Source organism: Perognathus longimembris, chromosome 20 (genome assembly GCF_023159225.1).
Source record: "Perognathus longimembris pacificus isolate PPM17 chromosome 20, ASM2315922v1, whole genome shotgun sequence".
Classification (NCBI taxonomy): Eukaryota; Metazoa; Chordata; class Mammalia; order Rodentia; family Heteromyidae; genus Perognathus; species Perognathus longimembris.
The window spans coordinates 21285621-21540415 of NC_063180.1; the positions used below are offsets into that span (position 1 = coordinate 21285621).

General features: G+C 52.3%; 12 protein-coding genes across 37 annotated transcripts; 8 read left to right on the plus strand and 4 right to left on the minus strand.

Moving 5' to 3' along the window:
• The first annotated feature begins 10098 nt into the window (after positions 1-10098).
• Arhgap35 (Rho GTPase activating protein 35) lies at positions 10099-91703 on the plus strand. Its single transcript, XM_048329750.1, has 7 exons — positions 10099-10287; positions 58309-62178; positions 67510-67654; positions 86205-86282; positions 87243-87374; positions 90459-90564; positions 91208-91703. The coding sequence occupies exons 2-7, from the start codon at positions 58495-58497 to the stop codon at positions 91563-91565; spliced, it is 4503 nt and encodes a 1500-aa protein (XP_048185707.1). The 5' UTR covers positions 10099-10287; positions 58309-58494; the 3' UTR covers positions 91566-91703.
• An 8343-nt stretch (positions 91704-100046) lies between these two features.
• Npas1 (neuronal PAS domain protein 1) lies at positions 100047-109242 on the plus strand. Its single transcript, XM_048368874.1, has 11 exons — positions 100047-100168; positions 100541-100776; positions 103439-103512; positions 104003-104092; positions 104890-105061; positions 106023-106138; positions 106605-106762; positions 107333-107439; positions 107836-107983; positions 108533-108618; positions 108726-109242. Exons 1-11 carry the CDS (start codon positions 100047-100049, stop codon positions 109163-109165), a joined length of 1749 nt encoding a protein of 582 aa, XP_048224831.1. The 3' UTR covers positions 109166-109242.
• Positions 109243-109337: 95 nt separating this feature from the next.
• On the minus strand, positions 109338-111551 carry Tmem160 (transmembrane protein 160). The gene is made up of 3 exons (XM_048368875.1): positions 111310-111551; positions 110060-110152; positions 109338-109677 (listed from the first exon to the last, which is right to left on the minus strand). Exons 1-3 carry the CDS (start codon positions 111515-111517, stop codon positions 109412-109414), a joined length of 567 nt encoding a protein of 188 aa, XP_048224832.1. The 5' UTR covers positions 111518-111551; the 3' UTR covers positions 109338-109411.
• A 2117-nt stretch (positions 111552-113668) lies between these two features.
• Zc3h4 (zinc finger CCCH-type containing 4) lies at positions 113669-146674 on the minus strand. Of its 8 annotated transcripts, none has more exons than XM_048368865.1 (15): positions 146627-146674; positions 145216-145384; positions 128752-128971; positions 128385-128495; positions 126783-127002; positions 125573-125748; positions 124891-124987; positions 124667-124806; positions 124139-124246; positions 122710-122821; positions 122224-122333; positions 119790-120154; positions 119306-119649; positions 117623-117874; positions 113669-116794 (listed from the first exon to the last, which is right to left on the minus strand). In XM_048368865.1, the coding sequence occupies exons 2-15, from the start codon at positions 145377-145379 to the stop codon at positions 115293-115295; spliced, it is 3921 nt and encodes a 1306-aa protein (XP_048224822.1). In that variant the 5' UTR covers positions 145380-145384; positions 146627-146674; the 3' UTR covers positions 113669-115292. The 8 variants fall into 8 exon arrangements, with proteins under 8 accessions (XP_048224822.1, XP_048224821.1, XP_048224824.1 ...); XM_048368864.1 differs by lacking the exon at positions 146627-146674 and adding an exon at positions 145531-146076; XM_048368867.1 differs by lacking the exon at positions 146627-146674 and adding an exon at positions 143679-143740 and having other exon boundaries at positions 145216-145283.
• A 5827-nt stretch (positions 146675-152501) lies between these two features.
• On the plus strand, positions 152502-172213 carry Sae1 (SUMO1 activating enzyme subunit 1). Of its 2 annotated transcripts, XM_048329438.1 has the most exons (9): positions 152502-152658; positions 153208-153319; positions 155173-155346; positions 157339-157481; positions 158385-158484; positions 161432-161537; positions 167946-168090; positions 170817-170886; positions 171733-172213. In XM_048329438.1, exons 1-9 carry the CDS (start codon positions 152561-152563, stop codon positions 171823-171825), a joined length of 1041 nt encoding a protein of 346 aa, XP_048185395.1. In that variant the 5' UTR covers positions 152502-152560; the 3' UTR covers positions 171826-172213. The 2 variants fall into 2 exon arrangements, with proteins under 2 accessions (XP_048185395.1, XP_048185396.1); XM_048329439.1 differs by lacking the exons at positions 167946-168090; positions 171733-172213 and having other exon boundaries at positions 170817-170884.
• Positions 172214-176935: 4722 nt separating this feature from the next.
• Positions 176936-185206, minus strand: Bbc3 (BCL2 binding component 3). 4 transcript variants are annotated; one of them, XM_048369210.1, is made up of 4 exons: positions 185106-185206; positions 181396-181684; positions 179988-180178; positions 176936-178009 (listed from the first exon to the last, which is right to left on the minus strand). In XM_048369210.1, exons 2-4 carry the CDS (start codon positions 181667-181669, stop codon positions 177893-177895), a joined length of 582 nt encoding a protein of 193 aa, XP_048225167.1. In that variant the 5' UTR covers positions 181670-181684; positions 185106-185206; the 3' UTR covers positions 176936-177892. The 4 variants fall into 4 exon arrangements, with proteins under 4 accessions (XP_048225167.1, XP_048225166.1, XP_048225165.1 ...); XM_048369209.1 differs by lacking the exon at positions 185106-185206 and adding an exon at positions 183817-184106; XM_048369208.1 differs by lacking the exon at positions 185106-185206 and adding an exon at positions 183079-183242.
• A 10936-nt stretch (positions 185207-196142) lies between these two features.
• Positions 196143-207182, plus strand: Ccdc9 (coiled-coil domain containing 9). Of its 11 annotated transcripts, none has more exons than XM_048369198.1 (16): positions 196159-196222; positions 197976-198020; positions 198366-198432; positions 198559-198663; positions 199874-199975; positions 200113-200358; positions 201127-201210; positions 201297-201470; positions 202048-202229; positions 204192-204244; positions 204360-204492; positions 204740-204833; positions 204907-205312; positions 205711-205803; positions 206407-206456; positions 206877-207181. In XM_048369198.1, the coding sequence occupies exons 3-16, from the start codon at positions 198430-198432 to the stop codon at positions 206892-206894; spliced, it is 1743 nt and encodes a 580-aa protein (XP_048225155.1). In that variant the 5' UTR covers positions 196159-196222; positions 197976-198020; positions 198366-198429; the 3' UTR covers positions 206895-207181. The 11 variants fall into 11 exon arrangements, with proteins under 11 accessions (XP_048225157.1, XP_048225158.1, XP_048225155.1 ...); XM_048369197.1 differs by having other exon boundaries at positions 196160-196235; XM_048369199.1 differs by lacking the exon at positions 196159-196222 and adding an exon at positions 196968-197180.
• A 278-nt stretch (positions 207183-207460) lies between these two features.
• On the plus strand, positions 207461-208282 carry Inafm1 (InaF motif containing 1). Its single transcript, XM_048369213.1, has one exon. It carries the CDS (start codon positions 207587-207589, stop codon positions 208001-208003), a length of 417 nt encoding a protein of 138 aa, XP_048225170.1. The 5' UTR covers positions 207461-207586; the 3' UTR covers positions 208004-208282.
• A 9432-nt stretch (positions 208283-217714) lies between these two features.
• On the plus strand, positions 217715-219076 carry C5ar1 (complement C5a receptor 1). The gene has a single exon (XM_048329992.1). It carries the CDS (start codon positions 217715-217717, stop codon positions 218783-218785), a length of 1071 nt encoding a protein of 356 aa, XP_048185949.1. The 3' UTR covers positions 218786-219076.
• Positions 219077-223514: 4438 nt separating this feature from the next.
• C5ar2 (complement C5a receptor 2) lies at positions 223515-227040 on the plus strand. 2 transcript variants are annotated; one of them, XM_048329755.1, is made up of 3 exons: positions 223515-223645; positions 224379-224517; positions 225470-227040. In XM_048329755.1, the coding sequence occupies exon 3, from the start codon at positions 225484-225486 to the stop codon at positions 226498-226500; it is 1017 nt and encodes a 338-aa protein (XP_048185712.1). In that variant the 5' UTR covers positions 223515-223645; positions 224379-224517; positions 225470-225483; the 3' UTR covers positions 226501-227040. The 2 variants fall into 2 exon arrangements, with proteins under 2 accessions (XP_048185712.1, XP_048185711.1); XM_048329754.1 differs by lacking the exon at positions 223515-223645 and having other exon boundaries at positions 223953-224517.
• Positions 227041-228258: 1218 nt separating this feature from the next.
• On the plus strand, positions 228259-240756 carry Dhx34 (DExH-box helicase 34). Of its 2 annotated transcripts, none has more exons than XM_048369521.1 (17): positions 228259-228498; positions 230244-231183; positions 231413-231724; positions 232609-232863; positions 233476-233578; positions 233878-234095; positions 234367-234541; positions 235687-235880; positions 236334-236435; positions 236593-236826; positions 236915-237088; positions 237253-237367; positions 237849-237955; positions 238641-238943; positions 239461-239637; positions 239811-239946; positions 240233-240756. In XM_048369521.1, the coding sequence occupies exons 2-17, from the start codon at positions 230479-230481 to the stop codon at positions 240373-240375; spliced, it is 3453 nt and encodes a 1150-aa protein (XP_048225478.1). In that variant the 5' UTR covers positions 228259-228498; positions 230244-230478; the 3' UTR covers positions 240376-240756. The 2 variants fall into 2 exon arrangements, with proteins under 2 accessions (XP_048225478.1, XP_048225477.1); XM_048369520.1 differs by having other exon boundaries at positions 230251-231183.
• Positions 240757-241047: 291 nt separating this feature from the next.
• On the minus strand, positions 241048-249402 carry Meis3 (Meis homeobox 3). 3 transcript variants are annotated; one of them, XM_048369524.1, is made up of 13 exons: positions 249147-249402; positions 247911-248092; positions 247497-247656; positions 247357-247407; positions 246396-246446; positions 246147-246239; positions 244407-244518; positions 244086-244234; positions 243321-243397; positions 242971-243029; positions 242799-242885; positions 242445-242517; positions 241048-241431 (listed from the first exon to the last, which is right to left on the minus strand). In XM_048369524.1, the coding sequence occupies exons 1-12, from the start codon at positions 249156-249158 to the stop codon at positions 242468-242470; spliced, it is 1083 nt and encodes a 360-aa protein (XP_048225481.1). In that variant the 5' UTR covers positions 249159-249402; the 3' UTR covers positions 241048-241431; positions 242445-242467. The 3 variants fall into 3 exon arrangements, with proteins under 3 accessions (XP_048225481.1, XP_048225480.1, XP_048225479.1); XM_048369523.1 differs by having other exon boundaries at positions 246147-246290; XM_048369522.1 differs by having other exon boundaries at positions 246147-246446.
• Between the last annotated feature and the right edge of the window lie 5393 nt (positions 249403-254795).

Here is a 254795-nt window from a genome sequence, read left to right on the forward strand (position 1 = left end):
ACCACAATCCTCAGATCCAGCCTCCTGAGTAGCTGGGATTACAGGTGTGAGCCACCAGTGCCCAGCTTGAACCATAGTTTTTCTACCTATGTTTTTCCAGTACCTGATATCACAGGGACATACCACCATACCTGGTATTTATGTTGAGATAGAGTCTCTCTAACATTTGCCTGGACTGCCCTTGCTCATCATTCCTAGTGTCCCCATCTTGAGTTAGCTGGGGATATAGGCATGATCCACACTGCCTGTTCTCTGTGACTTTTGGGTTCTACAATTGGGGGCTGAGGATAAGGATCACTGATAGAGCATTTGTCTAGCCTATGAAAGACCCTGAATTCAATTCCCAGTACTACAGAAAACAAAAAAAAACTTCTCAAAATTAAAAATACATATATGTGTATGTATATTCACAGTCCAGACCAGTCTCTAAATTGTGATCCTCCTGTCACTGAAGATTAGGGCAAAGCTCCTTACTTGGAGAGTCTCAACAAGCTGGGCTCAGCCCTCTGGGCAACAAATGCCAACTGAAAAGAAAAGCAGTGGGAAGGACTGAGAAAGATCTATTTAAAGCAGCTAATATGGAGACAAAGGGGTTCAGTGAACCCCTCAAGACTGTCTTTGGGGTACTGACATGACCTTCCAGATTATATAAAAAAACAAGCAAGAAGCATTAGTTAATGAGTCTTGGTCCAGGTATGGCCTAGTTGATCTTTATCACTGCCCAGTTCTTGTCATGGTAAGAAAAGCATTGCTACCATGGAGTTAATGCATATCAATTAGGCTTGCTTTCCCCAAAAGGCTACTGGGGAAAGAAAGAGAGCCATGAGAAAAAGGCTAAAGGAGCAAAAATAGAGCCAGAGGGGACAAAATTTAGTTTATGAGTTAGTAGTCCAGGCTTTCTTCATATTCATATCCCTACTACAGAAGATTAAAGGATTAAGTGTAGATCAGTAACTATTTCCTGCTGGTAGGGGGCGCTGCAGGACTCTTGGCATAGAGAACCACTGGGGCAGAAAATTGTTTCCTGTGGTTTTTGGAGGGGATGATTAAGATCTTAGACAGTCCTTTGGTGATGAACATGCAGTTAAGCAGAAGTTTGGTCCACAGATTTCAGACAAAAGAGACACATGATTCAAAAGGAGATTGGGGGGAGGGGGCTGGGAATATGGCCTAGTGGCAAGAGTGCTTGCCTCGTATACATGAAGCCCTGGGTTCAATTCCCCAGCACCACATATATAGAAAACAGCCAGAAGTGTCATTGTGGCTCAAGTGGTAGAGTGCTAGCCTTGAGCAAAAAGAAGCCAGGGACAGTGGTCAGGCCCTGAGTCCAAGGCCCAGGACTGGCAAAAAGAAAAGAACAGAAAAAAAATGAGATGGGGGGGGGGGGTGCCAGGTTCTTCCCTTGCTTTGGGGTAACTTGTGGGCCAAAGTGTGATTTAGCAAAAGCAGTTTCTACATACCCATCGTACTCCCTTCCTAGCCTCCAGAGAACTAGAATCACAGGCATGAACTACTATACTCACCTATGCTAAGTACTAAGTACTAAGCCTCAAATTATTGGCCCTTCTGCCTCAGCTGCCCCAGTAGCAGAGAGTCTCATAAGAGATTCATATCCAGAATACAGAAAACTCCTATAGCTCAGCAGCAGCAACAACAACAAAATCCCCACAGAGCTCAACCTCAACATAGACAAAGAACTTGAATAGTTCCCTAAAAATGATATCCAAATGACCAGTGTATCACATAAAAAGATATTTAAGGGTCTGGGAATGTGGCTCAGTGGTAGAATGCTTGACTAGCATACCTGAAGGCTTGGGTTTGATTCCCTAACACCACATATACAGAAAAAGCTAGAAGTGGGCTGGGGATATGGCCTAGTGGCAAGAGAGCTTGCCTCGTATACATGAGGCCCTGGGTTCAATTCCCCAGCACCACATATACAGAAAATGGCCAGAAGTGGCACTGTGGTTCAAGTGGCAGAGTGCTAGCCTTGAGCAAAAGGAAGCCAGGGACAGTGCTCAGGCCATGAGTCCAAGGTCCAGGACTGGCCAAAAAAAAAAAAGAAAAAGCTAGAAGTGGCACTGTGGGTCAAGTGGAAGAGTGCTAACCTTGAGCAAAAAGAAGTTCAGGGACAGTGCCCAGGCCCTGAGTTCAAGCCCAGGACTGGCAAAAAAAAAAAAAGATATTTAACATCACTAGTGTTAGGGAAAGTGCAAAGTAAAAGCTTAATTACTTTCCATCCATCAACAGGATGTATGCTATAAAAAAACAAAACAAAACAAAATCTGGAACCAAGCCAAGTTCTCGTGACTCAAACCAGTTGTCCTATGTACTTAGGAGGATGGGAATCCAAAGGATGGAGGTGTGAATCAGCCAGGACATAAAAGCCTAATAGACTCCACTTCCATTAACCAGCAAAATGCAGGGCTGGAGGTATGGCTCAAACTGTAGTGCACCAGCTATACAAGCTTGCTGAGAAAGTGCAAGATCCTGAGTTCAACCTTCAGTACCTCTACAAAAGAAAGAAAGAAAGAGAGAGAGAGAGAGAAAGGAAGGAAGGAAGAAGGAAAGACAGGTTTGGCCTTTAGTGGCTCACACCTGTAACCCTAGCTGCTTGGATATTGAGAGAGGATCTTGGTTCAAGGTCTGACTAAGTAGAAAAAGTTGTCAAGGTCTTTCTTGAACAGTAGGTGGCTGTGGTGGTACATGTCTGTCATTCTAGTGTTGTGGGAAAGGTAAACAGGTGGATCAAAGTCCAGACAGGCACCCTGGCCAGAATTGAGACCCTTTGTCAAGAATACCCATTGCTGCTGGGTGCATGGCTCCTCACCAGCTAGCTACTGAATCCCAGCTACTCAAGAGCTTGAGAGGATTGAGGTTCAAAGCCCAGCCCAGGCAGACAAATCTGAGAGACTCTTCTTTCCAATTAACTAGCAAAATTCAGTAAATGGAAGTGTGGGTCAAGTGGTAGAAATCCAGCCTTGAGTGAAAAAGGTAAGTAAGAGCATGAGGCTCTGAGTTCAAGTTCCAGTACCGGCACAAAAGAAAAAGAATAGTGCAAAAAGAGCTGGAGTTGTGACTTAGTGGCATGGAACCCTTCTAGCAATATCCCTAGTCCAAAAATAAAATAAAGTAAATATAAAAATAGAGGTTGGAGGTAAAGGTCTTGCCTATGATCGCTAGCACTGTAATATATATATGGCTGTGAATGTGGCTTAGTGGTATTCGCCTAGCATGCATGAAGCCCTGGGTTCAATTCCTCAGTGCCACATAAACAGAAAAAGGCAGAAGTGGAACTGTGGCTCAAGTGGTAGTGTGCTAGCCTTGAGCACAGAGAGGCTTGGGAACAGTGCCCAGGCCCTGAGTTCATGTCCCAGAACTGACAAAAATAAAAATAAATATGTAAGTAAATAGACAGATAGATAGATAAGCCAGCCAGCCAGGTGCTGGTGGCTCACACCTGTAACCATAGCTACTAAGGACGCTGAGATCTGAGGATTGCGCTTCAAAGCCAGGCTAGGCAGGAAAGTCTGAGAGACTCTTACTTCCACTTAACCATAACCACCAGAAAACCGGAAGTGGTGCTGTGGCTCAAAGTGGTAGAGTACTAGACTTGAGTGAAAATAGCTCAAGGACAGTGCCCAGGCCATGAGTTCAAGCCTCACAACCAACAATACATACATACATAAACAAATAAATAAATACATAAATGCTCCATAGCACAATAGGAAATAAGGCACAAGGATCTGCAAATTCTATTTCCTAAAGAAGCTCTTCATGGGGGAGGGGGAAGAGGGGAATGAGGGAGGAGATAACAAACAGTACAAGAAATGTATCCGATGCCACATGTATGAAACTGTAACCTCTGTACATCAGTTTGACAATGAAAATAAAAAATAAAAAACGAAGCTCTTCATGGGCTGGGAATGTGGCTTAGTGGTAGAGTGTATGCCTTAGCATGTATGTAAGTCCTGGGTTTGATTCTTCAGTACCACATAAACAGAAAAGGCCAGAAGTGGTGCTGTGGCTCAAGTTGTAGAATACTAGTCTTGAGCACAGAGAGGCTCAGGGACAGTACTCTGGCCTTGAATTCAAGCCTCAGGACTGGAAAAAAGAAAAGAAAAAAAGAAGCTTGGGGCTGGGGATATGGCCTAGTGGCAAGAGTGCTTGCCTCGTATACAATGAGGCCCTGGGTTCAATTCCCCAGCACCACATATACCGAAAACGGCCAGAAGTGGCGCTGTGGCTCAAGTGGCAGAGTGCTAGCCTTGAGCAAAAAGAAGCCAGGGACAGTGCTCAGGCCCTGAGTTCAAGGCCCAGGACTGGCAAAAAAAAAAAAAAAAAAAAAAGAAGAAGAAAAGAAAAAAAGAAGCTCTTTGTGTAGAAATACATCAAGGATGTTGGTATGGCTCAAGCTGCTCATGCAGCACTCAGAAGTCTGAGACAGGAGGAATGCCAGCCTAGGCAAGTTATCAAGACTGTCTAGAGAAGAAAATACAACCAAATCCATGGTAATAGAAGTCTGGAGAAAAGTTCCCTTTGTCAGGGTAGAAGAGAGCCTGGAAGGATGGATGCACCAGGGGGCTTCTGAGAGCTAGGTCTCCTTTGGGCGGTGGGTGGGTAACAAAGTGTGTTCTCTTGGTGAATATTCACTAAGATGCACCCTTAACATTTGTGTGCACTTCACTGTATATCCTCCATACTTGAATTTGTGAAGTTTGCAAAAGTAGGCGGTTCAAGCCTCCCCTCCAGCAAGTATTTAGCATCTGCTAAGCTACGGGTCAAGGCTGGGCCAGGTGCGGAGGGATTCAGCAGGCAAGTCCCAGCATTCCTGACTCTCATTCCTGCCTCCTGATTGGCTGCCCATTCTGGCCAATGACAGACGAACTGATTAGTCAACATCCCTGAACATCTCAAGCAGCTTTTCCAACGGGTTCCCATCCTGCCTCTGATTCCTGATTCCGATTCCTGAGAATGGAAACAGAACATTTCTCAGCACTCCCCCCACCACAAACACCTCCATAAAATTCTTTGTTTATTTGTTTGGTTTTTTTTTTTTTTGGCCAGTCCTGGGGGTTGGGCTCTGGGCCTGAGCACTGTCCCTGGCTTCTTTTTGCTCAAGGCCAGCACTCTGCTACTTGAGCCACAGTGCCACTTCTGGCCGTTTTCTGTATATGTGGTGCTGGGGAATCGAACCCAGGGCCTCATGTATATAAGGCAGGCACTCTTGCCACTAGGCCATATCCCCAGCCCCTATTTATTTGTTTGTTTTTTTTAGTTTCTGTCTATGCATCTCTCTAATGGGGGTCTAGACCCTCACCCCTGCCTAGTACCTATTCTGGCTTGTTTTTGGTGGCTGTGGCCTCAGGCCATTGCAGCCTCTAGGGAAATGCTTGGGAAATCTTGATAACTGCCTGAGCCAGCAGCCAGGACTTTTCTCTGAGGGCTAATTGTTTATTAGCTTGTTTATTTATGCTGGGATGGGAGGGTAGCTGGACGAGGGGGAGGGGCTGCCCCCAGGGAAGCCTGCTTCCGGTAGTTCAGGCTTGCTCAGCTGCAAGAATTGCTGAGCTAGAAAGGCCCTCTTTCCGGAGCCCCAGCTCCCTGTCTGGCCCCTGCCTGTGCCAGGATCTCAGGATGCCCAAGAGTGAGAGAGCTCCAGCCCTTCCTTTCCACCTTGAGATACAAAGACCTACTACCGCACAGCAGTGACTGGGGGAGGGCAAGGGCTGGGCTGGGGACTGGGCTGGGACTGTAGGAGCCTGATGGACCACCTAACCCACGCAGGACATATGAATTAGTACTGAAATAAGGGTAGGATGTAGTAGACAAGGACCTTGTCTTTTTTACTATGTTTCCAGGGTCGTCTACCCCTTTTGTTTATCATTGAATTGATTATTTGCTAATAAGTTTTTACTTTTGTGTGTGTGTGCCAGACTGAGGCTTTAACTCAGAGCCTTGGATGCTGTTCCTTAGCTTTTTCACCCAAGGCTGGCACTCTACAACTAGAACTACAGCTCTACTTCTGGCTTTTTAGAGATTAATTGGAGATAAGAATCTCAAGGACTCTCCTATTCAGGCTGGCTTTGAACTGTTATCTTCAGACCTCAGCCTCCTCTGTAGTTAAGATTGCAGACATGAAACTTACTTTTTTTTTTTTTTCTTGGCCAGTCCTGGGCCTTGAACTCAGGGCCTGAGCACTCTCCCTGGCTTCCTTTTGCTCAAGGCTAGCACTCTGCCACTTGAGCCACAGCGCCACTTCTGGCCATTTTCTGTATATGTGGTGCTGGGGAATTGAACCCAGGGCCTCATGTATACGAGGCAAGCTCTCTTGCCACTAGGCCATATCCCCAGCCCATGAAACTTACTTTTAAGACATCTCTGTATGTAATGAGACTGGAGTCAGACTTGGGAGCCTGTTGCGGCAGCCTTCTGAGTGCCAAGATGATAAGCATGCACCTCTAAACTTCCCCATAAGTAATGTGCACTGTTTGCTAGGCTTTGGAAATAAGCACTATGGGCCTTCAAAGAGCACCTCACCACAGACCATCAAATCCTGCTGGAAGGCTGGGAATATGGCCTAGTGGCAATAGTGCTTGCCTCAAATACATGAAGCCCTGGGTTCGATTCCTCAGCACCACATATATAGAAAACGGCCAGAAGTGGTGCTGTGGCTCAAGCGGTAGAGTGCTAGCCTTGAGCAAAAAGAAGCCAGGGACAGTGCTCAGACCCTGAGTCCAAGGCCCAAGACTGGCCAGAAAAAAAAAAATCCTGGTGGAGTACAATGAAGAAGTTACAGGTATGGAGTCACTTGATCCTTAGCTTGAGTATTCAATATGCCACAATCTGTGCTACTTCAGTGCATTGTAACTTTCCCATACAGTCATTGTGTGAATTGACATACTGTGTCTAAAGTGTTTTAAGATGTTGCTTATCACAGAACATTCCTTTTAATTAAAGGTGCAGAAGTCAGTCAGTCAGGCCACATCTGTGAGTCCACCCTGAGGGAGTGATTTCCACTTGAAATAATGGATCAGATGAAGCTGACAGGATCCAAAAGGGGAAGGGAAGAACCTGGGCAGAGCTAGGCACTGCCAGCTGGCCAGTTTCCCAAGACTGGAAGGGCCTAGAACATTGTATAGGTGTTTTAAGATACTAATTTGAGATAAGGGTATCACTCCCTACCCTCAGCTTTCCAGTACTACCTCCAAAAGCTAAAATAACCTATAAAGGAGCAGACAGTCTACAAATCTGACTTGGCAGCCCATGTGCTAAAAAAAAGTTTTAAAAGTTGCCACTGGGGCTCGGGATATGGCCTAGTGGCAAGAGAGCTTGCCTTGTCTACATGAAGCCCTGGGTTCGATTCTCCAGCACCACATATATAGAAAATGGCCAGAAGTGGCGCTGTGGCCTAAGTGGCAGAGTGCTAGCCTTGAGCAAAAAGGAAGCCAGGGACAGTGCTCAGGCCCTGAGTTCAAGGCCCAGGACTGGCAAAAAAAAAAGTTGCCCCTGACTTCTAAACATTAGACCTTTTCTTAAAAATTTTAAATTATTTTTTAAATTTGTTTTGTTTTTGTTGCCAGTCCTGGGGCATGGACTCAGGGCCTGAGCACTGTTCCTGGCTTCTTTTTGCTCAAGGCTAGCACTCTAGGACTATGAGCCACAGCACCACTTCTGGCCATTTTCTATATATGTGGTGCTGGGGAATCGAACCCAGGGATTCATGTATTCGAGACAAGCACTCTTGCCACTAGGCCATATTCCCAGCCCCTAAACATTAGATCTTATGCATTCAAAAGCACTAAATTAGCTGGGCACAGTTGTGCATTCCTTTAATTCCAGCTCTCAGAAAGCTGAGGCAGGAGGATTGAAACTTCCAGGCCCTATCTCAAATAAAACAGAACAAAAACAAAATGGTCATTAATCACAAATGCTTTACTAAATGGGATATGGTTTACAACTTAAGTCATGTCTTTTTATTTACCAATGCTTGTGAAAGCTCTTACTATGTGAAAACCATATTTTTTTTAGCACTTTACAGATTGTCTTAGCTCTCTCTTAAGGCTATTTTTTTTTTTTTTTTTTTGCCAGTCCGGGGCCTTGGACTCAGGGCCTGAGCACTGTCCCTGGCTTCTTTTTGCTCAAGGCTAGCACTCTGCCTCTTGAGCCACAGCGCCACTTCTGGCCGTTTTCTGTATATGTGGTGCTGGGGAATCGAACCCAGGGCCTCATATATACGAGGCAATCACTCTTGCCACTAGGCCATATCCCCAGCTGCTAAGGCTACTTTTGTCTTCCCAAGTTTTAGTTACTTGTGGTCTACTATATTAAGAGGGAACTATTAACATTTGTCTTATCTTTTTCAAGCGAGACACCACGTTCACATTATTCTCAGCAGAGTATTGTGTTGTAATTGTTCTTTATTTCTGTTGTTAATCCCTTTATCTGCTGAACTAGTAAATTAAACTTTATTATAGGTACATAAGGAGATGAGAAAAATCAAATATACAGGTTTCAGGTGGTTTGGAGTATACAGTTGGGGACTACTTGAACTTTTTTTTTTTTTTTTGTCTGTTGTAGGCCTCTGCACTGTCCCTGAGCTTCTTTGTGCTGAAGACTAGCACTCTACCACTTGAGCCACGGGGCCATTTCTGTTTTTTGAGTGGTTAACTGGAGATAAAAATCTCACAGGGAGTTTTCGGCTGGAGCTAGTTTCGAACCGTGATCCTCAGATCTGAGCCTCTAAAGTAGCTAGGATTACAGGCCCAGGGCCCGGCTTATTTGAACTTTTAATTCTCCAAGCAACGTTTTGAGAAAGGGACAATCATCACCCCATTTTATAGAGGTAAATACCGAGGAGGAAAGAAATGCAGAAGGGGAATAGGAAGCAGGCTTTCGTCACGCATTCCACAGATTTCAGTCTGAGCGCCTGGAAAGCTCATCTTCCATAATCCATACTTCCGCGGCAGTCCCAGGGGTGTCGAGGGTTACCCTCCCGTTCCCTCAAATGACAACCGACTTGCATTACTTCGCGCAAGGCTGATGTGGTGGTCAGGGCTGCGCGCAGAACTAGGCGAGTCTTTCTTCTGCCTAGGATCCAACGATCATGGACCCAGGAGCTCTTTGGAACCAACGCGCATAGCCTACAGATTTTCTTCGCTGCCCAGAGAAAGAGCACGCGCTCCCTAGCCACGCCCCCTCTTCCGGGACCATAGATGGCACGTCTTGGATTGGTCTAAAGCGGACCATGCCCCCTCTCTCTGACCAATCAACGCCTTCGCTGGGTGCGCTCCCTCCTTCCCAGCCCCACCTCAGTGCCCCACACTACGTCGCCCCTTCTGGGTCCGACTCCGTTATCCCGGGGGCTGAGGCTGAGGCTGAGGCTGCAAGCCCACCCCCCTCTTGCCTCTCATTGGCTGGTTAGGTCCCGCGCGAGCGGGATCGCGCCCTTCGCTCCCCCCTCGAGAGCCGGGCCAAGCCCCCCGTTCTGGCTTTCTCTGGGAGGCAGCTCGAGGCCGGGGCTCGGTGGCTCCGGGCGCGCTCCCGCGGGCCACTCCCTCCGCTTTGCGCCAGCCTGCCGCGGCGGCTGGCATTCTCTACGGCGCATGCGCACGTGCACACCCCGCTCCCGGGGCTTATTCGCGAGTGTCTCCTTGCGCTGTCTCGCGCGCCGCGACCGCCGCAGTAGCGGCATTTTCTTGGCGGGGGGGGGGGGGGGAGGGAGACGCGCACGCGCACTTCACCCTCCGCGCCCGGTCTTGCAGCGTGCACTCCCCTGCACACTTTTTCTCACGCGTTGGGTCATCCTTACTGCGGCGCGCCCGGGGGGGCCCCGTTATCCTTCACACACAGACCCCCCCTACCGTGAGCTCCCCCAGCAACGGTTCTCGCGCCGCGCACGCGCAGTGGCGAGAAGGTCGCGCGCGCGGGAGCGGCGGCCGCAGGAAGGAGGTGCCCGTCGCCATTGCGCGGGAGGGAGTGAGGGAGGGAGGGAGCGAGCGAGCGAGCTGGTCCGCCCTCCCCCTGGTTCCCGCCCCTCCCCCCTTCCCCTCCCCGCCCCCCGCCCCGAGGGAGAGCCGCGGCGCGGCGGGAGGAGGAGGTGGAGGAGGCGGAGGAGGAGGGAGCCCGCGAGGGAGGGTCCGCCCGGCCCCCCGCCGCCTCTGCCGCCGCCGCCGCCGCCGCCGCTGCCGCCGCCGCTGGACGAGGAGCAGGGGAACATGGCGCCGGGGCCGCCGTCGCCGAGGCCGGGATCCTGGAGGCCGGGGCCACGCTGAGGGCGCGCGGCTGGTGAGTGCGCGAGCTCGCCGGACCCAGGCGGCAAGGCCGGGCGCCGCCCCAATGCGGGGTCCAAGGGGGGAGGCGAGGACGACGGGGCCCCGAGCCCGCGAACAATGGAGGAACCGGAGGGGGAGGGGAGGGAGCGCCCCCCCCTTCCCAGCGCCCCGGGCCCGGCCGTCCCCGCCGATCGGCGCCGGGGTCCCCGGCCTGCGTGGCCCGTCTGCCCCGCGGACTTGCCCCTGTCCACCGCAGCCCGGCCGTCTCCACGCCTGTCTCCAATCCCGACGCCTTTGGATGTCGGTGTCCGTCTCAGGCCCTCCCCGATTTCAGCCACCCCAATTCCAATTCTACTCCCCGCCTTCCTTCTTCTCCTGGTAATAAGCTTCGCCCCTCCTGGGCTCCGCAGTGCTCCTCGGACCCACCTCCTCCCCTTTCTCCTCCTCCTGCTCCACGGTGGTCACCCGGCTGCACCTCCTTCATTCTGGCGCCCACTCTGGAGATGACCCTGCTCCCTCTCTCTTGAGGCTCGGTCGCAGCTCCCTTCTTTGACCTGTCTGCTATTATTTCCGTCCCGGAGCCTGTTGCACCCCCAGGAGCTGTCCCTTTTAGGACCTGCGTTCAACCTCCTTGGAGATCCATTCAGACCTCAGTTGAGTGCCAGTCTCTTGTTCCTGGGAATTTCCCTTGGACTTAATTCCGACTCTATTTGGGCCCAACTGCCCTGTGTGTTTCTGGCCCCGGCTTTGTGGCAAAACCTGCTGCACCCTGGGGGTGCTCCCTAGTTGGACTGGGATGCGTCGTGGTCGCCTTCTTCCCTTCTCAGCTCTGGCTCCCGTTTTGCCATTCGGGCCCATTCCTCGATTCCAGACCTTTCTGCCTTTCAGTTCTGCTATGTTTTCCTTGCTGGATCTTAGATCTACTGTTCGATGCCTCCGGGGCCTGCTGGCTTTCAGCCTCTGCCTACCGGGGTAGCATTCCCTCCCCCTGCTTGGACCCTGTAGCGCTGTCCTTTCTGCCATCGCTTACCTGACCTCTCTCCCCACCCAGTCTTCCTCAGTCTAGCTCTGCCCAGTGTCCTCTGAGCTGTCCTCTCCTCTGCATCTTCATTTTGGCCTTCCTCTGGGAGGCCCCATTCATTTGCCTCCTGTCCTTTCTGTCTAGAACCTGTCGCTGCCCCCTCTTTACTCCCAGCCTCTCCCCTTCAGGGTAGCTCTTCTCAAACTTGCCCCAAACTCACACTGTACCCCTTGTAACTGTACCTTAGCTCACCCCTTTCTCATTCTGCATTCGGTAGGCCTGCTCCGGGATAGTGCTAAAACTTGCCCTTCTCCTGGTTAGTTCTGCTCAGCCCCCTCCTGTGTGTTTAGTGTTCCCTCACTACCTCCTCCCCCAGCTGTCCAGTTGCCTACCTATGTTTTGACCCATTTTTAACTTTCCTATTGCTGCACCTCTTGAAGCGATCCTCTGTAGCACTAGTCATAGAACTGTGTTCCACCTCTGCCCCTCTCAGTTCTAAGTTCTCCATCTGACTTTGTTGCTCTGGTTTCCATTCAGTTTTGCCCTCCACTCTTTTGTGTGTATTTGTGCTCCTCCACTGCTGTCTCTTGCCCTTTTTTTTGAGTCCTCTTCCCCATAGTTCTGACATAAAGGTGTCTTTTTAATTCTTTCCTCCTCATTATCCCTCCCCTTCTTGGCACTACCTCAGTTCTCTGATGGATGCCCACTGCTTCCATTCCTCACCAGCATGTTTCCTTCCTCACCTTGTTTTCCTTCCCCCTCCATGTCCTGTCAGGTTCCTCTCCCATCAGACTTGCCTCTCCCAGCTCCCCTCTGGTGTCCCGCCCATTCCCATTGAGGGCTTCCCGGGTTCAGGCATGTCTGTGTCGGCTCCTGCTTCCCAGCCCACAGCCCCAGCTCTGGAAGAAAGGGGCTAGTCTGGGCCCTGGGTTCTCTAGGCGCCAATCCAGGCTGCAGATTCTCTCTGGATTTTGTCCCCAGGGGATCCAAGAGATCTGGTAAATAGATGGGGATTGGTTACTGCTCTCACTTGTACCAAGGTTGGTGGAGGGTGGAGGGTTGAGCTGGTTCAGGTATCCCTTTTTCCCTGTGCTGTATTTGCTCCCCCTTCAGGTCTCTGGGCCTTGCAGCTTTGTGTCCTTTGGAAAGGGGGCTGCAGCTGCCCACAGCTCTTTATCCTCATTCTCACCTCCCTCCCTTCTCAGTATTGCAGAGAGACTGTTGTATCCTCTCCCCTCTTCCTCCTTCAGCCCACCCCCTCTCTTGGGAGGACTTAGGAGTGGGCTTTTTGTTTTTTCTCCAGCTGACAAGTCATGTTCTTGTTTTACCTCTGGCTAGGGAAATGCCAGTTCTCAAGTTCTCCTGATCCCACGGGGTTATGGCCACGCTTGCTGTTTACTGCTTTGGGCCTACACCAGCAGTAGTCTTGCCTCCCCTAATGGCCTTTGGTTTGCACTGTGACCTTGGGGGAGGGGCTGGACAGGATGGGTTTATTTCTTTTTCACCTCTGCCCTCATGGCTCCAGCTTCCCTGTCTTTCAAATGGCCAGGGCTTGGGTTTAGAAAGCAATTTTAAGTTGTTTGTGGAGAGAGAGAGTGCCAAGTGTCAGCTGGATTTCTGCCCTCTGGTATTGCAGGCACTTGTAGTCACCAGAGCCCAGTGCCTGTGGGCAGACTCACTCTGGGTTCTTCTGCTTATTGATGTCCAAAGTGGGTGTGGGTGGGCCCTGACATTCCCCAGACATTTTGAAGCACAAGTTGTGGAGTTCTGGGGTGCCAGGAACCAAGTGATGTAGTGAGTTTGGTCTTGGTTGTGCACTGTCCCTTCACCACCTTTCCTGGGCTGTTTTCATCAATGGTCTTTGGATGGGGTGGGGTTTAGAGGTCAGAGGTAGAGATGATTTGTGCAGAAAAGCTATCCAACCAGCTTCCTTCTTTCACTTGTGAGAGGACCTTTAGCATGTTCTAGACTTATTTTATTTTTATTTCTTAAGTAAATCAAGAGCCTGATTTTCTTCCCCCTGTGGCCTAGGGCAGTTGCATATTAAGGCAGCTATCTAGCTATGAAGGAACATTTACTGTAAAGACTTTCTTAACAGAGCAATGATCAAATTGTTTATTTCAGCACTTATTTAGAAATAATTCTGTGTGAATACATTTGGAGTAAAAACATGGACTGTTGTCTACAGAATTGGGCCATTGACTCATTAGATGTTAGGGCATTTGTGTATGAGACAGTGAAGGCGACTGGGTAGAAGATCTGTGTGACTCTTCTTACTCTCCCCTCCCCCCTTTTTGTGTTGGCATTGGGGCTTGAACTCCACTGAGGTTCTAGATGCCACCTATGAGCCTTTATGCTCAAGGCTAGCATACTACCACTTGAGCCTCAACTCCACCTCTGGCTTTTTTTTTTTTTTTTGTAGTTAATTAAAGATCAGAGTCTCAAAAGACTTTCTTGCTGATGGAGGCTTGGAACCTCGATCTTTAGATCTCACTCAGCCTCCTGAGTAGCTAGGATTTCAGAGGTAACCTACTGGCATCTCAGGTACAAGTTTTCTTTTCTTTTTCTCTTTGTCTTTGGATCAAATCCAGAACCTTTTACAATGTAACCAAATGCTCTACCTTTGAGCCACTTCCCTAATCCTAGAATTTAAAAAAATTTCTGACAAGTAGAGTCTTATGATTTTTATGATCTATAGATGGCATGTGTTTTCATTGTCACAGACTTAAATACTTTTGTTTTTTTTTTACTGTGGTGAATCTTTGGCTTCATGTGAATTTATTTTAGAGTTTGTACTCCCTTTGTTGGTATAATTGTTTTTATTCTTAATGTGGAGGTAGCAACTAATTAAGAATAGAAACAACAGTGGATGTAGTGTTGCTTAAATTTGTGTTCCTCAGTTTTAATATCACTGACAGCATTAAAAGTTTCTGCATGCCTAAAGCCTAAGTTTACATAATTGGAAGAGGAGACAACAAGAACAAAGAGCTAGTTTTTCTTCCTAAGCTGGTAGCTGATGTTCCAAAGACAGAGACAGGCAGATTCTCTGATGGCAGTGAAGTTCCCATCCCAGCCCTGTGATGGAACTTAGTGCTACAGAAATGTAAGGTGGTAGCCTTGGCCTTCTGGAGCAGTTTGAGTGCCAGTTGGGGTGGGGTGTGGAGCAGGAGATGGTAGTATATGACACTTTTCAACTTACTAACATGTTTTCAAGGGCTAGACTTACAAACTGGCCTAATCAAAGCTTCTTTGCCTTTGCCCTTGCCTTCCTTCCTCTCTCCTTTCCTCTTCCCCTCCCCCTTTTCCTTCTCTACCTTCTCCTTCTCCTCCCCCCTTTCTTTTGCTCCCCCTACCCCTTACCTGAGCCAGCTGCTTGACATGGTAAAGTCAAACATCTAACAATAACAAATCTGAAGATGGGCCTTCCTCTTCATACCAGACAAATGGAAGAAGTTGGAAATGGTTGGATGCAGATCCCTGAGCCTGATGGTAACTTTTGGGGAGGGACAGTGTGGGAGGTGAGGCTTGCACACATGATTGAGCTACAGCCTCATGAGTGTGGTGGGTTAGTGTGTTTGATGAGGAAGCACTGGGGGTCCACACAGATGGAGGTGCAGAAGGTGGGAGGGGCTCTCTGCCTCTATCTAGTCTGCTCTGCTTTCTGCCTTTGGTTGGCTGTGTTCTCCTGAGATGTTTAGGCCTCTTACTGGCCTGCCTGTGATGTGTCATGACTATTGTCATTAGTTGCCTGATGATGTAAGCAGTGTGAATTGATATAGCCCTTGTGACTTTTGGCTGATCATCTAGTCCAGTTGTTTAATTTTTTTTCTGTATTTTGTATGTATAATAAGTGGAAAAAAAGAGATTATTTGCTTGGAAGAGGGAAGGTAACTAGTAGAAATGCCTCTTTTGGCTCCTTGGTTTCCCTGGAGTTTAGTTTGAAAATCATTGCCAATTCTGGACTCCTCATTAGCAAGCCAGGAAGTACAAGGCTTGCCTGGAGCTCTGTGGCAGGCTCCTGTGGAATGGAAGAGCACTGGGCATGGGGCAGGGGCCTGCCTTCTGTCTAGCCCTTGTCCTAATTAGTTAGGACAAATTACTTCTTCTCTCTGGGTTTCATGTTGCTAGCCTGCAGTCTAGTGTGCTGTCCAGCCCTGATGGCAGGTTCTTTTTGTCCTAGGTCACACGCCATGTCCTTGTCAAGTCTTGTCAAACAGAATTTTGATAGGGCTCTTTCTAGGGGGTAGGGGGGACACAGGAAAGTAAATCAGATTACCTTTGAGATATGTGTGTGTGTGTGTGTGTATGTGTGTGTGTGTGTATTTGTCTCTTATTTTGGTACTGGGGCTCGAACCCAGGACGTTGCACTTGCGAGCGCTTTGCCACTGAGCTACATCCCAGCCCTATATTTTTAATATAAAATAAACATTGTCTCTTAGCCATTCACATGGAAATTGGCTTACAATTTGGTGGGATGGGCTTTCCCAGTTGTGTTAGCTACATAACTAAAATTACACACCTTAAAAACTATATGGAAATTTTTCAAGCTGAGTCATTGTTGACCAAGGCTCTCAAATTGCAATAGTCTGAATGGTACTTGAGTTGGTGGTATTAAGAAATGTAAACAAATCATTGGTGTTCATCTTCCCGTAAGTTTATTTCTGTTTAACTTTTGATATAACATTTTTGGAGGCTAACTTGGCATCTGTCAATTATATTTTTCTTTATTTGCTTCTCTGATATTGAGAAAGCTATTCAGTTGCTATAGTAGCAGAAAATCAGTTACTTTGAGCCATGAAGCATCATCACATAAAGTAATGATTATTTGTGCTGAAAATAGCCAGACGTCGTGTGTGCTTTGTCTTCCCTGTGGGAAGGTGCATGGCATGTTGTGGAGTGTGCAGCAGCTGCCCTGCACTGACCTGCAGGATTCTTCCATAGGCCTTCATACTTCCTTTCTCCTTGGGGCTCTGCTGTCCTACTTGAGCGATATCTTTCTCTGGTCACTGTAAGTTGGTCATTGGATTTGAGCACTTGAGAGGCAGCTTCTCACAGTATAAAAAAATGGAGAAGCTCCCGTCCCAGTTGACTCCTACTCTGCTTTCTTTTATAGCTAGCAGCCCTTGATTATCTTGTCTCTGGATCAGAGACTCCTGAGGATGAGGATCCTGATGGGGAATGACTTGATAGCATGTATGTTGGCCCTACTGCACAACTAGCAACTCTGATGGCCATTCTCAGGTTCTAGATGTTTGGAGGGCAGCTCTCCTGACTGGCATGGAGTTCCATTCCTTCTGCATCGCTAGCGTCTTGGCTAGTCTGAGAAGCTTAATGAGTGGTAGGATAGTGTTAGGAACCTATGTGTGTCTATGGTATCCAGTAAGTTATGGTTCATCCTTTTAAGGAATTTGTGGTTAGTTGTGGACAGTTATGTATTAGAGTGTGAAGGAATGAAGTGTGGGGTAGACTATTCTGATTGATGGCTGGACCCTTAAGAGGCAGTTCCATATTAACAGTCTTAATGATGTCATCTTTAGGCTCTACCTTGTAGGCTCTACAACATGGTATTTTGAAAAAACCTACAGTCATGCTGTGCATCAGAGGCTCATATCTGTAATCTTAGCTACCCAGGTGGTTGAGATGTGAGGACGTTTGTTTCAAAGTCAGCCTGGGCAGGAAAGTCCATGAGACTCCTTTCTCCAATAAACTACCAAAAAAAAAAAAAAAAAAAAGCTGAAAGTGGAGCTGTGGCTCAAATGGTAGAGCTCTAGCTTTGAGCAGAACGAGGCTCAGGGATAGTGCCATAGTTCAAGCTCTGGGACTGGCACCCCCCCAAAAACAACAACAACAACAACAACAAACTATGGTCATAAGTTTTGGCTTATCTTTCTAGCCAGCATGTTAGAAAAGTTGGACATTTTTTTCCCGCTGTTGGTTCAAATCTAGATGTAACAAGACTGTGTAAACGTAAAGTAGAGCCAGGTACCAGTGGCTCATGCCTGTAATCCTAGCTATTCAGGAGGCTCAGAATTGAGGATCATGGTTCAAAGCCAGCCCAGTAGGAAAGTCTATGAGACTTTTTTTTTTTTTGTCGGTTGTGGGGTTTGAACTCTGGGCCTGGGCATTGTCCCTGAGCTCTTCAGCTCAAGGCTAGTGCTCTCCCACTTGAGCCACAGTGTCACTTCCAGTTTTCTGGTGGTTAGTTGGAGATACAATATGTCTTATGGACTTTCCTGCCAAGTTTGGCTTTGAACCACAATCCTCAGATCTCAGCCTCCTGAGTAGCTAGGATTACAGGCATGAGCCACAGACCTACCCCCCCCCCCCCAAAAAAAGTAGACTTAACTGAATTAGAATGTTTGGTTATGTAATGACTCCTTACACCTGTATTTTCTTTGGCAAGTAGAAAAGTATTTGGTTAGCTCCTAATTGAGAATGCTTTTGGTGCTGCAGATGGAACTTGGGGTTGAACCCAGGACCTCACACATGCTAAGTAATATCACTACTAGAAGTAAATAAAAATTAAAACAAAATCATTAAAATTAAAAATTACATAGAACACTTAGCTTCTTAAATTATTTGTGTGGTACTCAGTATAATTAGTAGCTTTTTAAGTTGCAGTGTAAATGTTGGGGTGAAAAATCTGTTGACCAGCTACAATTAATAGTGTCCTGAAGGTTAAAAAAATTTTAAAGTTGCATGTACAGTTGTGTCAGTTCTTTTTCCCATCTCTGTTTAAAAGAAAGGTCAAGATTATGGCTTCTCTTGCAGCCTGTGCTACTTAAGAATGAGACAAAGGGAAGCTGGGAATGTGGCTTAGCGGTAGAGTGCTTGTCTAGCATGCATGAAGTCCTAGGTTTAATTCCTCAGCACCACATAAACAGAAAAAGCCAGAAGTGGTGCTGTGGCTCAGAGGTAGAAGGTTAGCCTTGAGCAAAAAGAAGCCAGGGACAGTGCTCAAGTCCTGAGTCCAAGCCCCAGGACTGGAAAGAAAAAAAGAATACAAAAGAATGAGACAAAGGAGAATTACCTTTAATTGCCACCGGTAATTAAAAAGAGTTCTTTGTTCAGTAACAAATTGATTGTGTACAAATGAAAGTCAGTACTGCATTAATTCAAGATTATTAGATTCTTGAAATCTGCATCTTCAGCTAGAATCGCTTTCATCTCACTGGGAATAGTGTGCCAAAATGCCTGGTGATATAAAGTACCTCTAGATCTTAATTTATCAAAAGTGCCTACAAAGTTTGTGAGGAAATTGGTGAGTACTGGCCTTTGTGATCATTTTTCTTTTTTTCTTTCTTTTTTTGTTGTTGGTTATGGTGCTTGAACTCAGGGCCTAGGCGATGTCCTTGAGCTTCTACACTCAAAGCTAGTACTACCACTTTGAATTACTGTGCCACTTGTGGTTTTCTGGTAATTAATTGGAGATAAAAGTCTCATGGACTTTCCTGCCTGGGCTGGCTTTGAACCATGATCCTCAGATCTCAGCCTCCTGAGTAGCTAGGATTACAGGTGTGAGCTACTAGCATCCAGTGTTGTGGTTCTTTTTGTTTTGTTTTTTTGACAGGGTCACACAACGTAAACTGCAATTCTAGATCATCCTGCCTCAGCCTTTTGCGGGTTGGGATTACAGGTGTTCTCTACCACTTCTGACGCTCTGTTTAAAGTAATCTGCATGAATCAAGAAGTAGAAATGTAAACGAAGTTTGTATCTAAAAATGTTAACTATGGGGATGTTTATACATTTAAGAAAGGAAAAAAATAAAGAAACCATCTGAACATTTTAACCTTAGGGGAATAGCTTTTATGGAAAAGCATGGAATCATTAAAAAAGTATGTTTTTGGAAAGTTCTTGACATGGGAAAGTACACACAAAATAAAGTTAAATATGTGAAAAAGAAATATAGAACTGTAAACAGCATGTTTGAGTTATTTTATATATATATGGAAAGTCATATATGTAGAAAAAAGTAGAACTGCTGGGTGCTGGTGGCTCACACCTGTAATCCTAACTACTTGGGAGGCTGAGATCTGAGGATGGCAGTTCGAAGCCAGCTGGGACAGGGAAGTCTATGAGACTTTTATTTCCAATTACCCAGCAGAAAACTGGAATAGCACTGTGGCTCAAAGTGGTAGGGCAAAAAAGCTCAGGAAGAGTGCCTAGGCCCTGAGTCCAAGCCTCACAGCTGACAAAAAAAAAAAGTTGAAGAACCATGGTGGAGTGCTTATAGTAGTCATCTCTGATGGAGGGTTTGGGATGAACTACTATATATATTTTTTTTCTGAGTTTCTACAATTTTTATTTTTTGTTTTGCTTGTGTTGTTTTTTGCCAGTCCTGGGGTTTGAACTCAGGGCCTGGGCACGTCCCTGGGCTTCTTTTGCGCAAGGCTAGCCCTCTACCACTTGAACTACACTGCCACTTCCTGCTTTTTCTGTTTTTGTGGTGCTGAGGAATTGGGTTTAGGTCTTCATGCATGCTAGGCAAGCACTCTACCACTAACCTACATTCCCAGCTCTGAGTTTCTACTATTATTTTTTTTTAATTTAGCATATATTAGTTGTTACAAATAACCACTCTCACAAATGCATACAATGTATCCTGATCTGCCTCACCCCCTCTTAGCACTCTTACCCTACTTCACTGCCTTTTATTTTTATTTTATTTATTTATTTTTTTGGCCAGTCCTGGGGCTTGGACTCAGGGCCTGAGCACTGTCCCTGGCTTCTTTTTGCTCAAGGCTAGCACTCTGCCACTTGAGCCACAGCGCCACTTTGGGCCGTTTTCTGTGTATGTGGTGCTGGGGAATCGAACCCAGGGCCTCATGTATACCAGGCAAGCTCTCTTGCCACTAGGCCATATCCCCAGCCCCTTCACTGTCTTTTAAAACAAGAGTAGGTGGACCATGCTTGTAATCTTAGCTACTAAGGTGGTTGAGACATGGGAATTGAGGCTTGACATCAGCCTGGCAAAAAAGTCTATGAGACTCCCAATTAGCCAGCTAAATACTGGTCTTGAGATGTGGTTCAAGTGGTAAAACACCAGAAGGGAAAAAGTCTAGCAAGAGCATGCATGAGGTCCTGAGTTCAAGCCCTAGTACCAGCACAAAACAAAACCAACCAATTTCAACAGGTTTTCTTTTTTTTTTTTTTGGCCAGTCCTGGGCCTTGGACTCAGGGCCTGAGCACTGTCCCTGGCTTCTTTTTTGCTCAAGGCTAGCACTCTACCACTTGAGCCACAGTGCCACTTCTGGCCATTTTCTCACTGTCCCTGGCTTTTTTGCTCAAGGCTAGCACTCTACCACTTGAGCCACAGCGCCACTTCTGGCCATTTTCTGTATATGTGGTGCTGGGGAATCGAACCCAGGGCCTCATGTATATGAGGCAGGCACTCTTGCCACTAGGCCATATCCCCAGCCCCTTCAACAGGTTTTCTTGTGCTATTTTCTTTTTTAAATTTTTTTTAACAAAATCCTTTAATTTTATTTATTTATTTATTTATCTATCTATCTATCTATTTATTTATTTTGCCAGTTCTGGGGCTTGGACTCAGGGCCTGAGCACTGTCCCTGGCTTCTTTTTGCTCAAGGCTAGCACTCTACCACTTGAGCCACAATGACACTTCTGGCTGTTTTCTATATCTGTGGTGCTGGGGAATTGAACCCAGGGCTTCATGTATATGAGGCAAGCACTCTTGCCATTAGGCCATATCCCCAGCCCTCTTGTGCTATTTTCATACCTGCTAACAAACTACTTCAAATCTAGTTTTCCTCATTCACCCTTTTTGGTAGCCCTCATCCTCCTGCTAATACTGCTCTCTAAAAAGGGGGATTGGGGGCTGGGAATGTGGCCTAGTGGTAGAGTGCTTGCCTAGCATACCTGAAGCCCTGGGTTTGATTCCCCAGCATCACATATACAGAAAAAGCCGAAGTGGCACTGTGGCTCAAGTGGTAGAGTGCTAGCCTTGGCAAAAGAAGCCAGGGACAGTGCTCAGGCCCTGAGTCCAAGCCCCAGCACTGGCAAAAAAAGGGGGGAGGGGATTGGTAGAGTAGCTGAATTGACAGAGTCTCTACTTACCTATGAGGCACAGAGATTATCCCCAATACCCGCAGAAGATAAAATAAGTTCATTGTTTTCAGTTTGGCTATTTTATGTTTGTTAATTGAGATGAGAAGTGAGAAAGTAGAAATGGTGAGATTTATCAGACTCTAGTCCCTTTAGGGCAGTCATTCTTAGAGAATAATCCAATTAAGTATTAACACTATTAACAATAATAATCACTTGCTGCTTTTTCACCAGAAGATTACAGAGTACTATCTTCTTTCTTGGAATATAACCCTCTGAGGTGGGTGATGTTTTCAGTTTCTGGATGGAAACTTGAGGCACTGGATGGGGACTGCCTAAGGTCACATGGCAAACAGGTACCTGAGGTAGACTGGCCCAATCTCTCTGTTTTTGAGCCCCATGGAGATGCTGAGTAGTAGTAGTCTTGCATGGATGGCAGTCAGAGCCCAGCTCTGCTCAGCCAGGCCCCAAGACTCCATGTGTGCTTGTCTAAGGGGCAGAGCCATCGGTTAAAGTCAAGAGCACCCCAATTTGTTAGGTCTTCTTTTTTATGGGCCATAATCTAGGTAAGATTTAAGTGATTTACTTAATGCCTGTTTAATTAGTTTTTCTCCAATAATTTAAATAGCCTAAGAGCTACTAAGAGAAGCAGTAATAAATTAGCTCCATATAGCTTCAGAGAACGGAGGGACACATTATTTTTTTTTCCTACCATCCAACTACTATTGGTTGTCTGAGCATGGCTTACCTCTCTTAACATGATTTGTTCTAGTTCCATCCATTTCCCAGCAAATTACATTATTTTATTATTTCTAATAGCTGGGTAAAATTCCATTGTGTATAGGTACTACATGTTTTGGATCCACTCATCCACTCATCCATTTGGGGGCATCTGTGTTGTTTCCATTTCTTGGCTATTGTGAGTAATGCGACAGTGAACATGGATGTACAGGTGTCCTTACATCCTGGCTCACGATGTTCAGGATAGATGTCCAGGAGTGGTGTGGCTGGGTTGTAGGGAAGGTCTATGTTCAGGTTTTTTGGGTTTTTTTTTTTTTAGCTGTCCTGGGCCTTGGACTCAGGGTCTGAGCACTGTCCCTGGCTTCTTTTTGCTCAAGGCTAGCACTCTGCCACTCGAGCCACAGTGCCACTTCTGGCCTTTTCCTGTATATGTGGTGCTGGGGAATCAAACCCTGGGCTTCAGGTATGCTAGGCAAGCACTCTACCACTAGGCCACATTCCCAGTCCTTAGCTTTGCAGAAATTTTTATTTTGATGATTGCTTCTTTTTTCTCAGCTTTTTTCTTTTCTTCTCCTGGAAAATAGATCAGAAAGTAAGTTGCATAGTGAATGGGTTTACATTTAGGCATCAGATGAAGTTACAAAGTATTCTGGTTGGCCTAATTGGGTATGCACTAAGTAAATATATCTCAGTACTTGGAAGGCTGAGGACTGGGCTTCTAGGCCTGCCTGGGCTATATACCATGAAACCCTGTTTTACTATATCACCAAGCCAACCACCAGCCAACTACAACAACAAGCTCTGTTGTCCTGTTACCACCCCCACCCCCCAGGGTTCTGAGCAAGAAACCTGGAGATGGTGAGGTTATTTTGATCCCTAGGTTCTGGGTGATGAACCTAGGTTCTAGGTTCTTTCAGGTAATGTGGAAGCTGCTGTCATTTTGCTACTTAGAACTTCCTGAACTCAGACAAGTTATTATTTATTTATTTATCTATTTATTTTTACTATATCAGCCAGCTATGAATTTCACTAAACACTGCATCCCCTAGGTTTTGGTAAGTTTGGTTTTCAATTTCATTCATCTCCAAGTATGTTCTAATTAGACAAGTTATTTTTATTGTTGTTGTTTTTTTTTTTTTTTTTTTTTTTTTTGGCCAGTCTTGGGGCTTGGACTCAGGGCCTGAGCACTGTCCCTGGCTTCTTTTTGCTCAAGGCTAGCACTCTGCCACTTGAGCCACAGCACCACTTCTGGCCATTTTCTGTATATGTGGTGCTGGGGAATTGAACCCAGGGCCTCATGTATACGAAGCAAGCACTCTTGCCACTAGGCCATATCCCCAGCCCGACAAGTTATTTTTAGACTGAGCTCTTGTCCCTAAAATGGCTAAGACCTATTCTGACTGCCCAAAGTCATTTATATTTTGAAAACTAAATGCCAAGAATGCACATGAAAACTCTGCAAAAGATGGAAAAGCCTTAGGTTAGTTGGGAGAATGAAAGAAATACTTGGTTGGCCATGTTGGGGTTGGAGTTAGCAATAAGTTAGATTGGACACTGACAGCATGGTAAAATTTTGGACAGCTATTGGCTTCTTATCTCTTCCTCTTTGCACTGCTTGTAACCTGCCCCCAGGCAGCTACTAGCACACATGTTTGGGGTCTTATCAGTGAGCTGATCACACTTGTAGATATTAACTCAAAGTCTTTAGTCCCAGAGCTGTTGTTGAGGTTTGTTTGGCATTTTGGCCTCAGGATAGGCCTGTAGCCCTTGTCAGCTAGACACTGCCTGAGTCCCAGCCCCTCCCCCTCCCAGCTCCCAGCTTGGCACCTTCAGGCAAGGCCTCAGGCGCCTTTTCCACCGTTTCCTTGGGGCCACTGTGCAAGTGAAACTTGAAAGGGATTGAAGGAAGCTTAAAATAATGCACAGGGGCTGGTCAGGGCTCCTTGTCACTGTTGTGGATCTGTGGGCTCCCTATTCCACCTGTACACCTCTGAGACCTTGTTACCCTGGTTTCCTCACCTTGTCCCACTACCACTTTGCTTGTGCCCTGGTATAATTGCTTGTTTTGTGTAGTGATCTGTTGGTATGGTTGTTTTTTTTTTTTTTTTGCCAGGCCTGGGCTTGGACTCAAGGCCTGAGCACTGTCCCTGGCTTCTTTTTGCTCAAGGCTAGTACTCTGCCACTTGAGCCACAGCGCCACTTCTGGCCATTTTCTATATATGTGGTGCTGGGGAATTGAACCCAGGGCTTCATGTATAGGAGGGAAGCACTCTTGCCACTAGGCCATATTCCCAGCCCTGTTGGTATGGTTTGGTAACAGTGGTTATGATCCCTCCCCCAGGACTGTTCCCTCATCCCTGATCACTGACACCCTGTCCTCTTCTGAGAGACATCAGTATTTTCTCAGACATGTTTAGTGTCCACACAAACAATACACAAGAGTGTGTTTGGTGTCCCCTCTTTTTTTTTTTAGCCAGTCATGGGGCTTGGACTCAGGGCCTGACCACTGTCCCTGGCTTCTCTTTGTTCAAGGCTAGCACTCTACCACTTGAGCCACAGTGCCACTTTTTCTGTTTATGTGGTGCTGAGGAATTGAACCCAGGGCTTCATGCATGCAAGGCAAGCACTCTACCACCAAGCCATATTCCCGGTCGCTCCTCTCATTTACTGTCATTGCAGGCTGCATCTTTTTGTTTACTATTTTGGGAGGTTGTTCTATTCCATGTTACACAGAGGGAACATCCTCATTATTTTTTATAGCTCTTGCCATCCCATCAGATGGATGTGTGGGCCTTGATTCAGCCAGTCTCTGTCATAGGTGTGCATCTGAGCTGTTCCACTTAGCACTGTGGGAAGGTCTGAGTATAGCATTTTGCATTTGGACAACTGCTCTCTCAGGAAAACTCCCAGGAGTGGAGTCCTTGGCTGTTTCTTGAGCTACAGATTGGTTCTGTTCTTTTCCTTTTCTTTCTTTTGTTGGTTGTGGGGCTTGAATTCAGGGCCTTTGTGCTGTCCCTGAGCTTTTCTGCTCAAGGCTATCACCCTACCACATTGAGCCACAGCTCCACTTTCAGTTTTCTGGTGGTTAATTAGAGATAATAATCTCATAGACTTTCTTGCCTGGGCTGACTTCAAACCATGATCCTCAGATCTAAGCCTCCTGAGTATCTAGGATTATAGGCATGAGCTACTAGCACCAGGCAAGATTCTTTTTGCTTTTCATGATGCCCAGTAGAGTGCCTGGTTTGTCATGGGCACCTGACAAAGGTCTGAATGAAGGACAGCAGTTTAGCTGCAGGGATAGTTTAAAAATGGAGCCTGGGGTTTCTTTGGGTGTGCAGTTAAATCCTACTTCCTGCTGCCCCTTGGGGCTATAGGCATACTGAGCCCAGAGGACATGATTGGCACATGTCTGCTTGGGATGGATTCCTGTTCAGAACCCACTCCTGATATGGCAGCACATTATTCTTCTGCCCTGTGAGCTAGCAAAGTCCTTTACCTTCCAGGTGTTTACTTGTTTTGTTAGTATGGGGTTAGTGGTCCATGATTTCCATACTGACTTTGATTATTGGGAAATGTTCCTCCTAGTAAAAGGCATTTATTTGGACACCAGGCAATCTTTGCTTTGTTGTTTTGATCCCAAGTTTAGTTTACCTGCTAAAGATTTCCAGAACCTGACCGTTAATTCCAGATCCATTTTCCCCTTCTCTTGTTTTGTGAGGTCCTCTTTTGGTTTATAGTGCAATCGTTTCCATTTCAGATCATTTTCATCTCAGCTTATATTAGCAAAGTACAATCTTACTTGTTTTTTTCTTTTGTAATACTGGCCTTGTGCTTGCTTGGTTTCTTTGGTTTGCCTGATTGGCTGGCACTCTTCCACTTGAGCCACACTCCAGCCCTACCTATTCATTTTTCTCCTTGAAGTATTCATTGCCTCCTTGAAGTGTTCTGCCTTTGGGGTTTGGGGAAGAGCCCTGGAAATTGTGAGACCACTGTGTGTTGTCAGTTAGCCTGGAATGTACACTCTAATGTCACCCAGGCTTTGTTGACACCAGCCCTGCCTGGTAGAATTTTGTTCACTAGCCACATGGCATACTAGAAATGTAGTTAGTAAGATGGAGAAACTAAACTTTTGATTTAATAAAATGGTCCAAGTATTAGAGAGTGTAGTGTAAGTTTACAAAAGAGAGACCCTTCCACTTTAACTTTCTCTTTCTTCTCTTCCCATCCTCCCTTTCTCCCCCTCTCTCCCACCCTGTGGATAGAATGTTTGACAAATAGCTTCTTCTTCTTCTTTTTTTTTTTTTTATTTTTTGTTTTTGTTGCCAGTCCTGGGATGTGGACTCAGGGCCTGAGTACTGTCCCTAGCTTCTTTTTGCTCAAGGCTAGCACTCTACCTCTTGAGCCACAGTGCCACTTCCTGCTTTTTCTATATATGTGGTGCTGAGGAATCAAACCCAGGGCTTCATGTATATGAGGCGGGAACTTTACCACTAAGCCATATTCCCAGCCCCCGGCAAATAGCTTCTAATATAGAAAAAGTTTAAATATTCCTTAAGTGGGCTGGGAATGTGGCTTAGTGGCAGAATGCTTGCGTAGCATACACGAAGCCATGGGTTCGATTCCTCAATACCACATAAATAGAAAAAGCCGGAAGTGGTGCTATGGCTCAAGTGGCAGAGTGCTAGCCTTGAGCAAAAAAGAAGCCAGGGACAGTGCTCAGGCCCTGAGTCCAAGCCCCAGGCCAATAAACAAACAAACAAACATTCCTTAAGTAATGCCTCCCAGTGATAGCTATTGTTAACTGGTAAGGTTTTTTGTTTTTTTGTTTTTTTTTTTTTTGCCAGTCCTGGGCCTTAGACTCCAGGCCTGAGCACTATCCCTGGCCTCTTTTTGCTCAAGGCTAGCACTCTACCACTTGAGCCACAGCGCCACTTCTGGCCATTTTCTATATATGTGGTGCTAGGGAATCGAACCCAGGGCTTTATGTATACAAGGCAAGCACTCTTGCCACTAGGCCACATTCCCAGCCCAACTGATGTGGTTTAACGGTTGTGTATATGTGTGTGGCTTTTTTGTCTTTGTTTTAAGACAGGGTGTCTATGTAGCCTGGACTGGCAGTAAATTCTCCATTATCCCTGCTTACTAGGATTAATATAGTATGCTATCATGTCTAGCAGTTATGTTTAAAAATTTGTAGAAAAAAATTACCATTTGGCCAAGTGCCAATGGCTCACACCTGTAATCCTAGCTACTCAGGAAGCTGAGATCTGTGGATCGCAGTTCCAAGCCAGCGCAGGTAGGAAAGTCTCCAGAAAATGGGAAGTAGAGCTGTAACTCAGAGTGGTAAAGCACTAGCCTTGAGCGGAAAAAGCTCAAGGACAGTGCCCCTGCCAAAGTACTAGCCTGGAGTGGAAAAAGCTCAGGGACAGTGCCCAGGCCCTGAGTTCAGTCCCACAACTGACGAAAAACAACAAAGAAAAAAATTATAATTTGTATCAGCAATGTAGTAATATATGCATAGGATTAATTCCTTCTCATTTTTTCCTTTCCATGTAGTGCTGGGGATTGAACCAAGGGGGCTCACATAGCAAGTTTACTGCTGTGCTGTACTCTCAACCCCAGGATTCATCCTTGATTCTAGGAAATGACTATTATTCAAGGTTGCATAGGTGTGGGAGTTTTGGAGGTGGAGGCTTAGTCTGCAGGTCATGTATATAAAGCCCATGTGTGACTAATGCTGGAAAAGTCCCTATATAAAGATTATTGTGATGTGATAGAATTCTGTCCTAATAGTAAGAGACTTTCATGAAGATCTAGGGGAAAGATGAGTCACCCTTCTCACTCCTGAAGCCCAGGTGGCTTATACCATTCTGTTTTGAGGATTGGTTGAGGGGGTCTTCACTCTTCCAGGTGACTAGTGTGGAGATTGAACAGGATTTTGCTCCTAGCAGAACCGAAGAAACAGAAATAGGTCTGCTTGTATTTCTTTCTCCTTCCATAGTGGAAGCAGCATGCTAGGCCAAGTTTGCTTTGTGTTGTTATGTGATATGTTTCTGCTACACTCCCTGGAGTCCCTCCTAGTTTTCTTCACAATATTGTGCACTGGAAGGATGCATCCATCTTCCGAGGGAATGGGGAAGTTGGGGAGGACTTATGACCAAATGATAACATTGGTGTTCAGGAGGTAAGAGGGAATTTCAGAAACTCTCTGATTTAAGTGGAATGGGATGTAGGATCTTGTTGGATACCTGAATACCAAACAGAATTCATGGAAAAATCTGATCAGATCTAAAATATCTAGTTTAGGGGGCTGGGGATATGGCCTAGCGGCAAGAGAGCTTGTCTCTTATACATGAGGCCCTGGGTTCGATTCCCCAGTACCACATATACAGAAAACGGCCAGAAGTGGCGCTGTGGCTCAAGTGGCAGAGTGCTAGCCTTGAGCAAAAAGAAGCCAGGGACAGTGCTCAGGCCCTGAGTCCAAGGCCCAGGACTGGCCAAAAAATAAAAAAAATCTAGTTTAACTTTTCCTTTAGTGCTGGGGATGGAATACAGCTAGACAAGTGCTCTACCATTGAGCTACATCTCTAGCCTTTCTAGTAGTTTGGTTTTTGGTGTTTTTGTTTTTTTTTTTGTCCTGAAGTTCTAGTTTTTTTGTTTTTTTTGTTTTGCCTGTGCTGGGGCTTGAACTCAGGGCCTAGACTCTGTCCCTGAGCCTGTCTGCACTCAAGGCTAGCACTCTACCACTTGAGCCACAGCGCCACTTCTGGCTTTTTCTGTTCATGTGATACTGAGGAATCGAACCAGGGGCTTCATGCAGGCTAGGCAAGCACTCTACCACTAGGCCACATTCCCAACTCAGCTTCCCTGACCTAACAGACATGACTGAAACCCAGAAACATGGGAGGACTAAGTCCTTTACTTCTTGAGATCTGACATGGAGATTATCTTTTTTTCAGGAATCCTTCCTTAACCCACAGTAGTGAGCCCTGTGTCTGAGCTTATCCAAGTTTACCCTGTGGGTCCTACTGTCCTGACTTCTTCCTTCATTTGCTTCTTGGACAGGGTCTTAATCATTGTAGGTCTGAGAACTTGAGCCAGGAATGTAGGAAGTGATGGCCATGTAAAGCTTGGGGAGGGGAGGTACCTTCCGTAGCCAGGAGCAGGACTTGGTCCCACCCTCTCTGGCCCAGTGGCCCTTGTGCTCAGGTAGTAGTAGCTGTGGTTTGCTGTGTACTAGTATACAAGCCATAGGGGGCCTGTAGAAAGCACGTTTTGTGCAGGCTTCTTCTTGTATTTCAAGCTGCCAGGGGTCTAATTTAGGAAAACATTTTGATTTTAAAAACCTGTTTGCATTATATAGCATTATCTTTTTTGTACTACTTGAATTCACGGCTCTCATTTTACTATAAAAGATAATATGTAGGTTCTTTTAAACATGTTATTTAGAAAACCAGTCAGTAATTACTAATTATCTAAAATATGTACATCCCTATGTGGAGCACTGTCAGATGAAGCTCCTGCTTTTCAGTTTCTTAGGTTTAGTTAGAGAAGAATGTGTGTCTTCACCCCGCAGTGTTACTGTCACTTGACAGGGATCAGGTAGCAAGAGGAGGGGCTGTTGCAGCGAGTGATGGGTGCCTCATTGTGAATACTGTTTCTGTCTTTAAGTTCCGAACCTTAACATTGATGTGGCCTCTAAAATAATGAAATGGCTGGCAAGTTAGGATTACCTCTAGTCAGACATGATTAAAAATGCAGATACTAGAGCTGAGGCCTGGCTCATTCCCTAGTACCACAAAAAAAAGGAAAAAAACACTTTTAAACAAAGGTTATAAGGTCTGTTGGTGTAAAGGGTGTCTCTGATGCTCTCCAATTGTGTAAAATTTTGGTTCTGTTTATTTTCTGCGGGGAGAGGAGCTGTAGCTTTCATCAAATTCTCAAAGGAATCCATGACCCAAAAAGCTTAGAACCACTGGTTTAGAGTAACACTGAACGCCCTGGTCTCATTTTCTCTCCCTTTTACTGTACTGATTTAGGCTGGACCCTTTTTGTTTTTCCTGAGTCTTATTTGGAGGTGCTTAAAGCAGAGAGCTCTGCCCTTGAGCATCCGAGGGAATGAGTGTAAGTCATTCTTTTTGGCAGCTTGCTCTTCTGTTCTAAATCTTTGTCCCCTCTCATTGTTTATTAAACATTTCTTTGTATTTGCAATAGTTATTACTGCTCTTGGAGCTCCAAGTAGTCAGTCTCTGGTCCTGTGTTTCTGTGCCGGGGACTATGCTGGGAGTGTCCTGCTGAGCTGGGTGCAGGCTGTCCAGGCTGTCACTAATGCTCAGTATTAGAACGGTAGCTGCTTGTCTCGTTGTACATCTGTCTTGCAGCATCATGCCTACAGTCATGGGGGTGGACAGAGTAGACAGGCACCCAGTGGAGGGTTCTGTGTTTTATTGGAACTTCACTGTTGACTTACCCTGTCATCTCATGAATGTGTTGCAAAGCTTTGCACACAAAGGTAGAACCGATTAGGTGCTTAGGGGCCCTGCTAAACTGCAGAGGCCTACTTGGAAATAGCACAGTGATTTCTGTCCCAGTGTGACACGTATTCATGCGAACTCCATTTTCCTGCTTTTCTGTAGACCAAAGTCTTAAGATTTGCTTTGTCCTTAGTCACTGGGCAGGTTTTTATTGGGCACCCGGAGAGTGTGACAGTGGGATGGACCCTTGGACTGGACTGTTTACATGTTGGAAGAGCAGGGGAAGATGATTGGGTTGTGGTGCTTTGGTAATATCTTGTCTGTGTTCCAGTTTTAGAGCTTGAACCCTGGGTCTCATGTTCTTGCTCAGCTCTCTTGCTCACAGCTAGTGCTCTACCACTTGAGCCACACCTCCAGTCCAGTATTTTCTGGTTAATTGGAAATGGAATCTCCCCAGAATGGTAATATCTTTTGATCTCTCCCAGGAATCATGGTGATAGGTTGTGCCTGGTGGGCCATAACTGGCTTGAAAGTCCAAATACCAGAGTTAGTAACCTCACTCTGCTACTTTGTAGCTATTTAGTCTTGGCCAGGCCTCATTTTTTTTTTAAATGCTTGAAATGAGAATCCCTCTTACCTATCTATTTTACAGGATTTTGGTATGATATGAGCTACCGAGTGTAAACTGCTTTGCTGAGGCTGACCATGTATGTAGGGCCTGGTAAATGGAATTTACAGTGTTACTGGCTGTTGAAGATGATAGATTTTGGAGGATTATCCTCATTCTCTACATTCATTAAAAATAATTATTAGGAGGCTGAGAATATGGCTTTGTGGCAGAGTGCTTGCCTAGCATGCATGAAGCCCCAGGTTTGATTACTCAGCACTAAACAGAAAAAACCAGAAGTGGCGCTGTGGCTCAAGTGTCAGAGTACTAGCCTTGAGCAAAAAGAAGCCAGGGACATTGCTCAGGCCTTGAGTTTAAGCCCCAGGACTGGCACACACACAAAAAAATTATTGTAGCCAGGTACTGGTGGCTCACACCTATAAGTCTAGCTACACAGGAGGCTGAAATCTGAGGATCAGGGTTCAAAGCCAGTTTGGGAAAGAAAGCTCTGTGAGACTTTTTTTTTTTTTTGCCAGTTCTGGGGCTTGAACTCAGGGCCTGAGCACTGTCCCTGGCTTCCTTTTGCTCAAGGCTAGCCCTCTACCACTTGAGTCACCAAGCCACTTCTGGCTTTTTCTGTGTATGTGGTACTGAGAAATTGAACCCAGGGCTTTATGCATGCTAGGCAAACACTCTACCACTAAGCCACACTCCTAGCCTCCATGAGACTCTTACCACCAATGAAAACAAAAAGCCAGAAGTGGAACTGTGGCTTAAGTCGTAGAGCACTAAACTTGAGCAGAAATGCTGGGGGACAGCACCCAGTCCCAGAGTCCAGGCCCCAGGACTGGCACAAAAAAAGATAAAGAAAATAGAATTGGATACTAAATCAGTTAGTAGAGTGCTTGCCAAACAAATGCAGGGTCCTGAGTGAAACCCCAATGCTGCCAAAACCCAAACAAGATTGACTGATTGATTGATTTTTGTTGGTGTTGGTGATGGAACCATGAGCCTCATGCAACCTACCATTAGGCTGCAACTCCAGACAGGAATGAGTACTTGTAAGCACAGTTCTCCTGCTGTACAAATCCCTCATTTCTCAAAACAATGAGCAAGTAAGTGATGCAATCAAGAAGCAATCATTGCCTATGGATTTCAAGGAAAATTATTTGCCATGCATTTGAAAGCTCACGGATGGAAGTTTTCTTTAGTTCTAGTGAATATATTGAAAATGACTTACTCAGGGGCTGGTGGAGTGGTTCATGTGGTAGAACACCTGTGTAGCAAGTGAGAGGCCCTGAGATCAAACCCCAGTTTTACCAAAATGACTTTTTCTTTCTTTTTTTTTTTGCCAGTCCTGGGGCTTGGACTCAGGGAATGAGCACTGTCACTGGCTTCTTTTTGCTCAAGGCTAGCATTCTACCTCGAGCCACAGTGCCACTTATGGCCTTTTTTGTTGTTGTTTATGTGGTGCTTAGGAATCGAACACAGGGCTTCATGCATGCTAGGCAAGCACTCTACCACTAAACCAAACCACATTCTCAGCCCCCAAAATGACTTTTTCTTTTTTCTTTTTTTTTTTCCAGTCTTGCGGCTTGAACTCAGGGCCTGGGTGCTATCCCCGAGCTTCTTTTGCTCAAGGAGCACTCTACCTCTTGAGCGACACCACCACTTTCAGCCTTTTCTGTTTATGTGGTACTGAGGAATTGAACCCAGGGCTTCATGCATGGTAGGCAAACACTCTAACCACTAAGCCACATTCCCAGCCCCCAAAATGACTTTTTCATAAGGTGAGGTTCTTACCTTGTAAAGATTAGTGTGTGGAACAAGGATGTAAATTTCTAAGATGGCCCTGATTTATGAGAAATGTGCTGCTTTTGGTTGGTCCGCTGGGAAATTTGTATTTTTTTTCCTTTGAGATTTTAAATGGATTTGATTTTGTTTATACTTGGTTGTGTGTATTTGTTTTTGTAGTGCTGGGGCTGAACCCAAGGCCTGGCTCACATTCCACCATCTCTGCCCTGAGCCCTATCCCCACCTGTACATAAAACTTTTTTTGAGAGTAGGAGTGGGGCCAGGGTTTTTGTGACCCCCCTCCCCCTTGTAGGTCTTGAACTTGGCCTGGGCGCTGTCTCTGAGCTCTTTTTGCACTAGACTAGCACTCTACCACTTTGAGCCACAGCTCCACTTCCCATTTTCTGGTGGTTAATTAGACATAAGAGTCTCCCAGACTTTCCTGCTGGGCTGGTTTTGAACCTCCATCTTCAGATCTCAACCTCCTTAGTAGCTAGGATTACTGGCATGAGCCACCAGTGTCTCACAGGGCCAGGGTTTTACTGTGTCATGTCTAATTCTGTTTTCTGAGTAACTGTTGTTGAGATGGTGATGATGGAGATAGATTTTCACCTCCCCACTGATCTTTACCAAAGATAGTTTTGTTCCTTTAAATTTGAGACTAGTTTTCTTCTCTTTGTAGTTAATTTTGTCCTTGTCCTCACTGGGGACAAACTCCTTGGGGTTCATATGAGCACTGGTGTCGAAAGAAAGGTACTAGAAAGAATGAGGTGCTTTTCCTGGTGTTTTGCAAATAATTTTCAAAGTAGTGATGCTACACAATTGTCTTTTATAAAAAGTTATATTATGAGCTGGGAATGTGGCCTAGTGGTAGAATGCTTGCCTAGTATGCTTGAAGCCCTGGGTTCAGTTCTTCAGTACCATATATACAGAAAAAGCTGAAAGTGTTGCTGTGGCTCAAGTGGTAGCATGCTGGCCTCGAGCAAAAGAAGTTCAAGGGTAGTGCCCAGTCTCTGAGTTCAAGCCACAGGACTGGCAAAAAAAAAAAGTTATTTCAGGCTGGGTACCAGTGGCTTATGCCTGCAATACTTGTTTATCAGGAGGATGAAATCTGGAGGATCACAATTTGAAGCTAGCCCCAGCAGGAAAGTTCTTGAAAGTCTATTTATTTATTTATTTATTTATTTATTTTTGGCCAGTCCTGGGGCTTGGTCAGGGCCTGAGCACTATCCCTGGCTTCTTTTTTTGCTCAAGGCTAGCACTCTGCCACTTGAGCCACAGTGCCACTTCTGGCCATTTTCTGTATATGTGGTGCTGGGGAATCGAACCCAGGGCTTCATGTATACGAAGCAAGCATTCTTGCCACTAGGCCATATCCCCAGCCCTTGAACCACTGGTTTCTTTTTCTTTTTTCTTTTTGGCCAATCCTGAGCCTTGGACCTCAGGGCCTGAGCACTGTCCCTGGCTTCTTTTTGCTCAAGGCTAGCACTTTGCCACTTGAGCCACAGTGCCACTTCTGGCCTTTTCTATATATGTGGTGCTGGGGAATCGAACCCCGGGCTTCATGTATATGAGGCGAGCACTCTTGCCACTAGGCCATAGCCCAGCCCTTCTTGAGAGTCTTATCTCCAATGAATTGCCCAAAAGCAGGAAGTAGAGGTGGTATAGCTTAAGTAGTACAGTGCCATCCTTGATGGGAAAAGCTAAGGGAGAGTGCCTAACCCTGAGTTCAAGCCAAGTATCAGCACAAAAGAAAAATTAACTAAATAATTAACTATTTTGGTGATACTGGTGTTTGAACTTAGGGCTTTACACTTGCTAGGTAGGTTTTCTACTTAAGCCATTTCCCCAGAACCTTAATTGCCTTTTGGCAATGTAAGTTTCTCTTTTTCTCCTTTTTTTCTCTTTTCTTTTTCCTCCTTCTTCCCCTCCCTCTCACCCGGTCTCTCACTATCTAGCCCAGGCTGTCCTCCAACCAATGGTTCTCCTGCCTTACTCACTCAAGTGCTAGGATTACAGGCAAGTGCTACCATGTGCACCCTTACATAATTACTTTTTTAAAAGTACACCTTTTGTGGGTAGAAATGAATTTTTGCAGTGATATCGGATAAAAATTAGGTTAAAATTTGGGTAAAAACTTCAAAGGATCTTGCCTTTTCCATGGTTTGGGGAGTAAAGAAGTTGCAAGTTAGGGCTTTTTCACAATTTAGCATTCAGGCCACTGAAATGATAGCAATTCTCCTTGCTGATGTTTAGAGACAAGCCTTCTCCAGCAGTTCTCACTTTGGGCATGGTCTTTGTTGTTACTAGGAAAAGACTGTCCTGTCTCCCATAAGGCTTCGGTGCTCTCCGTGTTCCCACAGAGGAGAAACAGGAGACTCCTGGCCTTGGGCAAAGGTTTATCTCCAGAACCCAATGTTTTTACCTGTGCAGTGGACAGTTACTTTTCCTAGAAGAAGTAAGGCACAGAACATACTAGTACCAGGAGCAGTGTAAAGTACCAAACAAAATACGTGGGCAACCTGTTGTTCAGGTTGTGCACACAGGTCTCTGAGCCTGTTGCCTTTCAATGGGCCTTTCATGCCCCCAACAGGCTGAGCTGCATGCCTTTCTTGTCCAGGCTGCATCATGTGGAGTAACATGGAGTCACACCACATAGACTGGCTTATGCAGGAATATTCGCCATCACTTATTTGTGTACAAGAGAGAAAACAACAGAGAGAGAGAGAGAGAGAGAGAGAGAGAGAGAGAGAGAGAGAGAGAGAAGAGTGTGTGCGTGAGAGCGCGCGCGCAAGAGAAACTGAGGTGGAGAAATTGGTTTAAAGCCAGCAAGAGTGTGACCTATGTTCCTTTACTTTGTCCATTTTGTTGTGCAGCGAGACCTCATACCGGCCTGCTGGCCTGCTCTATTTATCCTTTTCTCACCTGGCCCAGCCCCCTCAGGAAATGCTAAACAGAGAGTGAAGCTGAAGCCCTATATTATGAAGTGCTGTTTCATTATGGGCAGTTTATTTGTTGAAAGGTGATTATTAAAAAATAAAGAAGACAAAGGGAAAAAAGAAGCAGTGATTACCTGTGAAACATTATTATTATCATGTGTTATCAGTGAGGCACCTACACCTAGTAAGTCCCTTCTCACTGCAACATAACATCTCTGAAAAGAATTGGTTGCACCCAAGGATATGAAGCTGTTCCTACTGGGCTATGGGCAGAGCTTCCAGAGGAAGGTTGTGTGAACAGGACTGGACCAGCTGGCAGTGTGGTTGACGGAGGCATGAACACAACAGGGGCTGATGGCCACCTTCTTTACTCAGCTTGGAAGTCAGCCCTCTGTTAGGCTGGGCTGTGTGATCAGCTTTGCTCCTGCATGATTCCTCACTGCCACAGCCACTGCTGCTACCACAGTCACTGCTGCCTCCGCCAGAGACAAAGCAACGAAGGAAAATGTGGTGGATCCTTTTCCTGCCATGCAGTCTCCAGCCATTGGCACAATCTCTCTAGAGGCCAGTTGCTAGAGGAACCTGGGAAATGTGGGTTGTAGTTTCAGTTCTGCTGATCAGAGAAGGACAAGTGTGGCCAAGTGAATGTCATAGGTACTTGTCATTGTTCCTGTGTGCTGAGGATATGCAGGTGGTGGGCCGAGGTTCTGGGCCTTCCAGATAAGGTATGGAGGTGTGAAAGCAGGAAGGCACCAGGCAAGCAGGAGCGGCATGGAGTTTTTCATTGAAGGAGAGTCGGAATTAAGATTAGAAAGGAAAATTGGGTCCAGTTGGGGTGGGAGTGTTGTAATAAACATACATCCCTCTCCCTCAGATTTTCAAAATTAGCCCAGAGAACTGTACACAGTGGTTTGACCTGGACATTCCACGGAGGATACTTGTGGTAGCCCAAGGTTTGAAATGGGCAGGCAGAACTAGTAGAGTTGGAGAGAACTGTCTTTCTAACACAGGCTTTTAAATGAGGTACCCTTCATTGAATTGGAGCAAGTAACTGGAATAAATAATGAATTCTGACTTTTGTTTCTTCTGTAGTATTTGAATTTGCTGATAATAATATTTTATTCTCTTAGGCCTTTATTCTTGCTTACTTTCTTTTCTTTCTTTTTTTGTCAGTCATGGGGCTAGAACCCTGGGCCTGGGCTTTGTTCCTGAGCTCTTCAGCTTAAGGCTCGTGCTCTACCACTTGAACCACAGCTTCACTTCAGTTTTCTGGTGGCTAATTGGAGATAAGAGTCTCATGGACTTTCCTGCCTGGGTTGGCTTTGAACCACGATCCTCAGATCTCAGCCTTCTGAGTAGCTAGGATTACAGGCATGAGCCATCAGCTCCCAGCTCTCTTGCTTTCTTATGCATAGGATTCATCCTGATATGTTAGGATCTCTCTTGAAGTAACATTAAATTCACTTTGATCAAAGCTTTATTAGTACCTGGGAGTATATCTCAGAAGTGGAGTGCTTGGTTGCATCCCCAGTTCAGACCAAAAAAAAGTAATTTTGTGAAATGTCAACTTCTGTAGGTAGGGGCCTTGATACTTGAGATAATACTTATATTACTTGGGCTGGGGATATGGCCTAGTGGCGAGAGAGCTTGACTCGTATACCTGAGGCCCTGGGTTCGATTCCCCAGCACCACATATACAGAAAACAGCCAGAAGTGAAACGGCCAGAAGTGGCGCTGTGGCTCAGGTGGCAGAGTGCTAGCCTTGAGCAAAAAGAAAGCCAGGGACAGTGCTCAGGCCCTGAGTCCAAGGCCCAGGACTGGCCAAAAAAACAAACAAACTTATATTACTTATATTCATTTATTGCAGTTAGCTTTTTTTTTTTTTCTGTTTGGTAATGGGGCTTGAATTAAGGGCCTGATCACTGACCCTGGCCTTTCACGCTCAAGGCTAGCACTGTACCACTTTGAATCATAGCTCCATTCTATTTTTTTTGGTGGTTGAAGAGTCTCATGGACTTTCTAACCCAGACTGGCCTTTTTTTTTCTTTTTTTTTTCCCCAGTCCTGGGGATTGAACTCAGGGCCTGAGAGCATTGTTCCTGGCTTCCTTTTGCTAAAGGCTAACACTCTACCACTTGAGCCACAGTGCCATTTCTGGCTTTTTCTTTTTATGTGGTACTGAGGAATTGAACCTAGGGCTTCATGCATGCTAGGCAAGCACTCTACCACTAAGCCACATTCTCCCCCCAGACTGGCTTTGAACTGCAATCCTCAGATCTCATCCTCCTGAGTTAACTAAGATTATAGTGACTGAACCACCTTTGTCCAGCTAGCAAGTATTTATTGATCCAGGTACTCTATGATGTTGAAGTTAGATGAGGAGCAGAATAGAATATAAGAATTGAAGAAGAAACAGACATTAAAGAAAAATACAGTTCTTTCTTGGTAGCAGGGGCCTTTGCAGCTTCTGTTCACAGAGCTCCTTACCAGTCCTCCTATTTTAGTTTCCTTTCTTCTTAGCCTCTTTCCCAGCAGGACCTGAGGTGACCATCCTTTCCACATTGCACTACCCCTCCCACAGGCTGAAGTACTTACCTTCCTTTTCCTTTTCCTCATTCTGTTTCTCTCTAAAATGGAATTCCCTCTACCAGAGACTGACCTCCCTGAGGGCAGACATCTTACCCTTCTGCTCATTGCTGGTACACATACTAGGGCCTAAAACAGTGCCCTCTACACCCTAGGGGTACTTGCTGAGAACTTCTTCATTGGGTGGTTAGACGAAAGAGAATAAACAAGTAAGGGCAACTAGTAGTGAATGGAAGGCCACAGTGGCTAGGTTCTAGTGAGAAGAAGGTAGAATGATGGGAATGAGGCCACACAGGGGCTTAACGGTCATGTCAGGAGTTTGGGGGTAGTCGGGTGTAGGTGGCTCAGGCCTGTAATCCTAGCTACTCAGGAAGCTGAGATCTGAGGATTAGGATTTAAAACTAGCCGGGGCAGGACTAGCACACGGACTCTTGCTTTCTCTCTCTCTCTCTCTTCTTTTTTTTTTTTTTTGGTCGGTCATGGGGCTTGGACTCAGGGCCTGAGCACGGTCCCTGGCTTCTTTTTGCTTAAGGGTAGCATTGTAGCTCTTGAGCCACAGTACCCACTTCTGGTTTTTTCTGTGTATGTGGTGCTGTGGAATCGAACCCAGGGCCTCATGCATGGTAGTTGACCACTCAACCACTAAGCCACATTCCTAGGCATTCAGGTGGGACTCTTATCTCCAATTAACCCCTCAAAAAGCAGAAGTATATCTGAGACTCAAAGTGATAGAGCATTAGCTTTGAGCAAAAGAGCTTGAGGACAGTGCCCAGGCCCCGAATTTTAGCCCTATGATTAACAACAACAACAAAACCCAGTGGTGTTTGATTTGTAGACCGCAAGAGTGGACAGGCAGAGTGGCATGGGAAGGATCACATGAGGCTGCAGGATCCAGACCTAGGAGCTTCTCTAGCAGCAGACATGTTGACTGTCTCAGCTGTTGAATTTGAGTGTCTATTCAAAGGCAGGAGCTGATTGCTATCGTCCTGATAATAATTGTATGCACTTAGGCCATCATTAGTCCCAAGAGCCCCACCTTTCTTCTTGAAGAACATCACTGTAGAGCTTGGCTGTCCAAGTTTCTGAGTAGCTCCCCACAGAACCCCTCCTGCAAGATTAAATGACCTAGCCAGAAAGAGAGTCCACATATTTTGGTTCTTCTTCAAATGTTCTACTACAAAGATGTTAATATTACCTTTCTCAAGGTTCTTCTGAATTGTTTAACACTGTGACTTTTTTTTTTGGGGGGGGGGCCGATTGTGGGCCCTGAACTCAGGGCCTGGGTGCTGCTGTCCCTAAGTCTCTGTGCTCAAGGCTAGCATTCTACCTCAAGAGCAACAGCACCACTTCCAGTTTTTGAGTGGTTAATTGGAGATAAGAGTCTCATGGGGACTTTTCTGCCTGGGCTGGCTTCGAACTGTGATCTTCAGATCTCAGCCTCTTGAGTAGTTAGTGTAGGGTTCGTAGGAAAGGAAACCCGCCACATGGTCCAGGCAGAAAGGAGTTTATTGGGAAAGCAAACTGCCAGCCCACACAAGATGGAGATGTGGAAAGACAGAGGAAGGAAGAAGGGAAAAAGAGAGAAAAAAGCAAGAGAGAGTAAGGGAGAAAAGAGCAGAGATTTGTGTTGAGCTGGGTTATATAGGAAAAGGTGGGAGATATGGCCAGGTGGATTGGATGTGACCTCAGAGAAGGGAGAGGTAACTGCCTCCAGGTGTGCCAGTTACCTAACAGGTACTGGGCACAGACTTAAACAGGTGAGGGGTACCTGCATGGAGCCCTCCCAGAAATGGGCCTTATATTCCAGCCTTTTAATAATTATGAAAAAGGGCGCCAAGTCTCCCTGGTTACTTCCTGCTGGCAAGGGGCGTCGGCATTAGGGGTAAAAGGTGGATGTGGCCCCTCTGGGAGGAGGCAAGCACCAGCTGTTCCTTGGTGGTCCTTGAATGAATCCTGGGATAAGTATCATGAGGCAGGGGCTATAACTTATTAGGAGTTGACCACAAATATTTGTCAGAGTTATATCTCTAAAACTGCCTGCTTTTTCCTTTGGCTTGTGAAGTAGATCAAACCTAGAATGGCTAGCCTTTGAGAGAGAACCTAGAGGGGGGTCCCTGGAACCCAGCCCACGTCACACTCTTGAGGGCACAAGCCAAAAGATTGGGCCATTGAGACTGATTTGGTAACCTATGAGGCGTTTTGACTTTATGGAGTAGTCTGGTGAGGACATAGGAGTCCAATAAGGCTGTAGACAGGGGTCCACAAGGACATAGACAGGCAATCCGCAAGGATATAGATGGGGGTCCACAAGATGTAGAGTCAAAGTTTCAATTCAGGCATCCCTGAAATGAGAACAGACTGGCCCAAAAGGCATTTGGGGTCCCTCTGGCGTGGTCACACAGAGGACGTGTAGATGGGAGTCACTCACCAGATGTAGAGAGGAGATGGTGTGGTGGATGCGTAACCAGCAATGGTAAAGGCTTTTGGCAGCCTGGTCAGAGGAGGGGCAGTCAAGGAGGCAGATTAACCCTCAGAAGAGAAGGAGGAAAGGATCCAGTGACTCCTGACTCTGTCCCCTCTCTAGTCATGGAACCAGATGCAAGGCTCACGGAAAGGAAACCCAACACATGGTTCAGGAGTTTATTGGGGGAAAGCAAACTGCCAGCCTACACAAGATGGAGGCATGGGGAGACAAAGGGGAAGGAAGAAGGGGGAAAAGAGAGAAAAGGAAAGAGAGCAGAGACTCGTGTTGAGCCGGGTTATATAGGAAAAGGTGGGAGGCATGGCCAGGTGACTTTAGAGCCGGAGCAGGTAACTGCCTCCAGGTACGTAGGTAACACTCAGGTACTGGGCGCATACCTTACTGGGGACATCTGCATAGAACCCTCCCAGGAGTGGACCTTAGGAATACAGGTGTGAGCCACAGGTGCCTGGCATTGTAAGTGACTTTCTAAAGTTTGAGTTTTCTATTTGTGATTGTCCTAGTGCTTTTTTGCTGGAGAAATTTGAAGGCCTGCTTGTCCGAAGTCCTTTCTGCCTTTACTTTTCAAAGCTAAGTAGCCTGTGGTAGACATGTGCCTCCTCACGGTTAGTTGGCAAGCAGGAGAGGCAGCCCTTACTAAAGGTCACTTTGGAAGAATATTAGATGGGCACTTAGCATTCTTGGCATTCATATGGAATGATACAGGTTTATGGCCTTTTTATTGAGTTCTTAAAATCAAATGGTCTTTAATTAGAAGCAAGCACATAGAACATTTTGTGATCCAGACAACACTGACTCACTGTATTGTATACCTGTAGGACTGTAAGGGTTGGCGGCCATGGAGAAGGGTTGTACGCACACTATCCTGGTCCAGGCCATCTGTGCACTGCAGCTTTACTGGTGTGGAATGTGGGCTTACAGCTTTCAAGCTCAGTTGACTTGGCTTTCTTTGACTCTCATGATTCAAGTGTTGAGCTGAGTTTTCTGAGCTTTCTCTTAGTGAATAAGGAAAATTGATTGGAGCCCCTCATATTTTTTTTTGGCCAGTCCTGGGCCTTGGACTCAGGGCCTGAGCACTGTCCCTGGCTTCTTTTTGCTCAAGGCTAGCACTCTGCCACTTGAGTCACAGCGCCACTTCTGGCCATTTTCTGTATATGTCGTGCTGGGGAATCGAACCCAGGGCTTCAAGTATACAAGGCAAGCACTCTTGCCACTAGGCCATATCCCCAGCCCCCCCTCAGATTTTTTTGACCTTACAATGAGACCTGACAGTCTCCCATATATACATAATACATATGTACATACACCTTTGTTATTAGCATATATTAATTACATAGGGATTTCATTGTAAAATTTCCACATGTATACAATACATCCTGCTCAAATTCATTCCCTCTATTACTCTCCCCTACCCCATTCCTCCTTTAAACAACTTTAGCCAGGAAACAGTGTCTCACAGTTATAATTCTAGCCACTTACCAGGCTGAGATCTGAGGATCATAGTTTGGAGCCAGCCTGGGTGGACAGAACCGCAAAACTCTCATTTCCAAATAATTAGAAAAAAGCCAGTAGAGGTGTGGCTTCAGTGTTAGAAGCCAGCTGTGAGCACAGAGTTCAAATCCCTGTAACCTCCCCCAACCAAATCAACAGCTTTCATTGTTTTCTTTTCCTCCTCCTCTTCCTCCTCTTCTTTTCCTTCTCCTTCTCTTCCTTTTTGGTGTAAACAAGTTATATAAGTTTACATGTCTACACCTGTGCTCGTGAGAGTCAATAGCAGGAAGGGATTGCCTAGTTATAGTAGACAGCAAAATTAAGCCCCTGACAGGCTCTCACAAAGTGGATTTTCTGAGCAGAAAGCAGACATCAGGTAGGTAGGGCAGTGGCTAGAGGAGCTGGGTTGAGACACCTGCCTGTTTTCAAATCCTACCTCATTCTGCATACAGTAGAAGTCACATTAGCCACACTGCATGTTTTCATTTCAGAGTTTAAGATCTGAGACAACCTGTCTGTTGGTAAGGGTTTTGTGATGGTGATAACTTTTCTATCCATTCTTTCTGGTGTAGGTTAGAGACCATCAGTTGCCCTTCGTTTTTGTGTTCTTTCTAAGACAGTTCAAAAGAAAGCAGGTGCTCTGAGTGCCTCCCAGGCTGGTATGTGAGGAGGGAGTGGGAGGTGAGGTCAGAGGAAGCATGCTGTGGGCTTATGCTGGAGAAGGCAGTGCAGGTACTCTGTGTGCCTGTCACTCGGCACAGTATGTGTATGTTCTGAATGGCAGCCAGGTATCTGAGGTCAAGGTGATTTCCGCTAGCAGGTTGGACTGCTGTGGTGGAAGAGTAGGCGGGGCCAGTTTCCTTAAGTATGAAGGCTGCAGCACTGATAAGATGTGACTCATGGATTGCCCAGAATTTACTGGCTGGACACTTTCTAAGGAATGGTGACTGATAAGGAGGAACTAGTTACTATTCTGGTCTATAATCTAAAGGGAAATTATGGAGCTAGCATTTGATAGAAGAAACTGTTTATTAAGCTCTTTATTATAAAAACTGTTTTCTTAGTTACTTTGGGCTTCCAGCAGGGCATGTTTTACAGTTTGGAAGTGTGGAGGGGTGGAGAGGTAAGCAGAACATCACAAATACACTTAGGGTAGAGGAGGAGGTTTTTATAGTAACCAGTAGTTCAGTGTAATGTTACTCTGTTTTGAAACATTGTCAGCCTAGGTTGGCCTGGAACTCAGGACCCTCCTTCCTCTCCCTTCCAAGTGCTGGCATTATAGGTGTACTCTTTCCTAGTCATCTTGACTCTTGGATCTTAGTTAGGCCTCCCCACACTTGCTGGGCATCAGATGGTGTAAGGGTGACTGCCTTCTCTCTGTTGTTGAGGGGAGTAGAGCTGACTCCATCTTGATTAGGGAAACATGGTAGCAAATGTTGGGGGGAGTAGAGCTGATTCTGATTGTCTTGATTAGGGAAACATGGTAGCAATTGCTAAAATGAAGTTAAATATTAGGTCAACCTGACACAAAATTCTGCTTTTATAAATGGCTTAACTTGTTTGTTGTTTGCTCTACCCGCACCCACCCCCTATATCTGTGCTATGCTTTTACCTTTATAAACCCCAGCTCGAGGACTGTTATGGGTTGAAGTTTCAGCGAGTGCTGCATCCCTGGCCGGTCAGTTTGCTTTTGGCTTCCCCAATAAGTCCATCTTTTTGCTTGAGACTGTCTCTGTGTGTTGGACTCTTGGAGGGACATGGAATCTCCTCCCTCGAACCCGGTAACATATGTCAGCTTCCATGTCTTGCTGAGGGCGCCAGCTAGCTTTGCCTGCTTTGTTATGGGCTTCCTCCCTTTACAGGGACAGTGAGCCATGTTCATCCCAAAGCCTTTTTCAATAGGTCTCAACAAGAATTTTAGGAATTTTCTTCAAATCAGCCAATTTTCTTCAGATTTTGCTTATTTATCTGCCCTTTCCCCTGGCCCACTCCCTTGACAAGGTCATCGGTTTAAGTATGGGAAGGAAATTGCGGCCTTGAGTACAGTCAGAAAGAATCTGGCTCCCGGCGTTTCCTGTGAGCCACCACTAAATTATACAGACTAGGCCTGACAAGGCTTTCAAAGGAGTGCTCACACCACCTCCGTGTCAGCGTTTCCATCGCAGGCAGTTGTTTGTGCAGTTCTTACTTACAACCAGGTTGGATTTGGGTTTTGTATGCCTGGGAAATGCTTTCTTTCCCATGAGGGACCTTCTTTACCTTACACCTGACCCTACTGTGTTTCCTCTTAAGTGTGCCCTGCCCTTCACAGCCCTGCTTTGGCTCTCTTTCCCCAGGTGGTAGAGTGACACCTGGGTTGGGGCTAGGTAGACCTATCAGCTACTTCCTTTCTGTCTCATTGTCACTTCTCCGGAAAGACTTCTCCAGTGAGAAGAGAAAGGGTTTGTGGATGCATGATGTCTCTTTCTGACAATGTTTTGCCAAAAATTTAGGAATTAGAGCACTAAATGAGCATTAACTGTTTGAAAAATCTATAGAATTGAATGTTATTCATCTCTCTTATGACACACTTTTACTTCATTTGAAACAACGCAAGCATGTAAGTAAATGTGGAGACCAGACAATGGGAAAGGTGAATGTGATTGCTGATTTTGCTAGCATTCTTTAACCTGGATGTCTGTATGCTTGCTGGACTGGTTGGTTTCTTTGTTGTACTTGTATGTGACATAAGCCTCACCTTCAGTTCAGACATATCAGATAAATAGAAGCTAACCACTCTTTTTTGAAAGGTTGTACATGTGGTATAACTTTTATTATTTGTAACAGCCTGCTTTAGGACTGGAACTTGTCAAATGTTGTAAATGTAGTGGGAACTAATTGAAAGGAATTAATGCTGTCAGGGGAATAGTAAGGCTTACTTACACTGTTTGAGTTGGAACTGGGCTGATCTCTTCTTTGACAAGAATGCCTGTGTCTTACATCCTGTCAGGAGTGGTGGTCCTCCCATTCTTCCCATGTATTCAAAGACCACGTATTCAGCTTTATGTAGACAGTTCTTCCAGAAAGAACCTTTCTCCTATTAAGAAGTGAGTAAAACAAACCCTGACTATATCCCCATGCTTAAAGGCAAATAAAAAGTTGTATAGGGGCTGGGAATATGGCCTAGTGGTAAGAGTGCTTGCCTCGTATACATGAAGCTCTGGGTTTGATTCCCCAGCACCTCATATATAGAAAACGGCCAGAACTGGTGCTATGGCTCAAATGGCAGAGTGCTAGCTTGAGCAAAAAGAAGCCAGGGACAGTGCTCGGACCCTGAGTCCAAGCTCCAAGACTGCCCCCCATCCCCCCAAAAAAAAGTTGTGTAGATTGTTTTCTGCCCCAGACATTTTCAGGTAAGGCCCAGCAGTGTTTAAGGGCATTACTTTGCTAGGAGGAGCTAGATGGTCATACTTCAGCTTTTTGGAGTACATCAAAGTTTGAATTTACCTTCTTGGTTTTGCATTGCCTTTGGTGTGGAAAACTTCTAGAGCTTATCATAAGTCCTGTGTTGTTGGTTTTTGTTGTTGTTGTTATTTTCCTTAACACAGCTCTTAGAATATAGGCATAAACTCAGGTGGCAAAGTGTTCCTTCTAAGTAGGGTACTTACTATCTCTTCACTCTGGAGTTTCTGCCCACCAAGTAGTCTTGTTCAAGCCCAGCAGCTCCTCTTGTCAGCCCAACGAGCAGTGTGGCCCTCGTGGACGGTCCACCGCCATTCACAGGAGTTTTACCCAAGGCACCATGGCTCCCTGCAGTAGGGACCAGTGTCAGCTAGGGTCCATGGCAAGGGGTAGAAGTCCTGGAAATCTCTAGTCTACAGACTTTTGCTATGAGCCCCAGTGCGCTCTAACCCTGCCCTGCAGCTATAGTCCTGGTGCTGGCTTGGTTCCTAGGTAGCATGGGAGGATGTTGGAAGGGTGGGCATCGTGCCCCTGTGTGTGTGTGTGTGTGTGTGTGTGTGTGTGTGTGTGTGTGTGTGTGTGTGTGTGTGTGTGTGTGTGTGTGTGTGTGTGTGTGTGTACTGGGGCTTGAACTCATAGTCTAGGTACTATCCCTTAGCTTTTTCCAAGGCTGTAGTGCTCTACCATTTGTGCCATAGCTCCATTTCCAACCTTTTGGAGGTTAATAGGAGATAAGAGTCTGATGGACTTTCCTGCCTAGACTGACTTCAGACTACAATCCTTAGATCTCAGCCTCCTGAGTTGCTAGGATTATAGGTGTAAACCACCAGCTCCCCTGTACTTTGAGTCTGGTCCTCTGTAGGGGAGACATTTCCCAGTGACAGACATACTATGTCCATCTCATTATATAACTCCTCCATTGGAAGTGTTTTCAGATACACCAGCTCACCTATAAACTGTAGTCTCCAGTAGACCCTGGACAGAGGAGGGGTATGGCCTTACCTAGCATGCCACCAGGTCTTACAGACACTGAGGTCCAGAATCATTTAAACAGAGGTAGAGGTTGTCTGCCTTACATTTCATGTTCTGTTACTGTCTTGGTAGCCGCATAACTTGGGTGTCCCCCATGGATCTGAGCGCCACAGTGCATAGGGTCCCAGCTCTTACCTTATCTACTATGCACCTAAGGTCCTGAGTCTCACAGGCGGGATTGGGTTTCAAGCCAAGATACCTAATCTTTACCTCAGTTCTTTTTCTTGGTTCTGGTTTACCTTTATCTTCTTTGATCTTTCTGTTGCTCCAGGCAGCTTCAGACTAGATTTTTCATAATTCCCCCTCTCCTGCATCCATTTTAGCGAGTACAGGCAGCAAGAGCAAGAGATTGACTCATGGTTTTTTGTTTTGTTTTGTTTTGTTTTTTACTGTGTTCCGTTCTTGGATCTAATTCTACATAGCATTGGTAAATTTCACCTTTAGTGAAAATCGTGGCTCTGTCCCATGGGTGACCACCCTTTACCCCTTTATCTCCCTCATAAATCACGTGTCTGTGGGCCCTCAGTGCTGAAGCCAGGGCTGTCTTAGAAAATCTTGATTCTGAGAATATTGGAAAAAACTTTGGTTTTCCCACTATATTCTCACACTGATTCTGTTTTTGTTTTTTTTGTTTTTTTGGCCAGTCCTGGGCCTTGGACTCAGGGCCTGAGCACTGTCCCTGGCTTCTTCCCGCTCAAGGCTAGCACTCTGCCACTGGAGCCACAGCGCTGCTTCTGGCCGTTTTCTGTATATGTGGTGCTGGGGAATCGAACCTAGGGCCTCGTGTATCCGAGGCAGGCACTCTTGCCACTAGGCTATATCCCCAGCCCCTCTCACACTGATTCTGAGAACAAGGGTGTAGTTGTTAGTCCCACAGTCATTTCTATGGGGGTATATCACCAAGCACCCTCAGCTTCAGCTCAGTTCAGAAAGCAGTGTTCCCACAGCTCTTCCTTCAGTCTGATCATGTTGCTGGAGTGGTTCACAGAAAGAACTCAGGAAGGCTCTGATGTTTCCAGTTTGTGGTGAAGAATGCAGATGGAGAGTTGCCTCTGGCAAGGTGTGGGATGTCGTGCAGGGAGGGTATCGTGCTCATCATCTTCAGGAACCTCACTCTGCCTTATCTAGAAGCTCAGGGAACTGTCCCACTTTGGTTAACTCCTTGGGCCATTGATGTTCAATGTAACTTTCAGCCCCTCTCTTTCCCAGGGATTGAGAGCTGAAAGTTCCAACTCTAGTCCTGTCATTCTAAAGCTATGTAGGGTTTTTTGACCCTCATTCAACTCATTGCCTACAAAAGGACATTGGCTGCTGATTTCAGGGATGTGGGAAGCTCTGCCCGCAGCTGGTGCAGAAGCCAGATAGGTGCTTCACAGCATCATAGGTTGGTGCACCAGCAAGATCAGCTGTCTTTGTATTCCTTGTTCAGATAGCTTGGCTAGAAACTGTACAGCTACCTGGTAGAAGCTGCTGAGGATAAGGTTTAAGCAAGTGCTTTTGCTAAAAGCCGTCTCCTTCATTCATTGTGGGAATCAGCTTCCATCCTGTGAATTACTTGGCTTTGGAAATTTTCTTCTTTCAGGACCAATTTGTAGTTTTGTGGACTTTAAAACATGAGCATGGTGTCAGAATGGAAAATGGGATCTTTGTGTGGGCTGGTGAGGGTGGTTGGGCAGCATAGTTCTCTTCTCCCTGGCATACAGAGGTACTTTTACCAAGGCTATGGGTAAAACAAATCAAGAGGGGTAGGAGGGAGCTGGGTGTGATGTCTCACTCCTGTAATCCTAGCTACCCCTGAGGCCAAGACTAGGGAGAACAAAGTTTTAGGTTAGCCTGGGAAGAAAAGTTGACTGGGTATAATGGCACAGGCCTGTCATCGCAGCCATGGTAGGACGCATACAATAGGAAGATCATTGTTCAGGAGTGGGCCTGGACAAAAACCTTGACCCTATCTCATAATAACAATACAAAAAAGGGCTGCGGGCATGGCTTAGCAGTAGAGCATCCATGCAACAAGCTTGAGGCCTTGATTTCAAATTCTACAACTGGAGAAAGAGAGAGAGAGAGAGAGAGAGAGAGAGAGAACAGGAAGGACATTTGCAAAAATTGTAAGTGGAATATCAGAACCTTTCATAGTTGTTCTTTTAAAAATTAACTTGTTGGGCTGGGGATACGGCCTAGTGGCAAGAGTGCTTGCCTCGTATACATGAAGCCCTGGGTTCGATTCCTCAGCACCACATATATAGAAAATGGCCAGAAGTGGTGCTGTGGCTCAATTGGCAGAGTGCTAGCCTTGAGCAAAAAGAGGCCAGGGACAGTGTTCAGGCCCTGAGTCCAAGGCCCAGGACTGGCAAAAAAAAAAAAAAAAAAAAAAAAAAAAAAATTGTCAGGTTCTCTCCTTGGAAAGCTTTTAATCCTTGTCCTTTTCTGGCTTGGCTTTGTAGAGGGCACTGTCATGGGTCTGCAGAAAGTGTGGGATGCAAGCTGAGTGTTATCACTAGTTTCTGAGGAGATCCCATCTGTCAGGTGATTTGACCTCACCCTGAAATGTGAAATCAGGTAGGCACACATGGAACCAGCCTTTCTAGAGATCCAGATGATCCATTTCAGAGATTTCCTGTACCCAGAACCCAAAGGATGCAGATGGGTTAATTATGTAGCTATGGGTAGGAAAGAGGTGTCGGTTGTAGCCCACACCTGTGAGGGTTCCTCCCCCTCCTGCCCCCCTAGCTCTTCTGAGGTGTCACTTTCTCTGTTCCTCCTTTGTAAATTACAGTTCTCCACAGCTGGCACCCTCAGTGTTGTTAATTTAATTTGCATTGAATGGAAAGGTGGTTGTGTACTTGCCCCACCACTGTAGCAGTTTCTTTCTTTTTTTTTTTTTTTTTTTTTTTTGCCAGTCCTGGGGCTTGAACTCAGGGCCTGAGCACCGTCCCTGGCTAATTCCCGCTCAAGGCTAGCACTCTGCCACCTGAGCCACAGCGCCCCTTCTGGCCGTTTTCCATATATGTGGTGCTGGGGAATCGAACCGAGAGCTTCATGTGTAGGAGGCACTCTTGCCACTAGGCCATATTCCCAGCCCCTGTAGCAGTTTCTTTATTTGATAGACAATTAAATCCTTAGACTATCAGTTTATTGGGTGAGGAGTTGAGGTGCAGTGTGACCAACAGTAAGTAACAGAAAGGATTCTCCAAGGTATGACTCATCCTTCCACAGCATCCCCAAAACAAGTCTAGAATTGTCCCATATTAGCCCCCATTCCCATACCTCGTCATGCCTTTACAGTCCCTAGGCCACCTCTCCAAGCCCAGCCAATCTTTAGGGTACCTGTTCAAACTTCTATTCTCCCATCCTCTCCATCTACTAGTTCTACAGAGTAAGAGTAATAGATAACAATTGGCCTTGGGTGCTGGTGGCTCACACCTGTAATCCTACCTACTTGGGAGGCTGAGTTCTGAGAACCAGTGTTCAAAGCCAGCCCAGACAGGAAAATCTATGAAACATCTCTAATTAACCAGAAGAAAATCAGAAATGAAGTTCAAAGTGGTAGAGCACTATCTTTGAACAAAGAGCTCAAGGACAGCACCCAGGCCCTATTAAGCCCCATGACTGACAGGCAAAAAGGAGAAACTAGTTGTCCTTCTGAGTTAGGAAGGAAGGGTGGGAGATAGTGTGAGCCTTGGAGGCAGTATTGCACTTGTGTCATTTCTCAAGATACTGCTTCAGATTCCCACAGGTTTTTCCTTTTTTGGGGGGCTGGGGGTATGATACACTGAGACTTGAACTCAGCATTGCTCTTGCTAGACAAGTGCTCTACCCCTTGGACTACTTCTCTAGCTCTGTTTAGCTGTTTTGCAAATAGGTCCTTTCACTTTTTGCACAGACTGGCCTCAGACTGCCATCTTTGAAGCCTTCTGTGTTACTGGGATTACAGGCTTGATCTGCCATTCTCAGTTTATTTGTAGAGATGGAATCTTGCTAACATCTTGCACAGGCTGGATACATTCTGTTTCTCCTGCTCTCCTGAGTACTCCCACAGAAATCTGATTCACAGAAAATGAAGGCACCCACTATTTCTCAGGTTCAAAGAAAGTAGTTCTAGTTTACAGCTAAATTCCTTGTTGCCCTTAATTCTCATAAATTTTTAAGGTTCTGTACATTTATCTAGGTTTCAAAGCCAAATAAATAGGATGAATAAGAACCTTAGACTCGGGCTGGGGATACAGCCTAGTGGCAAGAGTGCCTGCCTCAGATACACGAGGCCCTAGGTTCAATTCCCCAGCACCACATATACAGAAAACGGCCAGAAGCTGTGCTGTGGCTCAAGTGGCGGAGTGCTAGCCTTGAGCAGGAAGAAGCCAGGGACAGTGCTCAGGCCCGGAGTCCAAGGCCCAGGACTGGCAAAAAAAAAAAAAAAAAAAGAACCTTAGACTCAACTTTGAGGGAAAACAAAGGCTGTATACAAAATAAAAGTTGGAAGTTCAGTAGACCAGAGACCAGGGTTCTCTGTCATTTGTTGTTGTTTTTTTTTTTTTTTTGGCCAGTCCTGGGCCTTGGACTCAGGGCCTGAGCACTGTCCCTGGCTTCTTCCCGCTCAAGGCTAGCACTCTGCCACTTGAGCCACAGCGCCGCTTCTGGCCGTTTTCTGTATATGTGGTGCTGGGGAATCGAACCTAGGGCCTCGTGTATCCGAGGCAGGCACTCTTGCCACTAGGCTATATCCCCAGCCCTCATTTGTTGTTGTTTTTACACAGTACTGTGGATTGAACCCAGAGCCTCTCACATACTAGATAAGCCCTGTGCCCTGACATCAAACTACCTCCCCATCCCCTTAATCCCCTCCCTTTAAAAATGAAAATGAGACAATGTCTCATTAATTTACCCATTCTGGCCTTGAACTTAGGATCCTACTGCTGCAGCTTCTTGAGTAACAGGGATTATTGGCTAGTGTTTTCTTCTTGGAGCTTTTATATCCCATGCTTCTTGGTGTATTTGGAAAGCAGAGCCCCCTGGACGGCTCACTGTGAGGAGCTTGTCTGGAAGGAACATGATTCTGTTTTGTCCTTGCTCAGTCCTGCCATGTGTCTACTTAATGTGGACAGTTTACCAGCTCTAAGTGTTGAGTGCCCTCATATCTGGGGACGGCAGTTGTGCTGCGGTAATGGTGGGAATTCTCTATCTTATGCATGGGTCACTCAGATCAGGGCCTGGGCACATTCCTGCTGGGGGAGGCCGAGGAGCCTGCTGCCCTGGCTGTCTAGCCTGTGACAGTGTGACTGTAGCAGTCAGTAATCCTGGATCTCAGTGGCTTTTCTGGGTCCCAGGAATGTGTGCTCTCTCGGGAATGTGCCATTTCTTCCTCTGCCAGAAGAGAAACACTAGAAGAACAACTACCTGCTTCCTATTCTAGCACAGGCACTGTGTTTAGGAGCCAGTGTCCTGGTTAAACAAGTCACAGATGTTTGCATTGCTTTATTACAATGCATATTTGTGACAAAGAGTTGAAAATACTCCTGAAGCATTTTCATCTGTGACTCATGACATCAGATACAAAATTGTTAAGAGTTTGCGTTATCTTTTTAATTTAAGTAGTTATATAGAATTCAACTATATAAGATGTTACTTCTTCAGGCTTCCCACTTGCTAGACAGGCATTCTATGTGAGCTTCTACTCCATCCAGCCCAGGGAGTATTTTCAAGGGTCTTTCCCCTACTCTCCGTTATTAAGTCCTTGGCTTTAGGATTGATACTGGAAGTTATTTACTGGCACATTCTACTTTTGCTGTGGAGTGTGTTACCCCTGTGCTGAAAACCTCAGTCCCCAGAGTTAAACCCAGAAGATGTTTCCACATCCCTGAGTTTACTTTCTTGTGGCCTTAGGGTCATTCACAGTGACTGACTCTGCTAATTTTATTAACCCACGTCTTAGAAAAGTTGAACACGTATGTGACCAGACACTTAAAGTTATTTCCTTTACACCAAGTGTTTGAGGCGTTTTTAGATTTATAACAGCTTTTGTTTACCATGTAATTCAGTCCTATTGAGGAACTAGTAAAACTGCATTGTCTGGACATCAAAGCTAAGAAGAGTGTACTTATACCAAGGAAACCTATTGGGTTTCTAACAAGTGGAAAGTTACCACATTCAAAAATTAACCACATCCATGCCAGTTAAGTCTTAGCTTTAGTGTTTGTTAACTTTTTCTCCTCTGCCCTGGTACAGGGGTTTGAATCCTGGTGTCCTGCTAGGCAGGTGCTCTAATTATGAGCCACACCCCAGTTAGATGACTGCCACTTTTTTTTTTTTTTTTTTTTTGCCAGTCTTGGGGCTTAAACTCCACTGTCCCTGGCTTCTTTTCGCTCAAGGCTAGCACTCTACCACTTGGGCCACAGCGCCACTCCTGGCTTTTTCTACATATGGGGTGCTGAGGAATCAAACCCAGGGCTTCATGTATACAAGGCAAGCATTCTGCCACTAGGCCATATTACCAGTCCCACTATCACACTTAAGTTGTCAACATAATTCTTTTTGTTTTGTTTTGCCAGTCCTGAGGCTTGGGACTCAGGACTTGAGCACTGTCCCTGGCTTCTTTTTGCTCAAGGCTAGCAGCCTTGAGCCACAGCACCACTTCTGGCATTTTCTGTTTATGTGGTACTGAGGAATCGAACCCAGGGCTTCATGCATGCTAGGCAAGCACTCAACTACTAAGCCACATTCCCAGCAACCCCGCTCCCTTTTTTTAATTTTTTTTTTTTTATTTTGCCAGATTTTGGGTTTGAACTCAGGGCCTTGGCACTGTCCCTGAGCTTCTTTTGCTCAAGGCTAGCATTCTACCACTTGAGCCTCAGCGTCACTTCTGGCCTTTTCTGTTTATATAGTACTGAGGAATTAAATTCAGGGCTTCATGCTAGGCAGTCACTTTTCCACTAAGCCACATTCCCAGCCCATAATTCCGGTTTTAAAATGCAGCTAGTTATGGTGGAAGTGGAGATCTCCATTTGGGGGTCAGCCTGGTCTACGTGGTAAGATCAGTACAATATGGAGTTACCCTGGTCCTTCACTCTGGCTCTTCACTGTCTCAGAATACCATCCTTCCCCCAAAATCCTGTTGGTGCTGTCTGCATTCTTCAGAGGTGGCTGTGCTCTTTCTGGCCTTCCTCGATAACTGGTCATGACTGAACAAGGAGTTGATGGACTGGGCATTGTAGTTTGTTTCAGTAATGTTTAGTTGGTTGCAGTAATTTTCATTTTCTTTTTTCTGAGCTTTTGAGGCAGGGTGGATTGTTAGAGAAGAATTGAGTCACAGACATGAATGATGACTTGCTGAGGCCCACAGTGTTCACTTTAGGCATAATGGGACTGGCATTGCCACGTTGAGTTTCAAGACTGGTCAAGTGAGAGACCTGGAGACTGACCACCCTGGGCTGGGGAGTGCATAGAGAAGGGAAGGGCTCTGTTAGGTAGTGCAAGAGGCTCTGTCAAAGTTGTGTCCTCATGGGCAAAGCACAATTGTCTGTACTACTGAGTCACACACAGTGGGATGCTGACTTGTACAGATCTTCCTGATCAGGATTTCAAGGATGGATGAGAATGGGCTTTGGGAGTCACAAGCCCCTCAAACTTGTGTTTCCATGAGCAGTCCCAGAGGAGGAAGGGTGCTTTCTTCTAGATGCTTTGCTTCTTCCTTCTGATGCCTGGAGCTTGGCTTAGTCTTGGGGCGCATGGCATTGTCTGGAGGCCATTGCCCACAGCCATCAAGACATCTCCTTAAAATCTAATCACATTTTGTCTTGGAACGTCTGGCCCAGTCCGCATTAGAGGTGAGAGGATGCCTGGGACCTCTGGAGTTAGGTCACTTGGGATACCTGTGCTTTCCCACTTCTTGCCCCTGGTGCCAGCAGGATTGTGTGATGATTGGACACATGGAAACAGGAAGCTGATGGGAATGTCAGGTCTTACCTACCAGCTACTGAGGTTCAAAAGTCTGTTGCCTGCACCTGTTTCAGTTCTCCTCTTCTCCTCTCTGGGTCTCCGGAGACTGTGGTCCATGCGGGCTCAGCAGTCCCAAGGTTACACTTGAGTGGGTGAGGGAGTGGCTGTTCTTGGACCTGGAGGATCAGGCAGCCTTATGTCAAGTAGTCAGGATCTTTTTTCTGGAAAGTGCTAAGGTGCTACTTTCCAGCCACACCTTGGAGTTCCCAGAGCCCTGAGGGAAAATCCATATTGTAAAGTGGTTTACTTCTGTCCCTGCTTATCTGCACATACACCTAACCCACAGCTTTACTCCAGGTCTTCCCCTAACTGGCCTGGCCTGTTTTCTGGGGTGGGAGCGGTCTTTGTATATTTCATTCCTTTGTCTAAAATACCCTGCATTCTTGGAGGAGCACCTGAGAAGGAACTTCCTCTAGAAAACAAACCCACTCACGTAAGGGTGAAAGGCTGGCTTTGGGGACCCTCCATGAGTACTTAGACTTGCCTGTCATTCCTTTTGTACACATGCTTCTTCTGGACTTTGTGCTGCACTTGACGGTATGCCTTACCCTCCCAGGCTCACCAATGAATTTTCTCACCCTTGAGAATTTTTTTTTTTTAAATTTGAAAGCATGACAAAGTCACAACAGGGAAAGTAAAAAGAAGAGCTGGATGCAGGTGGCTCATGCCTGTGGTCTTACTAGCTACTTAGCAGGTTGAGACCTAGATCAAAATTCAAAGCCAGCCACGTAGAAAAGTATGTGAGATTCTATCTCCAGAATACCCAGCAAAGTGTTAGACTGGAGACTTGGCTCAAGTGGTAGAGCATTATTCCTGAGCTAAGAAAGCGGAATGAGAGCTCAAGGCCATGAGTTCAAGGCTTAGTCTACACAGGGAAAAAAAAGAATGGAAACAGTAGAAGGAATGTCCAGTATACTCTAACTAGGTTGTGCATATACTTTAAAAAAAAAATCTTACTGCTGTTTGTACAATGACCATCTGCATTCATTTTCAAAATGCTTAATGAGAATTTCCCTTTTAAAGTGGGAATATTCCCTCAAATGACAATTATCAGTTTCACAATTTTACATCAGTGCTTCATTTTTTTTGGAGGGGGCAGCAGTCATGGGGCTTGACTCTGGGCCTGGGCTCTGTTCCTAAGCTCTTAGCTCAAGCTCGCATGCTCTACCACTTGGGCCACAGCACCACTTTTGGTTTTCTGGTGGTTAATTGGAGATAATAGTCTTATGGACTTTTCTGCCTGGGCTGGCTTTGAACTATGATCCTCAGATCTCAGCCTCCTGAGTAGCTAGGATTACAGGCGTGAGCCACTGGCGCCAGCTTCTCCACTTCTTTTTCAACACTTGCTATTTTCTGATTTTATTTAGTTTAGTTTTTAATTTTTATGGTACTCATCTTTGTATGAGGTGCTATTTAATTAAGAGCTTAATTTGTTTCTTTTCCTACTATCTTTATGTGCTTTATGATCATTTGTGTATCTTCTGTATAGAGATGTCTATTCGAATCTTTTGCCCATTTTTGAGTTGGGTTGTCTGATTTTTGCTGTTGAGTTTCAGGAGTCCTATTTTATTTGGTTCTTAATCCCTTATGAGAAATAGGATTTGTACATATTTTCTCTATTGTGTGCTTTGCTCTTTTACTCTATTAATATAGTGTCTTGTGCAATTAAAAAAAAATTCACGGGCTAGGAATGTAGTGTAGTGCTAGAGTGTTTGCCAAGCATTCATGAAGCCCTGAGTTTGATTCCTCTTCACTACATAAACAGAAAACTCGGGGAGTGGTGTTGTGGCTCAAGAGATAGAGTGCTGTGCTAACCTTGAGCAAAAAGAAGGCAGGGTCAGTGCTCAGGCCTTGAGTCCCAAGTCTCAGGACTTGGGGAAAAATCATGAAGTCCATCTTGTTTTTTCTTTTCTTGCCTTATGCCTTTGGTGTCATATCCAATTAATAATTGTAAAGTTCCCTGTCTTGAGTCTTTTGCTTTAAGTTTCTTCTTGAGATTTTTATAGCTTGAGGTCTATTTCCATTTAGAGGTGGTTTTTGTAAGGTAAGGGTCCTCCTTTATTCTTTTGTATCTGGATGTCTAGTTTTCCAGTACCATTTGTTGAGAGCAAGTCCTTCCCTCATGGAAATCAGTTAACATATGTGTAAGGTTGTACTTTCTAGTGCTATTCTGTTGCTCTGTCTTTATGCCAATACCACATTGTTTTGCTTCATAGTAAGTTTTTGAAATCAGGAAATGTAAGTCTTCTAGCTTTGTTCTTTTTCAAGGTTGCTTTTGCTGTGCAGGAGTCTCTTGAGATTGCACAGGAATTTTATGATGGGGTTTGCTTCTTGTGCAAAAATCATCTTTGGAATTTTGATGGTGATTGCATTGAATTTGCTGATTGCATTGGGCAGTACTGAAATCTTAACATTACTAAGTTTTCCAGTCCTTGAACATGAGATATATTGTTGTTTAGCAATTTGTTTTACCAATATTATGTAGTTTTCATTGTACATTTTAAACTCTTTGTTAATCCTTAAAGGTTATTATGTGTATATTTATTTAAATAGTTATTATAAAGGTAATATACAGTGGAGTTACCATTTTATAAGTCAAGTTATAAGTCAAGTAAAGTATAGGTTTCTGTTTTTTTCTGGTCGGTTGTGGGGCTTGAACTCTGGGCCTGGGGGCTGTCCCTGAGCTCTTCAGCTCAAGGCTAGCGCTCTAGCCTCAAGTGACTCTTGTGTCACAGTGCCTCTTCTGATTTTCTGGTGGTTAATTGGAGATAAGAATCTCATGAACTTTTCTTCCCATGCTGCTTTGAACCGCAATCCTCAGATCTTAAGCCTCCTGAGTAGCTAGGATGGCAGGTGCCCCACTAGGAGTAGGTTTCTTTTTAGACAGTGTCACCTGTTCATTTGCTTTCTCCCAGTTTTTCCCTTCCACAAGTTTTGTTCACCCTTTGACCCTCCATTTCTGTGACTAGTCCTTATGCCTGTTTTCTACAGTGGGTAGTAGCTCTTCACTGTACTCAGTTTGGTACCCAATTTTCCTTAGACTTGGCTAGTAGGAGCTCTTTCAAGATGATACCTGTGTCCCTTGCTTAAGATACACCCTGTCCTGTTTGTACATTGAGCCATTTTTCCAAGGTACACTCACACCTTGCTTTAGCATTTAGCAAGCTTCATATTTATATTTTTTGGCTTCAGTATCAACTCTGCTTCTTTGAGTCTTAGTCATGCGTATCTTCACCTAGCATAAGGCCTGGCATGTTAAGTATTTAAGAATTTGGTGAGTCAAAGAGTTGATGTGCTGATTCTTAAAATTGGTTTCTAACACTATGGTGCTCATAGGTTTGTTTTGTTTTCCTTCCCTTCATCTAGGAGGAAATGTTGGCTCCTGGGCAATGAGAAGCAGTGGTTGCTGGTGTGCTGCAGTGTGAGGCATCATGGGCTCCGACTCTTCCACCGCGTGGGCAGCTAGCCTCTACTGCCGCTATTGAGAGCCTTCCTCCACAGGAACACTAACCTGATCTTGGACGTGGTTGATTGTGGCAGGATGTGTCAACGATGATGATGGCAAGGAAGCAAGATGTCCGCATTCCCACCTACAACATCAGCGTGGTGGGATTGTCCGGGACTGAGAAGGAGAAAGGCCAGTGCGGCATTGGGAAGTCATGTCTGTGCAACCGCTTCGTGCGCCCAAGTGCTGATGAGTTCCACTTGGACCATACCTCCGTCCTCAGCACCAGTGACTTTGGTGGGCGAGTGGTCAATAATGATCACTTTCTCTACTGGGGAGAAGTTAGCCGCTCCCTGGAGGACTGCGTGGAGTGTAAGATGCACATTGTGGAGCAGACTGAATTTATTGATGACCAGACTTTTCAGCCTCATCGGAGCACAGCACTGCAGCCCTACATCAAGAGAGCCGCTGCAACCAAGCTTGCATCGGCTGAAAAACTCATGTACTTTTGCACTGACCAGCTGGGGCTGGAGCAGGACTTTGAGCAGAAACAAATGCCCGATGGAAAGCTGCTGGTCGATGGTTTCCTTCTTGGGATTGATGTCAGCAGGGGCATGAATAGGAACTTTGATGACCAGCTCAAGTTTGTCTCGAATCTCTACAACCAGCTCGCAAAAACAAAAAAGCCCATCGTGGTGGTCCTGACTAAGTGCGATGAGGGTGTTGAACGGTACATTAGAGATGCACATACTTTTGCCTTAAGCAAAAAGAACCTCCAGGTTGTGGAGACCTCGGCAAGATCCAACGTCAATGTGGACTTGGCTTTTAGTACCTTAGTGCAACTCATTGATAAGAGTCGTGGAAAGACAAAAATTATTCCTTATTTTGAAGCTCTCAAGCAGCAGAGCCAGCAGATCGCCACAGCGAAAGACAAGTATGAGTGGCTTGTGAGTCGCATTGTGAAAAACCACAACGAGAACTGGCTGAGTGTCAGCCGAAAGATGCAGGCCTCCCCTGAGTACCAGGACTATGTCTACCTTGAAGGGACACAGAAAGCCAAGAAGCTGTTTCTCCAGCACATCCACCGCCTCAAGCATGAGCACATTGAGCGCAGGAGAAAGCTGTACTTGGCAGCTCTGCCCTTAGCTTTCGAAGCTCTCATACCGAACCTAGATGAGATTGACCACCTCAGTTGCATAAAAGCCAAAAAGCTCTTAGAGACCAAGCCAGAGTTCCTGAAGTGGTTCGTTGTGCTTGAAGAGACTCCATGGGATGCCACCAGCCACATCGACAACATGGAGAATGAGCGGGTTCCCTTTGACTTGATGGACACAGTTCCTGCCGAGCAGCTATACGAAGCCCACTTAGAGAGGCTGCGGAATGAGAGGAAGAGAGCTGAGATGCGGAGGGCATTCAAAGAAAACCTGGAGACCTCGCCTTTCATAACTCCCGGGAAGCCTTGGGAAGAGGCCCGGAGCTTTATTATGAATGAAGATTTCTACCAGTGGCTGGAAGAGTCAGTGTACATGGATATTTATGGGAAGCACCAAAAGCAGATTATTGACAAAGCAAAGGAAGAGTTTCAGGAGTTGCTTTTGGAATATTCAGAATTGTTTTATGAACTGGAGCTGGATGCTAAGCCCAGCAAGGAAAAGATGGGTGTCATTCAGGATGTCCTGGGGGAGGAGCAGCGGTTTAAGGCATTGCAGAAATTGCAGGCGGAGCGTGATGCCCTCATCTTGAAGCACATCCATTTTGTGTACCACCCGACGAAGGAGACGTGCCCCAGCTGCCCAACTTGTGTGGATGCCAAGATTGAGCACTTGATCAGTTCTCGGTTCATCCGCCCATCTGACCGCAATCAGAAGAATTCACTCTCTGACCCCAATATTGATAGGATCAACTTGGTCATCTTGGGCAAAGATGGTCTTGCCCGAGAGTTGGCCAATGAAATTCGAGCTCTTTGTACAAATGATGACAAATATGTGATAGATGGCAAAATGTATGAGCTTTCCCTAAGGCCAATAGAAGGGAATGTCAGGCTTCCAGTGAACTCATTTCAGACACCAACTTTTCAGCCCCATGGCTGCCTCTGCCTTTACAATTCAAAGGAATCACTGTCCTATGTTGTTGAGAGCATAGAGAAGAGCAGAGAGTCCACACTGGGTAGGCGGGACAATCATTTAGTCCACCTCCCCCTGACATTAATTCTGGTCAACAAGAGAGGAGACACCAGTGGGGAGACCCTGCACAGCCTAATACAGCAAGGCCAGCAAATTGCTAGCAAGCTTCAATGTGTCTTTCTTGATCCCGCTTCTGCTGGCATTGGTTATGGACGGAATATTAATGAGAAGCAAATCAGTCAGGTTTTAAAGGGACTCCTGGATTCTAAGCGTAACTTAAACCTGGTCAGTTCTACTGCTAGCATAAAAGATTTGGCTGATGTGGATCTGCGGATTGTTATGTGTCTCATGTGTGGAGATCCCTTTAGTGCAGATGACATCCTCTTTCCTGTCCTTCAGTCCCAAACCTGTAAGTCTTCCCATTGTGGAAGCAACAACTCTGTGTTACTTGAACTTCCAATTGGGCTACATAAGAAGCGCATTGAGCTGTCTGTCCTTTCTTACCATTCCTCGTTTAGCATCCGGAAGAGCCGGTTGGTTCATGGGTACATAGTTTTTTATTCAGCCAAACGCAAGGCCTCCTTGGCTATGTTACGTGCCTTTCTTTGTGAAGTGCAGGATATTATCCCCATACAGCTTGTAGCACTCACTGATGGCGCTGTAGATGTCCTGGACAATGACTTAAGTCGGGAACAACTGACAGAGGGGGAGGAGATCGCGCAGGAAATTGATGGGAGATTCACTAGCCTCCCTTGTAGCCAACCTCAGCATAAACTTGACATCTTCCACCCATTTTTTAAAGATGTGGTGGAGAAAAAGAACATCATCGAGGCCACACACATGTATGATAACGTTGCCGAGGCCTGTAGCACCACTGAGGAGGTATTCAACTCCCCCCGGGCTGGCTCACCACTCTGCAACTCAAACCTGCAGGATTCCGAAGAGGACATGGAGCCACCATCGTATAGCCTGTTTCGGGAAGACACGACACTGCCCTCCCTGTCCAAAGACCATTCCAAACTCTCTATGGAACTGGAGGGAAATGATGGGCTCTCGTTCATCATGAGCAATTTTGAGAGTAAACTAAACAACAAAGTACCTCCACCAGTCAAACCAAAGCCTCCTGTCCATTTTGAAATTACAAAGGGAGATCTGTCTTATTTGGACCAAGGCCATCGGGACGGACAGAGGAAGTCTATGTCCTCTAGCCCCTGGCTGCCACAGGATGGGTTTGATCCTTCTGACTATGCAGAACCTATGGATGCTGTGGTCAAGCCAAGGAATGAAGAGGAAAACATATACTCAGTGCCCCACGACAGCACTCAAGGCAAGATCATCACCATCCGGAATATCAACAAAGCCCAGTCCAACGGCAGTGGCAATGGTTCTGACAGTGAGATGGACACAAGTTCTCTGGAACGTGGCCGTAAGGTATCCATCGTGAGCAAGCCTGTGCTGTACCGGACTAGGTGCACTCGGCTTGGGCGGTTCGCAAGTTACCGAACCAGCTTCAGCGTGGGGAGTGACGATGAGCTGGGGCCCATCCGGAAGAAAGAGGAGGACCAGGCCTCCCAGGGATACAAGGGAGACAACACTGTCATTCCCTATGAAACAGACGAAGACCCCAGGAGGAGGAATATTCTTCGCAGCCTAAGGAGGAACACCAAGGTAAGACTGGGCTGAGACAGAGCAGTGGTTGCTCAGTTTAGTAACTTGGAGAGAGCTGATTAGTGAGACTTTGCAATGACAACTTATTCTACCAAAGGACTACTTTGTGAGCTGGGCACCTGTGGCTCAGGCCTGTAATCCTAGCTACTCAGGAGGCTGAGAACTGAGGATCAAGGTTCGAAGTCAGTCCAGGGACGAAAGTCTATAAGACTCCTTTTCTTTCTTTTTTCTTTTCTTTTCTTTCTTTCTTTCTTTGTGTTTTTATTTTTATTTTTTATTTTTGCCAGTCCTGGGGCTTGGACTCAGGGCCTGAGCACTGTCCCTGTCTTCTTTTAGCTCAAGGCTAGTCTACCACTTGAGCCACAGTGCCACTTCTGGCCGTTCTATGTATATGTGGTGCTGAGGAATCGAGTCCAGGGCTTCAGGTATATGAGGCAAGCACTCTTGCCACTAGGCCATATTTCCAGCCTGAAAGTCTGTAAGACTCTTACCTCCAATTAACCACCCCCACCCCCCCAAAAAAAAAAAAAGATTGGAAGAGCAACTGTGGCTTAAGTAGTAGACCACTGGTCTTGAGCAAAAAAGCTAAGAAATAGCACTTTGGCCCTGAACTCAAGTCCCTGTACTGGCATACAAAAAATTTATGATTAGTCTTACAGACTTTTTTTTCTTTTCTTTTTTTTTTTTTTTTGTCAGTCCTGGGGCTTGAACTCAAAGCCTGAGCACTGTCCTTGGCTTTTTTTTGCTCAAGGCTAGCACTCTGCCACTTGAGACACAGCAGCGCTTCTGGCTGTTTTCTACATATGTGGTGCTGGGGAATCGAACCCAGGGCTTCATGTGTACAAGGCGGGCATTCTTGCCACTAGACCATATTCCCAGCCTCTCCTGCCAGGAGCTTCTAAGGTTTTCTTGCCATATAATGTCAGAAAGGGCAGGACAGTACCATGTGGTTCTACCCTCAAAGCCTGCTGATGACCTTGATTCCCCCACGGCCTGTTTTCCCTTTGAAAGTCCTTGGTCATTGTGAGGCAGGCCAGTGAAAGCACTCCTAGTGAGGAAGCCAGACAACAGCTCCCCCAACTTCCTTAAGCTCCTGTTTCATGGAATCTAAACATTTCGAACATTTTTGGATTATTTCTTCTTTTCCTCCTCCATTCCCAGTAAAGACTATTGCTGGAACAGTGTATCTGAACAATGACATTTAATTTGTGGGAGTGTTGGAACACCTGGGAATTAGGAAGGTGGCATAATAACACACTGAATTATAACTCTTTTCTGATTTCTGGTGACATCTTTAAATACTTACTGCAAGTGATGCTTTTAAACACATTCCCAAACAAGCCCTACTTTGTACAGATTGCACTTTGGTGCAGGCACAGCTGGAGCCTCTGGACTCTGAGCCTTGGCTAGCTGTGTTCCTGTCCTACTGGTGGTCACGCTTCCTCACCCAGGACCACGTCCTGGCCTGCTGGGTCAGATGGCTAGAAGCTGCCACTTCCTTTCTGGCTTTAGTTCTATGGCCCACACCTCTTCAAGTCAAATAGAAATGATTCCTCTGATAACTCTGGCCCCAGGGTAATCGCGTGCCAGCAGTTGGCTTGGAGTGTCCTTTGGAAAGAGTGAGTAGAAGGTGAAATTGTCACTTCCTGTCTTAGAGAATGGTGCTTTGAAATGAGTGTAACTGCTTTGTCATCCCCGTGCAGGGAGCAAATGGCCGTTATGAGCTAAGAATGCTGACTGACACTTGTTTTACTGGAAAAGCAAAATACCATTAGGACAGAGAGTGCCAAACCAGCCCCTTCGTGAGGGATTTGGCCTTTGAGCCTTATTGGCATGCCAGAGAGAAAGGATACAAGCACTCTGGTTTCAGCTGATCATAGAGAACATTGGTCCCTCCTGATGCCAGACACTGCTGAGGAAATAGCCACTGAGAACGCCATCTTCTGCCCAGGGAAAGCTGTGCAGAGAGCCATGTCGGGCTGGCTCAGAGACTAAGGGTACTGACTAGCAGCTAGATTCTGTGGTCACATCCAACTCCCTACTTCATCCATCCCTTGGCCATGGTGCACCTGGATCAAAGAGGGAGACCTTCATTGCAGGGTTGTAAGGAATGAAGCCCAGTGTGGCAAGGCTCCCACAGCTGAACCTAAAAGAGGGAGGAGGCTGAATCCAGGCCCTGGGGGAAGGTCCAACTCACCATGGCCACCTCTCCTTCTGAATATAATTTGGCTCTCATCTTCTTCAGTGCTCCTTAGTGGCTTTCTCTGCGCTTACCCTGACAGTTGCCCAGGGGCCCTGGCTGATTTGCTAGATGAGTGCTTTACTGTACAGCTGGAGGCAGTGAGGAGAGGGCGAGCTTTTATCTCCGGTGGAAGTGCAGCCTCTGAAGCTCCCTCTGCTCTGGGTGTCTTTCCCAGAGGAACCATTCAGCAGCCGTCCTCAGTGGGAGCCTTCCGCACTCAGCTGAATGAAAGTGAAGCTGCATTGCACTGGGCTGTGAATGGAGCTTTGTCTGCAGCACTGGTGTGCGCACATGGGCTCTGTCTCCTGCGCCCAGCCCAGCCCGAGCTGCCTGGTTCTACAATTGTGTCTTTGGGGCTTACTCCAATTACTGGACTTGGTGTGTTTGCCCATGATTTAAAAAGCTGTTATTGGCTATTTGTCCTTCGATCAGATGTGTTCTTATTTTTGTGTTAAAAATACAACAAAACAAGACAAACAGGGTGATAAAGAAAATCTTTCACCCACTGAAGCTACCACATGACAAGACAATCTATTGAAAAGCTACCAGTTCAATCACGCATTGTTTAGGGTATAAGGCGCCAAGTAACCAGTTTGACAGTTTGTGCCCCCCCCCCCCAACACTGAATTGGCTTATTTCATTGCATTCAGTGAATTGGCTGGTTGTTGTGGCTTTGTGTGGACACAGCTCTCATTTTGTGAGGCCCAGAACGGAGTTGAAGTTTCTAGTGTGAATAAAAACCAGCTGGGGAGTAAGACTGCTCATCCCAGGAGGGATGTGGGTTTTGACAGGCAAGCTGAATGCTAGAGACCTCAGCTGTGTGTGACTTGTGGGCTTTAGGAAAGGTTAGTCCTAGCCTCCCTGGGCTGGATAGACTAGTTCTTCATCCCTGAGCCTTAAGACTATGCTCACCCGACCTTGGGTTCTGATTCCTGAAAGCATTTTGTCTTCTAAAAGAAGTACTTTGCAACCTGTTGAGATCAATGCATGGGCTTCAGTGGCCTGCAGCCCCCACATGTGCTGCCCTTCAGGGAAGGGACTGGACTTACCCACTCCTCACCCCAGGTTGCAGGAGGGGCCTGTGCTTACGCTCAGTGCCATAGTGCCCAGCACTTACCTTGTTGGCACCTAGGAGAGATGGTTTTTGTTGTTGAACCAGGAGGTTCTGATAGGGTACTGACAGCATTGTTGACCAAGGTTTACCCTGAGCTGGGACAGCTAGGAGAAAATGGGAGAAGGAGATGACTTGGAAAGAGTCAGGCAGGCAAGGCCCATGGACAGAGGCTTGTGGGGAGACAGTGTCCCACTCAGAGCAAGAGCATAGACCCTGTTCAAATGCTTGCCGGAAGCTAGGGAGCACCCATCATGTGCCCCTGTCCCCTGGCCCAGGTGCTCCTTTTTTTTTTTTTTTTTTTTTTTGCCATGCTGAGGATTGAACCTAGGGCCTCACACATAGCAGGCAAGTGCTGTACCAATTGAGCCATGCCCATAGCACCACAGGGTACTGCTACCATCCTGCCTGGGCTGACCTTGAAGTTGCATTCCTCCTGCCTTCACCTTGAGAGAAGCTGGCATCACAGGCAGGCACTACTATGCCTGACTCTTTTGTCTATTTTAAGGAGGTGATTTCTCTTTATTAGAGATGAGATGACTTTAAGAGGCTAAACACGTGTCCAAGCTAACACTGCTGCAAAGTAAAGGGGCTAAACATTTGAATCCAGTCTAATGACTGCCACCCTAGTGCGTCTCTAGAGGTCAGTCTGCAACAAACCTGCTTTATGTTCCTGATCAGGAGCATGTACTTAAACGTTCAGTTCGCCTGTTTAGCTTCCAAATCAAGAGCCTTTGTCCTTTAAGAAAAGTCCCATTCCATACCCTGTGTCCCCAATGAGTAGTGTATGCTGTTTGGCCTTCAAAGCTGAGGTGAGTAGGGGAAAAATAGCAAGGAGATGGTTTAGTGTGTGTGTCAATTCTGGGCTTGGCTTGCACTCTAGCCCTAACATCTGGTACTTTGACATGAATAAAAACATTTATGGGGACCAGAAGAAAGCTAAAAGTTGGCTCCCTAAACACGCTACGTAGCTGCTTTTCCCCAGAAGCTAGAATGAAGAATCCAGCCAGAGAGTGTGTAGCCCTGCAAGACACTACTGAGAGCTTACAGCACGTAGGTCCTTTTTTCTTCTCCTAGGGTGACTTCTAGTGCACTATTGGCTGTAACTGTGTCCTCCTTCACCTGTTAGAGTAAAAAGTTCATTGAGAGTGGGAGATCATTTTGGTCCTGGTATAAGCTCTACTGCCAGTATGCTGTGTGATCCTGGATAATTCATTTAAGGAGAAAACTGTCAAGCCAGATACGATGGCACATGCTTATAAACTCAATTCCTTGAGACAAGGTAGAAATTGCAAGGATCTAGATTCAAGGCTAGCCCACTTAGAAGGTAAGCAAGACGTCACCCCGCCTCACCCCCATCTCAACCAACAAACCAGAAAAGGTGGTGCATATTTTTAGTCTGGTTATGAGCAAGTCATACATAGAAAGATAGGATCTCAGTCTGAGGCCAGCCCGTCAAAAAAGATGATCATGGACTTTCCTACCCAGGCTGGCTTCAAACTGCCATCCTGAGTAGCTACAATTACAAGTGTGAGCCACTGGCATCCAGCATAACCTTCTTCTTTTTAGTAGATATTTTAACAATAGTCCCACTACTGGCAAAAAACAAGTAATAAAATACATGGGTTGAATGATTTGGAGCAGATCATCTCAGTATTAATAGTGCTAAGAGCACAAGGGGGATTGTTTCTTGGGACTGCCAGTTGTAACACAGTGCATGCCGGATGTCTTCTAGAGGAAGAGGACTAATTGTTTTCCAATCCATTGTTTTTTAAGATTGTTTTATAACAGTGGCACCTCAGGGTGTGACTGTGCCACTTCCCACTGTCTTGTGTGGTATTTGGAGGCTGTAACATGTAAAACTAGCCAGATGAGCTTTCCAGAAGTCTCTGTACCACTATGCACTCCTGTCTAGCAGTCTTCGGGTATGTGCTGATGTTTACTTTGTGTTTGTTTCCTTTTCTTTTTTTGTGGACAGAAACCAAAGCCCAAACCTCGACCATCCATCACGAAGGCAACCTGGGAGAGTACTTATTTTGGGGTACCCTTAACAACTGTTGTGACTCCAGAGAAGCCAATCCCTATTTTCATTGAAAGGTGCATTGAGTACATCGAAGCCACAGGTAAGAGGATGGCTGGGTCACAGCCATCAGACTGCTTGCTGTGTTCAGGAAGCTGTTGGGAGGCTGCACTCTCTGGAGTTTCTGGAAGCTGTGGTTTAGTGTAGGATATTCTAGGTGGAGAAGGGCGAAGTGTTAGACTTGTGGGGCCTCCATGCTTGTGGTGCAAAGAAGTCTGTCCTTAGGACCACAGGTGTAGCAGGGCGCTGTCCACCTCTCTGTGCCAGCTCCACAGCAGCCCCTTGAGGGCAGGACAGGGGTTGTGACACGTTTCATGAAATGACTTGGGACACTTACGTGTTGGTAGGACTGAGGTGTAAAAATAAGTAGGTGCTGAACAACTGCCTGGGATAATAACAGTTTGGCATAATCATAAAGGGAAGCTGTCTTAAAAATTTCTGCAATGATCTGTTCTTTTTTTCCTTTTTCCCTGGTGCTGGGGACCAGACCAGACCAGGGCTTTGTACATACAAAGCAACCTAATACTGCATTCTTAAAACAACAAAGTTTTACTTACGTTAGATCTTCTGTTCATGTTGGACACTGGTAGTGGGTACCTGTAATCCTAGCTACTCAGGAGGCTGAGACCTGGAGGATTGAAGTTTGAAGCCAGACTGGGCAGAAAATCTGCAAGTTTCAATCTTTAATTAATAAACAAAATTCCAGAACAGAAGGGTAGCTCAAGTGGTAGAGCACGAGCCATGAGCAAGCACACAAAAATTGTTTATGTTCGATTAGAGTTCCTAATGTCTCTGTGGCCTTCCAGTTCTTCCCCATTTCCTTTTGTTCTTCCTCTCCACTTGTCCTGGTAGAGGGGTATGATTTCCCATCCCTGACTCCCAAATAGCCAAGATGATGAACTTGAGCCATCACTCTGGCTTAAGTAAAATTGTTCATCTTAAAGTATCGTTGGGTCCATATTCCTGTTTGTTTAGTTGGCTTGAAAGTGTCATGGCTGAGTTTACACCAGGATGTAATCAGTATGCTCACTGCATTTAGTCCCTTTCCATCCAGAACCGTCCTCTCTGCTCTGTTTTAGTGGTGACCTCTCAAGAGTCTAGACTGCTGTCTTGTCGAATGGTCTTTTGTGTTGTGTACTGTCTAGACCTTTCCATCATTCTCAGTCCTTTTCCAGCACCTCCTGTGACGGCTTCTGAAAGGGACTGGGCTAAGCTCCCAGGAGGCGGCGGGTGCAGGCCTGCTGTCTCCCTCTCTGGCCAGGGTGTATCTATGAATTGGGCACAGGGAAAGTGGGTGCTGCCACCTGGCCTCCTATCCCCTCTCACTCTCATCTGTGCATGCAGGAATCACCGTAGACTGCAGTGTTACACCGGAGTACTGGCAAGTGCTCCTGGCCAAAGGGACTTTGCCAGTGAACCTGTTTGCCAGGCCTGGCCAGACAGTGCAGAGTGAGAAATCATCATGTCCCTGGTGTTGTGAGCCCTCTACCTTGGCTCTCTGACACTTGTCCTGCCAGATAAAACATTGCCTCATCCTAAGGCAGAGCATGGTAGCTCACCTGCAGGAGGCAGTGTAAAGGACACTTGGGAACTCCAGTTCTGGTGACACTGCCAACAGGGGCAGGCCCCAGAGAGACCCAAACCTTCCTTTGAAGGAAGGTAGCCAAGTGATCACAGATGGGACACTTTGAACCCTTAGAGATGTTTTCCTCTGAGCAACCTCACTGTAAAGCCAGTGACTCACTGTAGGTGTACAACAGGAAGTGAGTGGCTCAGAACCCAGTGTCCAGGTTTGTGTCTCCACACCTGGTGCATAGTTTGTGGAACTGAGTCCAGGGCCTACGCTCTGCCTGCAGTGCTGCACTATAGTTTTGGTAGGAGAAGCAATGGCAAGGGTTGGTTTCTGAAGCAGGTCCTGGGGAGTATGTGGAGAAAAATCTGTAACCAGGTTCCTGGGAATGCTGTGTCCCCTCTCTGTCATTTGTGAATAAATTGTCAGCTCCTTCTAAATAAACACAGATCACACACAAAAAGGACCATGGTCCGGGTATGGTGTTCACCTGCAGTCTTGTTTTGTTTTTTGTTTTTGCCAGTCCTGGGGCTTGGACTCAGGGCCTGAGCACTGTCCCTGGCTTCTTTTTGCTCAAGGCTAGCACTCTGCCACTTGAGCCACAGCGCCACTTCTGGCCATTTTCTGTATATGTGGTGCTGGGGAATTGAACCCAGGGCCTCATGTATACGAGGCAAGCACTCTTGCCACTAGGCCATATCCCCAGCCCTCACCTGCAGTCTTAACTCAGGTGAAGTCAGGAAGGCCTCAAGTTCAACTGCAGCCCGGGCTTCATAGTTAGACCTTTTCTCAAAAAGCAAAGAAGGAAGGATCATGCTTTCTCGTCTCAAAATCTGCTATTCCTGGGTTTGTAACCTGACTGTGGTTGAGGTGTCTCCTGCAGTTTGTGAATCTGACCCGCTCGTTTGCCCTGTCTCTATTCCTTGAGTTCAGTCTGTGTTGGCATGAGGGTCAGTGGGTAGAAAGCTTTTACATGGATGTGGAGATGCTTCTGGGCCGTGGACAGCCTGTGCTTGCTGTGCTAATTGGGTGCTAGCTTTTCACTCAGCTCTGGTTACACAGAGGAGGGCATGCCGCCACCACAGCTGCTCTAGGACCTCCCTGGGTAGGCTGCAGAGAAACCTGAGAGTCAGGGGACTTCACACTTCTGGCTCCAGTGCCTTTTTTCCCCTTCCCTGTTCTCATCTACGTGAAAACTGTAGCAGCATGGAGAGTGCTGAGCTTCTCTAAGAGATAGATAGGGATGCCAGTCAAGCTAACCTGATTCACAGAAGTAGGAATATTCCATTCTGTGTGGCTTCTCGTGTGTGTGTGTGTGTGTGTGTGTGTAGGTGTACAAGCGTGCACGCACACATATGTGCACCAGTACTGGGACTTGAACTCAGGGCCTCATGATCTTGTTTAGCTTATTTCACTCAAGGCTGGTCCTCTAAGACTTCAGCCACACCTCTACATCTGGCCTTAGTACATCTACATCTGGTCTCTTAGACTTTCCTACCCTAGCTGGCTTCAGACCTCAGTCTTCAGGTCTCAGCCTTCTGCATATCTACGGTTATAGAGGTAAGCCAGCAGTTTTGGTTTTAGTGTGTGATTTTTTTGTGTATGTGCTGTGCTGAGACTCAGAATTTTATGTTCTTAATTGGTTTCTTTGCTCATAGTTGGTGCTCTACCATTTAAGCCAGGCCTCCAGTTTCTCAGCCAGTGTTTATTGAATATTTGTATTAAGTAGGCCTATTACTAAGTCCGGTTATTGTGCTAGACTCATTGTGTTGCTCTCAAGTCCAGGGGTAGATGAGGTAGGCATAATCACATTAATGTATAATTAAACAGGCAAAGAGCATTACTGTTCACTTCAGCTTGCAGCCCTTCAGGGACTGATATGTGCCTCAAGACACTTCCTCCATCATGGTGTTCAACATGCTAAGATAAACTGGTCACTTCTGTGTTACCGCAGTAATCTGCACTGTGTCTCTGGGCTCCCAGCTCTGGCTTTGTGGTTGGGTACTATTTAGGACTGTGGATGAGGATGAGAACACTAGGGCAGCCCATGCCCCTGGTGCAGCAGCCAGGAGGGCACCTGGCTGGATCCTCCGTGTAGTCCTCTCTGTGGGTTCCAGTGGGCTAGCCCCAAGGTGTCAGCTGCTGCACAGATGTTCTACATAGAGCATCGCAGATGAACTTTGGCCCATGGTGATCTGGGTCATAGGTGCTCCTCATGATGGCTCTCAGCCACACTCCTTGATAAGACCCTGGGCCCTGCTGGCAGGCTGAGTCGGGTGGTGAGCTCTTCCCTCCTTCAGAGCACTCTCAGTGAATGGGCCTGTGACTGAACTTCCAGCGCTGTGGCCTTCCTCCTGATGTGGCTCATTTGTTCACTAAGTGTATAGAATGCCTGCTCAGGCCAGGTTTAAATTTCACCTCTAATTGATGAAGCCTCTTTAGGGAATGTGCTCACCATTAGGCCCAAGGCCTTTGGGAAATGGATAGCCTCACCAGACACCAGGGCAAAATGTAACTCCTTCACAGCTTGATGCTGTGGAGAGCCAGGCGGCCTCTTGCATCTGTCCACGTTTGGGGGCCTTTGGATTCTTTGCTAGCAGACACTGTACGGGACGAGCCTCGGGTCCAGCTGTGGCCCTGCTGTGATGAGTGACTGTTTAGCCTTGCCATAACATGGGGCTCATGATGGGACCTGGAGTTGCTGAGATGAGTTGGTGTGTCACAGACCCTGTAATGGTGGCCGGGCTGTGGTGACACCAGCCTGGATGCCTCTCTGGGTCCTCATGTGTCCCCAGCATAGTGGCCTTCAGCCTTCCCCAGGGAGACTGCTGCAGGACCTGCCATCACGTTGCTGGGCTGGAGTCACACAGGGAGAATGTAGAGTAGTAGGCAGGAGGCCTCTCCTCTCCCATCCTGGCTTGCCTGGTCAAGCTGATGGTTTTTCAGCCCCCCTTGTGCCCCCTCCCTCTTACCACCCCGACTTGGTACATTTCCCTTCCTGGCAGGGCAAAGGAACATGAGAGAGCTCACCCATTCCTGCCTTCTGCCCTGACCATTGTGGAAGGAGGGTGGCCGGGAGGAGGGCGCCACTGAAAGCCAAGATGTCTGGCATCTTGATCTTTGGACTTCCCCTCCCCCAGAAATGGGAGCGGTTAAGGTGTGCTGTTGGAGCCCCTCAGTCAGGAAGCAGCCAGGACTGCTGCCAGGTGCATGCTTCAGGCGTTGGCGCACAGTAGTGCTGCCTAGCACGGCTCCCTAGAGCCCTGATCTTGGGTCCACACAGGCAGAGCAGAAGTGGGGCAGGCCGAGTGGGAATTGAGGCAGAGCGCGTCAGAGGACTGCACGGGACAGAGCAGAGCGGCCAGGGTGGGGAAGATCAGCTCGCACCTTTATGTCCTGCCTGGCTCTTCTGGCCTTGCTGCTTTGAAATGTGAGATGATTGCATATCAGATAGTTGAATCCCATTTTTCAAACAGAGATGCTCAAAGACTTTGTGATTTCACCCCAGTTTAGGTTCGTTCACTCTTGGCTGAAATCCCTGGCTGTTTAAATTCGGTGGCCTCTCAACAGTTTAAAACAAAAGAACTCACAATTTATCTTTTCACGTCATTGCAGTTTGGTTGAAATGAGACCTTTCTACTATGTAGTCCAAACGCCTGATAAGGAACTACTGTTGGTGTTTGTGTTTTGTATGCTTTAAAAGCCACAACAGAGAGCTCTTTCTTCTGTTGTGGCAGACAGCAAGAGAGGGCTTCTGTAGGGACACAGCCTCAGGAGTGCTCTGCCTCCTGGTGGACCCCATTGCAACACATGCTTCTGTGAGGGACCCCGAGTCCACAGTGGGAACCTCCTCAGGCTGCAGCAGCGCAGCGAGTATGAAGTTGTTGCATCACAGATACCACAAGGGATGTGTGATGGAAGAAGCTGGGGAGTCTGAGCTACCTGTCCACTGCTACTGTGGGACCACTGAAAGGGCAGTGGTGGAAGCAATAAGCTAGCCCATGGTTAGACCAGGGAGAGGCAGCAGCTGTCAGGGTTTCGAGGGCAGAAGCCTGTACTCTCTACGAGCAGTGTGCCATTGGGCCTTCCCCGAGGGAGCCCACACTTAAAACCTCAGAGCCGGTGAACAGTGCTAGTTCCCACTTCCTGTGTTTGGGGCAGGGACACCACAGGTGGCACCCAGAGCCTCTGGGAGAAACCAGCTGCAGGCATTGGGGATCAGACTCTTTGCCCCAGACTCCCTGTGATCTGGGGCAGATGCCTAACCCTGTTCAAGCCCCATTCTTCTTCTCTACTGAAAGAGGAGGACAAAAGAGCATAATATTGTCATATATGCTTTTTTTTGCTTCCAGTACTGGGGTTTGAATTTGGAGTCTGTGTTTCTCAAATGCTTACAAACATAAGATGACAAGTATGGTGGGACACACCTGTAATCCCAGCTACTCAGGAGGCAAAGGCAGGAGGATCCTTGAGCCTATGCATTTGAGCCTCAAAAGTCAAAATGAACGAGCGAGCCTGGTGGTATATACCTGTAATCTCAGAACTCAAGAGGGGGAGGCAGGAGGACCTTGAGAGCTCCAGGTCAGCCTAGGCAGTATAGCAAGAGACACACTCTCTCTCCCCTCCCATCCCACAAAAGTAGATATGCTGGAGCTGGAGGCATAGCTCATGTGATAAGAGAAGCAGCTATGGTTGGAAAAGGCTAAGTGGGAGGCCCTGAGCTGAAAGTAGGTCCCTTCACACTGGATAGGGCCTTGTTATTGCCTGGTATCTAATCACCTTTGCAATAGCATGAGGCACTCTAATAATGCTATAAAAGATGGCTCAGGGGCTGGGAATATGGCCTAGTAATAGAGTGCTTGCCTCATATACATGAAGCTCTGGGTTCGATTCCTCAGCACCACATATATAGAAAAAGCCAGAAGGGGCGCTGTGGCTCAAGTGATAGAGTGCGCCAGGACTGTCGGGAAAAAAAAAAAAAAAAAAAGATGGGCTGGGGATATGGCCTAGTGGCATGAGTGCCTGCCTCATATACATGAGGCCCCAGGTTCGATTCCCCAGCACCACATATACAGAAAACGGCCAGAAGGGGCGCTGTGGCTCAAGTGGCAGAGTGCTAGCCTTGAGCAAAAAGAAGCCAGGGACAGTGCTCAGGCCCTGAGTCCAAGGCCCAGGACTGGCAAAAAGAAAAAAGATGGCTCAGCTCAGCCTTGGGGGCAGCAGAGCTGGCTCAGCAGAGTACCTGCTTCACTTGTGTGATGCCCTGGATTCCTTCCCCAGCACCAAAACCCTACCAGACAAACCAAAGACATAAAAGTGATTGGCAGCTTTGCTGTCCAGCTAGGAGGTAGATTTCCATTTTGTCAGGTTAGGGTGTCAATTGAACGGGCCCCTGCACAGTTGCTCCCCAGCTTTTTTTTTTAACCATTCCTGGGCCTTGGACTCAGGATCTGAGCAGTGTCCCTGGCTTCCTTTTGCTCAAGGCTAGTAATCTGCCACTTGAGCCACAGTGCCACTTCTGGCTGTTTTCTGTATATGCCGTGCTGGGGAATTGAACCCAGGGCTTCATGTATACTTGGCAAGCACTCTTGCCACTAAGCCATATCCCCAGCCCTCCCCAGCTTTTTTGAGTCAGTGGAAAGGCCAATGGTCTTTAGCATTTAAGGATGACAGGGCTGTTACCAGGAGAAAGAGCTCTCTGTTGTGGCTTTTAAATCACAAAAACACACAAAACAGGAGGCCTGGTGTTTTTTGGTTTTTGTCTTTTAAATAAAACTATCAGCCGGTTGCTGGTGGCTCATGCCTATAATCCTAACTATTCAGGAGGCTGAGATCTGAGGAACTCAGTAAAAAGCCAGCCAGTGCAGGAAAGTCCGTGAGACTCTTATCTCCAATTAACCACCAGAAAACTGGAAGTGGGTCAAGTGATAGAGCGCTAGGCTTGAGCTGAAGAACTCAGGGACAGCACGAAGGCCCAGAGTTCAAGTCCCATGGCTGACAAAGAAAACAATATTTTATCAACCCAGTAGTGGGAGAGGTAACTTCAGAATACAACCAGCCTGTGTTAATATTTAAGTCAGTATTTGGTACGAAACACAAAAGATAAGAGTTTGTTTTCTATGCCAGCCTCCTTAAGCTAGCAACCTCTCATTCTGCTATTTCTCATGTATGAGTCTAGAGAAGGTCTTTTACTCTTCTATTTTAAAACTAGGCACAGTCCTTTAACATAAGTAAAGTTAGCAATCTGAGAATGTCTCTTCACTCTGTTCTGCCTACTGAGGAGAGCTGATGACCACACTGACTGGACAGCCACAGATTTGGGTCACTTGGAGGTAACCTGATCTGTGGTGTGGCTGCCGGGTGCAGCCTTGGCTCTTTCTGCCTTCCTGTGATTTTGTTAGTGCTCACTCAGGTCTCTGTCCCTGCCTGCCATCCTGTGCATGTAGATTACTGCTGGGAAACTTGATGGTGCACACTCGATGGCCTGCACAAAGGAGAAGGGGCCTGCAGCGAGGAGACCCTTGACACATGTCCCCTGGCTTCTTTAGGTCACACGGAATTTCACAGCTTCTGTTCTTTTTCTAAAATTTTAATTTTATTGTCAAGGTGATGTACAGAGGGGTTGCAGTTACGTAAGGTAGTGAGTACGTTTCTTGCCATAGTTGTATCCCTCCCTCCCACAGCTTTTACTCTATACTCTGTAAAGATTAGAGTTCTTTTTGTTTGTTAATTTATTTGTTGGCAGTGCTAGAATTTGAACTCAGCCACAGCCTCCAGCCCTTTTTTGCTTTAGTTGTTTTTTTAGGTGTGGTTTCACGTTTTTTTGCTGAGGGCCAACCTCAGACCAAGATCCTCCTACCTATGCCTGTTATGTGGCTGGGGCTACAGGTGATTGCTGCCATGCCTGGCTTACTGATTATGGTGGAAGTCTTGCTAATTTTTGCCTAGTCTGGCTTTCAACTTTGATCTTCCTAACTCTGCATTCCCATTACTAGAATTACAGGCATGAACTACAGGCTACAATTACAACCATATCTGGCCTTCAAAGTTGTTTTTTAAGACAACTCCTGATCCTTTTGCCTCGGCCTCTCCAGTGCTAGGACTATAGGTATGCACCACCATGCCTAAACCCTGTTCAGAATTCTTCAGTGGCTCTCCATCACTCCAGGACAAGGCTGAATGCAGTTGCCCACAGGATTTGTCCTTGCTTATTAGCCTCACCTAACTTTCAGGTTATAGAACTCAACTTCCAACAGTTCCTTCCACTCCATTGATTGTTCACTGGCTGAGTCTTTCCTCTTGGTTCCATTCCAGAAGTCCCTCCCAGATCCCTCTCTGAGCTCCTGTCTGAGTCAGAACCCTCACCCCATGGTCTATGGTGCCCTGTGCCTTCATTTGTGAGCACTTACTTAGCTCCTGGGACTCCAGCTTGTCTGCCTCCTCAGTATACCTAAGTTCCCCGAGAGAGGGTCGTCACCATTGTCTCTACTAGGGTTCCAGTGAGTGTTCATGAATGATGCCAGAGGACGCGCAGTGGGAACATGCAATTGTGTGCACAGAGGAGAGGGAGGACAACGGTCTCTCTGTTTGGAGCGTGGTTGGAAATACCATGTGGTAGGTACAGGGTGGGTTGTCCACACAGGGCAGTGTGTGAGGCTTCTGCATTGGGGAGGGTTGAGGGAAACTTAATGTCCCCTATAGGAGCTGTCAATAAAGTGTCTTCCCCCACGAGGGAAGATCTGAAAAGATAGGTGCCTGGTGCTAGACAGTAATAGATGATGCACAGTTTTTCCTGCAACGAGCCTACCAAAAATGCCACCTAAGTATTAAATGGAACTGTTCACCAAGTGCTTGGAAAAAGTAATATGCAAATATTTTCGGCTTTGTCACTGTGCTGCCTGAGTGCCCTCCCGACTGTTGATGAGCTCTGGTTTGCCTCGTCCAATTGGGCAAGGCTCCTGATTCCCCTGGCATGTCACACATGGGCGGCGCCCTTGGGTCTCTCCTCCAGGTCTCCTAGACGGAAGTCGCTTCCTTGTAGGACAGTGTGCTGGTTAAGGGATTGTGTATACAAACACTAGTGCAAGGCTCACCTGCTGGGTCTGAGTTCAGTGGTCCCTCAGTCAGCTACCCCTCAAGGAAAACGAGTGCAAAAGAGAAAACAGGGCCTGGAATACCAACCCAAATCCTTTGCCCTCCTGGCCTCTGGTCACTGGGGCATGTCAGGTAAGACCCTGGCGTGTCAGGGAAAAGTGGGATCAGGCCAGAGAATCCTGGACCCTGCTGCTCAGAGCCACCCCCAGCCCCTGACAGCCTTATGACCAAAGAACTCAGGAAGGCACTTCACTTTACTTCTAGTGACCAGTTGACCGTCAAGGATCCAGTTCAGAATAGCCCTGTGAGATGGGGTGGGGGTGGGGCTATGTGGAGCTTCTATACCCCCAGAACATGCCACTCTTCCAGCACTATAAGTTCTGCAAGCACTGTGGTGTGTGTGGGGTGTGGGGGGGGAGGTGTCTGTTATGTGGGCATGATGGTTAGCTCACTGCATGAGTACCCAAAGATGCTATAGAGTCTAGGAGAAGTACAGATGTGAAGTTCCTGCTGTGCCCATCTGCCTCCTCCCCACAAAGCTCCTAAATTTAAGACCTTACAAGTAGGTCAAACCTAAAGCTTGGAGATGCATCCCTGCCCAGGATGGGGGCCGGGAGGGCTCCTCAGCTTAATGAGAAGCTGGTGTTTATTTACTTGGGGGGGGGCTTTGTCTTCACTGAGCACCTTCACAGTTTATTAGCTGAAGTCCCATGTCTGGAAGACATTATGAATCTCAAAAACAGTGCTTATTTTTTTTTTTTTTTTACAAGAGGAAGGAGATCTCCAGGAGACCTTTGGGCAGGGAAGCTCACAGTGCTTGGGGTGAAAATGGCCCTCTCCAGCCACCCTGTGTGCATCACACTGATGGGCTGTGAGCATTACACCTCACCCACGTTACTCATGGCCACCGGGCAGAATGCGGGTGGAGAGGGCAGGCCAGACTGGCTGTGTACTTGGGTTGGTCATTCTGCAACCAGAAGGCCTGGCTCTGGAGTGTCCTGGAAAGGGCAGCTCCATGCAATGTACATCCGGCGGTCACTTCAGTAAGGGGCAGCCTGGACACGCTGCAGTGATTGCATCATTTATGTTCCTTTGAATAGTGGTGGTGTGAGCTTTATCAAGAACACAGTATGGTATGGTTTTTATTTAAAGGGTGAATCTGGGTTGGGGATGTGGCTTAGTGGTAGAGTACTTGTCTATCATGCATCAAGCCCTGGGTTTGATTGCTCATACCGCATAAACAGAAAAGGCTGGAAGTGGTGCTGTGGCTCAAGTGGTAGAGTGCTAACCTTGAGCAAAAGAAGCTCAGGGACAGTGCTCAGGGCTGAGTTCAAGCACAGAGACTGGGGAGGAGGGGGAAAGTGAGTCTGAAAGCAGTTGCAGTGGCTCACACATATAATCCTAGCTACTCAGGAGGCTGAGATCTGAAGACTGGTTCAAAGCCAACCCATGCAAAAAGTCCCTGTGAGACTCAGAGTCTCCAATTAACCACTCAAAAACTTGGAAGTGGGTCTCGGAATGTGGCTTAGCGGTAGAGTGCTTGCCTAGCATGCATGAAGCCCTGGGTTCGATTCCTCAGCACCATATAAACAGAAAAAGCCAGAAATGGCACTGTGGCTCAAGAGGTAGAGTGCTAGCCTTGAGCAAAAAGCAGCCAGGGACAGCACTCAGGCCCTGAGTCCCAAGCCCCCAGGACTAGCCAAAAAACAAAAACTAGAAGTAGAGCTGTGGCTCAAAGTGGTAGAGAGCTAGCTTTCAGGAAAAGAGGTCAGGGACAGTGCCCAGGCCTTGAGTTCAACAAGCCTCAGGACTGACCAAAAAAGCAAAACAAACAATGAATATGTGCAGTTTAATCTTCTCCTTTTATTGACAAGTTCCTTTCCTGTAATCATGATAGCTTTAAAGCAAAGGTTCCCCCCTCCTTTTTTTTTCTACCTCCCAGACCCCCATTCTTCACCCTCCTGTTTTTCTGTTGCTCATAAGTGAAGCATAAGTCTTTTGTATTCCACAAATTCCTCACTGCCATATAGGCCAGCAGCCAGCTCGCCAGCTCTTGCCTGTTCCAGATAAGCAGTTCATTTAGCTGTGGCTCAGCCTTGCTCATGGATTTCCTCAGGACCCAGCGCCCTGCCTGGTCAGAACAGCGGGCCCTGGCACACTGCCTGGAGAGCCCGGCAGCCAGAGAGAAGTCAAGCGTGGCTCACGGAGTCATTCTGCCCCCATCCAAGACAGAAATAGTCTGGGTGACAGCCCAAGTCCCTGGCAGCTTCGACAGGCTGCCCCCCCCATCCCTGAGCACTGCCCCCTCTGTGGTGGGAGGAAGCAAAATGTCACCAATCACAGCCCATCTCCCCAAAGAAGGAGCACTTTTCATAGTCAGAAGCTCAGAAGTTGAAAAGCTGGCAGGAAAACTGGTCTCTTTCCCTGCACTCTAGGAAAAAAATAAACATCACCATGTGGCCTAGGAGCTCCTGTCACCAGGCTCAAGCCTGCCACCATCCCCGCCCAGCCTCACCTCAGGGCACTGTCCACATCCCGCCCTGAGCAAGCCGCAGTGACAGGCCGCAGCCTGTCCTGTGACAGTGGCCCCAAGGAGCAGCACCTGCTCTCAGCACAGACCCTCTTCTAGGCCCTTGGGAGCTCCTGTGTGGCCCCTGCCCTGTGTGTCCACCTATCTATCTCCCCTCCCACTCCACCCCATATTACTTACCTGGAACAGGACGTACAGAATGAGACGGAAGTAGTGAGAACTGATGACAGTAGGAAGAGTGGATTGGACTATTCACACTGCAGTACCAGCCTGCGAAGTTGGCTGCTGCACATGTGGAGGGTGTGTGCCAGACCTGAGCCAGAGGATCAGCCGCGCATGAGTGTGGGCAGGGGAGGCAGTGCTGTGTAGCCAGAAGCTTCATTTACAGGAGGGAGCCTTATTCCTCTGTAAAGCCTGGAGGTAAACATGAGGAACAGCCTTCAGGAGGCCAGGGGCCGGGGGTGGACAGTAAAGAGGAGAGGTGGCGGGGGGGCATGTGGCTGGCTTGAGCCTGCTGACAGGAGCTCCTGAGGCCACATGTTGACATGATTGCACTTTTCCTAGAGTGCAGGGAAGTGGGAGTGGCAGCTTTTCAACTTCTGAGCTTCTGACTATGAAAAGTGCTCCTGTGACTGGTGATATTTTGCTTTCTGTCATGGGCCCTGAGAACCTTCTGCTATTGTTGAAGTACGAAGGCATCTCCATGCACCCTTGAGGGGCTTTTCCACCTGTGTGAGGATGGCGGTGGAGGTGGGCATGCACTGGCCCAGGGGCTGACTTGGTGCGAGGTTTTCTCTACTTCCCTCCAGAGGCCCCATCCTTGTTCTGAAGCTGAAGTTTAAGCCACGGCCCTAGAAACTTATACTAACACCTAGTCAGAGTGTTAGTGGTGTTCCTGGTTGAGTAGCAAGGAAGACAGCTGACAGGGACAGGAGTAGCCCAGCCATCCTAGCTTTCTGGGGAAATGAGAACCAGAAAGCCCTTCTAGACACAGTCCTGTGGGGGAGGGAAGACAGAGTCCCCCCCCCCCCCACATGTCCACAGCAAGCCTGCTTGCTTTCTGAGGTATTAAAGGTGAAGGAAATAGAGAGCTGCTGTTGGCAAACATGCATGACACCCCAGCACTCCAACTCCTAGCAAGCTCGTATCCATGGACTAAGAATGCCATTTACCTGATGAATCTACTGGGCAGTCCTCAGTCAAGTCAGTGTTACCAAGTCAGTGTGCCTTCTGCCTCTGGTGCCATGCATTTGCTGTCCCAGTCACTTCCCAGCATCTAGATACAAGTGATCGCGATCACAATCACGCCATCCCACACTTTCCAGAGGTACGGCAGGGTCCCTAGAAACCAGAGCCCACATCTGAACTGAGGGACTCTCCAGCCAAAGCTGTCTGCTGACAAGCTTGTTGGGGCTGAGCTTTTAGAACCTCTCCATGCCTACAGGCAGGCAGCACTCACGGCCATTTTCCCTCCATCACCAGTTGCTTCCCTCACATGGTCTGTGGTAGCAACGAGGCTTAGGATTCAAACCCATGTCTCCTGGCAGCACATGGCAGCACTGTGCCCTGTGTGCCTGCTGTCACTAGATGACCAAGCCAATGGCCACTGCGCACAGTGCCGAGATCTCACCAGATATACACTGCCGCACTGGGGAGCCTGCTGCAGCTGTGCCCCGAGAAGGGAAATGAATGCAGGGCTCCAAATGCTAAGTTGAGGGTAACCCTCCTTCCCTCACACCCTCCTTCTTCATTGAGGACAGGGCTGGTGCTACAGCAAGTCCTCTAAGGAGGTGGCCCAAAGCGAGGGCTGGTGGCGCTCCCTGGGAGTCCATCTCCTCTCCCTGGCCATGAGGCACAGGGAGAGCAGCTTATTCCATGGCCTCCCTTCACAAGAGGCCACAACCGGGTGTGCAGTTATGTTAACCCCATCTAGGCTGGGCCAGGGCAATGGCATTGCCAGTTACTTTTCTTTTTTAAACCAAAGTGCTGAGTTTTTCTGTCTAAATATAGGAAGTTAGAAATAAGCAAGTCCAAGTTTGTCTTGGAGGAAGAAGCAGTTCATTGCTCAAAAGGACCTCAGACTGGAGTGAATGGCAGCAAGGCTGCCACGGAAGAAAGGACCAGGAGTAGTCCAGAGGATCAGGAGGCTCTTGTCCCCCCTTGGTTGCCATGCACCTGTGGGCACCCACCTTGCCACTGGCAACTTGGGGTAGAAATCGGCCAGCCTGCTGGGCTCAGTGGGTGCTCAAGGAGCCCCGCCTGCTGATGTAGCCAGAGTTGTTTTGAGGGATATCAAGCCTGAAAGCTCTGTGAAGAGTGTCATGCCAGGCAGATGCTCGGGAAGTGGCACTGAAAGAGGCATGGCCCCTTTGCTTTGGTCTGCCCACAGAACTTGAGCTCTTTTACCACAGTCACACATGGCCTTGGTTAGAAGAGTAAAATAGCTGCGTGTTGGTGGCTCATGACTATTCCTCACTATTCAGGAGGCTGAGATTTGAGGATCATGGTTCCAAGCCAACCTGGGTGGGAAAGTCCAGGAGACTCTCACCTCCAATTAGCCATCTGAAAACCAGAAGTGGTGCTGTGGCTTAAAATGGTAGAGCCTTTGCCTTGAGCACAAAAGCTTTGGTACAGTGCCCAGGCCCTGTAAAGTACTCTTTTGTTTCTCTGTGTGTGCATATGTGCGCTTGAATTTGGGGCTTTGCATTTTCACTCACAGCTAGTGCTCTGCCATTTGAGCTACGCATTCGGTACCTACTCTGCCTAATGTATTACCCATGGTTTTATTGTCTTGTGGAATTTGGGAGCCTTAGAGGTCCCACAGTAGTTCCCCAAAAATGTGTTAGAAAATGTAGCTGTTTGGGCTCCACTAGCATCCAGGACCCCAGGGCTTCCACTTGACTGATGGAGACCTGGTAATGCAATTCTCTTCCCTGGTGAGAGAAGAAAGAACATGGATTGTAGAGTCAGGTTCAATCACTTTTGTATCACTTGCTCCCCCTCTGGCCCCGTGCTCACTGCTTTCCCTGTTGACCTCTGTGTTCCCATCTGTTGTGCATGCATGCTCTCAAGGATCTATTGGGAGAAATGGTGTGGAAGTGTGTGCAAAGCACATGTCACCCACACAGGTTTGTCGGCATGTCTCTTGTTTCCTCTCAGACCGGGTACAGTATCCTTGTCACTGTTTGTGCAGTGCCTGACAGCTGTGGCTAATTGTTATTTTACAAATTGACAGCAAGCATATTTGCCGATCTTAGAGCTCTGTTCCCTACAGCTGCTGACTGAGACTGTCCCGTATAACGCTGGTTCACATACTTGAAAACGCTGACCTTGGCCACTCTGGGCCATTTTCTTGTTCTGTTCCCAAGGATTAAGTTCAAATAGAAGAGGTTTGAAACCGTTGAAGTGTTTAAAAGAAAGCAGGCTGTCCTGGTTCAATGGTGGGCCTTAGTGGAGCCTTTGGGCACTTGTGGGCAGGGCTCCTGCCTGGGACAGCTCGTAGGGGAACCTGCTTTGTAAGGGCCTTGCTTTCTGCTGGTGGGGGGTTTCTCTAGTGTGTGGGTACCTGAGTTCTGTTCCTGGCTCCTGTCTTCTTTCCCTGCTTGGCTGTGGCCCTGGCCAGCTGCCTTGCTCTGTCCAGTGTCTGGGTTCTCACCAGAACCAAGCGCGCAAAGCCTCCATGATATGTAGTCTGCTCTCAGTGTTTGTTTGTTTTTCATTGATGTCTAAGTGGTAGTTGTGATCAATTGTACCAGCCAAGCTAATGATACCTTTCCTAAATGATGCCATAGTGTTGGGTACAACAGTGGCAGGATTGCTATTTTAAAATGAGATTTTGTAAAATAAACACCCCCGGCTTACAGGAAATGCTAAGGTGATGATTAATGGTGCTCTCGAGCTGCCCTGGTGCTTTCCCAGGCTTCCATTTTTGTGGTGAGCCCTGTGGTGCAGTCCCTCCTGCCCACATCTGACCACCCCATGTAGCAGGCAGAGGTCTGCACCAGGGGCAAGGAGCTCAGCAGCCTCACAAGATTGTACTTGCTCTCGCAAAGGGTCAGGCTTACCCAATGATGATGGAGGCTCGGCCTGGCGAGCCTGGGGAGGGCAGAGAGCCTGGGAATGGTGACTTAGTCCGGCCCTTTGTGCTGTCATCTTTCCTTAGGGAGGCTCATATTGACAGAAGGGACCAGAACTTAGAACAGAGTTGTTGTTTCAGACTAGGAAGTGAAAACCTTAAAGCTGCTGACATGCCTAGGGCTTGTCAAGACACAGCCAGCCCATGCGTCCGCCCTGGTGCGGCACCTGAACTGTGAGATCGAAAGTTGGAACGTGTCTCTGGGGAAACAGGCCGTGGTAAATACTGGTGCAGGGGATGCAAGCAGGCATTGCATGCAAGTCCTTGGCTGGGGGGGCAAGGACACCCCATGGCTTCTGCTGTGACGTTCTAGATGTACATCTCATCAGTCTGGGCCCTGGAAGGGTGTAGGCTTTGATCTGAGCTGGTGGCAGCCTCTCCCAGAGGTGGCTTCCATGAGCCTGACGTGTGGTAGGGCCTGAGCCTCCCTGTGCAGCCCCCACTGTGGGCTTCAGAAGGCGCTCATCAGCTTCACCTTGGAGCCACTGTCTTGGTGGCCACACTAGACTTTCCTTCCTAAGCCATGTAGTGCACCCTCTGTGGCGTAGGGTCAGTCCTTCCTCTGACACTTCAGATTCTGTCATTTAATTCATTGATTTTGCTATTGGACTTCTTGGGTCTAAGGAGCCAGCCTGAGCAACACAGCTACATGCTCTCTTAAAAAGGGCTGGAGACGTGGCTCAGTTAGTAAAGCACTAGCCAGTGAGTAAAAGCATCAGGTATGGAGTTCAAGTTATCTCAGACCTAAAAAAGAAAGTAACAAGTATTTGCTACCCTTTCAAGCACAGAGTGAGAAAAGCACCTGTGGGAAAAAGGAATAAAGTGTATGAACAGTAAGATACAGGTATTTCCAAGAATCCATGGCTGAAGGAGTAGTTGCTGCCCAGGCCCAGAGTTCAAACCCTAGCACTGACAAAAACTTAAGTGAAATCAAGGTGAAACTTGCTCATCAAGCAGAACTGAGAGCTGGCAGAGCATTTGCCTGAGAGAATGTGGGTTCTATCGCCAGCACTGCAAAAAAAAAATAATGAAACAAAATAAGAAACATAATTGAAGGACATTTCTAACAATGAAAACTTAAGACAACCTAAAGGAGGATAATGTTGTTTATAGAGTTATTGTATTTGTTGGTGTCTTAAAATCATGATGTGTATAATACTCATTTGGTTTTGGTTTTGATTCGCTGTGGATGGAAGACCAGGTCTCACATGCAGTAGGCATGTGCTCCCCCACGGAGCCCCAGCCCAGCCCCAGAGCCATTACAAGGTGTGAGGGTACAGTGACAAGAACAAGTTCACAGTGGCTTTGTAATGAAAATAGAGGGTTCACATACAGTAAAGAAAAATTCAAGAGAACACCAAAATGTGGCTAGAAGTTGCTGTGCATCTTTTTTTTTTGGCCAGTCCTGGGCCTTGGACTCAGGGCCTGAGCACTGTCCCTGGCTTCTTCCCGCTCAAGGCTAGCACTCTGCCACTTGAGCCACAGCGCCGCTTCTGGCCGTTTTCTGTATATGTGGTGCTGGGGAATCGAACCTAGGGCCTCGTGTATCCGAGGCAGGCACTCTTGCCACTAGGCTATATCCCCAGCCCTTTTTAAATTATTTTTAAGTGCATCAGGGGGCTTGAACTCAGGCCTGGGTACTGTCCTTGGGCTCTTTTGGTCAGGACTAGCACTCTACCACTTTGAACCACAGCTCCACTTCCAGTTTTCTGGTGGTTAATTGGAAATAAGTCTCACAGACTTTCCTGCCCGGGCTGGCTTCAAACCATCATCTTCAGATCTCAACCTCCTAGGTAGTCAGGATTACAGGAGTGAGCAACTGGCGCCAGTCTTGTGTATCTTTATGTGTGTGTACTGGTACTGGGCTTTTGATCTGGCTTGACTTTTTGGCTCAAGGCTAGCACTCTACCACTTGAACCACAGCTCCATTTCTGGCCTTTTATGGTTAATTGGAAATGAGCCTCACAGACATTGCTGCCCAGGCTAGCCTTGAACCATGATTCTTGAATCTCAGCCTCCTGATTTGCTAGAATTACAGGTGTAGCAACCACACCAGCCTTGTATTATTTTAATTTTTATGAAAGAGCCAAGTAATAGATAAAGCACATGGAAGAGGACTACAGGTGGTGAAAACTCCAGGAGCATGCTAGCCTTCCACTGCTCCTGTCCCCCGGTGGGCACCTTCAGCTTCCAGTGCCCCCCATCCTGGTGTCCAGGCCTCATCATCTCCAGTTCACGGGGCCTGCTCTGTTCTTCCTCTTCAGGGCTGAGCACAGAAGGCATCTACCGGGTCAGCGGGAACAAGTCAGAGATGGAGAGTCTGCAGAGACAGTTTGATCAAGGTAAGGCCAGAGCCAGTCGGGGTGATGCCACAGCTAGACTGCCTACAGATCTAGAACCAAAGCAGAGAGGTGCTGGCTCCATGGCTAAGAGACCTGTGGGACCCCAGGTGACTGTGCCTCTGTGGTCACACTGCCAAGGAGGGGATGGACCAGGCCTTGTCAGCCCACTTTCCCTGCCAATGCGGTTAGCACAAGCAACCTTGGCACTGCCTCGCTTCCCTCCAGCAAGGCTGGAGCCTACTTTGGGGGTGCGCTGCACAAGCATGCATTGCCTCGCTGACAGTTGGGGTGCATGAGAGAATGCCTCCCTAGGTGACTTGGTGACAGTGCACAGCACGAGGGGCTTTCTACACCGAGACAGCCTGCTCAAGTTGTCATCTGTGAGATCTCCTTTCCCATGCGGTCCACCGTTGACCTAAACTGCATATGGGGCACTTGCTCACGCACGCAAGCATCCCAACAGCTGATAACCCTGAAGTGAACCCTGGTCACGGCCATTGGTGGTCAGTTTCTGCAGAATCAGAAATGCAGCAAGGCCGAGAGAGAAGTGAGAGGAAAGGGGGCCAGTGCCCTAGCCAGGGGGCCAGAGGGAAGAATATGAATGGATTGCTCCCACTGACAGGACAGGGGCAGGGATGGAGCAGCATGAGATGGCCCCGCTCATTTCTAGTGAGCCTGTGGGAAGCAAGCCAGCCCTTCAGGAAAGCTTCCTTGCTGGCTGGCAGGAAAGGAAGCTAGGAAAAGGCTGCCACACATCAGAGCCACAAGGAATGCGGGTACTGCCAGTGAACCTTGGAACTCTAGCAGCAGCATCAAGGATGCCACCTCCTGTCACACATGCCCATCCTGAGGCTAGCCCCAGGCAGTACCCAGTCCTCACACTTGGTCTGGCTTCTCCAAGCCCTCTGGGTGCCTGTGGCTTCTGCTGGTTCCCATTGGTGTGGCCTCGCTTCATTTCAGACCACAACCTGGACTTGGCAGAGAAAGACTTCACTGTGAACACTGTGGCTGGGGCCATGAAGAGCTTCTTCTCAGAGCTGCCGGACCCGCTGGTGCCATACAGTATGCAGATTGACCTGGTGGAGGCGCACAGTGAGTACTGCCACCAGGGACTAGGCGCGTCACTCCTACGGCTCCAGTCAGGAGCTGAGCATGTTCTACTTCTGGGACTCTCATAAGCGGGCCCCAAACTTGCGAGGCTGGCACAGTCGTTTGAGACCTGCCTCAAGCCCTGATTTTTGCTGGTTATTGTGGGTCTCACAAACTTTTCAGGCTGGCCTTGAGCCACAGTCCTTCTGTTCTCAGTCTCCAGAGTCAGTCTGATTGATTATAGGTGTGAGCCACAAGTGTGATTACTGGTGTTTAGCTTGCCAGGCTCTTTTGCACTTTTTGAAGCCAAGAGGTAAGGTTTGTCAGGGGCTGCTACAGTCATGGCTTCTCTGAGCCCGCCATCCACAGATGGATGCTGCCCACACCACTTGAAGGAAAGCGCTCTGTAGCCCAACTCTCAGCCCAAGCTTGCTATCCAGTACCAGTGAGAGAGTTAGAGGAGGGAAAGTGTGTGGTTCCGCACAGAACACACAGGCGCAACTGTGTGAGACTCCATTCCTCTAGACCTGGCGCCATCTAGAGGCTGGTGCAAGCCCGGCACCCAGCGGCATGCCATTGTTTCTGCAGGACCAGCTGACGCAGCACCTTTTTGTTTGGAGAAGGGCAGGAGAGGGGTGCAGTGATAGGGGACCCGCTGCCCTTCCTACAGCGCTTCCTACAGCGCTTTCTCAGGAGGTGGCTGCATGGTGCCACTACAGCAGCCTGGGAAGGGTGGAGGCCGGTGGCTTCCTCTCCCATTGTGTGCTCGCGTGCTGAGGCTCTGCGAGCTCTGCCTGGCAGAAGGTGTGGGAGGAGAGGCACTCCCCACTGGGCACCGCACAGTGAGGACAATCAGCCCAGTCAGACACAGCCACGAACAAGTTGCTGTCGGGATGCCTTGCCCCATGGTAGCAAGTGCCAGGCTGCCTGGGTTTCCATGGCAACGTCAACTAGACAGGCTCTCAGTACCTGAGAGTAGCGGTGCCCGCGTGTTATAGCTTGGACCTGCTTTGAAATGCCATCACAACAATAGTCCAGGTCACTGTCTTACTGTTCTGTTAGTGCTAGAAGTTCACAATATTGAGCATGGTTCAAAATGTGGCACGTTGGCTGGGAATATGGCCTAGTGGTAGAGTGCTTGCCTCACATACATGAAGCCCTGAGTTCGATTCTTCAGTACCACATATATAGAAAAGGCCAGAAGTGGCGCTGTGGCTCAAGTCGTAGAGTGCTAGCCTTGAGCAAAAAGAAGCCAAGGACATTGCTCAGACCCTGAGTTCAAGCTCCAGGATTGGCCAAAAAAAAACACACACACACAAAAGGGCTGGGAATATGGCCTAGTGGCAAGAGTGCTTGCCTCCTACACATGAAGCTCTCGGTTCGATTCCCCAGCACCACATATATGGAAAACGGCCAGAAGGGGTGCTGTGGCTCAGGTGGCAGAGTGCTAGCCTTGAGTGGGAAGAAGCCAGGGATGGTGCTCAGGCCCTGAGTCCAAAGCCCAGGACTGGAAAAAAAAAAAAAAGAAAAGAAAAAAAAAACCCACAAAAAACAAAAAATGTGGCACGAAGCAGAGCTCCAGAAATGAATGGCAGTGGTGATGGTCTGAGCACAATTGTGCAGCGTGCCCAAGGCCTCACAGGCTCCGTGCCTCCTTCCACTGGAGATTGCTGCCATGACCCATGGCTAGAGCAGCCACCGCACGTCCCACCCCACCTGCCCATCACCAGCCTGACGGCCAGTGTCTCAGCCAGGACCCTTGCACTGAGGCTTAGGGTGGTGCGTTGTGGTGGTGGCCCCGCCCATGCATGTGTGAGAGCCCCTGCCTTATGTGCAGCCCCAGGACAGGCAGGTGGGAGTGGGGTGGCCCAGGGTTAGGGTTATCGTTGGGACAGCCATGCCACTGCCCTCCTCACACCTTGCATGCTGCAGAACAGGGTGGCCAGGCCCCAGACGGCTTCCTGCTCATGGGTGAGTGGTGGTCAGAGTAAGTTCAGCAAGGGACTGCCGCAAGGAAGAAAGCCAGGAAACGCCCATCCTTGCTGTTTGTCTAAGCGGAAGGGGAGAGGGCGCCTACAGACACCGGCCCGGCCACCCCGTTTCCTGCCTCCGGGAGGAGGCCAAGCCCCAGCTCTTCTGTGAAGGTGCCGCCCCCACTAGTGCCTGGTGAATGCAGAGCGTGGTGCCTGCTGGCATCGGGAAGGGCACATGTGCTGGGGGAGTTCTGAGGCCTTACTGGAGCATGTCAGAAGGGCTGTGGAGAAGGTGAACCCTCCAAGCAAGCCCTTGGCTCAGAACTGAGGCCGCCACAGCTCGCCTCTGCTCCCATGCCTGTCCCTACCTACCTGACAAGGACACCAACCAGGGTGCTGGGTCCATGTGGCCTCCCTTCCTGCTGTACTTGCTCTAGCCTTCCAGGCCCCACACTCCCCATGACCCCGCATGCGCACCACCTGCTGCAGGGCTGGTGACCAGGAGACCGTGGCTGCCTTCCCTGCACATGGTGGTGGCAGGATGAGCTCCAAGGAGGCCGAGGCAGCTACATGCCTGTGTCCCTGGGCAGGACCGCACCAGCGGCTCACCTGTATCTCTTGGGAAGGACAGAGTCCTGCTCTGGTGGCGGGCTCCCTCCCAGAGGTCTATGGCGTGGGTGGACAGCAGCACTCACCATCTGGTTAGGAAGCTATCTCCACACGGATGCTCGTCTCCAGGGGCAACCAGAGGACGGAAAATGGTCGTCTTCATGGTAGAGTCCTGGGCCGTGAGGTGCCAGGAAGCCCTGGCACAGCCTTGCCCTTCAGCGTGGGCCTGGCCACCAGGCCTGCATTAGGTTGGGCGTGCAGGCCACTTGAGCTCAAGGGCTGCCAGCCCAACAAAGGCTTGTGTCTGCCCCCAGCCTCTGCCACAGGCCTCTTTTATTTTTTTCTTTCTTTTTTTTTTTTTTTTTTTTTTTGGTCTAAGGATATAGTTTTGATAGCCATTTATCTTCAGCAGTACTGAGGTTTGAACTTGGTCTCCCACTTGATAGGCAAGTGACCTACCACTTGAGACATGCCTCCAGCCCAGTCTTTGCTTTTCTCTCTTCAGAAATCAATGACCGGGAACAGAAGTTACATGCCCTCAAGGAGGTATTGAAGAAATTCCCAAAGGAAAACCATGAAGTCTTCAAATACGTCATCTCACACCTGAACAAGTAGGTTCCAGTCATCAGCAGCAGAGTGAGGCCCCTGGGCCTCCGTCCTCAGCTCCAGTGGGGCGCCTGTGTGGTGCCCATCCTGAGCCACCGCGTGCCAGGGCAGCCAACACATCCCTGCAGGAAAACCAGTGGCTCAGGCCTGTGATCTGAGCTACTGTACAGCAGGCCGAGAGCTGGAGGATCAAGGTCAAAGCCAGCCCAGGCACAAGTCTATGAGGCTCTTAACTCCAATTAACTAGCCTGAGTTCAAGTCCTGGCGCATGTACACATGTGCACACACACGCATGCATGCACACGTGCGCACTATCCAGAAATCTGCCTGGAGGCAGAAGTCCTTAGTGCTTCCCTGAGACCCTGCCTCTCCTGCACCCCATCTCCCCAGAGGGGGAGCAGGAGAAAGGAAAGCTGCAGCACTGGTACCAGTAAGATGAGTCACCAGCTCCACACATGGTCACCTGTAGTTGTCTTGGTGGCACACTAGCTGGTCTAGTGAGTCCCTGACATGGTCCGTCACCCCTAGAGTTTGTAGGGTCCTGTGGACCAACCTCCCAGTTCCCCCTTGAGCCTAGCCACAGAGAGTGAGGGTGGGTAGCAGGAGTCCTGGGGGCGGGGCTCTGACATGCCATGCTGTCATCCACAGGGTCAGCCACAACAACAAGGTGAACCTCATGACCAGTGAGAACCTGTCCATCTGCTTCTGGCCCACCCTGATGAGGCCTGACTTCAGCACCATGGACGCACTCACGGCCACGCGCACCTACCAGACAATCATCGAACTCTTCATCCAGCAGTGCCCCTTCTTCTTCTACAATCGTCCCATCAGCGAGCCCCCAGGCGCCGTGCCCAGCTCCCCCTCCGCCATGGCTGCCACGGTTCCCTTCCTCACCTCCACACCCGTCCCCGGTCAGCCGTCCCCCCCCCAGTCACCTCCGCCCACCCCCCAGTCCCCTCTGCAGCCGCTGCTCCCCTCCCAGCTTCAGGCTGAGCACACGCTGTGAGCCGCCTGGCCCAGTTGCAGGAGAGCCCGACTCAGTGTTGGCATTTGCCTTGAGCAAAAGCAGGTCCTCTGGGGCAGGCACAGCTGAGGGTCCCACTCCCCCACACCTTTGCCATGGCCTCTGCAGGGGCCCCCCGCCCCTGGCCTGGGACCACTGGAGGACTGGACTGGTCAGGCAGCAGCCCCATGCTGCGGGCCCGCTGTGGGCGCACGTGGCCTTGGCCCCCTGCATGTACAGAGCCCACCATTGGAACAGCACGCCTGCACCCAGAGCCCCAAGGGTCACGTCCTGTCCCCCCCCCCCGCCGCCCCATCTGACATGCACTGCGGTGGGGCCACCTAAGGTACAGGCTGGGGCAGATGGGACGCTGTGCCCCGCTGTGCCCCTCCAGGAACACTGAAGAACGGCGGGACACCCTCCTGGAAGTAGGAAGAAAACGACAGACCTCAAGATTCCACTCCCGCCTTTGCTGTGCAGGAGGCCCACGGCCTCACAACACGGAGGGCACTGCACCTGCGCCCAGGTTGGGGCGTGGGCAGCAGGGCAGGGCCTGTCTGCAGGGTCCCCTGGGTCACTCGTGCCTGTCACTGCTGCCCTGCCCTGTTCTGCCTCCCCGGCCCCCAGCCGCTCATACCCCACTCCCCACCTATCCTCGTGGCTGGGCCACGGCCTCCACAGCCACGGAGCCCAACACTAAGGTACCCTGGCGTCCAGGTCTTGACGTTGCACTTTAGAAGCAGCACGCGTGTCCCGGGCGGAGGAGGCCCCGGGCCGCGGGTCCTTCCCCTGCGCAAGCTGGCGTCGCCATCGTCCTGACAAGACAAGGTGCTTGAAACACTAAGTCACCCCTGCAAGTCTGTCCCCCCAACCCAGAACCCAACCCAAGGTACAATGTGTTCATGTGCGTGTTTCCCTCGCGGGCCTGCGTGGTGTGGGCCGGGCCAGCAGGGAGGCGATGCGCCACCCTTCCCCACGGGTGCAGAGTGGCCCTGGGTGTCCCGGGAGCACAGTGGGGCCCCTCCTCCCTCTGCTGTCTCCCCCATCCCGCCTCTCCACGCTTCCAGGTCAGGCCTGAGCCCCGGCAGCACTGGGGCCCACGAGGGGCTCTGCATGCCACCCGGCTCCTGCTTCATGCTCTGGGGTGGGCCTTCTACACGGCCTTCAGGTGGACCCTGTGTCCCCCCAGAACGCTGGTGGCGGCCCCACCGCTTGCCATGGTGAGCATTTCCTGGGCAGGCTGTATGGCCGGTTGGGTGTGGGCTCCTTCACACCCTCCCCATGTGCGCCTCACCCCGTCCCCATGTGGGAGGGGCCAGGCTCCACTCTGGCCTGGCAGAGCCTGCGCGGTGGCCCCGGGCAGCTGTGGGCCCCGCCGTGGGCAGGGAAGGACTGCCCGGCCAGAGCAGGCCCAAACCCGTGGCTGCCCACATGGCCCAGCAGGCCTAAGTTATTGTTTGCATTGCGAGTCATGTCCCCTGTGTACATCGAAAGAAAATGTCGGGATTTATGGGAATAAAAGTCGTTTGAAGATCTGGAACCGCGCTGCTGCCAGCTTATTTTTCTGGTACTTGTGTTTTTCATGTTATGTTGAACTAACAGATATTTTGAGTTTCCTGATAAAAACAACACATTAATGGTATTGAAACGTGTTAGTAGTCTGGCCATGTGCCCAAAACTTTGTTTCACAGCAAAAGTGGAGAACTGTATGTAAAGTATAACGATGATTTCTTGTATCCTAGGGGCTCTCACCAGGAGCTCTTCTAGTTGGTGTTAGGAATGTTGGCTTCGTTTCCAGGCTTCTCTTTATTTTCACACGCCGGGGGTTGTGGGTTTCGAGGCTCCTGCCTGGTTAGTGCATGGTCAGCCCTCAAGGCTGAGGCATCTCTCACTGAGGTGTTTTTGTTTGGTTTTGTTTTTTAAAATCATGTATTTGCTACAAAGTATTGTACTTGTGTCAATGGGAATGGTGTAAAAAAAACAGAAAAGGCCTTATGTGACATGTATTATAGTTAATAAATCAATCTTGTTTAAAAAAAAAAAAAAAAGCAACCAGGCCTGAGAGAGATGAAGAAACTGTCCCCTGGTCACAGGCCCCAGGGAGTGGGGCTGCCCCTCCTGCTAGCCCCGTGCCGTATCCCAGTGGCTCCCCATACCCCGCCGGCCAGGTCCCTGGACTCCAGGTGACAGGGCCATCTTGGCCAGCCTCCAGACCAGGAGCCACCATCTTGGACAGCCCTCCTTCCCAAGCAATGTCTCCACCACTAAAGATGCCTTGTTACCTCCCTCTGCTCATGATCCAGGCCCAGGTCTGTGCTACCGTGTGTCCCCATTACCCCACATGGCCTGTCTGCACCTCCAAAGTCATTAACAAACATAACCTGTGTTCTCTGCCCCCTTCCTAGCTCAGGCCCTTATTCAAGTTCACCGCACACCAGCCATCCCCCCACCCTGCCCTTCCTCTTGATTTTGCCTACCTACAGCATGAGCAGGAGCTTCAGATAGGATGCCTCTTCCCTGATGGTGCCCCCAGCAGACATGGCTAGCGGATCACAGCACCACAAGATGACTTCCAAATACCTCCAGGCAGCCGTTACCAATTGATAGCAGATGGATAGGCATTAGTTTGCTTTGTGCTTTTCACCTGGAACAGGTGTCTACTTGTCAGGCACTTAACACCTTGGCCCCACCTCTGCACCAACCTGCTTTTCTCTCATCCAACTCCCCAACATCAACAAAATCACTCTGAGGGTATTTGGTTACCCTACCCTCGTCCGCATCCTGTCCAGGTCTCTTCATATTTCCATCTGCCAAAAAGTTCTCCTACCCAGGCCTCAGCTCAGCCCAGCAGACCCTAGCTGCTACAAAGCTTGGGACTCCACTTCTCCTTTTCTGTCAGGGGCTCAGCCCCACAAATGCTTGTCTACATCCTACCAAAGGGTGCGCAGGGTGTGCTGACAAGCTTTTCTTTAGCTCTTGATGTGTCTCAGCTGCCATGACCCCACCTCAGCAGCTTGTGGGGGGCAGATCTATGGCTCCCCAATAGCAAAGAGCCCAATCCTCCTCGGGCTATTGGCCACATGTAGAGTGTTCCAGGTACTATTTTGGCTTTGCCTGGCAGCTCCATCTGTAAGCAGGCCTATACCCCGAGGACCGCACATGTCCCCTACTGCCTGTGACTCACCATTCGGTGACACCACAGCCAAACTCCTGGCTCACCAACCAGAGGCAGACCCATGGGGTGTACATCCAGTTTCACTCACCTCTTCATATTCTCTGTGGCCATCTTGGGCTAATCTCACCTGGACATGCACCCAGCAGCCTCAGCCTGCCTCCTCTCCTACCCGTAAGGGAGTTTTGGAACTGAGTCAGCCTAGGCAGAGGCAACCAGGGCCCCTGCCAACCTTTCAGGAAACCTTGGCTGTCCCCCTTGCTCCAAGCCACCTCCGGCTGTTTGCCCATACAGTTCCCTGTGCTGCTCCCTCCTCTGCCCCTCCTCCAGGTGTTCACATTTACTGGGAAAGCAACATGCCCCACTCCCCACATCCACATCAGATGGATTTCTTCACTTTCCCAAGGGCTAGGGATGTTGCTTCCTGGTAGAGCACTCGCCAGGCAGATGCAGGGAGGCCGAGTCTCCAGCAAAAAGAAGAGATTGTCAAAGTTCGGTCAGATCATTCTGTGGTGTGTTACTCATTCGGGCTGTGAATACCCGTTGAGCACAGGTTTCATAAGCATTTCTCCGCACCAGACATGACACCACAGAGATGGACACCTCAAACCCACGTAGGGCTGACATCCTATGTGCTCTGTGAGAGCAGCAAGCAAGCAAACGTGCTGCCATGCCAGGTGGGGCGGGCGGAGATGGGAGCAGCAGGGAGCGGGGTTCTGTATCTGGTCATACAAGGACCTCATTGTGGGGGCTGGGGATATGGCCTAGTGGCAAGAGCGCTTGCTTCGTATACTTGAAGCCCTGGGTTCGATTCCCCAGCACCACATATACAGAAAATGGCCAGAAGTGGTGCTGTGACTCAAGTGGCAGAGTGCTAGCCTTGAGCAAAAAGAAGCCAGGGACAGTGCTCAGGCCCTGAGTCCAAGGCCCAGGACTGGCAAAAAAAAAAAAGAAAGAAAAGAAAAAGGACCTCATTGCAGGGACCAGGGAGATACCAAACTTAAAGAGCCTAAACACACACACACACACACACACACACACACACACACACACACACACAGCTGGATATGCAGTGTGTGCCTGTTGTCCCAGCTAACAGATAGATGTGGAGCTAAAAGGATTGTGTCTCAAGATTAGCTCAAACCCCTATATGAAGGCAGGCACTGGTGGCTCATGCCTGTAATCCGAGTGACTCAGGAGGCTGAGGATCTGAGGATCATGGTTCAAAGCCAGTCTAGGAAGGAAAATCAAAGTCATCTTCAATTAACCACCAGAAACAAAACAGAAGTGGAACTGTAGCTAGCTCAAAGTGGTAGAGACTTTACTCCTGAGTGAAAAAGCTCAGGGACTGCTCCCAAGCCCTGAGTTCAAACCCCACAACTGACAAGCAAAAAAGCCCTAGCTGAAAAACAAACTAAACAAAGTATTGGCCTAAGTGTGGCATCTGCCTCGCCTGCCTAAACATCCCTGGGCTCAATCCCCAGGGCCCTAATACTATCAGTAAAATTGCAAAAGCCGCACATAGCATGTTGAATAAGGATGAGCCAGTAGCTGTGTATGGGGAGGGAGGGAGGAGAGGAGAAATGAATGATTCTGAGCCCGCCCTGGACCCCACTCCCAGGTGCGGTGCTGGGGGAGGAGCAGGACAGTGGGAATGGAGATGACTGGTGGCTTCTGGAAACCTTGGGGGCCAAGAGGACAGAATTTGCTGAAGGTCATGTAAGGCTGCCAGACCTTGGGGTTGACATGACATCAGCACCCCTGCCCCAGCCCGGAGTGAATAATGCACTGTGTTTCTCTAGATGGCCACCAGGGGTCAGCAGAGCCTCACCCCAGGGGTGGGGGTGGGGGGAGTGGCAGTGACCTAGACTGGGTGGGTTGTTTGTGAAGACTGGGAATGGGGCAGCATGGACTTTCAGTGTCCCTGGGGCGGACTGGCAGAATATTTCCATTCATTTGTCCATTTGTTCATTCATACACTTATTTTATTCCACAGTCAACAGGGGCCAGGTCACATCAGCTTCCGTAGGATAGGAGAATTAATTTAAGCTGGTCATGGTGGTGAATGCACTTGAGAGGCTGAGGCAGGAGGATCACCAGTTCCAGGCCAGCTTGGGTGATTTCCTGGGAACAGTCTCAAACTAAAAGAAAAAGGAGGGCTGGGGTGGTCGCCTTGCATACAGGAAGCCCTGGGTTAGATTCCTCAGCACCACATATATAGAATAAGCCAGAAGTGGCACTGTGGCTCAAGTGGCAGAGTGCTAGCCTTGAGCAAAAAGAAGACAGGGACAGTGCTCAGGCCCTGAGTTCAAGCCCCAGGACTGGCAAAAAAAAAAAAACTGCCTAAAAGAAAAAGGATTGGGAGTGTGGCTCTGAATAATAGCTGGGTGCTGGTACTTAGCGCCTGTAATCCTAGCTACTCAGGAAGCTGAAATCTGAGAATCAGTTTGTTTTGTTGGTGTTTTGCCAGTTCTGGGGCTTGAATTCTCTGGGCTTCTTTTTGCTCAAGGCTAGGACTCTTATCACATGAGCCACAGCACCACTTCGGTTTTTTCTGTTTATGTGGTACTGAGGAATCAAATGCTAGCTAGGCAAGCACTCTACCACTAAGCCACATTCCCAGCCCTGAGGATCACAGCCAAGTGTGTGTGTGTGGGGGGGGGGGGTCTGTGACACTCTTTTCTCCAATGATCAAATATCCAATTATTTCCTTGAGTGAAAAAGCTAAGGGACAGTACCCAGGCCCCGAGTTCAGGCCCCATTACTGGTGGGTGTGACACATACACATAGACAAGATTCAGCCTCCATAGGCCAGGGACAAGATGGTCATCAGGGCAGAGGTAGGCATCAAAATCCCTCCACTAACATCCAAGTCTCTGGGGATGAGCAGGGTAATACTGGCCAAGACACCATCACCACCAGACTCTGTAGCCTCTCTGTATTGTTTCCTGACTGAAAAATGGATCCAAAGTAGAGTCCCATTCAAGCTGAATGTGGTGGTCCGCACCTGTAATCCAGCTATTTAGGAGGCATAGGTAACAGGATTGTGGTTCAAGACCAGCTTTGGGGGTGGGGGGTGGGAAGGAATGGGAATGTGGCTTGGTGGTAGAGTGCTTGCCTACCATTCATGGGTTCAATTCCTCAGTACCACATAAACAGAAAAATCCAGAGGTAGAGTGCTAGCCTTGAGCAAAAGAAGTTCAGGGACAGTGCTCAGGCCCTGACTTCCAGCCCCAGGACTGGCAAAAAAAGAAAAATTAAAAAAAAAAAGAAACTAATGTGAAAGGGCTGGGTAATGTGGCTCAAGTAGTAAAACACCTAAGTAGCAAGACCCTAAGTTCAAATCCCAGTACAGCCAAGACAGAGAGACAGAGAGGAGAGCCCACACGTAGCTATGGAAAATAAACACTTCCTGTTACAGCTGCTATGCTCCTGAGCCAGCAAAACTGTGTGACTCAGTTTCTCTACCTCTCTCGAGATGGTGCCCTTGCTCTCTGGGAATCCTGCCTCCTCCTCCAGACCTCCATCCTATTTTTGTTCCCCCATTTGGAGTCTCCTAGGGGCGCACATCTGCAGGCCAGGCAGCCACAGAACATGTCGGGGCGGGGGTTGAGGGGGGCGGGAGTGCAGGTGGGGCTGCGGGGAGATGGAGGACCCGGAGTCCAAGGAGGAAGGCCCAGCTGTGCACATGTATGATATGTGAAGCCTCTGGAAGTTGGGGTCCCAGTCCCTGAAACAGATCCTAGGGTCAGGACCCCAGGGCGCTGGTCTCTGCAGGCTCCCCGAGACCTGGGGAAAAAAGACGCCACGTCCTGGCCTGGAGGCAAGGGTAAAGCCTGGGGTGCCACCCCAGCTGCCCCAGCTTTGCGGGAGGTGCTCTGACACCCCCAAAATTCTCCCCTGGAATAGAAGGCAGGGACATCTGAGTGCTCTCCCTTTGGAAGGGGGTAACTGGGGTGCTGAGTGTGCAGTGGGTGCCAGGACTCTGAGCTGCTGGCTCTGTCCTCTAATGTTGAGGGGGCTCAGACAGCCCACACCACGTGGGCCTCCCCACGCCGCGCAGCTGGGCGAGGCTGGCGAGCGCGGGGGGCGGGGCGGGGGCGGGGCTCCTGCAGGCCCCGCCCCGCCGCTGGCGCTGTCCGAGGTCTCCAAGTCCGGAGGCCGCCGAGGGCGCCCAGAGCCGGGCGCTCCAGCCGCGCGCCCCGCTCGCCCCAGGGTCTATGGAGCGGCCCCTCGGCGCCTCCTGGCCGGCCCCACGCCGCGCCCCGAGCCCGCGCCGCCGCCAGGTAACCAGGTTGGAGGGTCTGCGGGAAGGGGACGCGAGGATGTTTGGCAAGAAGGGAAGGCGGGGACTCCTGGGTCCCCCCGGGATAGACGGTTGGTGCCCTGATGTTCCCGGGTCAGGGTTTCCGGGCGCCGGCAGCCAGGGCCGGGAAAGGGGTACGTAACCGTTTGGGTCCTGGGGAGACTGAGGGCCGGGGAACATACACGTCGGAGTCTGGACACTTGGACACCTGGCCGGGGACGCTTGGGGACAGCCTGGGTCCTGGGGCAGGGGCGCCCCGGACGCCTAGTCCTGGGAGAGAGGAGATTCAGGCGAGCGCGCCTCTGGGCCCAGGGGACCAGGAAACGCGGACACCTGGGCCCCAAGTGTCAGGGCCACCCTGGGTACCCTCCGGCTGCAGCGGGGGCCCACGCTGAGGGCTTCACGGAGGAAGTTTCCATGGCAGAGATTTGGCACCACCCCGAGAGCCTGGGGTGCTCTCTGGGTGGGACCTGGGGGATCCCCGTCCTGTTCCCCCTTCCCACCTCCCGACCCCAGCTTGGGAAGTAGGGGCACCAGCGATTCGGGGCATGGGACGCTGGGGGTCGGACTCCCGGGGCCGAGGGCTGGGCGCGCCCGGGCCCGGTGCATCGCGCGCCCCAGCCGGGCTTGGGCATGCTCGGCACGCAGCGCGGGCCGGTCCGATCCGTATGCGCGCCGCGTGCGCCCATTGGTATGCGGGAGCCGGCCCGGCGCGGGGGAGGCGGGCGCGCTGGCGGGCGGCGCGGGGGAGGCGACGGCGGGGCACGTCCTCACCCTCACCCGGAGCGCCAGCCCCGGGGCCCAACGCCTGCTTCCGCACCCGAGCCTCGAGGAGAGGGAAACTGAGGCACCCACCAACCCAGCCCCGCGCCCGGACCTCAGTTTCCCTGGAAGGTTCTCTCCCCACCTCGCCCCTCTAGAACCCTGACAGCCGCCTCGGACTCTCACGGCAGGAGACGCAAGTCTCCGAACCCGCCTGAACCCCAACGCCCCCAGCCCCGCGGACATGGCGACCCCCTTCCCTGGGAGCGGCGGCGGCGGCGAGGTCAAGTGCGGGGGAGGCGGCGGCGCCGGCGTCCCCTGGGACTTTCTGCCCGGGCTGATGGTCAAGGCCCCGCCCGGACCCTGGTGAGCCCGGCCCCGCTCCCGCTCAGGCCCCGCCCCGCCCGCCTTGCGAGACACGCCCTCCACCTGTGGTCCCGCCCCTCCACCTGTGGCCACGCCTCTCCACCTGTGGCCACGCCTCCCCACCTGTGACCCCGCCCCTCACCTGTGGCCCCGCCCCGGGTAATTGGTCCGGCGCTCGGCGTCACCCCTTTCCCCCACCCTCCACACCCAGTGTCTGGTGTTCCCAGACCCGGGACGAGGAGTTACCCCTGCCCCAGCCCCCCCCCCCGCTCCAGCCCCTGCACCCCTTCCTCGCGGCGCCCCGGCCCTCGGAGGCCGGCCTGGATTCCCGCGCGCCCCGCCGGTGACGCCTCCTCCGCGCCGCCCGCCCAGCCTGCAGGCGCAGCGCAAGGAGAAGTCCCGCAACGCGGCGCGCTCCCGGCGCGGGAAGGAGAACCTGGAGTTCTTCGAGCTGGCCCGGCTGCTGCCGCTGCCCGGCGCCATCTCCGGCCAGCTGGACAAGGCGTCGGTCGTGCGCCTCAGCGTCAGCTTCCTTCGCCTGCGCCGCTTCGCCGCCCTCGGGGCGCCGCCCTGGGGGCTGCGGGCCGTGGGGCCGCCCGCCGGCCTCGGTGAGTGCGCGCCGGGGGGGGGTCCCGTCCGTGCGGGGCGCCGGAGAAGTCGGGGTGACTTCACCAGAAGTTGGCGACGCCGGGGCGTCGGGCCGGGCGGGTGCGGGCCGCCGTCCCTCTCCGTCCTCCCTCCCCGGCCCCCGCGGTCGTCCGCCGCCCCGCGCGCTGGGCCCGGCCGGGAACCAACTCACGCCCCCGCCCTGGAGAGGCCGCGGGGCCACGGGCGAGACGCAGCCGCGGGCGGCGCGCACGGCCCTAACCCCAGCTCCTCGGGGGCCGAGAGCTGAGATCGAAGCCGGCCTGGGCAGCAAAGTCTGCGAGACTCTTCCTCTCCTCCCATTAACCTCCAACCCCAAAAGGAAGCGGCGCTGTGGCGCGAGGTGGAACGCCAGCCTCCGACCCGGGGCTGGCGCGGGAAGGAGGGAAGGAAGGAAGGAAGGAAGGAAGGGAGGGAGGGAGGGAGGGAGGGAGGGAGGGAATGTGATCTCCGCCATGTGACCGTGCGCACCGGCTGTGTAGGAAGCGGGGTGCCCCCCCTCTCCCCCTCCCTCTCCCCCCACCCCCCCACCCCCGTCTTCATTGCCCACTGTGCTGAAGGCAGTTTCTGGTTCACGCCAGGCCTGGTGTTGGGGTGACCCCAGGCCGCAGCCACCGGGGGGGGGGGAATGGGGTGTCCTCAGGGGGCTGGAGGGGCCCCAGCTCCCCCCTGCCCCGTCCAGGAGGCGGGGGGGGGGGGATAGCATTGATTAGGCGGCAATAAATCACCATTTAAATTTAAATCCAGCGATGGTGGTAATTAGGGGATTGACTGGCGGCTGCGCTGATTACTGTCATTACTGCAACAACACGTGTGCGTGTGTGCGGGGAGCTCCATTGTCCCGCGCCACGGGGCGGGGGACCCCAGTACCTGGAGGGTGGCGGGGCTTCCAGGCGAGGCCCAGCCCAGTGCCCGTGCCCGGCGACCCCAGGGTGGCACAGGGGTCGGGAGGGGAGGGCGCGGTGTGGGCTCCCACGTGGAGAGGGGCCCCCCCACAAGAGCAGGCTGGGCCCCCCACCAGAGAGCGCGGTCTGGGGCCTCCACTCGCCCTGCGTGGTTCCCCACCCTAAAACCGACCAAGTTCACCACACTGACGCAGCAGGCCCACTCCAGGCCCTGCAGCCTGGGGCGGGAGTTCCCGCTGCACAGCCGGGAAAGGCCCTGGTCCTCAAGACCCCAGGGCCTGTCTTCGCACCCTCCTCCCCTGACTCCCAGTTCCCCTCCCACCTCCTCCCTGCGCCTCCAGCAGCGCTTCCTCGGGTCTCCTCATGTGCATGTCCAGGCTCAAATGCGAAGGCCCTGGGGCAGCCTGGAGACCTGGCCGGGTCCCAAGCTGGGGTGGACCCGGAGGGAGTGGCCGACGCCCGTCGTGGGGGGCTCTGGGGTGCCATGGGGACTGCCCTTGCCCACTGAGAAGGGATCTGTGAGGTCCAGTGGGAGGCTGAGGCCGGGGGTCCCTACCCCGCCGCACCCCATTCCCATGTGCACCCCATTCATGCTGTTAATTGCAGCCGATTGGTCTGACCCAGGCTGCTCCCGTGAGAGGGAAAATGAAGGAATTAGCAGAAATGACAGGCAAAATTGCCACAATTAGCGGGCCGCATTGTTCCAGTCTGTCACGGCTGCGTGAGTGCGTCTGGGGGGGAGGGAGCCGCCTGCCCCCCCCCCACAGTTATTGTTCCAGGATCCGCCAGTGGGAGGCGGGGTCCCAGGTTTGAGGCTGGGAGGACCTGGGGCATTGGAACATGGTTGGGGCTGTTAGCCACAGTCCTAGCTCAGCGTCCTGAGGGACGCCTCCAAGTGCAGAAAGAGAAACTGAGGCTCAGGGAGGAGAAGGTCCCTCCTGATCTCTGAGCTCAGGCACCCCACACCTGCCGCTCCAGGGCTTCTGGGTTTCACCTAGGGGTCAGGGGGCACCAAGACCCCGAGTTCTCTGCTGACCCCCAGCACAAGGTCTAGAACCCCAAGTCCTGACTAAAGGGGGGGCACTGTGTCTGTCATTGGTCCCCTGTGCTTTTTGTTGCTTTGTCTTTCCTGGCACTGAGGCTTAAACTGAACTTACGTGCTTAGCTGGCATTCCACTGTGTGAATCAGGCCTCCAGGACAGCTTTTCCCTTGCTCGTGGGCAACGGAGTCCTGTGGGCGTCCCTGCCTGGTTGGCTTTGTGCTGCCGTCCTCCAGATCCCCACCCTGGCTGTCGGTGGGAGCCGTTCTGGGGCTGCGTGTCGTTTGTCCTCGCCCGGAGAGGACCCACAAGGGCAGGCCGGCCGTGGGGGTCACCCACACAGGACCTGGGAACCAGAGGTGTCCAGGTGGCTTCTGTGTGGCCAATCAGTGCAGGGACGCAGGATCCTGCCCGTCGCTGGGTCTCAGCCCTTCAGTCCTCCCGGCCTCACCCCTGCTCCACACAGCCCCAGAGTTTCTGGTGACCACAATGGCTGAAGGCCAGGGGCAGGGAAGGAAGATTGATCCAAGTGCCAGAGCCGTCAGCAAGCAGGAGGCCATGAGTTTGAATCCCAGTAGCACTAAAAACACAAAGCTCTTTATAGACTATGCCTGGGAGGGCGGGAAGGGTCTGTGCGGGCTAGAAGCAGGCCATGGCCCCATCCTTCCCTCTGTCCCCAGCCCCAGGCCGGCGGAGCGCCAGGGCGCTTGTATCCGAGGTCTTTGAACAGCATCTGGGGGCGCACATCCTGCAGGTGAGGCTCTGCCCCGACACTGCTCCTTGCTGACCCCTAATGGCTGCTTCCGAGAACGCCAGCCTGCTGCTCTTAGCTGCCATCTGGTGGTCATGCTGGGGAACAGCTGACTCCTTGTGGACACAAGGGAGAACCACCCTTTCCTTGCTCTTTGTTGCCACCTCGTGGCTGTGCCCAAGAAAAGCTTGAGCCATCATTCCTTGCTGGCTCCTGGTGGCCAGAAGCGGGAACAGCCCTGCCTATTGCTTCTTGCTGCTCCTTGTGGCCACAAGTCCAGGAACAGCTTGGTCCGTGGCTCCTTGCTGCCCCCTGCTGGCCACCGGGAACAGCCTGGCCCTGCACCGCATGCTTGTCCTGCCTCTTCTGCCCTGGCGCTTGCCCTTTTCCATGAGCCACCGAAGCCTAGCAGCCCCAGATCAGCCTGCTGCAGGCAGAGCCCCAATTTCAGAGCCCGTTTTCCCACTGGTTGGCTGCTTTCTCACGACTCCAGTCCTTGGATGGCTTCGTGTTTGCCTTGAACCAGGATGGAAAATTCCTCTACATCTCAGAAACAGTCTCCATATACCTGGGACTCTCACAGGTAAGGATCCCCGACCCCGAGCCGGCCACCACCCTCACTGATTCCTGTTGACTTCACCATTCTAGCATGGGGGAGAACAAAGACAGGGCCAGTGGGTTCCCAAAGTGTGTAAAAGGTCCATTTGAGCAGAGCAAATGAAAATCACTTTATCATTTCCACATTTTGACAATTGGGAAATTCAGTATTTGTGAGCAGCTCTGAGAACATTTGAGCTGAAAGAAGGGTAGAGGCAAGGAAAGCATGGTGGGGGAGCTTGAGTGAAGGGGATATGCGAGGGCAGGGTGGGCGTGCAGAGGCAGGGGAGCCAGGGAGTGTCTCTGAGCAGAGCAGGGACGATATGTAACCTGGAGAGGGGCTGCAGTCCAGATCACTGGGGAGGGGGTGGGGGCTGGGCTAAGGGAAGTGGAGAAGACCCCCCACCCCCGGATTTGAGAGACTTTACTGTGTCTAACTTAAGGGTTTGATTTTTTTTCAGGATTTGGGTTGGAAACAGGCCCCCACCCTTTTTCTTTGCCAATCCTGGGGCTTGAATTCAGGGCCTGAGCACTGTCCCTGAGCTTTGTTTTACTCAAGACTAGCACTCTACCACTTGAGCCACAGCACCACTTCTGGCCTTTTCTGTGTATATGGTGCTGAGGAATCGAACCCAGGGCTTCATGAATGCTAGGCGAGCACTCTACCCCTAGGCCACCTTCCCAGCCCCTAAGGGTATTTTTATTAAAAGCCCGAGTCTGGTATGAAGTGCACCAGGGGTTGGCGGGACTCACCGGTCCTGCCTTTCCCTCCGCCACCGGCAGGTGGAGCTGACGGGCAGCAGCGTTTTCGACTACATCCACCCCGGGGACCACTCGGAGGTGCTGGAGCAGCTGGGGCTGCAGGCCCAGACCCCCGCGCCGCCCACCCCACCTTCCGCCTCCTCCTCCTCGGCCTCCTCCTCCGCCTCCTCGCTGGCCGAAGGGCCCGAGATCGGTAACTCCCGGACACCCCAAGGAGTGAGGCCTGAGGGTAGACAGGTCAGAGCCCCATTCCTCGGAGAAAAGCAAATCTTTGTAAAAGCAAATCCGGGTCTAAATCCATGCGGAGAGAGTTGAATGGCCGGGCTCCCCACGATCTGGGATTTGGAGAGACCCCCTCCGGCTGCTCGATGGCGGTGGGTGTGGCCTCGGGAGATAATGAGGCAGGTGGGCTGGGGGCATGGAAACCGCCATGGACCGGGAGCCATCTTCTCCATTTAAACAGAAAATGAGGCACAGCCCAGAGAGGTTAAGTTAGTTGTCCTAGGTCACACGCTGTTGAAAGTTTGAGCTGGACACGGCCCAGGTTTGTGCTTCAGTAGAAACTTCCACTCCCATGGTGGAATTGGGGGCGCTGGAGACTCTCACCTGGACGGCCTTTGAGCTCCGAAATGCAGGGGCCTGAGGCCAACTCTGTGAACAGGATTCTCCAGTGCTGGGGTTCTTTGACACCCCAGACACCTGAGCCTTCTGTCAGCAATGCTCACAAGCTTGGCTGTCGAAACGTGGGGGCTTGCTGGGGTCTGGACTTTACGTGGGGGTCAGTCGTGTGATTTCTAGGAGACTCCCATGTCCTGGAGCTTACAGAACGTTCTCGATAACGTGGCGTTAGTGTCACAGTTCCACATGCACCCGCTCTGTGCCAGGGCCCGGTCTGGGAAGGAGCCTCCGCCTCCTAGGGTTCAGTCCTGGGGGTGGAGGACCACTGGCCTGGTCCAGTGACCAGGCGAGCAGGGCCCAGACACAGGAGAGTGAGGGGCGGCTTCCCAGAGGCCTGGCCGGAGCGGGGGTTGGGCCATTCGGCTTTGGGTGGCGGGAGGGTGGCATGGGGAGGGGATGGGAGTGTCCCCTAGTAGTCTTCAGATGGAGCCCAGCTCTGCGGGCGGGGACACCACAGCGTCCATCACTCTGCCCAGAGCCCCGCCCTGCCGAGGCACGCCCTCCCGCCCGCGCGCAGGAGCGCTCCTTCTTCGTGCGCATGAAGTCCACGCTCACCAAGCGGGGCCTGCACGTGAAGGCCTCGGGATACAAGGTGAGTGTGAGCCCTGCCTCCCCGGGGAGATCGAACCCCCGCAGGGCCGGGGAGAGGAGGGGCGGAGAACATGTCAGGGAACTGGCCACACAGCCCCAAGCCCCAGGGCCTGTGAGTGGCAAAGGTGACCAGGAGTCCTCCATGGCCCCGCCCAGCAGGCCGGGCATGCCCGCGGGCCCATGGCCACGCCCGCTGCGCGATGGTACCGCCCCGCGCCTGTAACCACGCCCAGGATGGTCGGCCACACGCCCGTGACCACGCCCACAGCCCTGTGGTTCCGCCCATATACCCGTGGCCACACCCAGCACCTGAAGGTCCCACTACCACGCCCACTGCCCGATGGTCCCGCCCCACATCCATAACCACACCTACCACCCGGCCCTGCCTTTGTTTCCCCATAACCACGCCCACCACTCGGTTCCTCCCAATTCCTTCCCAACCTCGCCCACCACCCCGGCCCCCGCAGGTCATCCATGTGACTGGGCGACTGCGTGCCCGGGCCTTGGGCCTGGTGGCTCTGGGCCACGCGCTGCCCCCGGCCCCGCTGGCTGAGCTGCCTCTCCACGGACACATGGTGGTCTTCCGCCTCAGCCTGGGTCTCACCATCCTCGCCTGTGAGAGCAGGTAGGGGGCTAGGATTGCCCGGGCTGGGTGGGCATCCTCAGGGGCCCGCGGAGGGGCGAGGGTGGCGGGGAGGACAGGAAGGTCCGGCCTGGAGGAGACCTTGGAGGGGGAGGAGAAGCTGCCAGGCTTCCCAGAGCATTCTTCCCTTCTGCAACGCTCAGGGCAAGGCTAAAGGATGAAATCGTTTCCAGGCAGTGATTCCTTCCTGCCTGCCAGGATACAGGGTGGAGGCTAACCCAGGGGAACACCTCATCTCCACCAATAAAGCTGGGCGTAGAGGTCTGTGCATGTAATGGCAACCACTAGGAAATCATAACAGGATTGTAGCTTAAGGTGACCTGGGCATAAATGCAACGCCCTATTTGGAAAATAACCACAGCACAGGAGGGCCTGGGGGCTTGAGCGCTGGGAAGTGCCAGTGCAGGTTCCACTCCCAGCACTGCCAGAATGGAAGTATTATGTCCATTTTATAGAGAGTAAAACTGGGGCCTAGGGCACTGCGGAGCAAGGGCCTGGGTCCTGGGTGACTGTGCTCCCCAGCACCTCCCCCCTCCTCCCTGGCATCCCTAGGGTGAGCGACCACATGGACCTGGGCCCCTCCGAGCTGGTGGGCCGCAGCTGTTACCAGTTTGTTCATGGACAGGATGCAACCAGGATTCGCCAAAGCCACCTGGACCGTGAGCCACCTCTGCCCCACCCCCCCACCAACCACCCTGTGGACCATGTCCCTCCCTCCCCCCAGTCTCCTGTTCCCGTCTCCCAGGGCCGACCACAGATGACCCTGGTGTTCCTACAGCTCCAGGGGTCCCAGGGGTTGGGCAGTGGCTCGGGGGGGGGGGGCAGAGAAGGGACTGTGGGGTCTTTCCTGACACCCTGTGAACCCAGGAGGCCTGGATGTCTCTGATGCTGGGTTTCTGTCTCCTCTACCTTTTTGTCTTTCTCCCCTTTCCCTTCCATCTACCCCCCTCCCTCTGCTCCCCCTTCTTTTCCTCTCCACCTGTCTCTCCCCCCACCTTTCCCATGTCACCCTCACCCTGTCCCTCTGGTCTCTGCTCGCCCCTGGGTGGGCCCAGTGCTGGACAAGGGGCAGGTGGTGACTGGTTACTACCGCTGGCTGCAGCGAGCTGGGGGCTTTGTGTGGCTGCAGTCTGTGGCCACCGTGGCTGGCAACGGGAAGAGCCCAGGGGAGCACCATGTGCTCTGGGTCAGCCATGTGCTCAGGTGAGCACCCCTGGGCCGCCAACTGCACCTCAAGGATCCTGGAGCCAGGGCCCTTCAGGGAAGGATCTGCAAACATGAAGAGACTAGACAAAAGCCTGGCATGGTGGAGCCTGCCTGTAATCCCAGCACTGGAGAGCGGGAGGCAGGAGGAATTTGAGGCTAGCCCAGGTTGAAAAGCAGAATACACACAAAAGGGCTGGGCTGGGGTTTGAGCAGCAGAACACTTGCCTAGCTATCAGGCACAGACTCTCAGCTCCATTGCAGGATTGGGGGGAAAAAGACCAGAGGCCTGGGGAGTGATGTAGAGTTGCTTGCCAGACAGAGGCAGAGCAGGGTCCCTGGCAGGCAGGGAAGAGCTGGAGGTGCCCAGGACCCCAAGCTGCCTTCTTCAGAATCAGCTTGGAGTTTGTAGGTCTGGTAACCAGCACACACACTGCACCTGCTGGTGGGGGGTCTGCATGTATAGTGGGGGAAGGAAAACAGTGGTGGGGGAGTCCAGGGTCTGCTGAGACCAGCACCCCTAGCCCCAGCCCACTCTCCTGTCCTCAGCCAAGCTGAAGGCGGCCAGACACCTCTGGATGCCTTCCAGCTTCCGGCCTGTGAGGACGCGCCCAGCCCGGAGTCAGAGCCTCCAGGTAGGCCTACCCCGCCCCGCCCCCCAGCCCTGCGACCCCCGGGACTGGGGCTGCAGTGTGGAGGCAGCGGGCCGGGCGCGCAGCCCTTCAGAGCCCTCCTCTTGCAGAAGGGGACCCTCCGGCAGACGGGAAGGGGGCCGCCTCCGCCAAGAACGAGGCCCCTCAGGACCGGGGCAAATGCATCAAAGTGGAGCCGGGCCCCAGGGAAAGGCGGGGCTCCGAGGACAGCGCGGAGGAGGAGCCTGCGGCCCCTCCACGGCCCGAGTTCACATCCGTCATCCGCGCGGGGGCTCCGAAGCTCGACCCGATTCGGCCATGGGGCCTGGCGCCTGCCGGGGACCCCGCACCCGCCCTCCTCCATGCCGGCTTCCTGTGCACGCCGGGGGCCATCGGGGCCATCCGCTATGGCCCTGCCGAGCTGGGCCTCGTGTACCCACACCTGCAGAGGCTGGCCCCGGGCCCCGCGCTCCCCGAAGCCTTCTATCCCTCCCTTAGCCTACCCTACCCCGGGCCGGCAGGGGCGCGGGTGCCGCGGAAGGGAGACTGAGGAACGGACCTCGAGGGCCGCACCTACCCCATCCTAGGCCAGGCTCGCTTCTGGCCTGGAGAATTAAACACCTGCTCCCCTCGTGGGTGTCTGGGTCCCTGTCTGCATCCAGGTAGTCGTCGTCCCCCCACCTCCTCATCCTCTCCCAGGAAGCACCACGACAACCAGGCAGGCGAGGGCTCAGGTTTTAATGTCCCTGTGCTCCGGCCTGGGCAGCCAGCGCCCAGCCAGCCCCCACCCTGCGGCTTATTCGGGTGGCGGCCGGCCGGCTTCATCTCGGCCTTCGGTGGTGCTCGTCCCCTCGTCCTCCGGCACCAGCTCCACGTCTAGCTCAAGCTGGCCCATGTAGAGGCCCACCGCACAAGCCCAGAGCAGACTGGCCGCCAGCACGGCCGCCATGCCCGCGGCCGCGCCCCCCAGCGTCAACTGCATGGGGCCCCGCAGGGAAGCCAGGCCCACGGCGTAGGAGGCGCTGCCCCACACCACGCACAGGCCACCCAGCAGGAAAAATCCTAGAGGGAGAAAGGGGGTACAGTCAGTGGGTGCAAGGGGGGAAGAAGCAAATCCAAGGGTCAGAGGAGCTGAAGTTCAGGGCCAAGGACAGTGGCATTCGAAGGAATCAGGGATCGGGAACTTTGGGGTTGAGAGAGCCAGGACAAGACTGAGGGCGGAGGGCAGGGCCATGTCGGGGGCTGGGATCCCGTGTTTGAGAAGATGGACTGAGGAGTCTCAAAGCCATGTCTGAGTCACCCCCTCCTCTGGGACCAGTGGCCACGAGGGGAGTGGGGGAAGACCAGAGGGGAATTCAGCCTACATAATTGCTGGAGGCAGGTCTCCCCACTTCCCAGCACTCGTTCTTCCATGGGGCGGACACCACAGCAGGTCTGCACTCACCGTAGGCTGCTTCCCGGCCCATGTCACTCTGCATGAAGGAGATGACCCCGATCCCCGAGGCCAGAAGGCCATTGCGGAACCAGGAGAGAAAGGCTGCAGGACGAAGAACGGACTGTAGTCAGGCCAAACCCGATCTGCTCCAGGACTCTCCCCGACCTCCGCCCAGATCATCCAAGCCCCCCTCCATCCCATCCAGTCGAGAGACTGCCCCCTCCCGAGCTGAACCTCTCTCAGGAAGACCCCTGCAGCCCCACCTTGAAATCTTCTCTTGCCCTCACTTGGTCCCCTCTTCCCCCAAATTCTGCAATATCAAAGATTTAAGATGGTCTTTGCAGCCAGGCCCTCGTGGCTCACGCCTGCAATCCTAACCATTTAGAAGGCTGAGATCTGAGGAATGAGGTTCAAAGCCAGCCCAGGTAGAAAAGTCTGTGAGATTCATCGCCAATTAACTAACAAAAAGCCAGTGGAGGGGTGGCTCAAGTGGTAGGACGCCAGCCTTAGGTGAGGCTAAGGAACAGCACCCAGGTCAAGTTCAAGCATGGGGGGGGGGGGCGGGAGTGGTATTTACAGAACCTGGTGGACAAGAGACCCCGAGGTGAATACCTGAGGTCTGAAGACAGGAGATTTCCTCCCTGGGGCTCCGGGACAAATTTCCCCTACCCACGTTTCTCTGCAGCCCCTCTCCTTCATCTTCCTTCAAAGGCCAGCCTCTCCCAGCAGTGGTGGGGGTTTCCCCTGGATCCACATCTCCCCTCGCTCAAGGCCCAAGTGGTGCCAACAGCTGCTCCCCACACCAGCGGTAAACCAATCCGCTCCAGGCCGCGACGCCTCCCCCTCCAATCAGCTGGCAGCTCTCGATCTATTGGCTGTGCCCTTCTCCAATCAGGAGCCTGCCCATCAGTTGCAGGGAACCGCTCGCCCCGTGCAGCGGTCGCCTCCGTCCCCTTCTCACGAGTGACTCCCTCACTCTCCGCGGCCCCCGGAGCCCTCCACATCCAGACAGGAAGCAACCCCATCCAGCCACCCACCCTCAGCCCATTAATCCAGACCAACCTCCTCCCCGCAAGCCCGCGCGCCCCAGGCGGACAGCCCGCGCCCTTGCAACCAGCGTTCCAGCGTTTCCACGTCCCGGCCGAGCCCCGGACCCGCTCGGAGGTGGCGCGACCGGAGTGCTTGCTCGTCCGCGGCCGCCGTCAGGCCTCCCCGCAGCCCACTCGCCACCTCCTGGCGACCCCGGTCCTTCCACAGACCTGTCTCATGCGCCTTCCGGAGGAGCCAAGCGTCTGCGCGGTCCAGTTCAGATACGGGGGGTGGCGAGGCCCCGGCGCGGGGGCCGTGGCCGGGGGCGAAGGACCCCCGGGCACCCCCGCTCCGGGGCCGCTGAGGTGGCAGCAGCGATCCCCGGAAGCAGAGTCGAGCAAGGCGGGCAGCCCGAACCCACCACCAGCCGCCTCCCATGGTTCGCACTACGGGCCGCTGCGCGCTGTCCCGCCCCAAGGGCCAATCGTAGGCTACAGGTCACGTCACTCAGGCGGCGCGAATCTTCTATTGGTGGAGATCTCCGTCACTCACACCCGACAGACACTGCCCATTGGTCAAAATGGCAATGATTCCCACCTTTGTCATCTATGCCGGTAGTGTGCGTCGTACCTGGCTCTTATAGCTAGACTACGAATCCCAGAGATCATTGCGTCCGGGAAAGTTTAGTCTTCAGAAACCCGTGGCGCGATGTCTCCTGGAATTTGTAGTTTATAAAATAACTGCTTCCAACGGCCAGAAAACTCCAGATTATTAGTGTAGAACATTTCAAAACGTAGTGGAGACTAGAAAGTCTCGCCAAGGCGAGCTTACTAGTACTACTTTCTTGTATTCCTGTTCAGTCTTCTGTGCATACAGATATAAGACCCCTTTGACAGTTTTTCTCCCCACAATTTTTGGGGGGTGTCGGTCAAGGGGCTTGAACTCAGGCCCTGGACACTGCACTCGACCACTTTGAACTACAGTCCTCTTCCGGTTTTCTGGTGGCTAATTGGAGATGAGTTTCACGGCCTTTCCTACCTGGGCTGGCTTCTTATCGCAATCCTAAAATCTCAACCTCCTGAGTACCTGGGATTACAGGCATGAGTCACTGGCACCCGGGCCCCAGCTTTATTTTGAACACTACCCAGTGTATATTGGCTGGGAATATGGCCTAGCGGTAGAATGCTTGCCTACTATTCATGAAGCCCTGGGCTCGATTCCTCAGTACCACATACACAGAAAATGCCACAAGTGGTGCTGTGGCTCACGTGGTAGAGCACTAGCCTTGAACAAAACTCAGGGACAGTGCCTAGGCCCTGAGAACTGGCAAAACAAAAATAAAACAAAAACCTATTTTGGTCTGAGGACCATAATTTGAATCCAGCCCAGGCAGAAAAGTCTAGGAGAATGTTATTTCTAATTAACTAGCAGAAAAATGAGAACAAAACCTACAAATCTGGAGGCATAGCTCAAGTGGGAGAGCACCGACCAAGCAAACAAGGCAAATACGCGTAAGGCCCTGAGTTCAAGCCCTGTATGGAGTGGGCAGCTAGAAATAAATTTAACGGTATGACATTCTTATGCTTATCAATGGGCTTTAGTGTGAACTGAAAGTATTCGAGACACATTTTTCACATTATTGGCTATTTAAAAGGTTTATGGGGGGCTGGGGATATGGCCTAGTGGCTAGAGTGCTTGCTTTGTATACTTGAGGCCCTGGGTTCGATTCCCCAGCACCACATATACAGAAAACGGCCAGAAGTGGCGCTGTGGCTCAAGTGGCAGAGTGCTAGCCTTGAGCAAGAAGAAGCCAGGGACAGTGCTCAGGCCCTGAGTCCAAGGCCCAGGACTGGCCAAAAAAAACAAAAAAAAAAGGTTTATGCTGGGGCTGGGGATATGGCCTAGTGGCAAGAGTACTTGCTCATATACATGAAGCCCTGGGTTCGATTCCTCAGCACCACATATATAGAAAAGGCCAGAAGTAGCGCTGTGGCTCAAGTGGTAGAGTGCTAGCCTGAAGCAAAAAGAAGCTCAGGGACAGTGCTCAGGCCCTGAGTTCAGGCCCCAGAACTGGCCAAAACAAAAACAAAAACAAAAAAAACCCAAAGGTTTATGCTAGTGAAATATATATATATATATATATTAAACTGAATATATATATATTTCACTGAATACCAGAAAGGATGTTTTTGGTTGGTTTTTTGTTTTTTTCCCAGTCCTGGGGCTTGGACTCAGGGCCTGGGCACTGTCCCTGAGCTTCTTTTGCTCAAGGATAATGCTCTACCACTTAAGCCACAGCACCACTTGCAGCTTTCTCTGTGTGTGGTACTGAGGAATTGAACCCAGGGCTTCATGCATGCTAGGCAAGCACTCTACCACTAAACCACATTCCCAGCCAAGATGTTTCTTTCTTGGCACTGTCCCTTAGCTTTTGTCCACTCAAGATTGGTGTTCTACCACTTGTACTACAGACCCACTTCTGATTTTCTTCAGGTAAGGAGTCCACAGGTTTTACCAGTGCCCATCCCACCTTCCTCTGCTTTGTTCTTGGACCAGGGGAGGTATGGGCAGCACAGACACTAGAGTTGGCAGGCTTTAAAATAACTGCATCCTTTATTGGCAGTAATACAATTATCGGATTAAGAGACCACAGGAGAGGAGGCAGGTGAGTTTCTGGAAGACAGATGCGGAGTACAAAAGGGGCTAGGTAGTCATGCGGCGATCATTGTAAAAATACAGTACATTATATACATATTTGCACCATCAACTTTCAACTTGGAAATAGTATTTACACTCGTTACAATCCTGGTTAGAGAGCAATTTCTTTAAAAGCACTGCCTGGTGGCAAACAGGAATCAGGGTTCCTAGTCCCATGAGGTGCTTAGGCTGAAGGCTCCAAGAAGAAGGCTCCAGCTTCTATTTCATCCACAGATTACGGTTTTTAAAAAGCATTTAATTTTTTTTTACAAAAAAAAAGTAAAAGGGGAGGGGGAAACACCGAAACACTGCCACGTTGTGTACGGCCACTTACCTACACACACCGCGGCCCTAGTGTTCACGGCCAACACTAGTGGCTGAAGACAAATCTCATTAATGATTGCTTTAAAAAAAAAATCAAAACAACAAAAGACAAACCAAACCAACCCCACGGGGCTATTGGCCCCGCCAGGTACCAGGCTCCCCCACCCCACCTGTAAGCCCAAATTCATTGCTTTGCCCTTTTGCATTTACTCATGAGGTGGCAGGAGAGGAACCTTCGGCTGGGTGACCAGATCTCATCATTAGCAAGGAAGAGCCAGGGACCCTGGGCGAGGCAGTGGGATGGAGGGACAGCGGCATGAAGAAGGGGCCAAGGCAGAACCGCCCGGAAGCCTCAAGTAGGGAGAGCTGAGGGGAGGCTCCTGCAAACTTCTCTTCCCTGCTCAGGCTTGGCTGGTGTCTCCCCACTGCCATGGGGTCCCCTCCAGACCCAGCCACGTTCTTCCCTTCCTCAGGGCCCTTCTGGAAATGTCCACAAATCCAACACTGTGCCTTGTAGGCTTGGGAGGGGGAGACGAAGCGCACCCCCCCACGGGTGCCCAGGGCTACAGCTCCGGAGGCGGGCGGCGGCGCTGCGGATCCTTGAGCTGTCTCCAGGGATGGGGCTGGGACCAGCACTGCTGAGGCTTCTGGGGAGCACAGCATGTGGGGTGGGCCAGGACGGGTAATACTGACAGAAAGCGCACTCTGAGGGGCTTCCTTCTGGGGCAGATGCACCCAGGTCCATCTGTCCCTCCATCCCAAGTGTGCTGGTGGGTGGTGCTTTCAGGACGAACCGGACAGAGGGCATGGAGACCCAGGCGTGAATTCATGTGCGGAGTGGGCCAGGCCTGGGCACCTCCAGGGCTCTTCCTCTCCTGAGGTGACACTGGCTTCACACTGAACAAACAGGACGGGCACGTGGGCTCCACTTTTCCTTGTCCAGCAGCACAGGAGCCCGGGAGCCCCTGCAGCAGCCACAGCTGGGGTGCAGCAGGCTCCCAGGAGCCCACGGCGCGGATCAGAACGGAGGTGTCATGTACAATTTATGTCTCAAAGAAAGGACTACTTAAGAGGAAACAAAAAGAGGAGGAAAAAGAAAAGAACATCCAGGATCCCCTAGCTCTGCTTACTGCCCTTAAGTCTCACCCCGGAAGGGGTGGAGTGGGGGGAGGGGGCACGGCCCCCCTTAACACTACTGGCAAAAGGGGGAGGCAGTGGGGTCAAAGCCTTTGAAGACATCTTTCAGGGACCCCGCATCTGGCTCACCCTCACGGGATGGGCTGTTGCCAGCGAAGGGGCTCCCTGAGCCGGACTTGGGGGCTGGCTTCACGGTCCCAAACAGGGTGGGCACAGGCAGGTTGTGCACTCCAGGTTGGGGTGAGGCCCCCTCTGGTGGTGGGGTGCCAGTGGCGGTGGCGGAGGCCGCGGCAGCCTTGGGCCTCGGCCGGTTGTAGCTGTTGTACCTGTCCGTGGCCGCAGCGCCCGGGTCCGCCCCAGGCTTCCCCGCATCAGGCTGCTCCAGCGCGGACTTGCGCACGAATGGGGGCTCCTTGGTTTTGGAGGCTGAATTCTTGCCGTTGCCCTCGGGGCCCTTGGGCTGGGCGCCTGCCTCCACGGTGGGCTCTGAGGCTTTGCCCCCCGTGTTGGGAGTCCTGGGGTCGTACAGGCTGATGCCGCTCAGCACGCTGCTCTGCCCACTCCCGCTGCCCTGGCCTAAGCCACCAGCCGCCAGCACGCGGGGGTCGTAGGGCGCAGTGGCTGGGGGGGATGACTCCCGGCTGGGGCTCCCTGTGGGGGGCGAGGTTTCTGGGGCGCAGGGCTTGGCCACGCGGGCTGCAGCAGCAGAGTCTATTGGCTTCTGCAGCCGTGGGTCAGTGGGGGCCTTGCGCACCCTGGGATCACTGGGCTTGTCGCCTGCGCCGGGGGTGTTGACGTTGACAGTCTTGAGGATCCGCGACAGCAGCTCAAAGTCAGGCAGGTTAGAGCCCGAGGCGCTGGGGTCTGAGGGAGCCCCTTGGCGCTGCCGGGTGTTGGGGGGCCCCGCAGGACTGGAGCGGTGCAGCCTGGGGTCCAGGGCGGGCATGGACTGCAGGGCGGCAGGCACAGGGGGCACGTCCTGCTTGGGGATGGGCAGGGGGATCAGGTCCTCAGGGTTCCAGAGCACAGTGCGGGCAAAGCTGGGCTTGCTCAGGGTCACATCCTTCTTGATGTGGCTGAACTGCTGCAGCTGTGACCGTGGGTCCCGCAGTGGGTGCCCTGGGAGAGGGTCCAGGGGGATGCTGACCGCCTTCTCCCGCAGGGCCCGCTCCCCCTCCTCCTCTTCCGCAGGGGGCGCTGCAGACCCCTTGGAGCTGCTGGGGCCTGCAGGGCTGGCGTGGAGGCTGCCTTCAGGCTTGGAGGCTGGGAGGGAGCGAGCAAGTCGAGGGTCAGAGGGTGCCGTGTCCCCAGGGCCAGAGCCACCAGCAGCTTCGGTGTGGCGGGTGAGCCTGGGGTCCCGGCTGAGGCGGGGGTCAGCCAGCCGGCCTCCTGTGGAGTGTCCCTTTTGGAGGCGGGGGTCTCCCAGCCCACTGCTGCTCAGCTCCCCAACAGAGGCCTGGGTCCGACTGGACGTCTGCTGCCTGAGGGTCTTGAGGATGGATGTAACACTGCTCCCACCCTCGTCCTCATCACTTGAGTACCAGTTGCCAGTGTCTCCTAAGAAAGAGCAGAAGAGCAGGTGAGTGGCTCCCATCTGCCACTAGACTGGGACCCCACAGGCCCTGGGGGAGGGAGCACCTGCTCGGCCCTCAGCTTTCGGCTGTACCTACCCAGGCCCCTTTCCTGGGGCTGCTGAGGGCACAGAGGTTGACACTGAGCACAATTCTGTGGGGCTTTCCTCCCGTGCCAGCATTTTCTAAGCGGTGTGTCGTGCTTATGTACCCCCTCCCCCGGGGGGCCATGGCATCCATATGCCCCCTGGACAGATGAGGAAACAAGCATGGTGCCATTCCATTGGGGTAGAACGCAGTGAGCTAGGACTCTGCTCCAGCCCAGGGCTCTGTGGCCCTCTCGCCCTCCAGGCTGCTCAGCCTGGTCCTGGGCAACTTGTTCTGGAGGCTCAAATTCCTTACAGTGAGCCAGGCCAGTAGAGGTGCTGACCCTGATGCACACAGAATCTGAGCAGAGCCCTGACCACGGCCGCCTCCCTCCATCTTCCCGAAGGCCGGCTGGCTCCGTCTCCTTCATGTTCAAGCCCATCATTTCTCCCTGAGGCAGATGTGGCCAGGCCTAGCCCTTGGCGCCTGTGATTCCAACTCCCCTGGCTGACTTCACTGGCCTCTCCTCCTCCTCCCCTCCCAAGGCACCTCTGAGGGGAAGGAGCGGCATGTATGTGGACAGTGCCCCCACCCACCGCTCCCCTTCAGGGCCAGGTCAGTCCAGCTGGCAGTCCTGACCCTGTCCTCTCTTGGGGACATGCAGCTGCCCACCCTGACCTCTCCCTGCAGAGTCGGGGCCCAGCCGCACCCCCGCCCAGGCACATGCCTTCCTCATTCTCCCGGTCCTGCTTGCTGCTCTCAGCCAGCCTCCTTGCTCTCTCCTCCTCCTCCTGCTGCTTCTGCTGGATCCTCAGGTACAGAGCCCTCTGGGCCGAGGGCAAGAAGTCGGGGACACCAGCGCCCGGCTTCGGCCGGCCCAAGGGCCCTCCCTCAGAGAAGCTGTCAGGCTCCAGAGGGTGCTCAGGGAAGAGGGGCTCCCCAGGCTGCCCCGGCAGCTCTTCGTAGTGCCCGTAGTCCTCTGTGGCAGGGAAGAACCAGGGTTTGTGTGGGGAAGGGCCTCACATGCCAACTCTACCCCTACCCTCCATGGACCAATACAGCCCCAATGCTAATGGGCAAGGATGCCAGGCCTGTCCCTCCTCTGTCCCTTCTGCCTCCCCCAGCTTGGGTGCCTGCAGGGATGGCAGGGGCCCTTCCTGCTTGGAGAGCATTAGGTAAGTGCTCCCGATGGGGTGGAGTAGACATAGCGTGTTCTGAGACACTAGCAAAGGCTCTGAAGACAGGCAGAGAACAGCAGGTCCTCTAGGGCCAGACCCAGGCAGCTTTTACTCCCCCACAGATGGGACCTGTCCTAGTGATCTGGGATGAACATTAGCTTTGTTGCTGCGCTGTGATGATTAAGAAAGAAAACCACTGTGCCGGTGTGGAAGCTCCGGGGAGGCTGAGATAGGATCATGAGCCTGGGGCCATCCTGGGCTATTTCTCCTGTGGTCAGGAAGACTGACTTTGAACTCCTCCTTCTTAGCCTTCCCATGGCACCTGGGACCAGGCAGGCCAGCACCTAGCTCCTGGCAGCCTGCCTTCTCTCTACCCTGAAGCCTTACTTGTCGCCCCAAACACCAGCCACAAGCCAAGGACCTAAGGGGGCTTCCTGCTCATCTCCAGCCCACAGACCCACCACCTCAACTACACCTTCAAAGTTTCTACGCGGCTGACCAACAGGTGCGCCTTGCTTTACACACTGACTCTAGCAGGCCTGGCACGCCCCACCTCCCTAGCACACATAAGGTTACATGGGTCCTAAGGCAGTGTCCAAGCCCACTCCTCATCTCACAGCAGGCAGCCTTGAAGCTTCCTCACTACCCTCTCCTCCATCCTGAACCTACACAGCAAGAAGGCAGTGGGCGCCGTGGTGGCAGGCTGTGCTGTGAGTGCTAACCTTTGCCGTCTCCTTGCTCTGCAGCACATGGCCGCCAGGTGACCAGCGCAGCCTCGGCCTGCCGTGCTGTGTCCACGTGCCCAAGGCCTCTTCCATTCTGCCCCAACTGCCCTGTCCCCACCCTCCCCACACCATACTGCCTAGTACTATCTTATTCTAACATGGCCAGGATGAAGACCTGATCACTTATATCAGGTCCACGCTGGGAGAACAAACCTCCCTCCCACACAGCATCCAGGGGAGGACTGCAGCGTAGGCCAGGAGTACATCTCCCCCTTTCCAAGGCTATCTCCTTTCCCAAGGCGGTCTCCCTGGGCCTCAGGCCGAAGCATGCCCATCCTCAGGCCCCTTGTCGTGTCGTGTGAGGGCAACTCTGGGGCGTGTGGCTTACTTCTGATGGGGTCATGTTCTAGGCACATTAGCAAACCCACACCACAAGAACACTGGGCCATTCCATGGGACAGACAGGAAACAGTCTCCAGGCAGACACCCCAGGTGGAGGCCACATACCTGCATCCCCAAGGAGGCCCGGCTCCATCTCCATGCCTTCCTGCGGTGGGTAGAAATTCTCGTAGAAGTTCTGGGCCGGTGGGATGGGAGGCATCATTCCAGAGTGTGGGGAGTCTCCAGGACCATAGGGCATCATCGGGGGGCCACCAGGGCCCATGGGTGGGCCAGGGTTCATGCCAGGACCCATTGGCATATCAGGGTGCATGTCGGGGTGCATGTCAGGGTGCATGTCAGGATGCATGTCGGGATGCATGTCAGGGTGCATGGGGGCCCCCATGGGACCTGGGGGTCCCATGTTGGGTCCAGGACCCATAGGCCCTTGGGGTCCACCAGGTCCTGGGAACCTAAAGGAGGAAATTGGCACCCGTGAACTAGCTGCTGGGGAGAGACAGTGAGCCACCTTGGCATGGAGCCCAGGCCACAGTCCCCAGCAAGGGGCTCCAACAGGAGCCAGCCTATGGCCTGACAGGGAATGGGCACTCACCTCACACCTAGCTTCTCGGCCAGCTGTCCTGTGGGCCGCACAACAATCTCAAACAAGGAGGGGATCTTCTTGTTGTACATGTCCTGCTGCTGCTGCAGCTGCTGGGGTGACAGTGGCTCGTGCACGGGCATGGGCATCTGGGGAGGCCCTGGGGGCGGTGGAGGGGGTGGAGGCGGAGGCGGGGGGCCTCCTTGCATGGGCCTGCCATTAGGAGAGTTCGGGGCTGGGGGGCCAGGGGGCCGAGGGGGTGTAGGCAAGAGGCCCACACCCGGAGGAGGCTTGGGCAGGGGGTTGATGCCTTGCTTCTTCAGCTCCTCCACTTCCTTCTCATCCTCAGCACCTGCCTCAGCATCATCAGCCAACATCTGCGGCGACAGAGGATACAAGGCATGATGGGAAGGCCGTTGGGAGGGACCTTGGGACCCTTGCCAGATACCACTGTGCAGCCTCTCCCTTGGGCACAGGGCACTTCCCACCGACCCAGTGGAGGTGAGTTCCCTGCAGGCCCCAACACAGCTTCTACTCTTCCTTCCATTCCCAGGCATTCTGCCACACAGTTGTTAGGTACTCCTGTTCAGCATCCCTGTGGGGTGCCTATCACCCAGCTCTTATCCCGTGAGCTCCCTCAAGCCATCAGTCCTGTGCTCTTTGCCTGAAGCTAATTTCAGACCTTGATCCTCCAACTTAGAATCTCCAATATACTAGAAGGATAGGTGGCATGTACCCCACAACCTGTTGGTTGTTGCAAACTTTTTGCCTAGACTGGCCTGAACTATAAGCCTAACCTCAGACTTTGGATACCTGGGATTATAGGTATGAGCCACAGGCTCCTGGCTTCCATTGCTACTCTTTTTGTTTTTGTCAGGGCTTGAACTGGGGCTTGAACTCAGAGCCTGGGCGTTTTTAGGGAATGATACATGATACTGATGTTTGTTAAGATAAAATATGCCAACTTGATTTCAATTAGCCATTGAATGCAGTGATGTCCCATACAGTAGCCTCTGGCCATGCCCGAAATGGGGCTGATCTGAGCTGGTTGTGTAGAGCAAGTCTGTAATCTTAGCACTTGAAAAGCTGAGTTAAGAGGAACAATGGGCTGGGAATATGGCTTAGCGATAGAGTGCTCACCTTGCATGCATGAAAGCCCTGGGTTCAATTCCTCAGCACCACATATATAGAAAAAAGCCAGAAGTGGCATTGTGGCTCAAATGGCAGAGCGCTAGCCTTGAGCAAAAAGAAGCCAGGGACAGTGCTCAGGCCTTGAGTCCAAGCCCCAGGACTGGCAAAAAAAAAAAAAAAAGAAAGAAAAGAAAAAAAAAAAAGAGGACTGCAATGAGCTCAAGGTCATTTTGGGATACTACATGGATCCCCATCTCAAATAAACAAGAAAGCTAATTCTAAAAAAGAATTGTTTTTAACCCACAAAGCAGAAATGAATGCCCTACTGGAGCACAAGCTCTGAACATCCAGCAGGGGGCACCTCTGGCCCAGATATTGCCGGGTCCTACCAATGACAAGTGGGGCTACCAGGACTTGACCTAGGATGTGAGTTGTGAAATGAGTGGAGGTGTTGAGCATTTCTAAGGAAATGTCAAAGGTGAGCAGTGGTCAAAAAGCAGTGAGCTCCTGCTGGGAACATGGCCTAGTGGCAAGAGTGCTTGCCTCGCATACATGGAGCCCTAGGTTCAATTCCTCAACACCACATATATAAAAAAGGCCAGAAGTGGTGCTGTGGCTCAAGTTGGCAGAGTGCTATCCTTGAGCAAAAAGAAGCCAGGGACAGTGCTCAGGCCCTGAGTTCAAGCCCCAAGACTAGCAAAAAAATAAAAAGCAGTGAGCTCTCCATCATTTCTGCTGCTTCTCGAGTGGCCCTGCCTCTGCTAAGGAAGCAGCTGCCCTGGTGGCCTCAGGTCTCCAGCGGTCCCACCCTCACTCACGTCTCCAGTCTCCTGAAGCTTCGTGACTAGAAGGTGGCAAGCTGAGGGAAACCTTCCCCTTCCCTCCTGGATATCAATGTGTTGGGAGTGAGCACAGGGCCTAATTCAAGCTCCCTGGGGAGAACATCAATGACTGTCACATTGTCACTTGTGAGACCATTCTGACTCCTGCCTGAGCTAGTCTCCTCTTCTCTGCAAGGTCCCCAAGAAACACTTGTCATGTCCTCTGCCTCCTTGTATACAGGACTCTAAGACCTTAAGGGCTATGGACCCAGATCAGCATGTGCTTCCTGCAGGGGATACAGCAGCTGGGCCTGTGTCACAGTGTCACCCTTGCAGAAGGAAGGCAGGCAGTGGGAGGCAGCCATCGCACCCTTAGAACAGCCCAGCTCTACGTGGATGCAACTTGAAATTCTGGTCCCCCAGAGGCCAGAGGCCAAGGCAAGGGAACACTGGGCCTTCCTGTCAGCTGCACCCCCAGCTAGCCCAGATGTTACCTTATCCAATAGCTCTCTGGTCTCCTCAGTCAGCGGATCATGGGAGAACATGCAGTCATCACCGTTGATGCAGTTCCCAGTTGTGTGGTACAGCTTACACGGGAAGTCACGTTCATGGTGGATTAAGGCAAATGCTTCAGCTCACAGAACCTATGCTTGGGCAAAGTCCCTTTCCCTTTCTGAAGCTCAGGGAGGTGGGGGGGATTTGCTCAGGGTTGCAGTGGGTTGGCAGCAGACCTGAGGTGAAACATGGCTCCCAAAACTCCTTCCTGTCCAGCCCACCAAGCTTGGCCCTGGAAGCAAGTCCTCAGACCCTCATCAGGTTTACAAAGCCCATGGGGGAAATCTCAGCAATAGGGGGACTGGATGGATGTGGCAAGTGTGTCTCACTTCATGTGCAGAATGAGAACATAAACCATCCTGGGGTGATGAGGGAGCATAATGGGGAGCAGTGGTTACAGGAGCAGATGGGGTGGGAAAGGATATCGTGCATGTAGGGGCAATTCTCAGCTCTGGCACAGAAGCCAGTGATGTAAAACTTGCACAGCTCACGTTTCTTTGGCAATTCGATGTCATGGCTGAAATTACAGTGGTCTCCCTGGAAGAGAGGCACTGAACAGTAAGGGTGGTACAACCAGGCTGGCTCCCTCCTATCTGCCAGGGGAAGCTCAACTCCATTGCCTGCACATAGGGTTTTCGTCAGGATGATGGTTCAGGATGGACAGGGTGCCCCCAAACCTCAAAGGCCTCCATGTAGCAGTGCCTACTCAGGACCTATCCACAGGGCCTCTGCTGGACCTTTCCACCCTATGCTCCCTTTCCAAACTTATGTTTGCAGTTTCCTTCTGCCTGCTTCTCCTTCCTCCTCTCATGTACTCAGGTTTACTCTCTAGTGGCTGGAAACTAGGGCTTCTTCCCACCTGCACTCCAAACCCACATTTTGTCCTTCCTAACAAAACCTTCTTTTGTTTGGGGAAGAATGTGCCTAACTCAAAATACTTAATTTCCCAACCTCCCTTGCAAATCTAGCCAATGAGATGTGCAAAGTTCTCAAAAGATTTTTCCTGAATGGGGGTGGGGTGGGGAAAGCCATCCATTTTTCCTTCTCCTAGGCCTTTTTTGTAATGGCCAGAAGTACAATCATCACTGGGCAAACTTGAAGACCTACAGTGCATGTGTAAAGCTGGTGGGATGGAGGGTGAGTGGGCCAGAGGCCCACTGGCCACTGCTCTAGCTGAGAAGCAAGTTCCCACACCCAGGGAGGTCCTGTCCTGAGAGCCGGGCAACTGTACCACAGCAAGCAGTTAGAGCTCCTCTACCTGCAGCTGCTGGAGATGGGAGCAGGTGTGTCTCCACTTCCAGCCTGTCACTATGAAGCCAACCTTTGCCTTGTGAATAGCTACTCATTTTTGTTTATATATACTTCAACTTCCCTTGAGAATGAATTGTGACTCTAAGGCATTTTTTATACACTTTAGTCAGAAGCAGCATTCCCAGGGCACTGATTCCTGGCCTGGCCATTGTGTGGCAGTAGCAACTGGCTGGCTAATAGTACACCGCACTGCTTTCCTGAAGGCCGGTGGAGAGCTGGCTCCAGCTGGCTCTGACAAATGAGGCTAACCTGATTTCCCCCTTTTCTTTCTGGCTACTTTGATGATTCCTATTCCAACCTCGAAGGTAAACAACTTCATATCATATCTCTTCTGTCACATCTCTTCAATACTTATTAGGCTTTATGGACTGGATGGGAATGGTGGCCCAAACTCCCCACATGTTGTCATGTTGACTCTGAGAACAGGGTTTGGTCTTCTAGGACAGCTGGCATCCCTCAACACCAACATAACAGTCATCACATGATCAGTCCACACAGCCCTCACTGGGGAACACACACGTACAGCTCTGCCCTGCTCCTTACCCACGTGCATCGCCCTTCCACAAAGTATTTGCAGATGACTTTGCCTTTCTTGTCAGACTGCTGGTGGGGCTTGTCATGGTCACTCCTCCGGTAGCCTCCACCACTATCCTGTGAGCCCAAGGGGGTAAGGGAGAGAGGATGAAAAGGAAGGCAGAGAGCTTGGGATGCACAATTACAAGGACCCTGGGGCAGCGCTGCCTTCCTTGGGTGCTGTGACGGGAGAACCTCTGGTCCCTCAAGTATTAGGTGCCACACACATGTGCACAAATGCACCTCCTCCTCCAACAGGTGGCTAGGGCTTCACTCTAAACCTACCGAGGATCACTTGTGTGCTTCCTCTAGAACTTTCTAAATCTGAGACTCATTGAGGTGGCTGCAGATACTGTATGCAAAGGTGTGGTTTAAACAGAGGATCACACCAACTGCACAGATGAGTCCCTCAAGGATGGGCTGTTGTGGCAGCAAACAGGAGGAACCCTGACATGGTCTTAGCCACAAACACCAGATCAAAAGGAAAAATCCACTTACACCCATGTCATCATCGTAGAAGTCTTCGTCATCGTTCATCCCACCCTTGTTCATCCCTCCTCTGCTACCACCTCGTCCACGGCCCCGGCCCATCCCCTTCCCTCGGCCTCGGGAGCCACGGCCACGGCCACGACTTAATCCTACAGAGAGGAAAGAGGAAATCCATTACTCTTCCTGGGAACTGGAAGCTCAGCCACACCCCACCTCCCAGGCCCTGGGCCCACCTCGGCCTCGGCTGTCCTTGGACCGGCGGTACTGGTTCAGTTCTTTGGAGTACTCATCATACTCGTCGTCTCCCATGGGCTCCTCATTTTCTCCATACTGGAATTCCAGAGAGACAAAGGGAGCAACAAAAAAGCCTTCCCTATGTATATTCTACCCACTTCTGGAGGTCAGGGGACCCATGGTGGGGACAGAGGGGCCACCTTGAGGGCAGGATCCCTCATTTGCTCCGTGTAGCCTCCTTCCAACACCACCGGGGGCCTAAGGGAGGTGATGAGACAACTATGAAGAACCTGAGGCTCAGTGGACACTGACTAGGAAGGGTACACGACAGTAAGCTGGAAAGTTAGGCACGGGACAGACAGCATGTGTGAAAATATGTACCCAACTAACCACACAGACACAAAGTATTCCTAGGTGACTGGGAAATGTCTGTCTGCACAGAACTTTGGCATGGCCTAACATCTGATACTTTTGTTTCAATCCATGTAAAGATTTTCTCTACTCCAAAATGAGCCTTTATAAACATATTCACCTACAACTCAAGACTTCCTTTCCTTCAGGGTGTCCATGAGTTCCTCTACCTCGGCCCAGGCCTCGCTCAATATTGTGGGGAGCAGAGGGACCACCAGCCACACTCCTCCCCACCCCACCCTCCTACCCCCAAGCTGTACAGGCACTTACTTCCATCTCTTCCTCGTAGAAATCCTCTTCATCCTCTGGGTGGTCTCCTCCCATGGAGCCTCTGCCCCGGCCTCGGCTGCCCCTGCCTAGGCCCCGACCTCGTGCTCCTCCTCCTCCTCCTCCTCCTCCTCCTCGGCTCCCTCGGGCTCGGTAGCCCCTGCCCCGGCCTCGGCTGCCTACATGGTGAACAGGACAACGAAGCTGCAAATCCCACAAGTATCAAAGAAAGGAACCTGCTTCCTACCCCTCAGCTAGTAACACCATCTTCCTCCTCCTTCAGGAAGCCATTTTGGGAGGCACAGGCAGGCTGTTAATTATAGTGCTATCTCCCCAATGGGGTTCTCAGCCTCCGGACACATGGCTCCTCCATCACTCACTACCCGGCCACTCAGCTGCCCCACGTGGCCAGTGAGCACTTGACACATGGCTGGGCCAAAGTAAAATGTGATGCTATAAACCACACTGCACTTCAAACACTTAAGGGGGAGAAAGAGAGACTACAGAAGACCCTACCTGTTCAAGATAATTTTGTGCAGCAATAAGTTTGAATGCATCGGCTTATAAAATAAAATTGTATTTCCTGTCGCTTTGTGGACGTGGTACTAGAATATACAACTCTGTGATAGCTTGCACAGGTCCCCAAAGCACAGCCTGCTCCAGGGAGTGTCCCAGAAAAAAAAATGAACGCCACCCTAACAGAACGATCAGATGGGACTTAGACAGGGGTCACAAGCCTAAGAAGCTGAGCCAGAAGATTCCAGAAGGCCACTCAGGCTGGGGTCATTCTACCAGGAGAGTTGAGACCGGCTAGGCTGGTCTGTGTGGTCAGGCCCTCCCTCACCCACCCCCCTCCTCCTGAGACCTGCCAGGTTCAAGGTCCAGAGGTGTGGCAGGTGCTGGGAGTGGAGGACGAGCTGGCAGTCAGCTGTGCTGGCAGGCCCAAGAGAGGGGACTTTCCTTTTTCTCTCCCCCACAGCTGACCACAAAGCTAATTTCACAAAGCCATCCTTTGGCCACACTGATCCTCTCCTGGTTTCCTATGGGCCTGGAGCCATCCTATCCCAACACATTTCCTGTCCCCATGAATGGAGCCTATCCCTACGTGATTGCCTGCTTCTCCTCCAGGGCACAGCCTCTCGGTCTGCCAGGTTCTGCACAGCTGGATCCCTTGGCTACTGCTGCGGCCCTGGGGGAGCTGCAGGGCGCTCACCTCGGCCCCGACTGCCCTCCTTGGAGCGCCGGTACTGGTTCAGCTCTTTGGTGAAGTCGTCATAGTCCTCCTTTCCCATGTCCTCCTCCTCGTCCCCCTCGTAGTCCCCGTACTGCTCGTTCTCGTAGTCCTCATACATGCCATAGCCCTTGCTGTCCATCTTGGAGTATGACTTCTTGGGCAGCGGTGCAGAGTGTGATGAGGAGTACTGCTGGTGTGACTGGGTGTCAGAAAGGGGAGGAGGCTGAGCCAGCACCTGGGGCCTGCAGTCAGGACCACACAGGTCCCCACAGCTCCAAAAAGGAAGCAACTGTCGGGTCTCTCTACTGTTCCAATAGTGCACAGGCAACTGGCCTCAAACACTGTGAGTAGCAGTTCTCCCCAGCAGACAGAGGGCTGCAGTGGGCACTGACCCCATCATCCCCAATAAACCAAAGAAGAGAACAGGCATCTCCCATGATGCAGAGCAACTACATTGAGGAAGCACTCTGTAGGAATAAGGGTGCTCTCCGGTCTCAGCCTTCATAGAAATGTTGGGGGCAGGAAACAGAGGGGCTGCCTACAAACTGCAATCCTAAGATATCAGCCTCTTCAGTAGCTTACAGGCATGAGCCACTAGCAAGAGCCCAGCTGTTCTGGTGTGGTGTTTGTTTTGCAAGTCCTGGAGCTTGAACTCTGGCCCTGGGCACTGGCCCTGAGCTTCTTTTGCTTAAGGCTAGCACTCTTACACTTGAGCCACAGTGCCACTTCCAGCTTTTTCTTTTTATGTGGTAATGAGGAACTGAAACCAGGGCTTCATGTATGCTAGGCAAGCACTCTACCACTAAGCCACATTCCCAGCCCCTCTTCTGGTTATATTTGAGACAGGGTCTCTCTTTTTGCCTGGGCCTGATCCTATTTGTACATCCCACCACGCTGGGATCACAGTGCCCTACCACTTTCTGCATGTTAGCTGAGATGGGTTCTGGTCAACTTTTCTCCTCTGATCCATGGAATCAAACTGGCATCTTCCTGATCTCAGCTTCCAAGGAGCTAGGATTACAGGCAAGACCATTCTGTCCAGCTCTGTCTCTCCAGCTTTAAAACGTGCTACTAAATTAAGCATGGCATGCATACCTGTAATCCTAGCATAGGAGCAGAGAGACAGGGCCAGAGACTGTCTCATACACAATGACAAAAAACAACAACAAAAACCTATCTTTCCAACATTTCTAATCAAAATGTGAAATCCAACTTTATCTTTCTTATTGGTTTTCTGGTGAATAACATACACAAACTAAACAAATAACTTCATTTTGTGCTTAAGTTCACAAATGTAATGGGGCGTTGAACTTCTTCCTAACTGTGCAACCTTCTGAGATACTTTACTCTCCTGCCATATTTCCTTTTGCCTACTTCCCACAGAAGGTCACATGTAAGCAGCGCTGAGACCAGTGACACACAGCCCTGCCATGACGCCTTAGCACAGAGAAGGTGTGAGAGCAAGCCTTGGGGAGATCAGCAGCTGCCTGGGTGCAGATCTAAAGGTTCAAAGTCACCCATTGATAGGGATGAAAACAATACTAGGTGTCTCCAAACATGGAATGGCTGGGCAGCACTCACCGGCACGTATGGGGGACTGTATTCCCTGTACTTGCGATGGCCCTTCTCGCTGGGGCTGAAGTCGGAGTCATCTGAGAAGTCAGAGAAGTCGTCGCTGGAAGAAGCATGGCGCTGCAAGGACAGGGGAAGAGGGAGTGAGGCCACTGTAGGTCGTCTGGATATGGTCCAGCCCTGGGGCTAGCAGGGCCAGGACATGCAGGTGTTACTGCAACACCTCACCTAGGGGCACTCAGTGGCAATGGAACATAAGCTACTGACTCATTTTAAGTTTCCATCCGCTTGGAGGCAGGAAAAGCCACCATTGCTGAGAGCGCCTTTGGGATAGACAGGTGGCCCATGCCAGTGCAGCTAGCCCTCCTGCACCCACCTTGTGCTTGGATTTCCTCCTCTTCTTGGATCTCCTCTTCTCCTTCTCCCGCTCTTTCTTCCGTTTCCTCTTCAGCCTCCGGTGAGACTTTTCCTCATCTGAGTCACTATGGTGCTTGTCCCCCTTCTCTTTCCGGCTCCTCTCTGGTCCCCCTGGGGCGTCCTGGGTCTCTTCAACCCCATCATCTTCCAGTTCACCTTCTTCCAGCTCCCCATCTTCCCTACAAACCAATCCCAAAGCCAGTGTGAACGTGGGCTAGGGATCAGACCCTGAGGACACTAGGCTAGCATGGTCAACAAGGGTGGAGGGAAGACTGTGATGGGTAACAACTGTGGCTGCATGCCACAGGCCACGGAGACCATCCCTCATCCACCTCTAAGATGGACCCTGGCTGCAAGCCAGGCTGTAATTCCAGCACTCAGGAGGTTAGGGCAGGAAGACTGTTGAGTTCTAGGCCAGGCTGAGTTGTGTAGCATGCTCCAGGATTGCCTGAGCTATAAGACCCCATCTCAAAAAGAAGACCCTCTCCTGAAGTCTACCGTGGCTGAGAGGGACATAGGTGAGACTCACTGAAGACTGCCAGCAAGTGAGGGCTGTAGTTCAGTGGTACAGCACTTGCCTAGCATGCGTGAGGCCCTTGGTTCTAGCCCCAGCACCACAACCAAAAATAATAAATAAATACAGACACTGCTGTTAGCACAGCATCAAAATCTACACTGAAAATCCCTGCAGTGCTCTTCTTAGAAGAAAAGCAGCAGCTGTGGTGCTCCTGTGAGTGGAGTGAAGCCTCCCTCCCTCAGAGCAAGCCAGGAGCACCTGGCGCCCTCTCAGCTATGCCCCTTCCAGGGAATGAGGACTGTCACTGTACCCAGGACACCCTAGCCCCTGCCCCTGGAGATGTTCAGCAAGCTGGACATGAGCTGAGGACAGTAGAAAAAGGCCCACTGCTCTGAGCCACTCACAGGCAGGCCGAAGCCCACCAATAGCTTCCAGAGAAGTCCTATGCCAGCCAGATGTTAGGTGCTCTGGGCTGACCCTGCTCTTTTCCCTTTGCTTCCACTCTTGGTTCCCTTCTAAAGTCTTCCTTAACATTGTCAACTTTCCCAGTCATCCCATGCCCAGCACTTTTGAGACCAGACCTGACCAGCCAGCTCCCAGACCTGACCAGCCAGCTCCCAGACCTGACCAGCCAGCTCCCAGACCTGACCAGCCAGACAGCCAACAAGTCTCATCTAACTAGCTATGATTAGGGGTAGGGGGGTAGGATATAGGTTAAGGAAGGGGCAAGTGGAAAAAGAGTCTAGAGTTCAAGCCAAACCCACAGACACAGTTCTTTTAAGTACAGGACTTGCTAAAAAAAAAAAAAAAAAGTAACAATTTTAAAATTTCCCCAGAGATCTGAGAATCACAGTTCCAAGCCAGCCCAGGCAGGAAAGTCTGTGAGACTCTATCACCAGTTACATCACAGAAAGCCTGAAGTGTTGCTATGGCTCAAATGATAGAGTGCTAGCCTTGAGCAAAAGGAGCTCAGGGACAACCACCAGGCCCAGAGTTCAAGCCCTAATGACTGGCAAAAAAAAAAAAAAAAAAGGAAGGAAAACTCCCAGGCTGAGGGGACACCTGTAAGCCTTGCTATTAGGCAAGCAGAGACAAGATGATCTCCAATACATGGCCATTGTAAGACCCTATCCCAAAAAAGAAAAGAAAACACTGGGGGCTCATACCTATAATCCTAGCTACTAACTAGTCTGAGATCTGAGGATCATGGTTCAAAGCCAGCCTGGGCAAGAAAGGCCACTGTGAGACTCTTATCTTCAATTAACCACCAGAAAAACCCGAAGTGGAGCTATGGCTCAAAATAGTACAATGCTATCTTTGAGCAAAAAAGCTCAGGGACAGTGCCCAATCCTTGAGTTTAAAACCTCATGACCAGACAAAAAAAAAAAAGAGGAGGAGGAGGAGGAAGAATGGCACTTCAGACCAGTAATCCTAGCACCTGAGAGGGTGAGACAGATCTTGACTTTAAGGCTTGCCTCAGTTACAAAGTGAGATCCTGTCTCAAAACAAAATAAGAATTTCAACAAAGGGCTAGGCGCCATTGGCTCATGACTATAATCCCAGCTACCTGGGAGGCTCTGATAGGTAGATTACAGTTGGAGAACACAATCACAGTTGGAGACCAGCCTGGTCACATAAGTTTGTGAAATCCCTTCTCAACTGAGAGTGGGCAGCTCTCAGTTATCCTAGCTATAATGGGAAGCCTAAAATCGACAAAACCTGCTCACAAGAAATAAGACCCTGGGGCTGGGAATATGGTCTAGCCGTAAAAGTGCTTGCCTTGTAAACATGAAGCCCTAGGTTTGATTCCTCAGCATCACATATACAGAAAATGGCCAGAAGTGGCGCTGTGGCTCAAGTGGTAGAGTGCTAGCCTTGAGCAAAAAGAAGCCAGGGACAGAGCTCAGGCCCTGAGTTCAAGCCCCAGGCCTGGCAAAAAAAAAAAAGAAAGAAAGAAAGAAAGAGAAAAGAAAAGATATAAGACCCTACCCCAAAATAACTAAGAGCTGCAGGAATGGCTCAGTAAGTCGAGTGCCTGCCTAGCAAGCACCCTAGGTTCCATCCCCAGCACTACAAAGAATATTTTTAAAAGCTCCCAGCATAAAAATCCTCCCACATCAATTAACTGGGTCACAGAAACAGACTAAGTAAATGGAAGAGTGCTAGAACCTGCCTAGGACCAAAAAGACTAATGGGACCTGGGCACAGAGGGGAACAGACAAATGAAAGCCCTCGAGGGCTCTCATCGCCTTTGCAAAAAACAACAAACCACCACTTCTTAAGTACCCTCTTGGCCCTTTCACAGCCTTGAGAGAAGCTTATCTATTAACCTCATGCCCAATTCAATGGGGACCCATATGTCTGGGTTCAAACCCAAGAGACCCAGCCCTAAGGAACTCCAGAAGTGGAAGTAAAGAACAGCTCTTAAATACACTGAGGCAAGCACTGGTGGCTCAAGACTGTAATCCTAGCTACTCAGATGGCTGAGATCTGAGGATCAGGGTTCAAAACCAGCCCAGTCAGAAAAAACCCAGTGAGACTCTTTTATCTCCAATTAAGCTATGGCTTAAAGTAGTAGAGTGCTAGCTTTGAGCAAGAGTGCTCAGGGACAGCTTTAAGGTCCCACAATGGGGGGAAAAATACACTGAGGCTACACACTGAACCTTCTTTAGCTCCAGAGGAAACAACATGGAACTGCACTGAAGGGTGCCTCCTGTTGCTTCCTCCAATGCCTGGTTGGCCCTGGCCACTCCACAGAAGACATGCCACAAGCTCTGCTGTGGGTGAAACATTGGAAAAAACTCCTGACAGGGGAGACACCTTCCAATCACCAGCTCCCTCTGCTCACCCACGTTAAAATACCATGAAACCGGAGAAACTGGTTTGGTCCCTGGGAAGAGGCTGGTGTTGAGCCACAGGTAGATTTCCTCTGGTGTATTCACTGGGAGTGGGGACTGGAGCAAATGGAGGTGGGTACCTCAGATGGAAAGATGTGAGTAAACTAGAGCCATACCTTGGAGAAACAGGGAGAAGCAGGCAGGACCCAGAGAAAGAGTGTCCTGAAGCCCACAAAGATCTAAAGATCTACAGGTGCTGATGGCTCATGCCTATAATCCTGAGATCTGAGGATCATAGTTCAAAGCCAGCCTGGGCAGGAATGTCCAGCGACTCTTATCTCCAAAAAACCACCCTCAAAAAAGCCAGAAGTAGAGCTGTGGCTCAAGTGATAGGGTGCAAACTTTAAGGAATAGAAGCTCAGGGACAGAATCCAGGCCCTGAGTTCAAGCCCCAGTACAGGGAGTACAGGCACATTTAAAAAAAAAAGCTACAGAGAGCCAGTTTGTCGGGGTTGGGGATATGGCCTAGTGGCAAGAGAGCCAGTTTGTCATACTGCATGATGGGAAGGGGAATGCTACGAGGGCTGGCTCACCATTCAGGTCACAAGTTTTTCTGAGTATGCTCAGCACAGATACCTAGCTACCTCCCCTTAACTTTCCTTGAGGGAGAGACACAAATAAGAAACTAAGAGCATGAGACACTGTCCATGCTAACTCAGTGTAGCCGGAGTTAGAGAGCAGCCTCAGGAACTGGAATGCCTTAACCATCACCCAGAAAGATTCCAGAAGCCCTTTTCATCTCAGACTTTCCTACACAGGCAGAGAAGTCCAGCATTCAGACCCACCCTAAAAGACCCTTACGCCAAACACAAGGGAGGGCACCATACAAACTGCTCAAGCATGTCTGGGCTGAGTGAGAAATGGACAACTTTCCACAAAATAGCTTATGAATACTAAGAATTTTGTTTCTCTAGAATTAAGAAACTAAAACACCACAGAAGACTTCATCCTAAGACTCACTGGGGATTAAGAGGCGCTCTTGGACAACACTGGATGGTAAGGGGCATGGTAAAGGCCATCCAACATGTCATGCCCTTCCCCGCCCAGAGCCCTCAAGAACTTTCTGCTGAGACACACCCTGGGCTGTGTGGCCTGAAGTTAGATCTACTTCCCTCAGGCTGCTCCACAAAATTCGGTTAGGAAAGGAAAGAGAGGATGGAAAGGAAGGCCCTGAGGGAGGAAAGGTAGAACTCCTGAGGGCCCTGCATAGTACATAAAGGAGCACTCCACCAAACAGCAGCCAGGTTTAAGCTGTGCCACTTCACAGGCTGCCAGCAAATCCATGTCAGAGTGGGATTAAATATCCAGGGAGCATGCTTAATAGACTGTGACATAATCCCCCAAGAATAGTGGGGGAGCACCACTGTGCTAATCATTTAAATCTAGACCCAGCCAAGCTCTCTAGAGAAGGAAGAAAACCCTGCAGTGCTGGCCTGCTCAGAGACTGTTTTATTCCCAGGGTCTGGATTGGCAAGGCCCCACCTGACTACAGCTGGGCTGTCTGACAGAGCCCCCAAGGACAGGGAACCAACCACACAGGAAGACTTGGAGCCGGCCCCTAGGAGGAAATGGGAAGAGGCCAGTACCTTGCCTCCAGACCACTCTGCCTCAAACCTCCTGGACAAAACTTCCAGAACATCAAGTTTCCATTTTCAGAGCTGGCTGCTGTCCCTCTTGGGTCAAAATATAGATGTGGAAGTCAGTCTGACCAATACCTCCTAGCCAAATCCACAGGGTTCAGAAGCACATGGGGCTCATCACACACCTGGGCTTGGCAAAAAAAAAAAATACTTGAAAAAGCAAACCAAATAACTCTGCCTCTCCCCTAGCAAGTGCCCTTGCTAGGTGACCTGAGCCTTGGATTCTCATCCAAGAATGAGAATAGTATCTACCTTCATGGTAGGAGGGTTACATGATAATGTGGACAAAGCCCCTGACATGAGGCCATCTCAGGCACCAGCCAACACAAGTGCTGTGCACCTTCCACAGGACAACCTAAAGCCACTGGCATGCTACCTGGCAGTTTTTGGAAAGCAATGTCCATCTCCTCCGGGCCACCACTAGTCACCAGCCAACAAGCTCGACCTCCTTTGGCCTGATTATCCATGACTGTCCCCTCCCAACCAGCCCTACTGACAAAACTGCCAAGCAAGGTGGTGTATGCCTGTAATCCCAGCTACAGAGGAGGCATAGGTAGAAGGATCAGAGTCTAAGGTCCAGCCTATACTTGAAAAATAAAGTCAAAAAAGAGAGGGAGGGGGCTGGGGTATACGGCTCAAATGGTAGAATCTAGCAAGCAGAAGACCCTAGTGGTACCAAAGTTCAATTCGTGGTGTCACCAGCAAAAGAAAACCCATATCTCCCCTTCCTGTACTCTAACCTATATGGTACCAGAAAGCATCAGAATGGCTAAGAGGATGAGACCCAGAGCTGAGAACCAGGACAAAGGGACAGTCCTCCCTTATGAGAATAAAGCTTGCAGAATGGCAATGAGGGTTGGATGAAGTTGAAAAGGGCCAATGGCTTGGCTTGTGGCTCTATCTAGTTTATGGTGGGGGGGGGAGAAAAAGAAAAAGAGAGATGCACAACAAAAAAATGGAAACTTGCTGGAACAGTGGCTATTACCTGAAGATCATGAGGCGGCTAGGTTAATGTGAAGGTCGGGGTTATGATCATTAACTGCCCAGACTCTGAACAAATTGCCTGGGTAGGCTCTGAATGACCCATTAACTAGGGACAAAATTACAAAAATTACAAGGAGGCTCCACCTCCTCAAATGCTTAACGAGGAGCCTAAGTGCAGAAGTCCAGGATCGCAAGCCGACCCTGCAGGATGGCTGATCACTAGGAGCGAAGGTACAGGCACAGGCCTTTCCTTTAGACTGGCTGGGGCTGGTTGCCTAAGGCCCCTCCAGGGAGGGGACCTCAATGAGGGCTTTTCAGAGCCAGGAAATTCTTGAAATACACCTCTGGGTCTTGCACATGTTTTTCAGTGTCCTTACTACCAAGTTCATCAACCAGAAATCAAGAAGGAATGGGCTTTGCCCCAATCCATCAGTGTTCTAATGGGCAGTCACAACCCACTCTGTGATGCTGCACCATTTCCATGGCAACATGCCTGCATCATGATGAGCAGCCAGCAGTGGCAAGCACAAACCAAGCATGGGAGAAGAGAAGCTCACTTACCAGCACCCTATAACCTTCCCTACAGTCTGAGCAAGCTGGCCACATGTGCACAAGCTGGGCACCCGGATCCAAGCCTATAGCAGGTGACATACAAGGGAACAGGAACAATCTGAAACACACTGGGGATCTGAGACATCAACAGCTTATTGATGATTCTACTAGGAACCATGGTTCCTAGTGTATATCAGAAGACCATATATTCACATACATATATTCTGATCATATATTCACATACATATATATACACACATATATGTACACATACATACAAAGAAGTCAAGTACACATCCTGCCATCCCAGCTACTCAGGAGGGGTAAGCAGGATCATCATTCTAGGCCAGTCAAAAATTAGTAAGACACATAAGTCATAAGCTGGATGTGGTAGTGCCAGTCCAGGCAAAAGCATGAAACCCTATCTAAAAAAGCACAGCTCAAGTGGTAGAGTTCTTGTTTAGCATGAACAAGGCTCTAAATTCAAACTCCCAGTACTGCCACAACAATTAATATAAGTCAGGGCATTCCAACAGTCTAGGGAATAAAAGATGTACAGAAAGGGGGCTGGGGATATGGCCTAGTGGCAAGAGAGCTTGCCTCGTATACATGAGGCCCTGGGTTCGATTCCCCAGCACCACATATACAGAAAACGGCCAGAAATGGCGCTGTGGCTCAAGTGGCAGAGTGCTAGCCTTGAGCAAAAAGGAAGCCAGGGACAGTGCTCAGGCCCTGAGTTCAAGGCCCAGGACTGGCCGAAAAAAAAAAAAAAAAGATGTACAGAAAGATATAAGGAGTCATAGCAGTAACTTAAACAGGACTCATCTTATAGCAAAAGGCAATGCACACTAGTCATGGCGCACATCTGTTAGCTCTTAGGAGGTAGAGCAGGAGGTTCACAAATCCAAGACCAGCCTGGCCTGGGCTTACATAGCAAGACAAAAAAGAACAAAATTGGGGCTGGGAATATGGCCCAGTGGCAAGAGTGCTCACCTCGCATACATGAAGCCCTGGGTTCAATTCCCCAGCACCACATATATAGAAAATGGCCAGAAGTGGCACTGTGGCTTAAGTGGTAGAGTGCTAGCCTTGAGCAAAAAGAAGCCAGGGACAGTGCTTAGGCCCTGAGTCCAAGGCCCAGGACTGGCAAAAAAAAAAAAAGAAAAAAATATAAATTAAAGAGGAAAAGAATAGAAAATCAAAGCAGGTAAGCAATACAAATCTAAATGTCGTGTGTGTTTGTGTGTGTGTGTGTGTGTGTGTCATGGGCTTGAGCTCAAGGCTAGCGCTCTACCACTTGAGTCACAGCGCCACTTCCAGTTTTCTAATGGCTAATTGAAGATAAGAGTCTCACTGACTTTTTTTGCCCAGGCTGGCTTTGAACCTCGATCCTCAGATCTCAGCCTCCTGAGTAGCTAGGATTACAGGTGTGAGCCACCCCACCAGCACAAATCTAAATTTCTATAATTCCAAAATCCTCTAGGGGGGGCTAGGAATATGGCCTAGTGGTAGAGTGCTCGCCTCATATACATGAAGGCCTGGGTTTGATTCCTCAGCACCGCATATATAGATAAAAGCCAGAAGTGGCGCTGTGGCTCAAGTGGTAGAGTACTAGCCTTGAGCAAAAAGAAGCCAGGGACAGTGCTCAGGCCCTGAGTCCACGCCCCAGGACTGGTAACAAAAACAAAACAAGTAAACAAAATCCTCTAAGGATATGCAACTGTTTTTACCCCCAACTGTGTAGGGTTGTAAAAGCACAAACTTCTTCAGCAGAAGGTTCAAAACGTTCACTGACCAAGGGAGAAAATAAAAAAGGACAACTGGCTAACACAGCAATTTCTTGTCAAAGTAGCTTTTTCTTCATTCCCACAACTCCAAAACAGGTCAAATTCAAGAGCAAGGCAATTCTCAGAAGCAAGTTTCTCTTGGCAGATGAACCCTCAAGACAAAGTATAATTATTTTCCTCTGAAGAGACCTGGGAGCTGGTGAAGCAAATGGTTAAATGTGCTGAGGCCCTGGAGAAGGGGCGTAGTCACAAACTCATTCTCCAAATATGGATACAGAGCTTCCTGATTGGCCAGAGTTAAGATGCCCAGACTGGACAGACAGATGAAAGTGGCTCTGCCCAGGGAGGCAGCTGCCTGTTTTCACCCATGGGTCTGAGTTCCTGTGATTACTCTGGCTGTCAGAGCTTGCCTGGAATCCCAAGGAAACCTAAGCCAATGTATGTTAGGAAAATGAAAGAAAGCAATTATCCAAGCCACTTGCAACATTTAATCAAGTGACACTAACCTGGGCTCAGCTCCCTTGGTGGAGCCAGAGCAGACATGTGTAAGCTGTGGTTCTCTTCTACACCAGGCCTCTGGAGCCCGTTTCTTATAGTGATTAGAAATTGCATCCACTTAGGATGGCGATTTCAAAGACTGGGTTTCTACATTCACTAGAAGGTGTAGAACACAGACAACTGAGCTGCTGTCCACTCGATGTGGGGAACATTGCACACCTGTCCTCTGCAAGGGCCAGCATTCTATGATGCCTGTATTCCCCCACTCCCTCCCACCCAGAGAAAGAGGACTATGCTGTGCAGATACAGCAGACTAGCACAGAGGCCAGCACACTCAAGATTTCTAAGGGCTTTTCACGTGGCCTCTGTCCCAAGTGCTCAACTCTGCCATCTGCCACTGAGGATATATATGAATGGGTGTGGTTGTATGCCGATGGACCTTCAAAAAACAGGCCTGGCATGTACAACTGGCCAACAACCAAAGACTCTGACTCCTATCCTACCTGCTGTGGCTTCAAAACTCTTAGACCTGGACCCATATCAAGCCAGTTTAAAAAGACACATGTAGGGCTGGGGATATAGCCTAGTGGCAAGAGTGCCTGCCTCGGATACACGAGGCCCTAGGTTCGATTCCCCAGCACCACATATACAGAAAACGGCCAGAAGCGGCGCTGTGGCTCAAGTGGCAGAGTGCTAGCCTTGAGCGGGAAGAAGCCAGGGACAGTGCTCAGGCCCTGAGTCCAAGGCCCAGGACTGGCCAAAAAATAAAAAATAAAAAAAATAAAAAGACACATGTAACTACATTTGCCTTTTGTGTCCTTTCTCATTCTTTTGATTTTTTTTCAAATGTTGAGACAAATCAATCAGTGGGCTTCCTATTCCACTAATAACTGCACCCTGCAGAGTGAAAAGTAATACAGCAGACACAGGGCATGGGGACAGTCTGGGTACATCATGCTTCCAGCACACAAGCTCTGTGACCCAGGGCACAGGGATGGTTTGGGCTCAGCCTGCCTCTAGCACACGAGCTCTGTGACCCAGCACAAGTGAGGTCACCTTCCTGTTTTCCTTTCTCAGTAAATACTGAGGTTCAATGAGTAAATGTGAGAAGCACTTAGCAGGGTCCTGGTAGATAACCTTTGACTTTCCAGACAGCCAGAGGTGACACTGTCATCTCTGCACACAAAGGATACTGACTGAGCAGGAATCACATTAAGCATGCCAACTGCCCAACACTCAGCCAGAAGAGGCAACCCCCAGGGGAAGTGGCTGGATGGTGTCCCTACTTTCTGGCCATGCAATCTATGCTTCCAGTTCTTGGATCAGGAGACAAACATGACAGGGCCAAGGGAGCCAAATGCTCCACTAGTCTCCTGATGCCTCTGCCTGTAACCAGGTTACTCAGGCCTAACCCTACAGAGGATTTTTCAGGAATGGACTTTGCAGCTGGAGACAAATGAGCTGCTGCAGCAGCCACCATTCCTGAAGGTCAGAAACTGCAGAAATGGGTCAGACAGAGAAAAAGGAAATTCAAGGGCTGGTAATAGGGAAGAGCTACAGTTCAACTCTAAATACAGTTCTCCGGAGAGAAGGTCCTTGCACTCCACAAAACATTTCTGCAAAGCCCACAACATAGCTGAGTGTGATGATCCAGATCAGTAGAATCAAAGGATCAAGACTTTAAAACCAGGGCTGGGAATATGGCCTAGTGGCAAGAGTGCTTGCCTCGTATACATGAAGCCCTGGGTTCGATTCCTCAGCACCACATATATAGAAAAAACGGCCAGAAGTGGCGCTGTGGCTCAAGTGGCAGAGTGCTAGCCTTGAGCAAAAAGAAGCCAGGGACAGTGGCCAGGCCTTGAGTCCAAGCACCAGGACTGGCAAAAAAAAAAAAAAAAAGAGTTCAAAACCAGCCTGGGCTACCTAGTGAGACCCTGTGTCAAATAAAACAGGAAAACAAAAATAGCTCACTCGGCTCTCTCTTACACACACACACACACACACACACACACACACACACACACACACACACGAAAAGCTCCAGAAAAGGCTGGTGGCCAGATGCACACGTAGAATCTTATCTGACTCAGCCTACTCTAAACCGATGGCACTTGCCGAGCCAGGCAGGGTGGACCTTGCTCTCAGAAATTCAGGAGAGGGTTCAGGACTAGTTAGCAGTGGGATACAGCTCTAGATCTGACTCACTTCCTAAACACAGAGATGAACTCATAATGGTACAGGCATCAGCTCATTTCAGCTTCTAGAAGAAAGCCACTGAGCAGCAGAAGATGGCTTCCATTTACTTTTAACTCCAATCAAATCCTAGCAATTAAATCAACTGGCCACACCCCCAGATGTGAGAAGTGGATTTCCTTCAAAAACACAGATGTTATTCTTACTTCTGTTTGCACAGCAGACTGTAAAAAGTTCTAATTAGAACTTCTCCCCAGTGGGGCTGGATCCACTGAATGCCAGGCATTGTGTGGGTGTCCTGCAATACCCATTTGACCACAATGACCCTGCAAAGTAGCCATTATGCTCGGCCCCACCCCACCACTGGCTGCTGGGAGATCAGCCCAAACAGCCTAATCTGGCTCCAAAATCCACACTCCTCCTTCACATCCTGTTGCCACCTCCACATTCAAAAAGATGTCACCACTTGCCTGACAAACAGAGCTGAGTCACCAATTCACACAGATGCAGCAAGGCAAAAAATGCAAGAAAGATTCTCTATTGACAGCAATTGAGCCAGGAAAAGCAAACTATGTTCCCAGCAAGCATCCTGTGTTCTGCCAATGGAAAATAAGGCCAGTGATAGAGTGCACCTGAATCCAGCACCAAGAGGCTGTGTCTTCATTCTTGTCATCAACTGATTAAGGACCATCTCAGTGGCCAGATGCTTGAAAACTTAAAAGCCATTCACCTGGTCACAAATCACTGCTCAATCAACACAAAAGACTTCACACTCTCTACTAACACTATCAATAAGCCAATGAGCCCTGCAGTGTAGACTAGGTCAAGAGATACAGAAAGTCTGGGACAAACTCCTACCCACTCTCTACTAACACTATCAATAAGCCAATGAGCCCTGCAGTGTAGACTAGGTCAAGAGATACAGAAAGTCTGGGACAAACTCCTACCCTAATGAACTTTACCTGGCACCTAAACTAGTAGCTATCCATCTGGTCCATTTCACATTAATTAGAAACTGGTTTCAAACTAGCAAGATAGGATTCCCTCTGTCAACATACAGAATGTTCCTAATGGGTCCTTGAATCCAAGGCTTCAAATCCAAACTGCCAGAAGCTCAGGAAGCTTCCCTCTTCCTCCTAGGGTAACAAAGCACAGGCTAAACCCAGCCATCTCATTTATGGTGTGCTGGGCCACTGTACCTTCCCAAGTGGGTCAGAACCAAGGGCTCTGGAGCTGGAAGATACTGTCCACAGGGACCACAATTAGGTTCTCTGGAATATGGTTTGACTTAAAACTACCCACAGAGGATTGGAAGATTTACTTCATTAGCAATTTTTTCTTTTTGTCACAGAGGTATTTGCTGTAACCTGATCCCGCATCTATGAAGAGATGTTTCTAGGGACTCTGATAGCCATAAAAAGGCAGAAAGAAAATGAAGAACTTAAGGCATCTCTTTTCCATGAGGGAAGGGAAAAGATCTAAGAGGTGGAGGCTTTTATTGCTAGATTACTAGCAAGACCAGTGTGAAATTGTTCTCCACTCAGTTGTGTTAAGACTACAAATGTTAAGGGTCACATGCTCACCTCGAACATGTCAGGCAGTAAATGGCCAGGAAAGCCTGGTTTCCACATGTGCAAAACAATTTTCCCTTGGGATGAGCCTCCTGAGCTAAGGCAAAAGCAAAAGAAGCAATGCTTCAAACAGCTAGTTTTACTTCCAAGAAAATTCTGGCTTGTCAAGAATCGAAAATATAAACCTTCAGAGCAAATCCAAAGCGCATTCTACCAGACTGGAAATGGGAAACCTTCCCCACTCCCACCCCTTTGGAAGAGTAAAGTTGAAGGGAATAAAAAACAAAGGGTATGATACTATGTCTATTGTCCTGTTTGCAACTGATTGTTTCTACTGGGAGATTTTGATTTGCTTTCATATAAATTAAATCTCTTGTACCCAGAGAAAACAAAAACTTAAAAGGTTTTAAGTATTAAGACTTGCTTTAAATCAGGGATTCTGAGTTTCTGAGTGACACCCTTTTGTTTTTCTGTTTTTTCTTTTGCAACATCCATTAATTTCATTTTAAATTAATACATCAGTTTAGGGGTTTACCAAAAAAAAAAAAAAAGTAATACTGTGACATTTCAAAATATAAGATTACCAAAATGTAAGTCTGACTTAACTACTGGGGTTCTTGGGCTTAACAGATGAGATTCCTTTTGAGAACAAACAAAAAACAAAAATAAACCTTTGTGTAATTTAGCCTGAGAGCCTTTTAACCACTTAGAAAGATACTTTCAAATAAAGCAAATTGGTTAAAGAAAATTTTGGACTTCCTTCACTTAAAAAATAATAAACTTAAGCATTCTTCTACAATGCAGTACCCCTAAAAACTTGGGTCATCGGTTACTATTCAGTTTTGGCTCTCAGCTCCCAGAGTATGAAATTTACAAGAATGGGAAAACTCCTGTTCAGCTGACCCAGTGCACTGTATTGTGTTAGATTTGTGCTTTAGACTTTTTTCTTTCTTTACAGGATATGGTATGTTCTGGAGACTTCCTCCTCAACTCATCTTACACACTTAAGACCGCCACTGCCTGGCAGCTGTGACCACTTTAAGAGGAAGAACAAGTTCTGCAGTTTGCAGGTTTCCTCATTAAAGTGTAAGTGAACATTGTTTGTCCTGAGAATGGAAGGAAGAAGAAAAAAAAAAAGGAAGCAGGGTCTTTGAGAGGATTGGGAATACGTGTTAGAAAAGAACTTCTCTAACAAAGTATGTCAGGGATCAAAACTGGGCCAGAGGAAAAGGGGAACTTCAACGTGTTTTTGTCTTTTAAACGATAAAACTTATGCTTGTAAAACACATCAGAAGTACAGTGTTTGGTTTTGCAAGTCATTTCTGTTGCTGTTTTTCTTTTTTCCTTGTACATGTACGATGGGGTGCTGGGGGCTGCAGGTGTTGTCCCCAACATGACTGGGCGTGTAACACATTTGTATCAACTTCTCATGGTCTGGGTTGGGCATGTGCTTCCAAACAAAGAACAGTGGAGACAGGCAGGCAGACTGGGGCTTGACAGTTTACAGATTTTTGTGCTTAAAACAGTACTTTACAAATGACTTGCTCAATTTAAACGTCCATCACCATTAGACATTGGAGTAAAAGGAGGAAACTGGATCTATTTGAACCACAACCTTTTTTTTTGGGGGGGGGGGAGGGTGAATGCAGGCATCATAAACCAAATTCACTATGCTTGTCTCCTACACATGGACCCGAAGCATCCACTTTCCTCAAAGATGAAGGCTGGAGACAAAGCAAGGGATAGATATGGAAAGAGGGTCTGAAAACAGGGAACTTTTGTCATGTTACAGTAACACTTTTTTTTTTGAGCAAACTGCATACATCAATTTTTAAAAATTAAACATTGCAAGGATGTGCAAGTCTAAAAGGGCTCAACAGGGTTAGAATCCTGATTTGAACATATAAATTCACTCTCAAGTATTACTTTGGTCTAAAGAGGAAGAGGAAAGCAGGCAGGATATGGACAAAAAAGGGAGATAACTGAATTACTCAATAAGAGAGGCTACTTACCATCCCAACCCATTGTAAGACATACACTTCTGACATAAGAGAACTCCTTAGAGGTCGAATAAAGCGTGTAAGCACCTTTTGAGTAATGCACCTGCCCAACATGGGCTTAGCGATCAGACCTTTGCTAATCTGTTTATTTCCTTGAACTGGATTCAGGCTGCATAGGGCTGCGATTCCCAGGACGATACATTTAATTAGAACAAAACAGAAAAAAAATTTTTTTTGTAAAGCTCACCAAACCGCTGCACCTGTGTCTCTGAATGTGGGTGGCATTTCTTTTAAAAGGCAAAGTATGGTCTGTGAAGGAGAAAGGGGAAAAGGGAGGTGGGGGTGGGGAGAAGGGGCTGTGGAGCAGAGAGCAGAGCCCTGGCTGAGACACCACCCCCCACCACCATCTAAGTGAGGGTGGGCTGCTGTTGGGGCCAGGCGGGGACAGGACAGCAGCCATCTGTCTAGCACCTTCTCTTCCCCTCCCAGCCCCCACTCCCTCCAAGACTGCCTTTCCTGCCAGCCGGCTGAAACCCACCTTCCACTTTCCAATTCTCTCTGGCCACCTTTTCCCTCTGCCTTACCAGGAAGAGCTGGGCGAACCTTGCGCCAGCAGGGAAACAAGGGCCCCCAATGTCATCCGGGAATGTAAGGGGCTGGCCCCATTCTAGCCCGCCAAGAAGGGCGTGGGGGGGAGAATCCATTTCGCACTTAATAAAAGAGGCAGGCGGCGTCCCCTTTCACGCTCTGCCAAACTACTAAGAATCCTTTTCCTACCTAGAAAGGGATGGCCCCCCTTCTTGCCCCGAGGGGGGGGGGGACCCAGGAGAACTAGGGAGGGGCGCACATTCCTCTCCCCTGTAATGCAAGGTAACCAGACCTCACCCCGCAGAAGCTAAGGCCCGGGGGGGGGGGGGGGGGCCGCGTCACCTACATACGAACACCAAGAGAACCCCATCTCCCTTAAGGAAAAACGTGGAGCGGGTATGCTCCCCCCAATGAGACACAGGCTTCCATCAGGACAACAGACGGAACCCCCACCACCACTTTTCTGCCTTCTAGGGTGAACCTAAGTAACACATCCCCCCCCCCAATAAAAAATGCCTACGAGCCCCAGGCTGGGGGTCCTCCCTCCCCCTCCCCGCTAGGGCAGAGGAAAGGCTGAGCCGAACCCGCAGTCTCCTGCAGGAACCTCGGCTACCTATCCGGTCAGAGCAGGGCGCACTGCCCCCCAGGAGAAAGGATACTGCCAGGGGCGGGGGGACCCCCCCGACACACACACTCCAGACCCCTAAGCGCGGGGCTGCTGCTCGACAGCACCCCAAAGAGGGCCCGCGGGCCCCTCCCCCAGTCCCTTCCCCGAGGCCAGGCGGCGGGCAGGCGAGTCGGCGGCGGCCGGGTCCGGGCGCCGGGGCGGCCGGGACCCCCGTGGGCCTCCGCAGCCCCCTGCCCCGGCGCCCCCTCCCCAGGGCGGACGGGCGAGCGCGGGGGGTCCAGAGGGCGCCTCCTCACCTTCCCCTCAGCATGGCGCCCAAAAAGACTGAGCGAGAGCGAGGGAGAGCGGGCGAGCGCCGCGAGGGGGGGGAAACGCATGAGGCCGGGAGAGAAAGCAAGCGAGAAAGAGCGAGAGAGCGAGCGAGCGAGAGACACCCACCGACCCCGCCCTTCCTCCTCCTCCTCCTCCTCCTCCTCCTCCGCGGCCCGGCCCAACATGGCGGCCGCCCCCCTTCCTCCTCCTCCTCCTCCCCCCGGGGACGCCGTCCCGGCCCGGCCGGGGGCCTGACCTGTCGTCAGGGAGCGGGAGGCAGTGGTGGAGGAGGTGCGGGGTGGCCGGGCGGGCGTCGGGGGAACACGGAGGAGGCGAAGGCGTTGATGGCGGCGGCGGTGGCGATGGCGGCGGCGGCGACTCTGATGGCGGCGGCGGGGGGGTCCCGGGCGCGGCCTCCATCGTTCCTTGGGGGGGAGGGGATGTTAATGCACGAAAAAGGACTGCTTGGGCGTGGCGGGAGGGGCACACTTGGGCTCCGGATTGCAAGGGGCCGTATTATTATTATTCTTTTTTTTTTTTTTTAGGTTTTTTTTTGCGATTTCGGAATCACCTTGGCGCCGACCTCCGCGTAGGCCGCGCGGCCTAGGCCCCGGCGGGCCGCTCGCCGCCTGCTTTCTCCGCTGCCCGCCCCTGGCCGACACTCGCTCCCGGGCGCGGGACCCTCGTAGGGCGGGAGCCCCGCACTACACCCACACGCACACACCACACACACATACACACTCCACACACGCTTGCGGGCCCCGGAGGCCCGGGGAGGGAAACTGGGACACTGGTAGGTGGTTGGGTGTAATGAGCGCGGGCCGCGCGCAATGGAGCCAAAGCGAAGGGGAAGGGAGGGGCAGGGAAGAGAACCAGCCAAAGGAGAGAGGTTTAAAAATAAAAAGATTTCAGGGAGAGAGAGAGGGGAACGGGCCGCGAAAACGGGCCGACTGTCTATCTGTCTGCCTTAGGTGCCCAAGCTGTCCGGCCCCGCCGCGGTCAGGAATTCACACAAAATGGCGGCAGGGCCGGGACAAGCCTACAGGCAGAGACAGGAGGTGGGCGAAGGGGGAGGGGGGGGCGGAGGGCGGATCACGTGATCCGGAGGGGCAGGCGGAAACAGCCGAAGGCGACCGAGGCGGCGAAGGGGGGGGACCGGAAGCAGCCGAAGGGCAGCAGAAAAAGCCGGAAGCCGCTGAGTAGCGGGAAGGAGTCGAAGCAGGGGGAAAGGAGGGGCTGGGAGGCTCGTGAGACCGAGGGGTGGGGTGGGGTTGGAAAGAACCACAGTGGTGATGGGTGGTGCGACTCGGAAAAAAAAAAAAAAAGAATGGGGGAGCCGCGATTAGCTTAAGAAGCAGATCAGGACTAGAGGGAACCCCCCCTTCCCCCCCTCCCCAACTGAAATACTCCGGAAATAGCCGAAGACGGCGAAGCCCTAGTCCGCAGGAGGCGGAAGTAGCCGGAAGAGAACGAGCCGGGGTGAGAGGACTGAGCGAAGAGGGAGCTGCACGGGCGGGGCGGCCCAGGCCGTCGATTCACTGCGACTATAAAATGACTTTCGGGGGACTCGCCCGATAGCAAGCGCAGGGGAAACGAAAACTGCTAGCTGGAAGGAAGGCGGGAAGAGCCCAAAGTTTTAGGTGGGAGAATGGGAGGGGAAAAATAACCGAAAGCTGGAGATCGGTCCCCGGAGTCGGAGGTTTCCGTAGAGGGGCTGGAGCAGGGGCGGGCCGGAGGTGACGTCACTGGATAACTGGCGGTGACGTCGCCTTGGGGAAAACGGGGCGGGGCCTGTCGTTTCCCCTAAGTGGAAACCGCGATTTAGGTTCCTACACAAACAAAATCTCCTTGCCGTCCCGTATCTTCCTAGAGGGAGCTGATGATCCGGCTTTGTGGGTGGAGACGGGCTGAAGGGTGGATTGGCTCTTAGGTTCTGTAGAGCAAGTTCTAAAGTCAGGGTTGACACTCCATTGCCTCTACCAAAAAAATGTGCAAAGCTATGCCAAGGGTGATACTGGACGATATAAGTCGTACTCAGAAATGGACGTGCTCACTTGTAGCCTCTCCGTACAACTGCTTAAAGATAATTAAAAAAAACGTAACTTTAAAAAGTGTATGCCAAATTGTTTCAGACGCCAGTGAGGCCCATTCCCAATGTGACACCCAAGTTATAGGGGCTGTAATTTACCACCTTCTTGAGGAAGAAATTTAACATACTTGGTGTAATATTTCTGGTAAAATGCTTCAACTTTGTTGCCACCATACTTGTTCAGAAAACTGGTGTCTAATACAGTTGAAGCAGCTGAAGAGTTTGATTATAAAAGTCTCCTAACCTTTAACTAGAGTGTCTTTCTGGTGCCTATTGGAATAAACCTTTCAACTGGGCTACTCCCTTGCAGTATTGATCAAAGTATTGGTAATTGCTTATAATTAAGTTGCCCAAAAACTCACCAAGAGCCAATAGTGCTGGGTCATGGGAAGGGAAAGAAAAAACACTAGTGAGCTGGACTTTGGTGGCTCACACCTGTAATCCTGGGTACTCAGGAGGCCAAAATCTGGATTGTAGTCGGAAGCCAGCCCAGGCAAATGTCTGAGACTTACCTCCTTTGAAACACCAGAAAACTGTAAGTGCCACTGTGTCTCCAAGTGGTAGAATACTAGCCTTGAGCAAAAAGAGCTTAGAGACAATACCCAGGCCCAAGTTCAAGCCACAAAAACAAAACAGAGTGGGTCATACATAAGTGAGAGGGTTGCTGCTTTCCCTATGTATCTTGAGTTTCTGGCCCACGATTTTCTGGTTACAGATGAATTAACACTGACTACACAGACCACATGGGACAATAGCTGTACTTTTTTCTGTTTTTTGTTTTCCTTGTTAGCCCTTATTGAGACTAGATCCTCACTGTGAGGCCAGGCTAACTTTACTTCCAATTTATAATCCTCCTGCCTCAACCTTCTAAGTGCTGGGACTACAAGTATGTGCTTACCACACCTGGTTTATTTGACTTTTACTTTTTAGTGGTTCTGGGCTTTGAACTGAGGACCTATTGCTTTCTAGGCAGGTGCTATACCACTTCATCCATGACTCTAGCTATTTTTTTTTTTTGCTTCAAACTCCTGGGTTAGCAGGGTGCTGGTGGCTCACACCCATAATCCTAGCTACTCAGGAGGCTGAGATCTAAGGATCACAGTTCAAAGCCAGCCCAGGCAGGAAAGTCCATAAGACACTTAACTCCAGTTAACCACTAGAAAACCTAAAGTGGCATGACACTGTGGCTCAAAGTGGTTGAGTGCTAGTCTTGAGCAAAAAGAGCTCAGGGACAGCATCTAGGCCCATAGTTTAATCCCCATGACTAACTGCAAGAACAAAAGAAAAAACCTGGGTTCAGGTAATCCTTCTGCCTTAGCCTCCATAGTAGATGCCACTGTACCAGGCTGTCTACCCCCTCCTTTCCTTCTTTTCTTCATGCTTTTTATCCTTTTCAAAAACTGAACTTTTAAAAATTTATACTAGGGGCTGGAGATGTGGCTTAGTGGTAGAGTGTTTACTCAGCATGCATTGAAGCCCTGGGTTCAATTCCTCAGCACCACATAAGCAGAAAAAGTCAGAAGTGGCACTGTGGCTCAAGTGGTAGAGTGCTAGCCTTGAGTAAAAGGAAGCCAGAGACAGTGCTCAGGCCCTGAGTTCAAGCCCCAGAACTGGCAAAAAAAAAATTATACTAGAATGACAATGTCCGTCATTGGGAAGGTTAAAATAAAAAAGCAAGTGGGGCCTGGCGGGAGGGAAGGTGGGAGAAAAATGAGGAAGGGAGTAACAGGTATGACAAGAAATGTATTTACTACTTTAAGTACGTAATCCTTCTCTCTGTACATCATCTTGACAAAAAAAAAATTCTTATAGCCTGGCACCAGTGGCTTACACCTGTAATTCTAGCTATTTTGGAGGCTGAGATCTGAGGCTCATGGTTCAAACTCAGCCCAGGCAGGAAAATCTGTGAGACTCTTACCTCCAATGAACCACCAGAAAACCAGAAGTGACACTGTGGATGAGCTGCAGAGCCTGGACAGTGCCCATGCCCAGAATTCAAGCCCCACAACTGACAAAAAAAAAAAAAAAAAAGAACAATGTACGTTCATATAAGACTACGGTCGACAATTACATTTAAAGCCCTAGGCGAACTTTCTTGGGTGTGGCCACCTGGCTATTGTATATGTTCTTGATACATTGTATATTCTATATATGTCTATCTGACCTAGAGAAGAGATAGAAAAACAGGACATAAGATATCACAAGAAATGTACACACTGCCCTACTATGTCACTGTACCCTTTTTGCACAACACCTTGTCAAAAAATTTGTGTTCAATTAATAAACAAATAAATTTTTTAAAAAAGAACATAAAAACATAAATTTGATTCATACAAACATACATACGTGGGCTGGGGATATGGCCTAGTGGCAAGAGTGCTTGCCTCCTATACATGAGGCCCTGGGTTCAATTCCCCAGCACCACATATACAGAAAATAGCCAGAAGTGGCGCTGTGGCTCAAGTGGCAGAGTGCTAGCCTTGAGCAAAAAGAAGCCAGGAACAGTGCTCAGGCCCTGAGTCCAAGACCCAGGACTGGCCAAAAAACTAAAACAAAAAACATACATACATACATATATGTTTTTCTGGATACATCATTACTTTAATGAAAGACACTTCTGGTCCTGACCCTGCACCATGTTGTATGCCGGAGCTTGTTGTAATCCCAGAGCTTGCAGGAGGATCCCAAGTCTGAAGCCATGCTGTGCTACATAGTAGAACCCTGTCTAAAAAAAAAATAAAATTCTAGTTTTCCAGTCACTGTTGGGTGGTTTCTTTGTTCTATACATGAAAAATTCTTTACTGAGAAGATATTCCATTGAAAAGAAAACAAATAATTCTGGCATCACTGTCACTAGATACTTTAAGAAGAAAGGAGAGCATTTGTAAGAGAGGCATTCCATTGAGTGGATTGTATGAATCATTGGTGTACAGGGTTGAGAAGGAGATAATGTCGCCCCCTGCGGGGAACTTGGGAAATTATTGTGGGAAATTAATAGGGGTTTTTAGTTGTCAACTGGTTCGCAAGGGATCAGTAATCTGTCCTGGGAATGTGGGCACTGTCCCTTAGCTTTTCCTCTCAAGGATGGAACTCTTATCACTTGGGACACAGCTCCACTGTCACGTGTGTGTGTGTGTGTGTGTATTAATTGGAGATAATTATCTCACAGACCTTCTTGCCTGGGCTGGCTTTGAACCATAATTATTCTATCTCAGCCTCCTGAGTAGCTAGGAACATTACAGGTGTGAACCATAGGTACCAGGCCCCAGTTAACAACTTGAAATTTCCCTAAATGTACATAGTCCTATTCAGAAGAAAAGAATTAAGGTGAGAATGAAGCTGGAGGCAATGCCTCATGCCTGTAATCTCAGCTACTTGCAAGCTGGAGATTTAGAGGCCTGAAGTTAGAGTCCAGTCCAGGTATAAAGTTTATGAGAGCCTCATCTCAACCAATAAAATGTTGGTTGCAGGGCTGGGAATATGGCCTAGTGGCAAAAGTGCTTGCCTCATATACATGAAGCCATGGGTTCGATTCTTCAGCACCACATATATAGAAAATGGCCAGAAGTGGCGCTGTGGCTCAAGTGGCAGAGTGCTATCCTTGAGCAAAAAGAAGCCAGGGACAGTGCTCAGGCCCTGAGTTGAAAGCCCAGGACTGGTCCAAAAAAAAAAGTTGGTTGCAGTGGCTCTTGGCTCTCATTTCAGGTACATGGGAAGCTTAAATGAGAGAATCACAGTCCAGGCCACCCAGGTTCTAAATACAAGACCTTATGTGAAAAATTGAAGCAAAAAAGGGTAGGATGTGCCTCAAGTGATAGAGCACCTATATAGCATGCATGAAGCCCAAAGTTTAAACTAATACTCCTAAAAAAGAACAGAATGAAATGGCATGTACAACTTCCATATTCCACTGTTTCCTAGAATCATCTGGGGAGCATTCTGTAAAAATCACAATGTCTCAGCTCCACCCCAAGCCAATTTACTGTGAATCCCTGAAGGAGCCTTGGGTGAGTGTGGGTACTGTAGTTACTGGAAAGTTCCCCCTGTAGTACTAAAATGTACAGATGGGATTGAGACTCCTTGCCTTGGCTAATGATGAACAGGCACCTGAGTGGAGGTAATTATGTAATCTTCAAACCCAGGGGCCTACCTCCCCATCCCTTTTAAATCAAAGAGATTTCATATCACTATTGTTCTGATTAGCTGTTACTAAAAGCCATCTGCCCAGAGAATCTATATCCAGAAGAACTGAAAAAAATGTCTTGGGGCTGAGAATATGGCCTAGTAATAGAGTGCTTGCTTCATACACATGAAGCCTTGGGTCCAATTTCTCAGCACCACATAAACAGAAAAAGTCAGAAGCGGCACTGTGGCACAAGTGGTAGAGTGCTATGAGCAAAAAGTAGCCAGGGACAGTGCTCAGGCCCTGAGTTCAAGCCCCAGGACTGGCAAAAAAAGGAAACATTTGTAACTAGTAATTTTAAAATACTACCATTTGGCTTAACCCAAGCACCCAGGCAAATATGTCTGCAAGTGATTTCAGTTCAGAACAATGCAAAAATCAGACCAATTAATGTTTAAAACAAACTGTTTAAGTACAATTAAACCTCATTCAAAAAAAAAACTTCAGTGATTCTCCTACCTCAGCCTCCTGAGTGAACCAGGTGAACCATAGTACACACATACATATTCCTGAGGTTAGTCTCAGACCTAAATCAGAATCACTGGGTGCAAAAGGCTACACCACACTTCACCTCCAGGCAGGTCTACATTTGTAATTCGTTAGCAGGTAGTGTGGAGGCACTGACTGGCAAGCCTCTCCAATGTACTTCCAGACATATGTCCTATGGTCACTTTGTGTGTGTGTGTGTGTGTGTGTGTGTGTGTGTCCAGGGAGAAATTTTCATTTTTATGTTTTCTTCAATAGCAACTTGCTGTCTATTGAAGAAAAAAAGATGAATAAAATGGCCTTACCCATTTTATTCAAACACTTCCTGGGCTCTCTGTAAAAGAGCTCCATAAATATTCACTGAATTAAAAGCTAACTCGAGCTGGGAATGTGGCTTAGTGGTAGTTGCACGCATGAAGCTCTGGGTTTGATTCCTCAGCACCACATACACAGGAAGAGCTGGGAGTGGCGCTGTGGCTCGAGTGGTAGAGTGCTAGCCTTGAGCAAAAGGAAAGCTCAGGGATAGTGCCTAGGCCAGGATTTCCAGTCCCCAGGACTGGCAAAAATAAGAAAAAAAGAGAAAAAGCGAAGGCAACGTCCACGCGGACCCCCCGGTGGGGCCAGAAGGCCCGCGACTTTATTTTTTTGCCCGCCTATTACAGCCTTCCTCACGTGATTGGCAGTCAACAGCCCGCCCCCAACACCACGTGACTCCGGGGCAAGCCGCTCTGGACGCCACTGCGCAGACCCATTCTCCCGCGCAGGCGCAGTCTCCGATCCCGTCCCGGCGCGCAATCCGGCGTCGGTTGTCGGCGCGCGGGCCGGCGAGCGGTACCCGGCGCCATGGTGGAGAAGGAGGAGGCCGGTGGCGGCATCAGTGAAGAGGAGGCGGCGCAGTATGACCGGCAGATCCGCTTGTGGGGATTGGAGGCCCAGAAAAGGTCAGGGCCCGTGGGTCCTCGGGCGCCGCGTGGGTGGTGAGGGGGCGTGTGGCGGTCGGAGGCTTGCCGGGCGCCTGGCGGCGCGGGCCGGGAAGGTCTGACCTGGCTGGGAAGAGGAGATTACGCGGTGGGCTCGGGACTGACGGGGCAGTTTTTGGAAGGGCTGGGAGGTGGGGACGTCCCGGAGCGGTGGGGATTGGGCGGTTCTGAGTGCTCCGAGGCCCCTGAAGGAGACTTGGGGGCGGTTCTGAGCGAGCTGGAAGTGGGAGTGCGGGGCGCCCAGACGGGGCGATGGGTGAGGGGTTTAGGGGCGGGGACGAATGGACGGGTCAAATTGGTGGAGGTGACATGGTTCATTCATTTATGGTGGCTGGGGGCGTAGTTCAGTCATTCACAGGTGGTGGGAATGTCTTCTTCACAGGATGGGCTGTTGGTTGTCTTTTCCAGATGAGATCTGCCGTGATACTTAGGTGCATCTAATGGAAACTAAACTTTTCCCCTATTCATTTGTTGTGTTCTGTGCGCTCAAGCTAACTGTCTTCTCTACAGGCTGCGGACCTCCCGGGTGCTCGTGGTTGGAATGAAGGGACTGGGGGCTGAAATCGCCAAGAATCTAATCCTGGCTGGTGTGAAAGGGCTGACCATGCTGGACCACGAACTGGTGGGCTGTTGTCACCTTATTACTGTCTCCTCCAGCTCTCCCCCCTCCTTGTGCAGATTTTGTGCTGAGAGGAAGATTAGCTTTGGTGAAGCTACTTTTGGAAACTTGAGTTTGAAACCTACTGCATCCTACCTGGACAGCCGTTTACTAGCATCACCTCAATGGCACTCTGTGATGTACAGTCATTAACGGCATTGCCTTGGAGGCTGTCTGGAAGTACATTGGAGAGTCTTGCTAGTCAGTGCCTCCACACTACCTGCTAACGAATTGCAAATGTAGATCTGCCTGGAGGTGTAGTGTGGTGTAGCCTTTTGCACCCAGTGATTCTGATTTAGGTCTGAGACAAATCTCAGGAATATGTATGTGTGTACCATGGTTCACCTGGTTCACTCAGGAGGCTGAGGTAGGAGAATCACTGAAGGGTTTTTTGTGGGGTTTTTTTGGATGAGGTTTAATTGTGTTTAAACAGTTTTTTTTGTTTTTTGTTTTTTTTTTGGCCAGTCCTGAGCTTGGACTCAGGGTCTGAGCACTGTCCCTGGCTTCTTCTTGCTCAAAGCTAGCACTCTGCCACTTGAGCCACAGCGCCACTTCTGGCCATTTTCTGTATATGTGGTGCTGGGGAATCGAACCCAGGGCCTCATGTATACGAGGCAAGCACCCTTGCCACTAGGCCATATCTCCAGCCCTAAACAGTTTGTTTTAAACATTAATTGGTCTGATTTTTGCATTGTTCTGAACTGAAATCACTTGCAGACATATTTGGGTGCTTGGGTTAAGCCAAATGGTATATTTTAAAATTACTAGTTACAAATGTTTCCCCCTTTTTTTTTTTTTTGCCAGTCCTGGGGCTTGAACTCAGGGCCTGAGCACTGTCCCTGAGCTGCCTTTGTTCAAGGCTAGCACTCTGCCACTTGAGCCATAGCGCCACTTACAGCTTTTTATATATGGTGCTGGATAATCGAACCCAGGGCTTCATGCATGCTAGGCAAGCACTCTACAACTAGGCCACATTCCTAGTCCCACCAATTGCACATTTAAGTGGAAAATGATAGCCTGGCCTTTCTGTTCAGAGTGAATTTCCTTTTTGAACACAAGGGGGTGCTCTTTAGCTATCAGTGAGCAGCTTAAAGTTAACTGGCATATATATATATATTTTTTTTTTTAAATAAGAAAACTTGGCAGAGCTTTATTGAGTAAGTATGCAAGCGGGCAAGCAGGCAAACAAAAGGGCAGGAGCACACTCTAACAGAGTGTGGGTGTTCTCCTAGTAAGATAGAAACACCTTAACTGCCCTATATTATTTTATTTTTTGCCAGTTCTGAACTCAGGGCCTAAGCTCTATCCCTGGCTTATTTTTGCTCAAGGCTAACACTACCACTTGAGACACAGCACCACTCCTGGCTTTTTCTACATATGGAGTGCTGAAGAATGAAACCCAGGGCTTCATGTATACCAGGCAAGCACTCTACCACTAGGCCACATTCCCCGCCCTAATTACCCTATTTTAAAGCTTGAGAAAGACAAGCATTTCTTCCATTAGGAAGTGTAATACAATTTGATGGTATTTTAGCTATTTTTAAGTAGGAAGGTTTATTTATTTTGCCAGTCCTGGGGCTTGGTCTCAAGTCCTGGGCACTGTCCCTGGCTTCTTTCTGCTCAAGGCTAGCACTCTACTTCTTGAGCCACAGAGCCACTTCTGGCTTTTTCTGTATATGTGGTGCTGGGGAATCAAACCCAGGGCTTTATGCATGCAAAGCAAGCACTCTACCACTAAGCCACATTCGCAGCTCTGGAGGTTTATTATTTTTTGAGGTTCATTTTCCAGAATAACTCAAGTGTATGTGTATTCCTAGGTGTCTCCTGAAGATCCTGGAGCTCAGTTTCTGATTCGTACTGGGTCTGTTGGGCGAAATAGAGCTGAAGCCTCTTTGGAGCGAGCTCAGAATCTCAACCCCATGGTGGACGTGAAGGTGGACACAGAGGACATAGAGAAGAAAACAGAGTCATTTTTCACTCAGTTTGATGCTGTAAGTTACTATTTAGAGACTGCAGGTACACAGCCCTCACATTACCCATTCTGAGCTTTCCTGGAAGTTGTCAAGTTCTGTTGTTTAGTTTTACCACTTTCTGTGGAGCATTACTCTATGCAGAGGTCCAGTGCTAGGCCTGTTGTGGCTGTTGGTAACTGCCGTATGCCGAATTCTTCCCTTGACATATGCCTCCAGGTTTGGTGTTGTGTCTCCCTTCTAGAATCTTTGCACATTATTGCAAATGTTTGCTCCTGAAAATTTAACAAGTTGTTGATAAATTTTGGTGCCAGAGGCACTTATTGTTAGAAATATCAAAGTACAGCTTGTGTTTGGTCTTCTGAAGGAGCACACCTGATCTCGATCTGTCTCTTGTCTGGTGGTTTTTAGCAGCCACTTGCCATGGTAACGGGGCAAAACGCCCACTGTGCTCAGCCAGACAAGGCGTCTGCAGCCTCTTTTGCTGTAGCAGCCGAAGCTACACTGAGCTGGGTATTGGTGGTGTTTATGACCTCTCACACAGGTTGAGTTCCCTGTACCTGGACAGACTCCCAAGTCCTGTGGCCACAGGTTTTTTGTTTGTTTATTTTGCCAGTCCTAGGGCTTGAACTTGGCCTGGGTGCTGCCCCTGAGCCTCTCTGTGTTCAAGTATAGTGTTGTACCACATGAGCCACAACACCACTTCTAGCTTTTTCTATTTTTATGTGGTACTGGGGAATTGAACCCTGCGCTTTGTGCATGCTAGGCAAGTACTCTACCACTAAGCTACATTCCCAGCCCCACCACAGAGTTGTTTGGAGATGATAGACCCACTGCAGAAGAGGCCAAAACTTGAGTTGGGGGGAGGCATTGTTTTGTTTTATAGTGTGCAAGCATCTGCTCGAAAATGGGCTTGGAACAATGAATCACCTGTGCATTTGTCCCTTTTTCTTTCTTATCCATGGTAACTCCATTTGGTTTATTCTAGCTAGTGTTCATCAACTTCGAGTTTTAGAGGCTTATTAGAGCAGATAGCCGGCTCATCATATATTACCCATGCTGCGGTGAGGGTGACTGCCCACTTCGCACGGCTGAGATAATTTCTGCCTTAATCCCTCTCCCCTCCTTGGGTGGCCACATCCTTTGAAATCCCTAAGGATAGACACTTGCAGAGGGGCTATCAACTAGAAATGCCCTTGAGTTGAGGAAAAGGCCTTGTGTAATTCAGAAGTTGTTAACTAATCCCACAAAGCTTCTCCCAAAAAGTTACTGCCCCATGCTATGGAACTGGCCATTTCCAGCGCCTCAGCTTCCTCAAACACCACCCAGAGGTTGTTACAGGGGACTCTTCAGTGAGCCACACCTCCGCTGTAGCAGAAAAGAACCAACCAAGGCCAGGCACCAGTGTCTCACCCCTGTCAACTACTCAGGAGGCTAGCCCCTAGGCAGGAAAGTCTGAGAGACTCTTATCACTGATAAACCACTCAAAAACAAAAAAGGCTCTGTGGCTCATCACTAGCCTGGAGCACAAAGAAGCTCAGCAACCAACCCCAGGCCCAAAGTTTACCAGGACTGGCAAAAAAAAAACCCACCAAAGGCCATTTGCCCAGTAACCTTTTCTCCTCCTTAAATCTGGGGAAATAATAACAACAGGTTTTATCTTCTCTGTCTTGTCAAACAAAAGGTTGATGGATATAAACAATTGGAAATGAATGGGTTAGCTAATAGTTCAGAGAAAGCTTGCTGAGTTATTCCTGCCATTTTTCATGGAAGCCCTAAGTGTGGATTATGTAGAGGTGTGAGAACTGTGGTGGCTTTCTCTAAGCACTCTTTTGGTTTTTTGTTGTTTTTTTTTTTGGTGTTAGAAAGTGGCCTCAATTGACAGTATGGCTGCATGCATGGAAACCTGCAGCTTGTCTTCTAGCCACAGTACCCAAAGAAACCCTCATGCCAGTTTGCCCCTGGCTGTTGCCAGAGCCTAGTCAGACATGAGGACCTGTCTTCCTTCTGCAGGTGTGCCTGACTGGATGTTCCCGTGATGTCATCATTAATGTTGACCAGATCTGCCACAAAAACAGCATCAAGTTCTTCACTGGAGATGTCTTTGGCTACCATGGTTACACATTTGCCAATCTTGGAGAGCATGAGTTTGTCGAGTAAGTGTCGGGAGGAAGGGATGGAACAATTCTTATTTACTGGTAAGAAACAGCCGTCTAATGAAAGTGTTTTATTGTAGTGAGTAGGATATTCTAAAGCCAAAGCACTGGCAACTGACTGAGTGCAATAGCTTGTGTGTTCCAAGTTGTAGATGATGGTCTCATCTAAAGCAAGCAGAGTGCTAGATGGTTGGTATGGGTCAGTCTTCACTTTAGGTGTTGTGCCCACGTTTTCATCCCAGGTGTGGGGGTGTGCTTGTTCTCTTGACACTGTCCCCCAGCATGTACTTGAGTCTGTTCAGGCTGAGAGAGCCAGTAGTGTGAGTGTGGACTAGTTGGGTGAGTAACTGCAGGTTTCAGCTCCCGGGTCCGCAGATAGTTCTGGGGTACATGGGTCAAGTGGAGCGCACAGTCCTTCCTCATTTAGGACCTTGAGGCTGTGATTCTTTCATGATGGAATCTTCATTATTGTGAATTTGGAGCTGCTAGATGAAAGATGGCAGGTGGCACAGATGTAAACATGGTTGGTAGAGACAGGCCCAGTGTGGGTGGAGCTTCGAGCCAAAGCCCCTGGGGAGGATCTGACATTTCTTGCCTATAGGGCAGAGATAGGGAAGAGTCCCCTGGTGTGGACTCCCTCCCTTGAGTGCTGGTGGCTTAAGGAGCAGCACTTTTTGTCCTCCAGACACCTCATTAAGTGTGTCATGCTGGATCTCCAAGCAGAGCACTAGGCAGTGCACCAACTCTTGTTTTTGCAGGGTGGTTAGCTGACTTGTCAGATAATCATTGGCAGAGATGAGATTTGCACCCAGGTCTCCCTGATGCCAAAGCTTTGGCTCTTACCACCTTGGGACATAATTCATAGGTAGAGCTTGACTTCCTTTCCTCATATCTATCCCCTAGGGAGAAAACCAAAGTTGCCAAAGTTAGCCAAGGAGTGGAAGATGGGCCTGACACTAAAAGAGCAAAACTTGACTCATCTGAGACAACAATGGTGAAGAAGGTAACAGAGGCACTGAAGTTCCCCAGCCCACCCCTGGGGCCTGGGGGAGCCGCGACACTGGCCTTCCCTTGCCCCCCATCCTATAGTTGTGCCAACAGCTTACTGCTGTGAGGAATGTGGGCCAGCGTTCCAAGTTGGAAATAAAGACTGTGTGCTTGCTTGTCATCTTTTTAGTACTGGAAACCTGGCGTTAGGCTTGGAATGCTGTGGTTGGCATGGCGGAGACCATACAGAACGCTTCACTGTGTGGCTTGTTCACTGTATAGGCCACCTCAGGGACTGAGCACTGTCCCTGGCTTCTTTTTGCTCAAGGCTAGCACTTTACCACTTGAGCCACAGCGCCACTTCTAGCTTTTTGTATGTATGTGGTACTAAGGGATTGAACCTCGGGCTTTGTGCATGCTAGGCAAGCACTCTACCATTAGGCCACATTCCTAGCCCCTAGGCCACCAGCTTTGATTGCTTGTGTATGGACTTAGTACTAGAAGGACTACTCTTCAGCAAAAAGCTTTTATCTTGAATTGCTTTTTTTTTTTTTTTTTTGGTCAGTTGTGGGGCTTGAACTCAGGGCCTGCGTGCTGTGCCTGAGCTTTTTTTTTCTCAAGGCTATCACTCCAGCACTTTGAGCCACTTCCATTTTCTGGAGGTAAATTGGAGATGAGTCTCAAGGACTTTGAACTATGATCCTCAGAGCTCAGCCTCCAGAATAGATAGGATTACAGGTGTGAACCACCAGAGCCTGCCAGCCTGCCTTGGAATTGCTGTTTTGATTTACTTTTTCTTTTTCTTTTTTTTTTTTTTTTTTTGGCTGGTGATTTGCCCTTTTATTTTTATTTTTTTTTTTATTAATTCGACATAAATTTTTTTACAAGGTGTTGTGCAAAGAGGGTGCAGTTACATAGTAGGGCAGTGTGTACATTTCTTATGATTTGATTTACTTTTTCTTCCTTCCCTCCCTCTCCCCTTTCCCTCCTTTCCTTCCTTCCTTCCTTCCTGCTTTTTCCTTTCCCTCAGCCAGGCTTTATCTTACTATTTCTGCTACTTTGGTATGAGAGAAGTTGTTAAGCTAGGAGGAGCACAAAAGCAGCCTTGTGTGTACTGTCATTCATAAATCAGCCTTACCCATGTGACACTTGGCCTGGGTGTGAAGGATTTTCTGGCTTAAGGCCTTACTAGTGGAGGTGTGTCTTTCACATTCAAATAGGCTGGGTTAGCAGGTCACAGCTGGAAGTTTCCCTTGAGTCTGTGCTGCTGTTTTGGGAGCCACTTTCTGTCACTATGAAGAGAATGCGGGCAGCCCCGGTGGCCTTGACGTCCCATTCCTCAGGGCTCTACAGGCCTGGGCCTTTGTGTGTCTCTTCCTATATTGGGACAATTTGAAGGTATCAAAATATTCCCCAGCTGACATTGTTGCTTTGTTGGTCAGCTGTTCCACTTGAACTCAGAGCTGGGATTCCAACCCAGATCCAGGAGCCAAGGAGGCATGTGGAGCACCCCTCCTCCTAGTCCCTGGATTCCAGGGCTTGTCGATACCTAGTTCCCAGCTCAGCCCTACCGCCTGGAGTTAGCAGAGTCACTGGTTGGTTTGTACTCCCAGGTGTGTGGATGTGTGTGAGCTACTTCCTGTTTCCTGTGAGCAGTTTCTGATTAGTTTCTTCCCCTCCCCCTTGTTCCTAAGTTCTGTCAGATGAACTTCTGCTTCGAGGTACACTGTGTGCTCCTAAGTCAGAAAATTTTGCAAAACAGGGGAAAAAAACTTGTGGGTTTACACCATTTAGGTAGGTACCTGGCCTGGCCCAGAACTAGGAGCTTAGTTTGTCTGCTGCCCTTGGTGCCCAGCAGAAATCATGAGACAGACACACCAGGTTGGGTTGTCCTCACAGTCTGGCACAGACAAGCAGAATAATCTGGTATTGGCCAGAGAGTCCCCTGAGGGAGTTTTCTGATGCATCCTGGATGAGTATTCAATGACAGGTTTAGGGCAGGGACCTGCCGGATTTCCTCACCCCGAAAGGGCCTAATGTGTGTGAGGCCCTGTGTGTTGGGGGCAAGGAAGCACAGTCAGTCCTGTCTCAAACTGGAGAGCTGCTAAGGAAGGACTTAATGGGCAAAAAGGATGGGTAGTGGGCCCAGGCTCACCCAGCAACATGTATGTGATAAGAGGTTTTGTAAGTGTGATGGGATAAATATGGGGAAATGGGGATCATTCTGGAAAACTTCTAGCAAACTTTTCTATCCAGGGTGACCTTCCAGATCCTTCAGGTCTCAGCCTCCTGAGTACAGACATGAGTCACCAGCGCTTGGCTTGAACTCAAAGCCTTGTGCTTCCTGGGCAAACAGTGTGCCACCTGGGCTATTCGCCCAACTTTCTGCTTTCAGCTGTTTTTTCAGGTATTGTCCCACTGCTTTCCCAGGGTAGGCCTTGTACTGAAATCTTGTGCCTCTCAAGTAGCTACAATTAGAGGATTCACTACTATACCCTCTCATTAGAAGAGAGGGTCTCAATCCTTTTTTTTTTTTTTTCCCCCACAGTTGGCTCTCAACTGTGATCTTGATCTCTACTTCCTGGGTGAGTGTGATTGATTACAAGTGTGAGCTATCATGCTCATTTTCTTGAATATCTTTAGATATAGATTTTGCTTCTCGCTGTTGCAGGGATTTCTGGAGTATAATACAGCCTTAGTTAGACAAGGCAAAGGAGAATAGAAGTAAATGTTCAGGAACTTAGTTCTTCCTTCATGCAGGGAATGTGTGTCCATCACCGGGTCCCCAACGCCCAGAGGAGTGGATGAGAATCACTTTAACAAGCACTGCTTACACTTCAGTGGGTACTTCGTTCACTGACCAATAAGCTGTAAATAAGAAAGTTTTTCTGACATGGAAGATCTCTTACCTTGTGACTTAAAGCCAGTGGTTATCCTGAAATACTTGTGTCTTTTTCCAACAGAAGGTGGTCTTCTGCCCTATCAAAGAGGCGCTGGAGGTTGACTGGAGCAGCGAGAAGGCCAAGGCTGCCCTGAAGCGCACGGCCACTGATTACTTCCTCCTGCAAGGTGAGGCCCAAAGCCAAGCTCTGTGCTGGGCTTCCAGCTACAGTCTGTGCACATGTGGCTGTATAGTGCTGACGGGTTTGCACTCTTTTCCCTGAATGCAAAAGTTCTCTTAGCTCCTCAGTGGGCCCGAGGGAAGCAGAGCAAGTTGAAACATGGTTGAGCTCTGACTTCTGTGACCTGGGCCTGGTTAATCTTTTGAAATAATTGGCTCCCCTAAAATGGAGTTTGAGATGACAGGGTCCCATGTCTAGCAGCTTTTCCTCCCTTTGCTCCCAGAGTTCTTCCTCAGTGTCAGACCCTCCCTTAGGAAAGCTTCCCTCACTGTTAAGAAACTACCAGTCCTGGGTGTGGCCCGCTACTCTGTGAGAATTGCTCTGGGCTTGTAGGTCAATGTAGTTTGCTGGCCTAGTGTGTGGAGGGCCTGGTTCATAGTAATAGTAATTAGTATTGTTTCGCACATTGGGTGCTTAGGGTAGGCATGGTGTGGAGATAATACTGCTTTCCTATGGGGTAACCTGAGATGAAGGCTGTTCATGTTCTCCTAGCACATAGGTGGGAAATACTGTTGGTTGGTGAGTTGCAGTAAAGAGCACCTGTTGTGCAATTGGGGATTTAGTGGTAATCCCTCCCTTGCCCAAGTGCAAGGCCCTGAAGTCAGTCCTCACTAAAAGCAAAACAAAACACTATATTGTAGAAATATCCCTCCAAAGCACTTTTTTGCCCTATTTTTTTCTTGGTATACACAGTACATGTAGCACAATGATTGCACAGGATGCTGGAGTCCCTGAGCCAGCTGTTGACACTCCTGTATCCTCTCTAGGGCCTGGGAAAGTGTCCAGGTGGCTACAGCTCTTTCTCAGGAAGATGTATCCCGGCAGAGTTTGTCTTGAAAGTGGTCCTCGGATATTCTGATTGAATTTGCCCAGCTTCCTCTGGTTTCTTCAGGGCTGAGTTGAGCTGCATCTCCCTGCCCCTCCCTGCCCCTTCCCTTCCTCTTTCTCTCCCTTTGCTTCCCAAACACCTTCCAGGTATATAGCTGCTGCCCCTAGGCCAGGATGCATTGTTGCCATGTGGTAGAGAAAATATTACAGATACTTTTTTTAATTTATTCTGGTGGCATGCTGGTCCCAAAGCTTGAGCTCAGGACCTGGGTGCTGCCTCTCAGCTTTTTTTTTTTTTCCTGACAGTCTTAAGCCTTGGACTCAGGGCCTGAGCACTGTCCCTGGCTTCTTTTTGCTCAAGGCTAGCACTCTACCACTTGTGCCACAGTGCCACTGTGGCTCTTCTAAATTTAGCTTCTTCTAAATATGTGGTGCTAAGGAATCAAACCCAAGGCTTCATGTATAGGAGGCAAGCACTCTGCCACTAGGCCATATTCCCAGCCCATCTCAGCTTTTTTCACTCAAAGCTGGTGTTCTGCCACTTGAGCCATAGCTCCCTAGTCCAACAGCTTATTAGAAATAAAGAGTCTCATGGATTTGGCTGCCTAGACTGACTTTGAACCAAGACCCTCAGATCTCAGCCTCTCGAGTAGCTAGGATTGCACGTGTGAGCTACTGGCACCCAGCCTTCCCCAGACATTTGATCCATGTCTTCTGACCCTGGCCTCCACCCCCTACCCTCACAGATGTTTCTTGTTACCTCATTCACAATTCTGCTTCCAGTGAAGCAGCTACATGTGTGGTCCTGTTCACCATGTGTTTTTTTTTTGGCCAGTCCTGGGCCTTGGACTCGGGACCTGAGCACTGTCCCTGGCTTCTTTTTACCCAAGGCTAGCTAGCACTCTGCCACTTGAGCCACAGCGCCCCTTCTGGCTGTTTTCTATATATGTGGTGCTGGAGAATCAAACCCAGGGCTTCATTTATATGAGGCAAGCACTCTTGCCACTAGGCCATATCCCCAGCCCCCTTCGCCATGTTTGTGTGTGGAGTGTTTTTCCAGTTTACTTAACAAGATAGTGGCCAGACTGAGTGCTTCCTGCTGCATTTTTCCACTGTCTTACGGGTTAGCCTGCCCATCTGTGACCAAAAAGGGGTCTCATCTTTTTATTATTCTCCATGGCATGTTGGAAAAACATTGAGTGAGCTGGTTTCCTGTGACTTTGATTTGTTCTTTCTGAGGTTACTCTGAGTTTATCATAACAGAATCGCTAAAAATAGTGGGTCTAGTATGGAAACAGTGCTCACGGAGCAGCATGAGTGAGACCACGAAGCTTCGGTCCAGGACAGAGAACGCGCACGTGGCCTTTCTCAATGTGAGGATTGTTTATCACGATCCTCGGCAGCCTTAACTTCCAGGCTCTTCTCTGATGAGTGATGGAAAAGTACTTAGGTCACAGTTGAGCATAGAAGCTGAAAAGTAATGTGGGAGGGCTGGGAATGTGGCTTAGTGGTAGAGTGGTTGTTTTGCATGCATGAAGCTCTGGGTTCAATTCCTCAGTACTACATACACAGAAAAGGCCAGAAGTAGCACTGTGGTAACAGTGGTAAGAGTGCTAGCCTTGAGCAAAAGAAGCCCAGGGAGAGCGTCTAACTAGGCCCTGAGTTTAAGCCCCAGGACTAACAAAAAAGAAGAAGAAAAAAAGAAAGTAATGTGCAATACACTGGGTCAGCACCTGCTGTTTGCCAGTCAGAGGCCAAGGAATCAGTCTCCCACCATCATAGCTCAGGAGAGCCTCACGGGAGGTGTAGGAAAAGCCATGGGATCATGGTGGTCTGCCTGTGAGTGTGTGAGAATTCCTCCATAGTAGCCCCCAACCCAACTGGTATGCAAGCTCTGGAGCTGAGTGTGGCCCTCCCGAAGAGACAGGTAGTCTGGGGCATGGGAAGGGTGGCAGCATTGCCCCTCAGAAGCAGCATTGCAGTGCCACCCTGCTGGATAAGACACAGACACCAGTGGCAGGAACGCTTCTGTGGTGCCAGCTTCCCCCGTCACCTCACCCATCTGTCAGAACTGAGGAGCGTGAACTAAAAAAAAGATGCAGCAGAGTGTTGTGGTACATGCCTGTAATCCTAGTACCCACGAGGATGCCCAGTGAGACCAGTTTAAGATAACATAGCAAAATGTTGGGGGATGGGGGAGGCTGACCTGTCTTAAAGCAGAGCCTTGGTTTACTAGTTGTGTTTTTATTTAAAACACAAATCTTGGGGCTGGGGATATGGCCTAGTGGCAAGAGTGCCTGCTTCATATACATGAAGCCCTGGGTTCGATTCCCCAGCACCACATATACAGAAAATGGCCAGAAGTGGCACTGTGACTCAAGTGGCAGAGTGCTAGCCTTGAGCAAAAAGAAGCCAGGGACAGTGCTCAGGCCCTGAGTCCAAGCCCCAGGACTGGCCAAAAAAAAAAAAAAAAAGACACAAATCTTGTTTCAAATGGCAATAGTGCTGGATAGGAGCAAAAGGATGGCACTCTACTAGCTGCATTTTCACTAGGCCCCTGGTAAAAAAGAGCAAAATTAGTGTTGAGCCGTAGTTTTGGCTTTCATAATGATGGGATCTTTATATGAATTCTGGGTTTGAGCAAATATGTAAACAGTTTTTATTGACAGGAAAGGATTTAAACATGGCATCACAGTTGCTAGGCAGACTGCACCACTTGAGCCATTCCCTCAGCTGGTTTGGATTATCCGACCTTCCACATAGCTGGGATTACAGGCATGCCACCACTGCCTGGCTTATTTGTTGAGATTGGTCTCACTAACTTGCCTGGGCTGGCCTTAACCCCAGATCCTCCTCCCCTGTGCCTCCTAAGTAGCTGGTACTATAGAATTGAGCCACCACACCCAGTCTTATTTTAGAAATTGTAAATCCTTGTCAACCAGGCGATACATAGGCACCCACACTTCTTGAACGTAACATCTGTTCTCCAGTGAGGTTGTTGTGTCCAACAATGACAAAACCCACCTAGGGGGAGACAGCCACAGGGAAATGGTCTCCAATAATGGGGTGGTGGCTGAACACATGGTGATTTGCACCGTCATGACCACAAAGGTTTAAAAATAATTTGTAGGGAGAGGGGGAAAAAATACCAGTTGTTGGTGTTTTTGTGTAGCACTGCCTTATCAAAGGCAGCAGACAAGGCATAGCCCAGGGTGGATTAGAAAGGAGGCGCTGTCAGGGGCTCTATGTTGACAAGCAGACAGAGGTCGCCCGTTCAGCCCCTCGATCTCAGAAACAGGCTAGTGCCAGGGCTCCCTCATGTTTTGGGGATGCATGGTGACCAGGCACATCAGGACTGGTTCTGGTTGCATAAACTCTGACCTCTGCATGAGGGTGAGCCCTCCCTTGTGTGGGCAGCCTTTCCATTGGCAGCACTGTTGATGCCATCCTCGCTATTTGTCTCTCTGACCTAAGCAGAAAGCCTGGGATAGACATTCTCTTGTTGCCCTTCTGCAGAAGGGAAACTGAGGCCGAGACAAGTACACAACAATGGGCTACATTGTCCACAACCTGCCTAGTGTTTGCTTCCAGGCAGTACCCCCCCATTCCCCCCCCCACCCCCGCCTCAGCATCTTCCCTGGGCCCCAAGGCCAGCTGCAGCTCTTGCTGAAAGCCTCACATCTTCTCTTTGACTGTCAGACAACAGTCACGGGGATGTCCTGTGCCATCTTCCTCGGCAAGCGTGGTTGGCGGAGCACAGCAGATGCCCAGAGCCCAGGTCATGTGCCACTCAAGTGCTGGGCTGGAGAAAAGACCCTCTTTCCCTGCCACTTGTGCCAGGCAGGGCGGTGTGTGCAGGCCTCTGTCCTGGCAGCCCTGTGACACTGGCAGACACAAGGCCCCGCGCGATTGGTCTGGGTATGATCTGCCTCTGCGTGGTCCACACTGTTCACACTTGGTGTCCTCATGAGAGACCAGGGTGACATTTTAATTAACTAGGACCAGAGTCTGAATGAGAGGTTCCCATGTGCTGAAGTGCAGGGGGAAGGACATTTGGAGTAATTTTTAATTTTTTTCTAGAAACTTCCTCAGTGGGAGAACAATACAGAAATGAGTGTGGTATTGTCAAGATTATAGTACTCGTGACTTCATTTTATTATTAAAATCCTGTCTGGATGTGTGCACCTACGGAATAGTTTCACTACTATTGCATGAACTATGATCACAGCATTTGATTGTGTGGGGTGTTTGTGTGTGCAGTGCTGAGGGTATGCGCTGCCTCTCTCAGCTACATTCCCAGCTCCTGTGCTCATACTACTTGAGAGCTGAAAGCTGAAAGGCAGGCTAGTGATATGTGCCACTAATCTCTGCATCTCAGTGGCTGAGCAGGAAGACTGCGACTTCCAGCCTAACGAGGCCCCATCTTTAAAGTTTCTCCTTTCGGGGAAGGTGGGCAAGTCCTGAGCTCAGCCTGCATCTCCCGCGGCCTGTGCCAGCCCCAGGACTTGAGCAGCTCGAGTTAATTAAAAGGTTCAGATGAAGTTAATCAAGTTGGGAGGTGAACTTGCCCAGCATTTGGATACAGTTGGATGAGTCACATTTTGGCAGAGCAGCTCTCCTTCCCTGAGTGTTTGGTCTTCAGGGAATGGTTGATGATCTGTAAACTGCTAGGGAGGGGCGCCTCAGAAATGCAGTCAATAGCCAGGTGTGTGTGCACACACGCCCGTGCACATACATGTGACAGAAAGCAAAAGAGGAAAATTTAATGTGCAAAAACTAATTTATCTGAGGCTGCTGCCTTTCCAGGACCTGGGCTTCTTCCCACCCCACCCCCTCCCCACTAACTAGAGTGCTGACTTCAAAAGAGCGAAAAAACTTCCTTGCTGCACATAAGGGGCCCAATTGCTGGCCGCTCTCCAGTGGCCCTGGGAGCATTCCAGATGTGGCCAGCAAAGCCTGTGGATGGTGCCGGCCTGCTGGCGCTCTGTGTGTGTGTGTGTGTGTGTGTGTGTGTGTGTGTGTGCACGCGCGCGCGCGCGCGTGTGCGCATGCGCACGCGTGCGTGCGTGTGTATGTGTGTGTGCCGGCCTGCTGGCGCTGTGTGTGTGTGTGTGTGTGTGTGTGTGTGTGTGTTCCCAGCCGCCCTCACAAGCTTGCTGGCACAATTTGGGGCAGAAGTTGAGCTGGCCCATTGTGCTGTGCTTGGCTAGCATGTGGAGAGGTCCGCATACAGAAGGTGCATTCTGGGAGAACCCCCCACCTGCTGCCCGGAAGCCTTACCTGACTCCGCCCCCAGGGTGGCAGAGCCCCCATCCCACCATTGCCATGGCATCTGTCATGTCTCAGATTTGCTCTGTAGCTGTCTTGTTGCCACTCTGACCTTGTTGCTGGGCAGGGGAAAGGTGTGCCGCTTTCACTCGGCCCACATTTCAGTGAGGTACTGCTTCCGTTAGCACAGATTTCTTCATTTTCACCTGGAAGCATTCATTAATAGAACACTGCCTTTACACCCTCCTCCTCCCTCCAGTGCTTCTGAAGTTCCGCACAGATAAAGGAAGAGACCCCAGTTCTGACACCTGCAGGGAGGATTCGGAGCTGCTGCTCCAGATCCGGAATGACATGCTGGACTCGCTAGGTGTTCGTCCCGACCTGCTTCCCGACGACTTTGTCAGGTGGGTATGTACCCAGTAGAGAGGGGGCCGATATGGTGGATGTGCCTGTTGTAATCCAGCCTTCGGGAGATGGAGGTCTGAGTGTGGAAGCAGCTTGTCTGGGACACACAGAGACCCTGTGGAGAGGAAGAACAAAGAGGAAAGGGAAAGGAAGGAGGTTGTTTTCATAAAAAATACTTTTGTCCACAGGGCTTGAAAGTGAGCATTGTGCAGTCTTATTTCTAAGACAATTCTCTAGCTTTCTCTCGCATTATCTTTGGGGACAGTTCCCTCCACTCAGGTTGTGAGGAGCCATGTGGCTTACAGAGCCACTTGCCTGCTCCCAGACTTCAGTTGGGGTTCCGAGGTTGCACAGTGCTGTGTGTAGCCCTGTGTGTTCCATTGTCCACCCTGGCCCCCTGGGTCTGGAGGCCCAGGAAGCAGTCTACAGGCTGGGCTGTGTCTGTGCCTCGCTCCTCCGGTGTCCAGGTGGGTGGGCGCATGCTCCCATGCCTGTGGTGTGGCCGGCAGAATGCCACCCTGCATCTCCCAGCAGTGGGCAGCCACGGCCCCTTCCTTCTGTGTCCCTTCTTTCCTCTGTTGCTCTCCCCTGCCAGCCCGGTCCCTTTTCGTCCTGTGACAAGCCCGCCATATGCTCCTTGCTCTGTGCCACATCCCTACCCGTCCCAGGGGACCACTGGGCTTCGAACCACCTTCAGTGCCATAAACCAAAAATGGACCATAAAAGCATGCCTACATCTCTAAGCTATTGCTTGGTACTTTGAGGTTCTAGGCTGGTGGCGCGTGGTCTTGGGTGGGGTCCTGGCTCCTGCTGATGTGGCCAGGCATGCTCATCTCTTAGGAAAGACAGCTGTGAGAGGCACAACTGGGCCACTGGGGCCACCAGTGGTGGGCCACAGCTGCCATGTCCAGACTCTGGGTGAGGAAGGGGCTGGTATCAGCGGACCCCATTCCCCCTCCCTCCTCCCTCTCTGGGTCCAGGGCTGGCAGGCCCAGAGCGCAGGTGCTCCCCCTCTATTGCTTGCTAAGTAAGAGGTGTTGAGTGACTCTCAAGTCTCTGGAGCCAGGCTTTGAGATGAGCTGAGAAGGGCCAGGGACACGGGCACAGAAATGAGCTGCCGCCTGGCAGCTGAGCTATGGTTGCAAATGGCCCCCGGCTGCCCCAGCGCTGGTGCCACCAACGCTGTGCACAAGTTTCTCCTTCCCTCATCTCACAGGAGCGTGCCGTGCCCTCCCCATCTCCCGCTTGTTCTCTTCAGAGACACAATCAGGAAACTTTATTGCTTTTCTGATGAGGAAGGTAACCGATGCCTGGATCCATGGTGTGAGACTGCACCCAGCATCCGCCTCAGTGGATCAGTTGCTGGAGTTTGGGAGTGAGGCTTGTGCATTTTCTCTGTAGTGTGCTCGGCACCCAGTTTCTCCAGCCTCCCACCTTGTGTCACTACGTGCCCTTAGCTTACTGAACTACTTTATTGCCTGTCATACTTGAAAAACATTCATAATTGGCATATACAATATAATTTATACACTTACTGTGTTAAGATATGCATAATAAAATGAATAGTCTCCACCTGCTGTGGCAGTCAGAATGGCTCTAGCCTGGTGGCCAGCATGTTGCCTGTGACTTCATGGTCCTACATTTATATAGGCCTTCCAGGGTGGTCTGGACCCCTGTACCAGGTTGCATGGTCCAAGTGTTCCATGCCTTCACTCCCACCAATGAGCTACAGAACAGACCAAGTGGTTGTTGGTACTCAGGCTGTACTTTACGTTATCTTTTTTGTTTTGTTTTCTGTTTTGCCAGTCCTGGGGCTTGAACTCAGGGCCTGAGCACTGTCCCTGGCTTCTTTTTGATCAAGGGTAGCACTCTACCACTTGAGCAGCAGCGCCATGTAGTGCTGGGGAATCGAACCCAGGGCTTCATGGTTGCTGGGCAAGCCCTCTATTACTAGGCCACCTTCTCAGCCCCTCCTATTGTTTTTGTTGTGTTGGTTTGGGTTCAGGTCCTGAGGCTTGAACCTGGGGCTTGGGCACTGTCCCTGAGCTTTTTTTGTTCAAGGCAAGTGCTCTACCACTTGAGCCACATCTCCACTTCTAGCATTTTGCTGGTTAATTCAAGAGTGTCACAGACTTTACTCTGTGATCCTGAGGAATTAGCCTACTGAGGAGCTAGGGTGAGTGGAGAGCCGCTGCTCGGGCTCGGGCCACATTTGTGAAGCGGTATGGAAGGAGTGTGCACACTGGGGAGGGGTCGGAGGTGGTGGAAAAGCTCTGGGGGAAGCTGATGGTGAGGGTTCACTCTGTGGGCAAGCCCTTGGTGTTGAGGACCACAAGGGTGTGGGCGTTGGTCTCTGGGCTGGGTGAGCTGGAGGGCCAGCTAGGTTTGCTCTCTGGATGCCCAGAAGGCTGGTGTGGCCATGGGTTGTGGGGGCTTTGTTTTGCCTGCTCCCTGGCATTGTCTGCAAACAGCATACCGAGCGTAGCACCCGAGCTGTGGAGAGAATTAGGAGAATGTGCCGGCCACTGGACCTCTGCCACCTGCCGGCCTTATTATTAGGAAGCACAGATGGAGAGCTCCCACCACCTAAGAGGGCCAAACACAAAGTACAGAAGTGTCCCTGCCACCCGCTGAGGCAGTCCCGGGCCAGGCGTTAGCCTTGCTGTCTGCATCCTTCCTCCTGTGTGGGGACACGTTATCCAGTACTGCCTTCCCATCTCTCCAGGTACTGCTTCTCCGAGATGGCCCCGGTGTGTGCGGTGGTTGGCGGGATCTTGGCACAGGAGATTGTGAAGGTAAGTGTCCTGTGGGGCAGGTTGGTGCTATCATGTATGTGTGAGTGTGGTTGAATTGGGGACAAGTCGTGGATGTTCCTAGCCAGGCTGGCTCAACTCCTGAGGAACTTACAAGATTCTATGGCGGGGGTCTTGCTTGTAGCCCCAGCCTGGCCTCAGCTGTACCAACCTCCTCAACCTTCTTCTTGCCCCGGCTGGGATGTAGAACCACGTTTGAACCTGCAGTCTGGGTCTCAGTGAGGAGTGGAAGTGGGTGAGTGGGTGGCCTTGACCCCACTACACGGGCTTCTGGTCCCCTCCTTCCTGCTGGGGAACAGCTGTGGGCCAGTGTCTTGTTTCTGTTTACCCGGCAGCCGGAGTACTGCACATTCCTGCTGCTGGGTGCGCTCTCGTCTCCTCCCCGCCCTGCCCTCATCCCGCCACACCCCTGCCTAGCACACTTCCCTTCGGCCAGCTGACAGGAGCAGTGTGGCTGCAGCTCACCACTTACTCAAAGTAAACCCGAGTAAGATGGTGGGCAACTGGTCCACAGCCGAGTCTGCCGTGCCAGGCAGTGCCTGTGCTGAAAGGTGGCTCGAGGGCCGCCTGTGGGAGTGGGTCCCACGAGAAATCACTGTGCTGGCCATCGAGGTGTCCTGAGGCTCTGTCTGCCTGAGTCCTCTTTGTGCATGAACAGAAGGATGTTGAGAGAGGCTTAGCCATGGTCCCCCAACATTGTCATGGCTCCTGGGGAGGCAGTGGACCCCAGTTGAGACGCACCCTGCCCTTAGGCCCCTGGGCTTTTCAGTTTATGTTGCTCTTTAGAAGATGCTGGAGCTGAGTGGCCCCTTGTCTTTCTCCTCACAGGCCCTGTCTCAGAGGGACCCACCACACAACAACTTCTTCTTCTTCGATGGCATGAAGGGCAGTGGGGTTGTGGAGTGCCTGGGCCCCAAGTGAGCCCAAGCCCACAGCCTGCCCCAGTGTTACCGTCCCTCACCCAGGTTTCCTGCAAGAACAGCCCTCCTCCCCTGAGGTCATGAGGAGAGGGGTGTGACTTCAGATGAGGACTGGCCCGACCCAGGAGAGCCCTCAGCAGAACCCTAGTTCCTCCAGAACCTCATCAGGCGCCTCTGCCTGCAGTGTGGAGGAAGTCTTGTTGGGGTGGTGTGATGGGTGGAGTGCCCTCCCTCTGCCGACACTGTCCTTGGCTTGTGGCCCTGCAGGCCTTCGCCAAGGCCAAGTCTGTCCACTGGGCCACGAGCCACAGCCCTTTGTGTTGTAACAGTTTTCTACATTTTCTCCATTTGTTTCATGAGAAATGATAATAAAGTTACTTGCTTTACAATTTGCTTGTTTTTATCTACTTCTGAAACTTCCAGACCAGAAGAAGAGTCAGGTGACCCACTTGGTGCCTCTTGGCACCGCTCCTGCCATGCTTTTCTGGGTGGCCAGACCTGTAGGTGTTTCTGTTAAATCTTGTCAGTGGCAAGAATGAGGACAAACCTGGAGCCCCAGGACTCGACCCAGCATAGTGGACTCTGGGTGTAAGGGGACGAGGGTCATGCTGGAAAAGTGAGGCCCCCAGCAGGGAGCCCTGGTCTGCCAGCAGGAGAGAGGACATCCCTGGCTCTGGCCCACTGCCACGCTGGGTGGGGTTGGTCCTGTCTGCAGCACTCCCCTTCCAGGCACCATTACTGCAGTCCTGGCGCCAGGGTCAGCAGTTTTATTGTCCCGTGTCCCATGCCAGCGCCCAGGGTCTTTGGAACCTGGAGCCAATTACATGTGTGTCTGCAGTGTGTGGCCTTGGTCACAAGGGGGCGGAGGTGGGCCTGATCTTAGATGACAAAATTGTAAAATTCTGGCACTTTCCAACTTTTCCACCCTGTACCTCCCTAAGGATAAAGACAGAGATTAAGTCATCAGAGGACCCCCGCCTGGGATGTTGGGGTGGGGGCAGTGCTTAAAGCTGCCAGCCCTGGGAGGAAATCACTCCCAAATAGCTCCAAATCCTATCACACCTCATACTATATACCATATCCCCAGCCCCTAGAAAGTTCTTGATCTCAACTTGTCCCTACCCTTGAAGGGCTGCACTTTAGCTCATGCCTGTAATCCTAGCTGAAAGGAGATGGAGAGGATAGTGTCAGCAAAGCAGATGGGCTGGCGTATCACACCTCCCAGGTCCAGCCCTGGTCCACAGAAGGCCCAGGTGGGGATCTCTGCACCAAACAGTTGTGTAGTGTTTCCTGAGCTGCTGGCTTTGGCGATCACCCCTGCTAACAAGGAATAGTAAGTTAGGAGAGGGAGAGGGCTGGGAATATGGCCTTGTGGTAGAGTGCTTGCCTTGCATACATGAAGCCTTGGTTTGATTCCTCAACACCACATGTACAGAAAAAGCCAGAAGTGGCACTGGGGCTCAAGTGGTAGAGTGCTAGCCTTGAGCAAAAAGAAGCCAGAGCCAGTGCTCAGGCCCTGAGTTCAAACCCCAGGACTAGCAAAATAAATAATTTTTTTTTTAAGTTAGGGGAGTTTCTCTTTTTTGTTTGTCATGAGGCTTGAACTCTGGGCCTAGGCACTAGCCCTGTGTGTTCAGCTCAAGGCTAGTGCTCTACCACTTGAACCACAGCACCACTTCCAGTTTTCAGGTGGTTAATTGAAGATAAGTCTCACAGACTTTCCTGTCGGCTGGCCTTGAACCACGATCCTCGGGGCTTAGACATGAGCCACCAGCATCCAGCTGGAAATTTTTTCTTTAAGGAAGATTTTATGATCCAGGCTGATCTTGAACTTACCATTCTTTTGCTTCTGCCTCCCAAGAAACTGAGATTACAAGTATATACCACTATGCTTCTCCATAACACTTTTTTTCTTTCTTGTAAGGTTTGAACTCAGGGCCTGGGCACTGTCTATGATCTCTTTTGCTCAAGGCCAGTGCTCTACCACTTTGAGCCACAGCTCTACTGCTGGTTTCCTAGTGGTTAATTGGTGATAAAGAATCTTAAGGGGGGCTGGGGATATGGCCTAGTGGCAAGAGTGCTTGCCTCGTATACATGAGGCCCTGGGTTCAATTCCCCAGCACCACATATACAGAAAATGGCCAGAAGCGGCGCTGTGGCTCAAGTGGCAGAGTGCTAGCCTTGAGCAAAAAAAAAAAGAGGCCAGGGACAGTGCTCAGGCCCTGAGTCCAAGCCCCAGGACTGGCCAAAAAAAAAAAAAAGATTCCTTTTTTTTAATGAAGGGCTGTATTTATTTCTCATTGCTTTTTTTTTTTTTTTTTTTTTTTTTTTTTTTGGCCAGTCCTGGGGCTTGGACTCAGGGCCTGAGCACTGTCCCTGGCCTCTTTTTTTTTTTTTTTTGCTCAAGGCTAGCACTCTGCCACTTGAGCCACATCGCCACTTATGGCCATTTTCTGTATATGTGGTGCTGGGGAATCGAACCCAGGGCCTCATGTTTTTTTTTTTTTTTTTGGCCAGTCCTGGGCCTTGAACTCAGGGCCTGAGCACTGTCCCTGGCTTCCTTTTGCTCAAGGCTAGCACTCTGCCACTTGAGCCACAGCACCACTTCTGGCCGTTTTCTGTATATGTGGTGCTGGGGAATTGAACCCAGGGCCTCATGTATACGAGGCAAGCTCTCTTGCCACTAGGCCATATCCCCAGGCCCCTTAAGGGGCTGTTAATCTGGCCTAGCGGTAGAGTGCTTGTCTAGCATGCATGAAGCCCTGGGTTCCATTCCTCAGCACCACATGTACAGAAAAAGCCAGAAGTGGTGCTGTGGTTCAAGTGATAGAGTGCTAGCTTTGAGCAAAAAGAACAGGGACAGTGCTCAGGCCCAAAGTTCGAGTCCCAGGACCGGCAAAAACAAAACAAAAAATCTCAAGAGCCAGGTGCTGGTGGCTCACACCTGAATCCTTAGCTACTTAGGAGGCTGAGATCTGAGGATCACAGTTGGAAGCCAGGCTGAATAGAATAGTCCCCATGAGACTCTTTATCTCCTCCACTTGACCACTTAACTGGAAATGGCACTGTGGCTCAAGTGGTAGAGCGCTAGCCTTGAGCACAAACAGGCTCAAGGACAGCGCCAAGGCTCTGAGTTCAAGCCCACAACCAACAACAAAAATCTCATGGACTTTCCTGCCCAGGCTGGCTGGCTTTCAACTGTGATCCTCAGATCCCAGCCTACTGAGTAGCTAGGATTAGTAAACCACCAACACCCAACTTTTTTTCTTTTTTCCATTTTTAACTACAGTAACTTTTTTTTTGTCATTGTATTTATTTTTTTTCTATTGTCAAAGTGATGTACAGAGAGGTTACAGTTTCATATTTTAGGTCTTGGGTACATTTCTTGTAGTGTTTGTTACCTCCTCCCTCATTCGCCCCTCCCCCCTACAATAACTCTTGTTCCTAGCAAGGTGGATCTGTTTTTTGACAGTACTTGGTTTTGAACTCTGCACCTCAAGTTTGCCAGGCAGGTGCTCTACCACTGAGCAACACCTCCAGCTCTTTGTCAGTTATAGGACTTGAACTCAGGGCTTAGGCACTGTCCCTGAACTCTTTTGCTCAAGGCTAGTGTTCTACCACTTTGGGCCACAGCGCCACTTTTCTGGTGATTAATTGGAGATGAGTCTCGCAGATGGGCTGGGAATATGGTCTAGTGGTAAAGTGCTCCCCTTGTATACATGAAGCCCTGGTTTCGATTCCTCAGCACCACATATATAGAAAAAAGCTGGAAATGGTGCTGTGGCTCAAGTGGTAGAGGGCTGGCCTTGAGCAAAAAGAAGGCAGGGAAGGTGCTCAGACCCTGAGTCCACACCCCAGGACTGGCAACAAAAACAAACCAAAAAAAAAAGAGTCTCACAGACTTTCCTGCCTGGGCTGGCTTCTAACTGTGATCCTTACATCTCAGCCTCCTGAGTAGGGTTTCAGGCGTGAGCCATCAGCACCCAGCTTCTCCAGCTCTTCTTTGAACTGAGCATCTTTCTTTCTTTCTTTAATTGGTTGTGGGGCTTGAACTCGGCCTGGGTGCTCTCCCTGAACTTCTTTTTGCTCAAGGCCAGCTATCTACCACTTGAGCCAGAGCCAATTTGAGATTTTGAGTGGTTAAGTGGAGTCTCACGGGGACCTTTCTGCCCAGACTGGCTTTGAACCATAATCCTCAGATCTCAGCTTCCTACATAACTAGGAGTACACATGTAATCCACTGGCGCCTAGTCTGAACAGGTTATTTTCTGATAGGGTCTCATTTCCTGCCCACGTGTAAAACTGGACCATGATTCTCCTGTTTGTTTGTTTTGCTTCCTGCTGTGGCTGGGTAGATAAGCTTGTTAAGATGAAAGTCTTGAAGACTTCTGTCAACCTGCCCCATCTCAGCCTCCGTTGATTGTAGATAAGAGTTTCATTGACTTTCCTGCCCAGGCTAGCTTCAAACCATAATCCTCAGCTCTCAGCCTCCTGAGTAGTTGGGATGACAGATGTAAGCACCAGGCAACCTTTGCTCCTAATGTAACAGCAAATCAACATGAGCCTCTCCTGCCAGTGGAGTGCAGGGCCTAGGGCAACTGTTGGTGCCTTCATCCTGATCTTTGCCTGAGATGCACCTGGGTAGTCTGACCTCTGCCAGGCCAGACGTCTCCCCAGCACGGATCAGGTCATGTGTCATGACTGATGCGTCCAATGCTTGATGCAGTGAGCTTCTCAGTCATGGGTCATCCATTTATTTAGTGCACACTAATGCCCTTGGGGGTAAAGGGGAATAAAACACTCAGCAACTCAGATGCTAGAGGCTGGGCACCTGTGCAAAAGCCTCTGACCTGGGCTGGGAATATGGCCTGGTGGTAAAGTACGTGCCTTGTATACATGAAGCCCTGAGTTCGATTCCTCAGCACCACATATATAGAAAAAGCCAGAAGTGGCATTTTGGCTCAAGTGGTAGAGTGCTAGAGTTGAGCAAAAAGAAGCCAGGGACAGTGCTCAGGCCCTGAGTACAAGCCCCAGGACTGGCAAAACAAAACAAAACAAAACACCTCTGACCTAGGGGAGGGGGATAGGAGAAGGCCAGCAAAAAGAGTATCCACTGTTCCAATCTGGTTTTATTGAAAAGGAAACATACAAAAATCATGTACAAAAAAAATTTAACCAAACATGTACAGAAAATTCATTCCGTATCTACAGCAGCGCATGTACAGTATTTTACAAGGCTGGGCCACCCCTCCCCGCTCCCAGACTCCGCCCTCTTCTGAGACTCCCTCCCTCCCTCCCGGACCCCATCTTTCGCCGACCCCCCCACAACACTTGACCCTAGGGGGGGGTGGCTAAGGCTGGGCCGGCTTCCGCCAAAAATCTCCCACCCACCCCCAATGAACGCCAGTGATCATACGTGCTCTCTCTAAACCTATGCGATGGGTTTACGGGGACGGGGGTGGTGGCAGAACGCAGGATTCACAGTCTGGGCCCCTCCTGGCCACCCCCAAATGAAGGTGAGGCAGGCATGCCCACCGCCCGCTGGCGGCTCAGGGAAGATGGCTGGGGATGAGGGGGGCCATCTGAAGCACCCCATTCTCTGGAGGCTAGTGGTCACGTTTGGCTCATTTGTTCTTCACGGGCCCCCTCCCCATGAGGAGGGGGGGAAGCACCAGGGGCCTGAGGCCAGACCCAAAGTAAAGGCTCACAGGGGAGACCCCCTAGCGTCCCCCCTTGCAGCTGGAACAGGCAGCCAGCACCAGCAGCCTTTCCTGAGATGGTGGTGGGCGGCAGAGGCGGGTGGCTCGGTCCCCACCCCCGGGTCACCGCAGCCTCCACATGCTGAGGTCCCGGCTGCCCTCCTTCCCGGCTGCTGGCCCGGGCTCCGAAGTCCACACCTCCGGCAGTGAACCCAGGCTGGCCGGGGCTGCAGTGGCGGCCCTGTCCGCCCTTTGGACAGGCAGTGTGCTACACAGAGCAGAAAAGGTCCCCTGCGCTGGCCAGGGCGTCAGGAGGTGGGGGGGTCCTGCCCCCCAAGTCTCCAACGTCCACAGGGTGGGTGCAGGCACCTAATTGGGCTCCATTTCTGGGGCTCCAGGGCCCCTGGGTAAGGGCAGAAGTCCCATGATGACATTGTACAGGACCCTCCAGGGTGACGGGCGGTGTCGCTGCTGCTCTTCTTGTCTCTAAGGAAACAGAAAAAGGAATGAGTGGCTAAGTGGCTCACACCGGCAATCCCAGCTACCCAGGAGGCTGAACTGTGCAGATCAGGCAGGAAAGTCTGTGAGAGACTCTTATCTCCAGCTAACCACAAAAGCCTGGAAGTGGAGCTGCGGCTCAAGTGGTAGAGCACCAGTCTTGAGTGAAACAGCTAAAAGACAGCACCCAGGACCTAAGTTCAAGCCCCAACTCTGACACAGAACACACATAAAGACATGCAGGGGAGTGGGTGAGGGGCTGAAGAGTGAGAATGGAGGCTCAGCTGGAAGAGCCCACAAACCCACCCTGCAAGCCTGCCCCTCCTAGGACAAGAGAGCAGGAGGGAGGGCAGAGGGGCAGAATCCCCACAGCACAGCGCCTGCCACGTGCACGCGCTGGCACCAAGCACTGTGACTTCCACCCTGGGTTTTCCGGGGAATTGTCATCTTCCCTGGCACGTGGGGACTGAGGGACTGACTGGCTGGGTGGGCAGTAAATACATCAGTGCACCACAGTGATTCCACAACAATCTGGAAGGAAAAACAAAAACACTGGGGAAAGTTGGGGATGGAAGTGTTCTGGGGGCAAAGCTGGGTTTGGTGCAGGGAAACTGCTGCTCACTCCCTGGTGGCAAAATGACACGGGATGGCTTCTAAAATCATCACTTCTCAGTGCTGGTCTCTTTCCTCATTAAAATTAAAGGCAACAGGGTGGGAATGTGGCTTAGCTGTAGAGTGCTTGCCTAGCATATATGAAGCCCTGGGTACGATTCCTCAGCACCACATAAACAGAAAAGGCCAGAAGTGGCGCTGTGGCTCAAGTGGCAGAGTGCTGGCCTTGAGAAAAAGGAACTCAGGGACAGTGCTCAGGCCCTGAGTCCAAGCCCCAGGACTGGCAAAAATAAAACTAGATAAAAAATTAAATTAAAGGCAATAGGCCAGACTAGACTACATGGAGAGAAAGAAAAGAAACAAAAACATAGGAGGTATGAAGAGCACAGGAGTCCCTGGCACGAAGTTACCCAGGGCTACAGCCCCTGCCTCCTGCTCTGTTTCTATAGCACTGTCACTGGCGGGGGGGGGGGGGGGGGGTTGGGGGTTGGGGTTGGGGTTACCTCGAGGTTGCAAGAGGCAAGTATGAAGGGCACAGGCTCCCCAGATATTTACGCTGGGGGCACAACCCCTAGCACACCCCCGGGTTGTGCATTACTTAAACGGGGGGAGGAGGAGCCAATGAAATTATACACTGATTTTTTTGTCTTCTTAAATTTACGTTGAACATGGAAGCAAAGAAAAGAGGGACACGTGTTGTGTTGTCTCCACAGGGTAACACGTCGCGAGGGGCGCGGAGGGACGGGAGCCCTGGACCGGGTGCCAAGGAAGGCACGCGCCCGCCAGGAGCGGAAAGTGAGGCCGGAGTGCGGGGTCGGGGTCGGCTCCCGCAGGCCACCGGGGCTCCGGCAGCTTTAGCTTCTTTTTTAAAAAAATAAAATAAGCAAACAAAGCAGGTGCGATGCGCCTAGCGCGCAGGGCACAGAGCCGGCGCGGGGCGCGGGGCGGGGCCTCCGCGCGGCCCGGGGCGGGGCGGGGCCTCCGCGGGGCGGGACGCGGCTCCCCGCCGGCGGGAGGGCCGGGTGGGCCGGCGCTGCGGGCTGCGCGGGCGCGCGGAGGGCGGGCGGGGCGCGCGGGCGCGGCGCGCTGCTGACTCACCGGCTATAAATAGCCGCGGATATAGCCGCCGCCGCGCCGAGCGCCGCCCTCAGTCCCCGCGGCCGCGGCCCGGGCCGCATGCGGCTCCGAGGCCCGCGCTCCAGCCCGGCCCGGGCCCTCCGCAATTCCCCCCGCCCCCGCCCCGCGCCGCCCCCCACCTGCCTGTCCCCGCCGCGACCCCGCGCGTAGGGCGGCAGCTGCCGCACATCTGGCCTGGCGGGAAGCCCCACCTGCCGCCGCCCCGCCCCGCACTCACCCGCCGCTCGTACTGCTCGTTGAGGTCGTCCGCCATCCGCCGCAGCTGGGCCCCCATCTCGCGCGCCCACTGCTCCTCCTCCCCGCGGACTCCGGGGGCCGCCTGGGTGCGGCCGCCCGCCAAGGCTTCCGGGGCGCTGGGCACCGGTGACTCGAGGTGTGGGTCGGCCGGCGACGGGGCTGGCTGCGGGCCTGGGGGAGGCGGCGGGGCGCGGTCAGCCGCGGCCACCCTTCCCGGCCCCGGGTGGCCGCCCCCAGCCCCTGCCGCCGTGCCTCTCCTCGGCTCCCCACCCCGGTTCTGCAGCTTTGTTGTTACCCGCGCCCTCCTAGCCCAGACTGCCCTGGCCCGATACGCGGGGCCACCTGGCCGGCCTCAGTACCCCCATTCCCAACCAGGGCTAGGCCCTGTCTGTTCCGTGTGGAAACTGAGGCCGGCCCTAGGGAGTGGTGCAAGGTCACCCCAGGATACACGCCGGCCCCACCCAGTCGAGCCTCGGGTCGCCAGCGCGACCACAGGGGCGCCCCACCCCCGGATGTGGCACCGGCCCGGGGACCCGAGGGCCGGACGGTGGCAGCCCGGGAGGACAGCAAGGGGGCTGGGGTCGGAGAAGAGGCCTTCCCGCCTCACCCCACCCCGGCCCCGGGTGGGAACCCTTCCTCCTGCCACCCCAGGTCCTGCTTCAGGTGTAAAACCAGCCTCAGTTTCCACATCCGTGATCTGTGCGTTTGAAATCAGGGGGTCCCTCGCCCCACCTCCGGGAACTGAGCTCGGAAGTTAGTCTAGCTGGACCCTGCTGGGTTCCGGGGGGCTAAGTGGGGGATGGGACGACTCTGCCCGCCGCCGGGCACCACGGGGTTAACAGCCCGGCAGGCGGGGGACCTTTAACCCTTCCCTCCCCAGGCCGGCTCCCTCCCAGAGGGGACTTTCCCAGCACAATGGCCCCTGCCCCTCGCCTTCTTCCAGGGGGGCTGCGGGGCGAGCCAGCTCCCACCAAACAGATGCAGAGAGCCGAAGAAGGGCTCTCGACCCCTCCCCCCCAGTGCAGAGGGGAGGACCAGTCCTTCCTAGCCCCCCTCCTACCCACTTTTTCCCACTGCAATCTTCCAGGGGGTCCTGGGGACCCAGGCTGGGGGGAGGGGAGCTGAGACACAGCTGTTGCCCCAGGCCCTGAAAAAGGCCGCGGCTGCGAACTGGGGGACCGCAGTCAGATTCCGGGAGGGACTTCCCACTCGCCCTCCCTTCCACCCCTGGCCTTCCACTTGGTCTTCCTGCTTCTTGCAACACAAAGACCACACTGGCCACACCCTCCAGGTGCCCCCCCCCTCGGCCTGGACCCCCTCCTGGGCTCCCACTTGAGTGTCTCGGGACTCTAGGCGCACCCCATCCCAGGTGTGGGGCAGGCACTCACCATCTGGACGCGGGCCTCGGGGCCGGCTGCGGGGAGCCCCAAGCCAGCGGGGCGCCCCCAGGGTGGCGGTGACTGCGGGTGGGGCGGTGGGCGCGCAGAGGTAGGCAGCAGGCAGCAGGGCCGGGGCGGCGGGCGCGACGGGCAGGCCGGGCTCGCAGAGGCCGCAGGACACGGCCGAGGGCACCAGGCGGCCAAGCGGGAAGGGACGAGGGCTATCGCGGGCCAGGCCCTCTACGGGCTCGGGAGAGCTGCCCTCCTGTCGTGCGCGGGCCATGGCGCTCCCGGGAGCCTGCGGGACACAGGGAGAGGGGGAGTCAGCGGGGAGGCACGCAGGGGCCCCCTGCAAACATCCAAGGTTCACTCAGAATGCACGCAAGGAGTGGAGTGTCAGGCGGGGGACTCCCATGAGACTTGGCCCTGAGGGGAGGACACAGGGGCAGGCTGGCTAGGACCCCAGTGGAGGGGGTGTGCCTGCCCCACCGGGTGTTGGGACAGCCCCACAGGGCAAACTTTTCACAGGGGTTTATAGTGAACTTTCCCAACAGTAGGAAGAAGACAGGGTGGTTGGGGGGGCATAGGACCCCAATAGTGAGGAGTGTAGTATGTGAATGAACCGTGTGTGGGCGGCACACAACACGGACACCAAACTGGCCAGCCTGACCACCCACACTTGAGAGATGGGACATGGAATTGCTACTCAGCACACACACGAACATGGACACATCACAAGGACCCCATGCCCCACACTGCACCCCTCCTCCCTTCACACCTAGAATCACACACTGACCCACTGTGGATCTGCCCAGAGACACACAATGCAGCTCTCACAACAGCCACAGAAGCACAACACAGCCACACATACACACACACAGCCACACATACACACACACACCAGGACATAAGTACAATACCCCTAAGGACACACACCATCCAACCCAAGGCAGACATACGCGTCTACACACCACCAACTCCAGCCCCCAGGACATGACAATCAGGCGCATGTCACCAGACACAGATGCACTGCCACACTTGCAGGCAACGACACACAGATGCCCCAGCCCCTCGGAACGGCAGACATAACCCGCCCTCCTCTCCCAACCCCAAAACACCATCACCAACTGTCAGCAGGCATACACGCGTGCATATGCACACACACACACACAGACACCCGCTAACTAATCCACACAGCCCTGCGCACACACCTAAAACACTGGTCTCACGTGACTGACATAAACACTACACACACGCAGCCACATGACACATGAACCACCATCGGATCTCAGTGACAAACCCTCAGCACCAACACACAACACATAGACTGCCTGCAACACCTACCCCGGGTACTACCCCATGGAACCTAGGTGACCCCTTCCCGGACCACCACTACCAGCCCCCTCCCCCCAGTTCCCATTTCCCCTACTGGAGCTCAAGACACCTGGAAAGAAAAGCCACCAGCTGGGTGTTGTCAGGCAGACCCCTCAGCAGCCCCGGAGACCCTATAGCACACAAGACACACGTAAACACACAAACAGCCACGCGCACAACTACACACCGCCGTACACCATCACCCCAAAGAGCACACAGACAACTCTCCTAGCGCACATGGACACACACACACACACACACATACACAGGTACACCCCAGCCCATCCACGGAAGTCGTGCACAGATGGGGACACTCACGCCTACACCCCGACGGGTCACAAATGCCAACATTCCTGCGGATCGGCACCCCGACTCTCCTCAGACCCCAGTGCCAACTCGGAGCCAGACACACGCACACACCCAGGCGAGACACCTGCAGATCCACAGCCCCGCGCGCGCGCTCCTCGCGTCCCAGACGCCCCGCTCCGCTGTCACGGCCCCTCCCCCGCCGCCACGTGCGTGCGCCCCGCCCGCCCAGCCAGCGCGGGGCCAATAACCGGCTGTTGCTGGGGCGCAGCCCCCGCCCGCGGGAGCCGCAGCCTCCGCGGCCCGCCAGCCGCCCCCCGACGCCGCCCCCGGCGGGCGCGCGCCCTGGGTGTGGCTGCCCCTCGGTGCCGCCCCGACCCCCCGAGCCCCCAGTCGCCCTCCGCCACTCGGACTTGAGGGGTGCGGACAGCCCGGGGGCCGCGCGGCCCCGTAGCGCACTGTCCACCAGGGGGCGCGCGCGAGCCCGCACCCCATTGTTTGTAAACAAACCCGCCAGGCCGCTGGGGCACCTGTGCGCCCCGGCTGGGGCGTCCGATCTTGCGAGGGCCTCCTGCCTGGCGGACCCCGCAGAGACCATCCACCCCCCCGAGAAGGCCAAGGGCGACGTGGGAGGCGCGGCAGGGCGCCTGGGCTCTGAAGCATGCGCTCCCGCCACCTCCTCCAGGAAGCCCACCCGGGATGTCCGGCCACCCCCGGCGGGGCTAGGGGGGTGGGGGAGCGCACACTCACCCCGGGGGCATGAACACGCAGGAGAGGGGAGGCGGAGGGGGGCGGGCGGCTTCCTTCAGGAGAACGCGCCCGCCGAGCGCCGCGGCGACCGAAGCTGAGTGGCTCCCGCCGCCGCCGCCGACCTGACCGCAGCGCCGCCGGTGGCTGCGTTCGCTCCCCGCGGCCGCGTGGAGGCCGTCGGCGCCGGGGGCTGGGGTGGTGTCGCTGCTGCCGCCGCCGCCGCTGAGCGCTCGGCACCCGATCGCATGTGGCTCCCGCTCGCTGCCCGCTTTCTCCGGCCGCCCGGCGGATCCCGGGCCCCGCGCGGTGCCCGCCCCGCCCCGCCCCGCCCCCGCCCGGTCCCGCGCCCCGCCCACCTCGCGACGTCAGGGCCCCGCCCCCGCGCGGGCAAGTCGGGGCTTGCAGGCGCGGGCCGCGCCCCCTCTCCGGGCGCGGGGGTTTCCCTGCCGCGGGGGTGCGCAGGGGGGATGGGGCGGGGCAGGGCCTGGCCGGGCGACACCGGCTGACACACTGACACACTGACCCGGACCCAGGCATGGGCCTCGTGGGGACCGGACGGGCCACGCATGGGCTGGCGCCCGGGGCACAAGCGTCCTGACACCCACACCCAGGCTGACCCCGCCGACGGGTCACGGGGACACCCCACACCAGTGGGCAGATCCACGCGCGGTTCCCTGACAACCCCGTCCTGGAAGGATAACTTCCCACGGGGCGAGGCTGGACCCACTCCCCATTGGACACCTGTTACCGGGAGAGGGGTGCGCGCAGCCCTCCCAAGCGGCCCCCCGGGGTACACGCCTGACCCTCGGACACACAGATCCACTCAGACACGCAGAAACTGACCCCAGCCCACCCACACAGATCACACCTGTCACCGGCCTGCTGGGACCTTGGCGGGACCCACTCCCAAGCTTGCACACCGGCCACGCTCACCACCAGTCTGACAGTGGATTCGTGGGGAGGAGAAAGCCCCCGGGCTCCTGGCACAGACATGCCCGGGCAGACCCTGCACCCATTCCATCGTGCAGGCCGCTCTTGCTTCCCTTTCTCTCTGCAGTTTCTTTACTATCACTTCCTCACACACAGATGTACACACGTGCACACACACACACATGCACACACCAGTAACCATCCCTCCCCCCCAGTGCTCCCTCTGGACTTCTGCTTGGAGAACTCGACTTTCTCTTTGGTTCTCACTCATTCTAAGTCACCCCACCCTCACCTCTGGGGGCCCAGCACTGGGTTGTCTGAGAAAAGGTGACAAATTGACCCCAGGAAAGGTGACCTACTTCAGGGCCAGACCCTCTGATTGACTTGGCATTTTGTTGTTGTTGTTCTACCACTTGGACCACAGCTCCATTTCCAGATTTTTGGTGGTGTGTATTGGAGATAAATCTCATGGACTTTCCTGCCAGGGCTGGCTTTGAACCACAATCCTTCAATCTCTGCATCCCAAGTAGCTAGGATAATGATGATAGGCTTAAGCCTCGGGTGCCAGACTTGCATTTTCTTTTTCTTGGTGGTGCTAGGACCTAAATAAGCTCTCTACTGCTAAGCTACTGCTCCAGGACCTTCTTAATATACTGTATTGAGATATAGTTATGCAAACTAAAATGCACTCTTAGCTGGCCACTGGTGGAAATCTGAGGGTCAAGGTTCAAAGTCCATGGGACTTTTTTTTTTTTTTTTTTTGACAGTCATGGGGCTTGAACTCAGGGTCTAGGCCCTGTCCCTGAGCTCTTTTTTTTTTTTTTTTTTGGCCAGTCCTAGGCCGTGAACTCAGGGCCTGAGCACTGTCCCCGGCTTCTTTTTGCTCAAGGCTAGCACTCTGCACTTGAGCCACAGCGCCACTTCTGGCCGTTTTCTGTATATGTGGTGCTGGGGAATTGAACCCAGGGCCTCATGCATACGAGGCAAGCACTCTTGCCACTAGGCCATATCCCTAGGCCCTGTCCCTGAGCTCTTTTGCTCAAAGCTAGCCCTCACTTTGAGCCACAGCTCCACTTCCCATTTTCTGGTGGCTAATAGGAAATAAGTCTCACTGACTTTCCTGCCTGCCCTGGCTTTGAACCTCAATCCTCAGATCTCAGCTTCCAGAGTAGCTAGGATGACAGGTGTGAGCCTCCCACATACAGCTCCTGAGATTCTTATCTCCAATTTACTACCAAAATGCCAGGTAGAGTGCTAGCCTTGAGCAAAATAAACTCAGGTGCAGCACCCAGGCTCTGTGAGTTCAAGCCCAGGACTAGTACACACAAATATATATATATATATATATATATATATATATATATATTTCTCTCTCTCTCTCTCTCTCTCTCTCTCTATATATATATATATATATATATATATATATATGGCATTCTTTTTTTTTTTTTTGGCCAGTCCTGGGCCTTGGACTCAGGGCCTGAGCACTGTCCCTGGCTTCTTCCCGCTCAAGGCTAGCACTCTGCCACTTGAGCCACAGCGCCGCTTCTGGCCGTTTTCTGTATATGTGGTGCTGGGGAATCGAACCTAGAGCCTCGTGTATCCGAGGCAGGCACTCTTGCCACTAGGCTATATCCCCAGCCCCAACATTCTTTCTTGAAAGCTTTTTTGGCAAATTTTGCAAAAGCAATTTATCACAGAAGGCCTAGACCACAGGTGAATTCAAGGCTAGCTTGGTCTTTATAACAAGATGCTTGCCTCAAAAATCCAAAACCAAAGCTGAAACGGGCTGGGAATATGGCCTAGTGGTAGAGTGCTTGCTTCGCATACATGAAGCCCTGGGCTTGATTCCTCACCACCACATATATAAAAAAGCTAGAAGTGTTGCCGTGGCTCAAGTGGCAGAGTGCTAGCCTTGAGCAGAAAGATGCCAGGAACAGTGCTTAGGCCCTGAGTTCAAGCTCCAGGACTGACAAAACAAAGAAAAAAGTGGAAACTGGGGCTGGGAATATGGCCTAGTGGCAAGAGTGCTTGCCTCGTATACATGAAGCCCTGGGTTTGATTCCCCAGCACCACATATACAGAAAACGGCCAGAAGTGGCGCTATGGCTCAAGAGGTAGAGTGTTAGCCTTGAGCAAAAAGAAGCCAGGGACAGTGCTCAGACCCTGAGTCCAAGCCGCAGGACTGGCAAAAAAAAAAAAAAAAAAAAAAAAGGAAACAACTTTCTGGAGGCAATGCTCAAGTGTTTAGCAAGTATTAATCTCTAAGTTTACACTCCAGTGTCACCAGCCAAGCCAAACAAATAAAAACTACAATATAGTTAGGCACTGGTAGCTCACACTTGTAATTCTAGCTACTCAGGAGACTAAGACCTGAGGATAGTGGTTTGAAGCCAGCCCAGGTAGAAAAATCCATCAGACTCTTATTTCCAGTTAGCCAGCAAAAAGTTGGCTGCTAGCTCAAATGGTAAGAGTACGTACTTTGAGTGAAAAATCTAAGGGTTAGTGTTCAGACCCTGAGTTCAAGCCTCAGTACGGGCACATACACACAAAGGAGGAAAAAAAAATGGGAAAAGTCATACTCAAGTGATAGTGGTACCAATTGTGAGCAAGAAAACTAAGTCAGTAGAAAGCTGTGAATTCAAGTCCCTAGTACTGGCAATACTAAAAATAAATGAATAAATAAATCAGGTGTAGGGCTGGGAATATGGCCTAGTGGCAAGAGTGTTTGCCTCCTATACATGAAGCTCTGGGTTCAATTCCCCAGCACCACATATATAGAAAATGGCCAAACCCTGAGATACCACCTCACCCCAGTCAGAATGGCCTATACTCTGAACTCAGGAAACAACAAATGCTGGAGGGGCTGTGGGGAAAGAGGAACCCTTCTCCATTGTTGGTGGGAGTGCAAATTAGTACAGCCACTTTGGAGAACAGTATGGAGGTTTCTCAAAAAGCTCAATATAGACCTACCCTATGACCCAGCCATACCACTCCTAGGCATCTATCCTAAACAGCAAAACCCAAGATATCAAAAGGACATTTGTACTTCCATGTTTATCGCAGCACAATTCACAATAGCCAAAATTTGGAAACAACCCAGATGCCCCTCCACAAATGAATGGATCCAAAAAATATGGTACTTATACACAATGGAATACTACATAGCGATTAGGAATGGTGAAATATTGTTATTCGCAGGGAAATGGTCAGAACTCGAACAAATAATGTTGAGTGAGACAAGCCTAGAACACAGAAAACAAAGGGGCATGATCTCCCTGATATATGACTGTTAACAAAGGGAGATGGAGAGACAGTAGAGACCAAGTCTGTGAGCATTGTATATGTGCCTGATACATTGTATATTGCATATGGGTCTACCTGACCTAGACAAGGGATGGGAAAACAGGATGTAAGATATCACAAGAAATGTACACACTGCCCTACTATGTAACTGCACCCTCTTTGCACAGCACCTTGTAAAAAAATTTTTATGTTCAATTAATAATAAAAAAAATTAAAAAAAAAAAAAGAAAGAAAATGGCCAGAGGTAGCTCTGTGGCTCAAGTGGCAGAGTGCTAGCCTTGAGCAAAAAGAAGCCAGGGACAGTGCTCAGGCCCTGAGTCCAAGGCCCAGGACTGGCAAAAATAAATAAATAAATAAATAAATAAAAATTTTAAAAAATCAGGTGTAAATCAAGAGAAAGCATTATTATATATCCTCAGCACACAGTAGTTTACAGAGAGTGTATTTCTGGCCCTAGGTCAAGTTTGAAGACATTTGGAAAGTGTGACTTACACTTATTACATGAGATCAGTGTCTGACCAAAAGCCTAATAAATGTTTGCATAACTAATTGTGGTCACTGCTTGTTCTGAGACTGGCAGTAATGAAGGTGGGAGGGGTAGCTGTTGTCCTCTGCTAGCTCAGGGGCTAGCCTGTACCTCCCTCTTGTGGGAGCCACTACCAGGCTAGACATGCTGGAATGTTCTTAGTTTTTTCAGTACTAAAGACTGAACTCAGGGCCTCCTCCCATAATAAGCAAGGGCTCTACCATTTGAGCCATGCCTCCAGCCTTTTTACTGTATTTTCCAGATAGAACTTTATCTGGGCTGGCCTTGAACCATGATCTTCCTATCTCTGTCTCATATATGGCTGCTGGGGTTACAGGAGTGAGCCACCATGCCTGACCTTAGAATGTTTTGGGAGGAAAATGTATGGGAAGGACAAAGGGAATCTGCATTGTTGGCTGAAGCAGAGAGAGAGAGAGAGAGAGAGAGAGAGAGAGAGAGAGAGAGAGAGAAGGCACAATATCCCACAGACTCTCAAAATCTGATATCTCATCACTCCACACCAGGCATCTCAGAATCAAGAGTTAGTCTGGCACCAGTGACTCATGCCTGTAATCCTAGCTACTCAGGAGGCTGAGATCTGAGGATCACAGTTTAAAGCCAGTCGGGGCAGAAAAGTGCTCATGAGACTTATCTCCAATTAACAAAAACAACAACAACAACAAAACCCTGAGTGGAGCTGTAGCACAAAGTGGTGGAGCACTAGCCTTGAGCAAAAGAGCTTAGGGACAGCACCTAGGCCGTGAGTTCAAGCCCAAAACTGGGGGGAAAAAAAGAAAAGAAGCCGGGCGCCAGTGGCTCATGCCTCTCATCCTAGCTATTCAGGAGGCTGAGATCTGAGGATTGTGGTACAAAGCCAGTCAGGGTAGGAAAGTCTGTAAGACTCTTATTTCCAATGACCCACTAGAAAACTGGAAGCCGCATTGTGGCTCAAAGTGGTAGAGCTCTAGCCTTGACCTGAAGAGCTCAGGGACAGTGCCCAGGACCTGAGTTCAAGGCCCACAATCAACATAAAAGAAGAATAAGAATCATTAAATAAGTGAGGGAAGTGGATTTTTGTGGGTCAACAGTGACCAGTGAGGACTGTGGCTAATTGAAAAGTATATATCTCCAAAGCACACAAATTCAAACTTTAAAATTGTGAGATACACCAGGCACCGGTGACTCACACCTGTTATCCTAGCTATTCAGGAGGCTGAGATCTGAGGATCATGGTTCAAAGCCAGCTCAGGTAGGAAAGTCCATGAAACTTTTTTGTTTGTTTGTTTTTGTTTTTGCTTGCCAGTCCTGGGGCTTGGACTCAGGGCCTGAGCACTGTCCCTGGCTTCTTTTTTGCTCATCTAGCACTCTGCCACTTGAGCCACAGCGCCACTTCTGGCCATTTTCTATATATGTGGTGCTGGGGAATCGAACCCAGGGCTTCATGTATATGAGGCAAGCACTCTTGCCACTAGGCCATATTCCCAGCCTCCATGAAACTTTTTAATTAGCCACTAGAAAACCAGAAGTGGCTCAAAGTGGTAGAGTGCTAGCCTTGAGCAAAAGAAGCTCAGGGACAGCGCCCAAGCCCCACAACAACAAAAAGTGGGCACTGGTGGCTTGTGCTGGAACTCTTAGCTACTCAAGAGTCTGAAAGTAGGGAGATCATGGTTTGCAGCCAGCCCATGCAGAAAAGTTCAGTAAGCTCCATCTCCAAAATAGCAAAATGCTGAGCTAGTGGTGTGGCTCAAGTAGTAGGAAGCCAACTAACTGAGTAACCACAAGGCCCCAGGTACTACCAAAACAAAACCAAAAAAATAAAAAATAAAAAAAGACCCACCACAAACCTTTTTTTTTTTTGTGGGGTCTGGGGCTTGAACTCAGGGTCTGTGCACTGTTCTTTTTGTTCATGGATAGCATTCTACCACTTGAGGCAAAGCTCCACTTCCAGCTTTTTTTGGTAATTTACTGGAGATAAGAGTCTCTTGGGGCTGGGAATATGGCTTAGCAGTAGAGTGCACACCTTGCGTGCATGAAGCCCTGGGTTCGATTCCTCAGCACTACATAAACAGAAAAAGCCAGAAGTGGCACTGTGGCTCACACGTGCTAGAGGGCTAGCTTTGAGCAAAAAGGAAGGCAGGAACAGTGCTCAGGTTCTGAATCCAAGTCCCAGGACTGGCAAAAAATAAGAAAATAAAATAAAACAAGAATCTCATGGACTCTTCTACTCACACCAGCCATGAACCTCGATCCTAAGATCTCTGTCTCTTGAGTAGCTAGGATTACAGGTGTGAGGCACTGGTGCCTGGCACAATTTCTACTTTAAAATTAGGTAGGCAAAGAAAAATAGTTTGTGTCTATATCAAGGGCTGCCTTTGTTTCTGTTTTTGTGCCTGTCCTGGGGCTTATACTCAGCCTAGGCTGTGACTTGAGCTTTTTTCTAGTCAAGGCTGGTGCTCTACCCCTTGACCCACATCCCCACTTCTAGCTTTTGGGTGGTTAATTGGAGATAAATGTTTCACAGATTTTTCTGCCCAGACAGACTTTGAACCATGATCCTCAGATCTCAGCCTCCTGAGTAACTAGGATGACAGGTGTGAGCCATGGGCTCAATTCCTTACTCAGCCGATAAATTCTGTTCTGTTCTGGGCTGGGAACAGGTTAGCAGGAGCTAAGCTGCGTGGGTATAAACGATGACCTTGACCAAGTAGCTTCCTCTCTTGCTCACTCCCTGCCTCAGTTTTCCTCTCTGCACATAGGATGGAAAATACCCGTGGCGATGTAGTGGGCGAGCATCTGAGACATACTTGGGAGCAGGGTGTTCCGTGTGTGTGTGTGTGTGTGTGTGTGTGTGTGTGTGTGTGTGACACCGCAGTCTCCAGCCAGGCTCTCTGGTTTGTGCGCCATCAAGGAAAGGCTCAGCCGCTTGGAGACAAGGAGTTGGGAAGGACTTAACTTTTCCTTGGCAGGGCCTGAGAGTCGGTGCTGGGACGCAGGGGTGCTGGGGAGCGGGGGAGGGGGTCTCGCGGGTCCTCCCCTGCCCTGGCACGGGCAGGGGGCGGGGCGGGGGGCGTCCGCGGGGTCCGGGCGGGCGGCCGGTGCGCGTGTGAAGGTTACCGCTCCCCGGCGGGGCGGGCGGGGGGCGCGCGCTGTTGCTGGGCTCCGCGGGGCCTGCCTGCGCCCGCGCCCCCCTCCCTCCCCGGCCAGCCAGTGAGCGGTACCCGCCGCCGTTGCCAGGAGAAACTCGCCGCCCCGTTACCCAGCAACAAGCCTGGCCCAACCAGGCGCCAGGACCCTCAGGCCCCGCCCGCCGCTGCCCACCGCGTGCCCAATGCCAGGCGGGCAGAGCCGGCCCGGCTCCCGGAGACGGCGAGCGCGCTCATTGGTCGCCGCCGCACCGCGAGGGGATCTGGGGAGCCCTGGGCGCGCGGGAAGGGAGGGGGAGCGGAGGGAGGAGGGGGGAGGGAGGAGGGAGGGGTGCGGGGAGCCGAGGCCCCGGGAGCAGCCTCGCGGCTGGCCTGACCCTGCCCAAGCCCCTGACCTGCACCTTCGGGGATGATCTGGAAACGTGAGCTGTGCCTCGACCTCCCAACCACAACCCCCCACCCCACCTCCACTCCGGGGTGCCCTAGAGTTGACACCAAGTGTCCCCCTCTTCCCAGAAAGACACCTGGGCGTCCTGACCCCATAAACAACGGGGGACAGAAATTCGGCTCCGACAGGATTTAAGGGTGCGTGGTTCTAGAAGACAGAGGGTAAAGGGGCCCTGCGCAAGAAGAGAACCCAAGTCTCCAAGCCCCTTGAAGGTGCAGATATGGGGGGTTTTCAGTCTCCCCAGAAGGGAGCTTCACTCAGTGTGTATCTGATCACGGGAAACAAGGCCCCAAGTCATTTCAGAGGTCCTTCACTGTAAGGTGATATTGGGGAACAGCCCCCCCCTCCAAAGCCACCAACTCCGAATCATCCAGTTCATCCAAAAGATCACCACCCCATCGAAGGCACCGGCATGAGCCTGCCCCTCCCCTCTCAGGACTCCTAGGTGAGAACCCCGAACTTTGGGTTCATAGAGCCCCCGAGGTCCCCAAGTACCCCAACATGCACGGCAAGCCCAGCCAGACCCTTACACTGCTGGGGGGGGGGCTCAGTGTGAGACCACCCCCCCAAATGCCTGGAAGCCCTACTCTCCTCACACCACTAGTTGGTGGCCATGGGCTCCAGGCTGAGAGCCCCCCCCGGCCTCCAGGGACCCCAAAGTGCGCCTCCAGGCCACTTTCCAGAGGCCCAGGTAGCTAAGTCTCAGTCCAGGGAGCACCCGAGGCTGCAGACCCCCTCTGTGGGCGCGGGGCCTCGCAGCCCAGGTGCGGCTGCCCGGGCCCTGGTACCTGGGGGGGGCGGGGCCGGAGGATTACTCAGCCTCCAGAATGAGGCGATGACATCATCCTGGGGTGACTAACGGCTGCGGTGGGGGGCGGGGAAGTTTACCCGGTAACAGCGCCGCTGCTCGGCCCCGCCCCCCGGAAGGACTGTCAGGGGCTGCACACACATGTATACACAAACACACGTGTGTACACAAACACACGGCACCCTCCCCAGCATCCCATCCCGAGGAGGCCAGGCTCTGTGTGTGTGTGGTGTGTGTGTGTGTGTGTGTGTGTGTGGCCACTGGGCTGTGTGTAAGGGGCTGGCATAGCAGGGTGGATTGTGTCGTTTGACTGTGCATTCAATTCATGCACTAGTGTGTGTTGGCATGCTGCACTTGTCACAGTGCTTTCTATGCGCTAAGTTGTGTGTCCACAGCTATTGTCTAACTGTGATGGTGTGTGTCTGTTGTGTGACACAGCATGGTGGTGTTGGTGTGTGTCTGTGTGATACTGGGGTTGTGTGGTGTCTGAGTGACACTGGAGTGAGAGCTGATGTGACTGTGTCCACGATTGTGTGATATTGGGATTGTGTGTTGGTGTGATGGTATGTGTCTGTGACAGTGTGACGCTAGGATTGTGTTGGTGTCTGTGTGACACTGGGATTATGTATCAGTGACTGTGTGACACTAGGATTGTGTGTTGGTGTATGATGGTGTGACACTGGGATTGTGTGTTGGTTGGCGGTGTGTCTGATTGTGTGACACTGGGCCTGTGTGTTGGTGTGGGAGTGCTGTTAAGTGTGGGTGTCCGTGTGGTTGTGTCACCACGCACCTGCGCAGTGTCTGCACCAGGATTGTTACATGTTGTGTGTGAGGTGTGACACTGCTGCTGCGTGTGAAATGTGGACCACGTGTGTGCGTGTCCGTCCCGAGTCCCTGTGTGTGGACGGTGTGAGCGGTCCAGCGCGTGCCCGGGTTGTGTGTCCGCGCGTGCGCAGGGCGGGCTGTGGGGTCGGAAGGCGGGGTGTCTCCAGGCCTCCTGCCCGAGAACAGCTCTGCCGCGCGCTGATTGGCTGCCGCCTCGCCAGTCAGCGGTTCCCAGTCCTGTGGTGACGCGGTAACCTAGTAACGGGCGCCAAGGCCCCGCCCACCCCACCCCTAGGGGCGCCCCGCCCCCCCTCCCCGCGGCTGCCTGGCCCTCCCCAGAGTGCTGCCCCGGACCCGATGCCCCGTCTCCAGTCTCTGTCTCCCCCACCACCCTGTCCCGTCCGTTTCTTGCACCTTCAGTCTCTCCTTGTCTGTCTCCTCTCTGTACCTCTACCTCCACATCTGTCCACCCCTGCCCTGCCTCAGTTTCCCCACTCTCCTTCCTTTCTCTCCTTTATCCTCATTTCTCCCCACCCCCCTCCTTTTCATTTTGTTGAGACAGCTAGAAGACTTTCCCTGCTTCATCCCACAGGCCTAGGCTTCTGGCAACAGCACCCTCTGGCGCCCCCCCTCCCCCCTCCCCCGCCACGCGGGGTAGACTTCAGGAAGGACTTCCCGCCCTGGTATACAGCACCGGGGCTTTATCGCTCAGGCCAGGCGGAGGCCCGGCGGCCCTGCGGCTTCCGGAGGCGCCCGGGCGGGCAGGATGAGCTCACTGCAAGTTGGCTAGGATTTCATCAGCTTCCTCCGCCTAAGCGGCCCCCACTCTTCTCTGAGTTCTGGCCGGGCAGGCCGATCCTCCGGGCGCCTGCTGCCTCCCAGCGGCGAGAGGTGGAAACGCAGGCGTCTGGCCCAAAGCTCGCGCTGGGCTCCTGGGTACCACGGGCCACCCAGGGTACCACCCACCACCGGGGATACCACCCGCCGGGGTACCACCGGTCAGCCACAGTACCACTCAGGATGCGCTCAAGATGCACACGGACCTCTCTTGCTGACGATGGAACCCAGAGCCTTGTGAATGCTAAGCTCTGTGTGTGTATGTACACGTGCCAGATCCTGAGATTCGAACGCAGGACCTGGGTGCTGTCTCTGAGCTTTTGTGCTCAACAACAGATCTACCTCTGGCTTTTGGGTGGTTAATTGGAGATAAAAGTCTCACAGACTTTCCTATCCAGGCTGGCTTCTGACGGCTATCCTCAGATCTCAGCTTTCTGATTACTAGGATTATAGGCGTGAGCCACTGGTGCCCAGTCCTGGATGTATTTAGAGTGCTTGATTTGATGGATTCTTTTGCAGGGCTGTGTCTGGAACCATGGGCTTTATGTGAACTAGGCAAGTGTTCTGCCACTGAGCTGCATCCCAGGTCCCAGGATTTCATCTTTTCACCCTGACTTGTGAAAAAAAAAAAAGAAGGGTCACTCTGGGTTTCCTACTGGGCATGCCTCAGTTTCCCTCTACAGTTGAGCCCAACATACTGCCTGTCCTCTCTCCACTGACTATGCTGGAGCCCCCCCCTCCCCCGGCCTTATTTTTTTCTTTCCCTGCAACTTCATCACACATGCATTTGGTTTGTTCGTCCCTGCGTCCTCCTGAGAATGCTCGCGGGTAGGCTGCAAGTCTTCCCCCGCCCCCCCCCCCAAGTCGCCACCCAGTGGGTTTTCAGTGTGACAGTTATGGAATGAACGCAGGTCCAAGGGCCCAGCGACAGCGGCCGCAGCGCCCTCTGGTGGCCTCTTTCTTATATCCAACTTTTTCATTCTTTTCTCCAAATGTTGCATATGTGTTGCATATATAATATATTGCACACGCACACATACACACACACACATCTGCAGGCCCTCGTGTAACCTGATCTTCCTGGGTTCATTTTCCTGCCCAGTAAAATGTGAATTTACTTTTGCTGCAGTAATATTGTCTTCTTAGAAGTCATAATAAGGATCTCCCTTTACTGAGGACGAATAACGTACCAGGCCTTGACTCTAGCGTCTCATAGCCTCGTTCACTCGAGACGCCTACTCCCTACCCCCACGGGCCGTGGCCAGCTGCTGCCCCTTTTGTAGGGCATCTCCCACAGTCGTGTCTTTCCTCAGGAAGGCAGGGGGATGAACTAATTCTTGGGGTTCGTGCTAGGAAGAAGCGGGCAAAGCACCTTAGTGTACCCGGGGCTCTGCTTCTCACTTCCACGAGTGGGGTCGCGGTCCCTTTAAGGCTCCGGAAACGGGCCGGTGGACCGGAAGTGACCTTCTTTATTTTGCCCCTCGTCACATGGTGCGAGCGGGAAGTGACGCGCGCGGCCCGGGAGCTGCGGACGCGGAGGCAGACCGAGAGCCGGAGTCACGGACGCCGTGGGGTCTCCGAGACAGGTGACCCGAGGAGGTGGGCCGGGAGCGCGCCAGAGAGGGCGGGGCCTGAGGCCTCACGTGAGAGAACCGGGAGCACGCGCGGGGGCGGGGTCAGTGTTCTCTGCGGGGGGCGGGGCCAAGACGCCCACGTGGGCAGATGGAAGGGCGCTGGCGGGGCTGGACGTTGGAGTGTGGGCGGGGCCTCGAGCGGGGTGGCGGTTAGGGGCGGGGCCTAAGGGTGTGCTTGGCGGGAGGGGCGGGGCCAGAGCCTCAGTGAAGAGCTAGGGGTGGAAACCGGGACGGTGGCCGCAAGTGCTAGAGGCGGGGTGAGAAAGTTGTCCCTGACTAGTAGTAGGTTCTTCTGGTTGTCCTGGAAACATGGGGCGGATCCACGGGCTGAGGTGAAAGCCGGGACAGTAAGCACCGGGTGAGAGGTCCGGGGAGAGGTGTGTGGGAAGGAAGAGGGGGGGGCAAGGCCTGGATTCTGGCGGGGCTGTTGGGGGTGGAGCCTGTGGCGCGGGGGCGGGGCTAGGCGCTGACTGGACCGGGCTGGGGTCAGGGGGCGTGGCCGGGAGGAGGTTGGCGGGGCACGTATGAGGCGGGACCTGCGAGTGGCTGAGGTGGACTGGGGCCGGGGCCAGAGTACTAACGCGAGAATCGGAGCCGGGCTAGGCCGTTGCCTGAGGAGCCAGGGTAGGGGTTGGAGGTGGTGGAGCCGGCACTGGAAAGTCCGTAGCCGAGTCAGATTAATTACCCCGGCGTGTGGGCGTGGCGAGGAGGCTGGCGGGATGGGCGTGGCCTGAAGTTTGGTGCTCGCTGGGGGCGGGGCCGCATGGTTTTCAGCGGGGTGGAAGGCCCGCGCTGGAAGTTGGTGCGCTCTTCCTCCGGAAGTTTTGTCCTGGCTAGACAGTGCAGGATTCACTGGGGAAGCCATGTTTGGCCCACGTTCGGGCTAGGAGGCGTCCTCAGGTGGTCCGGGGTTTGTTTGAGGAATCTTCTCGAGTGTGGTGCCTTATTTGGATGCGGGAGGAGGGGCATTGCCCTGGGAGATTAGGGCTCGTGGTGTCAGAGTTGGGACTGGCAACTGAATTTGAGTGGGGGGCTGGAGGTCCGAAGCTCACCAGGCAGAGCTGGAGGTGAACAGTACCAGCATCGGCTTTGGGAACTAGTTCCACTACCGCAGTCGGTGATGCTCCCCAGGGATCTGGCTCCGAGGTGCTAGGCTCATGACCTTGTCCCAAAAAAGAATTTTAGGACGCCAAGAGGTAGTTGCCAAGAAAGTATTAGTAAAGCAGAACCAAGAAAGGACAGTGCACAGCCAGGCCTGGGAGATTCTCAGGGCCTGGGTGCTGTCCCTTAGTTGTTTTTGTTGTTGTTTTCTGAAGATTAGCCCTCTACCACTTGTGCTAGAGCTCCTTTCCAGGCTTTTTTTTTTTTTTTTTGCCAGTCTTGAACTCAGGGCCTGAGCACTGTCCCTGGCTTCCTTTTGCTCCAGGCTAGCACTTGAGCCACAGCACCACTTCTGGCTTTTTTCTGTTTCTGTGGTGCTGAGGAATCGAACCCAGGGCTTCATGCATGCTAGAGAAGCACTCCACTGCTAAGCCACATTCCCAGCCCCTCCAGGCATTTTGGTGATAAGAGCCTCACAGATTTCCCTGCTTGGAGGGCTCCTCAAATCTCAGTCTCCTGAGTAGTTAGGATTACAGGTGTGAGCCACCAGTGCCTGGGTTGCTGGTTATTTTGGAGTTGGAGCTTCCCAAACTTTTCTACACAGATTGGCCTCCAACTGAGATCCCCTGGTTCCTAGCCTCCTGAGAAGGTAAATAACAGGTGGGAACCACTGGTACCAGGCTTCCTGTGTGGGTTGAATCAAGCTGTTCATTAATATTTAGGATCTCATTTCCCAGGCATATTTTCCTGTGACTTGCTCTGCCTCACTTCTAGAAGCTGATGTGCAGCTTGGGAGGAAGGGGTGTAGCTCTCATGAGATCCGGTTCTAGGCTAAATGTGCCCTTACAGGCTGGGCAGGCACAGCTAGAAGCAGGGTGGATAGTTTAGAATTGTCTTGGGTTATAGGTGTTGTATGTGAGGAGCCCCAATTAAGGAAAGAATGGAGCTGATTTGGGGTGCCGCGGCCCTTAGCCTGCTGTTCCTCTATCTTCAGGAGCCCCAAGTGGCGATCCAGATTCTGTGGTGGAGCTTACTGGGACCTTGGTTCAGCCAGCCAAATGGTGAGCTGGGGAGTGGGCAGCCAGATGGAGCATGGTCAGGAGATGTGGGAGGGTGGGAGCTTGGATTGAGATGCCCTGGCCACTTAAGGGCTCTCCTTCCATCCCTCCACCACCTGCTGGACTCAGGCAGCCACACTGGATTTGAAATCCAAGGAGGAGAAGGATTCGGAGTTGGACAAGAGGATTGAGGCTCTCCGGCGGAAGAATGAGGCCCTCATCCGGCGCTACCAGGTGCCCTAGCCCTGTCCTGGGAGACCCCATCCCCTCTCCTCCCCGCAGTGAGTTTTTCTCACCTCTCCCTTCCTTATAAGCTTCTCATGGCTCATGGTCACTGTTGGGATGAGTGCCATAGGACTGTCCTGGCATCCTTCCTTCATCCCATCTCTCGTTCATTCATCACAACCGCTCCCTGGCTCCCTGGCTGAGTGGGTGCCAAGGATCAGCTGTGACTGACAGGCCTCAGCCTTTCCTTCCAGGGCTCCACAGGCAGGGAGACAGCCCTGCCCTTGGTTGGTGCCGACCCGCACTGCACCCAGTGGGCAAGGCTGGGATGAGGGGTTTCAAGGGAGGGCAGAGGGCACTCTCCCCTCCAGCCTGGGGGACTTTAGGGAGGGCTTTCTGGAAGACAAGGCCTGCCAGGTTAGCAGATAGCAGGCAGTTGCAAAGGAAAAGGGAATAGCTCAGATGAAGGAAGTAGTATAGACACAGGTTTGGATTGGAGAGCAGGCTGGAGTTTCAAGTTGGAGGCATCTGTTTGGGGAACTGATGTAGAGAGGGCAAGCAGGCCCTGGATTCTGAGGATCCTAAGGTGTTCTGGAGGGCTTTGGCAAAAGCCAACCGTGAATAGCTTTTTGGAGCCTGTCCTCTGGTTGCTCTGTGGTGGATGGGAGGAGGTGACCCTGGTAACACTGGAGACAGGAAGGCAAGGAAGAAGTGCCAGGCTCTGCTGGGCTGTGGAGGGTAGGCCCAAGAGTTGGTGCGTGCTGGGGTGGGCCCTAGGAGGAGGTGTGGGCTTCATTGACTCATTATTCATGTGTTCATTCATTGAAGCCTATCGCATGCTGGGTGGTGAAGTAGGCTTGGGGGTGCATCTGGAAGCCAGCAGACCAATGGGTGCAGAGCAGGGCAGCAAGGGACACCGGTCCCCCTGAGATGGGGACATTTGAGCTGAGACCTAAGTGAGGTGATATGGGGTGAAGGAACAGAGGGAACAGCTGGCGCAAAGGCCCTGAGGCAGGTTTGAGCCTGGTTTGTTCTGCAGCAGTAAGAAGGCCAGGAAAAGTTTGAGAGCTGTGAGCTGTTGGGGGGCAGCCAGACTGGTTCAGATTGGGGGGCATAGACTGGCTTAGTTTGAGAGGTGTTGGGGCTTCACTTAGGAGCTCTCAGGAGCTGTGGGAGTGTAGCTGGTGCATGGAGCCCTGACTCCCAATGCTGCTCTCAGGAGATCGAGGAGGACCGGAAGAAGGCTGAGCTGGAGGGGGTAGCCGTCACAGCACCCCGGAAGGGCCGCTCACTGGAGAAGGAAGATGTGGCAGCAGACATGGTGAGCTATCCAAGGATCGGGAGGGTCCAGCTGCCCAGATCTATGGGGCCCTGACTGCCGCATTCCCCCCTCTCCCCCCCTCCCGCCCCCGTCTTCATCTCTCCACCCCATGACAGTGCTTCTCCCTCCTCTCTCAGGAGAAGAACCTGGGCCCACCTCGGAGGTCTCCTGGAGCCCATCAGCCTTCAGGGGCCAGCAAGGGAGGTCGGCCTCCCCCGCGGCAGGGAAGTCGGACAAACCTAGGCCGGGGTCCCCATGGCTGGGAAGACACTTCTGGGGAGCAACCACGAAGGGCTGGAGGCAGAGGCCGGAGGGGCCGGGGTCGGGGCTCCCCTCATCTCTCAGGAGCAGGAGATGCTTCAACCTCTGACCGCAGATCGAAGGTAGGAGGTGCGAAGGTGGAAGCTCCACACTGAGCATCCTCCTCGTTCCTTCCCCTTCTGGCCGGTGCAGTGTTCCCAGCAAGAGATGGAGAGTTCTAGAGAGTCAAGGCAGCATGGCAGGACTGTTCCCAAAAAGCCCAAATAAAGAAATAAATGGAGCTGGGTTCCAGTGGCTCACGCCTGTAATACTAGCTAGAAGGTTGTGGTTCAAAGTCAGCCTGTGCAGAAAAGTCCCCATGAGACTCTGATTTCCAGGTAACCAACCACTCAAAAAACTGGAAGTGGAGCTGTGATTCCAAGTGGTAGAGTGCTAGCCTTGAGCAAAAGAGTTCAAGAACAGCACCCAGGCCCTGAGTTTAAGCCCTACAACTGATTTTTAAAAAAGGAAGAAAAGAGTGGCCTAGAAAGTCTGAATTCACGGAGGGGCAGTCAGTGGTGGGTGGAGGGGTCTGTGACATCGCCCTGGGGTACCTGTGGCAGGCCCTTCGCACGGATGGGTGCGGTCCAGGCCAATCTGGGCTCTCAGAGGACTGAGGCCACACACCCCACCCCCCCTCCTGGCTGCAGGCTGGGAAGGGGACAGCTCCTCTGGGAAGGGGAAGGCGGGTCTGGGCAGCACCCTGGCACGGATCTTGCAGCATCAGCTGTTTGCCAGACTCAGATTTACCTCAGTGTCAGGGACGAGGTGACAAGGACGGGTGATGTCCCGAGGGGACCCAGTGCAGGCTTGGGGCTGGGTCCCCGACCTGGCGCCCCCTCTGCCCCCAGGAGTGGGAGGAGCGTCGCCGACAGAACATTGAGAAGATGAATGAGGAGATGGAGAAGATTGCGGAGTATGAGCGGAACCAGCGGGTCAGTGTTGTGGGCCAGGGCCGGTGGAGCCCTGGGACCCTGGGCCTGGGTGGCCTGCCAACCCCAACCCTGCCACTGTGCTGCAGGAAGGGGTGCTCGAACCCAACCCAGTGCGGAATTTTCTGGATGACCCCCGGCGTCGCAGTGGACCGCTGGAGGAGCCTGAGCGGGACCGCCGTGAGGGTAGCCGCCGGCACGGGCGCAACTGGGGGGGCACTGACTTTGAGCGGGTGCGCTGCGGCCTGGAGCAGGAGCGGCAGGTGGGTGCCAGCTACAGGGGCCCTGCCGTGCTGCCTAGGCACCCAGTGTGGCTGGGCGCCGGGTCGTAGGTCCCTGGGCAGATCTGTGTCCTGGGAAGGATTGCTGTGGTGTCTTAGGAGGACAGGGGCTGGCAACAGCTGGGCTCGGGGACGGGGGAGGGAAGGGTGGCGGCCTTCTCCCTCCCCCTCTCCATTCCTGATTTCTGGGCTGGTTGGGAAGTGTCTTCTTACTGACAGTCCTGTATTTACCAGGCACTAAGGAGTGTCAGGCACCATTTTATTCTTACTTGGTACCAAGCTCCTGGCTCCTGGCACCATTTTGGTTACTGAGCATCGTTGTAAGGCAAAGCCCCTCCCTGCTGGGGCTTGCCTGTGGGAGCCACAGGTGACCATCTAAGAGGTGGGCACAGCAGAGTGAGAGCAGGGACTGCCTAACACAGATGGGGGCCTCTAGGAGGCCACCTGCTCATGCTACTGCTTGTCACCTCCTCCCTATATGCATTTGGTGCCCACTCGGGCATCTTGGGGCTCAGGCGGGCAGTGGGGACAGGCAGTGACTGTATGTGGCTGGGAGCAGGGCCGCCGGGCTGGCCTGGGCGGAGCTGGCGATATGACACTGTCCATGACGGGCCGAGAGCGCTCTGAGTACCTGCGCTGGAAGCAGGAGAGGGAGAAGATAGACCAAGAGCGGCTGCAGCGACATCGCAAGCCCACAGGCCAGTGGCGGCGGGAGTGGGATGCAGAGAAGACCGATGGCATGTGAGTCCTGCTGTCCCCTCCTCCTGGGGTATCTGACAGATGGCCCCCTGGAGGCCTGGGAAGCTCTCCCGCATAGTCACGGCTCCCATGGCCGAGACGTTGAGCTCAGGGTCCCCTATGCGCAGCTTCGCAGGCCGGTGGAGCTCAGGCATTGGGGCTGCCTCCACAGCAAGGGATGCAGGCATGAGAACTTCCAGGGTCCCAGAGATGGGGAGGGCAAAGCCTCGTTACAGGCCCTTATTGACATCCCTCCATTGACTTTTCCAGAACCTTCTGGGTGAATACATTCCACGTGGGTTCATTAAAGGGTCCAGCTGAGGGCAGCAGCCACTGAGGGAGACCCCTGTCCTGGCATGGGGATGATCTTGGCCTCCCGTGGATGTCGTGGTGGCCAAGCATTGCCCACAGTGGCCAGGCCAGCTCCTCCCCAGCCCTTAACCTGGCCTACCATCCCGCATCCCCTGCACACAGCTGCCAGCCCCACCACCTGGCCTCGTGCCAGTGTCCTGTCCTTAAGCCTGTCCCAGGAAGCATCCTGCCAAACTCTCAGCAAGGTTGTCAGTGTGTCCGCCTGGCAGAAACTTCTGGAAGAGCTGACCAGTCTGGCTTTTACCCTCTCCCTTCCTCTACACTGCTGGGACTTGTCATGTACTGTAGCTCTTTTCTGTGGGCTCTGGCTAAGGGAGAGGAAATTTTGCTTCTTTGCCTAGTTTGGGGAGCACTCATTTGGGGTTTGCAAGCTAGCTTGTTGGACAGAAACTGTAGCTGACCTTTTGAGATGTTCTCCAGGTTAAGAATGAGGAAAGAGGGGCTGGGGATATAGCCTAGCGGCAAGAGTGCCTGCCTCGGATACACGAGGCCCTAGGTTCGATTCCCCAGCACCACATATACAGAAAACGGCCAGAAGCGGCGCTGTGGCTCAAGTGGCAGAGTGCTAGCCTTGAGCGGGAAGAAGCCAGGGACAGTGCTCAGGCCCTGAGTCCAAGGCCCAGGACTGGCAAAAAAAAAAAAAAAAAAAGAATGAGGAAAGAACTTGAGTGCCAGTGCTCACTCCTTCAATTTTAGCTACTCAGGAGGCTGAAATCTGAGGATTGTGGTTCAAAGCCAGCTGGGGCAGGAAAGTCTGTGAGATGTTTCAAATTAACTATCAAAAAGCTGGCTTAAGTGGTAGAGCACCTGAGCAAAAAAAAGCTGAGAGAGGGCAGGAGGCCCTGGAAAGAACTGTTGTTTTTTTCCTGTGTGTGCCTTGATTTCATCAGCAGCGTGGCAAGGCCGTGTTCTGCAGGTTCTAGCAATGAGTGCACCCCAGTGCCTTCATGGAGTGTGCTGGCAAGGTGAAGCCACCTGGGCTAGGCTGTCGGAGGAAGGCGGTAGGGTTAGACAGGTGACAGGAGAGAGCCTCTGAGATCAGGCCTCAAGCAGGTGAAGGAGATGTGGGAAGAATATTCTGGGAGCAGCAGAGGCAAAGGCCCTGAGGCAGAGCTAGGTGTGGTGGGTGAACCTGCTTTGCTGGTGAAGATTGCGGCAGGAAGGAATCATACAGGAGCTAGGGAGCATCCTGTCCTTTATCACGGTCTCTGGCAAGGAATATGGGGGTGCAAATTCTGAGTTTTTGACATTAAGTGTGCCGTTCCTGTAAGCCTATGCTGTCCCCCTTCCATCAGTGAGCCCTTCAGGTTGATTTTTTTTTTTTTTGCCGGTCCTGGGGCTTGAACTCAGGACCTGAGCACTGTCCTTGGCTTCTTTTTGCTCAAGGCTAGCACTCTACCACTTGAGCCACAGCACCACTTTTGGCTTTTTCAGTATATGTGGTGCTGAGAATCAAACCCAGGGCTTTATGGATGCAAGGCAAGCACTCTACCACTAGGCCACATTCCCAGCCCCTTTTGGTTGATTTCTAAGCCTGCTGTGCTCCCTTGTTTCCCAGCCACCCACACTGACCTCCGATCTCCTCTTTCCCAGGTTCAAGGATGGCCCTCCCCCTGCCCCCTCCCACGAAGCCACCCACCGTTACGGTGAGTGCTGAGCCTTGTGGACGGCTCTGGAGAGCTGCTGTGCTGCGGGTGGAGCTGGGGAGTACACACTTGGGCCTTGCCCTTCTCCCCTGACCTGCTCTGGGTTCTGTCCTAGATGACCAGGCCTGGGCCCGGCCCCCAAAGCCCCCCACATTTGGGGAGTTTCTCTCGCAGCATAAAGCTGAGGTCAGCAACCGCAGAAGGAAGAACAGCCGACCCCAGGCCAAGGCTGCGCCCCGTGTATACAGGTGGGGGTGCCCTTCCCGGGTATGGTCCACTGAGCTGGGTGGCTGTCACTGGTCCTTGCTTCCTTCACTTGGTGTGGATGTGCAGGTGGCTCTGTCAGGGATGTGGTCCTGTGCCCTCCCCCTCCACTGTCTGCTTCTGCCACCTGACAACTGGGGACACACATCCACATTCCCTTAGTGTGAGAGGTAGGAGGCCTTCCTTCTGTCGGCCCCCACCTGGGCCTCAGCCACCCTCTGTCCCTTCCAGTGACCATGATGACCGCTGGGAGAGCAAAGAGGAGGCAGTGTCCCCAGCCCCCGAGGCCTTGCCGCCCCCTGCCCCGAAGGAAACGCTGGTGCAGGTAAGGTGGGGCCGGTGCACATGGGGGTGTCTAGGGCCCACAGAAGTTCCCTGATGCACTTGTGTTCCCACAGCCTCCCGAGACCCAGGCCCTTGTCCATCGGCCACCTGAGGATGAGGGCGAGGAGGACTGTGCGGGGGAGGAGGGCGAGGAGGACGACGACGATGGGGTGGAGGAGGATGAAGAATGGGAGGATGTAAGTGAGGATGTGACTGAGGAGGAAGAGGAGGAACCTGAGGAGGAAGAGGGTGCTGAGGAGCCAGAGCAAGCCCAAGCCCAAGACCACTCCATCTTGGAAGCTGAGCCCATCCGGGACCCCACCGTGGACCAGGCCAACCCAGCACCTCCCAGGCCCCAGGAGTCCCTGGAGCCTGGGGAACCAGAGGAGCCCCAGGAGCCCCAGGAGCTCTCCCCAGCCCCAGCCACGCCTTCCAGCCCCTTCTCAACACCCACCGGCCATCAGCCTGTGCCTGACTGGGGTGAGGAGATGGAGCTGAAATCTCCCCGGGGGGCCCACCCACCTGACACCCTCTCTCCTGGTGAGGCCTGGCCTTCTGGGAATGCATGAAGCTGGTTGCTGTGTGTGCATGAGGGGTGTGGCAGGGCCCAGCACCCCCATGTGCCCCACTGCCCTGGTGGCCCTGGGGCTGTCGGCTTCCAGAGCCTGCCCTGCTTGTTCAGAGCTGCTACCTCCCCAATAAAGAGTTCACATCTCCAGTGACCTTCCCCCAGTGTGTCCTTCAGCCCTAGCAGTTCCCCAGCCCTTCTCTCTCTCTCTCTATCTCTCTCTCTCTCTCTCTCACTCTCTCTCTCACTCTCTCACTGGTGTGGTGCTGTTTGGAGGGGAGGGGGCTTGACTGGGCCTCCCCTTTCCCAGGAGGTGACCAGCCAGCACCTGCCTTCTTGGAGAGTGGGCCCAACCTCCCAGGAGCCCAGAAAGCTGAAGAGGAGGGGTCTGAGGCAACTCCAGGTGGGGGACCGACCCATGGTGTGGTGGGGGAGAAGGGCAGGGGAGGACCGTCGGGCCAGAGTGGAGGGGAGGCTGGAGGAGGTACCAGGATGAGGTAGGAATGGCATGGCTGGCAGCTGGAGAAGGTGGATGGTGCAAGGCGGTCTTTGGAAAGTCAGAGATGGTGGGCCTGGGGCCAGGCCCTGGGGGAGGGTTGGGCAGAGAAGCTGGTTTAGGATGAGCAGGATTCATTTTGGAGAGCAGCCTAGTGGACAAGACCCAAATGCAGAGTTGGGATTGTGGGCCACTAGGTGTGGGAGCAGTGGCTCACCACCAGTGACTGCCGCCCCCTCCCACCCACCGGTGGGTCGGAGGGAAGGGGCAGGAGGGTCCTACATGGAGGGCTGGCTTGGTAGAGGCTGGTTAGGACTGTGAAGTGGACTCCAGGGCAGTTTGGGGTGTTGGTCCCTGCGAGAATCCAGTGGGCGCCTAGTTGTCTCCAGTTGTAGTCAGTGATGTTGGGGTGTACTGCTTCGTGGGTCCAGCAGGAGGCGGTAACAGGCCCGCAGCTGGAGTGGGGGTGGCGGGCTGTTCCCGCCGCTGAGCATCCCCTCTCTCCCTCAGAGGCGGGCCCCAAGAGCCAGGAGATGGCGGAGATCACGGACTTCCACAGGGTGCGTTTCTGCAAGGTGGTGGCGGCCGCGCCGCCCCCGAGGGCTGCCCGCATGACCGCCCGGCCCGCACTAACCGCACCCGCGGCCCGCTCCTCTGCTTCCGCCACTGCCGCCAGGACAGGGTTAAATGTAAGGGGGCGGCGCCAGGGCATAGTTGAAATTCGGTGCAGGCCCGGATCGGGACGTCGAGGCTCGGGGAGGCGGAGAGGAGTTAGCCCATTCCGTCTCCTTCGGCCACTGGCTGCAGACTTGAACCCCCGGCGCCGCCGCAGCTCCATTAGACGCCGCGCTTCCGCTACCTTACTAGCCGTGTCGCGGCGGCCGGCGGAGGCTGTGCTTGCGGGCTTTTCTGTGGCAGAAGAGGTGGGGTGAGGGGGTCCTCCTTCACCCCCTGACTCTTCTCCCCTCCCCCTCCTGCAGGCCTCCCCGAATTCCTGAAGACGCTGCTGGGCGGGGACAGAAGCTCCGGGCCCCGGTGGGGAGGGAGCGGCAGGAGGGGGCTATTCGCTCTCCGGGCAGTGGTCCTTCCAGGACCCGCCGTGGTCCCAGGGCTCCAGGGAACGGGAGAAAGGGAGGATGAGTGCTGGAGGTGCTGGGGGTAGGAGCCTGGCCGGGGTGAGGGGCGCAGCTGGAACCTCGCAGGACCGGGGTAGGCTCAACACCCGTGTGGCAGGACACCGGGAACCCAGATTGGCGCTGTGAGGGGCGGGGGCCGGTGGGCGGGGCCAATAGGGTGGGCGGGGCTCCGGCCGGCTTAGATTGGATGTCAAGCGCTGGAACGACGCTGGGACCACCGGTGGGGGCGGGGGCCCAGGAGTGGAGAACCGTTGGGGTTCTCAGCCCGGACTGAGCACGTGGCCAGGCTAGGCCTTAAAGCAATGGGGATGGGCGAGGAGGCAGGGCAAAGCCCCAGTGAAGCCGGAGGCTAGAAGTGGGCGGGGTTAAGGCCCAGGGCGGGGTCAGCACGAGGAGGTGGGGTCAAGGGGCCTTGGGGATTGGCCGGAGGCGGGAGGGGCTTGTCCGCAGGTGGGGAGGCCCTCCCCTCTGGGCGTGGCCACGCGCCCCGGGGGCGGTCCTCGGGCGTGGGTGGAGCTTTGCGGGTCGGCGCGCGGGCGGAGTGATCCGCGGCGATGCGGGGCACGAGCTGCGTGGGCGGCGGCGGCGAGAGTCCGGGCAGCGCGGGGCTGAGCGAGGGCCCGCGGGGCCGCTGGCTGCGCCTGGCCCCGGTCTGCGCCTACTTCCTCTGCGTGTCGCTGGCCGCCGTGCTGCTCGCCGTGTACTACGGTCTCATCTGGGTGCCCGCGCGGCCCCCCGCGGGCCCTGGCGGCCCGGCGCCTAGCGCGCCGCTCCCGCCGTGCGCCGCCCGCCCCGGCGCGCCGCCCGCGCCGCCGCCCGCTCCCGCCGCAGTCTCCTGCCTCCTAGGGGGCCCGGGCGGGCCACGACCCCAGCTCGAGCTGCCGCGGAGCCGCCGCCGCCGCCGAGACCCCGGGAGCCGCCCGACACTTGGAGGATCGCCCGGGGCCGCGGGGGGCCCAGGACCCGGGTAACCTCCCGCCCACCCGCTGGGCCGGCCGCCCCCCCCGGAATCCACTCAGCGCCCGCGCCTAGTGTCCCCAAGCCGTCGTCCTGGAGCACGGGGCCTGCGGGGGCACCGGCTGCGGCCCCTCTCCGATCCTGCCCATGTCCTGACCGTCCCCGGGAGGATTCTGTGCCCGCAGCCCGCAGCCGGGGGGGCGGGGAGCCCGCGCTTCTCCCCATCTCCACGGCCATCTGCAATAAACGCCAGCCTCTGCTGCCCCGTGGTGTCGGTGTGGTTTCCGTCCTCGCCCTCGGGGCCGCCCGTGCCCCCTTAACTCACCGGTCCCCGTGCTTCCCCCCCCCCCCCCGTCTTTGGGCGGTACTCGAGGGGAGAGGGCCCAGCAGTGCAGGACCACTGACGGTCAGGCCGAGAAGGTCTTCGGCCGAGGACGTGACAGGCGGGCCTGGGGAAGGGCTTGGGGACAGTTAGGCAGGACACGGGGCGCAGCCGTGCCCACCTTCGTCCAGGCATCGAAGCACTGTTCCCTTCCCAGGGAAGGCAGTCTCTGGTCTTAATGGCGCCTGAGAGACTCAGGTTGCTGGGGCTTCTGGCGAAGGCCCAGCCTTGGCAGGCCTGGGATCCCCCATGGCCTTCAGGTGAAGCAGCTGCCCAGGTTCAAATCCTAGCCCTTCCTCCCATTTCCGCTATCATTAGGAAGGTCACTCAATCTCTTTGGTCTAGAGTGTAAAAGTTGGCCTAAAAGCCCAAACCTCTGGATGCAGGGAGTGCGAGCGGGAGTCGGGGGTTCTCCCCAGTGCCCCTCATTTTGAGTTTCCAGCCTCAGGGTCGCCAGTCTTCCTTCTTGTGGCTGTCTGGATCTGGCTGTCCTGGCTGGCTGTCCCAAGTCTCCTGGCTGTGTCCTGTCCCTACCCCAGCTCCTCCTACCTCCTTTCCACATCTTCCCAGTCTCAGCCATGCCACACCCCAGTGCTGCAGAAGCCCCCCCTTCCTGAGGGTCATGTGTCCCCTAGAGGTTGGGGACCCAAGGGAGCAACAGGCACCTCTGCAGGGCTGGGCTGCCACACCAGGCTGTGGAGTAGGTTGAGTGGGTGGCATATGGCATGCTGCACACCTTCTGGATGCAGGGTATTTTCAATTTATGATGGGTTAGTGGGAGCGGTGTCTGAATGTGGAGGACTGTGTGTATAGCTTTTCTTTTTTCTTGTAATTTATTTATTAAACATTTTTTTTGACAAGGTGTTGTGCAAAAAGGGTACAGTTACATACTAGGGTAGTGTGTACATTTCTTGTGATATCTTACACCCTGTTTTTCTTTCCCTTCCCTAGGTCAGGTAGACATATATACAATACACAATGTGCCAAGAACATGTGTATAGCTTTTCTATGTCTCCATTCAAAAAATTTTTTTTCTGGTTCTGGAACTCATGGCCTGGGTACTGTTCCTGATCTTTTTATTCAAGGCTTGCACTCTACCACTTGAGCCACAGTGCCACTTCCTGCTTTTTCTGAGTAGATTATTGGAGATAAAAATCTCATGGACTTTTCCTTCCAGGGCTGGCTTCAAACCACAATCTCAGCAATCAGCCTCCTGAGTAGCTGGGATCACAGGTGTGAGCCGTTGGCACCTGTCTTTCCGTCTTCCTCAATTCAATTGTAACAGACTTTTCCCCCCCAAGGTCCTTTTTTTTTTTTTTTTTAAATATACACAGTTTTATATAGAATGCAGCATCACACCATGTAGAGCATTTACTCTTATTTTATACATTCAGAATATGTTCAAAACACTTCTTAAGGCTACAAAACAGAACATAGAAAAATAAACAGGAATATATTCAACACTTAAAAAAAGTGATATGATAAAGAATATCCTAAGGTCCTTTTGCTCAAGGCTAGCACTCTATCACTTGAACTACATCACCACTTCGAGCCTTTTCTGTGATTTATTGGAAATAAGAGTCTCATGGAGGGCTGGGAATGTGGCTTAGCAATAAAGTGCTTGTCTAGCGTGCCTGAAGCCCTGGGTTCCATTCCTCAGTAGCACATAAACAGAAAAAGTTGTGGCCACTTCTGGAAGTGGCGCTGTGGCCTTGAGCACAGAGAGGCTCAGGGACAGTGCTCAGGCCCTGAGTTCAAAGCCCCAGCACCTGCAAAAAAGAAAAAGAAAAAAGTCTCATGGACTTTCCTACCCGGAATGGCTTTGAACCACAATCCTCAGATCTCAGCCTCCTGAGTAGGATAACAAGCATGAGCTACCAGCGTCCAGCTTGTCACAGACTTTGTTACTGAACTGCAATGATGGTAGAGCATGGTGGCTCTTCCCTGTAATTCCAGCTACTCAAAAGACAGATCTGAGGATGGTTCCAGGCCATGCCTGGGCAGGAAAGTCAGTGAGACTCTTATCTCTAACCACCAAAGAGCTGGAAGCAGAGTCGTGGATCAAGTGGTAGAGTGCTAGCCTTGAGTGAAAAAGCCCAGGGACAGTGCCCAGGCCCTGAGTTTAAGCCCCAGAACACACACACACACACACGGCAAGAAACAAATGAAGGACGTAGGCCCAAAGATGGGCTGAGCCTAGGCAGGGGAGGAGGCTGTGCCACCTAGCCGCAAGGAGCCCCGAGTTCCAAGATGGGCAGAACTTGTGGGTGTCATGGAGGGACCCAGCCAGGGTGCCCTCTTGCAGAACCCAGTGAAAACCCCAAGAGGAAAAACAGTCACTTCCTTCCTCCGTGTCTGCCCCTCATGCTTTAAAACCCGCAGCTCAGCTGACAGGAGGAGGACTTGGTCATCGCGGAGCAGGAGGAGCCCCAATACCGTAAGTGTGAGTTGCTCCCCTTTATTCTTTGAAGGGACTCTAGGGAGGGAACCTAGGGCTTTGCACATCTACCACTTGAACCACATCCCCAGCCCTTTTATTTGCATTCTTTGCTAGGGAAGGAGTACCGAGTGAGATTTGAACCCAGGGCCCTGTGCTTGCTAGGCAGATGCTCTACATCCCAAACCCTTTTCACCTTTTTTATTGTAGTCATTTTCCAGGCAGGGTCTTGCTCTCTGCTCCCCCCCTCGCAACCCCCCCCCCCCCCCGCCAGGTAGCCTGGACTTTAATCCTCCAATCTCTGTCTCAGAGATCTCAGGCATGCCACATCAAACCCAGCTTGCCATTTTGGTTTTGACATAGGGTCTCACTGACTTTGTCCAGGCTGGCTGTGAAGTTGAAATCCTCCTTTCCCTAATCCAGTCCAGGGTGGGGTCTGAGCAAGGAATGAAGTTGTCAGGAAATGGTAGAAATCACAGCTGCCGTGTAGGGCTGGGGGTCACAGACAGTTCCCAGGTGGGAAATCGTTGAGTTCCATTTCCTATAATGAGCTGGGAGTGGTAGCTCATGCCTGTAATCCTAGCTACCCAGGGGAATGAGATCTGAGGATCACTGTTCAAGGCCAACCCAGGCAGACAAATCCATGAGACTCTTGTCTTCAGTTAAACAGCAGAAAGCCAGAAGTGGAGTGGTGGTTCAAGTAGGAGAGCACCAGTCTTTTTTTTTTTTTTTCTCCAAGGTGTGTGATGGGTTTAATGAGCATCATAAAGGGACAAGGTGAAAGGAGTACAAATTCCAAATCCAGCCTTTATTGCCATTACTTCAGTGGCCGAGCTGAGGAAGGAGGCTCAGCAAAGCTCAGCTTATTCATTCCCAGGGTGAGGCAGCTAGAAGAGACGCTCCGGAGTGCTTTTCCATTGAGCTGAGGGGCTTGAACTGAAGGAAAGGGGAGAGGATGCTGCTGTCAGGAGACCTCAAGCAGCAAACTGACCTCCGAAGGTCAGGACAGACGCAGAGTCAGGCAGGCATCAGACAGGAACATGAGGCGTTATTCAGATAAATGGATTGAAGAAGTGAGAGAACTCTTAGGGTCCCCAAACAGCATTGAAATCTCATAGAGAGGCTCCTAGGGCATATTGGCTCCAGGGACTGAGGCCCTCAGGGAAGCACGCCTCCAAACTGAGACACTCACAAGGGGACCCTAACATCTTCCCTCAGCTATTCAGCAAGGAGCAGGAGCAGGGCTGGAGGGAGAAGGAAAGAAAGGGGCTGAGAGGGCAGAAGAGGCTGAGGGGGAGCCTGAGATGAGCACTAGGGCTGGGACGGGGGTCAGGACCTGGAAGGGTATTGGGTAGGGCCTCTAGCAGCTTCCCTGCTGCTCTTGTTGGCGGATGAGGTTGGCGATGGGGCTGGTGATGCCACCTATCAAGGTCCAGTACTCATCAAAGCTGATCCACCCATCGTGGTTGGCATCTAGGTTCTGGATGAGCTTGTCTGCAGCTTTTTGGTTCCCCGTGTCCATTAGCATGTGGTTCAACTCCGTCTGGAGTAGAGCACCAATCTTGAGTAGAAAAAAAGCACAGGCACAGTACCGAGGCCCTGAGTTCTAGTCCCAGGACTGGTGCACACACAAATCCTAAATAATGCAGAATTACAGCACTTGGGAGGCACATACGATGCCCTGGGTTCCATCTCCAGCCCCTCAAAAAGTATGGAAATTTAGAATAGTCAAAGCTTGGTGCTGGATTTACTTGCACGGGGCGTCTATCAATCGGGGCTCCAGAGAGAGGAAGTTGAGGCTCAGGCAAGAAACAGGGATGACCTGCATCCTTCTGTGGTTGGTGACAGAAGCTGGGTCCCCTTCTGTGTGTGTGACCTCAGGTCCCAGCACCTCACCAGCTCAGCCACAGTTTTGTTTCTGTGGTTAGGGACGCCCAAGCCTTGCTTCATGTGGTGAAAGAGGAACTTGAGAGGTTGCTACATATTCCGGAGATCTGACACAAGCAAATGGCTTCCAGAATGGGAGCTATCATTACCTGGCTGCCTTTTTCTCTGCTGTGAAATACTACAATGGAAGAAAAGGCTGTCATGAGAAAAGTCACTCTTCAGCTTCCCCTGGCATTCTTGGCATCCTGTCATCATCTTCATCATCTTCTTGGTTTTATTTTGATTTTGGTTGTAGAGCTTGTTTTTTTTTTTTTTTTTTTTTTTTTTTTTTTGGCCAGTCCTGGGCCTTGGACTCAGGGCCTGAGCACTGTCCCTGGCTTCCTTTTTGCTCAAGGCTAGCACTCTGCCACTTGAGCCACAGCGCCACTTCTGGCCATTTTCTGTATATGTGGTGCTGGGGAATCGAACCCAGGGCCTCATGTATACGAGGCAAGCTCTCTTGCCACTAGGCCATATCCCCAGCCCATTGGTTGTAGAGCTTGAACTCAGGTCCTGGGCGCTATCCATGAGCTCTTCAGCTCCAGACTAGCACTCTACCACTTGGAGCCACAGCTCCATTTCCATTTTCTGGTGGTTCATTGGACATAAGAGTCTCATGGAGGGCTGGGAATATAGCCTAGTGATAAGAGTGTTTGTCTCGTATATATGAAGCCCCAGGTTCGATTCCTCAGCACCACATATATAGAAAATGGCCAGAAGTGGCACTGTGGTTCAAGTGGCAGAGTACTAGCCTTGAGCAAAAAGAAGCCAGGGACAGTGCTCAGGCCCTGAGTCCAAGGCCCAGGACTGGCAAAAAAAAAAAAAAAAAGTCTCATGGACTTTCCTGCCTCATCTGGCTTTGAACTGTGATCCTCAGATCTCAGCCTCCTGAGTAGCTAGGGTTACAGGCGTGAGCCACCAGCACCCAGCTAAAGAAACAGCATGACTTTTATTTTTTGTGGCTGTTATGAGGCTTGAATTCAGAGCCTCTGTGTTTCTCTCTCTCTCTCTCTCTCTCTCACTCTTTCCTTCCTTTTTATTATTTTTACGTGTGTGTGTGTGTGTGTGTGTGTGTGTGTGTGTGTGTGTGTGTGTGGTACTTGGGTTTGAATCCAGCTTTTCCTTTGCTAGGCAGCTGCATGACTCTCTGAGCCATACCTCTGGACCATTTTTTTTTAATTTGCCAGTCCTGGGTCTTGAGCTCAGGGCCTGAGCACTGTCTTTGGCTTCCTTTTGCTGGAGGATAATACTCTACCACTTGAGCCACAGCACCACTTCCTGCCTTTTCTGTTTATGTGGTGCTCAGGAATTGAACTCAGGGACCATTCTATGATGGAATCTTCTAGAAGTAAGTTATTGTTGGCTTTTCTTTTTGTATCCTGCTTTATCCCATGAATAGCATCTAATGTTTCTTAACTAGCATTTCTGGGGTACCTTCTGCATTTGAGTCACTGTGCTAGCACGGCTCATTTACTAATGTAAAACAAATATAAAAACAAACAAACTAGGAGGAAGGCATGGAATCTCCATGTCTTTCTAGGGAGATGAAGCCCTCCTTTGTACTGACATTATAATATTCTAGGGTGAGGTTTCACCCTTAATCAATGCAGCTTTAACGCCTTTCTAATTATTTTGTCTTTAAGACTGTAGTTAGAGGGCTGGGTATATGGCCTAGTGGCAAGAAAGCTTGCCTCGTATACATGAGGCCCTGGGTTCGATTCCCCAGCACCACATATACAGAAAACGGCCAGAAGTGGCGCTGTGGCTCAAGTGGCAGAGTGCTAGCCTTGAGCAAAAAGAAGCCAGGGACAGTGCTCAGGCCCTGAGTCCAAGGCCCAGGACTGGCAAAAAAAACCCAACAAAGACTGTAGTTAGAGCTGGATACTGGTGGCTCGTGCTTGTAATCCTAGCTACTCAGGAGGCTGAGATCTGAGGATCACAGTTCAAAGCCAGCCTGGGCAGGAAAGTCCGTGAGACTCCTATCTCCAATTAATGACCCGAAAACTGGAAGTGGCATTGTGGCTCAAGTGGTAGAGTGCTAGCCTTGAGCTGAAGAACTCAGGGATAGTGCCCAGGCCCTGAGTTCAAGCCCAATGACGACAAAAAAAAAAAAAAAAAGAAAAAGAAATACAAGACTGTAGTTAGGTACTGTACTTCCTACCTGTAATGTAAACTCTCAGGAGATTAAGAGAGGGAGGTTGTGAGTTCAAGTCCAGTCTGGATTACATAGCAAGATGCTAAAACAAAACAGAAACCCTGAGCCCAAAACGAAACATTAAAGCAAAACAACAACAAAAATGTGACTTTACCTACATGTACATCTTTGCACACATCACTGGATTTCTTTCTTTTTTTTTTTTTGGCCAGTCCTGGGCCTTGGACTCAGGGCCTGAGCACTGTCCCTGGCTTCTTCCCGCTCAAGGCTAGCACTCTGCCACTTGAGCCACAGCGCCGCTTCTGGCCATTTTCTGTATATGTGGTGGCTGGGGAATCGAACCTAGGGCCTCGTGTATCCGAGGCAGGCACTCTTGCCACTAGGCTATATCCGCAGCCCCAACATCACTGGATTTCTAAACTCCAAGGTGTGAGCAATTCTCTATTTTTTTTTCCCCTCAAAGCTCTGAAGGATTCCTTTTTACTTAAAAAAAAAAAAAAAAAAGGGCCGGGGCTGGGGCCCTGTAGTTCACACCTGTAATCCTAGCTATTCAGGAGTCTGAGATCTGAAGATAGTGGTTCAAAGTCAACCCAGATAGAAAAGTATGTGAGACTCTTATCTTTAATTTACCAAAAAAGCCAGAAGGGCTGGGAATGTGGCTCAGTAGTAGAGCGCTTGCCTAGCATGCATGATGTCCTGGGATCCATTCCTCTGTATCACAGAAACAGAAAAAGCTAGAAGTGGGGCTGTGGCTTAGGTGGTAGAGTGTTGAGCAAAAGAAGTGCAGGGACAGCACCCAGGAATAGCAAAAAGAAAACCAAACCAAAACAACAAAAAAAACAACAACCCAAAAACCAAAACCTAGAAGTAGAGCTGTGGCTGAAGTAGTACAACACCAGCCTTGAGCAAACCAGCCCAGGGACAAAAAGCCCAGGCCCTGAGTTGAAGCCTCAGGATCCACACAAGGAAAAAAAAGTATTTCTGGTTAATAGTGCTTAGATGTCCCATTACCAGGATTGCACAAATTCTTCTTCTTCTTTTTTTTTTTTTTTTTTTTTGCCAGTCCTGGTGCTTGAACCTCAGGGTCTGAGCACTGTCCCTGGCTTATTTTTGCTCAAGGCTAGCACTCTACCATTTGAGCCACAGCACCACTTCTGGCTTTTTCTATATATGTGGTGCTGAGGCATCAAACCCAGGCCTTCATGTATGCAAGGTAAGCACTCTACCACTAGGCCATATTCCCAGCCCCGACTGCACAAATTCTGGAAAAAAAATCAACGCTTAGAATCCCCAATGAAGCTGCACAATATATACAGTTATTTTTGTTGTTGTTAGTGCCGGGGCTTGAGCTCACTCATGGCCTGGATGCTGTCCCCAAGCTTCTCTGTGCTCAAGGCTAGCACTCTACCACTTGAGCCACAGCACCATTTCCAGCTTTTTCTGTTTATGTGGTGCTGAGGAATCGAACCCAGGGCTTCATGCATGCTAGGCAAGCACTCTACCACTAGGCCACATTCCCAGCCCCCCTTTTTTTGTATGTCTTCTCTTAGAAACACAGTCTTGTTAACTTTGCCTTGGACAGGCCTCCAGCTCGTGATTCTCCTACCTCTACCTTCCAGGTAGATGGGATTACAGGCGGCTGCCATCATTCCCTCCTTGTCCTGGCCTTCTCTACTTGGTGCTAGATATTAGTGGACTTTACATCCTTGTGCATGACCAGTTCCTCCTGTTGTTGATGGTTTCATGGTTGTCTGTTGCCTAGCTGTGCTATGGTTTTCTGCTCCAGTCCCTTCTTGCTAGATACTTCAGTTGTTTCCAACCTTGTTTGATTTGAGACAAGATTTCACTAGGTAGTTTAGGTTGGCCTTGAACTCAAGATCCTCCTGCTTCAACCTCCCAGTGCTGGGCTTACAAGTGGGCACTGTTATACTACCACACCCCAAAACCTCCCAGTGGCAAAAACATTTGGACCTGTTTACATCATGGAGAGGCAGGAAACCACAGAGTTAGAATCAGCAGCATTTCTTCTGTTCTCATGCAGTCAACAGGATCAGAGGACAGGGTGATCTCATGCGGGGAAGAAAGTGTCACTTTCAGGGGCCAAAGGGAGTGAGCGGTCCCTCCTTTGGGGTCTGAGTCATTCTCAGGATATGGTGGACACTTGCAAATGTGACTTCTTTTTTTTTTTTTTTTTTCCAGTCAGTCTTGGGACTGTCCTTGAGCTCTTTTTGCCCAAGGCTAGTGCTCTACCATTTGAACCTCAGCTCTACTTGTTGCTTTTTCTGTGATTAATTGGAGATAAGAGTTTCATAGATTTTCCTGCCCAGGCTGGTCTTGAACTGTGAACCTCAGATCTCAGCCTCCTAGGTAGCTGGAATGATAGGCATGAGCCACTGGCACCCAGCTGAAAAGTGATTTCTTGTGGCCCTTCCAGGGGACACTCAAATATCTGAGGTGGAGCCTCCTTGAGCAGGCATGAGGTGCCAGTAGGGGACAGGGAAGCAAAGGCCAATTACTGAAGGAAATGTTTCAACATGTTAAGTTTCTGTGTTGAAATATTTTCAAAGTTACAGAAAAATGGGGACTGGAGCCAAGGGCGGGGGAGCTCATGCCTGTAATCCCAGCCACCGGAAGCTGAGATCTGAAGATGGCAGTTCAAAGTCAGACATGGGGAAGGAAAGTCCGTGAGAAGTAGAGCTGTGGCTCAAGTGGTAGAGCGCCAACCCTGAGTTCAAGCCCCAGGCTCATCCCATAGTAATAATTATAATACAAACCCCTGTGCTGGAGGTCTGAGTGCTGAGAGTGTGTTTAACCCCATAGGAGCCATGGCCAACATGATCACTGACTCCCCTGAGTCCTATGACTACCCTGACGGGACCGGGATACCCACTGGCCCCGTGGACGGCACTTCTGCACCACCGCAGCTGCCTCCGGCCAGTATTCTCGCCCTCATCATCTTCACCCTGGTCTTCCTGGTGGGGGTGCCGGGCAATGCCCTCGTCATCTGGGTGACCGCCTTTGACATCAGGCGAGTTGTCAATGCCATCTGGTTTTTCAACTTGGCGGTGGCCGACCTCATATCCTGCCTGGCTCTGCCCGTCTTGTTTGCCATAGTCGTGAAAAGGGGAGAGTGGCCATTCGGGAGCAACGACTTTGGGATGGCCAGCTGCCGCGTCCTGCCGTCCCTCATTCTGTTTAACATGTACGCCAGCATCCTGCTGCTGGTCACCATCAGCGCCGATCGCCTCCTCTTGGTGTTTAAACCCATCTGGTGCCAGAAATTCCGCCGGGCCAGCATGGCCTGGGTGGCCTGTGTCGTGGCCTGGGTTGTGGCCCTCCTGATGACTGTCCCTTCCTTCCACTACCGCTCGATCCATGTGGACTGGTACTCCCACCGAGTCGTCTGTGGCACCGACTATGGATTGGACGGTGACTCTGTGGAGAAGGCGGTGGCTGTCGTCCGCCTCCTCCTGGGCTTCGTGCTGCCTCTGGTGATGCTCAGCGGCTGCTATACCTTCCTGCTGCTCCGGACCTGGAGCCGCAAGGCCACGCGCTCGCCCAAGACGCTCAAGGTGGTGGTGGCCGTGGTGAGCAGCTTCTTCATCCTCTGGCTGCCCTACCAGGTGACGGGAACCATGCTGGCTTGGCTGAATAACTCCTCATGGCTTTTCTCCTGGGTCACCATGTTGGACCCTCTGTGCGTCTCCATTGCCTATGTCAACTGCTGCGTGAACCCCATTATTTACGTGATAGCTGGCTGGGACTTTCTGGTCCGGCTCCGCAAGTCACTCCACTCTGTCCTCCGCAACGTGTTGACCGAGGAGTCCCTGATCAGGGACAAGTCCTGCACGCGCTCCACGCTGGACTCCTCCTCCCAGAAGACCCAGGCCATGTGAAGTCCAGCCTCCGGGCCTCCGTAGACACGCTGGGGCTCCCCTCTTCCTTTCCTGCCACCTTGCTTTCCCCTCAATTGTGTTGTTGGTCTTGGAGTTTGAACTCAAGGCCTCCTGCTTGCTAGGCAGGTGCTCTACTACTTGAGTCACGCCTCCCACCCTTTTCCCTGCATTAGTGTTGAAATGCTATCTTGCTTTTTTGCCCTGGTGCATGCCTGGATCATAATCCTCTGATTCCCTCCCCCCCCCTTCATGAGATGGCGTCTCCTAGATGTTTCTGTCTTAGCTGGCCTAGAATCATGATCCTCTTGATCTCCCAAGAAGCTGGGAAGCTGGGTGAATCACTGGTGTCCAGCTTTTTCAGTTCTTTATTTTTTTTTGTGCTGGTCCTGGGGCTTGAACTCAGGATCTGGTGCTGGATACTGTCTTTTAGCTTTTTTTTTTTCTTTTTTTTCTCAACACTAGTGCTCTACCCCTTGAGTCAGAGCTCTACTTATAGCTTTCTGCTGACTATTTGGAGATAAGAGTCTCAGAGTTTCCTGTCCATTGCTGGCTTTGAACCACAATCTTCAGATCTCAGCCTCCTGAGTAGCTAGGATGACAGGTGTGAGCCACCAGCACCTGGCTCTCTTTTCTTTTCTTTATTCCCTTCTTTCTTTTTTTCTTTTTTGCCAGTCCTGGGGATTGAACTCAGGTCTCAAGGCTAGCACCCAACCACTTGGGCACCACTTCTGGCTCTGTTTATATGGTACTGAGGAATTGAACCCAAGGCTTCACACATGCTAAGCAAGCACTCTACCACTAGGCCACATTCCCAGCCTCTTCCTTCCTTCCTTCCTTCCTTCCTTCCTTCCTTCCTTCCTTCCTTCCTTCCTTCCTTCTTTCCTTCCTTCCTTCCTTCCTTCCTTCCTTCCTTCCTTCCTTCCTTCCTTCCTCCCTCTCTCCCTCCCTCCCTCCTTCCTTTCCTCTCTCCCTCCCTCCCTTCTTCCCTCTTTTAAAAAAAAATTTTATTGTCAAACTTATGCACAGAGAGGTTACAGTTTCATACTTAGGCATTGGATACATTTCTTGTACTGTTTGTTACCTCCTCCCTCATTCCCCCTCCCCCTCCCCCTTTCCCTCTCCCCTCATGAGTTGTTCAGTTGGTTTACACCAAACACCCTCCCTCTCTTTCTTCTCTTGTTTTTGTCATACAAGAGATTAAGTCCAAGGCCTCTCCCACTATAGTGTAGCACTCTTTCACTTGAGCCATACCCCCAAACTTTTTGTTTCCATTTCACTTCTTTTTGGCCAATCCTGGGGCTTGGACTCAGGGCCTGAGCACTGCCCCTGTCTTCTTTTTGCTCAAGGCTAGCACTCTGCCACTTGAGCCACAGCGCCACTTCTGGCCGTTTTCTATATGTGTGGTGCTGGGGAATCAAACCCAGGGCTTCATGTATACGAGGCAAGCACTCTTGCCACTAGGCCATATCCCCAGCCCCCTTATTTCATTTTTTTGTGACACCATCTCACCAACATTCCCAGGTATGACTTTGAACTCACAATCCTCTTGTCCCCACCTCTTGAGTAGTCAGCACTGCTACCCCATGCCACCAAGTCACAATGCCTTGGTTTCCAGACCATCTCTGCCCCTACTCTGCGTTCCTCAAAGGGTTACCTCCTCCAGGAAGACCACCTGGTTTCCTCTCTGTGCCCCCCCACCCCACTCCACCTTCGTTCCTGGCCACCATTGCCATTGCTTGGTAGGAGGACTCAGTTGACAGAGAGTCCGTGCTCTCCCCAAGCCTGTTCATGAGGGAGGTGCTAGACTCTGAGAGCTGGGCCCCACCATCCTTTTCTAGAAATCCTTAGCTGACCCGGAGCTGACAGCCCCACCCTCTAGGGAAGGTGCTAGAAGTGGGAGATGGGAGATGTGCTAGGTCAGCAAGTCTGAAAGGAGAAGTAGTGGGAGAGGAAGGGCCTGGAGGCCATGGCTGGGTCAAGTCACATGTTTCCTTCCCTACCCACAACCCTCCATGCTCTCTGTTCCTGCCACCCCTCTGTCCTGCACACTTGGTCCCCCCCCACCCTCCTGGGGGGCTTCCATCCATGCCAAGGGACCTCACAGGTACCCTGGAGGGTGCAACTCCAGACGCCAGCACCCTACGAGCAATGCAGTGTGACTTTGTGTTTGACAGAGGACAAGCAAGAGACACAAAGGGTCTGAGCATGGTGGTGCCTGTAATCCCAGCTACTCGAGAGAGGAGGAGGGACGAAGAGGAGGCAAGAGGATCAGGAGTTAGAGACCAGTGGTGCAAAGGTAGCAAGACCTTGTGTCAAAAAAAAAAAAAGTAATAATGCCAATGAAAGGACTGGGAATGTAGCTCAACTGGCAGAGTGCTTGCCTAGCAAGTGTGAGGCCCTGGGTTGCAGACAGACAGACAGACAGACAGACAGACAGTGCACTGCACGTAGACCTCAGGCTGCCTCAGCTGACCTTTAGAACTTCTACAGAATCTTAACATCTCGGAGCTGGGGATATGGCCTAGTGGCAAGAGTGCTTGCCTCCCATACATGAAGCCCTAGGTTCGATTTCCCAGCACCACGTATACAGAAAATGGCCAGAAGTGGCGCTGTGGCTCAAGTGGTAGAGTGCTAGCCTTGAGCAAAAAGAAGCCAGGGACAGTGCTCAGGCCCTGAGTCCAAGGCCCAGGACTGGCCAAAAAAAAAAAAAGAATCTTAACCTCTCACAAATACTTCTGGCTATCCAAGAATCTGGTATGAGGGAACATTCCAGAGTCCTGTGGATCAACTGGTCTCATAGGCCCACAGTGAAGGATCCCAAGATCCAATGGCCTTAACCATCTGTGATCCTAACTCTAGCCTTCTGATCTTTGACAGTAGCCAACAGCCAATCCAGCCTACTGTTTGATTGTTTTTCAATAAAGCTTTATTGCCACACCGCCATGTCCATTCTGTCTATGGCCATGTTCATGCTACTGGAGCAGTGTGTTGAAAACCTTTACTTTCTTTTCACAGAAAAGCCTGCTATGGCTGGGGATATGGCCTAGTGGCAAGAGAGCTTGCCTCGTATACATGAGGCCCTGGGTTCGATTCCCCAGCACCACACATACAGAAAACAGCCAGAAGTGGCACTGTGGCTCAAGTGGCAGAGTGCTAGCCTTGAGCAAAAGGAAGCCAGGGACAGTGCTCAGGCCCTGAGTCCAAGGCCCAGGACTGGCCGAAAAAAAAAAAAGAGAAAGAACCACTCAAGAAAAGCCTGCTATGGCTTCATTATTTCCCACTTGAACTTCAGATGAAATATAATCCTACCACGTGGTAGAAAGTGTTAGAAACTTGACCTCTGGATGGGCAGGTGGGACTTTAGGGACTTTTGAAGGCTCAGTCAATAGGGAAGGGCCTCCTTGGATGGCAGCCTGCCATTGTGCTAAAAGGACACCCTAGTTTGCTCTGTCCTGCCATGTGTGTGCACTTTCCTGCCTGGGCTGGCTTTGAACTGTGACCCTCAGATCTCAGCCTCCTGAGCTGAGATCCCCACCCACAAGAAAGCCCTCACCGGATGCAGCCCCTCAACCCCTCCCAACCGCATCACCCTGAGCAGACTGAACTTTCACTGTGGATAAACTACCCAGGATCAGGGCCAGCAACAGAAACCACACAGAGACATTGATCCTTGGTCTAAATATTCAAACACTTATTTTATGATTGTGCTTTTAAAAAAATATCTCCCTCCATAATGTCTTACCATGAAATCTAGGCTAGCCAATCCTGACTCCAACTCAGGAGTGCTGGGATTACAGGCATGCACCAACACACCCAGTTTGAGTATGTGAAGTATGAAGTTTAAGAATGTTCTTCTTCTTCTTCTTCTTCTTCTTCTTCTTCTTCTTCTTCTTCTTCTTCTTCTTCTTCTTCTTCTTCTTCTTCCTCCTCCTCCTCCTCCTCCTCCTCCTCCTCCTCCTCCTCTTCCTCCCCCCTCCTCTTCATCCTCTTCCCCTCCCCCTTTCCCTTCTCCCTCTCCCTCTCCCCTTCCCTCTCCTCCTTCCCCGTCTTCCTCCCCCAAAACATCTCCATAATATACACATGTTGACAGCTGGGGCCCAGGGAGGGGCTAGGACTTGGGTTTTGTTTTTCCTTTTGTGTAGAGGCAGAGGAGGTGTGGGGGCATGGGGGGGGGAACAGTGAGCAGTTGCAGTTGACGATTGTCCTAGTCTTCAGGCGACCCAATCAAGGCTGAGACCCCCAGATCTTGAAGCTAAACCATAGGCTTCTGGGATGCAGGTCGGCCCGACAGCCACTCAGCCACCCCCCCCCCCCCCCCCCCCCGCCGCTAACTTTACATTGGCTGTCCGTAATTTTGGAATGTGTGAATCATGGAGAGAAGACAGGAAAAACACACCCTGTGCTGGGCAGAGCCTCCGCCCCCAAGTTCTTGAAGGTTCACTGGGAAAGCAGCACCCAGAAAATCCAGCAGGAGCCCAACAAGTGGGGTCCTCCCAGCTCGGGAGATTCTTATCTCCAGTGAGTGTTTGCCTAGCTTGAGGCAGAGGACACTGGGTTCCGTTCCAGCTGGAGCGGAGGGGGGGAGGGAGGGGGGAGGGCGGAGGGGGGCAGGCACTGTCTGGGTCAACTGATCTTGTGTCTCACCAAAGCATTGCCAAGGCGATGGCACAAGCTGATAAATTCTTGTGCACAGCAAGTTCCTGGATTACGCTCAGGAAGCGCGGGCAGGGTGGAGTCTGGATTGTGGCTCAGTGATTAGCCAGGGTGGTTGCAGCCCACCCGCCCCATCTGGAGCTTGGGGTGCTGCCCAGGCTATGTCCTTCTGTAGCTGCCTCACACACGAGTCCCCCTGGCTGCAAGGTAGGCAAGCTCCTTTCCCGAACTCAAACCCAAGCCCACAGATTTTAGGCAATTTGTTAAAAGGCCACAAAGCAGGTGGAACAAACTTGTGTCTTTCTTTTTCTTTTCCTTTTTGTCCATCCTGGGTCTTGAACTCAGGGTCTGGGCACTGTCCCTGAGCTTCTTTTGCTCAAGGCTAGGGTTTCACCACTTGAGCCACAGCGCCACTTCCAGCTTTTTCTGTTTATGTGGTATTGAGGAATGGAACCCAGGGCTTCATGCATGCTAGGCAAGCACTCTACCACTAAGCCACATTCCCAGTCTGGAGCAAACTTTTTACAATCTGCACATATTTTTCACTTTAGGGATGCAACAAATCTGTACAATACCAGACTCAGATCATTAGAATCAAACCCCCCGAAAGTGTGGCTCAAGTGGTAGAGTGCCTGCTTAGCAAATGCAAGGACCACAGTTTGATTTTCAGCACCACAAGAAAAAAGAACAGAAAAAAATAAAAACCCCAAGGCGAGGCGTTTGGGGGCTACCTGGGAGGGTGAAGCCTGTCTCAGGTTCCTCTGCCCTTCCTGTTGGCTCAGCCTTGCCTAGAGCTCGGGGCAGGGCCTGCCAGCCCACAGCAGACAGCCCTGAGCGGCCAGGTCCTGGGCCCTGTCACTCCAGCCTGCCACTTCTCCTGGCTACAGTTTAAGTAGCCCTGGGCTTGGTGTCATGTGATCAAATTTGTCATCTCTTTGAGGACTTGCCAAACTGGAGAGGCAGCTTTACAGGACAAGTCAAACTTCAGAGGAAACTGGACAGCCAGCGACAGCCACCCAGCTGGGACCAGCGCAGAGCCAAAGGGAAGCTTGGTCCTCTACGTTGCTGAGTGACCTCTGGTGAGTTCTCCACCTCCTGTGGGCCTCAGTGTGGGAGGGGTGTTAACAATACAGGATCAAAACTAGGGTTCAGCGGGGGGGGCGCTGGTGGCTCCTGCTTGTCATCCTAGCTACTGTTAGCATTTCCCTAGCCTCAGGTCTTCAGGTCCTCAGCTCCTCCCACTAGCCCCCAGATCCACCCATACCTAATGAGCCACTTCTACTCACTACCTAACTACTTCCCCTTTACCCCAGAGAGAGAAGCTGCCACCTGGATAAGGTGCAGACTCCATGTAGCTCCCTCTCCCATGGGAACTATGGCCCCACTAATAAACCTCCTTATGAACCTTCTCCTGTCTGTGATTATCTCCGCATGGTCCTTTGGGATGGCCGAGACCTATGCTTTCAGCTACTCAGGAGGCTGAGATCTGAGGATCACAGTTAGAAACCAGCACAGGCAAGAAAGTTGGTGAGAGATTCTTACCTCTCGAGCAAACTACCAAAAACTCAGAAGTGGAGCTCTGGCTCAAATGGTAGAGCGCTAGACTCGAGCAAAAGAAACTCAGGGACAGTGCCCAAGCCCTGAGTTCAAGCCCCAGAACCAGCAAAAAACAAAACAAAACAACAACAATAAAAGGCCCTGGAATGTTGAAGCCCATAGCTCCAGTGATGTAAGAGTTCAAGGTCAGCCCAGGCAAAAAAAAAAAAAAAAAGTTCACAGGAATACATGCCCCTCCCCCATCCCAACCAATAACTAGCTGGGTGTGGTGAAGCGTGCTTGTCATCTGTGGAAGTGTAAATAGGAGGATCATGATCTGAAAATACCATGGGCAGAAAGGGGTGAGAGTATGGCTCAAGTGGTAGAGAGTCTGCCAGGCCAGGGCAAGGCCCTAAGTTCAAACCCCAGAGCTGGAAACAAACAAACAAAGGAAGGAAGGAACTGTCATGGAGTCTCCTGCTGTGTCCCATCCAGGTGTGGGCAGCAGGATGGAGAACGACTCTCTAGGCCTTGAGATCCAATACGAGGACTACAGTGATCTCCCAGACGTCCCTGTGGACTGTCCCAACGGCGCCTGCCTCTCTCCCAGTGTCCTCCACGTGGCCCCACTGGTCCTCTACGCCACCATCTTCCTCCTGGGGGTGCCGGGCAACGCCATGGTGGCGTGGGTGACTGGGAAGGAGGCGGGCCGCAGGGCATGGGCCATGTGGTTCGTGCACCTGGCGGGGGCTGACGTGCTGTGCTGCCTGGCTCTCCCTGTCCTGGCCGTGCCGATCGCATGGCAGGGGCACTGGCCGTTTGGGGCGCTGGGCTGTCGCCTGCTGCCCTCCGCCATCCTGCTGTCCATGTATGCCAGCGTCTTGCTCCTGACTGCGCTAAGCGGGGACCTCTGTCTTATGGCGCTGAGGTTCCCTTGGTGGGTGGTGGCTTGGCGGAGCCGGGGGGTGCAGGTGGCCCGGGGGGCAGCCTGGATGCTGGCCTTACTGCTGACCATCCCCTCAGCCGTCCACCGCCGCCTGCACCAGGAGGCCTTCCCCTCCCGGCTGATGTGTGTCATGGATTACGGTGGCTCTGTCACCACCGAGGTCCTGATCAATGCCAGCCGCTTCCTCTTTGGTTTCCTGGGGCCCCTGGTGTTTGTGGTGGGCTGCCACAGTGTGCTCCTGAGCCGTGTGGCCCCGTGTTACTGGCCATTGAGTATAGCAATCATAGTGGGTTTTTTTGTCTGCTGGGCTCCCTACCACATCCTAGGGGTAGTGCTGACTGTGGCTGCTCCAAACTCTGTGCTCCTGTCCCGAGCTCTGCAAGTCGAACCCTTTGTCGTGGGCCTGGCTCTGGCTCGCAGCTGCCTCAATCCCATTATCTTTCTGTACTTTGGGCGTGCCCAGTTGTGCCGATCACTGCCGGCTGCCTGTCGGCAGGCTTTGAGGGAATCCCAGGACAAGGAGGAAAGTACCACCAGCAAAGTAGTCACCAATGACCTCATGTCCGAGATGGAGATATAAGCAAGAAGGATGCTGGGGTTGAATCTCCTAGCTCTCATTTTTTTGTGTTTGTGTGTGCCTAGCTCTCATTTTATGAAATGGCTTCAGGTATGGTTGGATCAATACTTCAACAATGTCTTAATTTCATTTGACTAACATTCATCATGTGGTGTGAGGCCTTAATATAGTAGGTACTGGTACTCAGCCGCTTTAGCCATTGTTTGTAAGACACTTCACTGCCTTGTTTGACAATTGTGCTGTGTACTGGAATATGTTTCTCATAGATGTGATTAACTATTAACGAAGTTCCGTTACTAGATAAGGGCCAATTCCTGGAGCCTATGTGACTATAGCTTCCCCTCACCTCAGTGACAAAATGCAGACTCTAGGAAACAAGTCAAGGACCCGAATTCCAGGGAAGACGTAAACAACCCCCTTCTTGCAGTAAACTCCCCAAGCAACAGATCAGCAGATAAATACTTGAAGTGCCAGGAGTTCCACCAGGCAATTAAGATAATCAATAAGGTCTGGGAATATGGCCTAGTGGCAAGAGTGCTAGCCTCATATACATGAAGCCCTGGGTTTGATTCCTCAGCACCACATATATAGAAAAGGCCAGAAGTGGCACTGTGGCTCAAGTCCTAGAGTGCTAGCCTTGAGCAAAAAGAAGCCAGGAACAGTGCTCAAGCCCTGAGTTCAAGCCCCAGAACTGGCAAAAAACAAACAAAAAAAGATAATCAATAACTGGACTCTGAACAAGTTACTGCCCCAATAAGTAACTAATCTATACATAGCTGGGGGGACTGACATGACGTCAAAAAGCCCCTCGCAACACTCTGACTAACAGTCCCAAGGTCGGTAACAGGAGAAGGCTGACGCCAGATGTCTTTTGCAAACTTTGACTGTCTTGCGGTTAAGTGACAAAGCCCTAGCTAATCAGGAGTAGATAACACACTAAAGGTTAACCAATTACATGTCATTTTAACTGGAAATCCCCTAAATTGTTCAGTACTATGTTCAGGGCCTTCGTCCATCTTGGCTGTGTCCATGTGGGCTTAGGTCTGAGCTCGAACTTGCTAATAAACGACTCTTTGCTTTCGCATCAGAATTGGCGTCTCAGTGGTCTTTGGGGGATCTGGAATTTTGGGCATTTCAATGTCTGCAGTTACAATGCCCAGCCATGCCATCGATTAGACAAGCAAGAGCTCCTGTGACTTTCCATGTTAAAAAATGTTTTAATTTTTTATTATTTAAAGGCGATGTACAGAGGGGTTACAGTAACCTAAGTCAGGTAAAGAGCACATTTCTTTTTGGACAATGCACATTAAAATTACAATTTAGAATTCAGTCCTCATGCTCAATTCACTGTGCTCAGGTGCTATATGGGTTGAGGGGTGAACATACTGGGCAGCAAAGGTTTCCCTTACTGCAGAAAGTTCCAGAAGACTATGCTGCCTCCCCAGAGTGTAGTCTTTATTTTTTGGTTCCAGTTCTGGGATTTGAACTCAGCGCCTGGGTGCTGTCCCCGACCTTTTTCACTCAAGCCTGGTGCTTTTTGGCTTTTTGCCATTTCTGGCTTTTTGTTGGTTGATTGGAGTAAGAGTCTCACAGACTTTCCTGCCTGGGCTTAGCTTCGAACTGGGATCCTCACAGATCTCAACCTCCTGAGTGGCTAGAATGACAGGGGAGAGCCCCAGGCCCCGGGTTCTGGGCCCCCTACTCCTGCCTGGTCCGGCGATCCTGGGGTGCAGGGTGGGGAGGGGGCAGATCTGAGGGAGGCCTTGGCGTGCCGCCACCGCAGTGCTTCCATCTGTCGCTAGGGGGCGCAGCACCGGCGGAAGCTCTGTCTAGAGCGAAGTAGAAGAAGCAACGCGCTGCGCGCAGGCGTACGGTGGATTTTGCCCTTACCGCTTGCCTGTGGTTCCCCGGTCTGAGGCGGGGCGAGGGCGTAGTGCGCAGGCGCAGCGATGACATCACCCACGGAACCGGAAGTCGGTGCGTCCGCGCCGCAGCGGAGAGGTGAGGGGCGTGGGGCGTGCGGGGTGGCGGTGGTGCCGCCGTCCGGTTGGGCTACGGTCACCTCAGTGTCCACCAGAGGGTGAGGGGAACCCCGAGATAAGGAGGAATGTGCGCTGGTGGCTCACGCCTGTCATCCCAGCTACTCAGGAGGCGGAGATGTGAGGAACAAGGTTCGAACCCAGCCGGGGCTAGGAAGACCCTGAGACTCCAATTAAGCGCCGAAAAAGCCGGAAGTGCAGTTGTGGCTCCTGCGGCGGAGCGCCAGCTTGGAGGACAAAAAGCTTGGAGAAGCGTCCAGGTCCCGAGTTCAAGCCCCAGGACCCAGAGAGGCTGGGGTTGGTGGCAAGCACCTGCCATGGTCCGGGCGCCTGGACAGAAACGTGAGGCCCCGCTTCTAAAGCTGAGTGAGGGCTGAGCCAGGTGTGGCTCAAGTGACCCCCGAACTGGCAAAAAAAAAAAACAAAAATAAATAAAAAATAAAAAAGATGAGAATGATAAACTTCTCGCCAGAAAATTGCTTTTTACAACTATATATTCTTATTTTGTTGTTTGGTGCCATCCTGGGGCTTGAACTCAGGGCCTGGGCACTGTCCCTGAGCTTTTGTTGCTCAGGGTTGGTGCTCCACCACTTGAGCCACGGCTTCACTTCTAGCTTTTGTCGGTTAATTGGAGATAAGAGTCTTCCTGCCCTGACTGGCTTCCAACCATGATATTGAGATGTCAGTCTCCTGAGTAGCTAGGATTGCAGATTGAGCCATCCGTACTCAGCTCTGTATACTCTACTAGTTCCATCTTGTGCAGTTGAAAGTCAAGAACCTAACTTTAAGTAAAAAGGCATTTTTTTTTGACTGGGGATATAGATCATAAATGTTGTATGAACCCTGAGTTCCATCCCCAGTAAACACAACAAAGCAACTCCCAGGAGGTGGAGGGTGGCAAGGAACTAAGCCTTGAGCACTAAACCATGTGGCTATGCTTCTCCTCCCTCCTGGTTCCACAATCACTCCCATTGCCCCTCACAGAGGCTTTTTCCCAGGGTTGGATTGCTGGGAAGACAGATACAGTCAACTTCAGGTTTCCATCCAGCTTGTCTAGTAACTAGATAAACCCTGAACTTGGCTCTCCTGGTAACAGAGTATAAAAGGCAGAAAAGAGCCCTGATTGGCCCTAATTAGGTCATGTGTCCATGCCTCTGACCAATCCCAGATAGAAAGGGGAATGTTGTACCATGATTGGCCAGACCTTTGTCAGTTGTCCAATCGATACTGGTTGTGTGAGGCTCTTGTCAGCAGATCCATGTGGAAGAGAAGGGCTACTCCCCAAGGGGGCAGGAAGGCAGGAATGTGCCAGGCAGGACAGAACCAGGGTACTGCATAGCTAAGGCTTGTTAATTGCCCCTTTCATCTCAAGGGGCTTCCAGTGCTGGCAAGAGCAGTGGGCAGTTCCCATTTGATCTCACCTCCTGTGGCTTTGCTGTCACTCACCAAAGGTTCTCTCATTGATTGGTCAGGTGACCTGTTCACCTCCTTTATGTCTCAGGCTACATCCTTCCCAACTCCCAAGCCTGAGCAGACACCTCTGGCCTTCCTCCATCCCAGCCCAGTCTTCGATTGTCCCAGTGTCGAAGGTGTGACTTGTGTGGGCCGGACCACCTGGGAGGGCTCAGGTATATTAGTTATTCCTAATCCAGTGTTTGAGAAAGCAAGGCTTTTGGAAAATGAATGTCCTCTGTTCTCTCCCTGAAGCTTCTAGGGTTCCCCAAAGCCAGGATGCACGTGTGTCCCTCCCAGAGTGGAGAAGAGCCTTGTGAGTCACTAGCTCCACCAGGACCCTGGCGACTGTCTTTCACCTGCAGTTCCATGCCAGGAAAGAGGAGGAACATTCACTCTTGGAAGAGAAACTAGGCCAGGCTTCTTACCGCCGGAGGCGACATGGTGACCAGAACTGAGGCCACCTGGAGACAGCACTGTGACTAGCACCATGCCCCCTCCAGGGACCAGGGATGGGAGGGACCACCGATCCCGCCACCGGGCTCCCAATGCCAAAGAAGCCCCCGAGAAGTGGGACTGGAATTGTCCGGAGACCCGTGGCCTCTTAGAAGACGTCTTCTTTGGTGATGGGGGTTGTATCCGTCGGGGTTCGGAGGGCTGCCAGAAGTTCTGGGCCTTCTTTGAGCGTATGCAGAGGTTTCAGAGTCTCAGGCCATCCAGGAAGGAGGAGACAGAGCCCAAATCTCCCCCATGTGGCATCCCAGCCCTGGCCGACCTCCCTCGCACTTATGACCCCCGCTACCGCATCAACCTGTCCGTCCTTGGCCCCGACCCGCGGGGCTCTCGGGGGCCGGCTGCTCGCCTGCCTCCAGAGAGGGTGTCGGAGTTCCGCCGGGCCCTCTTGCACTACCTGGACTTTGGCCAGAAGCAGGCATTTGCGCGGTTGGCCAAGCTGCAGCGTGAGCGCGCCGCTCTTCCCATTGCTCAGTACGGGCGCCGCCTGCTGCAGACGCTGGCTGAGCACCAGGTGGTGGTGGTGGCCGGCGACACGGGCTGTGGCAAGTCCACTCAGGTGCCCCAGTACCTGCTGGCAGCTGGCTTCAGTCACGTGGCGTGCACTCAGCCTCGGCGAATCGCCTGCATCTCGCTGGCCAAGCGCGTGGCCTTCGAGAGCCTCAGTCAGTACGGCTCACAGGTGAGTGGGACAGGCCAAGGTGCTGGCATTACCCAGGATGCACTGTTACAGCCAAAGCATAGGCCGCTTAAGGCTCGTCAGCCCTTCCAGCGTCCCAGTGACTCATGCTTGTCATCCCGGATAAGCAGGAGGCAGAGATGAGGATTGTGGTTGGAGGCCAGCTCAAGGATGCACAGTGGTGTCCAAGCACCGCGTCCTCTCCTGACCACACTCCTTCCTCCAACTCCAGGTCGGCTACCAGATCCGCTTCGAAAGCTCTCGGTCGGAGGCCACCAAGATCGTGTTCCTGACGGTGGGGCTGCTCCTCCGGCAGATCCAGCGGGAGCCCAGCCTACCGCAGTACCAGGTCCTGATTGTGGATGAAGTACATGAGCGCCACCTCCACAGTGACTTCCTGCTGGGGGTCCTCCATCGCCTGCTGCCCAGGAGGCCTGACCTCAAGGTCATCCTCATGTCCGCCACCATCAACATCGAGCTCTTCTCCAGCTACTTCAGCCACGCTCCCGTGGTGCAGGTGCCAGGGCGGCTCTTCCCCATCACGGTGCGTGGATGCCCACAGCGCTGGGGTTCAACTCAGGGCCGGGCAGTAAGCCATGCCTCCAGCCCTGTCTTGGTATTCTCAACCTCCATTCTTAGTTATTTGTTCATTTTTGTCAGTTGTGGGGCTGGAATTCAGGGCTCCTTTGCTCAAGGCTAGCACCCTACCACTTTGAGCCACAGCTCCACTTCCTGCTTTTTCTGTGTATGTGGTACTGAGGAATCAAACCCAGGTCTTCATGCATGCTAGATAAGCACTCTACCACTGAGCCACATTCCACTTCTGGTTTTTGAGTGGTGGATTAGAGATGAGTCTCACAGAGACCCAGGCTGGCTTTGAACCAGGATCCTCAGATCTCAGCCTCCTGAGTAGCTAGGATTCCAGGTGTGAGCCACTAGCGCCCAGCTTTAAGCCTCCTATTTTGGGGGGTGAGGAGGAGGGGGGGAACATTTACTCCAAGTTAGAGGCAGGACAGGCTGCTTGGGGTGAAGGTCGAGTTGCTGTAACAAAGTCCCCATGATAGACACAGATTGCTTTTCCAGGCTGGTGGCAGTGCTGTGCGGGGGAGGAGGGGGTCTCAGAGCCCCCAGGCTCCTCCTCAAGGCCCCTCCATCTCCCAGCATGGGGTATCTCCATCCGACATCTTGCACTTGGGGGCTGCAGGGCTGTGAGCGGTGGGGTCCTCCGGTAAGGGCCCAGTGGTGTGGATGAGAACGTCCCCTGAGGGCACTGTCCCCCTCGGGGAGGAGCTGCTCCTCTCTCTTCCTGGGGCTTTCTGCCAGGCCCTTCCCCTGTTGCCACAAAGGAGGGGTGCCTCCCGGTGGGTGCTCCTGGGCTTCCGCTTGGCCCTGTAGGTGAATTTGCCCCCGGCACGGGGCCCTCCTCAGGTCGTGTACCAGCCTCAGGAGGCAGAGCCCGCCGCATCCAAGTCAGAGAAGCTGGACCCTCGGCCTTTCCTCAGGGTGCTGGAGACCATCGACCACAAGTACCCCCCCGAGGAACGGGGGGACCTCCTGGTCTTCCTCAGCGGCATGGCTGAGATCAGCTCAGTGCTGGAGGCCGCTCAGACCTACGCCAGCCACACCCAGCGCTGGATAGTGCTGCCACTACACAGTGCTCTGTCTGTGGCGGACCAGGACAAGGTACCACAAGGGGGGCAGAGGGAGGACCCCAGGGGCTGCTGGCGGCAGGCGCAGCTGTGTGCCAGTGCAGCTGCCCTTGCTGACCAGTGGGAGCCCCCCAGGCCATGGCTGGCATGTGGTCAGCATGCTGCGCTACTGCTTAGGAGAAGGGCTTGTGCAGAGGCCCTTGGTCCCTCACCAGGGAGGGGGCATCTGGGAGATAATATGCCTTGGCTGGGTGCAGAGGAAGTCTGGAGAGATGGGTTGGGTGTGGGGCTATGAAGATCCCGGGTGGTAACTGGGGAGCAGGAATGAGGGTACAGATGTGCTGGAGCAGATCTCTGGCTGCCCCATGAGAGCTGTGGGCGGGTGGGAGAGTATGGGCCAGAGAGCAGAGGGGAAGCTGCGCAGGTGGGAGGGAGACCAAAGTCCGCCCAGGAGAGGAGCTGGGGTTTCAGGAAAGTGGGGGGGGGGGGTGGTGGCGGGCTTTAATAAGTGCTTGAGCTCTTGGGGGGCCCCTGAGCCAGCCCTGCCCTGGGGACTGGAGGTAAGGTGGGTGCAGAGGCTCACAGGGGACACCAAGAGGCCAACTGCAGGCAGGTGAGTCAGCGCAGCCCCCCATCCTTCCCACAGGTATTCGACGTGGCGCCCCCTGGAGTCCGGAAATGCATTCTCTCCACCAACATCGCTGAGACCTCGGTCACCATTGATGGGATTCGCTTTGTGGTGGATTCTGGTAGGCCCCACCCGGGTCCCCACTGGGGACCTCGGGAGGTGGGGGGAGCACAGGGGCGGTCTCAGGGTCTGCTGTGCACAAGGGAGTCAGCCTGTCATGGTGGCAGCTGGGCCGCAGCAAAGCCACGGACTCACGCCTCCACCCGTGAGCCTTGGCAGGACGCTGGGCCTGTCCAGCGAGCCAGGGTGGGAGTGAGGGCCAAGGGCGTGGTGGCCCCCCCCCAGCTCCCGAGAGCATGGGCAATGGGGGGGCAGTGAGGCTGCATGCTGCGCCCTCAGCGCCTCCCCCTGCCCACACAGGGAAGGTGAAGGAGATGAGCTACGACCCTCAGGCCAAGCTGCAGCGTCTGCAGGAGTTCTGGATCAGCCAGGCGAGCGCCGAGCAGCGCAAGGGCCGCGCGGGCCGCACAGGCCCTGGGGTCTGCTACCGCCTCTATGCTGAGTCTGACTACGACGCCTTCACCCCCTATCCCGTGCCGGAAATCCGCAGGGTGGCCCTGGACAGCCTGGTGCTGCAGGTGATGCTGGCTGGGAGGGTCCTGGGGGCTGCCTCCAGCAGCTGAGGGGGCGCCACAGGCCATGCTCATGACAGCTTAGATCTGTGTGATCCTCCGCCATCAGGGTGAGGGGCAATACGCAGGACAGACAGACCTGCCAGAAAGACAGCTCCCCTGCCCTGCTGCTGGTTGACAGAGCTGGATGGGCATAGTTCTGAGTTTGGTTCTGAACATGCCTACCACCAGTGCTTCATGTCTTCCCTGATCCTGGGGGTGTCTGTCTTCATTCCAGATGAAGAGCATGAGTGTGGGGGATCCCCGAACCTTCCCTTTCATCGAGCCTCCTCCTCCAGCCAGCCTGGAAACTGCTATCCTCTACCTTCGAGACCAGGGGGCCCTGGATAGAGCAGAGGCCCTCACCCCCATCGGGTCCCTGCTGGCCCAGCTCCCTGTGGACGTGGTAATCGGTGAGGCCCCGCCCCCTCCAGGGGGCCCACAGTTCTAGCCTGGGCCTTCCCTGGGCTCCAGGACCCATTCTCCAGCACTCTGTGCTCAGGGGCAGGGTGTAGCAGTGGACAGGAAATTCACATTCTCCCTTGGTGAGCAGCCCCCAGCTGGAAGGAGGTAGAGTGCACAGAGCCGGATGGTACAAGGAGAGCAGGCAGGAACCCACTCAGTAGTATCTGGACCAGAGCCACTGTGCTGGATCGTGGGGAAATGGCAGACGCATTGGAGGCAGAGAGAACAGCGGGTGCAGAGGCCCTATGGTGGAAACGTGCCTGGGGTCTTGGGAGCAGTGAGGAGGCTGGTGTGGCTGAGTACCGTGAGAGGGAGGGGAGAAGTTAGGTATTTACTGAGCTCCTGCTCCGAACTATGCTAGGCACCAAAGATGCGCAGCAGAAGCACTCAGTTCTCCTTCCTGGAGCTCCTGAATGGGTGGGGAGGCACACAGTGAGCACTAGAGGCCATGGAGTGTGGTGGAGCCAGTGGACCGTGGTGGGCTCCAGGCCTGAAGGAGGATGAGGCAGCTGGCCGTGCGGGCCTGGAGTCACAAGTGTTGGGGTGGAACCAGGTTTTTGGTGGTGGAGGGGGCAGAAAATGAAGACCCCAGATGGGTTCTGATGGATCATTAAGGGCCCATGGGCCTAAGGGCAGGAGGGCCAGGCCAGCACAGCCTAGGGGAGGCAGTGGATGGGGTGAGGACGTGGCTGGAGCACTGAGGAGGAGGAGGATGGGGGGAGGCCGCGGCTGGAGCACTGGGGAGAAGGAGGATGGGGGGAGGACACGGCTGGAGCACTGGGGAGAAGGAGGATGGGGGGAGGACACGGCTGGAGCACTGGGGAGAAGGAGGATGGGGGGAGGCTGCAGCTGGAGCACTGGGGAGGAGAAGGATGGGGGGAGGCTGCAGCTGGAGCACTGAGGAGGAGGAAGAGAGGGTGAGAATGCAGCTGGAGCACTGGGGAGGAGGTGGGAGCTGCTCATCCTCTACCACAGATGGGGAAACTGAGGCCCTTGCCCATGCCATGTGACCACAAAGCTCAGCACCGGGGCTTGAAGGAGGCGGCTCGGGGTGGTGGTGCCGCAGGGCTCACCCTGGCGCCCGTCCCCGCAGGGAAGATGCTCATCCTGGGAGCCACGTTTGGCCTGGCCGAGCCGGTGCTCACCGTGGCCGCGGCCCTCAGCGTCCAGTCGCCCTTCACCCGCAGCGCCCAGAGCAGCGTGGAGTGCGCAGGCGCCCGGCGGCCGCTGGAGAGCGACCAGGGCGACCCCTTCACGCTCTTCAACGTCTTCAATGCCTGGGTGCAGGTGAGGGAAGGCCGGCCCGTCTGTCGGTCTGTCATTCCACCCAGGGTCAGGGTCCGTGGCCCCCTTCACAGTGGCATGCTAGGGAGGCCCCGAGCCGCCTGTCCGCCACCTGTGCTCCATGCAGGGGTGGGGGCCCCGCGGCCAGTGCTGACCCCCACGGCCGGTGCTGACCCTCACGGCCGGTGCTGACCCCTCCCCCCGCCGGTGCTGACCCCCATGGCCAGTGCTGACCCCCGCGGCCTGTGCTGACCCCCATGGCCGGTGCTGACCCCCACGGCCAGTGCTGACCCCCGCGGCCTGTGCTGAGCCCCGCGGCCTGTGCTGACCTCCGCGGCCTGTGCTGACCCCCATGGCCGGTGCTGACCCCCACGGCCAGTGCTGACCCCCGCGGCCTGTGCTGAGCCCCGCGGGCTTCGCTGACCCCCGTGGCCGGTGCTGACCCCCCACCTCCAGGTGAAGTCAGAGCGGGGCACGAACTCGCGCCGGTGGTGCCGGCGTCGCGGCGTGGAGGAGCAGCGGCTGTATGAGATGGCCAACCTGCGGCGCCAGTTCAAGGTGCGCCGGGGACGGTGCCCCACCAGGGGCTCTCCAGGCGGAGCCCCCTACCTGGGCCGGGGCTCCCCACGGGGTGGCGCTCACGGAGGGCAACTGGGTGGGTGGGGGGGCTGCCCGTGGCGTGCCCCAGCCTGTGCCCTCGCGCCCCCTCACCCAGGAGCTGCTGGAGGACCACGGGCTGCTGGCCGGGGCCCCGGCGCTGTCCAGGGACGGCAGCAGCCGGTTGCAGGAGCGGCGGGAGCGGCGGGCCCTGCAGCAGCTGAAGCGGCAGCACGAGGAGGGCGTGGGCCGCGGGCGCAAGGTGCTGCGGCTGCACGGGGACCTGGGCGCGGGCTCCAGCGATGAGGAGGACGCGGCCGGCCGCGGGGCCCACGACCGCGTGGACATCCAGGTTGGCTAGATGGTGGAGGGACACATGGGCCCCGGTCACCTCCCGGGTTGGGCGCAGCCCTCACACGGCTCCCCGCGTCCCCATGCAGGACGTGAAGTTCAAGCTCCGCCACAACCTGGCCCAGCTGCAGGCGGCCGCCAGCGCCGCGCAGGACCTGGGCGGCGAGCGCCTGGCGCTGCTCAAGCTGCTGCTGGCCCGGGGCCTCTACCCGCAGCTGGCCGTGCCCGACGCCTTCAACAGCGGCCGCAAGGACTCCGACCAGGTGGGGCCTCGGAGCGCCCAGCCCCAGCTTGGGGTGCAGGGGTGGACTGCCGGTCCCCAGGGGAAGGCCCGGCTTCCTGGGGGAGGAGCCCCGCCAGGAGGTTGGGGGACATGGCTGGGCATGGAGCCGAGGGCCACCCCAGTGCTCGCTTTCGGCCTCTGCAGATCTTCCACACTCAGGCCAAGCAGGGCACCGTGCTGCACCCCACCTGCGTCTTTGCCAGCAGCCCCGAGGTGCTGCACTCCCAGGAGCTGGACACTGAGGGCCAGGGGAGCCGAGGTGAGGACACGGGCAGTGAGCAGGCTGCTGGGCGCCCCCTTGGTGCCCACCCATTTCGGGGATCCCCCAGCTCAGGAGTGAGCAGAGCCCGTGGCTTGTGAGAGCAGTACTGCACTGCTCCCCTTTCTTCGTGCTTGGTCCGCTGCCCTGCGTTCCGTCCAGACCCGCCCTTGGGCCCCGCCCACTCGGCACCCCGTTCCCGAGGGTGCTCCCCTCTCCTGCCAGAGCACTCTTTCTTTGAAATTTTGTTTTGCGGGAGCTTTGTGGAGCACGTGCAGATGCCACATCACTGGTGGTAGCCAGGGCGGTGGTGTATTACCACCACGTCCGCCAGCACCCACAGCCCCTTGCGGCCTATCTGTGGCACTGCAGGTGCCGAGTGGGCGCGTGGGGTGGCCAGGGCGGCGTGGGCCTCAGGGACGACGCAGCCGGGGACAGCACGGCAGGAGGTGGGTGTCCTGAGCCGCCCTCGGCCTTGCAGATGCCCGGGACAAGATGAGCCGTTCACACCAGCTCCTCACCTTTGTCTCGCTGCTGGAGACCAACAAGCCATACCTGGTCAACTGTGTCCGCATCCCTGCCCTCCAGGTGGGTCCCAGCACAGGTGCTGGGGCGGTGCTGGGCAGGAGTGCCTGAGCTAAGCCCTGCCGTAGAGGGGCAGGGAGGGGGTTGGAGGGGAGGGAAGGGAAGGGGAGGGGCCCAGCTGTGGTAGGACATGGGGAGGCACACACTGGAGCAGAGGCCTGCCAGGACAAGGCCATGTACAATTGGGGGGTGAGCACCACAGTAGAGGGGTAGCACGTGCAAAGGCCCTGAGGCCCCTTTTTCTGAGGGAGACAAGGAAAGTGCCCTAGTGCTCGCAGGCCTCTGGCTTCTCCTGGCCCTGTGACCAAGTGTCCTGGCTGAGCTCACACGCTGCTTCTGTGTGCTAGGGAATGTGTGTGCACGAGTGTGTGAGCAACACAACAGGAGGGGCCCGCCCCACACTCCATAGGTAGGGAGGGCAGGGCCTGGCCAGAGGGGGTAACTGTCCCCAGAGGCAAGCGGGTTGTATGCTGAGCCCTTCATCCCCTCACCGGGTGCCAAGCCAGCCACCTGTGGCCAGGTCCCCTGTTCCATGGGACCCCCCCAAAGCTGAGGAGCCCAGGCCGCCCTCCATGCGGGGGGAGTGGGGCTTCTGCGCCTGGGACTCCGAGCTTGCTGGGACTGAGCCGGATGGTGGCTGCAGACACGGCCTGACCCTGTTCCCCCCCCCCCCCCCGTATCCCCCCAGTCCCTCCTGCTGCTCAGCCGCTCTCTGGACACCAATGGCGACTGCTCGCGCGTGGTGGCCGACGGCTGGCTGGAGCTGCGGCTGGCGGACAGTGAGAGCGCCATCCGGCTCCTGGCCGCCTCCCTGAAGCTCCGAGCCCGCTGGGAGAGCGCCCTGGACCAGCAGCTGGCACGTCAGGCCCGGCGGCGGCAGCGACCCGAGGAGGAGGAAGAGGAGGAGGACGAGGAGGAGGATAGGCTGGTGCTCCGCAGCAAGGAAGTGGCCGCCCTGGGCAGGGAGCTGTTGCAGTTCATGGCCTCCAAGGTGCCACACACAGCCAGAGACTTGCCCAGGGTCGCACAGCCGGCTCGGGGCTGGGCGGGGGTGGGGGAACCCCAGGAGCCTGGTCCAGAAGCAGCCGCACAGCCCCGCCCATGAGTGTCATACGCTGTCACTGCACGTGTGGGAGGAACTGAACTGAGCAGGCTCAAACCATGTCCCCAACTTATGGGGAGCCCGTCTCGTGGGTGGGCCAGAGGGTGCAGTCCAGGCTGACTTCTTGGAGGAGGAGCATAGGAAAAAAGAGTGGACCTCAGTGACTCAGGAAAAGGGGAACAAGGCTGCTGCCTCTTGAAGGAGGCGTGGCTGGCCAGACTCCCATCTTTGTGGCCTTCCAGCGACAGGGAGCAGAGACTAGGGAAGGCAGTTGAGGGAGGGTGCATGGGGGCCTGGCTGTCTGTAAACAAGTTGAGTGGCTTCACAAGTTGATGCTTGTAGTGAAATGGCAGTGGGGGCTTCAGGCGCAGCTGTATCTAGGTGCTCCACTCCATGTCTTCTGTAGGTTCCCTACAGCCTGCGGCGGCTCACAGGCCTTGAGGCCCAGAACCTCTATGTGGGACCCCAGACAGTCACAACTGCCCCTAGCCTCCCTGGTCTCTTTGGAAACTCCACCCTGTCCCCTCACCCCACGAAAGGGGGCTACGCGGTCACTGACTTCCTCACCTACAACTGCCTTGTGGTGAGCACCAACCCCACCTGGGCCCCCTCTGCCTTCTGCCCTGGGGGTGGGGCTTTGGAGCCCCCCACCCTGAAGGTGGTCCACACTGGCCTTCACCAAGGGTTCTGGGAGGGGTCTGGGGTAGGGAGGGCCAGGCCCCAGCCCACGGCCTCCTGCCTCTGGTTCCTGCGCAGAGCGACACGGACCTGTACAGCGACTGTCTGCGCACCTTCTGGACCTGCCCGCACTGCGGCCTGCACCTGCCGTTCACGCCCTTGGAGCGCATGGCCCATGAGAACACCTGTGCACAGGCCCCGCAGGACGGTGCAGGTCAGGAGCAGTGGTGTCGCCACATGGCCTTGTCAGGAAAGCTCCCCCACCTGTGCCACGTTCTACTTAGACCCCCGGGGCCCTCTGTCACCCTGGCCCAGTCTCCTGCCCACCCACCTTGACCATGTCTACTCTGTCACCCGGGGGGGGTCACAGCACCCTCAGCCCATCCCCGGGGACTCCCTGGGCAAAGCCATAGTCCCCTAGGGCCTTCACCCAGGTGCTAGGGTCGGGTGGGGGGACTGCTCAGGGTGGAGCTGCCTCTAAAGCCACTTTTCCCCCTCAGAGGCAGAGGAAGCCCCGGTGCCTATCCAGAAGGCGTCTGCCCTGCAGAGGCCTTACCACTGCGATGCCTGTGGCCAGGACTTCCTGTTCTCCCCCACCGAGGCGCTGCGGCACCGGAGGCAGCACCTGGGACAGCGCCAGTGAGCCCCTTGGGCTGGCCCATTGTGTGGGTGTGGCCATGCAAATACACAGACTGCACCTGTGACCTTGGGGACCAGCCCCTGTGTGGGCGGGGCCATGCAAATAAACGTGGCACCTGTGAGCCCCCGTGGCCCTGCCCATCCATGGTGATGCAGGTATGGTGAGGCAGAGGAGCAGCACAGCCCCGTGGTGTAGGGGTGATTATGCCAGGGAGTCCATCTGACTCTGCCTTCAGAGCCTGTTTCACCAGCAGGACAGTGCAGCAACCTTCTCCCTCCTCCCCCTCCTCCCCTCTCTTGCCTCTTACCCCCTTGCACTGTGAAGCCTGGATTTGCCCATCCATATGGGTTACTTTGGAATAAATTTATCTTCATGGCTGTGGATTGTGAGTGTGAACACTGAGTGGGAGCTACACAAATACAGGAGGGAGCCCCCAGAACTGCTCAGCTCAGCCTGGTATAAAATGCCAACTGCCACACAATGAGCTTAGCAACAGTTGATGTTTTGAGCTACCAAGTTTCCTGGAAGCTTGTTACACAGCAGTAGCTAACGAATACGCACAGGGGAACCTGTGCAAACAGCAGGACAAAGACTATCAATTATCATTTGGGATTCTTGAACCTCGGATGTCTGAGGATTGCAATCTCAGAAGAAACAGCAGCACTGGTGGCTTTGTGTTTTTAAGACTTTATCATTAAAAAAAAAAGTAGAAGACATCAGAGAAGAGAGGTGAGGGAGGCAAGGGAGGGGTGAGGAGATACCAGAATCTCCCCAAATGTCAAGCCTGGGTGACCCTCCTTCCCCAACAGTCCCAGTGCACCCCCAATCCCTTCTCTGCCCTGTTGGTGGGGCCCCCAGCCGCCATCTTCTGCAAACCCTGGCCCGGTCTCAGCGTGGTCCCAAGCACAAAAGCAGAAGAGGGGGGCAGGGCCTGGAGTGTCCCCCATGTCCCAGTGGGGCCCCTGGGAGGTAGGTGTTTGAGCCAAGAGGCCTTTGGAGTCCTAAAGTGAGAGGATGAGCTAGGTGCAAGGCTGGTGCTTACAATGTGGAGGCTGGGGCCTGTGGCACAGAGAAGAAAAACCAGGTTGGGGGGTTGCCCAACTGCACCCTCTGGGCAGCCCCCCACCATCTCAGCAACAAGGGGGCTGAGGAAGAGGGGGGAGGACTGGATGAGAAAGTGGGGAGAGAGGTGAGTCACAAATGGACGTAAACCTCAGAGAGATGACAACTCACACAGAGGAAGGGGGGACAGAAAAGGAAAGAGGAAGATGAGAAGCCTCCCCCTTGAAGAGCAGGATGAGACATCCTCATCTCCACAGTTCCAGAGGTGACCTAGCACTCAGGTCACCTGTATCCCACACTGGCCATGCAGAACCCAACCCACAGGCCTGCCAGGCCCGGGGATCCTCCTCCCAGCCTCAGCCATGTTGGGGCCCCACATTCATCCCCTAGGCCTTCTGAAGTCATCCACCCCACTACCCACCCGCCTCTGCCCAGCCAAGTCCTCCTCGTGATGTGCGTGTGCACTGAGTGGCCATGAGGGCTTTCATGGTTAGTGTTGGTTTTGTGAGGACCTGGGGCTGCAGGTCTGAGCCACCAGTGCCTGCCTGGCCTTGAGATTTCCTGTAGATCTTTATGCCTAGCTTCCTTCAGGAAGCCCATCCTGAATGGCCACCTCCCAGCAGGAGTGAGATGGCACCTCTGAGCTCCTCCAGCTCCTGGGCCTACAGTGTTCCAGCACCACCTGTTGTGGGGCATCATTGTCTGGGGCAGGTCCGTCACTCACTGCACTGGGCTGCCATAGCACCAGTGTGGCCTAGCATCTCCCAGCATAGGGCTGGTGATGGGAATGGGCACAGTGGATGAGTGGATGGGTGGGTTGGTAGATGGGTAAAGCTATTGATGGCTGAGTGTGTGCCTAGGTGCATGAATGGATGGGAGGGGGTGTGATGGACAGGTGGATAACAGGTCGGTGGAGGGATGGATGAGAGGGGGTGGATGATCTCCGTCCACCAAGTCTTGGAGACCCTGCCTTTCTGGGGTGACTTGAGTCTTGGGATCCAGCCACTCACCATCTCATGAATGAATCCAGCTGCTATAGATAATGCCATTCTCCTTCCAAATTCACACTCATCCCCGCCGATCCTGGAGGAGAAGGGAGGAGTTGGTGGTCTTCCCACCAGAGATGTCCATAACTCCCACCCTTTCTTCACCCAGGATCCCTCTACCGGGATAGACAGGTGCTGGCCCTTTAAGAAAGTGGTGGCAGGCTGAGCCTGGAAGCAGGGAGCTTTAAAAAGAAACTGTGAGCTGCGAGGACATTATGTCGGCACCTTCTGATTCCTGTTTGCAGGTGGCCCACTGGGTCACTCAGGAACGGAGTTGAGGGACCAGGCTGTGGGCGTGTCCGGAGGGCGGGGCCTTACCCTGCTGCCGGACGGTCACGTGCTGCGGCTGAATCTCCGTGTATCCGGCCGCGGGCTGGCCCTCGGGGCTGAAGCCGGTGCCCTGCCCTGCGGAGGAGTCAGGGGTGCCGGCTGAGCCCAGGAGGAGCGGGCAGGACCCACCTCTGATGCCCGGCTCACGCCCACCCTGTACCTGTGCGGTTGGACTGGTCGATCATGGGCTGCACGATGCGTCTCCGGGCGTTAATGAACCTGGAAGCAGGGCCGGGCCCACGGCCAGGGGCGTGAGACCCGGCTCCACCGAGGGCTGCGGCTTCCTTCAGCACCACGGACAGCGCCCGACAGCTCGCCCCGCCCCAGGCCCCGCCCCCTCGGATGGGGCCCGCCCCGCCCGTCACACGTCCAGGCCCCGCACACCCGGGCCCCTCCTCCGGCCCCTGCTCCGGCCCCCCAGCCACTAACCGACCAGGCCCCGCCCACCTGCGGCCCCGCCTCTGCCCTCTGCTCAGGCCCCACCCATCCTCAGCCCCGGTCCTGGCTCACCAGTTGTTCACTTGCAAGATGGTGAGGCCCGTGTCCTGGGCCAACTGTTTCTTCTGCTCCTCCGAGGGGTACGGGTGCTGCGGCCACCAGCGAGGGTCACCCTCCTGCCGGGCCGCTTCTGATCCCCAAGGCCCGGCCTGGTGTGCCGGAGCCCCGGATGGAGCAACGGGCTGGCTCGGGGCCCAGGTCTGCCCCAGTCTCCCAGGCTTTGCCAGAGCCGAGCCCCCCACCCCCCTCCGTCTCGCTACTTCCAGCACTTAGGGGCTAACTAGCCAGCTCTCATCAGGGAGGCCCTGTGTCAAAGACCCCTGTACTTCTCCCTCCATCCGTCCTCGTCTCCCCCTGCCCTATGACTCAGTCTCTCTGCACCTCTATTTCACTCTGATTGGGACACCCCCATTTCTCCACATCAGTCTCCCACCATCTTCATATCGCTTTCGCTCTCCATAAAGCCATGTGGTGCAGTGGCTAAGGCCACACTACCTGCGTTTGAACCCGCATCTGGCTGAGTGACTTTAAGCGCACCCCCTAACCCCTCTGGTCTTCAGACTCCCTATTAGTACAGTGGAAACAATAATGACATCCTCCTTCCCAGAGTACATTGAGATGGGTGGCGGGTGGGTGTGAAGTTGTGGGGAGGGCTGAATTAAGAGCACTTGACACACTGGTAATGCTGAGGTCAGGCCCCACCCTTCCCCCATCTCCCATCTCTGTGGGGCCCTGGGGGACTGTGGGCAGTCACCTCCCTCTCCCTCTGGGGCTTACCGACAGGTGCTGGAACAACCAGGCTCTCATGATGTTGGTGGCCACCTTGGGGAAGATTCCCCTCTTCTTGTTCCGCCGCCGCTCCTGGTCCAGCTCCTCGTCCTCTCCCCCAGAGCTGGGAGAGGCCACACTTGTGTCCAGCCCATCTCCTGGGGAGAGGGGGAAGGACAGGTATGCTGCATTGTGGATGGTGGAGAGCGGCCCGGTATGTCACCCAGGAAACCACACCTCAGCTGTTTCTATGGAAGTCCTCCTTGGAGCCTAACTTCAATCCTCAAACCCGTGTTCCCAAGTTTTCTCAGCACCCCTCAAGTTTCTCACCTTGGTCACTGGAGTTGTCCCCACTGTGAGAGGCCAGGCCCCCACTGGAGGGACCTGGGGTTCCCAGCTGTACAGACCCGCTGTCCTCATGGTCTCGGATCCATGTATTATTCTAGAAAGCAAGAGTTGAACATCAATGCCAAGACTTGGGGCACTGCTCTGGGGGCTCACGCCGGTCACCCTGGTGACCCAGAGGCTGAGATCCAGGGGTTTTGCTCTGAAGAGTCCATGAGGTATTTTATCTCCAATTACCCCTCAAAAAGCTGGAAGTGCAGCTGTGGCTCAAGTGGTGGAGTGCCAGCCTCGAGGAAAAAGGAAGCACATGCAGGCCCTGAGTTCAAGCCTCAGGATCAGGACATGTACACAGAGAACTGAGTGTTTACTAGATCTCCTCTTTCCTGACTATGTGATCTTGGATGAGTCAGTCACCTTACCTCTTGGTACCTGAGTTCTTAACAGGAAATAGAGGGTCAGTTGGCCTGGGGAGGAGGGGCAATGAGCTGCCCCAGACCCATAGTGATCACCTGTGCAGACGGGCTGGCCGGGTGGACAGCACCTGACCCGGCGCCCTGGAGGCAGAGGTGTCTGAGGGTTGGGTGAGGTTCACAGAGGGCAGACATGCCTGGACCCACCCCTACCCCAGCTGTCCACAGGTCCACATTAGACTCATTAACACTCCTTTAGCAAAGTGGATGAATACTTAACTGAGTGGAATAAATAAAGACTATAAATAGTCTCTCATTAGTTCAGGTCAGATTTTGCTGCCAAATGAGTTTGCACTAGATTCAGGGAGAAGAAAAAAAGAAAATGTCCAAACTTCATGGTCTCCATGACTGTAGTGTCTCAGACTTGCACATAAAGGAAGCTAGGACTGTGCCTAATTCTCTGTCTTTTTCACTGGGGATGGAACCCAAGGGCCTCAAGTACTCTACTGCTTGAGCTATGCCAAGACTTTCTTTTTTGTCAGCCTTGAGACTTGAACTCAGGGCCTGAGCACCATCCCTGAGCTCTTTTACTCAAGGCTAGTGCTCTACCACTTTGAGTCATAGCACCACTTCTGGTTTTCTGGTGGTTCACTGGAGATCAGAGTCTCAAGGCCTTTGCTGCCTGGGCTGGCTTTGAACAGTGATCCTCAGATCTCAGCCTCCTGCGTAGCTAGGATTTCAAGCATGAGCCACCAGTGCCTGGCTACTGCAGCCCTTTTGTATTTGTATTTTATTTTCAGGCAGGTGAATTTTGCCCCAGCTGGCCTGGAATACAAGGTCCTCTTGCCTCTGCCTCTGAGTGCTGGGACTACAGATATGCGTCATCCCACCTGGCTCTGTCGTGAGAGCACCCGCTGGCATATTACTGAATGTGACCTCAGTGTGGGTGTTGTCACTTGAGATCCTGGGACAAGGTGGCTGTCCCTGGAGAGGGCATGGCTGCAGGGTGGTGCTCCTCGAATAGTGGAGGTAGCCAGTGGACACTTGAGTGCCCGGGTGTCTGCCTCTATTTCCTAAGTGTGTGGGGCAGTAGGAGAGCTGGGCAGTGCAGTTGGGCATGTGACCTCCCGCATGACGTCACACAGGGGCGTGGCCATGGGTGACTTCCTGGAGTGTATCTGGGGCTGTGTGAGGTCTGGGCAGCCCCCTTCCCAGGAGACTGTGTGGCTGCAATGTGTGTGCACTGAACACAGCAAGCCCCACAGTGGGCCAGGCCCAGCCCCCGTTGCCAGGCAATGGCGAGCGACCCGCCCACCTGGTCTGGGAAGCTGGCGCAGGAGTAGTCCTCCAGGTCCTCCCTGCAGCCGTCATCCCGGTCCTCGATGACCAGGTCGATGGGCATCTTCCCCTTGAGGCAGGTGATGTAGCGGTGACAGAAGTTGTCGCACAGGTCGTGGACCTGGGGGGGCACCGGGGTACTGGGGGGGACCACCCGGGGGGCCAGGGCTGGGGTGCATAGGGGCAAGGGGTGAGAGACTCCATGGGGCAGGCTAGAAGCCCTCACCTTCTCCAGCTCCAGCAGGTGGAAGCGAAGCACCTGGATGGCCTGGATCATCTGGGAGGGGGGAGGGGGAGGGGGAGAGGGGAGACAGAGGAACAGGAAGACAGAGGGACACAGACAGAGGGACAAACAAGGTCATAGTGGCAGATGTGCAGAGTGACAGGGACAGAGAGACAGACAGAGGGGGACAAAGCAGGTGAGGACAATGAGTGTGGAGGTGCCGAGGGCAGAGATGGAGAAGCAGTTTGGGAAAGAAAAGGGCCGAGGTGCATTTATGTACTGCCAAGCCCCACACCACGCGTGCCCACTCTCTGTGCCACCCCCACCCTCCACTGGCAAGCCCTATTTCCCAGAAGCCTTTGCCAAAGGAATGGCCCAACAGGACATCCTCATGGAAGCTTGGGACTAAAAGAAAGGGAGAAGCCTGCCAGGCGCCAGTGGCTCACGCCTGTCATCCTGGCTACGCAGGAGGCTGAGATCTGAGGATCGTGGTTCCAAGCTAGCCAGGGCAGGAAAGTCCATGAGACTCTCATCTCCAATTAACCACCAGAGAACCGGAAGTGGCGCTGTGGCTCAAGTGGTAGAGTGCTAGCCTTGAGCTGAAGAGCTCAGGGACAGAGCCCACGCCCAGAGTTCAAGCTCCATGACTGACAAAAAGAAAGAAAAGAAAGGGAGGGAGAAGCCAACACATGTCTCCCTCCTTTGTCCTCCTCTTCTCCTCGCTCCTTCTCCTGTCTGCACAGGGAGACAGTGCCACTTGCCCTAGATCACAGAGCGTGCTTTGCAAGGATTTGAACTCAGGCCACCCACCACATCCTGTACCCAAACTCTGGACTCCATTGCAAAAATTATAGTAAATGAGCAACAAAGTCAGAGTTGGAGGATGTGGGCCAGTGGTCTTCCTGCCCCTCACAGGCAACCTCAGGGGTGTGGAGGATGGTGGTGGGGAGGGACTGGGCCTCACCAGATTGTCCAGCTCTGGGTTGGAGGAGAAGAGGGGCCTCTCGGAGCGGATCTGGGAAAGAACAGAGGCATCAGATGCAATCCCATCTCCTGGCCATATCCCCTCTGGCTCTTGGGTGTCCCTCAAGCAGGACTGCTCACCTGCTTGGCAAAGGCAGCAATGTCCTCATTGAAGGAATCCGAGGAGCAGACGTCTCCTCCGGGAGGGGTGCTCAGCCCGGCCCCAGCCCCATCGCGGGGCGAGCACGTGGCCAGTTCACACTTCTCAAAGACCAGGGCCAACAGTGGGAAGAGTGGGTGTCTGGGAAGGGAAGCAGAGAGCTTAGAAGGGGTGCTATGGACTGACTGGGAGGAGATACGGGACCCCAAGAGAAGAGTTGGGGATGGAGATGGAGAGAGACAGGCAGCGGGTCGTGGCATACGCTTGTAATCCCAGTAATCCTCAGTACACTGAGGCAGGAGCAAATCTTAAGAGCAAGGCCAGCCTGGGATACATAATGAGGTGGAGAGACAGAAAGACAGACGGAGGGGTGCCTGGGCCCCAGATTCACTCACCCATAGATTTCGTCCTTCTCCCTCTTCAACCCTTCACTGTCCAAGCCTGGGGGTGGGGGCTGGGGAGGCCGATGTGGGCCGTAGGGACCTGGGGCTCCAGGAGCCAGGGGTGCTGTCTGGGGGAAGCCACCCAAGGCTGCCGGGCGGTCTGCAAGGCCTGGGTAGTGGGGCAGCTCGTCGTACTGGGGGAAAGCAAAAGGGGAGCTCTGGGGAGTCAGCACCCTAAGATTCAGCCATCTAGCTGAGCAGTCTGTCTACCCTGGTACCCACAGATGCTCCTGCTATCCAGTCTCTAGTGTTCTATGAAGTCTGTGTGGAGCTGAGCATCCTGTGCTAAGTCCTCCCTGCTCCCGTGGGGGCCTCCTCAGGGTAGAAAGAGAGCCCAGAGGAAGAGCCCGAGCCAGGTCAGGGGCTCGGGGAGAGGAGAGGGAGGAGAGATCTAAAGACCAAGAGAAGGAGACAAGGAGAGAGGAGAAGGGCCACCTCCCCAAGAAATGGCATTGTTTGTACACAGACAGGCACACATGCATGCAGCCTCCCTGGTCCCAAGTGTGTCTGTCAGTCATGCACATTTGCATCTTGTCACTCTGCCTGCCACACACATATAGATGCCCCCCTCCCACCATGCACAATACGGTCACACGTGCACATGTGATTATCTACAACATGTCAGCAGAGATTCCCCTCCTTCCACACCCCAGAATGAACGAATTAGACTCATCCCCTAACCAGCATCAACCCCCAAACACACATGGGCCAATGGTCCCAAAGAGACTGGGCTGCATGCTGGGGGCCACAGGGCGCTCTCCATCACCAGGCCCTGGACGAGGAAGCCAGGAGGCCCCCGGAGGTGCCGGGACCTGTGTCGGGAGAGGCCTGGGTGGATTGGGGACCGCCCCCTCCGTGTCGGCCGGGTCTGGCCCCCTCCCTCTCTCTCTCCTCAGGGCCCTCTTGAACTTCTCCAGAACCCCGAAGTTGAATTCGGCTGCTCCCTGATGCTAGTCGCCTACCCACCGAGTGGGGTCCCCTGACAAAGTGGCTGTCTCCTCCTCCCCGTCTCCCACCCCCTGACCCGCACCCCCCTTCCTGGCCCGGCCCCCACCCCTCACCCTGGGTGGGGTATCCATGAGGGGGAGCCTGGGGGGCAGCAGAGGAAGGGGCAGGAGTGAGGGGCCTGCGATAAGGACCCCCAGGACTGAGGGTCGGGGGTGCGGGGAGGAGGGGGCGCCCACCTACCCTCCGGGCCATGGGCTGGGGCCCGGCCTCCCGGTGGCGGAGCCTGGCAGGCCGGGCAGAGGGGGGGCGGGCGGGTCACAGCCCCGGGTTCATCGCGGCCAGCGAGGGCGCAGGCGGGGGTCGCCGCGCCCCGTCTCGGCCCCGGCCCGGCCCTGGGGTGCGGAAGCGAAGCTGACCGCGAGGGTAGACAGGGACCCGGGGCGCGGGCGGGGGCGGCGGCCGGCGGTGCCGGGGCTCCGCGATCCTCTCCGCTCCCTCTGTGGTCACATCCGGAAGTTCCTCCGCTGAGATGCTTAACCCGCTGTCCGCCGGCCGCCGGCGCGTGAGGAGGGCGGGGCGCGAGGGGCGGGGCCCTTGGAGGGCGGGGCGCGAGGGGGCGGGGACAGGGGAGGGCGGGGCGGGAGGCCTGGGGGAGGGCGGGGCGCGGGACGTGAGAATATCCAGGCAGGAGAGGGACAGGATGCGGAGAGGGCGGGGGCCGAAGAGGGCGGGGCGCGAGGGGCGGGGCCCGGGGAAGGCAGGGCGTGGGACGTGAGAATATCCAGGCAGGAGGGGCGTGGCACGGTGATGGGGCGGGGTCAGGACGGAGCGCGAGGGGCGGGGCGTTATGGAGGGCGGGGCGTACGTGGGGCAGGGTGCTGGATGAGGTGTGGGAATGGGAGATGGGATGAGGTGAGGAATGGGAGAGACGCTCAGGAGGCGGGGCATGAGGGGCGGGGCTTAAGAATTGACGGGGGCAAGGCCTGAGAGGGGTGGGTGGAAGATGTGGTGGGGCGGGACGGAGAGGAGGCCACCCCCATTTTCTCTCTTACACTCTTCCCATCTTCTCTTGCCTTCCTGCTCCCCCACCTCCCTCCCCCTGACCTTCTCTTCCCCCCCCCAGGTTCCCACGGCTCCCTGTCTGGTCCTCCCACCCTCCATCTGATCCCCCCTTCTTTTACTTCTCTCTTTTCCCCTCTTCTCTCTCCCCTTTCCCCCTTCCTACTCCCCCCTCTTCCTCTTCCTTTATCTCTTCCTTCCTCCCCAGCAGGGTTTATATTCTCTTTTTTTAGGTGCTTTTTATTTTTATCTATTTATTAATTTATTTAGCCAGTCCTGGGCCTTGAACTCCGGGCCTGAGCACTGTCCCTGGCTTCTTTTTGCTCAAGTCTAGCACTCTGCCACTTTATCCACTGGCTTTTTCTACATATGTGGTGCTGAGGAATCGAACCCAGGGCTTCATGGATGCAAGGCAAGCACTCTCTCTACCGCTAGGCCATATTCCCAGCCCTTTAGTTGCGTTTTAAAAATTTTATATAGTCATATTTTAGTTTTACAAAGGGGTAGTAGCAATTCAGCAAGCTAGTCTTATACTCTTCTCCCCTTGGCACCTTCTCTGCCAAGGACAGTATGGGCAGGGTCCTGTCTGTGTGGCTGTGCATGCTAACACATTCACCCCTGTCCTTCTGCTCATCTTTGACCCCTGCCTTCTAGAAGGTTCTTTGCTTGAAGTGTCCTTAGCTGCTCTCAGGAAGCCTGTGGAATCTCTGGAACTGGATGAACTGTGTGTTGCGTGTGCAGAGGGGGAGGTGCTGGCTCTTTCCAGTTCTCAGGACAAGCTTGGAAACTGTTTTAGTCAGGTAACCACACTTGTGTAACTAGTGAGTTGACTCTGTCCTCTGCAGCCCTGGACACGCCACTGGCCCTGGCCCGCAGCCATCTCCAGGGTCTTCCCTAAGTGGAGAGTCTGTCCCCATCCCAGACAGGCCCTCCCTTCCTCAGCCTAGTCTGAGGATTCGGAATCCGGCCGAGGGTGGGTTAGGAACACACAGGCTGGGTGTCTGGATGTGTGTCTTTAATCCCAGCCCTTGGGAGGTAGAGGCCAGAGGGTGGTGAGCTCTGGCCAGGTCCTGGGGATGGGAGGGGTGCGATGTAGGGGAGGTGTCAGGACTCTGAGGTGCCCTGGCTGATTCCCAGCCCTCCCTCCCCCCCCATCCTCTTGTGGAAGGTGCTGTGGTCCTTTAAGGCTGATGGAAGAAAAGAGAAGAGATCTGGAGAGCCCCTTCATCACCCCCACCTCCTAGATAGGGGTTCTGGAGCAGAAAATTAATTTAAATTGCTTTTTAATTAAAGATACAAAGCTCATCTGTCGGCCCTCAGTGGAGACTCAGGAAGGGGGGCCCAGCAGCTTGAAGCCCCAGCCGACATCTGGGTCTTGGGGTCTAGGTGTGTGCTGAGCCCCTCTGTCCTAGACAGCTGTGCAGGAGTCATACTCTGAACAAAAGAGGCACCCTGTCCCCCCAGGCCAGTGCGGGATGTTGGGGTGCCAAGGGAGGCCTCCACAGCTATTTCTGTCCTGGCTGGGAGCTCAGGAGGATCCTCCAGCCCCAGAGGAGGACAGGCCGGGTGTAAATCTCTGTAATTAATGAGCGGGAGGGGGAGCTGGCCAGGGGAGAGGGAAACGGATGGGAAGATTGCGCAGGTGGGAGGCGGCGGCACTGCTGCTCGCTGGAGTGTCTCACACACATGCGTGCACACATGTGCACATTGCACCCTCACACACGCACTCACAGGCATGGTACACAGCACACACATCCACACGTGTACATAAGGCACTGGCACCACCCACACGTGTGCAAAGCACTCGCACATATTTATGCATGCAGTCACACACACAGGCAGTGCGCATGCACAATTCACATGCACAACACATGGAGACATGCACGCTCACATGTGCATATAGCACAGGTGCACATGATGCACACACAAGCATGTGTGCAGGCCCGTACACACGCACTCGCGTGCACATCCTGGCCTGCTGTCCTCTCCCCAGAGGCCCCCCTTACACAGCTGGATCCTTTCCCGGGCCTGCCTGGCCATGGCCCTGCCCAGGCTCGGCCATTGCTGGTGGGCAGCGTGTGGCCTAAGGAGGCAGGTATGGCCACTTGGCGTGCCTCTTCCTGTGTGTGCAGGTCAGGTGGGGGCTGCCCCACCCCACTCACCCCATCTTACAAGTGGGGTGCTCCAGGCCTGTCCCCCACCCTCTTCACAGTCTCCCCACAGCCCCTTGGCCAGCCTGGGGCTGTGTGTGTCATGCTGGGGCGAGCATGGGCTGTCCCGGCCGCTGCCCTTCTGTCTGTCAGTGGCTTCTGCAAGATGGCCGTCCCATCCCCACCATCCTAGAATATGGGGGGTGATGGCATCCTTCTTCTGTCTCATCCCTTTGCTTCGAGTATTGGGTCTGTCTATTTGCCTGGCCTCTCATCTCTCTCTCTCTCTCTCTCTCTCTCTCTCTCTGTCACTCTCTGTGCCTCTGTACCTCCTTTCCATCTCCCCCCATCTCTGCCTCCCTACATTTGTCTCCAGGGTCCCTCCATATCCCATTTCCTAGCCCTTTAGGAGAGAAATGGCCCCGCGCCTGAGGTCCCCACCCCCCCGGCCTGGCCTGGCTCCAAGAGAAGGAAACATTTATCTTGGGGGTCCCCGCCCCCGCACCCACCCCCAGTCTGCTGGCCCAGCCATCCATCAGCGCAGCCAGTGACTTCAGCTGCTCATCCTCACCCGCAGCTGCCCGCTGTCCCCTTCCCCCCTCCACCCAGAGCCAGGCCAAGAGCCCCCTCCCCGCCCCCACAGCCACCCGCTCTATCCAGCCTCTGCCAGCTTCCCCCTCTCTCCTCCCCCCCCCCTCCTCCCTCCCTCTCCCCTCATTTCCACACAGTCACCCTGCTCCTCCATCTCTGGGCCCACTGGCTTTGTGCTCAGGTACAGGGGCACAGCATACCCTCAGCCTCCGCCTCTCTCTCCCAGCTGGGGGTGGGGGGCTGTCTCTGTCTCTGTGGCTTCCTGGTCCCCAGAGCTTGTTCCATGGCCTCTGCCTCCTCTTCCTGGGCCTCTGCCCTCCAGCCCCTGCCCTGGTCTCCTCTGCTGACCCCTCCTGCCCTTTGTCATCCATCAGCCTGACTTTTCCTTCCCTCCTCCTCATGGGGAGGAGGCCCGGACCAGAGAGAGAGGAGGAAGTGCCCAGTATCTCTAGAATGTTCCTTCAGCACCTGTCTGGATTTGGGCACACCCATCAGAAGTTGACTTGGATTGGAAGGGGGTGGAACATGCCGACCACAACAGGCCAACATGGTGCTGCAGTAACAAGCAGCCCCCTCCCACCTCAGAGAGATGGAAAGAAGGAAGCTTGGCATCCACGTGTTATTGTGGTGGAGACAAGGTGGCACTGTATGGCCCAGAGGGCCTCAAAGCGAGCAATCCTCCTGTCCCAGCTTCCCCAGGGCTGAGGTGACAGGTGTGTGCCACCACATCACTTACAGCCCCCTTGCCTTGGCTGAGACACATTACATGGCCACTTGGGACTTCCAAGGGCAGGAACGGGGGAGGAAGAGAGAACAGAATGAACAAGAACGCAATCTGCCCCATGGACACCATTGGAAAGGAGCTCAAGTGTCCTGATCTCTTCCTCCTGAGAAGCTAGGATTATAGGCATGAGCTGCCGTGCTCAGCTTCATTTTTGGATCTTTTGAGGCTGCTTGTTCTAGGATGGCAGTTGTGTGTGTGTGTGTGTGTGTGTGTGGAGAGAGAGAGAGAGAGAGAGAGAACATGGAAGTGAGCCCACAAGCCAGGAACACCTGGAAAGTCTCCCCCTTTTCCGTTCATTGAGCTCCCCGCAGGTGCAGTGCATTATACCTCATTCACTGCACCTCACACTGGTACTGGGGGCAGCATTAAGCCAAAGGCAGCCGCTATCCTGCGCTACCTCTGGGGTCACTAAAGGGGCCCTTGCTGGCCCTGTGCTCTGCATCCTCTGGAAAGGAAGGGAGGAATCTGTGATGGTTCTCATAGCTCTGTCCATCTGTCTGTCCCTCTTTCCTGTCCTAGACTCGCTGCCTTTCCATTGCTCCTGTTAAAAGGGGCCTACCCCCCCCCCCCCATACCGGGCCTCCTCCTGTCCCATCTCTGTCCTTATTTGCTGGGAGATGTGGGACAAACTGCTTTACCTCTCTGAGCTCCAGTTTCCTTTAGCTTGGGGGGTTGGTAATAGGGATGGAACCCAGGACTTTGCACAGGCTAGGCAAACACTCCTTTGAACCCACTCCCCCCAACCCATTAGTTCACATAGTTCTCTTGAGACAGGGTCTCCCCAACTTAACCTATGCTGGCCTCCACCTCTCAGTCCTCTTGCCTCAGTCTCCCACAGGGTGGGGATTACAGGCTTTCGCCACCACTCCCAGCTCATCTTCCTCCATTGATCCATGAGGGTGGGGGTGGAGTTAGACCAGCACAGGGTCTAGAGCAGGGTGCCCCCACCCCTGCAAGCTCTCTTGGCACTGTGGGCATGATGACCCCCTCCCTTGTTCTTTCTATCACACCCATTGCCTCTCCACCTCTGGCTGTTAAGTTTGGGGTGTTCATTCCCCCAGACCCTCCTCTGTCATTCCAAGCTCCAGAATGTGTGGGGATCCCCTTTCCTTCCTGCCAGGTCCCCCCTCCCCCCAGAGGCCTGACCCATCCTCCAAGCCCCTTCTTACCTCCTCCCCCACCACCCCAACCAGACCCCACTGGGGTCTGGGTCCTTATCATCACTTGGCTAGAAGAACGTTTGAAAATACAAATCAGACGCCATCAACTAGTCTGCACTTTTAATTCCTCCCCAATCTCCCTTTT

Excerpts from the sequence above, each read along its gene's own strand:
- Arhgap35 (XM_048329750.1), top strand. The coding sequence starts at position 58,495 with ATGATGATGGCAAGGAAGCAAGATGTCCGCATTCCCACCTACAACATC. Across the intron at positions 62,179-67,509 it reads GCCTAAGGAGGAACACCAAG|AAACCAAAGCCCAAACCTCG; the intron begins GTAAGACTGGGC and ends TTTTGTGGACAG. Across the intron at positions 87,375-90,458 it reads TGACCTGGTGGAGGCGCACA|AAATCAATGACCGGGAACAG; the intron begins GTGAGTACTGCC and ends TTCTCTCTTCAG.
- Npas1 (XM_048368874.1), top strand. The coding sequence starts at position 100,047 with ATGGCGACCCCCTTCCCTGGGAGCGGCGGCGGCGGCGAGGTCAAGTGC. Across the intron at positions 105,062-106,022 it reads GGCCGAAGGGCCCGAGATCG|AGCCCCGCCCTGCCGAGGCA; the intron begins GTAACTCCCGGA and ends CACTCTGCCCAG. Across the intron at positions 107,440-107,835 it reads TCGCCAAAGCCACCTGGACC|TGCTGGACAAGGGGCAGGTG; the intron begins GTGAGCCACCTC and ends GGGTGGGCCCAG.
- Tmem160 (XM_048368875.1), bottom strand. The coding sequence starts at position 111,517 with ATGGGAGGCGGCTGGTGGTGGGTTCGGGCTGCCCGCCTTGCTCGACTC. Across the intron at positions 110,153-111,309 it reads CCGGAAGGCGCATGAGACAG|CCTTTCTCTCCTGGTTCCGC; the intron begins GTCTGTGGAAGG and ends TTCGTCCTGCAG. Across the intron at positions 109,678-110,059 it reads GGGCCGGGAAGCAGCCTACG|GATTTTTCCTGCTGGGTGGC; the intron begins GTGAGTGCAGAC and ends TTCTCCCTCTAG.
- Zc3h4 (XM_048368865.1), bottom strand. The coding sequence starts at position 145,379 with ATGGAGGCCGCGCCCGGGACCCCCCCGCCGCCGCCATCAGAGTCGCCG. Across the intron at positions 117,875-119,305 it reads GGGCCTCCTTGGGGATGCAG|AGGACTACGGGCACTACGAA; the intron begins GTATGTGGCCTC and ends TCCCTGCCACAG. Across the intron at positions 116,795-117,622 it reads GGACCGGGAGAATGAGGAAG|GAGACACTGGCAACTGGTAC; the intron begins GCATGTGCCTGG and ends GCTCTTTCTTAG.
- Sae1 (XM_048329438.1), top strand. The coding sequence starts at position 152,561 with ATGGTGGAGAAGGAGGAGGCCGGTGGCGGCATCAGTGAAGAGGAGGCG. Across the intron at positions 157,482-158,384 it reads GGAGAGCATGAGTTTGTCGA|GGAGAAAACCAAAGTTGCCA; the intron begins GTAAGTGTCGGG and ends TCTATCCCCTAG. Across the intron at positions 158,485-161,431 it reads AGACAACAATGGTGAAGAAG|AAGGTGGTCTTCTGCCCTAT; the intron begins GTAACAGAGGCA and ends TTTTTCCAACAG.
- Bbc3 (XM_048369208.1), bottom strand. The coding sequence starts at position 183,111 with ATGTTGGCATTTGTGACCCGTCGGGGTGTAGGC. Across the intron at positions 181,685-183,078 it reads TGACCCGTCGGGGTGTAGGC|GCTCCCGGGAGCGCCATGGC; the intron begins GTGAGTGTCCCC and ends TGTGTCCCGCAG. Across the intron at positions 180,179-181,395 it reads CCGAGGCCCGCGTCCAGATG|GCCCGCAGCCAGCCCCGTCG; the intron begins GTGAGTGCCTGC and ends CGCCTCCCCCAG.
- Ccdc9 (XM_048369196.1), top strand. The coding sequence starts at position 196,580 with ATGGGGCGGATCCACGGGCTGAG. Across the intron at positions 201,211-201,296 it reads AGTATGAGCGGAACCAGCGG|GAAGGGGTGCTCGAACCCAA; the intron begins GTCAGTGTTGTG and ends ACTGTGCTGCAG. Across the intron at positions 205,804-206,406 it reads GGGGTCTGAGGCAACTCCAG|AGGCGGGCCCCAAGAGCCAG; the intron begins GTGGGGGACCGA and ends TCTCTCCCTCAG.
- Inafm1 (XM_048369213.1), top strand. The coding sequence starts at position 207,587 with ATGCGGGGCACGAGCTGCGTGGGCGGCGGCGGCGAGAGTCCGGGCAGC.
- C5ar1 (XM_048329992.1), top strand. The coding sequence starts at position 217,715 with ATGGCCAACATGATCACTGACTCCCCTGAGTCCTATGACTACCCTGAC.
- C5ar2 (XM_048329755.1), top strand. The coding sequence starts at position 225,484 with ATGGAGAACGACTCTCTAGGCCTTGAGATCCAATACGAGGACTACAGT.
- Dhx34 (XM_048369521.1), top strand. The coding sequence starts at position 230,479 with ATGCCCCCTCCAGGGACCAGGGATGGGAGGGACCACCGATCCCGCCAC. Across the intron at positions 237,089-237,252 it reads GCCGCAAGGACTCCGACCAG|ATCTTCCACACTCAGGCCAA; the intron begins GTGGGGCCTCGG and ends CGGCCTCTGCAG. Across the intron at positions 239,638-239,810 it reads TCACCTACAACTGCCTTGTG|AGCGACACGGACCTGTACAG; the intron begins GTGAGCACCAAC and ends GTTCCTGCGCAG.
- Meis3 (XM_048369522.1), bottom strand. Across the intron at positions 246,447-247,356 it reads ACCCAGAGCTGGACAATCTG|ATGATCCAGGCCATCCAGGT; the intron begins GTGAGGCCCAGT and ends CCCCCCTCCCAG. Across the intron at positions 243,030-243,320 it reads ATCTTGCAAGTGAACAACTG|GTTCATTAACGCCCGGAGAC; the intron begins GTGAGCCAGGAC and ends CCCTGCTTCCAG.